The following is a 243,793-nucleotide window of genomic DNA, read 5'->3' as shown; positions in this document are numbered from 1 at the left end:
AGCCAGGCAGACCTCGGCTACCCGCCTGGGAAACCCCCTCCCTCGTGCCAGGGCGCTTCCCTGGAGGAAGACCCGAGGAAGCTTTCCTGGGTGGGTGGCGCTTTAGGAAAAGTGGCTCAAGGCACGAGAGCGGGCAGGAGGCCGAGAGAGGGGAGGCAGGTGAGGGTGAAGGGGGGGACCTCCATCCCAACCCAGCCTAGTCGCTGCCTTGAGGGGGGCATTTGGGGCTTCCCTGGCACGGGGAGAGGGAAGGCCGGGGGTCGCCCACGCCCAATGTGTACAGCCCGGGCCTTGCCCCGTTTCCCTCCGCGCGCCCCCGCCCCTGGTGGACCCCGTTCTCTCTAGCGCGCGCGCACCGGGGGAGGCAGAGGCGGCAGCCATGATGATTGTGTACAACCCGCCCGGGGGGGTGCCGGGAAAAGCACCGGGCGGTCCGGATTGGCCTCCGTCGGCCTCCGTAGCCCGCCCCTTCCGCCTCGAAACCTTCGCTCGCCAGTCCGGATGTTTTGGACTACAGCTCCCGCCACCTCCTTCACCCCATAGTCAGCCAGCCAACATGGCTGTTGTAGCGGCAGGGGCTGATGGGAGTTGTAGTCCAAAAGCCCAGTGGAAGGCACGAAGTTGGCGGAGGCTGCTCCGTCGTAGGTAAGAGCGTTGAAGTACCATGTGGTTTGGTTTTGTAAGTCGCCCAAGCTGGAGAGGCGGTGGAAAAGCCTTAAAGAAAGATAGAAAAGGGAATGACGCTTTTAAAAAAATAATAAATAAATAAATATTATTTAATTATTATTTATTAAATATTTGACACAGTTTTGACCACCGCCTTCTTGCTGCCGCCTCTGTCTGTTGTTATTTATATCCTGCTTTTACTCCACAAGGGGACTCAAGGTGGCTTCAACAAATAAAAGCAACACAATCATTTAAAAGTAATTAAACTCTGAAAGAATTAAAACAATGTAAAAAAGTGTATTACAATACAGCTAATAAAACAGCACTATCAAAAGCCAAGTTCTCAACACGCCTCAAAAGAGCCTCAGTAGAGCAGGAGAACACAGAACCAACCAGCCAATAAATGGAAGCTAATCAGAATAAAGTTACTAGTCTTTTTTTTTTTTTTTTTAAAGCTACAAGACACTGGCTGCTTTTACAGGAACATACAGTTACTGAGTCTTAGCACAGCCAGTCTCCAGGAACTCTGGCAGGGACTCTTTCCCACCCAGGACCTTTTGCATGGCAGGCAGCTGCTCTGCCCCTCAGGTTGATTTCCCTAGAGAAGGGTGGCCCTTAGAGCTCTGCTGCAAGCCTGTCTCCCATAGGGGCAGTGGCCAACTAGGTGCATCCTCCTCTGGGAAGCCCACCCCAAGCAGGATGCAAAGGAGACACCAATGGTCAGCCTTCTTGCTAATTTGTTGTGCTGCCTAGATTATTGTTGCTAACTTGTCTTATTGATAATTTTATTGTTTCATATACTTTGTTTCTTTTTTTTTGAAAACTGCTTGAAGAGGTTTTTGTTTTTATAATCAAGCAGTGTACACACTTTATGAAATAAATAATATAAATACACACACACGTATATATATACACGAGTAAATTGATTGGAACAGCTTAATCCAGGTTCTATTAGCCAAAACCCCCCCACAAAAATAATGTATATATAAAAATAAATCCGACAGGTCATAGTGGAGAGTTTGGACCAAACGTGATCCACCTGGAGAAGGAACTGGCAAGCCACTCCAGTATGGTGCTGGAGGAGACTCTTGAGAGTCCCATGGACTGCAAGAAGATCAAACCTATCCATTCTCAAAGAAATCAGCCCTGAGTGCTCACTAGAAGGACAGATCCTGAAGTTGAGGCTCCAGTACTTTGGCCACCTCATGAGAAGAGAAGACTCCCTGGAAAAGACCCTGATGTTGGGAAAGATGGAGGGCACAAGGAGAAGGGGACGACAGAGGATGAGATGGTTGGACAGTGTTCTCGAAGCTACTAACATGAGTTTGGCCAAACTGCGGGAGGCAGTGAAGGATAGGCGTGCCTGGCGTGCTCTGGTCCATGGGGTCACGAAGAGTCGGACACGACTGAACGACTGAACAACAACAAAAAATAAATCCACCCTCTCTTCCTCCCCTTAATATAGAATAGAAAAAGAAAGATACTATTAAAATTTTAAAATAATTTAAAAATAAAAAGTAAACCTGATAGGATTTGGTCCCACTTCAGAGTTGCCCCATTTCTGCGGCCGCTTCCGAGCGCAGTGTCAGCAAGGACGCGGTTTCTTTAAGTCTGGCTCCGCCCCTTGTTCCTGTCGGAAACTGAATGACCGACGGAATGTAGCCAATGGGGCGCGCAGGGCGGGGCATATTGTTAGACCACGTGCGCTTCTGCCGCTGCCTGTTGAGTCTACAGCTGCGAGGCCGCTGCCGCCGCTGCCATGGGACTGGGCGCTGCAGCGGTGGGGGATGCCTTGCGAGGCGCAGTCCGGGGGTCCGGCGTGCGGGTGAGGTTCGCGCCCAGCCCCACAGGTGAGCTGTCCCGGAGCCACGCGGAGCTCCTCGCCTAGCTGCCGTGGGGACTTCCTTGGGCCGCTGCCTGACAAGATTAGGGTTATTCGGGTGCTTTTGTGCTGCCTTCCCGGGCAGTTTGCAAAAGCGATTCGCCAAATCGGATATTATTATCATATTTTTTAAAAATAACGTGTTTGCTGGTTTGCTGAAACTACAGCTGTAAAAAGTCAATAGGATGTGCAGAGAAATAAAAAGAGAACAAACCCCGCAGCTGTAACTGTGCCATCATCATCATCAACAACAAAGGGGATAGTCTGAAACAGGTTTAAGAGAACCCATCAGGGGAAAGGCAAATAACCCCTTCCATAGCAATGCATGAGTCGTTGGAGGTTTGTGTAATACACTATTGTTGGTTATAAATGGGAACCACGCTATGTCAAAATGATTATGCATAGCCATATAACAAGTATTAATAGGTATCAATTAATTTTTTTACCTGCCCTTCACACTAAGGTCCCAGGATGGGTAACACAGCATTCAAACTACTGTATATTAAAAACAATTTAGTCATAAAAAGAATGTGGTCTCCCAAAATCCTAGGCCTCTGTTCACTACACAACACTTGCTCATTGAGTTATATATAAGTAACCACCAAAAATGTTTTACTGGTGGGATCTAATCCGCTTCATGAATCATGAGTTATGCAGGACTAATTGAATGCCTGTTGATTTCTATGACTGTCATTGGAGCTGAGGTGCTGCTGTTAGGCCCTTGTGTGTTGGGGAACAAAAACAAAGGGGTTTGTCAAAGGTGTCTCAGTAGAAATCAGAGTAGATCATGGAAGCCTGAAGTTTGCTTACCCTTGTGGTTGAAGATCCCTGAACCCAGGTGAAGTTGGATATGCGGGGATAGCACAAGAATTGCCCAGGTGGATGGATCAGACCAAAAAACTATCTTATTCAGCCTTCCCCAACCTGGTGATCTCCATATAGTTTGCCTCGCAACTGCCATCATAACAGTGCTGGTTGCAGAAGGTGGAAATTCTATTCCATCACAGCTGCATCCAAGAAAGACCAAGTGCATGTTTCTGGGAAGCTTCCTTTGTTAATCAGAGGTAGACTGCTCTTGAACACGGAGTTCCATTTCAGAAGTCATTGTTAACATCTCTCAGCACACCTTTTCTCCCTACTTTTGACTGTTCCTCTTTTAAAAGTTAACTAAGTAAACGGTCGCCTCTTGGGGCTGTGATATGCATTGCATGTTCTGAACCAGCCAGCCTGAATTCTAATATTATTTTGAGAAGAAATATAGTTTTCAACTGCTTGCACATTTCAAACCATTCACTTCTCTCCTGCTCATGTAATTGGAAGTGGAATGACTCTTGATGTGGAGGTTCTCTTTTCAGCTAGAACAGCAAACAGCCTCTGATTCTAGCACCAGAGTTGTGCCTCATGTACCCTGCTCTTCCTTTTCTATGTGCTGTGCAGGGTTCCTGCACTTAGGTGGCCTGCGGACTGCTTTGTACAACTACCTATTTGCCAAGAAACACCAAGGGAGCTTCATTCTCAGACTGGAGGACACAGACCAAAGCCGGGTGGTGCCCGGGGCTGCTGAAGGCATAGAAGATATGCTGGAATGGGCAGGTAATTCTCCTTCCCCACACATGCATGCAGTTCATGCTCTACCATAGGGGCCAAACAGTGTGTGGGGTTGCATCCTTTGCCAGGTTTCCCCGGGGAAGGAGTGCAAGATGATCAGATCCTTAATAACAACAACAATAATAACAACAATAATTTTATTATTTATACCCCGCCCATCTAACTGGGTTGCATTAAACATTAAAAAACTTCCCTATGCAGGGCTACCTTCAGATGTCTTCCCAAGGTTGTATAGTTATCTTCTTGACATCTGATGGGAGGGTGTTCCACAGGGTGGGTGCCACTACTGAGAATGCCCTCTGCCTGGTTCCTTGTAACTTCACTTCTCACAGTGAGGGCCCTCAGAGCTGGAGCTCAGTGTCCAGGCTGGATGATTGGGGTGGAGATGCTTCTTCGGGTCAAGGCTGTTTAGGGTTTTAAAGGTCAGCACCAGCATTTTGGATTGTGCTCAGAAACGTACTGGGAGCCAATGTAGGTCTCTTTGTTCTTGGTTTTTCTGTCTTATCCGGGGAGTGGGGAAATAGAAAGTATTCCAGCCCCTTCCTCTTGCCACCCCCGCTTTTCTTTCCCAGCATCATCATAAACCACCTTGGAGAACAGGACAGCTGCCCCATCACTCTCAGCAAGTTATCCACCCTCCCTGATGCTTAACCTCATAGAAAGGGGTTCAGACTCCCCTCTCCTTATTTCCTTGCTTACTTGCAAAAAAACCCCCCGAAGCAAAACACAGTCTCCAGGTCAGCTGCCTTGGCCTCAAGGAAACTAAATTTAATTGCTGATGGTGAGTTATCCACCACACTTTAGACACATATGGCTTCTGTCCAGCAAGCAAAGATTTGTACATCCGACACTCTGTGTTCAGTAATTGGATGGCTCCCTCCCACACTTGATTTGTTTTTTCACCTGCATAACACGCATTTTCTTTGTTATAGTTTTTCTATTTGGAAATTTGGGATTTGCAAGATCCAAAAAGGGTGAGGGTTGATTGTTCTGGTGTCCTCGCCCTGTGGCTGTACTCTCACAGGTGCCTAACTCACCTGCCTGCTTCTTGATGCTTTTGTCACTGGGGTGCCCACTCGTGCCTGCAGGGTTGGGCCTCTTTTGCAAGATTGCCTGCCCTTTTACACTCTGGGCTATCTTCCTCTAACTCTTGCTACAGGCATTTCCATCAGAAAAGCTTTGTTTAAAAGGGGGAAATGTGTGTATTGACCACTGGGCTGCAGCACAGTCCCGTGAGTTGGGATTTAAGTGACCTGGGAATGGGGATTTTTTTAAAACCAGGGGAGCAGATAATGAGTCGCCACTCCTTCACCTGATAAAATCATCATGTGATTATGGGATGTGGGGAGTTCGAGCCTCTCTGGGATTTAAATGATCTGAGTCACTGTAAGGCTATCTATGTCTGCACTTTTCAAAACTTGCACTCGAGTTCCCCCAGAGGTGTAGGGAGTGGGGTGTGGTGGGTGAGGTCTGCCCTGGGTGCCATGACTGAGGGGAGTGACAAAATGGCAGGCGAGTGGGCGGCACACCTCGCGCCCGGCGGCAGCAGCTCTTCTGACCCAGCGGCAGAGAGCAGCCCTCCTCAGTCGTGGGGAGGCGCACCTGGCCGCAGCAGCTCCATTGCCAGGTCATGTCTGACCTGGCTGCGGAGAGCAGGAGGAGAGTGAGCAGCAGCTTCCCTTCCACTCTCCTACCCTGAACTGTGGTGTGTGGGTGCCCTGCGCCCTTCGGGAGTGTGCCAACCCTGGGCAGTGCAGGCATATGCTTCGGCACTTAGTCCCCCCCCCAAAAAAACCCCCATAAACTTAATTTTCAAAGCTGATTTTTTAAATTGAATTGACTTCAGCTTATGAGTTGCACGTTAACTCTTGTCCACAAGCTCCATTCATGTGGTCCATGACAACATAAGATCTTGCTGGATCAGGCCATTGGCCCATCTTGTCCAGCATCCTGTTGCCAGATGTCTGTGGGAAACACGCTAGCAGGATTCGAGCACAAGAGCTCTCTCGTCTCCTGTGGTTTATAGCAACTGGTACTCGGAAGCACTGCTGCCTTCAGAAGTGGAAGCAGAGAACAGTCACTGGTGTCTAGTAGCAATCAATAGCTTTCTCCTCCATGAGTTTGTCTAATCCTCTTTTAAATCCATCCAAGTTGGTAGCCGCCACTTCCTCCTGTTCTACAAATTAACTATGCCCTGCATGAAGAAGTACTTCCTTTTATCTCTCCTGAATCTTCCAACATTCACCTTCATTGGCTGCCCCCACTAAGTTCTAGTGTTATGAAAGGGGGAGAATAACTCTTCTCCATCCACTGTCTCCATGCCATGAATCCTTTTCTAGGTCTCTATCATACAGCCTCTTAGTTGCCTTTTCTCTAAACTCAAAATTCCCCAACACTGCTACCTTTATTCATAGGGGTGTCTCTCTGTCCCACTGGATCATTTTTTCCTGCGGATTTGTATCCGAAGATGGGAGATGGCACATCCATGGCATTAAATACTCATATTGATTTTCGGTTGTGTTTCTATTGCTTCTTTTAATTTCCGATAAGGTATTTTATTGCTTTGCATTGTGAATTCAAATTGTAAAGCTATAAAATGCAATATGTAAAAAAAAAAAACAGAAGAAGCCGTTCGAAATCATGCAGCATCTAGCATGCCACATTGCGCTTGCTACGATGGCCAGGAAAATCATTACTGGTAAGTGCTTGGCCATCCTCAGCAACTTCCAAGTGGTCCACGGGAGGGCAGGTAAGACCACGTTTGGGATCCCTTTGCTCTTGGTTGCTTCTGAAGAGCTGTCCCCTACCTCCCCTTGCAGGCATCCCACCCGAGGAGAGCCCTCGCCGGGGCGGCCTGGCGGCCCCCTACCAACAATCCCAGCGACTCAGCCTATACAGGGAAGCCGCAGAGCTGCTTCTGGAGAAGGGGGCTGCCTACCGTTGCTTTTGCACCCCCCAGCGCCTGGAGCTGCTGAAGAAAGAGGCGCTGAGGAACCGGCAGACGCCGCGGTAAGGATCAGGTGGAGGTTAGAGCTGGGTGTGCTCTCTGCTTGGCTGCTGACGCAACCTGGGTCCTGCTCAGCCGCAGGATTGCTACACGTCTCTCTGCCTTTGACAATTCTGCGTTCTTCCAAGGAGAATCCCGAATGGGGGTGGGATGGGGGCTGACATTTGGCTGATGTGGAATCAGCAGGCAGGACTGGGTGAGCCCAAAGGATCGTCCCTGTGTGGGGCTGTGTGGACTTCTGGCCTTGACTCAGCATGCTTACACTCAAGGATGGCCTTGATGGTCGGGAAAGGCCAGTGTTTGCCTTATCAGGCTTATCGGCTTCGGAGGCATGTTTCTCAATCTCCAGCAGTATCTGGAACAATATAGCAAGGACCCTTGCCCAATGCATTGCAAGGAGTTGGACTAATTCTGTGAATCTAAGAGGGAAGGAGAGAGAAGCACTAGCTGTGGCTTGATGCCCGCTCCCCAAACTTCCTTGTTGTTGTTCAGTCGTTCAGTCGTGTCCGACTCTTCGTGACCCCATAGACCAGAGTATATATTTATTGCTCTGTTGCTACTGTGGAGAAGGGCTTGGGAGATCTTTTGTTATGGCTGCTTGTGGGCAACTATTTATCCTGCTCAGAGTGAGAACTTGGAGGGTTTGGGGGCGGGGGCAAAATGTGTTAAGTTGTTCAAAAGCCGCAGAGTATAGGTTCTCTTTGTGGGAGAGACGAGAGAGGGACAGAGTCGGCAGCCATAATTGAAATGGGGATGGGGAAATGTCGCTAACACCATCTGTTTTAAGGGTCTGGTGACTTCTGTTTCAGTGTATCTGAAGAAGTGTGCATTGCACACGAAAGCTCATACCAAGAACAAACTTAGTTGGTCTCTAAGGTGCTACTGGAAGGAATTTCTTATTTTTTATATTGTTTTGACTATGGCAGACCAACACGGCTACCTACCTGTAACTGGAACCATCTGTTTCAGTCTCCCCCCCCTTTTTATTATGTTTATATCCCACCTTTCAAAGAACTTAAAGTGGCATACATGATTTCCCATTTCTCCACTTTATCCTCGCAAACAGCCCTGTGAGGTAGGCCAGGCTGAGAGGCAGTGACTGCCCCAGCCCCCCCCCCCCATTGAGCTTCATGGCTGATTGGGGATTCAAACCCGAGTCTCCCAGGTCTTAGTCCAACACACTAACCACTACACCACACTGGCTATGTTTGAAACAGATCTGTTTTTACCTAGGTATTTGGTTAAATTGGAAATGTTTTTTTGTGGCTGTAATTTTCCTTGTTTACCTTAATCGTTTCTTGTAACTGATTTTGTGACTTTTGTACGTTGTTTTTCTCTGTTTTCATTGCTTTCTTCCCCACTCTGGGATTGAAAATACCGTGGGCTATAAATACTGCAAATGAACAATTAAAAAATCAACAGACAGGAAGTTCCAAAGTGACAGCATCAATCAGATTGCAATCAAAACGAAATTTTAAGAAAGGAATGGAAATGTGTTGAAGAATATATTGTACAAAATCATTCTATTAGAAATCTCTGGATAAGTATAGACTGAACCCATTAAGAAGTTATGTTTTCCTCTCTCTTTTTAAAAATAGATTAATGACTATTGTAATGAATAAAAATGAACACAATGTTAGAGGTTTTTATTAAGTAATAAGTTGGATATCACGCATGTGGGTGAAGGAAGTAACACGGGCATTTGGGTATAAGGGGAGGTGGTTGCCGGGTTAGATGTGGGGAATTTGCAGAAATAATTTATTCATGTTATGTACAATGATGAAGATGTATGGCAATTAATATGTAATGTGAATTAACTGAAAATAAGAAAAATTAATACATAAAAGCGGGGGAGAGAAGTTCCAAAGTGCCAATGTGTGACCCTTGTAAAAGTGCAAGTTCTGGAGATATGTTTCCTAACTCCATCAAAGGCAGGGTGGTCTGGTCAACTGGGTTTCTCAAAGCGTTGGAGTTTTGTGTGGGTTCAAATGAATGAGAACCAGCAGCTTAGGTTACAGATGAAGTCTTCTGCTCCTGCTCCTGCTCCAGACATGCTTCCTAACCCTGTCCCTCTCCTTACAGGTATGACAACAGGTGCCGCCACCTGAGCCCCAAGCAGGTGGCTGAGAAGGTGTCTCAGGGCGCTGACTCCGTCATGCGCTTCCGCCTGGAGGAGAACTCGGAGCCCTTCTGCGACCTGATCCACGGCTGGAGCAAGCACACTGTCGCCAGCGTCGAAGGGGATCCGGTGATCCTGAAGAGCGATGGCTTCCCCACCTACCACCTGGCCAACGTGGTGGATGACCACGTCATGGGGATCAGCCATGTCCTGCGGGGGGCAGAGTGGCTCATCTCCACCTCCAAGCACCTCCTCCTCTACGGGGCCTTTGGCTGGGACCCGCCTCAATTTGGCCACCTCCCGCTGCTCCTGAACAAAGACGGCAGCAAGCTTTCCAAGAGGCAGGGGGACATCTTTGTGGAGCAGCTTGCGCAGGATGGCTGGTTGCCCGAAGCCCTGCTGGACATCATGACAAATTGTGGCTCTGGATTTGCAGGTAATGAGGCCGGAGCCTTCGACACCCCAGCTGGCTGGCTCAGTTGGTGTCTATTCTCTGCTTATATTTGAATCCTACTTATAAAATTATGGGTGTCCCGCTTTTCCACCTTGACTTGGCAAATGACAGTGTTCAGTGCAGTCCCTCCTGTAGCTAGTCCCTCCTCATTAGGTAGTCCCTGGGCTTCCTGAGGCCTCCCGGGACATTTTCTGCTTAGCCCATTGCTGTTGCTTCTCCATGGAATGCTAGAGAGTTGTGTGCCATCGATTCCAGTGGGTCCCAAAGTGGAGGGCAGTTGGATTACCTGGGCAAGGGAGCTGCAGGCAGGTGCTAGAGGTGGAAATAGTTATCATCAATGTCGATGAATTAATTAAATTAAATAGTTGTACCTCAGAAGTCGAACTCCTTGCGACTCAAACGTTTTGGCTCCCGAACGCCGCAAATCCAGAAGTGAGTGTTCCAGTTTGCAAACATTCTTTGGAACCCGAACATCCGACACGGGTTCTGCAGGTTCTGATTGGCTGCAAGAGCTTCCTGCAGCCAAGCTGCCCCTTGGTTTCCAAATGTTTTGGAAGATGAACGGACTTCTGGAACGGATTCCGTTTGACTTCCAAGGTACAACTGTGCAGTGGTAGCTCTGGTTACGAACGGGATCTGTTCCGGAGCCCCGTTCGTAACCTGAAAGGTCTGCAACTTGAAGAGCCGCGTCTGCGCATGTGCGTGACGCTATTCGGCTCTTCTGCGCATGTGCTTGATGTCATTTTGTGTGTCTGCGCGAACCGCCGAACCTGGAAGTAACCCGTTCCGGTACTTCCGGGTTTGGCGCGTTCGTAACACGTGACGAATGCAACATGCAGCGTTCGTAACACGAGGTACGATTGTAATTGAATTTTGAATAAATGTGCAATTGTGGGTTGTGCAAACTGTTACTCTGAATAATGCTTTTTGTAGGGTAAAGTGGGGGCACTGGGGATGTGTTTATGCAACCAAGGCAGCAGGAGTCTAATCCCTTGCTGTAGGAAGCCCAGACTTGAGAAGGGGTTGCAGGTCAGAAATTCAATCCACAGTGGCACCTCCAGGTGTGGCTAGGAAAGAGTCCCTGCCTGAAACCCTAGAGAACAACTGCCTGTCAAGTGTTGGCAGTACTGAGCTACATGGACCAAAGGTCCGATGGGGTAAAACAGCTTCCTATGTTTCTAAAGCATCTCCTAACCTAGGAGTGGGAGATCTGCAGCTTGTGGGCCTGAATTAGCCTACAAAGCTATTTCCCTTTAACCACACACCCCTTTCTGTAGTGTTCATACCGGATAAATAAGGAATAAATAAATTGCCTAAGAACATTGTGAAGGTCGAGCGGGACATTCCGATACCCATATATGCGGTTGTGCTTGAGTGCAAAGCTCCTTGCTGGTTTGGTGGCAAAATATGATTTTCATATTTATCCTACATGACCTGAATCTGGCTGTATTAATTGGCTGTGTCTTAAAACTCCGTTGCTGGCTAGCAACAGAGTCACGTCTCTTTTTTCCAATTTGGTTGCTGTTTAGCTCACAAGCACATGGCAATGAGTGTATTTTTGATAACCTCAGAGCATCTGTCCCTTTTGTCTCTTTGAAGTATATCTGCTAACATCCTGGAGGCCTGGGAAGTGTCAATATGGCCAGGATGCTTGTTTCTTCACTTCCTCCTATCAATCTTGTGTCTTTCTTCTACCTGATCTTGGAATGCTAATTACCTGTAGCCTAGGAAGTAGGGTTAGATCAAACCGGTTTTCTGCTAAGTTCAAAGATTCTTTGTTCTCCACCTGGCCACATGGCCTGTGGGGGGAGTTTGCTCTGGACACTGTGATTGGATGATTTGAATCTTGGAAGGCGGGTTTTTGTGTTCAATAAAAGTTCCTGGATGAGAGCAAGGGGAAGCTCTTTTCTTTCCCCCATTCTCTCAGACAGGTTGTTGCTGGTCAACTTCCTTTGTCTGCCTTTCCTTTGAACTCACGCATTTGTGGTTTTAAATCATAAACACCACACCTTTCCCCTTTGCTCCCCACATCAGAGGTGACTTTAGGCAAAGGTGTGGCAGTGGACTTGTGCCTGCCATCCCTTTGAGGTCTGTTTGCAATCCAAAGGGCTTCAGAGGCAGTGCCGATCAGCTGATGGGTGCTGAGACACATGGCCTTGCAAGGGGTCTGCATTGGAGCTGCTTGCTGATGGGCTTCACCTGAGCTCCTGATGGCGGCCGGTGGGCAGCCATGAAAGACGAGTGCAGCAGAACTCTTGGTTTCTTTTGCAGATAACCGGATGGGCAGGACGTTGAAGGAGCTGATTGAGGAGTTCAACGTGAGCAAGATCGAAAGGCACTCGGCCCTGCTGGATCTTGAGAAGCTGTCTGAGTTCAACAGGTGGAGGAACCAGAGGGGGGTGGGGTAGTGGGAGCTTCCTTGCATTTCCTGGTTGGCTGTTGATCTGCGGGCTGTTTATCCCGGGGTGGGGTGGGTCCTGCATCTGCTGAGCATCACCTTTTGGTCCCCTTCCCTTCCTTGGAGCCCAGTCCCCCTCCAGCTCAGAGGTCTCTTCTGTCTCCTCCTTGAAGTCAGGCTGCATTCAGGGAAGAAAAAGCAAGATGTCACAGAGGGTGCAAACAGTCATCGCTGAGAAATTGAGGAAGTGTATCCCTAAAAGGTCATCCCACCCTTTATAGCTTAGCCAGTTAAAGCATGGTGCTGCCAATGTCAAGGTTGCAGGTTTGATCCCCATGTGCTTATTCTAGCACTGCAGGGGGTGGATTAGATGCTCCTCAGGGTCCTTTCCAACTCTTCAATTGTATGATTCTATGAAGCGGCTTTGTCTGTGTGCACAGGATCCACCTGACCCGTCGGATTGAAGATGACCTCCAACGGCAAGAGCTGGTGGCAGAGGTGCAGGCCTCTGTGGAGGAGACCTACGGGAGCCAGGTGGTAGACCGGGAGGTCCTTGAGAAGGGCTACGTGGAGCAGGTGCTGCTGCTTAGAAGGGTAAGTCAGGCATAGCTGGGGAAAGAGGGTGTGTGTGTCTGTGCATGCATGCGCCTGCCTCTTTGCTTTCTTGTTTTTTTTAAAATAAAAAATAAATTGCCAACATAATGAAAGGAAAGAAAACAAAGGCCCTAAATTTTAACACCGCAAAGCGTCGCATCCTGGAAGCACAAAAGATACAGCATGGCTCCAAAGGGATAATGAAGTGTTAACTCAAACATAGATTTCCTTTACAAATAATAAAGATATATAAAAATAACAGTGACCTCCACCTGTGAGTTTCATCATTATGATGAACATAGGTTCTATAAAGGCTTAAATGAGCGAGATGATTTCCATACACTGGTGGCACTGAGTTACTAGGTGCCTCAATATTTGCATAAGAATTGTTATTATTATTATTTATTAAGTTGAGTTTATATACCGCCTTATACCTGGAGATCTCAGGGCGGTTCACAGAAAAGATCACAACATATATAATCAGAATAAAAACAACAACCCAATAACACCCCAACCCCCGAAAAGAGCCACATTTTAGAAGGGTATAGGATGTCAAACAGATCAACCAAAGGCCTGGTTAAAAAGGAACATTTTTGCCTGGCGCCTAAAGGTGTATAATGAAGGTGCCAGGCGAACTTCATGCTATATATGTTTCCTAGCTGGAAACTCTTCAACTTGAAGGTAAGAAGGTGCCGTGGGGCAGGGAGAGACGTGGTGTTGGGGTGGGGCCTCCAGCCAGGGGAACTGATCTGCCTGTCTCTCTGATCCTCAGTGGTCCTTCCTTCCCAGGGTCACATAAGCCGCCTCAAGGACTTGGTGTCACCCAAGTATGCCTTCTTGTGGATCCGACCCTCCGTGCCTCACGAGGAGCTGCAAACCATTTCAGCAGAGGCAGACAAAATAGGAAGGCTGGTTCTCAGGTGAGTTGCCCTGGACCTTGCCTTTTTTTTGGTTTTTTTTTTTACCCATTGGGATGTTGCAGCCACCTAGAGGTCTGGCCTCCTCCACCAGCCTCCTCACCTGAGTGACAGCAGGTCATTTCTATGCTGGAGTAAGAGCTTCTTTTCAGCCGGTCTCCCTCATATGGTAAATAAACAATAGAACCTTACATTATCTCAGTTGGTAGAGTATGAAACTCTTAATCTCAGGGTTGTGGGTTTGAGCCCCAGGTTGGGCAAAAGATTCCCCACACATTTGAGCCCCATATTGGGCATTTCAGGGGGTTGGACTAGATGACCCTCGTGGTCCCTTCCAATTCTACAATTCTACAACTCTTGCCACATGAAGGGTCTTCTGCAAGTGAAACAATCTGCCCTGCAAAATGGATATGATGAAATCACTTGGCAGTAGCTTTTCCAAGTGAAAACTGAGCCACAGTTTAAAAAAAACGAGTTGAAAGTAATATCTCCCCCCCCCTCCCTTCTCTTCCCAAAGGTTGCTGGAACAGCCAGTGGCTGCTCTGACCCCAGAGGAGCTGGGCAAAGACTTGAGGCGGCTGCAGGAGCAGATAAGTGGGACCCAGTACAGTGGCATGATGAGACTTCTCCGCTTGGCCCTCAGTGGCCAGAAGGTAAATTTCCCCGGGACCCACTTCCCAAATCTCATCATCTGAATTGCTCTGCTCTTAAAGCCCAATAGCTGGCTTGGCTCTGCTAATCGACCTCAGTGGTAGTTGCTACATCTCTTTAAAATGATCAAAAGACCCATCCTGGTAGACTCGAGGTATTTTGGACTACAACTCCCATCAGCACTAGCCATATCACGTTGGGGCTGATGGGAGTTGTAGTCCAAAACATAGAGGGCACCAAATTGACAAAGGCTGACCTAAAATTATTTGTACCTCATTTTCAGCAAATCAGTGGCTTGTAACAATAAAAAATCAGTTAACACTGATGGACCATTCCTGACAATTAATAATGAAAAAGTATGAGCAAAAACCCACAGGTCAAGCTAGAGCTGGATAGCTCAGTTGGTTAGAGTGTGGTGCTTACAACGCCAAAGTTGCAGGTTCGATTCCTGTTAAGGGACTACTTATTCCTGCATTGCAGGGGTTTGGACTAGACGATCCTCAGGGTCCCTTCCAACTCTATGATAAGTAAGTCTTTACTTGGCTCCTGAATGGCAACATAAAGATGCTAGCTATACACCTAATACAGTGGTACCTTGGGTTACATACGCTTCAGGTTACATACTCCGCTAACCCAGAAATAACGCTTCAGGTTAAGAACTTTGCTTCAGGATAAGAACAGAAATCGTGCTCGGGCGACGCAGCCACAGCGGGAGGTCCCATTAGCTAAAGTGGTGCTTCAGGTTAAGAGCAGTTTCAGGTTAAAAACGGACCTCCGGAATGAATTAAGTACATTGAGCTACAATGCAGGGGTTATCAAAGGCCTGCTCACTGTGTAAAAGAGTCCCCTTCTCTTCAGGCAAAGTTTGGACTGTAGAACATCCCAGCCTCAGTCCCTCTGTGTGTAAAATGGGGGAAATAGCCTGCTACCTAACAACAACAACAACAACAACAACAACAACAACAACAACAACAACAACAACTATTTAATTATACCCCGCCCATCTGGCCGGGCCTCCCCAGCCACCCTGGGCAGATTTCAACAGGATATTAAAAACACAATAAAAGATCAAACATTAAAAACTTCCCTAAACAAGGCTGCCTTCAGGTGTCTTCTAAAAGTCAGATAGTTGTTTATTTCCTTGACATCTGGTGGGAGGGCGTTTCACAGGGCGGATCCCACCACCGAGAAGGCCCTCTGCCTGGTTCCCTGTAGCCTCACTTCTCGCAGTGAGGGAACTGCCAGAAGGTCCTCTGAGCTGGACCTCAGTGTCTGGGCAGAACGATGGAGGTGGAGACGCCCCTTCAGGTATACTTGGCAGAGGCCGTTTACTCAGGAGGGGTGGTGGTACTGCAGCTACAAAGGTTGTAGAGCACTCTGTCAATTGAATTGTGGTAGGAATATGGAAGAGGGAAGGCTGTAACGGAGGCCTCTCAGGCTCTAGCTTCCACAAAGCTTCAGGAGCTCCTGTTTTCAAGTAGGGAGCTGCTGCTTCCCAGTTGGCGAGGGCTCCCCCTCCCTTTCCGGAGTAACCTCCCTGTCCATTTCAGGAAGGACCCAGTGTTGCTGAGATGATGGTCTCCTTGGGGCCCAGAGAGGCCAGCGCACGGATCCAGAGAGCCCTTTGCAGCTGACCTGTTGAAGCAAAACAGGCGACCAAACTTTCAATAGAGCTTGCATGTCAAGCCTTCCACGAAGCTCAAACACCTTCCTGTGGACTGCAGAGCATCCCACAGCTACGGACTTGACCACTTCTCTCTCTCTCTCTCTCTCTCTCTCTCTCTCTCTCTCTCTCTCTCTAAAAGTGCTCTGGGGTTGGCAGCCTGGCATTGGCACTGAGACCCTAAGGAGATTTCCGGTTCTAGTTGAGTCTGATGCGGCATTAATAAAGAAAGCAAAAACACTGGCTGGAGGTCAAAGTGCCACTGTGACCGCTTTCCATGTGGCCTCGCAGCCATCGTCACACCACTGGGCATTCCTTTGGGACTTGGGGAGCAGCCTCAACCTTGGAAGCCACAGGAGAGTGAGCCAAACAGGGCTCCGAAGGTCCAGTTCCGTAGAATTCAAAAGGTATCTTTACTGCATTACAATCCCAGAGATAATTAATTGCTGTAGGTTGGACTAGATCACCCTTGGGTACTTTCCCAACTCTAAAATTCTCTGGTTCTCTGAAAAGGAGCAATAAAATACCATTGAAAATCAATATGAATCCTTGACGTGACATTTGCACCATCATCAGCCACAAATCCACAGAGATGCCGTGGTCCTGCTGGGTGTAATAGCATCTCTGGTGCTCAGCCTAGTCTCTTTGCCCAGGGCTGGATTAACCATTAAGTAAAATAAGCATGTGCTTAGGGCATCAAGGGAAAGGAGGACACCACAGGAATTTCCCCTTGCCGGATTTACCATGGACCACATGGTGCGGCTGAACACAAAACATCATTTCTACAACTATGCAAAAATAAACATTGCTTTCCATCTTACTGTAGTTTTCGTTTCATTTCAAAAAGTACAATTTTATTTTACAGTTGATTATTGTTAGAATTAGATATATGTTGGGGCACCAAAATCTCTTCATTGCATAGGGCCTCCAAAGGTCTTTGCTCCTCTGAGCACTGTTTTGGGATGTCTTTCCAGAACAAGGGTGGTGCCCTCCTCAGACATCCCTATATCGAGTACTGAGCAACCTTGAATGGCTCAGACTGCGACCCTTTGTGGTAAAGGAAGGTGACTCTTCCAAGTCAAGTGTGGCTACAGGCTGGCTTGGAAGGTAAGCAAGCAGTGGGGGGCCTGGGAAGCAGAGCTCAGTCTATCAGCTCTGCTGTGGCAGCTCCCATCAGGCCACCTCTCCCCCTCCACTGTCACCTGGGGGCAGCCATTCCAGCAGACTGCCTCAGTGCAAGAGAGGTGGGGAGCAAGGCCCATTGCATCAGCTTTGCTAAATGCCCAGCTCCATGAGGAACCTCCTGCTCCTGAACTGGGCCAGCTGGTCATTACGGGAACAACTGTCTAGAATTGGTGCCTGAGTTTTGATTTTCTTCCTCCCTCCCTGTCCCTTTCCCCTTGCGTGTCGTGTCATCTCAGATTGTAAACCTGAGGGTAGGGACTGTCACGTTTTGATTGTACAGTTTGGGCACTTTTTTGGCTGAAGAATAGGGCACAAAACAAACAATAGATAAGCTGACCCAGGCAGAGTCATGTTGGGTGGGGAGGGAGGGGAACAGTATGCTAAATCACTCCCCTTTTATCTTTAATAGATTTGGCCATTGTCTTTGACACTTCTCTATTTCAGCCCACTATTCTCTTCTGGCTGGGGTGTCCCAGTTCTCTCTAGATTAGGGTGGCCCAGCTAAGTGAGGCGCTGGGCTTTGGGAAGGCAGCGCAAGGCTTGGAGGGTGCATGCGCCCCTCAGGCCACCCATTGGACCACCCCGCTCTAGATTAAGGTGGCTATCCTGGTGCCCCTCCAGATGTTGTTGGACTCTGACCACTGGCCAGTGTTTGCTGTGAGGGTGATGGGAACTGGTCCCCAACCCCGGGCCATAGAGCAGTGGTTCCCAAAGTGGATGGTACAACCCACTGGGGGCAGTGGGGAAGCCTAGCGGAGCACCAAGTGGGGTGTGTGTGTGTGCTGGAGGTGTCAATGACTATCTGACTTTTAAAAGCAGGTATCACTCGATCGAGTTTGTCAATTTTTTTGAATTACTCAAACTACAGAGTTTAATTGGGTTTTGAATAAATGTGCAATCAGTTGTTAATAAAATGTGCAATCTATTGTTAATTTTGAATTGTATCTTCCTCAGGGAGTGGTGAAAACTAATATTCTGACTAATGCTTTTCATAGGGCAGAGGGTACTGAGGATGAGTTTATGGGACCAAGAGGTCCAAAATAGGTTGGGAACCACTGAGCTATTGGCGAACATTTTCAAAAAATAAAATAAAAAATTCAAATGCTTAGGAGAGTCTCGCCCCCATTAGGCCAACCCAAATGTTACAAAGCAGCGGGCAAACTTTTCCCCACTTCCAGCCTAACAAGGACATAGCTGTAATACAAATTATAGTTATTTTTCTTATGGGCCCTAGGATTTGGTTTTTAATTGTGCTTTACCAAGCTGATGTGAACACTAATCCATTTTGAGTCTATTTTAACTTTTTGAAAGTTTTACATTATTGCTGTTCGTTTTTCTTACTGATAATTTTGCTGGGGTTTTTTTTTTTTTGTAAACCACTTTGAGCTGGGTTTTTTTTTTTTTTAAGCGGTGTATAAATCAATCTATCTGCCCTCTGTCCCCTCCCCACCAATGTTTTGCCCCCTGCCGAGCTGGCCGATGGGCGGAGGCCCCGGGGAGAGGCTACTCTGGGCGGCTTCTCGGCACCTCGCGGCGGCTGCTGGTGCGCTTTTCCCCGGCGGGGCTTCAGTGCCAGGCCCGGGGCTGCTCCTGGCCTCCGCCTGTTGCTAACCAGCGCCAGGCGCGGAGGCGGCGCTCCGACTGCCTCTCCCCGCCCCGGGCGGGCGCCGAGGCGGGGTCTGCGCTCCGGAGGGTCGTCCCACCCCGGGCTGGGCGTGCCGGGCCAACTTTCTGCCCGGCCGAGGAAGAGGGAGGCAGGCCATGGCGCGGGCGGCTCCTCCGGGCACGCTGGAGCTGCTGCTGCGTGAGTGTGGGGAGGAGAGGGAGGGCGCTCTGCACGCGCTCAGAGGCTACGGCGCCTTGCTGGGCACTTCTCCGGGCTGAGTTCCGCGGAGCTTGGCTCCTTGGCTCCTGAGACCCGGGAAGAGGAAGGAAGGAAGGACACCCCACCCGGCTGGCCCTGCCCTTCGCTCCCAAATCTGGCATATGAGCCTGCAGGGGGGTGTCTTGGAAAGCTCTCTCCCCTTGGGAGCTTTTCTTGCAAACCACCTGAAGCGTCAAATGGTGCAACTCGAAAGCGGTTTTGCACCTGGCGGCTTAAACTGGCCCCAGTCGGCAAGACGGAGTCTTAAGTGGCTGCGTGTTTTTTCAATCCAGACTGGGGGACCCTGAAAGGCTACAGTTTTGCCTTCCGATTTCTCCCCCCGTCATAGCTGTTTTGATACTCCTTTGATTCAATGTTGCCGCCTCTGTCTTTTTTTTCTCTTTCATTTGAGGGCAGATAATTTGTGATTCTTCTAGTTTCGTCATGTTTGAGGTACTTCTTGCCTACTGGACTTAATAACATGATATTTTGCCTTTGTTTTAATTCGATCCCCACTCTTGACTCAGGTGGGCTTAGTCACATCATTCTCCCTTTTTAAAACTTTTGTTTGTTTGTTTGTTCTGACAGGACTTTACAACATGATGTATTGTTTTAATCGGTCAGTGTCTATTGATATCCACTGATAAATTTTAACCATGTTTTTGTGGCCATTTGTTGATTTTTATAACTTTATATGTTGTACTCCACCTTGCTGTGTCCCCCCCCCCCCAAAGCGTGGATTATAAATTCATAAAAAATAAATACATAAATAATGTAAGGTTTTTTTTATTGGCCCATTATCCTCACTGCTTTTATTCATGGGCAATTTCTTACTGCTCTTGCTTAAGGTTAACGACATATGAAGAGCCTTTTTGGAATCTGGCCCAAAGCCCATCTTGTCCGGCATCCTGTTCTCATAGTTACCAACAATATGCCCTTGGGAAGCTAGCAAAGCAATGCCTGTGGCTTCCAGCAACTGGCATTCATGAGCACGGCTGCCCCTCATTAGTTTCTGCAAATAATAGTAACTCCCAGGAGAAGTCTTTTGCGTAGGTTTTATTTGGATTAAAACAAGAGTACACATTCCCAGCTAATTCTGGCTTCAGGGCTGTCTGTTGTATAAGGGCTTCCCTAAATCAAATGCCTTCATTACAAGGGGGGGGGGGAGGAAGGATTATTTTCCCACTCTATAAAAAAGCTTTCTCTGACGCAAGGAAAAAAACTCGGTATTTTTTTCTGTTCTGATTTGAGCCAGCAGAAATCTGATGCAATCTGACATTTTCCTGCCGGGCATGAAAATGTGTCTGATCAATGCCTGTAAATTTATCAGTCAATTTGCCAATACAGTAGATAGCATTTCAAAATTCTGCTGGAGAGAACTGGTGGAAAGAACCTTCTCTATCCTCTTTACACTCGGATTTCCCTTCCTAATTAAAGAACCTGACCCATTTATTTGTTAACTGTGCAATCCTATATGTGTCTACTCAGAAGTAAGTCCTGTTGAGTTCAATAGGGTTAGTCCCAGATGCGTAGGTATAGGATTGCAACCTAGATGCTGTATGCTCTCTTATAAGTGCAATGGTTTCGTTTTTCTTTAACTGCTCAGTAGCTTGGTTTTTGTCAACTGAACAGAATACCATTCTCTCTTTTGAGGATATTTCAACAATTTCTAACTTAAAATCTGCAGTCTTCAAAACTCTCAGAAACAAAAGATTTCTAAGAAGATACACTCTGCCCCCAGTTTGTCTCTTTCTTTCATAGCAAACTAAGAGGTTGGATCTTCCCTGTTGTTTCTTGGCTGCCAACAAGGCTAAAAATGTAAAAAAACACACACCAAAAACTCAGTTTATTCTTTCTTTTATCAGTGGGCATATCTAAAGGTTTTTAAAATCTCCATCCAATATTAACCTCATCCTCTTCAAAGTATCTAATTTCTTTTAAACAAAGGCCTTCCTTTCTGTGTAACATTTACTTTACGGTTGTTATTTTCATCCTCCCACTTGGGACTTGTAATACAAATCTCCCATCAGTATCTATTTTTATTAATATTTACTGAATTCATGCCTTCCCTTTCCTTGCCAAGGAGCCCAGGCTAGCAAACAGATACACAATTTGAAAACGAAAGCAAAAATGGATTAAAACATTCTAAGAACAGTTGCAACTTAAAACATCCTAAAGCAGTTACAGTTAAAAATAGTCTAAAAGCAATTGCAATCAATAACATTCTTCCATTCACTGATCTTGGAGTTTCCAGAAACAGCCACCAACAGATGCGCAGGTAAACAATAATGTTTTCAGGTTCCTCTTGAAACTTGCTAACAGTGGAGACAGGCACACCTCACTAGGGAAGACATTGTACAACTGGGGAGCCACCACTGAAAAGGCCCCTGTCTGGTGACTATTTCTTCCTCTCCTTCCTAGCTTAAGGTTACCAGATTTTTTTCAATGAATCCGGGATTTCAACTTCAGTAGGAATGATAGGATTTTGTATGGGGACTGATTTGTAAATCCGGGGACTGTCCCTGGGAAAAGGGGACATCTGGTAACCTTATTCTATCTTATTGTCTAAATACACTGCAGCCCCTTTAGATATGGTTGCCATTTCACTTTCTGCTCCTTTTCTCTTTTCTGTGTCCTTTCACTGGCAACAGAGCAGGGCTGGGGCTGGATAGCAGGCAACACCTGGGGCCGATCAGACATTGGTGTTTTGCCCAGTTGTGCTGCACTGTTGTGACTCTTCCCAACCTTGTCTTCCATGGCAGACAAAGCCACAGACCCCAGTAACCCCGAGGAAAACTGGGAATGTATCCAGAGGTTTAGCGACCAGGTCAACGCAGATGCTGACAGGTAAGGCTGCACTGGGTGAAGAGAACCTTTTGCTGGGCCACTTCCATCTCAAGGTGGATGTGGAAGTTGGCAAAGGTTTTGTCTTGAGTGAGAAGATGTGGTCAGAGCTTGTGTTACCCCAAAGTTCTGTTTGCTACCCTTTGCCCATGTGCAGAGGCACTACAGCAGGGCAAATTGTGGGAGATTGCCAGGCAAAGCAGGAGAGGAGAGAGTGCCTCTGTCCTCTTCTTGCCACGTGTGGTCAGATTCTGGCCTGCAGTTGTTGCATTGTGTGTGGGTTGCTTCTGTTTCCTTGCCCAGGAATCCCTTAAGCCTTAGGCACTGTTTGCAGAAAGCAAACGAATTATTGAGAGCTTTTGCATCTATCTCCTATTTAAACTTGAATGTCTGGCAATGTTCCTTGACTGGGGATGGGCTTGGAACGAACCTCAGCTCTCTTTCTGCTCATTCCATCCTTTTCTTGCGTGGCATTTTATGTCATGCCAAGAGTGTGCTTGAGCTCCTTTGGCGGAGATGATTTATTGTTTCTTGTGGAACTGTTTCCCTTCATGTGGCTCAAGCACCTATCTACTTGCTTTTGCAGTTGTTTCTGGTCAAACAGGTTCAGCTGGCTTCTCTATCGCTTGAAAAAGCCTGCACAACCTGTTGGCGAGGTGCCAGAGTGGAGTGTGTCTGTCTAGCCATCATAAGCAGCAGTGATCACTCTTACAAACCATGTTCAACACTCTCAGAGAAGAAACAACAACCGAGTGGTTTACCTCCACTCCTCAGCTACTTTCCTGTAGAGACTGAGAAAAAACCCCCAAATAACAGGGTTCAGCAGATATTACCCTAAAATGTCATGCAGTTGGAAGTGGCAGGTGTCAGCTTCCTATGAGATATCCCTGGATCTTGTGTGGCAAAAGCAGAGAGCTGGTCTTGGGTGCAGAAGTACAGCTCTTCTCTTGCCCATCACTGAGCAAACTGCCCTCTTTCTCTTGAAAACATAGGAAACTGCCTTGTCCTAGCTCAGGATTGTGTGCATGCTGGCTGGCAGCTGTGGCTCTTCAAGTTTTTCAGGCAGGGAGTATTTCCCCTCAGCCCTTCCTGGACCTTCTGCATGCCAAGCAGATGCTCTTCCATTGAGCTTTGGCCTTCCCTGACGGCAATACCCACCTGCCTCCTCTGGTTGTTGTGAAGGTGAATTCAAGAATGATTTCAGGGACTATGGCATGACTGTTTTTCTTTTTTACCTCTCTCTCAGCACTGCTGCAGCTCTGAAGTTGCTGGAACATAAGATCCAGTCACCACAGGAGGCAGAGGCTCTGCATGCGCTAACCGTGAGTGTACCAGGGCATGAAAATCCTGGGTTCAAATCCCCACTTGGACATGAAGGGTGACCTCGGGCCAGTCGCTGCCTCTCAGTTCCATAACTGGTTTGTTTGGGGATTAAATAAGAAGAGGGAGAACTGTGTACTTGCTCTCCTTGGATAAAAAGGTGGGATAGAAATGCAATAAATAAGTGTGAGCATTGTGCAGCCCAGTGTGTCCTGCGGTATCCTGGACGCAGGGATATTGTGCATGCAAGGCCTTGCATTTCCTCTTTGGAGTCCAGGCTTCTTGTTCCCCCATTTGTTGTGTGGACAGAGCAGCTGCTGCTGAGCATCTGGGTTGAGAATTCTGCAGTTTGGTGGTTCTCCCCCCGCCTTTTTTTGTGAGGGGAGCTTCCTGCTCTTGTAGCTTGTCACATCTGTGTTATACAACCATCGTCCCCTGTCATCCCAAGCAGTCTCAACCTGATTGAGTCCACCTTCTCTTACCTCATTTGCTCACTGAGCTATGCCTGACAACTGGCACTGCTTGGAACACCTTCGCTGCTTATTCTGAACAGCCTGTTAGCTTAGGCTTGGAATCAGTTCTCAGTGCCAGGGGTCAGTTGTGGCCAGTGTGAAGTTATTAAAAATGCAACGTCTGTGAGCATGTGCAGAGTATTTTTCTCCTTGCTGAAATCCCCATATCGAGATGAGCAAGAACAGATATGGATTTTAACCAACCCAGAGTCTCTCTGTCAGCCTTCATCAACCTAGTGACTGACCTGTAGGTGTTTTGGGCTATAGCTCCCACCACAAATGCTGGCTGCAGCTGATAGGAATTGCAGCCCAAAACATCTTGAGAGCACCCAGCCGTTGATGGCTGCCCTTTGCACTTCTATTTGGAGTTATGAAGACTCAGAAAATAGCACCTTCCCCTCCCTGCACCCCTGGGTCCCCTTTTCCACTGGCTTTACCTAGAAGAAGTTACTTGACTCTGTTTTTTGCACCTTTTGCCATAACCTTAAATGGTTTGGTGACCCCACTGCCTAAGGACAAGGCTGGCGTGATGGGGTCTTGGGGGCTCCCTGTGGATTTGCCCGGTCTTGTAGGATCAAGGTCTGTGTTTGCCTCTTTTCCCCTACAAGGTCTTGGAGATGTGTGTGAACAACTGTGGAGAGAATTTCCATCACGAAATGGGGAAGTTCCGATTTCTGAATGGTCTCATCAAGGTCCTTTCTCCCAAGGTAAGTGCCCAGGCAGGTGAAGCTCAGAAATTCAAAGCGTTGGTACTGACTTTTAAAGCCCTAAATGGCCTTGGCCCAGTATACCTGAAGGAGCATCTCCACCCCCATCATTCAGCCCAGACACTGAAGTCCAGCTCCAAGGGCCTTCTGGTGGTTCCCTCACTGTGAAAAGTGAAGTTACAAGGAACCAGGCAGAGGGCCTTCTCGATAGTGGTGCCTACCCTGTGGAACGCCCTCCGATCAGATGTCAAGGAAATAAACATCTATTGGACTTTTAGAAGACATCTGAAGGCAGCCTTGTTTAGGGAAGTTTTTAATGTTTTATCTTGTATTGTGTTTTTAATATCCTGTTGGAATCTGCCTAGGGTGGTTGGGGAAACCCAGCCAGATGGGCAGGATATAAATAAATTATTATTATTATTATTATTATTATTATTATTATTATTATTATTTAGAAAAAGAAGCCTGGAAGGGAGGGGGCCCTTTTCAGAAAAGGGGTGGCTGGGAGGTCCCTTCAGAAGGGCCTCCTCAGAGTCCTAAAGGTCAAGATAAAGTTGGGGTTGTGTGTGGTTGTTTTTAAAAGAGGGGTGGATTCTGTACTTCCAGCAACATCTGCAGGGCCACTGGTTATCCCCCGTTCCCACTGTTAAGGGTACAGGTGCATCCTTTGAAGGCAGAAAACATCTGAAATGTACAAGGATTTATTTTGTGTGGGTGGGAGTACAAGATGCTGCTGGCACAGTCTTGCTTTGTGAGGAGCGGGGGACTCCCCAAGGTGTGGTGGTCTTTCTTCTTCTGGTTCCAACCATCTTTACTTTGGGCTTCCCAGTATCTCGGAGAGTGGTCGACGGACAGAGTCAAATCCCGCATTGTCGAGCTGCTGTTCAGTTGGATGGTGTGGTTTCCTCAGGAAGTGAAAATCCGCGATGCTTATCAAATGCTGAAGAAACAAGGTCTCCATTTAGCTGTTTCTTCTGTCTGTGTTCTCCCCCACCTCCTTCCCATATCAAAGTCACATGGCCTTAAACCACAAGCCTGCTGACCAAAATGCTTCTGGAACCCTTTTTCCTCACGAGGTTTTTCCGCGAGAAAGCGGAACAAAGTATTTTTCTTCCTGGGGACACAAAAAGGGGTTGCGCAGCTGGTGTTTACCTCTCTTATCTCTTTTAAACTACTTACTGTGGTGGGTCTATTTATTTATTTATTTATTGCCCTTGTATCTCCCCTTTTTCTTCCAAGAAGCTCAAGTTGGCCTTCATGGTTCTCCTCCTCATTTATCCCTCACAACAACCCTGTGAGGTAGCTCAGGATGAGAAGTGGTGACTGCCCAAGGTCACACCTATTGAGCTTCATGGCCAAGTGGGGAGGTTTGAACCCTGGTCTCCCAGGTCCTAGTCCAGCACTCTTTTTTGGCCAATTAATTTTTATTGACTTTCAAGTTTATAGAAATCATAACCAAATTTAATTTGATTTAAATACCCTTCCCCCCCCAAAACTGGTTTCCTAACTCTTAGATATGTTCCAATTCATCCCCTTTAACATACTGCTTGTTTTACAGATTCATCTCTAATGAACATCCATGTTTTAAAAAACAAAAACAAATCTTAGTTCGACACTCTTAACAGCTGCACCCAAAAGTTTTTTTGTGGTGGAATCTGAAGCCTTGCAGATGACAAATTGCAGGCGGTTAAGCTGTGTGTGGTTTAAGGCCAGCTTTTGCTCCTTTACTTTCAGTTTTTAGTTTCTTGCATTTTGAATCTCTGAATTCCAGGCCTGGGCAACTAGGTTTAAATGCCTTTTTCTGCTGGGATTTGTCACTTTAAATGCCCCCTAAGCATCCTTGAACTGTGAATGTGCCAACATTTCAAAGCTTTATTTTAGGGATCGTCAAACAAGACCCCAAACTACCGGAAGACAAAATTATGCCACCACCTTCTCCACGGCCGGCTAGCTCCATTTTTGATGCTGATGATGAGAAATCCAAGGTAACCTGATCCCCCTTGTGGTCAAGCTGGACATTGCACCACACTATTCCTCACTAGTTACCGGTAATAATGGACTTGGGGTAGTGGGTGCCGACAGGGTGACCCGCAGGGCCCCCCGACAAGCCTGTTGGGGATTGAATCAAGGACCTTCTGCATGCAAAGCAGACTTTTGTCCTCAAGCCTACTGCCCTTCCCCTGTTTTTTTTTAATATCCTGGTTATAAAACTTTATTCTGAGAAATGCTGCTTTTCCCATGCAAAGCCTTGTTGGTAAATATTCAAAGCAGACATTTTTTTTTAAAGTAGGAGTCTCCCCCCCCCTTTTTTTTTTTTTGCTCCTGAACAGCTTTGGTTGAGACAAAGTGTGCCACTGACTGTGCTGTGATGCTTCTGGCTTGGTCCTCACCTTCTACCCTCCTCTCCTCAGCTTTTAACAAGGCTTCTGAAAAGCAAAAATCCAGAGGACCTTCAGGCAGCAAACAGGCTGATCAAAGGGATGATCAAAGAGGTAGGCCTTCTCTCTGCCATTTCCCCACATTATTGTCTGGCAGCATCTGGTGCCAGAGGGCTCCATGCTCAGGGAGAAGCCAGTGTGGTGTAATGGTTAGAGAGTTGGGACTATGACCTGGGAGAGACCAGAGTTCAAATCCCCCCTCAGCCATGAAGCTCACTGGATGTGACTTAGGGCCAATTACTGCATTATTATTATTATTATTATTATTATTATTATTATTATTATTATTATTACCCCACTCATATGACTGGGTTGCCCCATCCACTCTGGGCGGTTTCCAACAAATATATGTCTTCTTAAAGTTGTATAGTTACTTAACCCCTTGACATCTGATGGGAAGGCATGCCATAAGGTGGGTGCCACTACCAAGAAGGCCCAATGCCTGGTTCCTTGTAACTTCACTGCTTGCGGCCTCACCTACCTCACAGGGTTGTTGTGGTGATTAAATGAAGTGCAGGAGAACCGTGTATGAATAGGGGGGAGAATCCTTGAGCTCCTTTGAGAGAAAAAGATATAAAGACAACAAATAAAGAAATGCAAGGACACAGATTCTTAGGTCGTCGTCTTCAAGCTTTCTCTGGTTTGCTTTTCTAGGGCTCAGTTTATTATCAGACCTGGGTATGAGAGGCACAAGCTGAGGCTGCTAATTGCTTAGGGAAAAATGCCCTGTGACCTAGAATCATAGTCACAGAACTGTAGAGTTTGAAAAAGGGTCCCAGGGGCCATCTATTCCCACCCCCTGCAACACAGAAATCACAGCTAAAGAATCTGAGTGGTTTGGCCCATTGCAGGAGCAAGAGAAATCGGCCAAGGTTTCCAGGCGACTGAACGCTCTGAAGGAAGCCCACAGCAGTGCAGAGGCCTTGGAGGAGATGCTGAGTAGCTGCCGAGAAAGCAAGGGAGCCGGGACCCCCCCACCAACCCTGGAGCTCCTGCAGGTAAGTCCTGCTCTCTGCCTCCCCCCCTCCCGACCCTTGGGGAGCACCTCTGAAGTCCAGGTGTGAAAGGCACAGCAGTTAGCATGCTCTGTAAGGCCTTTCTCCGGGGCAGCCCCATATGCTCCAGGACCTCCCTCTGCCTGGCCATGGGGAAGGGGGCTCTTGAGGACAATTGTGGGGCCTTTGCGTTATGCATTGGTTAACTCATTTGTCACCTTGGGGGAGAGAGAGCACCTCTGTTTTCAGATTCCTTCCCACAATTCTCAATGAATACCACTTGCTGAGAATCACACAAGGTGGAAAAGGACTGCCATTGCTGCACCCAGGTCCTGTTTGCGGGCTTCCCATTGTAGCATCTTGTTGGCCTCCTTGGTGTGGAGAGGATGCTGGGATCAATGGACCTCTGGCTGCAAGGGTTTTTCTGATGCTCTTCGGTTGCATGTGTACCCCTCTAGCTAGAAAACTGGACTGGCTTAACTCAATTCTGGGGCTCACCTCAAGGTTAATTCTGGGTGCCTGGAATCTGCCCTGAAACACGTAGCGGAATATTATAACAACATGATGAATAAAGGTCCTCTGAGCATGCGTGGTGCGCTTTCCCCCTCCCCTCGAGCCACAGCTGGGGGGCGGGGCTGGGTCTGGGTCAGCTGGGCTATGAGGCTGAGCCAGCGGCACTTCCACTCTGGCTGTGTCCTTCCACAGGCCACGTTTGCCAAGTGCGAGAGGCTGAAGCCACTGCTCTTCCGTGTGGCCAGTGAGACGGTGGAAGATGAGGAGGCTTTGGGTAAGAACGGGAAAGACAAACAAGGGAAGGGAAGTGGAGAGGCTGGGCGGGTGTGTGTGTGTGTGTCGAGCAGGGGTCAGCAAACTTTTTCAGCAGGGGGCTGGTCCACTGTCCCTCAGACCTTGTGGGGGGCCGGACTATATTTTGAAAAAAAAAATGAACGAATTCCTATGCCCCACAAATAACCCAGAGACGCATTTTAAATAAAAGCACACATTCTACTCATGTAAAAACATGCTGGTTCCCGGGCTATCCGCAGGCCAGATTTAGAAGGTGATTGGGCCGCATCTGGCCCCTGGGCCTTAGTTTGGGGACCCCTGGTGTAGAGAGAGGGATGTTAAAAGGTAAAGGGACCCTTGACCATTAGGTCCAGTTGTGTCCGACTCTGGGGTTGTGACGCTCATTTCATGTTACTGGCCGAGGGAGCCGGCGTACAGCTTCCAGGTCATGTCGCCAGCATGACTACGCCGCTTCTGGTGAACCAGAGCAGCGCATGGAAACGGCGTTTACCTTCCCGCCGGAGCAGTACCTATTTATCTACTTGCACTTTTACATGCTTTCGAACTGCATGTTACAGAGGCCCAATAAATGCAGTTTTGTCCTGGCTGAGAAGGGAACAGCTGTCCCCTGTTCTCTCTATCCTCAAATTAGGAAACTGCTGGATTTGAAATCACTTGTATTTATTTTTAATATAATTTTTATTAAGTTTTCTGTTTTACAATTTAAGATACTCATTTTACATCCTTAAAATATCAGTGACTTCCCTCCTTCTCTTTCCATGGTTCATTTTACATATCATAAATCCCCGCATATTTTACAAAAGCTATACCATTCAGTATTCCATTATTGCATCCATCAAAACTTATTTACACCGTTGAATTTATCTTAATGCTGCCAGCGTTTTCAGCTGTACACAATTATTTCCCATATATTCAATAAATGTTTCCCAATCTTCTTTAAACTTATGTTCTTCTTGTTCTCTTATTCTATATGTTAAGTCTGCGAGTTGTGCATATTCTGCCAACTTGTTGCCATTCTTCTTTAGTTGGGACTTCTCTCGTTTTCCATTTTTTGGGGGGGTGAAATCACTTTTATTAGATGGGGTTTGTGTGTGTTTTGTTAGCCCTGAGAATTAGAATTCCAGGGTTTAAATTTGTTAACAGGGTTAACTGTTCTTTTTAAAAAATTGCTAATAATACAGAACACATGAAACAAAGCAGCCCCCGCCCTACAAATAACAATTGTTTTCTTGTAATTGTTGAGTGAAGCCCATGGTGCAAATTCTCACTCTTGTTGCTTCTGTAGGGGAGGTTCTGCAGGCAAGTGACAGGCTCACGCGGGCGCTGTGCTTTTACAAGGACGTTGTGGGCACCGCTGGGGATTCTGGGACCAGCTCTGGTGCTGCTGCTGGTAGGTCAAGTTTGGCAAGGCTGTCCCTGTCTTATAAAGGGACTGGGGAGGCCCTGCTTGCAGTGAAGCCAAGGGGCAGATTGAGATGGGCTAGGGTGAATCATAGTAGAGTTGGTAGGGACCACATCTTGTCCAGCCATCTGCAATGCAGGAACCTTTTGCCTAATGTGGGGCTCGAACCCACTACCCTGAGATTAAGAGTCTCATGCCCTACCGACTGAGCTATCATGCAGGTGCCTTTTTGTTCTTCAGAGTTGTTGGGAAGGGATTTAAAGGGGGGGAGGGTTGAGGAGGTGGCTTCGAGAAGGAAGGGAAAAAAGGAGGGCCAGAAGGGCGAGCAGAAAACTGCATCAGGCGACTACTCCATTTTGTGAACCACAAACTGCAGGGTGGCCCCCTTTTTTTAAAAAAGCTGCCAGCTTTTTAAGTCTCTGCTGTTAAGCACCACAGTAAACGAAAACATCCTGTTCTGCTTCTGCTCTGCAGGTCAGGATAGTCAGGGAGCACTTTGGGAAGCTTTGCTAAACCAGAGCAGCTAGCTAGTCTACCGTTTCAAAAGCCTGGCGCAGTTTGCTCGTTTTCTTGCTTGCTTAGCAAGGCCGAAGTTATGCTAACTTGCTCCCAAGGGAACGGATTTGTGTAAGAAGTGTTTTGCTTTGAGTGGTGGATCTCGGTTAAGTTCTTGGCTGTCTGCCTTACCCAGTAATAGACAAGTGAAATGCAAGCGCGGTAGAGTTGGGGGGGGGGGCGGAAGAGGAAGGGAGTCCCACCATTGTGTCGGGAGAACCACGTGCAGCAATCTCAAATTGTGGCTGGAAGATCTTCCCTTTCCCCAGCATTCTCTACCAGCTGAGCCTCCTTGGGATGGCCATCTACTTTGTCTAAAAAACAAATCTTGCTTTCATTTCAGCTGGACCTCAGCCCCTTCCAGACGCTGCAAACAGCCTCACCCTCATCGACCTCTCTGAGCTGGGTGCTGGGTGCCAAGCTCCCTTGCAAGAGAACGCAAAGACAGAGCCTTTCCTGGAGAGGCTCCTCTCCTCCACTTCCACTCACTCACTGGACGAGGAGCTGATGTTAGGTTGGTGCCTTGGACTGGAGTTCTCAGGGGCTGCATCTTCCTCGATGTAGAAAGCCCTGCTTTCTGGCTTCCTGTGGCTGGGAAGGGCCAGTAGCAGGAGAGTGTTTGAGGAGGGCAAGAGTTGTATTCAGTGCTAGCCCTACTCAGAATAGACCCATTGAAATTAATGGACTTAGCTTTTATGCAGAGTAGACCCTGGCCATGACTAACTTAGGCTCAGAGTGGGTCTAATCTGGGTAAAATATTATTATTATTGATATGTTATGCATTATATTTATATCCCACCTTTCCTCCAACGAGCCCAAGGTGGTGTATATAGTGCTATTTTTCTAGAAAAAGAGGTGCCGGAACTCACCATGAATGCCTCCCTGATTCTCTTATAATGGCACCTGAGAGGTGCTGGAACTCAGTTCCGGAAGAAAAAAATCATCCCCGGCTCTCCCACGTTCTAGTGCAACACTAACCACTACACCACACTGGCTCTGAATATGTTTGAATGCAACTCTATGCGTTTTCCAAACCAGGACATAACAAGCTGTTGTTGGCTTCATGTTTTTAACGCCGCTTTATGATTTCCATTATGCTTTAGACTCTGTTTTTGTACACTGCGGTGGAACCGTTTCCAAACCCTAAAATAATTAAATCCGTTAGAACTGTCCTTGTTATAGTTGCCCTGTTTCCTTCCGGTGGGGTCTTCCGAGCCCCCCAGTGAGAGCCAGCTATGAGAAAACCATGCCAGGGGCCTCAAGAGCCATCCTCCTTCTCCTGGGCTAGTGGGTGGAAGAGGAGTGGGTCTGAGCTGCTTGCACCCTCGTTGGCTTCAGATCCCGCTGCACATCCTGGACCAGGGCTTTCATGGATGACCAAAGCCAGAGGGGGGAGTCTGCGGGGATGTTGCTGCAGCATTAGCATCTAAGCAAGAGGCAACCAGGGCGTGGGGAGGGGAGCTGCGGAAGGAAAGGGTTAGTTCCCTGCTGGGATGGGGACATTGCCTCCAGGTTCCTTTGGCTTTCTTTCCCCAGGTCTCCCCATCAGCCCGACGGCGGCTCCTCCAGTCTCCAGTCAAATACCTGAAATGGCACCAGCACCTTTGCCACTTTGCCCTGCGTCCTCCAGCGGTTCCTTGGCTAAGCTCTCAATTCCGCTGAGTTCCATTACTCTGAGTAAGTGCCAGGATTGGGGGGCTTTTCTTCACAGGGCAGGAGCTGAGCAGCTGTGATCACCACTGCTGCCCCCGATCTGGTGGTGGGATGTGGACTCTGGTGGGGCAACAGAGCCTCGTATAGGGTTCGGCTTTGTCCCTCTGTGAGGCTCTGTGGCTACCTGTTGCCAACTGCAGTTGGCATGACAGCTACAGCCATTCCTGGACTGGGAAGGCTTGGCTGCAAGTAGTTCATGCGCTGGCTGCTTCCAGAGTAGATCACTGCAATGCACTCTGTGCGGGGCTTCCCTTGTGCCCGATTCAGAAGCTGCAGTTAGTGCAGAATGCTGCAGCACGACTGCTGATGGGAGTGAGGCCGTGTTAGGATTTAACACCTGTGCTCAGATATCTGCAGTGGTGGCTGGCCAGGCTCAAGGTACTACAACACCATTAGTATACAAAACCCCCAGTAATCTGGGACCATATACGCCCTCTCGATTGCTTTGATCTGTAGGACTGGCCCCGTTATAGGCCACACAATGCCCGTTCCACATTTTTTTGGAAATCGGTCTCCTAGTGTGGCAGCACCTACACATGGGAACTCCCTGCCTCTCTACTCTTTTTGGCACCTGCTAAAAACATTTTTTAGACAAGCCTGATGTTTGGGATGCAGTTGTGTTTTTAGCTCTATGGATGGTTTTAATTTTTTGAATGCTGGAATAGTTTTTTACTAATTACCTTACTGTCTTATTCTTTATGCAAACTGGGATGAAGATTTCTGCAATCAAGCAGTATATAAATTGTATGAAATAAATAAATGCTCCCCCTCCCCTTTCCCTGCCCCTCCCTCTGGATCTCGGCATCCTCATCCCAGCCACCAGATTGCCTAAGGACAGTGGTAGAGCATAGCTGGAATAGCTCAGTCACTAGAGCAAGAGACTCTTAATCTCAGGGTTGTGGGTTCGAGCCCCACATTGGGCAAAAGGTCCCTGCATTACAGGGGGTTGGACTAGACAACCCTCATGGTCCTACCCAACTCTACAATTCTATGATTCTATCTGTTCTGGGTGTAGAAGGTCTCGAGTTCAGCTAGTTGACCCCAGTGGTCTCACTCTGTATAAGGCAGCCTCTCATATTTGTCTGTCTTCTTGCCACCAACAGGCACAATCCCCCCGGTCACGGTCTATGAGGAGAAGGGCCTGAAAGCCATGCTCCACTTCTCCAGGGACCCGGTTCCTGGCCAACCAGCCACCAGGGTACTGGTCCTCTCCCTGCTGAGCACTGCCCCTCACCCAGTCCAGGACATCGTCTTCCAGGCTGCTGTGCCCAAGGTGAGAGAAACTGGATCTTACTCTAGGCAAGAGAGATGTGCTCCTGATCAGCAGGATTCCTCCCTCCCTGTGGATTGTTTTATTTTATAAAGGAAGTTACAGAGTGCCCTTCCATTTATTTACTTATGGCACTGCGGCATACACATGTTTTTATAAGTAATTTAACAAAGCGGGTTATAGCAATAAAAACATAAAGCAATACAAGCCATAACAAAAGTTAAAAAGCAGACACCAGTTAACCATTGTGAAGGAGCTATTCTTAATTGCCTGCACAGGTACGGCAGAATAGAAAAAGTTTTCAGCAGGCGTTAGAAAGCCCCTGCTGAATCTCCAGTGGCAGAAGGTCCCGGAGGACTCGGCCGACAATGCAAAAGGTTTCATTTCTGGCTGCTGTCAGGGAAGGGTGAGGCTTTTCCCACCTGTCAGTCACCTGGTGTCACAAGGATCTTAGGTTCCCATACAGACCAGGCCAGCAGAAAACGTTTCTCTTCCAGCAGGTCTTTGGCCTGACCACTGTTTTTGTCACTTTTGACTTGCCTTCCTGCTTTGTGGTATGAGGGTGTATTTTCCTTGGGGGTTTCCAACTTGAAACAGAAAGAGGGGATAATTTATAAAATGTTGTGATTGATATGCTGCAGGGTCAGTGGGCCATGGAGTTGTCCCAACGATCCCACTTGAGCTGAGCTTGTGCCTGAGGAGAGCTCATCCTTCTTCCTCTCTCTCTCTCTCTCTCTCTCTCTCTCTCTCTCCCTCTCCTCTTCCTTGCTGCTGAATGATAGTCGATGGCCATCAAGCTGCAACCGGCCACAGGCTCCGAGCTGCCGGCCTTCAACCCACTCCTTCCCCCAACAGTGATTTCTCAAGTAGTGCTTCTGGCCAACCCTCACCAGGTATGCGGCTGGATCAGGTTGGGGTGTGTGGTCTGGGCAGCAGACTGCCCAACAGCAGCCGGGGGCCAATGGCCCCCTTCTTTGGCTGCCTGTTCAGAATGTGGGGCAGGGCTGGGGAGCATCTGTGCTCCTCCAGATGTTGTTGGACTCCTATCGCCACCATCGCCATCACCTCTGACCACTGGCCCTGCTGACTGAGACGTAGGGATGAGAATGTTAGAAGACAGGTGGGGGGGGGAGGCGAACTTCAGGAACGTTTTGAAACTGATGAGGGTTCAGCTTCTCCTCAGATTGTCAAATGGGAATTGTGTAAAGCCCATTTTAGGTCCATTGGCAGTATCCCCTTCTCCAGATTTGCCGTGCACTAGATAGGAGTGGAACGACGTCCACTACAGCTGAATTTGCCTTGGCAGGTTTGTGCCAGAGAGAGAATGGACAAGAGTTTGGCTTCCTGATTTAAAGAGGGGCCTGCCAGAAATTGCAGAGTGTCTGTGTATCTGTCTTTCCTCTTTATATCTTTTTTCCCCCTGTCCCCAGGCTCCACTCCGACTGAGATACAGATTGTCCTTCGTCCAAAATGGGGCACCTTGCATAGAAACTGGGGTGGTGTCTGATTTCCCCCATGCCGAGTTATGGGGTGGGATTTAGTGACTGCTTGCCCAGTGACTTCAGAAGATCCCCCAGAGCACCATCTTCATGGCCTCAGGGCACCGGGATGAGCCAGGGCCCAGACATTCAATGCCAATTACACTTTGGAGCAAGATACCTTCCTCTTCACATATACCAATCGGTACATTTTTAAAAAATTAAAAATGCAGCTATATTTATATTCATTTGGGCTATGTAAACAGCACTGGATACTTTTTCTCCAATAATCTTGGATCACTTCATTTCTGAGGATTGTCCACATGAAAGCTACCCTCCCACCTGTTGGCTGAGCTGCTGTGATGTCATGGAATGTGTGCAATCCAATAGTCCATAGAATATTGATATTAAAGTTTTTCTGTTTCTAAGACACGAGTCAAAGGTAAACATGGGGGGGGGAACGCAACAGAATATACTGGCTGATTTCTGGCAAGAGGGTTGTTGGAAATAATTTGGGGCTGTGGAGGAAGCTGAAAAGTCATGGGAACGACTAGAGGGAGCAAGATGTGACCAACAGAACACATAACGTGATGCACATGTGTGACAAATGCTTTGCTGTAGGCTGGATTTGTTTTACATGTACTTTCCAAAGAGTGGTATCTTCCAAAGAGTTTGGCTTCCTGCCTGAAATTGCAGTTTGCTATTGAGAGGATGGGAGGAGAGAAGGAACCTCTGTGTCTGCATGGAGGACTCTCTTTCATCGGAGGTTTTAAAGCAGAGCCTAGATAGCTACCTGTCAAGGGTTCTTTGGTTGTGACTCTTGCATTGCAGGGGTTTGGACTGAATGACCCTTCTAGATCTACAATTCTGATTCTATCTCTGTACCACCCATGCTCTACTGCTGCTGGCACAGAGCACCTTGCCCGGAAGAGCTGCTGGCTAAGATTAGTATAATTTATTACCCACTTTTCATCCTAAAGTCCCAGGAGAGCCAGCGTGGTGTAGTGGTTAAGAGTGGTAGACTTGTAATCTGGCGAACCGGGTTCGCGTCTCCGCTCCTCCACATGCAGCTGCTGAGTGACCTTGGGCTAGTCACACTTCTTTGAAGTCTCTCAGCCCCACTCACCTCACTGAGTGTTTGTTGTGGGGGAGGAAGGGAAAGGAGAATGTTGGCCACTTTGAGACTCCTTTGGGTAGTGATAAAGCGGGATATCAAATCCAAACTCTTCTTCCAAACTCTTCTTATAACAATTAAAAGACAATGCTGAAAACAGTTTAAGCATTCTGCCCTGTGGGCTCGATCTGTGGCCTCCCTTAACGACACCCAATCAAAACATGTTGCCCTGGGTAGCCGCCTCTTGCCAAGAGGTCTAGAGAAAACTGGTTTCCATGCCTCTTCCTTTGAGCTAGTAGTGAGGCAGCAGCAGCCTTGCTCCCCAGGAAGATGCTGCTGGTTGTGTGACTCCTTTTGCATTTAGGAGTAAGCATGTGGAGTGTGCATTGCCTGGTTTTCCAAAGGTGTCAGTCTTCTCTGTGTCTTCTCAACCCAAGAGCAGCTGTAGTGGGCAAGGACTCTTCCTAGGGTGACTTCAGGGGGTCTTGCGTGGCTGCCTCTGTTTGAGTTGCTTGACTTTATTTCTAACATGGTTTTCTAAATTTTTAAGTACACAACTGCAAAAAGTCAACAAACATACTGATCAATCAAAAAAACCGTAACTGTAACCGTAATTATGACTGAGTGAAGTGCAGAAGTGTAAACATTCAATTTCAGCATTCAGAAATAAATATGGAGAAATGGCTCAGAATTATTAATTAAATTTCTATACTGCCCTTCATCTGAGGATCACAGGGTGGTTCACAATATAAAAACCACAAAAACACACAATGTTGTAATATTGTTTAAAAGGCCATAGAATGCTAATGTGCCAAACGCCAGGGAGGAGAGGAATGCTTTTGCCTGCAGAATGAAATCAAATCAAAAGCCATCATAATCGACAAAGAATTTATAGACCACTATTTCATTAAAAATATCAAAGAGGTTCAGAAAAAAATAAATGAATGTAAAAAGAGGCATAAATCAATCATTATTCTGAGTGGGTTGTATCCAGCTACCTTTTGCTCAGGGCAAACTCATTGAAATAAATGAAGCTACCTTAGTCATGAACATTCATTTCAATGGCTCTACTCAGAGTAGGGCTAGCACTGTATACAGCCTGTTATTATTTTGCCAGCCAACGTGTGCCTGTGCTGCCTAGCCTTCTAGAAGGGCAGAAACTCAGCCAGGAAAAGACTGCATCTGTTGGCTCTCGGCCTGTCTGCCCCTTACAGAAGGCGCAGCAGAAGTCCCTCGAGGCATCTCCGCCCTTGCGCCAGACAAGCTGCGCGCGGCGTGTAGGCGGGGTCTCTCTCAGCGGAGGCACGACTGCCGCAGCGGAGCCAATCCGCGGGATGGAAGGGCGGGGCTCGGCGTGAAGCCGGCGGGGGCGGAGCTTCAGCCAACCCAGGCCCGTTGTCAAGATGGCGGCCCGCTGGGCTGAAGAGTGACGGAGATAGACGGGGCTGTGCGCGTGCGCGCAGGTGGGCTCCGGGAGGGCAGGTGAGACAGTGGATCCGCCATGGACAGGGGCAGTCTATCCATCAGGGCCAAGCCCTAGAGGCAGAGCACTGGGGCGGGCGTGGGGGGGGGGAAGGAAATTTGTGCTGAACGCCTCTTATTTCCTGATGAGGAAGTCGGGGTGAGGGGCACATAGGGGCGCGGGGTGGAGCAGCAGCAGCAGCACCCTCTTTTCTTTATCTCCTTCAGGAGTAGGTTACGTCTTTTCTCCCTTCGCTCTCACTGACACCCACCCCTTTCTCTCTGTATAGATAAGTGTGGATTAGGGAATATTCACTCTGTATAAATGTAATACTGTATTTAAGGACGGCAATGGCATGGTCTTGCTCTCTCTTCCTCATCTCACATCTTTATTTCATTGCATTTCTGTCCTACCTTTTCCTCCAAGGAGCTCAAGGTGGCCTACCTCATTCTGCCCCCACAACAACCCTGTGAGGTAGGCTAGGCTCAGAGGCAGTGATTGGCCCAAGATCACCCAGTGAGCTTCGTGGCCAAGTGGGGATGCAAACCCTGGTTTCCCAGGTCCTAGTCTAAGTCTCTAACCACTATGACATACTTCTGTATTTAATTTATATCCCGACTCTTCCTCCAAGAAGTTTGACAGCAGCATACATGTTTTTCTTCCTGTTCCCCCTTTTCTGCTCACAACAACCCTGTGGGGCAGGTTAGGCTGAGAGGTGACCATTAGCCTGAGGTCATCCAGTGAGCTTCACAGCCCAACTAGTCTAGTTATAGTTCAACACTCTAACCACTGCACCAAGCTTGTCTCCCTGTGTCCTCCCAATCCACTGTGACTGCTAGCTGACAGAGAGGCTACTCTTGCCAGAACTCTGAATTGATTATCTATTCACACCTGTGAAAGTCAGCCAACCTCCTAGTCTACCCTGACTGGCAGCAGCTGCTCTCCAGGGCTTCTGGCAGGGGACATTTCTCAGCCCTTCCTGGAGATTTCACCAGTGGGGATTGAAACTGGGACCTTCTGCATGTCAGGCAGGTGCTCTGCCACTGAGCAGCTGCAACCCTGTCCTTGTTCACATCTGTCCATCTTGTATCCTTCCAGGCACTGCTGATTCGCTCCCACACAAGGGGAGAACGTGGAAGACGGCATGGATTTCTCCAAGTTCCTGGCTGATGATTTTGAGGTGAAGGCCTGGGTGAACGGGGTCTTCCGAGCAGTCCAACAGGAGGCCCCGGGCAAGGTGGATGCCCACGCAAACACGGTGGTGATGAAATTGCAGCTCTTTATCCAAGAGGTCAACAATGCCGTGGAAGGTAATGGCAAGTTAAGGAGGCGCAACTTCGGGTTCTAAGGCAGGACCTTAGTAGCTAAACTTAGTAGCTAAACATTAGTTTCTACAAGCCAGCTGTGAAATCCAATCTCATCTTGACAGCACAGTAATATTGTATGAATTTGTCAGCATGGATGTCAACTGATTAAATTATGCAACAGATTTTACATAGGTTGACTTAAAAAGAAACCTTTAATCTGAAATTTGTTCTATAGCTGTTGAAAAGTTTTTCACCTTTTCAAAATGTAAAGACTGTCCCATCCCAGTGCAACTGTTTAAACAAGTCAGTTAAAATAATAAAACACTTTTACATTGCTGTTTCTAGTGCAGCCACAGAATGTGGAAGCTGGCTAGTGAGATGCTTATTTTAAGAAATTTTATTGCAAAAGAATGTAGGGGAAATGGCTAGTATCTTTAGGAATTCTGTAGCACCTTAATAAAGAGTAAAAATTTTGGTGACACAAGTTTTCATCGGCTGCAGTCTGCTTCTCAAATGTGTTCCCCCCCAACTAGGATCACTAGATGTCTCTGGGATTTGGAAATCTACAATAGGGTTTTCTTCCTGAAAGGACCAAATTTTTGGCATGTAAACTCCTCTTTGGTGATTTATTTCCTCTACAATACGTGATCTAATCAAACTGTTACAAACAGATACTACTTTGCTCTTGTGAGAAAACCCAAAATTCATGTTAGAGTTTTAACACTTCTGTGGGAATAAATTAATGGCTTAAATGTCCCTATTTAAAATGGGGGAAGGGGTAGATGGAAGAAAGATCTGCTATATTCCAACTATAGACCCCCACCTAGCTTACAATTGTTCCCAATCACACTCTGCTGCTTAGCCTGAAATCCTATGCATAGTGACTTACAAGTAAGCTCCACTGAACCCAGAGCTTGCTTTTGATTAAATGTGCATGAGTTCAACTTGCAAAACACATTGAACATTTGTTCCACAAAGGATGTGTTGAAATGCAGCCTTTAGTTTTAATTTGAAATACAAATTATCTTGCAAAAATGTTTTACCATTTAAATTGCTGGTCAGAAGTAGAAAGCTTATCAAAGGAATATTTTATGCTTTTATATGCTCTTTTATTTCTGTTTCCATAATTAACTTGGCAAGTGGATTTATTGGGGCCTGGTTTTGTGCCCGTTGACCCGTACTGCAATACTCAAAGGTAGCAATTTTTCAGTTTGCTGTGTGTTTTTAGATGAGGTGGGAAACTGATGAAAACAGGAGAGAAAAAAGCTGAGGGATTCTTTGAAGCTTCACACTGAGGCCACTCACACCGCAGAAGAGGAAAGCAGCTTGGTTGGCTTGGTTGGCTTTAAAGTTTAAAAATGCAAAGTCTTTTTGTTGGATAGTAGAATGAGCTGCCCCTTCATGGATCACTGCCTTGTCGTGGCGAAGGGGCTTGAATTACTCAGGGAAGCTATGAGCTATGCCGTGCAGGGCCACCCAAGATGGACAGGTCATAGTGGAGAGTTTGGACCAAACGTGATCCACCTGGAGGAGGAACTGGCAACCCACTCCAGTATCCCTGCCAAGAAAACTCCATGGACAAAGACAACAGGCATATAAAAGATATGACGCTGGAAGATGAGCCCCTCAGGTCGGAAGGCGTCCAACATGCTACTGGGGAAGAGCGGAGGACAAGTACAAGTAGATCCAAAGCTGATGAAGCGGCTGGGCCAAAGCCGAAAGGACACTCAGTTGCGGATATGCCTGGAAGCGAAAGGAAAGTCCAATGCTGTAAAGAAAAGTATTGCATAGGAACCTGGAATGTAAGAACCATGAACCTTGGTAAGCTGGATGTGGTCAAAAATGAGATGGCAAGAATAAACATTGACATCCTAGGCATCAGTGAACTAAAATGGACGGGAATGGGCGAATTCAGTTCAGATGACTATCATATCTACTACTGCGGGCAGGAATCCCGTAAAAGAAATGGAGTGGCCCTCATAGTCAACAAAAGAGTGGCGAAAGCTGTACTGGGATGCAATTTCAAAAATGATAGATTGATCTCGATACGAATCCAAGGCAGTCCTTTTAACATCACAGTAATCCAAGTTTATGCACCAACTTCCAGTGCTGAAGAAACTGAAATCGACCAATTCTATGAAGACTTACAACACCTTATAGAAATGACACCAAAGAAGGATGTTCTTCTCATTATAGGGGATTGGAATGCTAAAGTAGGGAGTCAAGAGATAAAAGGAACAACTGGCAAGTTTGGCCTTGGAGTTCAAAATGAAGCAGGGCAAAGGCTAATAGAGTTCTGTCAGGAGAACAAGCTGGTCATCACAAACACTCTTTTCCAACAACACAAGAGACGACTCTACACATGGACATCACCAGATGGGCGACAGCGAAATCAGATTGATTATATTCTCTGCAGCCAAAGATGGAGAAGCTCTATACACTCAGCAAAAACAAGACCTGGAGCTGACTGTGGCTCTGATCATCAGCTTCTTATAGCAAAATTCCAGCTTAAACTGAAGAAAGTAGGAAAAACCACTGGGCCAGTAAGATACAATCTAAATCAAATTCCTTATGAATACACAGTTGAAGTGAAAAACAGGTTTAAGGACTTAGATTTGGTGGATAGAGTGCCTGAAGAACTGTGGATGGAGGCTCGTAACATTATACAGGAGGCAGCAACGAAAACCATCCCAATGAAAAAGAAATGCAAGAAAGCAAAGTGGCTGTCCAATGAGGCCTTAAAAATAGCGGGGGAGAGAAGGCAAGCAAAATGCGAGGGAGATAGTGAAAGATACAGGAAATTGAATGCAGATTTCCAAAGAAGAGCAAGAGGGCCTTTCTAAACGAGCAATGCAAAGAAATAGAGGAAAATAACAGAATGGGAAAAACCAGAGATCTGTTCAAGAAAATTGGAGACATGAAAGGAACATTTCGTACAAAGATTACCACAATTAAGGACAAAAGTGGAAAGGACCTAACAGAAGCAGAAGACATCAAGAAGAGGTGGCAAGAATACACAGAGGAACTATACCAGAAAGATATAGAGGTCTCATCCACCCCAGGTAGTGTGGTTGCTGACCTTGAGCCAGACATCCTGGAGAGTGAAGTCAAATGGGCCTTAGAAAGCCTTGCTAACAACAAGGCCAGTGGAAGTGATGATATTCCAGCTGAACTATTTAAAATCCTAAAAGATGATGCTGTTAAGGTGCTACACTCAATATGCCAACAAGTTTGGAAAACTCAGCAGTGGCCAGAGGATTGGAGAAGATCAGTTTACATCCCAATCCCAAAGAAGGGCAGTGCCAAAGAATGCTCTAACTACCGCACAATTGCACTCATTTCACACGCTAGCAAGGTTATGCTTAAAATTCTACAAGGCAGGCTTAAGCAGTACGTGGACCGAGAACTCCCAGAAGTGCAAGCTGGATTTCGAAGGGGCAGAGGAACCAGAGACCAAATTGCAAACATGCGCTGGATTATGGAGAAAGCTAGAGAGTTCCAGAAAAACATCTACTTCTGCTTCATTGACTACGCAAAAGCATTTGACTGTGTCGACCACAGCAAACTATGGAAAGTTCTTAAAGAAATGGGAGTGCCGGATCACCTCATCTGTCTCCTGAGAAATCTCTATTTGGGACAAGAAGCTACAGTTAGAACTGGATATGGAATAACTGATTGGTTCAAAATTGGGAAAGGAGTACGACAAGGCTGTATATTGTCTCCCTGCTTATTTAACTTATATGCAGAATTCATCATGCGAAAGGCTGGGCTGGATGAATCCCAAACCGGAATTAAGATTGCCGGAAAAAATATCAACAACCTCAGATATGCTGATGATACAACCTTGATGGCAGAAAGTGAGGAGGAATTGAAGAACCTTTTAATGAGGGTGAAAGAGGAAAGCGCAAAATATGGTCTGAAGCTCAACATCAAAAAAACTAAGATCATGGCCACTGGTCCCATCACCTCCTGGCAAATAGAAGGGGAAGAAATGGAGGCAGTGAGAGATTTCACTTTCTTGGGTTCCATGATCACTGCAGATGGTGACAGCAGTCACGAAATCAGAAGACGCCTGCTTCTTGGGAGAAAAGCAATGACAAACCTAGACAGCATCTTAAAAAGCAAAGACATCACCTTGCCAACAAAGGTCCGTATTGTTAAAGCTATGGTTTTCCCAGTAGTAATGTACGGAAGTGAGAGCTGGACCATAAAGAAGGCTGATCGCCGAAGAATTGATGCTTTTGAATTATGGTGCTGGAGGAGACTCTTGAGAGTCCCATGGACTGCAAGAAGATCAAACCTATCCATTCTCAAGGAAATCGGCCCTGAGTGCTCACTAGAAGGACAGATCCTGAAGTTGAGGCTCCAGTACTTTGGCCACCTCATGAGAAGAGAAGACTCCCTGGAAAAGACCCTGATGTTGGGAAAGATGGAGGGCACAAGGAGAAGGGGACGACAAAGGATGAGATGGTTGGACAGTATTCTTGAAGCTACTAACATGAGTTTGGCCAAACTGCGGGAGGCAGTGAAGGATAGGCGTGCCTGGCGTGCTCTGGTCCATGGGGTCACGAAGAGTCAGACACGACTGAACGACTGAACAACAACAACAGAATGAGCTGAGTCTTTCTTTGAGAAGTTTTTCCAGTGACATCCTGCATAGCAGCCACAGTAGAAGCAGATGTTGTGATTCGCAAATCATGAGCCAGCCAACCCATCCTGGTGCCTTCCAGCTTTTGGGGGCTACAGTTCTCATTGGCCCAGTCCAGCACAGCTGTTCACCTATCAGCCCCCCAGCATCGCACAGCTGTGCTAACTAATAAGAGTTACAGTGCAAAACAGCTTGAGAACCGTAGGTTAGGGAAGGCTGGTCTGCAATGTGACATAGTGTGCTTTTTAAAGTGACTTGGTGAGAGTGCAGAAGCCTTCTCAGCCAATGGCTAAGCTTCTGTGGTGTCATGGAAAGACACAATGTGCTCTAACTGGTTGTGCTGAAGATGCTGACTATAACAGCAGTGGGTAATAAAAGTATGGAATGCCAGTTTAGCTGGAATAGACATGTTATTCCAGAAAGCCGATGAACAGGTCAGAAGTGAGCCTGCAAGGTCATTCTGGATGCTCAGAAACGAGGGATCCGAGAAGTCAGAATGCCTCTGAATTTAAAGTTGCTGTTCATATCCTTGTATTTCTAGCCTTCAGTGCTGTGTTGAATTGCAGTGTCCCTACCCCTGCTTTCCCCACTTAGTGATTCCTCTTCTCTTCCCCACACTTCGTCCTCTGGGGGCATAATTCATCTTTTTTTGCCCTGCTTTTGGACTCTCAATAAGGAATCCCTTCTCCTTTTTTACACCAAGCCACTGAACCTTTACCTTTTACTGAATCATTGACGGTTGCCTTTCCCTTTTTGCAGAGACAAGCCACCAGGCGCTCCAGAGCATGCCCAGAGTTCTCCGGGAGATGGAGGCCTTGAAGCAGGAGGCAACCTTCCTGAAGGAGCAAATGGTCCTGGTGAGGGAAGATATTAAGAAGCTGGAGCAGGATACAGCTCAGTCGATGCAGGTATTTGGTCCTCTGGCATGGCCAGGTGGGCTGTCCTTTCCTTGAGTGGCTGCAGGCTGGCTGCAAGAGGTGCAAGCGTGGAAGGGGTCAGCCCGGCGTGGGGAACCGGCAGCCCTCTGGCCAGTGGTGTAGCTAGCCTCTGCGCTGCTGGGGGCGGCGGCAGCGCAGAGGCACCCCCCTGGGGGAGGGGCACGACGCGTGCGTCGTGACGTCATCATGACGTCACGATGCACGTGTATGCAGAAAGAGGGAATTTCCCCCTTCCCGAGGCTTTTTTTCGGCGGGGGGTGGTGGCCAGCTAGGAGGGGGTGACAAGCGTGACACCCCCTCCTCGCTGGTCGGCCCCCCCCCACAGAAAAAAAGCGGCGGAAAGGGCAAAAAGAAGCAGAGCAAGTGCTTGAATGCGCCTGTTCTGCTTCCTTTCCCCGCCCCCCAGCCGTTTTTTTTGGCGGGGGGTGGTGGCCAGCAAGGAAGGGGTAACAAGTTTGACACACCCCCTCGCTGGTTGCCCCCCCCCCGCCGAAAAATAGCCGCTGGAAGGTGGAAAAGGCGACATGGCTCCCCCCTTCGGGTCCGCCCGGCGGGGCGGGGTGAGAGGGGCCGGCCAAAGTGTCACCCCCCCTCCCCTTGACCTAGGGGTGGCCCGCCCCCCCTGCGACGCCCCTGCCTCCGGCTATTGTTGCTCTTCGACTCCCATCATCAGCCCTGACCATTGGCTAAGCTGGCTGGGGCTGGTGGGAGCTGGAGTCCAAGAACATCAAGAGGGCCACAGATGTTTCCCCACCCTTGCCTGAAGCCACGGGGCAGGCCAGTTCAACTCCTGAACTTGCACCTCGACTCTGCTCATGGCAGTTGCTGGTTCTGGCTGCCACATTGGTATGTACAGTATTGCAAAGCACTGAAAAGATAAGAAGAGCAGAGGAGCCTCCCCAAAGGGGGCCCATCTAGTCCAGCATTCTGTCCTCGCAGTGGCCAACCAAATGCCCCAAAGGGAAGCAGCTCACAAGCACGGCATGAATGCAACAGCATTCTCCTTGCTTGCTGTTTGCAGCAGCTGACATTCATAAGCTTTTACTGTCTCCAACAGCGGAGGTAAAATCAAAGCCATTGTGGCTAGTAGCCATTGATAGCCTTTTGCTCCTTAGTGAATTTGTTAACCCCTTTTAAAAGCCCTCAAGGTGCCTCGGGTTCCGTGGCAGCCATGTCTCTGAGGAGCAGACATTGGGAGACAACAATAGGAGCCATTTGCCTCTAGTGTCCTGCTTGAGGGCTTCTTAAGGATGTCTGGTTGTCTCACTCTGGGGAACAGGATGCTGATCTACACAGCTTGCTTCCCACCCCCTGGTCTTTCCCAGTGGGGCTCTCCTTATATTCTTTAATGGTAGATGGAACCCCCTCCTCCCAAATCCCAGAGTTGTGCTTTGTTATGCAGCCAAATTTTTCGGTTTCTAGTTGGATATGTTTTCAACCATCATTAGTTATTTAGAAACAGCCCAAGAGAAATGTGTAATTCACTAGGAGTGTCTTTATCATTAAAGTGAAAAAACGAAAAACAAACCAACTGTCACTTGCAAAATTAAGATGCGACGCAAGGCAGGTTTCGCTGTCATCTTTTGCGGCTCTTTCTGCCTCTTTTCCAGGTTTTGGTCAAACTGGATCATGTGAAATCCAGGATGCAGCTGGCCGCCGACTCTCTCCAGGAGGCAGACAAGTGGAGCACCCTCAGTGCTGACATCGAGGAGACGTTTAAAACACAGGTATGTGTATATTCTCACATGGCTGCAAAGTGCATCTCACCTCTAGATGTCAGCCTTTGCCAACCTCTTGCAGTACAGATGTTTTGGACTACAGCGCCTATCAGCCCCAGGTGCAGCTGGATCATGCCAATGGCCCATCTAATCCACCATCCATTTCTCACAGTGGCAAGCCAGATGCCTGTGCGAAACCAGCAAGCAGGATTTGAGCACAAGAACCCTCTCCCCTCCTGTGGCTTCCAGCAGCTGGTATTGTGGCCTCAGACTAGAGGCAAAGAAGAGCCATTGGAGTTGATAGCCTTCAACCAGGCACTGGTCAGCTAGAGAGTGAGAGAGATCTTTGAGCTTTTGCCTGGGGAGCAGTTTTTTTTTTTTAAGCCATTGAAGGAGACTGCTGGGCATTTGTCTGGGTTGTCTCTGCAGCCTGTGCACTTTTTCTGCTTCTCTGCTACTGACTTGTGTAGGATGCTGACATGGCAGAAGAATCTCATGTGCTTTCAGGGTTTGTTGAGTTTGAAACTCTGCTCCAATTCTGTTTCTGCTGGCTGGTTATCCTCTTTGGCTTCTTCTCAAGCTGGAACTGTGCAAGGTTATTTCTTTTAAAACGGACACCATCTATTTTTCGGGTTCCACCTCCCCCCTGCCCTGAGCAAAATAAGCTGTTGAGGTTGTCCTGAACTTCATATGAAAGGGGAACAGAAATGTGCCTTGCGGGTGTGGTTGGGATGTGCAAAACATGTGCAATTCCGATGACCAAGTGGTGGTGTTCTTTTCTGGGTCCAGGATGTGTCTGTGATTTCAGCTAAGCTGACCAGCATGCAAAGCAGCCTGGCAGTCCTGGTGGACACGCCAGACTATTCGGAAAAGTGTGTGCATCTGGAAGCGCTCAAAAACCGTCTGGAGGCCCTGGCCAGCCCCCAGATCGTGGCTGCCTTCAACGCTCAGTCTGTCGGTGAGTCTGTGGCCTTTGGTCTTGTTATTCATTTATATACTCCCTTTCCTCCTCCAAGGAACTCAAGGTGATTTACATGGCTCTCCCCGTCCTCATTTAATCCCTACAACAACCCTGTGAAGTAGGATAGGCTGAGAGCCCAAGATCACCCAGTGAAATTCATGGCTGAGTGGGGATTCGAACCCTGGCCTCCCAAATCCTAGTCTGATACTACCACGGTGGTCCAACTAGGCCAGTGTTTTTCAACCTTTTTTGGGCAAAGGCACACTTGTTTCATGAAAAAAATCACGAGGCACACCACCATTAGAAAATGTTAAAAAAATTTAACTCTGTGCCTATATTGACTATATATAAAGTAATTTTTCAATTTTTCCCACGGCACACCAGGCAACATCTCGCGGCACACTAGTGTGCCGCGGAACAGTGGTTGAAAAACACTGAACTAGGCCTTCTTCCCAAAACCTAGTTAGTGCTTTCCCCAGCTTTGGGAAGGAGGTAGGAGGGCTCCAAGACTTTGCCAGAGCCTTGAGCCTCCTGAAAATCCGGCACCTTGCTTAGCTGGCTTTGGAAAGGCAATGCGAGGGATGGGTGGGAGGTGTCAGATTATGACCTCGCTCCCCCATCCCATGTGACAAGGCAGTGTGGGTTCCAGGGGTTCTGTGTCAAAGTACTCTTGCAGCCCACTTGATATGAAAATATGGACCACCCTTCACTGCTATGCCACATGTCATGCTGTCCTCTGGCCAAGGAGTATGGGTGGAGTAGAAATGCTCCTTGTTCCACAAAGCTGCCCCAGGAATTGTGTAGTAGTTGGCTTGTTAGTGGGTCGTGATGGTTGTTCAGGTTTGACCTTTTAAATTGTTTCTTTCCTGGGAGAAATCCTTTAGACTCAAGTTCTTGTTTTAAACGGCGGCGGCAGGCTATAAATTAAAGAACTGTAGTAATCCATTGCGGATCCTTGGCAAACTCTTCAATCACAACTGGATCACTTGGAGCTCTTTTAGGGAGCCACCAGGAGGGGGCACCCTTGTATTGAACATGAGGCTTTTGCCTGGCCCTGAGAGGTTGAGCTTCTTTCCCTCCTGATCTAGCACAGCATTTCTTGCTTTTATGTTTGGCCCAGAGATTACCTGTCCACTTGCCCACCCCCAATATACAAACACATGTGGGGGAGGAAGGGGTGTGGAGGGGAGTGGGGCTTGGTTGTCTACGTACAGCACTTGTGAAGGGAGGCTCTGCTCTGATTTGCACCTGCAAGTTTTGGGGGGACTGTAGGAAAGGAAAAGAGTTGCTGCTGCTGCTGCTGCTGCCAACTTGGACTTTAAAAGAGGATTAAGCAAAGGATTCTGTGCTTCCCACTTGATCTGAGCTCTGCCTGGGCAAGAGGCTGACTTCTCTCTCTCCCCATCTGCCACCCAAAACTGGCTGACCGGAGCTCTTTTGCATTTTATTAGATCAGGCCCGCCTTTTCGTCAAAGTCTTCACTGAAATCGACCGGATGCCGCAGCTGCTGGCTTACTACTACAAGTGCCACAAGGTACTCCCTTCCTCCCACTGAAACACACAAGTTGCTGTGGATCGAATCCCCACTGCCTTCCTCTGGGTTGAATGAGGAAGACTGGCCCCTCCTTTGCTCTTGCAGACCTGAGCACTGCCCGCCCTGTTGCTTGGCCAGCCTTGGGGAGATGGCAGGTCACACCATGGGGTGGTGACGGTGGTGGCAGGGGGTGCTTCTCCTGTATCCTCGGCGCCCAGGTCCACTTATGGCATTTTGGTTGTTGAGGGTTGTATCCAGCTAAGTTCTGCTCAGAGTAGACACCCTGAAGTTAATGCAGCCTAAATTCTGTTGGTCTACTCTGTCTAATGTTTGGTACAGCATCATGGCACCTCTTGCTAATTCACATGGCATCCACCACAAGCCCTGTTGGATTGGGCCCCCATAGGTCAGATGTGCTGGTTCCCTGCTACTGCCCATGACACACAAAATCCTGTTTCCTTGTGGCAAGGGAAAATCAGGATGGTGCCAGTCCCCTGTGGCAATCCTGGCTTGCCCAAATTCCCGTTGCCTCTTTGCACCTCTTTTTTTCCCAGGTGCTCTTTCCTGCCCTTCTGTTTTTAATGCTAAAACTGCACAAGCAACAGTTTGGAGAAACACCAGGGGGCAGGCAAGGGTGGCACTCATTTGCCCTCTTCTCCCCCACTCCCCCCGCTCTGTCCCCCCCCCCCCTGGTGTGTGTACCTTCCAAGAGCCTTTCCTGCCCCTTCCTTTGTGACTCCAGATTCCCATTGCCCACTGGGTGAGAGTTATGCAACGCTCTTGGCAGCGGGAAGGGGTGCATTCTGGGTGGCAGGGCTGACCTTAGCCAAATAATCCTCTTTCTGGGCTGCCCTTCCCTGGGACACAGCCAGTTCAACAGCTGGGCTGGGGCTGGACTGAGTGGTGTTGGTTTCATCCTTGGTTCCCGGTAACATACCAGTTTTAATTAAATGGACAAGGGAGCCAGGGCCTCTTCTGACATCCTTTTGTGCTTGGGTGTGTGTGATTTGCCCAGAGTGGCAGCTGGCTCCAGGAATGCTCCCTGGTCTCCAAGCTTTTAGGGGGCCATGTGTGCAATGCTAGCCTCAAGCTTTATTTGAACGGTGGTCCCTGCAGCAGTTGCTGTTTTATTGTATTTCCACTTAAGCATCCTCAGGCTGGTGTGTGGCCCTGTCTCATTCGGTCCACACAACAGCCCTGTTAAGCAGCTTAGACCCAATGCCATCCTGTAAATTGAGCCGAGGCTTGAACTCTGATCCGTGTCTGGCACCCTGCTGCCCACAGCTCATCTGATGGAAGGATGAGCTTTGTTTACTTTGTGTTTATTGCATTTCCATCCAGCCTTTCGTCCAAGGAGCTCAAGGGGGGCATACATACTTCTCCTTCTCCCCATTTAATCCCCACACCAACCCTGTGAGGTAGGTAAGGATGAGAAGCAGTGACCGGATCAAGATCGCTCAGTGAGCTTCACGGCCAGGTGGGGATTCAAACCTTGATCTCTCAGTCCCGACACTCTTAACCATAATGTCTGTTTTGCTCAAAGGCAATCTTGAAGTCAGTCTGCTGCTTTTGGGGTGCAGGTTATAGAATCATAAAAAGCTGCTGTTTTCTAGGGCCACTCTTGTTCTCCATGTCATTCTTGAAGAACAAAACTCAATTATTGACTCCACATGGTGCCACTTATTACACATCACCAAGCACAGGCGCTACAGAAGCAATCTCTTGTGCAAATGTGACCCTGACATGTGTCCTCACCCTCAGGTGCAGCTGGTGACCGTGTGGCAGGACCTGTGCCAGTCTCCCCTCCCCTTGGACCGGCAGCTGACGGAGCTCTACGACGGGCTACTGGGGACATGGCACTCTCAGCTGCAGTGGGCCACGCAGGTATGGCCATGGGACTAGCTGGCTGGCTGAGGAGGGGCTGGGCCAGGCAGGGGGGTGGAAGAGTTGGCCACAAAACAGGGTGGTAGGGATTGGGGGTAGGTCTGGTCTTGGAGTGCAGCTGCTTCTGAAACTGCTCTATCTCCTTCATCTCTTTGAAATGCAGCCGAGTCGCTCAGCTGAGCAGTTGCAAAATGCGCACTTCTTTATGGCCTGGCGTATCCCCTCCAGGGTTTTCCCAACCAGCTCGTGTAGCTTGGCTGGATTTTAGTTTGAAGGAGAGTTTCCTTGCATTTTTTTTTTTTTGCATTTTCATCTTGATAACGAAGGAGGCCTTGAATGCAAATGGGCTGTTGCAGCCATCAGTTTCGAGCCCGGTTCTACAAAAAGATTCCGCTGGTGTTTTTCCTGTGTATCTGTAATTGCATTGGGCACGTCTGGGATTTTGGTGTGTGACGTGGATGCCGGCATCCTGGTGGCATCCTCTGTGTGTACGTTTGCTCAGATACATATTTTTAAAAAGCAGGTTTTTGACGCTTGTGGCTGCGGAGCCTTGCAATGCTTAAAGGAGTCTCTGAGGAAGGTAGCTCAGTAGGGGATTCTGACTGGCGTTTCTCCACAGCTCCTCATCCTTCTCTATGACAAACAGGACCAGATGAATTACACAGTGTGGGCAGTTCTGCATATGTCTAAAATTGAGTGGGAGCAGGAGAGGTTTATTTATTTATGGTATTTGTATCCCTTCTTTTTCTCCCAAGGAGCTCAAAGTGGCGTACATAGTTCTTCCTCACCCTATTTTATCCCCACAACAACCCTGTGAGGTAGGTTAGGCTGAGAGGCAGTGACTGGCCCAAATTCGCCCAGTGAGCTTCATGGCCAAGTGGCGGGATTTGAACCCTGGTCTCCGACACTCTAACCACTGCACCACACTTGCTCTCATTTGTATTTAAGTGCTGCTAGTACTTAATTGTAGCTGTCAGCTTCCCTGGGAGCTAAAACTGGCTGAGAATTAGAGTATAAATTAGGGACAATAGGAGGCTGCAGTGACCTCTCGTCATGCTTCAGATTGTCCCTCTGGAGCCTCCATATTTCTCACAGGTTGCACACATTGGTTTGCATGTGATGCTTTGTTTAAACCATAGTTTGTTGAACAAACCATGAGCTCTGTCCCAATTTGATCGGTGGAACTGGCCCTGTTACAGACGCCACATCATACCTGTTCCTCATTTGTAAGAACTCAATCTTTTAGTATGGCTGCACCTACAACTTTGGAACACTTTGCCTATTGACATCAGGCAGGAGCTTTCACTGCAATATTTTTGGTGCCTGCTAAAAACATTCTTGTTTAGACAGGTCTACTTGGGTGTTTTACAAAGTTCATCTTTTAGTCTACTGTTATTTTCGCTTTTTATCTTAATTGACAATTTAATCGTTTTATCCTTTTCGTAAACCACTTTGAGATTATTCTTTTTTTAACAATCAACCGGCATATACATTTTATGAAATAAATACAGTGGTACCTCGGGTTACGTACTTAATTCGTTCCGGGTTACGGTATGTAACCCGAAAAGGACATAACCCGAACAATTCGTTCTGCGCATGCGCAGACCGAAAACCCCCGGAAAAACCTGGAAAAAACTGCGAAAAACGCTCTGCGCATGCGCAAATTGCGTGCGCATTGGGTTGTGCTTCCGGGTTAGCGGAGTTCGTAACCCGAAAAGTACACAACCTGAAGCGTATGTAACCCAAGGTACCACTGTAAATACTGTAAACGAATGGCTGAATGAATAAATGCAGGACTAGTAAATATGGGCCATTGGCCTGATCCAGCCACCGGGCTATTCTTATCTCTGGGGAGAATAAATGCCCGTACTGGGGGAAGCTTGTGCCTGTAGCAGCAAGGCAGGTGCAGTCCCTGAAGGGAACCGTTTGCAGCAGCAGCAGCACCACCACCTGTAGCATAATACCAAGGGTCCTTGCGATATTTTGGAGGCTCAGCTAGTTTATTGTGCCTGGAGTTTCAGGAGGCTGCTGCCAACTTCATCAGATTAGGCCGCTGGAGCTGGCCTTTCACCCATGAAGGAGAAAGCTGATGTATATCTCTTGTACGTTGGAGGCCTCTTTATAGCAAGGAGCCCAGAGGGAGTTCTCAACCCACCCCACCCCTCTCTGGGTTGTGATAATCATGGGTTCTGGCGGCACCATACATCTGAAGCACATTTGGACTACAGTGGTACCTTGGTTCTCAAACGCCTTGGTACTCAAACAACTTGGAACCCAAACACTGCAAACCCGGAAGTAAGTGTTCCGGTTTGCAAACTTTTTCTCAGAAGCTGAACTTGCTCCTTTTTGAGTGTTATGCTTCCGATTTGAGTGCCACACTTCCGTTTTGAGTGTTACGCTGAGTTCTGTCTGTTTTTGCTATTTATTTTGCATTTTTGTTTTTGCGGCTCTTTTTGTTTTGTTTTTGTGACTGCGTGGAACCCAGTTCAGCTACTGATTGATTGATTGTGTGACTGCAATACATTGCTTATTGCTTTCATTTTATGGATCAATGGTCTCAGTAGATTGTAAAATTTATGTTAAATTGCTGTTTTATGGGTTGTTTTTAAAAGTCTGGAATGGGTTAATCAATTTTGCATTACGTTCTCTGGGAAAGCACACCTTGGTTTTGGAACACTTTGGTTTTGGAACAGACTTCCGGAACGGATTAAGTTTGAGAACCAAGGTACCACTGTACTTGAAACAGCTGTGGCTTCCCCAAAGAACTCTGGGAGCTATAGTTTGGTAAGGTAGCTGAGAGTTGTTAGGAGGCCCCCTTTCCCCTCCCGGAGCTACAGTTCCCAGTGTGGTTAATGGTCGACCCCTCTTCCTATGGAACCCTGGGAATTGTAGCTCTGGGAGAGAGAAAGAGAAAAACTGGTGTGTGTGTTTGTGAGTGAGAGAGAGCGAGAAGATGCTGCTATGGATCCCAAGTTGCTTCTGAACTGGCCAATATGTGCAAATATGTAAGATAATATTTCATCCCTTTGGCTGTGGAAAGTGTTGTCAAGCCTGTTGTGCTTGTGTGCGCCACATGGAGTGCAGGAGTCTATAAAATGATTGTCCAGAGAGAGGCTGTTGGTTGTGGAACTGCATGTGTATCACAGCTGCCATCAGCACCCTCCCATCTTTTTAACAGCGCCTGCCGAGCCTGCCAGTCTTTGAGACCAGCTCTGGATCGGCATGTCCTCGTAGTTGACGGGGTGGGTTTCCTTTTCTAGCTTTTTGAAACAGACAAGTTTTCAGCCACATGGGTCAGCCTGCGGAATGCCTCCAGCCATAGGGGGTGTCGTTCAAGGCCCCTGCTTTGCAGGTTTAGGTGCCAGGTGCCAGGTTCAATCCCCAATGGCATCTCCTGGTAGAGCTGGGAAAGAGAACCCCTTGCTTGAAATCCTGGCGAACTGCTGCTGCCAGTCTGTGCAGACAACACTGAGCTCGATGGACCAGTGGCCTGACTGTCTTAAGGAAGCTTCCAGTGTTCATTCACAGACAGGTCCACCGATTGCAGCCTCTGGTCTCATCCCCCACCTCCCCTTCCTCCTGCAGGTTTTCAAGAACCCCCACCAAGTCGTGGTTGTCTTGCTGATCCAGGTGCTCAGCGCCTTGGTCCCTTCCATCCCCGTCTGCCTCAGCACTGCCATGGAGCGTGCTGGTCCTGAAAGCAGGCTGAGCTGCCTCCTGGGGCTGTACGATGCCACGGTCTACTTTGCTCGTGGCCTGGAGGTTGCCATGTTGCCCATCTTGAGTAAGTGCCCTCTTGAGCCATGCCTCATCGTGTGTTGTCCCAATCCATCCCTGTGCAAGTCCTCTAGGTACATTGCTTTCTTTTTCTCCTTTTTATTTTATTGTTTATTTTTTTTAGCATTAAAGAAAGAATTCGAATTATAAAGAAATAAAGTGATATAGAGGGGAAAGTTTTTCTTTCTTTCTTATAACATCTTTGTTCTCCTTCCCCCCCCCCTTCCTTTTTTTCCTTTCTGTGCATGGGATATATATATTTTTACCGGAATGCAATTTGTTAGCATTGCATTGATGCCATTTATCGGTTACATAACATTTGTACCAAACTTTGTTTAACTAACTTGAGCGGTGTTGACACAGTTCTTAAAGTGTTTGCTGAAGCCGAACAGTTCTGATACTACCTTGAGTAAATACATCTTCGCACTTGTTGCTTTCGACAAACTCTCGTAGCATCCCAGCACCCTCCTGGAACAGGCGGCTGCTTTGTTCCCACCCAGCCGCATGGTGTGTGTGGGGGGGAGGCAGCCTTTGAACCTCCTTAGAGCTGCCAGCCTGGGTTCACTTGCTCTTGGGTCAGGGGTGGGGAACCTCCTTCAGCCCAAGGGACTCGGTCTGTCCTGGGCAATCTTCTGGGAGCCACATGCCAGCGGTGGGCAGGCCAGGCCTTTCTCCCTCTCAGGCTTAATGCTGCATCTGCATCATCCCAGCTCTGGCTGGCAGCAGCAGCAGCAGCAGCAGCAGCAGCCCTGTCCTGGTGTCTGTGAGGAACTCACTGAAGACCTCTAGTCAAGGAAGGCTGAAAACACAGTGCCAAGAGCATGTGGATGCCTTTTATTTCCCTCACCCCGGGGCACCCTTCCCAAACTGGGTGTTCAGTTTGTTTGATTTGCAGCATTTTAAGGCCCCACAAGGCAGCTGACATCACACCGCCATCATAAAATAAAATGTGTGTCATGAAAAATGCAGTTTCCTTCTGTGCCAGGACAGTATCCTTCTGCCTAACCCACCCCTCCCCAGGACAAAGGAGTCGATGAAAACTGGAGGGAAGAGTGGGGAGCTTCAGCAAGGCATGCAGTGGGAGCCAGTGCAGGACCCAGAAAGAGCTGGGGGTGGAGGGAGGGGGCCTCTTCTGGGGTCTAATGGGGGGAGGGGGCAGGGAGAGCGTGAAAATGCCTGTAGTGGATTAAAGGGTGAGTTCTTTAGGACCTGTCCTGGGACTTTTGTGGTGGGAGGAAAAACGTTGGGGGCAAGTGCTGTGATGCTCTTTCCTTGAGCTTTTAGGGGAATGCAACTTGGTGAAGGTGACAGAGCTGGTGGAAGCTGTCTATGGTCCCTACAAGCTCTTCCAGTTGCAGTATGGAGCCCTGGAGGAAGAAAACCTCCTCATCCGGTTGAGCGCTGTCCCCTTGGTAAGGGAGCCCTGCCTGCTTGCCTGCCTGCCGACCCTGAGGGACCCTCCAGGAGCTTTGAGCTCCCAGCCCCAGCAACCAGCATGGTCAGGGAGCAGGGATGATGTCTGGGGGTCCAGCACCCTGTGGAGGGCACCACATTGGCTGACCCTCCTGTCTGTGAGGGATCTCTGTGTGTGTGTATATATATATCCCACAACAAAAAGTGCAGTGCCACGAGTCATTGAAACTGATGGGCTGGAGTTGCAGCCCACGATGCCAGGAGGGCACCAGGGTGGGGAAGGCTGGTCTGACCAGCCAAATGCACAAATGCCCCCCCTCATAAGGGAGGTGCCATCTAAAGCCCACCCTGTGATGTACAAAGTGAACGTTGGAAGTTTCGGGACGGAAAAAGTGTCCTTCACGCAGCGCATAGTTAAACTATGGGACTCTCTCCTACAAGAGCCACCAACTTGGATGGCTCTGAAAGAGGATTAGACATTCACGGAGGACGAGAAGACTATCGATGGCTTCTAGCCACGGTGTCTGTGCTCTGCCACCATAGTTGGAAGCAGCAATGCTTCTGATTACCAGTTGCTGGAAGCCACAGAAGGAGAGAGGGCTCTTGTACTCAAGTTCTGCTTTCTGGTTTCCACGGGCATCTGGTTGGCCACTCTGAGAACAGGATGCTGGACCAAATGAGCCATAGGTCTGGTCCTGCAGGTTCTTCTTAGGTTCTAAAGCCGGAGGGCCTCTGAGCCCCCTCATTACTCCAGTCCAGGAGGGCTTTTGAAGAAGCCCACCCACCATTCCTGTAGGCCAGGGCTTCTGAGTCACCCTTTGCACTGGCGGCTGAAGCAGTGTTTTTGCTCCCTGAACTTTCCTCAGGGGTATTTGCACCGCTGAGGTGCTCTGCTGCCTTTGGAGGGTGTTTATCTTGTGAAAACACCTGTCAGGCTACTTAGGTCCAGTCCTACGTATCCTGCCAGGTGAGTGATGGCAGAGATTAACCTTTCCCCCTCCAGCTCTTTTTAAATGCTGAGGGCGTTTTCATTTTTGCTGGATGCGTTGAGGAATGATGTAGGCTTCTGGGTCTGACTGGAAACATTTGCTTTGATTTCCTGCCTCTTCAGTACCAGGTGGGATGGTGTTCCTTCTTGAGGGGGGTGTACCCCCCCTTTCTCTTGGAATGACTTATGTCCTGTGGTTGTGCAGGAGCACGGGGAGGTCATCGACTGCGTGCAGGAGCTCAGCCACTCAGTGAACAAGCTCTTCAGGTTGGCCTTGGAGGCTGTGGACAATTGCCTCAAGCTGACGGACGGCTTGGGGGTAGGAGGCCTCCTCAAGGCCCTGCGAGCCCTTTTCAGCAAGTGAGTCCCAAGGAGCTGGCTAGCAAGTCAGCTGTTCCTTCCTTCCTTCCTTCCTTCCTTCCTTCCTTCCTTCCTTCCTTCCATGGATGTTTGAAGCTTTCCCTGCCATTGGCAAAGGCAGCTGGATTTTGTCATTCTGTGGAAGTGATTGCCAGTCCACCCATGCATCTCCAAATGTGGTTGTGAGCAAAGGTTTCAGATTCCCAAGAACCACAGGGTTGCTGGGGGTTTGATTGTTCAAATCCCTTCCCAACATAGCTCCTGGCTGCTTCCCGTGACAAGGAGAATAACAGATGCCTCCTAAACAGTGGGTTGTATTCCAGCACTGCTCATGCTTAAGACTAGACCCATTGAACTTGATAGATGTGACTAACTGAGCTCCACTGAGGGCAAAACTTAGCTGGATGCAATCCAATGTGTCTGTGTTACTCTGCTCACACTGGGCAATATATGAAAGCCACAGAGCTTTGCTTTTTGGAGAGGTGGGAGAGTTTTAGCACAGAGAAGATGCAAGCCTGGTTATTTGGGTTGGGGGATGTGGCTTCTTGCTGCCCTGACCACCCCACTTTCCCTCTCTTGTGATTGCTGCTCTGCCTGGACTGTTGGTGCTCAGCTCTCCCCTGTGTAGTGATGATGTAGATTTCTTAGTTGTCTTCTCAAAGGAATGTATATGCAAATATTAAAAACACATGAATAATTAGAAACATACCAATAATGTAACCCTGCCATCAAAGATCATAAACCGGCATGGTATTCAGTGCATCATGACCTCCTGGCTCTTTCTGCAGATATGCCTCTGACTTCAGCAATGCCCTCCAGTCAATCAGGAAGAAGTGCCAGTTGGAGGACATTCCTCCGGATTCACTCTTCCAAGAAGACTGGACCGCTTTCCAGAATGCAATCCGGTGAGAGTGGGGTAGCAGTTCATGAAGGGTGCTGGGAATTTTAGCTCTAGAATGGGTAAACTACAGTTCCCAGGGTTCTTGGAGGGGGGGGGGCAGAACATATTTTAAATGTATGGTGTATCTGTAGCCATGGTTTCACGCAAGCCGGGAGCAGATTTAAACATAACGCTGAGCCCCCCTCCTCTGCAGTACCTACCCACTAACCCCAGCTCCCCCCTAATAACCTGAATGGTTCAGACCACCCCAACACACGCCACATGGAGAGAGCCAGCTGCATTCCAGAAGGCATTTGTGGAGCTGATGGCTACAGATTGCTCAAGGAAGTGAGCCAAGGCAGATGTTGCTGAGGAAAGGGAAGAACCTTCAAAGTCGTTCCCAGCCCCATAACTGGGCAGAATTTAATTTAAAAAATCCACCCATTGATTCTTGGGTGTAACTCTACTCCCCGCCCCCTACTTATACCCCAACAAGCTGCTTCTAGTTGTGTACAGACAAATGACAGCCACCGAATTGAAATGGCTTTTAAACAGGGTTAGTGGGAGATACAGATATAAACAGCTGCTGCTGGCCACAATGGCTAGGTTTTCTCTCTGCTCTCGGATACAGCATGAGAAGGAAACAGTGTGTCCACTCTTTTGGCCACTTTGAGAACAGGATACAGATGGGCCATGCAGGGTCTTCTGATGTTTGCATGATGGGAATTGCCTGGCCCACCTGGTCCAGCATCCTGTTCTCACAGTGGGCAACCAGATGCTCTGATGATGTCTGCTCTCTCCTGCCATTGGGCCTGGTGGCGACTTATGAATGCTGTGATGTCACGGGCGCTTTTCTCTCCCCCAGGATCATCGCCACCTGTGGGGAGCTCTTGCGCCAGTGTGGAGACTTTGAGCAGCAGCTGGCAAACAGGTGATGTCTTCTATGCAAAGTTTGGGTGGACTTCAGGGAGAGCGGGGGTGCCAGTTGCCTTGTGACGGCTGTTGGTTGTCTGCCATGCTAAGAGTGCAACAGATTCCGTGCAGGATGTAAGATATGGAGGTCTGGGTGGGCCTTGACCTGTTGGGGGGCGGTGATGTTTGGTTTGGGGAGGGGGAATGATCTTTCCCCATGGAGGGGGCTTCAGCTCCATTTCCCTCCTGCTGTTTGCAGGATCCTCTCCGCCGCAGGGAAATACCTCTCGGACTCCTACAGCCCCTGCAGCCTGAGCGGCCTCCAAGACCCCGGGACAGAGAAGCAGAGCCCCCTCAAGAACCCCTGGCAGGAGCACAACTACCTGCAGCTGGAGAACCCTGCCGAGTACGCTGCCCTGCTGGAGACTCTCTACACGCTCAAGGTGGGGCTTCCGCTGGCAGAGCTCTGAACTTAGGGGGCAGACTGGACTCCTCCTGGCTCTGAGATGTCCCCCACACTTGGGTGGATGGGGAGATGCAGAGAGAGAGAGAGAGAACGTGCCATCTGTAACCAGGGGGTGCACACACACCATACATTGAAAGTGCATTTGAAGCACATTCCCCACCCCCCAAAAAAGAATTATGGGAACTCTAGCTTTTCAGGGCGCTTTTTTAGGGAACCGTACTTCTGTGAGTTAAACTGCAGAACTCGCTGCCACAGGAGGCAGTAATGGCAGTGACCCAGGCGGCTTTAAAAAAGGATTGGACACATTCATGGAGGAGAGGGCTATCGATGGCTACTAGCCAGGATGGCTGTTCTCTGCCTCCACAGCTGGAGGCAGTAATGCTTCTGAATACCAGTTGCTGAATGTCACAGGAGGCGGCCGGGGTGTGTGTGTGCTCTTGTGTTTGGGTGCTACTTGCAGGCTTCCCACAGGCATCTGGTTGGCCGCTTTGAGAACAGGAGGCTGGGTTAGCCGGGTCATTGACTTGACCTAGCAGGGCGCTTCTTATGTGAGGAGTAAGCGGGTTCTGTTTTTGGAAAGGGAGGATGTGCTTTAAATACGTGGTGCACCTGCAGCCCTGAACCGTTGAGGCTTCTTTTCCTGCCGGTGCTTTCCCAGGCTGCCCTGCTGCTTGGTCTCTGCCTATTCCCAACTCATTCCAGGGGAGGGGACGCAAGTAGCTCTGGTTACAGCTCCTTCCCTGCAGCAGCCTGTTTGCTGTTCCGGGGGCCTCTTTGCGGCACTCCTGCCCCCTTGCTTATTTTCTCACGGGGGTTTGGGATCTCTTGCCGCTCAGGGCACGCCCCTGCTGAGGTCACTCGCCCCGCCACGTGCCTGCTGGGTGTCGAGAGCCCCATGTGCCGACTCTGCTTTCCGGGACTGCCGTGCCCTGGCTCACCCCAGTTGACCTCTCTTTTGCTGTTCAGTTGTTTCTTTGGAAAGGGCAGGGCACTCTTTCTGTGGGGACGTGGAGAGAAGCCAGGATGGCTGCATGAACTGATGACGGACGGTGGGGAGGGAGGGAGCATCAGGTGGCCCCAGAAAGGGCCCTTCTCAGTGCAGCTGCAAAAGAGGCTGCCTTATGCCACACAGTGTGGGGCCTTTTGAGCAAGTCACACCTGGCCAAGCATCTCCTGCTTGGCTCCCAGCAGCTCTCCATAGTGTCAGGAAGGAGGGGAGGGGTTGAGGCCGGCTCTGTGATGGGACAGAGTGAGGCAGCCGCCTTAAGCGGCAGATGTGGAGGTGTGGTGAGCGTCCAGGCACCATGCCACCTTCTCAGTACCACCCATGCTAGCCAGCCACCCTCAGGTGCAGTGGAAGACACTGTCCTTTCTCTCATATTGGAGTGCAATTTAACTGTCAGTCCGATTGGCTTATGTATGTGCCTCGGGGGAGGGCGCCAACTGGTCTTTTGCCCACACAAGCCCCCTCCACCCCCTGCAAGAACCAAGAATCCTTCTGAAGAGGCTTCATTGTATGATGGGCTCCAGAGGTCAGGCTCCATAAGCAAAGCAGATGCTCAGTGTTGGCTCAAGGAAGGGCCACTGTAACTCAGTGGGTAAAGGATCTTCCTTCCTTGTAGAAGGACCCTGGTCACTGGCATCTCCAGGTAGGGTTTTTTTGGGGGGGGGGGTGACTTTCCTGAAACCTTGGAGAGCTGCTGTGTTGACAGTACTGAGCTAGATGGACCAGTGGTTCCTGGTCCTCAGGGTGCACGAGATTCACAAAAAAAATAATAATGGTGGCCTTGGTAGGGCTGAGACTGTCCTTTGTCCTCCGGCCTTGACTCCCTGACTCCCCACCCTAGGAGAAAGGGACCAGCCACAACCTGCTGTCAGCCTCGCGCTCAGCCCTCATGCGCCTCAACCAGCTGGCCCACCAGCTGGCCTTCGACTCCGTCTTCCTTCGCATCAAGCAGCAGCTCTTGTTGGTTGCCAAGATGGAGGTGAGCTGCACCTTGTGAGGGAAACTCCCATGGGTGCCTCCGGGTTTAGGGTGGGTGGGGATTCCTGTGATGAGGAGTGGCGGGCTGGAGTAGGGGATGGGGCAATCTTTCCAAGAATCTTGCTGCTTCTCAGGGAGAACCTCCCTGCTCAATGGGCTCCCCCTCCAGCCATCATGCCGGTGCCTCTCTTGGTGCCTGTGTGGCTTCAGCTGTCTTTTTCTCTGCTTTTCTGCCCGCCAGAGCTGGAGCACCAGTGGCACTGGAGAGATGCTGACGGATGAGCTGCCCAACTTCAGCCTCACGCCCCTGGAATACATCAGCAACGTAAGATCGTTTGTGTGTGTGCGTGGGTGTGCATGGGAGACAGACAGGCAGACAGGGAAACAGAAGACCTGCCCTAATGCTGGTTGTGTCACCTCAGAAAGAATATTGTAGAATTGGAGAAGGCTCGGGGAAAGCACAACCAAAATGATCAAGGGGGTGGGGCCATTCCCCCATGAAGAAAGATTGCAGCGTCTGGGGCGTTTAGTCTGGAGAAAAGGCGAGTAAGAGGCAACGTGCGAGAAGTTTATAAAATCATTTATGGCATAAGAGAAAAGCTTTTCTCTCTCCTAACACTAGAGACCCATGGATATCTAATGAATGTTGGAAGATTCAGGACAGACAAAAGAAAGTCCTTTCTCACACAGCACATAGTTGAACTATGGAAATCCCCTCTGCAGGAGGCAGTGATGGCCACCAACTTTAAAAGAGGATTAGACAAATTCATGCAGGAGGAGAAGGCTATTGATGGCTGCGAGACACAATGGCTGTGCTCTGTCTCCACAGTCAGAGGCAGCAGTGCTTCTGAAAACCATTTCCTGGAAACCACAGAAGCAGAGAGAGTGCTCTTGTGCTTGAATCCTGCATGTGGGTTTTCCACAAGCATCGGTTTGGCCCAGGAGACTAGACTAGATGGGCCATTGGCCTGATCCAGCAGCTCATCTTCTGTTCTTATTACATTTAGCATGAGAGGCAAGATGCCTCTGAGTAACCCATTGCTGGGAGTTGCGGGCGTGCAGAGTGCTGCTGTTGCACTTGAGTCCTGCTTGTCGGCTTCTTCCTGTTGGGGTGTCTGGTTGACCACTGTGGGAGCAGGAGGCTGGACTGGATGCCCCCCCCCCGGCCTGATTCAGAAATACTTTTTAAAAAATGAACTACAGCTGCTGTTAAATATGTATCATGCTTTATAGTTGTACCTGAAATGTGCAGATATTTACTTAGTCTTCAGTTCTTAGACTTGCCTTTTGCAGGTGTTTCTAATTTTTGTGTGTGCTTTACGGATTTTATGCTATGTACGTACCCTGTGTTGTTTGTTATGCTGTTATGTTGTAAACCAGCCTTTTTGACACAGAGCGGTATGTAAACTTCTTACATAAATGAATGTGTGACGATGGAGCGGCCTCTGTTTCTTCCTAGATTGGCCAGTACATCATGTCTCTGCCTCTCCACCTGGAACCGTTCGTGACCCAGGAAGATTCAGCTCTGGAGCTGGCATTGCATGCTGGGAAGCTGCCCTTTCCTCCAGAGCAAGGTGGGGAAAGGCGAAGTGTTGAAAGGGAGCAGCTCTTAGGATTTCCCACAGCTGCCTGTGCTGCTCTTTCCTTTGCTTGAATGGTCCAGGATTACCTCTCCACGAATCCTGTTGTCGACTGTGTTGCTCCCGAGGCAGGCCAGGCAGGGATAGATTCATAGAACTGCATTCTTGGAAGGGAACCCAAAGGCCATCCAGGCCAGCCCCCTGCAAGACAGGAATTGCAGCTCAAGTATCCCTGACAGGTGGCCACCCAACCTCTGTTAAAAAACAGACATCTGCCACCCCATTGATCGCCAGGGTTGATTCGGCTGATCTGGCTGGCTAGGCAGGTGTCCCCTTCCTCCCTCACCGTTCCATGTGTGTCCCTCCCGAAGCTGTGCGCTCGGTGGAAGAGGATGACCATCCCAGATAGAAGGAGTGTACCTCTGTTAAAAACCCTCCAACAAAGGAGATCCTGCCACTTTCTGAGGTCATCCGTTCCTTTGTTACAGCTCTTACTGCCTTAAAGTTCTTCCTAATGTTCAGTAGGAATATCCTTCTTTGCCATTCGAAGCCATCGCAGAAAACAAGCTGGCTCCATCTTCCCTGCAGATATTCCCTTCGGATATTTGAAGGTGGCTGTCACATCACCTCTCAGTTCTCCTCTTCTCCAGGCTTATTCCAGCATGGAGCTGGACAGCTGTGCCTGGAGCTGGGCAGCTGTGCCTGGAGCTGGGCAATCCTACATCACTCCCTCACCCTGGCCAGGATCAGGATTTGGCTTCCTTTGGAAGACATCCTTGCCTCGAGGGTCCCCTCTTCACCCCTCACTTCTTCCTGAGCATTGGGTGCTGGGATGATGAGAAGGGAGTAGGGCACCCACCGCACGGCTCAGCCCAGGAGTCTCTGCCAGGGAAACATTAGCAGAGCATGACTAATCTTGCCTTTGTTACCCATGGGCTGGGAAGGGGGGGGGCGTGTTGGCCGTGGCCCAGGCCACCATGTTCTAATTCCCTCTTGGCGCTCAGCCCCTTGTACAAAAGCAGTTGTCTGTGTGTCTCAGGGCATGCCGTCACCCTGGACCAGATCTGTCTGGGAGGACTGTGGCGCTGGCTTATGGTTTGAAGGGTTGGAAGCCATCTCTGAGTTGTTCCCTGGAGCCAAATGGGCTGCTGGTGCCCCAGGAGTTTCCTTTTTGGGGAAGGCTGTAGTAACTCAGTGGCAGAACATCAGATTTGCATGCAAAACCAACCAGGTCCCAGGGAATGTCCCCTGCCTGATACCCCGGCGAGCCATTGCTGCCAATCAGTGTCAACAATATTGAGCTAGATGGGCCAGTTTTCTGACTCAGTGTAAGGCAGTCTGCCCTGGCACTAGACTTCTGGGTATAATTTAGGCTGCTGTTTGGATTCCAAAATCCTGTCCAGGTCCTTCTGGATGCCAAGCATTGCCTTTATGGACTCTGTCTGTAACTTGTTCTTAGTGATTGCCCTCCCTCCCTCCCTCCCTCCCTCCCGCTGGAGGTCTTCTCCAGAGCTGTACTCTGCTAGCCCTGTTAGGCTGCTCAACTTCCCCTGCAGCAGCTTTTAGTGCCTTAAAGTTCTTCCTAAAGAGCGAGAGATGAAAGAAGGGTCAGGCAAAAGTTAAAAACCTGCAGGTTGCTTGTGGTTTGGGGGTTTTCCCTGCAAAAGAGCAGCGGTGTGTGGATCGAAAGCTGGCAGCCTGCTCGGCGGTGCCCCAGCGGGCCAAGAGTGGGTGTCTCCCCTCCTCTTCCTCTTCCTTACATTGCCTTCAGCTGAGCAAATGCTGGAACTGAGGAACCATCATGCTGTTGGTCTTTCAGGTCATCTGCACGGGCAGCAGTTATCTAGGGTTTCCTTCGGAGAGGGGACATTCTCAGCCCCACTTGGAGATGCCATTGGGGATGGGACCTGGGTCTTTCTGCGTGCAAAGTATGGGTGCTCTTCCCGTGAGCTATGACCCCTTCCCCTGACAGGCCTAGCTGGGGAGCCCTAGTCCGAGGGGCAGGATAGTGCAGGGGCGCTGGAACTGGTGCTGGGGACAGCTGGTGTCCTTAGTGACGAGGGCTGCCACTCTCCTTCAGGCCATAGAACACTTCATTCACCGTGAACACCTCCCTTGTTCTCTTAGAATGGCAATGGCGCCCACCTGAGAGGTGCCAGAACTAAATTCTGGTGACTTCCAACTGACATGCCCCCCCTCTCCGCCCCGTCGCCCCCAGGTGATGACCTCCCCGAGTTGGACAACATGGCCGACTACTGGCTGGGCTCCCTCGCCAGAGCCACGATGCAGACGTACTGCGAGGTCATTCTCCAGATCCCCGAGCTCACCCCGCACTCCACCAAGCAGCTGGCTACGGATATCGGTAAGGGTAGTCACCACTCTGCAGAAGGGACATGGTGGTTTCTCTCTGGCTACGATCCTCACAACCTCTATCTATCTATCTATCTATCTATCTATCTATCTATCTATCTATCTATTTATTTATTTACATCCTATCCCACTCTTCCAAGGTGGGATACATGGTTCTCTTAGGTCAGGTTGAGAGACACTGACTGGCCCAAAGTCACCCAGTCAGTTTCATAGCTGAGCAGGGATTTGAACCCTGGCCTTCCAGTTCCTAGCCCAACACTCTAACCACTATACAACACTGCCTGTCAGTGAAGATCCCCTGGGAATCTCCACCAGGACAAGGATTTTGGCTGCAACCTTGTTGGGGCTCACCCCTTCCTCTGGGTGGAGCTGTCAGCTGCTTTGGACAAATCAGGGCTTTGAATTGGGCCGAGGTCTGGTCCTGACCGATCTCACGCCTGGCTGTCAGGAGTGGGGAGGGGACTGCCTGGTCTCTTTCTTTTCCCTTTGACCGGCGTTTGGCCTTGCAGATTACCTGGCCAACGTGATGGATGCTTTGGGCCTCCAGCCTTCCAAGGCTCTGCAGAACATGGTGGCTCTCCTGAAGACAAAGCCTGAGGACTACAAGCAGACGGCCAAAAGCTTTCCCCGCCGCTTGGCCACCAGCATCGCAGCCATGAGGGGCCTGGACTACTAAACTCCTTGATTGCTCCTAGCACAAAGTTCAGAGTCCTAGACTGGCACTTGGATGCAGAAACATCCAAGGTACGTGGAGGCTTGGAACTCCTTGCAGCAGGACGGATGGACTCCTTCCCAGGTGGAGGAACGCTGTCGAAGCACAGAAGAGATGTGGGCACTTGCGAGGGAGAGGGTTTATTTGTAAGTCGCTCAATAAATTTCTTAAAAGAGGCAGATGTTCCCCAAGGAGGCTTATTTGGAGATTGGGGAGACCTTGGGCATATGCAAACAGTGCTGTCACCTTGGGGTGGAGGAACCCATCACCATGCTGGGAGAATGGTTGCTGGAATCAGACCAAGTGGGTGGGGGGGTGAAGGGGCAAGGCTCCTCGACCTGCACCCAGCTGCTGTTCTGATTGCAACTTCAGACCACTCCCAACTTACGCAGGGGTTATGTTCTGGCACCCTGGAAAATCACGTAAGTGGGGAACAGCCTCTAAACACCCTTTAAATGCCCTCTCTGCTGCTCTCTCTCCAATCCAGATTAAAAAAAATACAGTACCAAAAATATCCACGACTGGAATTGAAGCTCTGGGCAGTGGCGTACGGAGCTGCTTGGCCGCCTGGAGTAGCAAATGCGGGGGCACCCCCCCGGGGGCAGGGTGCCACTCCATAGTGCACATCTGGCGTGACGTCATGACGCACAACACATGCACGCTACGGAGTGCAGTCTTCCGGGCTGCCGGGCGTGAGCAGCTGCCACATGGATGGGCTGTGGCAGTCTGTCCATGCTGCTGCTCATGCCTGGCAGCCTTGTGAGTAGCCGCCGCACGGACGAGCTGCTGCTCGGGACTGCACATGCACAGTCCGTCCAGGCTGCCACACATGTGCAGTCTGGCCGGGCTGCCGGGCTCGGCTTGGGTGTTGCAGGGGGTGGCACTGAGTCTCACCCCTCCTCCAGGGTGGCACCCGGGGCGGACCACCCCCAATGCCCCCTTGCTCCGGCCCTGGCTCTGGGGCTGGCTGGAGGCTGCATGGAAAAGCTGCTGCTGCAGGGGAAGTTGAGCAGCCTAAACAGCCCTGTTGCGCACTTCATCTCCACCCTCGTGGAAGCCCTTTTTGGGCTCTGGGGAGGTGCTTCTCATGAGCCACGAGGACTCTCCAGCTCTCTCCCTCTATTTCTGGGTATGAATTCAATCATTTCCTGGTGCCATGTGTATACGTGGTCGTGCACAAGTGTGTGTATGTGGGGGGATGTCTGTACCTGGAAACTCCAGAACAGGCACAATTGAGTTGGAGGAATGGGGAGTTCCTGCTAATCTGATCCGGCTCTGGCATGATGGGGCATGATGCCTGCCAGGTATCAAGCACCTCTTGTTCAAGGGTGTCCTCACGCAGCAGTTAGAGGCTCCTCCTGAAGGGACCTGTCTGTGCTGTGCCTGCTAGACGAGGGAACCAGTTCTGTGGGTTGCTGTAATGAGATTAACGCTGCCTGCCTTGTGAGAGGCCCAGGCTCCTTTCTTGGAATCTGGATGCGATGCTCGTGTTCCTTCCTGGGAAAATCCAGTCACCGGTTCTAAAAAGCTCTTAATTTGTTCTTGCCTCAACTGAACATAGGGCAGCCAGGATGGCTGAGAACAGCAGGAGAGTCTGGCTTCAGCTAGATCAGGTAAAAGACTGTTGTAGTCCTGTTTCTGTCAGTGAAAGTAATATGTAGGCGTCACGACTAGTAGGTGTTCCGATAGCCCTCAACTCCGTGAATTTGTTTCATTCCTGTGTGAAATCCGCTCAACTCAGTGGCCATCCTTGTCTATGGCCGAAAGCTACCAGTTACAATGGCTTCCGCATGAGAGGCAGCAGATTGAGAGAGGGCTTTTGCCTTCATATCTTGCTTTGGGACTTCTGGCTGATCACTGCAAGAAGCAGGTGCTTCACCAATGGGAGCGTTTTGCCTGGTCTAATGGAAATCCTTAATGAGGGCTAAAACCTCTGAACTCACAAGGACAGGCAAGAAGAGAAAGCAGCACAGTTTCTTTTCTCGACTTTTCTAGGAGATGGACAGGCTTTTGCATTTCACACACAATTCTTTAGCTGCCAGAGCTCTGGTCAAATTCAAAACTTGCATCTGCTTGTAACTGGTGCAGCCTAGTGAAGCTTGCACCTAAAATGTTCCTTCTCCTCCAAGTCTGGGGTTAACAAACTCTGGCCTGGTCTGGTGGGTTATGCAAGGTGAGCTGACAGGGCTTGCCTGTTTCAAGGGCCCTCTTTCTGGCTCTGTAACAAAAAAATAAAAACCCGGCAGCATAGGGGTGAGGGGTGTTCTTCTCCGGGCTCAGGGCACAGCATGAGAGGAGCAGGCAGGAGAGCAACGTGAGGCTTGGACTGCACCCTCTCCTCCCCCCAGCCCACCTTGCGGCAGGTGTCAGTTTTGCGCACATGGCATTTGGGTGCTGTTTTCTGCAACTTGCCAAACAGGCTGGGAAGGCCGGGGGGGGGGGGAGCCTGGCTTAGGAGAGCCGACAATTGTGAGGCTTAGTCCTTGCTTGCCTGGCACAGCATCCTCCCTTGAGGACAGCCTTGCCATGTGCTCTGGCTACCAGGTGGGATGGGCTGGCTGTGGACGTTCCTCCTGGGCTGGTCCGTCAGGCTGGCCCCTTTCCGAGGGACAGCCTGAGCCAGGCGCTGGCCTGCACAGACCGGATCCAGCTGTCTGGAGCAGGTGGCCTCTCCTAGTTCCTGGGATCACTTTGCCCTCGCCACCATCCTGCCCATTTTTATGGGCTTGTTCGTGGCTCAGCTCTTGATTCACCCAGGGCGGTGGAGAGACTTGCAACAGCAGTGCTGGGGGGTTGGGAAGGGCCAGCCTCTGGAAGGCTGCAGCAAGGCTCCTCCTGCACGAGGCAACTCTAGGCCTGCTGCAAAGGGAAGGTCCGTCTCTGCAGCTCTGGGGCTCTTTGTGTCCTCCGGTATGGTCAGTGGGGGTGGGAGGAAGGAGCTGGAGCCTTGGCTGGCTGGTTGCTTGGCTGAAGGAAGGTCTCTTCCCCCCTCCCCCACCACCCTGAGGCTATCACCTTCCCATCATCTCTGCACAGCCCAGTCCCAGATATTTTGTTGCCCAAAAGCAGCTCTCTCTCTTCCCTTCCCAGTTTAGGTGACTTTTGGGGCCTGGAATCTGTCTAATGCAAGGTGTCAATAGCCATGACAGGAGAGGCAGGCGCTGTCCGTGGTAGACAGGGGGCTGTGGAGCATTTCAGGCACTTGGCCTCTCGCATAGCCTGATCCTTTGAACCCCTCCTACCACTTCCTCCTCCTCCATCTCCCAGGTTAGTTTAGGGGAGTGCAGTTCAGGAAAGCAGGAGTCAGGTGGCCAGAGAGCAGTATCTATATATCCCCACCAGGGAGGTATTTACTCCCCTTTTGCCCTCTTGTATCGTTGAGCTCCCTTTAGGAGGCGATTAGCCCAGGGAAGCATTGCCTGATGTGATGCTCATCTACCTTTTCTAGCTCTGTGGGGTTCTCCCCTTGTCCCAGCTCTTCTGCTAATTGGCACTAGGTCAGAAAGAGGCCAGTTGCACAGACCTTTATACATTTTATACTAAACATGTGCATGTGTGTCTGTGTGTATAGCTGGCACAAGGCGTAAGCCGCCTTCCTCGCTGGAGGCTGGTGCATCACAGAGGCTCCCACGTGCTGGAAGAGTGTCTGCCAAGAGGAAGACGCCACCTGGTTGCCAACCAAAACTGGGCTCGTTCTGCCAAAGAGATCGAAAAGGAAGCAGCATCTTTATTGGTGTGCCTCTTTTCCTAGAGCACGTTAGCCTATGCTCCAATTCATGTCAAGTAGAGGAGAGGGCAGGAAGAGGAGGTTTGAAGAAGCAGGCAAGGCAGTTGCTCTGTCTGTCTCGTTTATTGTTAGCCCACAGAAAGGCCCGAGCTGTAGGAAATGGCAGGTTGCTTGTATTGCTCTCTAACAAGCACAAGGTTGATGGTGGATTCCCCTACTGCATCTCTTCATCTAAAATAAACCCCACCCACAAGGAGTCCAGCTCATTAAAATGTTTTCCACCACAGGTGAATTGGTATTCTGCAAAGGACTCTTACCCTCTCCCTCCAAACAAAAACTCCCTCCCCTCCCTGCAGTGTCACCACCTTCGAAACCCCAAAGTTTGAGGGCAGCAGTTTGTACAGTAGAGTCAGGTGCATGGCCAGCCAGCTCAGGCAGACAGCAAAAGGGTTCCAGCATCATTGAAACGTCAGCCCTGGCTGGGTTAAATGAGGCGTCTGGACGGAGCTTTGCAATATAACCCCCATTTCCACAACTCAGGCTCTGCCCGTCCCTAAAGGGTTCCACAGAAGCTGTGGCCATGCACATTCCACCAGCCAGATATGATGCCCCAACTAGGCAGGTGAGCAAAATGGGAGACCTCCAACTGGTCAGTGTTTTGCAGGGGGGAGTCCAGCACAGACCGGAACATCTGTGTTTGTGTTCTTAAAAGTGCTCTGCCACCCTAACTCAACAAATCCACTGGGGGGGGGGGGAACCCACCACCACAGACAGACTTTGGGCAGTTAGGATAGTGACAGAGAAATGTACCAATGATGAACTATTGGATTATGCAAGTGAATCGGAATGAATGCACATTTGCCGTAAACAAAGCGGAACAGACACTCAAAGCAGACTGGGCATGCCCTGACCTCTGTGCAATCCAATCGGGACAAAAGCTGAACCACTCTTAAATTCCCAAATGTCCCACGCTGCAAGGAGCTGAGGGAGAAGGAGTAGGCTGCCTGGGCGGGCATTCCTGCATGGACTAGAAGACCCTTTAGGTCCCTTCCATTCTGCAATTCTACAAAGCTCCCTTGGAGGACAGAGTGGGGTTTCTTGGCTCCACATCGGCTGGGCATTAAGCTTTAGTTGGATCTGCTTCCCCATCGCTATCCATCTCCATGACATCCATGTCCGACACACGGAGGGAGTCGTACTTGGGAGGTGGCGTTCCTGGTTCAGACCCAGCCTCGCCATCTGCGGCAAATTCGTCGTCCCCAGGATTGTCATCGGCTCCCTCCTCCTCCTCCCCTTGGAAGCCCTGGTTGGTGTGAGCCTCCACCCTCTCGGACACGGTGGGAAGAGCGTCCCGCTTCGGGGGCTGGCTGGGCTTCCTCTTCAGCCCCTTGAACCAGCCTATCAGCTTCAGGATAGTGATCCAGACAAAGTCGATGAGGATCTCTCCAAACTCAATGATGCACAGCACAGAGCCTCCCATCCAGAAGCCAAACTGGCCACCCAGGCTTGAGAGAAGCCAGACAACCTGCAATGGGAAGAATCACAGGGTGAGAAGGCATTGGGAGTGGGGGGAGGTAAGGGGGGTCCTGACCCCAGTGGGGCAACTGTTTGCTTTGAGGATGGCCTTTCAGTGGAACAAGTCCTGGGGGATGGAATCGGCTTTTTATCCTCACTGGACTTTAATCACAAAAGTCCTTATTTATGTCCTTTTTCATTTTACAATCGTGCCTTGGATACCGAACGCCTTGTGAGTCAAATGTTTCGGCTCCCAAATGCCACAAACCCGGAAGTGAGTGTTCCAGTTTGTGAACGTTCTTTGGAAGCTGAACGCCCGACACAGCTTCTGTGACTTCTGATTGTGTGCAGAAAGCTCCTGCAGCCAATCGGAAGCTGCGCCTTGGTTGTTTAACATTTTCGGAAGTTGAACGGACTTCCAGAATGGATTCCGTTTGACAACCAAGGTATGACTGTATTGCAGTATTCCCAGCCAAGGACACAACCAAATTTCAGAGGGGAAGCTAACAAGACTTTAGCTTTTAAATAAAATTATCGGGGGGGGGGGGGGGTGCTGGAGATTCAAAAGCTGAAGAGTGAACAGTTTAAGCTTGTCTTTATTCCAAAGTTGGAATGAGCTTTGAGGTCTTTCCCATCTCATCATAGTCCTGGAGAGCTTTCCTGCTCACAGACGGCTCCCATCCTTTAACACCAAATCAGTATTTTCCCAGAGGCCACAACTCACCCTTTGCAACATGTGAAATAAGAGCATCCCTGAGACAGTTTCTGTGACAACTCAGAAACAAAAGCCAAATCAGGAGACACCTGAGAGAAGGGAAATGCATTTCCAGTGCAGAGGGTGGGGTTTAAAACACATCCCTCATTACTATTGGACAATCCTGCACCCTGTGCTTCATAGAATAGGCTGAGCAAGGGGATCTGGACCCAGCCCACTTACAGTTGTCCCTGCTGTCTCCACAATGGTTCGGTAGTTGTACTCTTGGAAATAGATGTTGAGCTTGATGATTCCACTCCTGCAGGAAGCGAGAGGAGAAACGATGAGCTCCTCTTCCTCAAACATTCATTCACCAGGCCTGATAAGCTGCTGCCTGAGATTCTGCCATTCCCTTCCGTATAGGTTCCTACCCTGAAGTTGGTGGCCATTACTCCCTGCTGTGGCAGGGAGTTCCACAGTTTCACTGTGCTGTGCGAAGAAATACTTTCCTCCATCTGTCCTGAATCTCCCAGCTTCACTGGACATTCACAACTTCTGAGCATTAGCAGAGAGGGGGGGAAAGTTTCCCCTATCCATTTTCTCCACGCCACATGTACCCCACTCTCACTTGGTGGCTCTGGTGTATGTGGCACACAGGAAAGCTTGGAAAACAAGGCTTTGGCAGCTGCTGCAGCTACAAAGCAGGCCTATAAACCTGGGGACAGTTGTCCAATTTCCAGCTGCTCCGCAGCAACCAAGATGAAACTGGTTGCAGTGGGTGGGAGAAGGCTGAGACACTTTGCAGAGCTGCAATTTCGCAATGGGTGGAGGCAAAAGGGTTGCAATGCGGCGGCAGCTGCTGCAAGGGACTCACCCAGCCTGGAACAGCTGGGGCTGGCTGAAGCGCATTCCTCCTGGGCCTGCCTTTGCCACGAGAGCTTTCCAAATTGGGTTCTGGGGCTGGGGGTTTGGCACCTCCTGGGGCCTCAGAAAGCAGGGAGAGCAGCTAGGCCGGGTGAGTCTCAGAAGCCAGAGGGGGCTTTGGTGGTCCTTGCCTGTGCTCTGTGGCCAGAGCAGACACAAAAAAGAAGAGCCATGCAAATGGAGCAGCAACTATCCCAAGAAGGCCTGACGGGAGCAGGGAGAGGTGGCAGGGATGAGGAGCAGCCAGGGAAGGGGGCAGGGGCTGGATGAGTTCTTGCCTCGGGCCCCTCCAAGCCCTGGAGCCAACCTTGCCTCTACCACACATTGACTTTTATTGCATTCATAGCCCACCCTTTGCTCCAAGGGGCTCAAGGTGGTGTACATGCTTCTCTCCCCCTCCTCACTGAATCCCCGCAACAACCCTGTGAGGTTGCCCCCAAGATTGCTCCCAGTGTACTTCATACGGGGCTGAGTGGGGATCCAAACCCGGGTCTCCCAGGTCCTCTTCTGACACTCTAACCACTGCACCACACTGTCTCTCAAGCCCCAGACTGCCTTCTTAAGCAGCTGCCTTCCCTTCTTCTGCATCTCCCTGTCTAACCCCCCCACCCACTCCTTGTCTCTCCCCACCCACTCCTTGTGGCTCAGGGAGCAGCTGGCTTTTACTCACTTGTCCACAGTGATCGTGCGCGACTTATTTCTTTCATAGGATAAAATATGGAATATCCAGTTCTAGAAAGAAGAAACAAAAGAACGTCATGAACGACACCTGGAGGGAGGGATGTTCTGACTGCCATCTGTGTGGAGGACACCCCCTCCCCGCCCTTTTGCTTACTTGTACATGCAACGTCAGGTGCCTTGCAAATTAATAAATGTAAATGAATTAATTGATTGCCTTTCTGACGTGGGTACATTTTTAGAACCATAAAGCACTTTTATCTGTTCAGGGCAAATAAAAGAAAGTACTTCTTCATGCAGTTAAACTATGGAACTCAATCCCACAGGAGGCAGTGATAATCACCAACCTAGATGACTTTAAAAGAAGATTAAACAAATTCATGGAGAAGAGGGCTATCAATGGCTATTTGCCATGATGTGGCTATGCTCTACCTGAATGTTACTGAATGCCACTTGCTGGAAACCTACGGGAGGGGAGAATGCTTGCAGGCTTCCCAATGGGGCATCTGGTTGGTCCCTGTGAAAGCAGGGAGCTGAACTAGATGGGCCCCCTTTGGCCTGATCCAGCAGGCTATTATGTTCTTAAAACAGGAGTTTAATTTTTAAAAATTTTAATATTCCCTATTGAATGAATTTCATCCCTTTTAAATCGAGCCACTTCTCTCTTTTAAAAAAAAAAAAATCTTACGCACCCGAGTCTGGGACTGAGCTGCTTTAAAAGCCCCAACCATCTAAGCATCTACCCAAATCAATGCGTGTAGATCTTCAGAACAGCCAGAAGCCAAATGATTTCCCCAAAAGCATCCCCAGGAAACTCACCTCAGAAGCTTCAGAAGGCCAGTCAGCCATGGAGATAGTCATCTTGTACTGGGTGTTGCTGTTGAAAAAGGAAGGAAAGAGAGTTGTCATTCCCTGTCTCCCCTTCCCCGTCTCTTTGCACAGCAAAGCCCAGCTGGGTTATTCCAGCTGCCCCACTGAAGAGGCCCAGGGGTCAGTGCAAGACAGACAGCAGGACTTCCGTGCCTCGGGAACTTCATGGGACGCCGCCTGTACTTACTTGCAGGTCTCCTTGCAAGACTCGATGCAGGTCTGACGGATCTCCAGTCGGTTGCGCAGCTCAGAGAAGCAATATGCTGCAGAGTTCAAAGAAAGCACAGTCTTTGCTTTCAGGAAATTCAATGGAGTTGTTTTCTCCCTGCTGAATTTGCGGGGCTTAAAAGCTCATGGAAGTGCCAAAGGGGCAGGGGCGTCTTAGCCATAGAGGCTAGTGGCGCGGGGCACCATGGCGCCAAGTTCTGGAGGGCGCCTGGGAAGAGGTGGAGGCTCAGAGGTGTAGGAAGCCTCGGGTGCCCAGGGCGGCGTTGCAGTGCCGAGGCACTCCCCTGGTGGCAGGGCGACCTGATGTATGCGTCGTGACATCACGATGCATGCGTTGGGACAGACTGTGCATGCCTGGAAATCCGGGCATGCGCAGTCCATCCCACCGGCACTGCTGCTCCAGTGGCAACCCGGTGACTGAGTGCCGGCTCCTGGGGCTTCCTCCTCTGAAGGCCCAGGAGCCGGCGCTCGGTCGCTGCTGCTCCAGTGGCAACCTGCTGAGCAAGCGCCGGCTCCTGGGGCTTCCCTGTCCCAATCGCGGGGGGCAGCCCCATAGCAGTGCCGGCAGACGGACCCCGGACAGGCCGCAGGGCGGAGTGGCTTCGCTCCACGGCTTGCTCGGGTCAGCTGGCGGGGCGGGGCTGGCCCATGTGTCATCCCCCCTCCCCTGGAACCCGGGGCGGCCCGCCCCCACTGCCCCCCTTGCAACGCCCCTGTGGAGGCTGGACGCAGTGCCTCCCGGCATCAGCTCACTGCCTTCGTCCACCTCCGCCATGCGCCACGGGAGCCTCCATCCCGCCGGAGGGAAACAGGGTGGGGGTGGGGGCCGCCGGAGGGATCCTTGCACCACGGTGACAGATAAGTTTAAGACGGCCCTGCAAAGGGAGGAGGATTGTTCCTGTGATGCCTGCTTCCCTCACCCAGGGCCGGATTTAGGTCTGGTGTGGCCCTAAGCTACTGAAGGTAATGGGGTCCTTGATATGTCCAGCTGTCCTTTGTCAACAACAAATTGCCGCTGTTTTTTGTGTTGAATATATGCTATATATGGTGATTTATGGAACTAATAGGTATCTAAAGCCATTTAGAAACACTGTTGTATGTAGGTTTTATTTTATTTTTTTATCTTATATTTTGGAAATGTACATCCAGGTTTTTTTCCTTTAAATTTTTTTGGGGCCCCCAAGAGAATGGGGCCCTAAGCTATAGCTTGTTTAGCTTATACGTAAATCCAGCACTGCCCTCACCCCAAGTCAAGCTGCTGTTGTCTGGAACAGAACTGAAGATCCACACTGCTCTGGCAACCCGTCCCACATTCATAAGAACTTGACCTTATTATGTGGCAGCACTTTGGAACTCCCTGCCTATTGGTATCAGGCAGGCACCTTCACTACACACCTGCTGAAAACATCATTGTTTAAATCTGTATTTAATATATTGTTATTTAAACTTTTCAAACATCTTAAATTATTGTTGATTTGTACTTTGAATGCTTTTTTGTGTAAACCACTTTGAGGTGGGTTGTTGTGTTTTTACAGTCAAGTGGTGTATATAAACTCTGAAATAAAACAAAACAGAAATCTTCACAAATTGAATCTAAAATTGCAAATTTTGACACTTCACTTAACCCCCCCCCCCCGCCAAATGTTGGAAAAGCATTCAAAACAAAAACAGATGCGTGAGTTTTAAATCTTGGCCCTTTCAAAGCAATTGCCCCGGCTCCCAGTGTCCCTTCATTGCTTGACTAATCCATCATGGTCAATGACCCATTTACACAGGTGGAACACACACAATATCCAACACCCACTAAATAAACCAAACAGCTGTAACTAAACAAGGAAGCTGGACTTCTTGGGCAGTGTTTGCAGGGCAAACACACTTTCCCCAAGAAGGGGAGCACCCCCCCCCCGCGTCCTTTCTGTGCCCATTCTCACCCCAGTCTGGAAACTCCCGATTGTTGCAGTAAGGCTTCCCTTGGGCCCTAGGGAAGGAGTAGTGGCAGCAGTTACAGGCCTTCACCACCTGATCTTGGAAGCAGGAACGTAGGCAAGCCTGGAGGAAGAGAGGACTCTGCTTAGAGCCAGCGAGTTCCCAAGAGGGCTTGGAATCATAGAATGGTAGAGTTAGAAGGGACCACGAAGGTCCAACCCCCCTGCAAAGCAGGAATCTTTTGCCCAACGTGGGGCTCGAACCCACAACTGTGAGATTAAGAGCTTTATGCTCTACCAATTGAGCTATCCATCCCTCCAAGAGGGGGGCCTTGGGTTAAGTCTCTCTCTCACAGCCTCCATCCCCCATGTGAGGAGGGAGACCAATTGAGAGAGGACATCACCTGTATTTCTAGCCAGGAGTGGCTTGGAGTGCAACAGGTAAATCAAACCTTGGGTCAGGTCCAACCGTGACCTCAGCAAGCCACCACTTTTGGACCCTCTTGAAACTGCATCAAAAGTTGCCAAGGAGACACAACTTGGGACAAACTTGCTTGACTGGATGGTTGAGGGGGAGCAGAACATGGTTTGTATTACTTACCTGGATGGAGTAGGTTGTCCTGTAGACCCCTCCTGTGGAGCTCTCCTTGCGGTCTTCCATGGTGCAGTTGGAGCAGGGCTCAGTCGGCACTGTTTCCTCCTGCAGGGAGGAGGAGGAGGGGAGAAGTAAAACCTTTCTGGATTTGTTGGGTCAGGAAATCCTCCTTGCCCCAGCTACCTGTCCCTGAGGAAGAGGGCAACCTAGGTGAGTTAGGTTTCCACCATTTCTCCTCCTGCTGAGACTAGATCCTAGGATTGTAGAATTATAGAGCTGAAAGGGACTCCAAGGGTCTTCTAGTCCAACCTCCTGCAATGCTGAAGAATCCCTGACCAATGGCCGGATAAGCTGATTCCACTCAATTCCTAGTGGAGGGATCAGGGGAAAAGCCCAACCAACCTGCCCCCAAGCACTGGGGAAGCTCCATTTATCTGAATCCAACCAACATCCCATCACAGCACTTAGAAGTGGTTGTGACCCAGCTCCCTACTCCCTCAATCTTGGCAAGAGAGGATCTTCTGCAGACTAGGAGGCTCCATTCAGTCTAAAAACTGACTCATCCTAAGCCTGGAATGGGCAAAAAAGTGCATATTGGATTTGGGACTGAAGTTCCCCCCAGATTTTATAATGTCCCTACATTCCCTAGTCCATCCTTTTGCAGACTGGTGTTGCCCAGATGTTTTGGACATCAGCCACAGTATGGAAACATAGCCACTGGTGGCTGGGGCGGATGAGAAGGGTTGTAATCCAAAACATCCAGAGGGCAGCTTAACTCAATGGCAGAACATCCAGTTCAATCCCAAATGGCATCTCCAGATAGGAATAGGAATGTCCCCCTGCCTGAAGCACTGGAGATCTGCTGCTCGTCAGTGTAGACAATACTGAGCTAGATGGACCAGGTGTCTTCCTATGTCCCGCTTTAAATCAACCCTCGATTCAGAAACGAAGAGGACTGGAACCTTGTGTTGTTTTTAAGGGAAGGACAGTTGCTCAGTAGTAGTAAAGCATTTGCTTCCTATGTTCCTAGTTAATAGTTGATCTGTGCTTCTGAAGTTCTCGCCTCTTGGCACACATCAGACAGGAATTATTTACCAGCTGTTCTCCCACTATAGACTTTACTGGGCTTTTAAACCTGTTGCCGTCGTTTACAACCTGAGTGGTGATTTCCCCTCCCAGGAACAAGAGCGAGGGCTGAGGCAGAGTAAGGCAAGTTGCCTTTGGCTATGGAAGAAACTAAACACCTTGCACCTTCCATGTTTGGAGGGCTTGTCTGCTATTGTTTACATGAAAACAGTTTACATGAGCAGGAGCCGAAAGAAGGAGGCGACCATCAGCCTTCTCAGAGACACATTTAGAGCAGCAGAGACATACTGAGGGACTTGGGAAAGGAGGAGGCAGCCGGCTGCTCCCTCCCCAGCCTCCTGCCCCTTGGCTGAAACAAACTTTGGCTTTTCAGTTTACAGTTGTTGGGATTTTGTGCAAGAGGGGAGGAATGCTGGGAAACTTGCCCTTCGACTTGCTTTGCAGAAAGCAGCAGCAGCAGCAGCAGCAGCAGCAGCAGAGCAATATGCATGGCAGGAGCAGAGGCCTCCAGCAAAGGAGAGTCCCAACCACTCAAGCCACCCTCTCCGCTCTGCAGAGGCAACCTCTGCTCATCAGGGGAATCACAGAATTGTGAAGTTGGAAGGGACTCCCAACAGGGCATTTATTCCAACCACTGCAATGCAGGAATCACAGCTATGGGTCACTTCCAAACAAACAAAACCACCCCGCATGCTTGGGAGCTACTCTGGCCAGGAGGCAAAACTGCCCCACAACCCCCAACACAAGGACAGAAGGAAAAGGGAAAGGCACTCTGCACATGCTCAAGGACACCCCCTTTGTTCATTTTTGCTTATATATATATAATTATAATCTGCAGGTTCCTAAGCTGCTTCCTGGCCTCCAAACCCACCTAAGAGTAAGTCTTGAATCTTGGGACCCAAAATCCTGCCCAAAGAAAGACATCCGATCTTAAGGTGACTTAAAATCAACAGAGTGGGCACTGAAAGATGTTTCCCTTCTCTGCGTTGTTTTAAACCAGTGGTTCCCAGATCATTTGGGGCTACTGCCCCCTTGGATCCATAAACTCATCCCCAGTGTCCTCTACCCTATAAAAAGCATTATCCAGAATATTGGCATTGCAGGACCCAGTAAGGAAGACAATAACCCAACACAATTCAAGACATTCACCATTAACTGCCCATTTATTCAAAATCTAGTTTAAAATATTTAGCTTAATTAACAAAACTGACAGACTTGATCCCGTGATACTAACTTTTCAGAGTCTGATAGTCGTTCACACCTCCAGCAACCCACCCTGCTGACCCTTGCCTCTGAGCAGCCCCTTAAGTAATCCTGCACACATTGGGAACCACTGTTTTAAACCGTGTTTTAATTGTAACCCACTCTGGGACCTTAGGGTGGAGGGCTTGATGATGACGATGATAAATTATTACTAAATTAATAATTGGGAGTGCAGTGGAGAAATCATCACCTGGAAAGTAGGATAGTCTTGATACAGATTCTTTATAGGGATGTCTGACCCGTTCACTGTGCAATCGCTGTAAGGAGCTCCCATCCGCACAAGTTCATCCTAGAAAGAAAGAAAGAAAAATCTTAAGGGCAGGCAGGATCCCTAAACGGTTGCTTCTTGCTCTCAGTTCTCCTGCCACCCCATAAAAGAAGCACCAGATCCCTGAAAGGCAGTGACACTGCCCTGAAATGAAGAGAGCAAGGGGGCTTTGCTCCCTGCATGCAAAAGTCTCTGTTTTGTTGCATCAATGTATTAAGAAGACACAAGAAACATCTGTATGTTTTCCTGAAGTCTTAGGCTGTGTACACTTCCCCGGGCTGAAAACACAGCGAGATCGTACTTTTCTCAATTAAGATCAAAGCTGGTTTTGTGGGGAAGTACACCATAATGCAGAATTTCATAGGAAGCGGCAGGATAGGTATGGATTGGCTAATGTCACGTGTACGCCTCTTCCCAAACCAGTTGTGGGAGCACCATTGATGCAGAATAAATAGGAGCATGTGTATGCAGCCTTGCAAGCAAAGTAGGAACATCAGAAAAACCTGGGTGCCGGACCAGGCCAAAGGGGACCATATAATCCACAGTGGCCAGCCAGATGCCGTTTTGGGGAAACCTGCAAGCAACAGCATTCAGCCCACCTGGTATTCTCAGAAACTGGTATTCAGAGGCATACTGCCTCCGACAGAGGACAGTGCCATAAGAGCATGAGGAGAGACCTGCTTTTGGATTAGGCCAAACGGGCCCACCTAGTCCAGCCTCCTGTTCTCACACTGGCCAACCAGATGCCTTAATGGGAAACCTGCAAGCAGGACCTGAACACAAGCACATTCTGCACCTGCCCGTGGTTCCCAGGAACTGGTATTGCAGGACAGCAAGAAGCAAGGACACTCCCTCTTGCCCCGACTCTTGGTGAAACTGGATTTCAGGTGTACTGAAACAGGCACCCTGATTTTCTGTCTTGCTGGATAAAGTTTGGCTTCAGGGTGGGGAGGAGTTTCGGCCAAGGAACGCTTGGCGTTTGAGTCTTCCTAAAGCAGAGCCCCACCTCCCTACCGGCTGGACCAAGCAAGTTGGCTGGACCCAACAGAGTCTCAGCCGCTCCCGTCCCCACCCTAAGTTCTGCGCACAGCCGGGGCATGCCAGGCACCTACCACTAAGACGCCAATGGAGGTCTCCGTCCCAGACATAGCATAGATGCCCTGATCCTTCAGGAAAGGGAAGGTCTTCTGCTCATGCAGCATCAGCCAGGCCCCGGCCGTCGAGGTGAGGTAGGGGATGTAGTCGTCTTGGCTGATGTCCAGGATCAGCTTCAGCCCTGTGCAAAGGGTGCAAAGACCAATTGTCAGCCTTTGGCCCTCAGCAAGCAGCATGGGGGCTGGAATCTGCGGTGGGGGGTGGGCACAAAGAGACACATGGAGTCCCCACCTGAGCTTAATTCTCGCTGCAACAGGCACCTTTGGAGAGGAGATGGCTCTATCTGCCTTGGCTTAGGGAGGACTCTGTGGTCTCTTCCAGTCTGGGGAGCAAAGCCAGCTCTGCCATTAGGCAGAGGGAGGTGGCTGACTCAGGCAGGAAAAAAGAGAGCCATCGGGGGCCTCAGGTGACAAAAGAACTTGGACATGCTTTCATGCTGGGAGGGAGGTTCCCTTGGCTCTTCTGCCTCCAGGGACAAAATGTCTTAATCCGGCCCTGCTGTTGGGGTGGCTGGTTGCTTGCCATGCACAGGCTGCATGGCGAGAGCCAGGAGACTGGGTACAGCTTGGCCTCTGGGGCCTAGAATGGATGAGGAATGCCCAGCCAAACAGCAGGTGCTTTCCACATCACTCCCTCCACCTGGAGGCCTGGAAATCAGGCCCCTTTTCACGATGGCACCCTAAGACTCCAGAGGCCCTCCCCCTCCTTCCTACCCAGAGGAACCTGCAAGGACATTCAGATTTGGAGGGGGAAAGCAAAGACAGATGTCGGGGCTGCTCCTCCGCCTCTTCTGCGCTACCTACCAAACTCTGCGCCAGGATTGGAAGAGATGAGTGGCTTCTTCTCCATGCCCCAGTTGAAGATGTAGCAGTTGCCGTGGTCCGGGTGGTAGAGGTGGGTGAAGTTCCTGCAGAAGGAAGCCCAGGTGAGAAAGGGGAGGGGAGAGGCGCACATTTGGGAAGGGAGCAATTCACCTGGCTGTACTTGCAAAAAAAAAAAAAAAAAATTCTGAGGAGGGACCCTCTACTACACCAGTGGTGTCCAAACATTTTTTTTTTGGGGGGGGGGGTCCTCATCCCCTTGGTTCCATAGACTCCTTTCTGGTGTCCTCCACCCCCCCCCAAAAAAAAACATTATTCAGAATAGTGGTTTGCATGATCCAGTAAGGAAGATAATAACCCAATGCAGTTTAAAACAGTCACAATTAATTGTGTGTATATTCAACATACAATTAAAACTAGTTTAATTCATTCAACAACATTGATGAACTTGATGCAGTGATACCAAGGTTTTCAGAGCATGATGGCCATTTAAACCTCCAGTGCCCCCCTGCTGCCCCTTTTAGCACTTAATGCCCCTCCCGGGCAGTTCCACCCATTTTGGGGACCACTCTGCCACAGCCAACAGAAACAAAAACTTGCTATTTTTCGCATCAAACCTTTCAGTGTCCAAAATGCCCTCTCCTGTCTATCCAGGCAAATAAGGGCTGAGAGATCAGGATGACCTCCTGTAAAGAAGCGGGATTTGAGCCTGGGTCTCCCACTCCTGCACTGGGGGTCCGTGTAGTGTAGTGGTTAGAATGTTTTTTTTTTTTTAAAAGATATTTTATGTTGGACCAGGACCTGGGAGACCAGGGTTCAAATCCCCGCTTGGCCATGAAGCTCACTAGGTGACCTTGGGCCAGTCACTGCCTCTCAGCCTGACCTACCTCACAGGGTTGTTGTGAGGATAAAATGTGGGGGAAGAGAACTATGCAGTGCTTTTTCCTTAAAAAAATGTCTAGGGGTGCTCTCATTTTGAATCAAGAAAATCACCATTTTATAGTTCAAATTGGGAAAAACAAATACAGTAAATGGACAAAAGTACAAAGATTCACGAAATGTTTAGGGATATGCATACCCCTGCGTCCCGCCAGAATAAAAGCACTGGAACTATGTATGCCACCTTGAGCTCTTTGGAGGAAAGAAGGCAGGGCATGAATGCAATCAATCAATCAGTCAGTCAATCAATCAATCAATCAATCAATCAGTGCTAATTCCTCTGTCCCCTGCAACATTTCAGGCCCAAATTTGTCAGTATTTATCAATGCCAAAAAAGCTAGCTGTAAATGATCAGAGCCAGCAGCCACCACCTCACTCTGCATCATATTATCAATGCAGTTTTGTGACTGCAGTACGTGCTAGAGCAGGGCTGTCCAACTTCCAAGAGACTGCGATCTACTCCCACTATAAAAAAAAAACTGGCAGTGATCTACCCATTGGATTGACCAGAGTTGTTGAACTTTTTTTTGGGGGGGGCCATCAGAATCCAGTGATTGACCAGGATCAACTAGGGACACCCCGTGATCGACCGGTAGATCACGATTGCCCTGATGGAATGGCCTGTGCTAGAGGAAGGCACCAATTGAGGAGGGTGGGGGGAGCTCTCAGAAACGCCCGAGCCAAAGGCCCAAACCACACACTGCAGCAGAAGGCTTCCCCACCCTCTCCCACTAAGCTCCCTGAGCTACAAGCAACACCTGCCCCCATCAAAACATCCTAAAGGGCTAAAAAGATATGTCAACTGCTATCTTGATGGCCTTTGGCCAAAGGGGTTTTCCTTCCTCTTTCTTGACAACAAAAGGAGCAGGGCCTGCATTGAAGGTCAGAGGCAAAACTTATTTGCTCACCTGATTTCTGGTCCTCACAAACAGAACCCGAGAGGTCTGGTGACAGACAGGCCTTGGGATAAAAAAGCAAATTGCAAACAAGAGAGCGAAGAGCCAAGTAGAGCGGAAGGAAAGTCAGGGATGTGCCAGTCGGGTGACATTTGGCTTTTGGCACTTGGAGGGGGTGTGTGTGGCTCTCAGCGAAATCCCAAATGTCACTCCAAAGAAAACGTCATTCTCAGCCAGAATGATGGGAAGCAACGGGGTGGGGTCAGCCCTGGAGGAAAGGTCAAGGCCCCTTTAGGCTGCCTCCATGGAAATACGGCAAGATCCATTCTTGTTCTGCAATAGAGCAGCCTCTTCTGGACTCCTGGGTCCAGCGCTGGACACCACACTTGAAGGATGCCAACAAACCAGAAGAGCTTTAGAGAAGCGCAATGAAGATGGAAAACCAGTCCTGTGAGGGGAAGGTTGCAGGAACTGGAGCATATTTAATAGAATCATAGGATGGTTGCAAGGGACCCCCAAGGGTCATCTAGTCCAAACCCCTGTGAAGTAGGAATCACAGCTAAAGAATCCTTGACAGGTGGCCATCCAAGCTCTGCTTAGAAACCTCCAAGGAAGGAGACTGTGGGAGGCTGGGGAGCAGGAGGCAGGGATACCTAAAAGTCCGTCCCATGGAAGAGGGGGGAAATGTGCCCTTTGGGCAAAATAAAGTGGGCTTGAGTTACAGGATAGACCTCAGAAGGGCAACAGAAGATGCGTCAGGGGAGCCTCTAGAGTGACTGTGTCGCTATTTTGCAGGAGGGATTCAAGAGCAGACAAGAGCTTTAGGTTTGTGCCATTAAGGCAGATCTGAGTGCTCTGCCCCCCTGGCACAACGTCCACTTTAAAAAAAAAGAGAAAAGAGGACTTTTTGCAGTTATTTAAATGGTGGGTAAATACGCTGAAAAGTGTGGGGTGAACAAATGATTGATGGGAGCCAGCAAACCAGGATTAAGGATTTGTTTTGTTGTGTAACCGCCCCGTAAACAAATTAGAAGGAACACTCAGTAAAGACAGGGCTGAGTCCAACCAAATAAAGTCAAGAGGTCGTCTGGAGGATGAAAAGAGCAGTTTGACCCTGACCTGAGAAAGAACTGAGATGGAGGAGGGTGGACTCTCCCTTGCTGGAACTCCACAAGCCGAGGCCAGAGAGCCATGGTTCGGGGAGCTTCTTGTTCTGCATTTGCAGCATCAACTGAGGGGGGGGGGCGCCCTACAAAGACCCCTCCAGTTCTAGAATTGTCCCTGTGGAAGTCTGACTCCAAAACAGGATCTGCCCAGAAAGTTTCCTTCCTCTCTCCTAACACTGGAATTCATGGAAGCGAAATGTTGGAAGATTCTGGACAGATACTGCAAGTCCGTCACACAGCACACAGTTGAGAACAGGAGGCTGGACTAGATGGGACATTGGCTAAATCCAGCAGGCTAATTTCTTACCTAAGCCCTGGAGAACGCGAAGCCCGAGGGAAGCAAGTGAGCTCTGCCTTTACACATCAGGAGAATGTCTACTCCATTGCCCCAAAGCATGTGGGGCAAAAGGGAAGGCAGAGAGGGCGGTTTTGAGGCTTCTTTGAACCGCCTTTGTAGGAGATACATGTGCAACAAGGTCAGGGGCTGAGGAGGCCGTGATCCTCCCTGTGTTGCTCTTATGTGAGAGGAGCTGCAGTCACAGCCAATGTGGGCAGAGCACAGTGCTGGCCGGCAGATGTGCAGGGAGCTAGTAGGAGGCCCTTCTTGTTTTGGCTAATGGAGAGAGGAAATGAGTCCTGCGCTTCTGTGAGTTCCAGAGCTCTGGCCAGTGGCCAGGTGAGCCTGACTGCAGCAAGCCCAGGTCAGCCTGCCTAGCCTGGGGCTCTGATAACCAATCTGTTAACCAATCTGTCCCTGGTTTAATTAAATAGCCCCAAGTGTTTGCTGATTGATAATTAGCTGCAATGTACCAGACACGGGTGACTCAGCAGCAGGGAAAGAAAACCCTCTGAAAAGCCGGGTTTCAATCTACAGAGCAAGCCAAGCCATTCCTCATCTTTCAGATGCAGGCAGCAAGCAAACTTTGCAGCTACACAGAAGTCTTCTTCAGTGTCCCAAGCAAGACCAGATCGCTGATTAATTCTTAGTGCTTATATACAAAAGCAGAAATCCTTCCCATTACCATGCAACATGACCAGGTTGACATCAGCCTGAACGTGGAACATTGCTCTTAAATTTTGTCATGATTCTGCAGGCTATGAGCATCTGTGTCTGAAAAAGGCTTCTGTGTAATCTGAAAGGTCACACGCCAAGCATTTTGACCATTAGCCAATCCGACAAAAAGAGAGTTTTGCTTCTCCTGCTGGATAGGACTAATGCAGCAGCTAAAATATTGGGCCAAAAGTTGTGTCCATTTCAAGGCAGGGGGTGGTAGTGGTGGCAGATCGTCCTTTGGAAGCCGACCAAGACTTGCATTCCTTTCAGCGTTTCTGTCTGCAAACTGGTCTTATTTGTTCTGGCCTCTAAGCTTCTGAGGGTCTAGAATTTTAGGTCTATTAAAATCTGATTCCAGTACACTGGATGTCATTTTTCAGACAGTAATCCACCCGAAACCTTGAGACTGGGCTAAAAATTTAATTTAATTAAATCAGGCTATTGGTGCCAGTAAGAAGCAGTAAGGCGGCAGTGGGAGTAGGGTGGGGTGGAGCAGGATGGGACAGCTCCTTAAATCCACCCTCCGTGTCTCCCCGCCCCCCAGCCATCTCCTCTGAACTAGGAAATGGCTCTAGCCTTTGCCAGCCAGGCACCCTCCAGCTGTTTTGCTCTACAGCTCCCAGGTGCACTGGGAGGGGCTGATGGGAGCTGATGGGAGCTATAGTCCACCCGAGGCTGGTGGAGTCTGCTGTAGATCAACTGTGCAGTACCATCCTTGGATTTCGGGTGCAATTTGAGCCAAGGAAGGAATGGAAATTACTGATAGTTCCCTGCAGATCTTACACACATTTCGTAGCTTGCACGCATCCTCTTGTATTGCAGCTATCAATGGCTACTAGCCATGGTGTGTATGTTCTGCCTCCACTGTTGGAGGCAATATGCCTCCGAGTACCACGTGCTGAGAATCACAGGTGGGGAGAGCTGTTGCTCCCAGGTGCTGCTTGCTAGGAGAATGCTGGACCAGGCAGGGCCTCATTGGTCTGATCCAGCAGCTGGGCTCTTCTGCTGGGCTCAGGGTAACTCCTTCCCTGCTGTGCATCAGATTTTCCATGCAGCTCTCCCCACCATACTACTGAAGCTCAGAATCAGGCAGCTCTCAATAAACGGGGATCCATTTGCCCTGCACAGAGGGACAGAATTTGCTGTGGCCCGTTGGAACCCCAGCAGTTGCTGTTCGGCATCATGCATGCCCTGACAATCAACCAACCATCATGGCAGGGTGCATAGGCAGTAGGTTCCCCCAACTTTTTGGGGGCTCCGTTGTGCGTATGTGATGTAACACTCACAATGCATATGTGTGACACTATGCAACGGGAGGTGTCTGTGAAGCCCGCCGCAGCTGCGGGAAGGCCCGACGGGGCCTGCTACAGCAAGCCCCAATGAGGCCTGGCCCCTCAAGATTGGGGTGGGTGGGGCTCACCCCGTCCCAAAATATTGGGGGGAGGGCTGATGTGTCCTCAATCCCATTGAGGTGTGTGTGTGTTGGGGAACCGGTCACCTGATGTCAAACTTGGCTCACAGTGGGTGCGGATGTGGCCCAGCGGCCCGACCCCGTCCCCCAGCCCTTCTATAGGAAGACTTGGGCTGCATGCACTAGAGACTTAAATTGATGGAATACATGCAGCTTGCAGATTTAACATATAGAATAAGAGAACAAGAAGAATGTACTTTCAAAGAAGACTGGAAAATGTTTACTGAATATATGGGTGGAAATTGTGTTAATTTAAAAACGCTGGTAGCATTAAGATAAATTCAACAGTGAAAATAAGTTTTGTTGGATTTAACAATGGATTACTGAATGGTTTAGTTCATGTAAAATATGCAGGGATGTATCGTATGCAAAATGAACCATGGAAAGAGAAGGAGGAAAGTAATTGATTTAAGGTTGTTTAAATGAATATTTTGAAATGTAAATCAGAAAATTTAATAATAACTGTGGTGTGTGTGTGTGTGTGAGAGAGAGAGAGAGAGAGAGAGAGTGTGTTTATGTTGCCAAATATGCTCTTTCAGTTAATCAAAAACTCGGCATGGTCCCTCCGGATACCTACTTGTAATTGCAAGGCTCTGCTCCAAACAGACAGGCCAGGATCATCTCCTCTGCCTTGTAGCCCATCTCAATCCTTTGCCTCTCTGTCTTCTGGGACAAGATGCTGGTGGACTGCAAGACGTACCACTCGGTCACTGCCTGGGCTGCGCTGGTGAAGTTCCGGTAGGTGCAACTGGTGCCGTTATCGGTGCACTTTGAGCGGAATTAGAGAGCGGTGAGGAAGAGAAGCAAAAGGTGGCACATTTGTGCAGAAGAGGTCTAGCCAGGGTCACTAAATGGAACCTCCATGTTCAGGGACAGCACCTGCTTGGCATGCAGAAGGCCCCAGGTTCAGACTCTGACATCATCTCCAGGTTGCCTGGAACTCTGGGGACCCATTGCTGCCAGTCAGTGCAGATGATGCTGAGCTAGATGGACCAGCGGTCCAGCTTCCTGGGTTCTAATGAGGTTTCAGATGAATGAATGGAGGAGTCAGCTAGCAATGGCTATGAGTCATGCTGCTGTGCCGCACCTCTGAATGCCAGTTTCTGGGAACTGCAGGTGAGGAGAGGGCTGCTGTTGCCCTCAGGGCCTGCTTGTGGTATTCTTCCTGTTGGGGGCCCCCTTTGGTCTGATCCAGCACTGCAGGGATTGCCTGATGCTTTTAGGTCCCCTCTGCTGCCTGCTTTGTGGCTTTATCAGAGGCACCTGACTGGGTAAGATCGCGGACCCACCCCTTTGAATGGAGGTGCAACAAAGAGGGCCAAAAACAGCTGTGGGGAAGGCTAGAGATAGCAGCTTCTTCTTCTCCTTTGCCTCCACTTTCAGACATCTAGGGTTCATAAGAAGATAAGAAGAGCTGGCTGGATCAGGCCAAAGTCCAGCATCCTGTTCTCACAGTGGCCAACCAGATGCTCTTGGGAAACCTGCAAGCAGGAACTGAGCACACAAGCAACACCCGTGGCTTCTAGCAACTGGTATTCAGAGGCTCTGCTGCCTCTGAATATGGAGGCAGAGCATAGCAATCATGGCTATTAGCTTCCTCCATGAATTTGTGTAGCCCTCTTTCAAAGCCTCTTTCAAGTTGGTAGCCATCATTGCCTCCTGCGGAAGGGAGTTCCATTATTCAACTATGCATTGAATGAAGAATTTCTCTGTCACATGGTGACATGTTCCCAGTGTTCCCCCTCTTTCACCTGGGGCAGAGCAGGATGACGGAGGTCCCCCCCCCACTGGTCCCCCTCCCACCTCCATCGGGCCCCGTGGAGCCCCCTCTCCTTACCAGCTTTAAGGCCAGCTTGCAGCTCTTGCCATCTAGGTTTGCAAAAGAGGAGTGGTTTCCGAGGATGTCATAGATGACTGGATGAGTCTCGTTGCTTTCATCAATGAGCATCAGGGGGATCTGGTTCCACAGCTGCATGTTCAGCTCCTGGCTAGAGTTTTCTGGGGTAGACACAGTCATGTTCTCGTTGGGAGGCTTCAGGATTCGGTCAAGGGCGGCCTCAATGAGGTTGTCCAACTCCTGCAAGTCAGGCTTTGCTTTGGAATATCTGGAAAGCAACCAACCTTAAGTTCACTTCTCCCCATTCGCCTGTGAATTTCATGAAAACGCAACAATATTGTGGTGCAAATTTCTTCTCATAGGCACATTTTTCCAACGCCGTTTCCCATAATGCATTCTGGTATTTCGTTTTCACTGTACGCATTGCATTTATTCACACACTTTATCCTTGCCTGTGCACTTCTATGCACATTATTTGGCTGCAGAACTAAATTTCAAATGGGGAGAAATGTGAATTCCAAAGGGTGGCTGTGTTTTAGCCCCGCACGCTGTTTTGGAAAGTGGAAATCTAGCCGGTTCACCTTTGAATGCCAATTTCCCCCACCCCTGCTCCCCACTGGTGGGAACTACTGCAGAAATCCCACCCTCAGGTCAGGGATAAAGTGGCAGGGAGGGAAGGCTAGGTTAGAGAGTGATATTTCCACCAGCAAGTTGTGTGGGAATGTTCAGGGATACAGGAGAGGATATATTGTTTAAGATATTCTATTCCAACTTGCGTTTACAAGTTCAACAATATCAGCAGAGTTTACATTCCCCTTTTAAACACACACAGCGGATGCTTGCTAAGGTTCGCTAAAACCTCTATAATAATACTGTCCTGGTATTTTCCCCTTAATCCCTCCTAAAATGTAAGACACAACACAGTGTTCTTATAAACATATAAAAAGAATTTACTTACAGACATCTGTTCACAAAAGGATCCCAGAAGGCAGACTTGTTGAAGACTATTCCATAGGGGAGATAGCTCCTTTTGTCCTCTCTTGGCTGGAGGCCAAGAGAGCATCTTTAGCTAAGCAGATGTTGCTTGCTTGAAGAGCGAAGTCAAAAGAGGGAGATGGCGTCTGACCCCAGTGCTTTTGTTTTACCTGCACAGGTGAGGCCACACCCACCTCCACTCATATGCAGAGGAAGTCTGTCCCAGCCCAGGAGAAACAGGAAGTTCCAACTGGCTGGACCAGACATCCCCTTCTATGTCCACTCTAGGAATGTTGTACTTGACTGCTCCCGTGTTTTACATCCCACAAGTTGATCCTGGGGATAATTTTTCCTGGAACTTAGGAAGTGGCTGGCTGAGAGTTAGGGTCCTCCTCTCCCTCCTCTCTGATGCCCAACTCCTTTAGGAGAAATCCTTTCAACTTCTGACTTTCTCTAAAAGCTGCCAATTCCAGCTAAATTACCAACATCCTCCATCCTATGACCCTTGAGACAGGCTTACCCAAACCTCCCATCAGCCCCAACCAGCACAGTCATAGCAAGCTGAGGCAGGTGGAAGCTGTAGCCCCAAACTCCTGGAGGGCACCAGGTTGGGGGGGGGAAAGGCTGCCCTAAAACGTAACACCTTCTCCTGGGTGTCCCTGCTCTTGCCACGCGGGTGCCAACTGCCTTCCAACTGGTGGTGTGTACACTGACCGTGAACTTTTGCCTTCGAAGGTCCAAGGCAGATAGTTTTTGTGCACAGGAATCCCCAGAATGAAAAGTCTGTTCTGCAGCATTCCAGAGGATACCCCTTGCAAGCAGAGAGAGCAGCAGATCCTACACCAATGCTGCCCAAGGGAGGATGGTTCCTCAGGTGCAGCCATATGGGTAGACTTCAGGAGCTGCCACCCTTTGGGGTTCAAGTTAATCCAAACTAATTTAGCACATAAAAACAATAGAGGGACCTGGCAGCTGCATAAGGCCAGAAGGGGATTGTCTAGTCCAGCATCCTGACCCAGTGGGAAACCACCCCAGGCAGGACCACTGATCTAAGAACATAAGAAGAGGCTGCTGGATCAGGCCAATGGCCCATCTAGTCCAGGGTCCTCTACTCTCAGTGGCCAGACAGATGACCTGATGGGAAGCCCACAAAGGGGAAATGAGCACAACAGCGCTCCTCTCCCTACCTGTGATTCCCAGAAACTGGTGTGATTCAGAGTCATAACAGCCTCCAACAGTGGAGGGAGAACCTAGTTGTTGTGGCTAGTAGCCATTAATCTGTGTAAGCCATCTAGGTTGGTTCCCATCACTGCCTCCTGTGGGAAGGAGTTCCATAGTTTAACTCTGCTCCGTATGAAGAAGTCCTTCCTCCATCTCCCACCATGCAGCTTCACTGGGTGACCCCGCTGGGTTCTAATATTACAAGGGAGGAAGTTCTCCCTCTCCACTTTGTCCCCCAGCACACAAAGCTTTATGGAATCCTAGAACTGTAGACTTGAGAGGGACCCTCAGGGTCATCTAGTCCAACCCCCTGCAATACAGGAGCCACAACTATGCACCTCTGTCACACACACCCTTACTTGCCTTTTTTCCAAACTAGAAAGTCAACATAACAAGACAACATAACAAGACAACATAACAGACAAGGCCACCCAGATTGTCTGGGGCAACCCAGTCAGATAGGCAGGGTACAAATAATAAAATCATTATCACCACTTGGCAGACCAGCTGCAAACCTCCAGATCAAGGGTGCAGAAGCTGTGGCCCTCCAAGGGTTGTTGGACTCCAACTCCCATCATCAAGCCCTGTCCCCTGGAGTTGATGGCAACTGGAGTCCAACAACATCTGGAGAAGCAATGATACTCCTGATCTAGACTGCCTAGAGAGCTCTGAGATCCTCCCCCTGTGCTGGACTGCAATATTGGATGCCCGCCTTGCGGTGAGTCCAAGGACATTTGTCCTGAAGCAGCTCACCTGTATGGGCTTGCATTGCAGATGGTGACGGCAGGGAAGGTCATGGTCTTGAAGCCAATGGCAAGGGAGGCTGAGACACCGTAGCTCAGGTATGTTAAGATGAGGGATCCCCAGTTCCAGAAGACCAGGGAGGCAAAGAGCAGGGTCAGTAAGAACCAGATGACTTTCTTCTTGGGTCCCTCGCGGATGATGCGCTTGGGCCCATGGGTGTTGGTGTTATCGCAGTACCAGACCAGCAGCTCTTTGTAGGTGTAGCCGGGACCCTTCTGGAGGCGATGGAGAGCCTTCACAAAGTACCTCTTCAGGGTCATTTTGGGCTCTGTCATTGGAGGAAACAGGAACCCGTTAACAAAAACCCTCTGAAAAAACAACACCCAGAGTTGCCTTGCAATGCAAAGTTGGCATCTTCCACCTGGCACTACAGAAAACGGTTCAGGGTTTGTGGTTTGAAGCAGCCATCATTCCAGTCCCCATCATGGGACAGAGGCCTCCTAGCTGCTATTGTGGCCCCTCCCCCAATGATGCTTGTTTCATTAGTATTATTGTACTATGTAATATCCTGCCCTTCCTCCTGGAGGAGCCCAGGGTGGGAACTAGTGTTAGAAACTGGGATACAAAAGCTAGGAGCCAAATGGCTCCTGGGACCTGGGTGCCAAAACAGAATAGCTAGTTGCCATTGAGGTGGGGTAGGCAACAGTTTTAAATTTATTGTTTTCATAAGCATGAATTAATATGCAATTCACATAAGTGACACATTGTTAATATCACATTTTAACATAAATTGTTAATACATGTTTAATTTGGGGTTCTTCACAGCACATAATTTCAATAATCCTTGAGTGTCAGCCAGGTGCAAAAAATGGCACCCAGACTTTTTGAGGTGCTCGCAAATGGATAATCTTTGGGTGCGAAATGCACCTGATAGATACCCTGCTAATTTCAAACCCTGGCAGGATCATACCCACAACAAAACATTAAAAAAGCATTGCAAGAGCAGTTTAAAATATTCAAAAAAAATCACATTCTAAAGCTGTTACACTTAAAACATTTTAAAATCAGTTTTAAATGTTCAGGGATCTCAGGGTTGCCAGGAACAGTGTCATTCCACCATCAGATGCCTAGGTAAACAAGAATACTTTCATATTCCTTCTGAAAGTCAATAATGAGGGAGGGCATTCTATTAAACAGGGAGCCACCGCTGAAAAGTCCCTGTCATGAGTTAACACCAACTGGGCAGCCCCCAGTGGAGGTACAACCAACAAGACCTCACCAGCTGATCATAGGGTCTGAGATAGTTGATATTCACAACTACATTGTAAGAGCATCATACCTAATTGTTCCGTACATTTAAAATGCGGAATTTTAATTAAATGTTTTGGTATTGGTTTTATGATAGAAACCACTTAGAGTCTCCTTTGAAGAAAACACAGTATATAAAAAATAACTAAATAAACAAATGGTCCTTGACAGGGATGGAGATGGGTCTGAACCGGAGCGGGGGGTGGGGGTGGGGGCATGAAAAATCTACCAGGAATTTGTTCTCCATGAACCTCATTAAAATGAACAGGAACCAAACAATGGTCCCGGGCCTGGTGGATCGGGCCCCCTGCTAAAGTCATCGAGGAGGAAGTCAAGTGCCATGTGGATCTTCCACTCAAGGCACCAAATGTTTTGGTCAACCCTGGATTTAGATTTTGCCAGAATGATTCATATTTTCTCTCTGGAAACCAGGAGATATTCCTGCCACTCCTTTCTCCATCTATGCCAACCCATGCAGATGGGCAAAGCTCTTTCCCCACCATCTGTATAGGGGAGCAGACTATGGCCTGCCAAGGCCTGGCTGCCATAGAAAACCAATTCACTGTGAAGTGGTGGCACTGCCTGCCGTTTTAGCCTTCACGATGATGAGCCAGGGAATTAGGGTGGCATAAGCCAGAGCAACACTTCCGTGGGACCCCTCAGGCTGCTTCCAGACTGTTCTCCAGGGGAGCCAATCGTAAACCAGCCAATTCAGGTTTCACAGTGGGTTGGGAGCTCTCGCACAATCCCCAAATCCCAAATCTTTTTGTGGCAGGGGAGGCGAGGGGAAAAGGGAATGGAAAGTGTAGATTAACAACTGCTTGACATCATGTAAAGAACAGAATAAGAGTTCTGCTGGATCAGGCCACCATCTAGCAGAGCATCCTGTTCTCACAGTGCCAACCAGATGCCCCAATGGGCAACTCAAAAGCAACCTCCCTACAAATGAGCCCTCGATAAACAGCCAACTTTGTGCCAATGAAACAAGATGAATGGTCAGTAAACAGGTCACCTGGAACTGGTCTCAGGCACAAAGCAGACATGGTGGAGTTATGGGGAGGAAGGAAGAACAGACCCTGCAAATGTCCCTATTTTCCAGGGATGTCCCTGGTTTAAAGAAGCCATCCCAGCTAGCTTCTGATTTGATCCTGGACCTGGAATGTCCCGCTTTTCCTTAGGGTGTCCCTATTTTCATTGGAGAAATGTTGGAGGGTACGGAAAAAGAGCTGGACTGGGTCCTCCACCCCCTCCACTTATCCCCCTTCCAACTACTTTCACCCGTGTTCGGTGACAGGATTCAGAAGCTGTAGGAGGACACAAGTGACTCTGAGCCCCCTTTGGGGCACCTTCCAATCCTCTGCGACTTGTTAGGGGTGCAGCTTTCATAGTCTCTAGAGACCCTCCCTCCTGCCCAGTGGAAGCAAGGAACATAGCTGCCCCCCGCCCCCCAGCAGGCCTCTGCTCTCCTGGAGGCTGAAGGAGGAAGATTCCTCCCAGGCAAGAGCTGCCTGGCAGGGGCAGGACCAGAGGTTATGTTTTTCAAATACTTTCGCCTTTAAGATACCATCGGTACATTTTGTTCCGCCGATGGAGGGCTGCAGCAGAGTTTGCATTGGCCTCGCAAGTCCTAAAAGGCACGCCTTGTACTCCTCTAGCACGCCAAGGATGCATATTTCTGAATCGGTCGATCCCAAGGTGGAATGTCGAAACGAGAGAGAAAAGAGAAACCCAGCAAGTGCTTAGACAACGGTTTGTAAGGTGTAAGGGCTCATCCACACTGACCTTTTGCCCTGTTCTTTCCAGGCACAGGCTTGCACTTTTAAGCACCCCTTTTCATTTTTGCTCCAGAGTTTTCCCTGCAGAAACCCGGTCTTTATAAAGCTGAATTGGACTGCCATTTCTTCTGATTTAAAGAGCAGGTTTCTGCAGCGGGGTGGGGTGGGGACACTCAGACATAGAGCTTTAAAGTGCAGACCGTGGTTGGAAAGTACAGAGGAAAGGGAAGTGTGGATAAGCCCTAAGAGATGAAGCCAGAGCTAATCTGAGCAAGACCAGCAGGGCTCAGTGGCAGGGCACCTGCTTTGCATGCAGAAGGTCCCAGGTTCTGTCCTCAGTGGCATCTCCAGGTAGGGATGGGAATGTCCCTTGTCAGAAACCCTGGAGCGCCACTTCCAGGGTGCGCAGATCTTCTTCTTCTTCTTCTTCTTCTTCTTCTTCTTCTTCTTCTTCTTCTTCTTCTTCGATCACTCGTAGCCAAGTGAGATTGACTTCCATGAATACGGTTTTAACAGTGAGTCCGTAAGTGACTGCAGAGGCCCATTCTGGATCCACATGTCCTTCCACAGGTTTTCGGGTGGGAGTTGATCATGGTGAAGGGTTGTCAAGCATGCCTTTCTCTTAGCATGTTTCTCCCTTTCGTCACGAGTTCGAGCGTCTTCAAAGCCCATGACACCTTTGGTAAAGGCTGTTCTGCAATTGGAGCACTCGCAGGCCAATGTTTCCCACTTGTCAATGTTTATACTACATTTTTTTAAGATTTGCCTTGAGAGAGTCTTTAAACCTAGTTTGTTGACCACCAACATTACGCTTTTCCATTTTTTTATTTGGAATAGAGTAGTTGCTTTGGAAGACGATAAGCAGGCATCTGCACAACATGACCAGACCAACAAAGCTGATGTTGAAGAATCATTGCTTTGACACTGGTGATCTTTGCTTCTTCCATTGCACTGGCATTAGTTCGCCTATCTTCCCAAGTGATAATATGGAGTTAGATGGACCAGTGGTCTCACTCAGTTTCCTGGTTTAAATCAGCCCTTTATTTAGAACAATGAGGACTGGAACCTTGTGTTGTTTTTAAAGGAAAGAACCATAGCTCAGTGGAAGTAGAGTATTGCTTTGCACATACACAAAAAATCCAAGGTTGAATCCCTGTTGTCTCCAGGAGGAGCTGGGAATGTCTTCTGTCAGACATGCTGGAGAGTCGCTGCCAGTCAGTGTTGGCAATACTGTGCTAGATGGACCATGGGCCTAACTGAAGGCAAGTCAGCTTCCTATGTTCCTTTTGATGGGGCACAGAAGACCTTGTGGAGAGAAGCAGCTGTGGGGACTTTCATTCTTACTGGGTCTCATTCTTGTCCGTTTCTGACATGTTAGCCAAGGAGGCAACAAGGTCTTGGATCTTAAAGTTCTTCCTAATGTTTAATCGGAATCTCTTTTCCTGTAATTTGAATCCATTGGCTTGATCCTACCCTCTGCAGCAGCAGAGAACAAGCTTATTTTTGAAGATGACTATCAAATCAACTCTCGGTCTCTTCTCCAGGCTAAACGCTTTCAACCATTCCTCAACGGCCTTGGTTTCCAGCAGTGTTAGAAACTCAGATATATAAGCTAGGCCACCCAATGGCTCTTTAAACCAGGGTTACATTTGCCAAAATGGAATGCCTAGTTGCCATTTTGGGGCCAGATGACTTGAAAGTCATATTTTTCAATAAGACTTTTTTGGCTCCTGAAATTCATTCTGATTATGCAGATAAAATATAATGGATAGAATTCTACAGGATGTGATGCTACTGTGTGAAAAGGGTCAAGATCCCAGGATCCCCAGGAGTGCACCTCCAGATGGTGGAGATGTCAGGTGCCATCCTGGCATCTTCACTTGGTTGCAAGTGGCCGGTAGCACAGGTACAAAATGTGCCTGGTACCTGGTGAATTTCAAACGCTGATTTCCAGGCCCTTGATTAACTTGGTCTCTCTCTGAACACCTTCCAGCTTGTCAATATCTTTCTACAACTATGGTGCCCAGAACTGGACACAAGATTCCAGGTGGGGACTGATCATCTTCTCAGATATCTATCATCTCTATCTATCTATCTATCTATCTATCTATCTATCTATATCTATCATCTATCTATCCCGGCCTTCATCCAAGGATCACAGGGTGGTTTACAATATAAAAACACAAAAATACATAGTAACAAACAAACAAACAAACATGAACCTCCTCTCTCAGTTTAAAAGGCCATATAGCATGTTTAATTAGTCAAAGGCCTGAGAGATGAGGAATGTTTTTGCCTGGCACCTAAAGATATGTAATGAAGGCACCAGGCAAACCTCCCTGGGGAAAGCACTCTCCAAATGGGGAATCACCACAGAAAAGGCCAGATAACTCCCAGATAAACACACCCAATTCTTCACCTGTTCCTCAGAGGTCTTGTTTCCCCCCCCCATATTGCTGACCATCTTTGTTGCTAAACAATCAGGAGTTGAATCCCGCCTTGGTCTCCTGCAGATCCTCATCTCTCGCTACCTTGCCCCAAATTGCTTTCATAGAGCCAGATGGAGATTCCTCCCCTCCCCCAGGGTCCTCCTCCTCCTCCTCCTCCTCCTCCTCCTTCTTCTTCTCCTCCTCCTCCTCCTCCTCCTCCTCCTTCTCCTTCTCCTTCTGTATGCAAACCCCATTAGAGAAGAATGAACTCAGGTTGAAGCAAACACACTCAGACTCTGCTAGGCAAACGCTGCCATGCCAGGCGCTTTGGGCGCGGGTGTTTGTTCCCGGCTGACTCACTCATCTCCCCAGCGGGCAAATGGGGATGCTATGCAGCTAACGAGAGGTGGCCGGGAGCCCGTGTTACCTTTGGCAAAGCACCAGTACACTTCCTGGGTGCCTTTGATTTTCCCAAACATGAACGCACACACTGCAAAACTTGATGGCGGCATGTGCAGAAAATGCAAGCTGGCTCATGAAGAAGCACGAGGCAAAGGGGGAAGGCCGTAGCTCAGTGGCAGAGCATCTGCCTTGCATGCAGAAGGGACCAGGTTCTATCCCCAGTGGCACCTCCAGCCAGGTGGGGCTGGGAGAGAGAGTCCCCCTGCCTGAAACCCTGGAGAGCTGCCATTGTCAGGGCTCATCCAGTAATTCCAATGGATTGTTGAATATTGATTTATTGGATATAAGCTGTTTATTTTAAAGTTACTGCGACTTTTTTTGTTTTGGATCCAATTGTTATTAGGCGTGTGATCTTTGCTGTCTATTTTGTTGTTTCTTTACCTTGTTTATAGTAAGTGGTACCTTGGTTCTCAAACTTAATCCGTTTCGGAAGTCCGTTCCAAAACCAAAGTGTTCCAAAACCAAGAAAGTGATGCAAAATGGATCAATCAATCCTTTCCAGACTTTTAAAAACAAACCCTAAAACAGCAATTTAACGTGAATTTTACTATCTAACGAGACAATTGATCCATAAAATGAAAGCAATAAACAATGCACTGCAGTCACACAATCAATCAGTAGCTGAACTGGGTTCCATACAATCACAAAAAGCCGCAAAAACAAAAACACAAAATAAATAGCAAAAACAGACAGACCTCAGCATAACACTCAAAACGGAGCACGTTCGGCTTCTGAATAAAGTTCGCAAAATGGAACACATACTTCTGGGTTTGCAGTGTTTGGGTTCCAAGTTGTTTGAGTACCAAGGCGTTTGAGAACCAAGGTACCACCGTATAGAAAGGTGGGATACAAATTAAAAGTGAAACGAAATCCACACTTACTTTCTTCCCCATGCTTTCTATTCATTTCCCTCCCATTTAATTTCTAGGAACAGGTCCACACTTTCCCAGTCTGAGCATTGGGGGGGGGGGGTTGCCCTGGCATTTCCCCCATGAAAACAGGCTCTAACACTGAAAGGCAATTTGGGATTCATGTGGATTTATTTTCAGCTGTAAAGAGCAGGTTTTCACACAGAAAGCAACAGGGCAAAAAGAAAAAAGTGCTTGGAGATGGAGCTTTAAAGAATGGGCCTGTACCTGCAAACGCAGTACCTAGAAATGCAGGATGAGCCCTCAGTGTAGAGACTACTGAGCTAGATGGACCAAAGGTCCAGCTCAGTAGAAGGCAGCAGCTTCAAATCATGCTGTCAACTCAGGGACTGCATCAAAGTCAAACCGGGCTAAGACCTGAGGCTGGGAACAAAGGCCTCTCCACCTTGGTCATGGGCACTGCAGGCCCAGGGAGCGGAACGGGTGTCTACAGACGGCGCACGGAGTCCGATCGGGAGGCATTTGCAATCTCCAGCCTGGCAGACTGGCTGAGTGCTTCTGAAGCCAGAAGCAATGTGCTGTGACCAGGCAAAGGAAACATTTGCCGGGCATGCAGAATCTGTGCTACAATTGGCTGCAGTTTTGCTTTTGTGGGGAGCACCTGCAAAGTCAGCTGTAGTTGCATGTGTTTGGCTAACTCTGACCCAGCAGGACAAATCTTTATGCGTCTTTGTTTGTGCAAACAACAGTGTGTGTGTGTGTGTGTGTGTGTGTGTGCGTGTAGCGACGGCTCTTGTCCAGTCTAGGAAGACTTGCATAGAGGCACTACACATTTTCAAAAGCCAGAAGTGGAAAAATTATGGAGGACAAGTTCCACCTCACCCATCTCCCTGATGTGGTGTTGTAAGAATTTTAAGGTATTTTATTTATATATAATAATTGTTATTAATGCACCAAAACAAATAAGGCCACATGTCTGGAAAACAGCACAGGAAGACAGGCCTCACTCCATTTTTGACTCCCAACTGACCAAGTATTTCTTTGTCTCAGGAAACAAAAGGGGGGTTGCCCTTCCAGCTACTCAGCAGCCCTCTGTCTGAGTGATAATCTCTGGCATCCTGATACCTGAGTGCCAGACAAAAGGGTGTGATTAACTTGGCTGGGAAATAGGGAAATGTAAATATCTTTTGTTTCACTTGATGGGTTTTTGGTGGAGGGCAAGAGGAGACATGGGGGCAGGGTCCAAGATGCTCAGATCACTACCAGACCCTCCCAATTTGTGATATAATTCTAATGTATGGAGGGGTGGTCTTGAGCTGGAGGGGGGCAATTTCAAAAGTCTATATAGGAGCTTGTGCGCCTTTTGTTGGAGGTCTTTTGCTTGCAAGACACCCTGCTGCAGCAGTTTCTAATAAAGGGCTATCGCCTTGCTTTGGGAGATTCTGTATTGTCTCTATTTATTCATAAGTGCTCCTGAGAGGAGGGGAGCCCTACTAAGGCTCTCCCCCGGGTTCGTGGACTCCCTTCTGGGGTTGAACCTAATTTTTATAACAGTGGAAAGAGAGATGACTGGAGGAGAAGGAAGCAAGGGTGTAGGAAGGGGGGCAGTGGGGGCAGACCGCCCCGGGTGCCCTCACTGAGGGGGGTGACATTTGGTGCGCCGCCCGCCTGCGACTCCCAAGCCTACTCTGAGCTGTTGGGTAAGTGGAGGAGCTGTGCTGCTTTGCCGGCGGCATTCCCCCCTTCCCCCTTTGTTTTGACAGCTTGGGGGAGGCTTGGGAGTTGCGGGCGGGCGGTGTGCCGAATGTCCACCACAGGCAGCTCACTCTGGCTGCAGGGTGCACGCACTGCTCCAGACACCCAAGCGGCTACCCTGCGCCTGGAAGGGCACCCTCCATGCCACACACCCCCTTGGGAGCGCACCCACCCTGGACAGTATGGGCATATGCTCTGCCACTGGAAGGAAGCCCATTTGGTTGGGTCTACAGCACTACTGTAAGAAGAAGAAGAGTTTGGATTCTCCTTTCCCTTCCTCCCTCCTTTCCCTTCCTCCCCCACAACAAACACTCTGAGGTGAGTGGGGCTGATAGACTTCAAAGAATTGTGACTAGCCCAAGGTCACCCAGCAGCTGCATGTAGAGGAGCGGAGACGCGAACCCGGTTCACCAGATTACGAGTCTACCACTCTTATCCACTACACCACACTGGGTCTCATACTGTAAGACCATACCAGCCCTGATTTGCTCCTTTGGCAGAGCTGGGACTGGCATTTTTTGAGTCCTTGGCAGATATCAGCAGCCAAGGAGCTTGGGGGGCTGGCAGACCAGGAAACTGCCCCATTCTTGCAGGCCCTCAGGTGACAAAGGGCCCACCTTCATTCCCCCCTAGGAGACCTCAGGGTGAACGGACAGGAAGGAAGGGGAGGATATCTGGCAAGATCCAGGGGTGGAGTGGAGCAGGGCCAAAGCCTCACCATTAATTCCATGGCAGGGACAACCACATCTTCTCCCAGATCACAGAGGATCCTCTGCATGCCAAATAAGTCAGAAGCTGTTCTCAGAAAGAGGTCCCCACCCACGGAAGCTAAGCAGGGGCAGGGGGAATCAATTCCATCAGCATGAACGGCCAAGGGTTCAAGTGCACCTTCTATTTTGAGAAAATCCCAAACAGCTTTCTTAGGACCAACAGAAATGCTGCAGAATAATTGAGCAAGCTTTTGAGTCCACCAGATCTCATCCACAGGCTGGAAGTTAAGTAAAGTAGAAGGGATGAAAGAACTGGGCATTCAAGCCACTGCGTCTGCCCAGGCCAAAAGCACATATTTGTTGGATAGGCTTAGAAGGGAACCTGTGCTGTAGCACACCCGCACCTCAGAATTTGGGGACGGGACATAGCTCAGTGGCAGAGTTATCTGCCTTGCAAGCAGAAGGTCCCAGGTTCAATTCCTGATGGCAACTCATGGCAGAGTTAGGAGAGACTCCTGCCTGAAATTCTGGAGTGCTGCTGCCAGTCAGTGTGGGCAATACTGAGCTAGAACAATGGTCTGACAGTATGGCAGCTTCCTATGTTCCTAATTTGCTTCTGCACACCACTGGTGGGAGTCTTGTATCCAGGATCACTCCATGCGAGGAGGGAGCCTGGAAGGCATAACTGCCAGAGGGGAAATGGATCAGAGAGAGTCATCTCAGGACCTGTCCTGTTTTCACCACCACCCATTTCGCCATGCAGGATACGACTGCATCGAGCCTGTCTGCAAACTGAGCTACATCCACCCAGCTGCTCTTTCTAGGCGCAGCCTCCCTGTGCCTTACCTGGCGAGCTTCTGTCTTCTCCAGTAATTGCTGGTGGATCCATAGTGATCTAGGATGGCGTTGGCTCAAAAGATGCCACAGGGGAAGTGAAATGGGCAGAGGGCGCTGTCCTCCATTCGCCAACAGGAGGCGAGTGCCTTCCAAGACCCAGCCAAGTCCCAGGCAGAGCTAAGGGAGCTTCAACCAACAGCCCCTTCCTGCGGCAGAATTTCTCAGGTGTTGGCAGCGATGGCTGTTTTCGGGAGCAGAACAAGCCTTGGGTTGCACGTGTGCAAAAGGGGGTGTCCCCCTTTGTCTCCTGCAAAAGGGAAAGAGGGAGATTATAAATGACCATTGTTAAAAATGCCATTATCACTGCCTGTCCCTTTCTGCATTCATTTCCTTCTGACTTCGCTGTTTCCAATGCCCCTTCCCTCCAAAAAACCCCCACCTATGTGGCTATATACCAGTACCTGCAACGCAATATATGATTTAATACACCTGATGCAGTGGCATGTACTCCACAAAAGCTCCTGCCATTGTTAATTTGTTAGCCTTTAAGGTGCCACAAGACTCTTCTCAGGCTATTAAGGCAGAGAGATGTCTTTAAAATAAGTTGTTTAGCAGTTTTCTTTTTCTTTTTCTTTCTTTTCTTTTCTTTCTTTCTTTCTTTCTTTCTTTCTTTCTTTCTTTCTTTTTTGTTTAGCAGTTTTTAGCTTACACTGTGCAGAGACAGGAGGCACAATTGCCTTGAAAGTGCAGCAGGTCAAAAACTAATCCCTCAGAATCTCCTCTCAACATTTGAAGATCTCAAAGTTTGAAAGGATGCACACGGATTTTAAAATTTGGGTTAAGCTTTGCAATTGTGTGTGTGTGTGTGTGGGGGGGGGTAAATGGTTCCTCCCTTCAATCTTTCTCAATACAGGTAAGAAGCATCTTATGGGTCAGGGGGATGAAAACAAATGCTTGAATCTACCTAGAATCACAGAATTGTAGAGTTGGAAGGGACCACAAGGTTCATCTAGTCCAGGCATGTCCAAAGTTTGTTTCAGGGGCCTAATCCGGCCCACTGGTCAGTTTAATCCGACCCCTGTGGCAATTTATTTCCTGGGGTAAAATCCTAAAAAACCTCAACAACTTCAATCCTAAAAAAAAGGTTTAAAACTTTGGTCAGCCCTTTGGTTGGCCGTCACGGCCCTTCACTTCATCAAATCTGGCCCTCTTTGAAAAAAGTTTGGACACTACTGATCTAGTCCAGGGGTAGGCAAACTAAGGCCCAGGGGCCAGATCCGGCCCAATCGGCTTCTAAATCTGGCCTGCGGATGGTCCGGGAATCAGCATGTTTTTACATGAGTAGCATGTGTCCTTTTATTTAAAATGCATCTCTGTGTTATTTGTGGGGCCTGCCTGGTGTTTTTACATGAATAAAATGTGTGCTTTTATTTAAAATGCATCTCTGGGTTATTTGTGGGGCCTGCCTGCTGTTTTTACATGAATAAAATGTGTGCTTTTATTTAAAATGCATCTCTGGATTATTTGTGGGGCCTGCCTGCTGTTTTTACATGAATAAAATGTGTGCTTTTATTTAAAATGCATCTCTGGGTTATTTGTGGGGCATAGGAATTCGTTCATTCCCCCACCAAAAAAAATATAGTCCAGCCCCCCCACAAGGTCTGAGGGACGGTGGACCGGCTCCCTGCTGAAAAGGTTTGCTGGCCCCTATAGTCCTACCCCCTGCAATGCAGGAATATTTTGCCCAACATGGGGCAAATTAAGCATGAGATTAAGAGTCTCATGCTCTACGGACTGAACTACTCTCACAGATGCCATCAGAACTGGTACTTGCTGCTCCGACTTCCTGACACTGAAGATCCCCCAGTAGAAATGCAAAATGGGAGTGCAGGGCAACAGAGGAGCAAGAGACTGCGGGAAAAGCTCTAGGTATTCAAGGAAGCTAGATGGGCCCAGCGGCAGCAGCAGCAGCAGCAGGCCTGACTGTGTGATTGAGAACTAAAGGGAAATGCAAGCAAAATGTCCCAGGTTCAGTCCCCAGGTCAGGTTGGGTGAAACACCTGCCTGAAACCCTAGAGAACCACTGGTGTGGACAGTACTGAGCTAGAAGGACCCAATGGTCTGATGCAGTACAAGGCTGTGGGAGACAGGTTAACATCTCCTAGGGTTTTTGAAGCCCTCCCTCCAGCAGCTGTTCCACCTGTGCTGCTCACTCAGCTGTTGAAACTAAGGTGTGGCTTGCGAGCGTCAGCTGGGAGCACTGGATTGGCATCCCTGACGCTGGGGAAAAACAGCAACCTGGCCTCTCATCAAGCTCAGCAGGGCACACTTCACCTTGCAGAGCAATGAGGATGTTTTCTGGCTAGCATGGCAAATCGGACACATTTGGGGAAACAGAGCTCTATGTTGCTCTTTGGATGCTGTTGCTATCACGCAGAAACTGGGGGTTGCAAGAGCTGGTCTTTGACAGGGAAGTTGAGCAACAAGGCAGAAGAGAAGGACTTTTATGAGCACAGCAAAGTTGCTCACTTAAAACAGGCAGAAACTGGACTCTGGGAGTCCAACACTCTTGGCACCCAGACAGCCCTAGGTCCTCCCTCCATCATTCAGGCTGCCCATGGCTCAGAGCCCAAAGCCTTCAGGTTGGGAAGAACAAATAGTTTGAACCACCTGAGATCACTCACTGAGCTTCTTGAACTTTGACTCCTTGTTTGGAAACTGGAATAACCACCATTTAAATAAGCAGAGATCTTTGATAGGCCGGTTAAGGATGCCTCCAGCTCTTGGCTTAGGGACTTATTCAAGCAAACGGTGGCGGAAGTTATTTGAGTATTTCTAGCAATAACTGTTTTTTTTTAAAAAAATATTATTATTGATTGATACCTGCTTCATAAGAACATTAGAAGAGTCTTCTGGATCAGGCCAATGGCTAATCTAGTTCAACATCTTGTTCTAAAAGTGGCCAACCAGATGCCTATTATAAGATACCCACAAGCAGGACTTAAGCACCAGAGCACTCTCTACCTTCCTGTGGTTTGCAGCAACTGGTTTTGAGAAGCACGGCTGCCCCCAACTTTGGGAGCAGAACATAGCCCTTGATTTAAATGTGCTTAATCCTCTTTTAAACCCATCTAAATTGGTGGTCATCCCTGCCTCCTGTGGGAGGGAGTTCCAAAGATTAACTATGCAATGCATAAAAAAGTGTTTCCTTTGTAGGCAATCAGCTTAGCTTAAACCACCCTTCCTTAAACTTGATGCCTTCCGGATATTTTGGGTGGTACCTCCCATCAGCCCCATGGAGCGTAGCTGCAGAAGCTGGTGAGAGTTGCAGCCCCAAACTTCTGGAGAGCACCAGGTTGGGGAAGAGTTAGGGTTAATCTTCAAAGGAGCCTTTCCAGAGATTTTTTTTTAAAAGGATTTGGTCTTTAGCTGGAACTTGGGAAGGGCAATGCACTTTGGTGACTCTGGCCTCCAATGCTGCTCCCATATAGAATCGTAGAGCTGGAAGGGACCACAAGGGTCATCTAGTCCAACCCCCTGCAATACAGGAAAGTTTTTGCCTAACATGGGTTTTGAACCCACAACCCTGAGATTAAGAGTCTCATGCTCTACCAACTGAGCTATCCCTTCCCGTGTGCTGCCGCGGTCCCCTCCTTCCCACAGCCAGAACGATCTGCTCCAAACCCTCACCGCCCCCTCCCAGGGTCACTTCACACATTACACACTTTCCCATATAACACCAAAACATTGTGCACATGCCAAACACACGTTTTCCACCATGTACATGAGCTGCACTTGTGGAAAAGCTGGCATTAAACCCCACCCAAGGAAATGATGATGATGGTGATGATGATGGGGTCAGCACTGTGGGTGCTTTCAGTCTTGCACAATTCTGATTCTTGGGGAGGGGCAGTGGGCAGCCAAATGTGGCCCTGGTACAGAGGAGTGGAGCAGGTTTGGGCAACACTGTGCATCCCTGCTCCCAACTGCGTGTGTCATTATTCTCCCAGCTTAGCTAACCCTGAGCCAGAAAACAGCCTCAGTGTGGCCATTATTAGATTACTACCTGCCCCGCCCCCACCTTTTCAACACGGAGGTCTCCAGAGGAGTTACAACAATCTAAAAATGCCATTACAGTATTTAAATCAGTTAAAATAAATTACGGTCAAGAGAGCATTGGAGGAGCCTGACGGTCACTGGATCAGGACAAAGGACACGGGGTAGGGTAACCTAGTCCAGCATTTTGTTCTCACCCTCTTCTGGGAGGCCCACAAACCTCAGAACCTCAGCGCAGGATAGACACCGCGCGGCTGGTAGCCGCGGATAGCGTCATTCACCGCCACGGATTTGTCTAAACCTGTAGTGCTCTGCCACTGGAACCCCCTGCCACTTGAAGGCTGGAGAGCTTCAGAAGATGAGGGGGGAAGCAGCAGCAGCGCCCAGGTGGGTGAAGGGTTCTGGCTGCGGGGGGCACTTGCTGGCCTCCTGGGAATGAAGTCAACCCCTTCTTAACCTAGGGAGGTTCTCTCAAGGCTTAAGGGGGGGGGGGGGGAGAAGAGATTTTCAGGCGCCATCCTATAATCATCGCAAGTAAAGGGGAGGGTGTTTTTTTGTTTTTGTTTTTGTATGTAGGGAGGCTCAGCTTTCAGACCTCTTGGAAGAGGGAACGTTCCGGACTCCAATAAGCAAGAGTCGTATGAACTTGAGCCATGGGGACCCCTTCTCTCTTCATCGAAGGCGACCCCTCCCCCTCTGCTAGGGATTCCTCCTGTTCTCGATCCCTTAGGTGGGATCAGGGGCGCCCCCCCCCCAGATGATTGCTTAGGGGAGCCGGCGGAAGAGGCAGCCCCCCGGTTCGACGGAGTCCCCGGACAGTTTGATTCCCTTCCCCCCCCCCCACTCGGCTCGGAGGGGTCCTTGGAAGGAGCGACCCGCCCATCCCTCACCTGCCTCTCCGCCTGCTTGGCGGCAGGTGATCCCGCTGGTCCCGCGGACGCCTTCCTTCGTCTTCCCCGACGGCTCCGTCTCTCCCTGGAGCTCCCGCCTCCTCCGTCGCCTCTGCCCCTTTCTGTTGCCCGGAGCGCCCTCCGTTCCTTCTCACCCCCCTCCCGTTCACTTGCCAAATCCTCGCCCGCCCCCCCCCCCACCCTCAGGTCGCCACCTCTTCCTCTAGCACAACGTCCCGGCAGGCGGAAATGCGGCCGGCGAAGCTTTTCCCAGGCGGGAGGATGCGGCGCCAGTTGGATTCCTCCCTGTCAGCGGGCTGGGAAGGGAAGGCGTGCCGGGCTTAGGGAAGAAAAAGCACTCTGAACATGCGCAGAAGCCGTCTCTACGCCAACCTTTCCGACAGGGGGCGCTGCGATTCTGACTACTGTACCAGGACTGATCCTCTCTGCGAGGCTGCTCCCGCTGCCCACCCCCTCCGGCGACCTTTCAGTGCGGGGCAAAGCAGAGAGGGAAGGGAATCGGGAGCTGCCTGACTCGGCTGAAGCAGCGCAACTACCCAGCCCAGGACAGGTTTCCTCTCTCTAGCTCATAGCCCCTTCCCGTCCTGAATTCTCAAAATGCCTCTGAATTAGTTGCTGGGAATCGTAGGTGGGGAGAGAGCATAAGAAGAGCCTGCTGGATCAGGCCAATGGTGGGCCATCTAGTCCAGCATCCTGTTCTCACAGTAGTAGTTGCCTGTGGGATTCAAGCATAAGAGCCCTCTCCCCTCCTGTGGTTTCTCCCCTCCGGTTGTGCTCAGTTCCTGCTTGGTGTCTTTTCCCATTGGGACATCCCTTTGGCCCCTGTGAGAACAAGATTCAGGGCTGAATGATGCAGCCTCTCTGGCCTGATCTGGCTGCAGAATTTTTCTTATGGAACCTCCAAATCCAAGAGAAGTTTATCTAGGTTCCGGGGGTGTGTGTGTCATGCTGAGAACTGGATGCTGGCTTGATTCAGCATTGCAGGTCTCTTCTGATGTCCTCACGGGACACTGTCCATTTAAACACAGGAAGTTGTTGATGGGGATGAGCTTGATCAGACCCATGTCCGGGGTCCTTGCCTCAACAATGCTCCTGCAGGGCTACCAAGCAGGGCACAAAGTTGACCAGAGAGCCCCCTCCCTCTCCACTGTTTGTTGCTTCTGACTTTGAACATTCCAAGATAAACTCCATGCGTCTCTGGGAAGAAACCAAACACATTGGCCATGAATCTCTTTGTTCCTTCATGAGGGCCGGTCTCTTTGCCTTCTCCTCTCCAGAGATAGCAAGTGCCTTTGCAGAGTTCACCACAGCCCTGCTGATGTCAGACACACAGATGGAATTGACTGTGCTGGCTTCCCTGGAGGAGGAGGAGGAGGAGGAGGAGGAGGAGGAGGAGGAGGAGGAGGAGGAGGATGCTTAGGAACATCTGAAGGTGCCATCTTAAAAAACTGAAGAGTTGGAAGGGACCCCCAAGGATCATCTACCAGCGGTGGCCAAATTTGGCCCTCCAGCTGTTTTTGGACTCCCATCATCCCTAGCTAACAGGACCAGTGGCCAGGGATGATGGGAATTGTAGTCCCAAAACAGCTGGAGGGCCAAGTATGGCCACCACTCATCTAGACCAACCCCATGCAACGTCTCCCTTGGTCTGTGTAGCCCAAGTGCTCCCCTTTTATGCCCTGATCTCAAGCAAGGTGGGAGAGAAGCCCTTAGGATTGACTAGAAAGAGAAACGCACTCTGCACATGCCTAGAGGCCCTCTTCTCCTTTACTTCAAATATTCCTAACATGAAATATGCAGACCCTTATCAGCATCATTATTCTAAAGACTTCTCTGCTGTCCTCCGCAAAAGCTTCCAGGACAGTTTGTTGACTCTGAGCCTGACATTTCCCCCACCAACGCTGCCTCTTTGTTTTGTTCCACCGCTTGTGCAATTGCCGAAACTCACATCACGGGGCCTCATGTGCAATGTATGACTTACAGTGCTGGGCTGTGGCCATTGCACTTTTCTCAGCGGGACTCTGGAAGAATGAATGCATCGTTCTAAAAGGCCAATTGACGAGCAAGCAAAGCTCACACAAGACAATGCCCAGGGTACCGTTTTTTGGCACGGGAAGGAAGCCCTATATTGTGTAAACACAGGGTTCATGATGAGTTTGGCAGCCGGGGAAGCCAGAGGGCTGGTTTTGCTTTCAATACATGAATTGCTGGCAAGCACCTTTGTGGCTGCTTACACCTTAAAACACACCTCTCCAGCCCACCCCCAAAAGAATAATGGGAACTGTAGTTTCCACCCACAGAGCTACAATTCCCAGTACTTAGCAAACTACAGTTCCCAGGATTCTTTGGGGGAAGTCAAGTGCTTTAAATGTCTGGAGTGTAGCTAGTTGATGTTAGACGAAAATAGTATACAAGAAGTAATGTTATGAATGGTTAAAAATATTTAGAAATGTCTACAGATATGTTGTTTAAGTAATGAATTATATATGATTAGTTAGTATCTTAGAGATTATTAAGAATAGTGGTGAATGTTAAGAAAATAGTTACAAAGTTACCAAAGTATATTAATATTGAACGCAGTTGAGGGAACGGGGGAAGTCCCCTAAAGAAGATAGAAACTAGAATTAAACAATGATTATGTTCCAGTCTAGGTATGTATAAGTTTTCTTTTGTTGTTTTTTACGTTGTTGTAATGTGTTTGATGTGTTTTTTTTCTTTATTATTTGTTAATTGTTTTTGTTTTATTTGCTTGTTATGTTTGTTGTTTAATGCAGAAAATAAAAATTTTATTAAAAATTTTTTTAAATGTCTGGAGTGAACACTGACAGATGTCTCTCTTCAGCATTTCATAGGATCATATAACTGTATACAGGCAACCCATGATTTGCACGGGGTTTGCATTCTGGGTCACTGTGTGCATTGGTAAGCTCATAAGCCCACCCTGTCCCCATTATGCCCTGTTATGCCCCTGCCCCCCTCCATTATGTCCTTTTCCAGGTCCAAAAACAGCCCATGTGTGCACGGCCACGTGTGGTTTGAATGCGCACAAAACAGCCGTTTCCTGTAGTTGGAAGGGAACCAGAGGGTCATCTCACTCAACCCCCTGCAATGCAGGAATCACAGCTAATTTCCAGAAGTGATCCACTTTGGATGTCACCTGGATGTCCAACTGTGCAAAAATTAGGCTTATATCTTTCCTAGTACCCATATTGGAAGGAGGAGGAGGAGGAGGAGGAGGAGGAGGAGGAGAAGAAGAACTCTCCCTTCTCTTGCCACAAAAATGGGTGCAAGCTGCTTTATGAAGCAAGATCAGAAGAGCCTGGCTGCTGGATCAGGCCAAAGGGGGCCCATCTAGCCCAGCACCCTGTTCTCTCCATGACCAGCCAGATGTCCTAATGGTAAGCCCACAACAGCAGGCCTCTCCCCCTTCTTGTGCTTCCCAACAATTGAGGCATCCTGGCTCCAACAGTGGAGGGAGAACCTACTTATTATGGCTAGGAGACACTGATAGCCTCCTCCTCCATGCATTTGTATAATCTTCTTTTAAGGCCATTCAAGTTGGTGACCCTCACTGCCTCCTGGGGAAGTGAGTTCCACAGTTTAACTATGCACTGTTTTGAGAAACAGGTGGGTAGCCGTGTTGGTCTGCCATAGTCGAAACAAAATAGAAAATTCTTTCCAGTAGCACCTTAGAGACCAACTGAGTTTGTTCTTGGTATGAGCTTTCGTGTGCATGCACACGAAAGCTCATACCAAGAACAAACTCAGTTGGTCTCTAAGGTGCTACTGGAAAGAATTTTCTATTTTGTTTTGAGAAAGTCCTTTAGTCTGTCCCAAACCCTCCAACATTCAACTGCATTGGATGTCCATGAGTTCTGGTATTAGGAAAGAGGGAGGAAAAAAATGTTATTTGCTTTCTCCACACCATAATCTTATACGCCTCTATCACATCATCTCTTACTTGCCTTTCTTTCTAAGCTAAAAAGTCCCAAATGTTGAAAACAACCTTTCTTCAGAGGGTATGTTGCTCCATCATCCCTTTGATGACCCAGGTTGACCCTTCTCTGGCCCTTTTCCGACCCTGACAATTGCCCCATGGAAAGGACAGTAAAGCAGAGAGAGAAGGACAGTTCCACTCTTAGGAAATGGTGAGGGAGGCTGACGTCGGGGAGAGTCATGTGCGTCCCTGACTGAGACATTCTAGGGAAATGACTAGAGGGAACATAATTGAGTCAGGCCATTGGTCTATCAATCAAGCTCAGTGTTGTCGGCACTGACTGGCAGCAATGGCTCTCTGGGGGTTTTCAGAGAGGAGACCTTCCCCTGGAGATGCTGTTGGGGATTGAACCGTGGGAGCTTCTACATGCAAAGCAGATGCTCTGTCGTGAAGGTGCATGGCCCTTTCTTTTGGGGTTTTGTTTCCTTCAGATGGGAGAGGCCCCCCCCCCCCCGTTTCTCATATTAACAAGCAGAGCCCAAGCAGTAGCAAAGAGGAAGACATAGAAAATCCTCCAGGGGACAATTTTTGGGCAGCCTCTGCAGCTCCCCCCCCCCCCCAGTTTCTCTCTGCCATTCCAACGTGAAACACTCCTTCTCTATCTAGTCTGTATTATCTTTGCAAATTTGAGAGCAGCTTTCAACTGAAGGGTATACAAAAGCTCTTCCTAAAGCATAAAATCTAAATATTCACCTGCAGGCTTTTGCCTCATGCCCATGAAAGTAAACTACCTGCCCAGAGCTATTTAAAAAAAATGTGAGTCTTTGGTGACCTCCAAACCATTTAACACACATTTAAAGCATATGGCTTTTACTAAAGAACCTTGGGAACTGCGGTTTGTCAAGGGTGCTGGGAATTGTAGCTTTTGGAGAGATACTGTTTCTAGGATTGGGGGACAGCATGGTTTTTAAAGTGGTATAAATGCACTTTAAATGTATGGTGTGGGTGTGACTTTCATTTATCAACTCTAATCACACTTCACATGAGGAAAGCATCAGAGAGAAGGCTCCTCACACTTGGATCCCCAGCCTTTGGGTGAGCCCAGATTCTTCCCAACTGAGGAGGCAATGTAGTGTAGTGGTTAGACTAGGACCAGGGATACCAGGTTCAAACTCAGCCATGAAGCTCACTGAGTGACTTCAGTCTCTCTGTCTCTCTCAGCCTTGTCAAACACACAGTGATTTTGTGAAGATAAATGGGGAGGCGGAGAGGACCACATACATCACCCCGAGCTCCTTGGACGAAGGGCAACGGTTTGCAATAACAAATGAACACATTGAAATAACAGGCATACAAAGCAGTGACGTGAAGTCTGATGCACCTGTCAATCCTGCCACCATGATTCAGGCACGTTGTCTGTCTTAAAGAAAAACCAGGTATATGAACATTCAAGTGTTTATCTTTTCACTCTTCGCTTCTGGGTGAAATCCGGTTCATCCTGGAGGAGGGAAAAGATGGAACATTTCCTAGTGCCACTGCTCTAAGCAGCCAGTGTCTGTCTTCCTGCACTGCAGGGGTTTGGAGTAGATGACCCTTGAGGTCCCTTCCAACTTGACAATTCTATGATTCCCCCTTGGTCTGTTATTCCAGGAGTGACCTGCTGGGTTTGTTTCAGCTGCAGAAAATCACAGAAATGGAGAAAAGTCAGAAGCTGAGGTTTGGCTACAAAACTGGCCCTCTGTTTCAGAGAAGAAACCAGCAAATACTGGTTGGTGAGCCTCACATCCTCAGAGTGTCTTACAGAGGGGTGGGGGCTCCCTGTGCCCCCCCATTCCAGTCACTGGTGGGGTGCAGCTCCACGTCCCTGCCTGTGAAGCAGGGTGCTTCCAAGACACAGGTATGAACGGATGAGCAACTTGAGGGAGCGACTCTCCTGAGTCACCTGTTTGTCCTCTTCCAGCCCACATTCCCAGTTCCTCCGAACTGCTCAGTTCCTGCAGCAGCCACCTCAGCAGCCCTGGATGCATCACAGCAAAACTGCTTCACTTCTGCAGGTGTCTTCACCTGCGCCTTCCCTGAAATGCAACTCCTCCCTTTCTGAGATGTCCTGGTGCCTCAGGATCAGCAAGTTTCGACCTGCAGAGGGAAAGGCTGCCTAAAATGGTGCTTTTGCTTTCCAAGCAGTTATTGCTTTTGCGGCGTCTCTTCCCAAACCGCATGGTTCTTCTTCCTTTGTTCCGGGTGTCAGCTCCAAACCCCCTTTCCTGGGCCATTCTTTCTGCCCCCGCCCCCACCCTCACCCCTGACCAGATGGGTGTTTTATTGTGGGTGAATTCTGCAACATGTTACCGACACAATATCAAGGCATTAGCAGTGGATTTGTCCTGCTTTATTATGGAATCCGAGAATTGGAAGGGACCCTCAAGGGTCATTGTTACGGAAATTACCGGGTCGAGAAGGCTCAGCTCCCGGTCCTACGGAGGAAGCCCGTGGTTCGCTGCGGAGGCAATGGAGACCAGCCGGAGATTGGAGCAAAAGCAAAGGAGTTTATTGCGCAACAAGGTTCAGGAGGATCCGAACCCCGAACAAAGGGTGTCACGGACTTTTAAAACTTCCCGCCATTGCCCAGAATACACAGCGAAATACATCACAGAAACGTCAGAGATGGGGAGGGGAGAGAGGAGGTTACAGTAAAATTTACATATAGGAAAAACAAGTTTTTACATATCAGGAAGGATGGCAGGAACCGGTGAATGGATCTAGGGTGGGTGTAATACACATTGAAGGTTTCCTCTGCGTCGGGACAATAGAACGCTCCTAGGAGGATGTCTGCTGCTATGGTAACTGATGGATGGGTGCTTGAATGGATTACCGGGAGGGGTGTATTTCCTCCTGAGGACGTGACTCGCTGCTTAGGGGATTATGAAAGCCACTGAGTGGAGAGTCCAAAAATTATGCAGTATCGAAATAATATACTTCTGATGATCGGAGGATGGCGGGGACCGAGGGGTTAGAAAGGTTATTTCATAAGGAGCAGATAGACACTAGAACCAAGCAGATCGGATAATGCATTGCTGAGATATTGATTTTTTATGTTATTTCACTATCTGAGCTGTCAGACAGGCCACCCACAGTCTAAGTAAGTCCACTTGCAACATTGTTGCAATTCATAATTAATAGTTTCCCAAACTAGATACATTTTGGTTTCGGTTCCATTGTTCTCGCAGCAGGGAGCCTGTCAATACCCACTTAGCGCTCAGTCAAGCGTGAAGGTGATGATTGAATCATAGTAGCTGAGCTGAACGTTCCATTTTGCAGGCTGAGCTGAATGCATGCTCCTGATTGGTGGGTTTGCCGTTCATTGAGAAAATGGAGCGTGTACGGAGAGCTGTTTGACAGGAGCGCTTTTCCGGAGGCTTTTCGGGGCGCAGATCGGGACATTTAGGGGAAACCCTTTATCGCGAGGGTTTTATGTGGTGCTTGTGCGACTTGTGTGGTGAAGGGGTACCCGCTCATCGTCGGGGGGGGGCAAAGTTGGCAGCGCGGGAGTCCCGCGAGGAGGCTGCGCGGTGGGGAAGGTGGTGGCTGGAATTTTCCCTAACAGTCCCGCATTTGGAGATAAGATTTGTATCTGGTTCGCAGAACCACAAATCCTTTTCTCCACACCTACACCTTCGAGACTTGGTACTCACCTTCCCCACGCGCCTCGGCTGGTCGTATTCAGGGAGAGCGGGCCGGTCATGGTTGGATGCCAACATCGGGTGCAGGCACGGTGGGCTGTCAAAAGCCAGCTGATCGGAGAGTATGATGAGCTGTCACACGGCTGTCAAAGTGGCAGGTAGTCACACTGGCGAGCTGTCAAAGGTGGCCAAAGAGGAGACAGGGTGTGCTGTCAAATAGCTGTCAAACAGCTGTCAAACGGCAAGCAGGTAGACCAAGGCAAGCTGTCAAAGTGGTGAGTCCGAAAATGTGGAGAACTGTCAAACAGCTGTCAAACGGCAAGCAGTCAGAATAAGGCAAGCTGTCAAAGCGGTGAGTCCGAAAATGTGGAGAACTGTCAAACAGCTGCCAAACGGCAAGCAGTCAGAATAAGGCAAGCTGTCAAAGCGGTGAGTCCGAAAATGTGGAGAACTGTCAAACAGCTGTCAAACGGCAAGCAGTCAGAATAAGGCAAGCTGTCAAAGCGGTAGGTCCGAAAATGTGGAGAACTGTCAAACAGCTGTCAAGAGCTGTCAATAGCGGCAAGTCCGAAAATGGTCGGTGGGAACGATGTACGGGGACTCGGGAATGGTGAAGCAGGAACTGGGGTGCGATGGACAGGAACTGGGGTGCGATGCTGGGGTGCGATGCTGGGGTGCGACGAACAGGAACTGGGGTGCGATGCTGGGGTGCGGTGATCAGGAACTGGGGTACGATGCTGGGGTGCGATGCTGGGGTACGAGGAACAGGAACTGGGGTGCGATGCTGGGGTGCGGTGCTGGGGTACGAGGAACAGGAACTGGAGTGCGATGCTGGGGTGCGGTGCTGGGGTACGAGGAACAGGAACTGGGGTACGATGCTGGGGTGCGGTGCTGGGGTACGAGGAACAGGAACTGGGGTACGATGCTGGGGTGCGGTGCTGGGGTACGAGGAACAGGAACTGGGGTACGATGGGCTGTACCCCCGGGTATACGAGGGGTGGGAATTGAGCGCAGTCCAAAGGGGAAGGGCTTCAAGGTCCTGTTGGGGCTCTCCTTATGTTCTCAAGTCGGAAGGAGGGGCTTGAACGAATTGCGGGTCAGTTTGAGCTGGCAGAGGGGCACGGAAAGGATTTGGAGGGTGTGACTCTGCGGTTGGTTGGGCCACCGAGACCTGGGTGCCTTGGGGTGGCCAATTCCCTTGGGGATGAGGTGGCACCATTTGCTGGTTCTCATAACCCTGGGCCCAAGGGGGGTGCGAAGGAAAGGTGGAGTATGATGAGTTTCCTCCGGGGAATGGGTAAGAGTTGGTCTCAACCCATGGGCTCCCCGGGTATAAATATGGGCAGTTTCGTCTTAGGTGCCCTGGTTGAAAACACAGATGACAAAGGCCAGTGGATGGGCCCCAGGGTCGTGGCATGGATGGGCTTGCATTCAATCCTCCCCCTCTTCCTCGCCCCCTGCCTCCTCCCCTGGCCGGGAACCCTGGAGCTGGGAAGCAAGGGGTTTCCATGCTGAGGGCAAGCACTCCCTCTTCCTCTGTCCTGGTGTCCGTCCTTTTCTTTTCGTCTCGATTGTTAAAGACGGATTTTGCAATTGATAATATTTCACTAAAGGTTTTCCCGTCGTAACCCACTAGGAGATTCAAAGTTTTCCTTATGTCTGGTGTTGCTTGGTCTTTGAAGAAACCCTTCACTATTATATCATGGTGCGGATTCTCGGGGTCTATTCCGCCCCAAGTTTTAATAGCCGCCACCAACCGGGAATAGTAGTCCGACGGATGTTCGTTGGGCCCTTGTATTACCGTTTGGACTTTTGTCCAATTTATAGAGCGCTGTCCTGACGCCTTGATGCCGTCCAGGATGGCCTTTTTAAATACGTTTAGACGCCAAATGCCCCCTGGGGTGTTGTAGTCCCATGCAGGGTTGGGCTCTATCCGCAAATCTCTAGGGGTCAAAGCCTCTACCCCTACAGGTCTACCCTCCTGGTAATTTTCTTGGTTTAAGGCTTCCTCAGCCTTACTCAAAATATCGGCCTTTTCAGCCTCATTGAATAAAGCGTTCAGGAGTACATGGACATCAGTCCAAGACGGGTGATGGGAAGAGAAAATGGTAGCAATTTGCCGATGGCACTTATCAGGGTCATCTCTCAAGGAGGGCATCACGTTAGCCCAGTTTACTAAATCCGCAGTCCGGAAGGGCTGGTGGGTGTAAATCATCCGTGGGGCCCCATCAGGAGTTGCAGGGGGGATGGGAAAGGCACGCAGGGGCATCTGGTAAGAGGCCATTTGGTGGTTGTTTCCCCCACTCCCTTTAGTTTTTACTTTTACTGGCTGCCGGGAAGCAGATGGCGAAAAGGCACCCTGGATGCGGATGGCCAAGTCCTTAGCGGTCTGAACCATAGAGCGGGTGGTCATGCCTTCCATGTTCTCAAAGAGATTGGAGTGGGGTGACAAAGCATAGGCATCGTGGTCACTGACTGGCGTTAAGACCGGGTCAGCTTCCATTTGGTTGTTGGATGCTGTTGCTATTTCTCCCTGGTCAATGGGTTGGACCAGTAGCTGCTCACCTTGAGCTCCTGCCTGATTATTCGGGTCTGTATCATTTTCAGGTCCTGGGAGATTATTTTGTCCAGGGCCATCATTCTGTGCAGGGGGAGCTGTAGGGGCTTGTCTGGGTCGATTATAGTATAGCGCCATGGCCTGATCCATAGAGTCATCGTCCGATGGATCCTCATAAGGGGGCGGTGCAGGACCTCCCTTGGGTTTCCTAGAGGCTTTCTTAGGGGGTTTTATCATAGGCATCTGGAGAACCGGGGAATCCTTCAGAGTAGTGAGGATTTGATATACGACCTCGAAAGCTTTTAGGTAGTCCAACTGGCGGGGTCTTTCTTCTAGTAAGTGCTTCCTTAGGGTATTTAAACGATCCTGGTTGAAGGATCCCTCCGGTGGCCAGCGGAGTTCAGATGGCATGTTATCAGTAAGAGATGGCCAGGAGTTTTCGCAGAGGTCTTGCAACTTCTGCCTGGATAATATTTCTGAGCCCGGAATTTCTTTCCAGTGATCTAGTACAAACTCGAGGGGGGAGTCGGGTTCCGGCTGGGCAAAAGAAGGCTTGCAAGAAGCCTTCTTCCCAGCGGAAGTACGACTGGGCTTCGAAGCCTTGGCACCCATTGTTCCTTGGGTTTTAAGAGGAACCTGGGTTTTGGAAAGGAGGAATGGGAAAGGTATCTTAGTAAGTCGGGTTTTCTTGCTAAGGGAGTGGGACAGGGGGGTTTCTTAACATAAGCAAAATACAGTACACGACGTTCCAATAATCTAGCCTGGTCCCTTGCGTTCACTAGTTCGGCTAGCGGGGCGGCTGACCAGGGGGATCTACTCTAAACTACCTCTTCCTTTCCTTTTTCTGGAGCTCCCTTTTCCTCTTCCTTTCTCTTCCGTTTCTTCTCATCTATTCCTATTTCTCAACCCCCATTTTCCACCCATTACAGGGTACCCCCACCTGGCAACCTCCTGCCTATCGTTAACAGCTAAGGAAGGGAGCCCTACTGGACGCCTGCCACAGCAGTGCCAGATCGGGCAGCCCTTTTGATAGGGTTAAACGGTCCGGAAAAACCTCCCTTGCGTTCGGAAGCGGGCTCACGCACGACCAGCGTGTTTTACATGGCCCGACCGGGGCGGCTGAGGTTTGGGATAGTGCAGAGAAGTCCTTTGCCCCTTGGCAGCTGGCAAAGTAGAAAAAGAGCCCAGTCCCTTGCGTTCGTTAGACCAGCTAACGGGGCGGCTGACTGGGTATTGGAGAAAAGGAGATAGAGCTCAGGACTCCCCTTTCGAGTTGAGCAGCAGTCCACGGGACAGACTGAGAGACAGGCAAGAAATGATAGGCAAGAGAGCAGTAGATTGCGGTTGCCAGGCTTACCTCCCCCCTCCCCCCAATCACCAGTGCACTGGATTTATACTTACGCGTCTTCCACCGCGATCCGCTGGATCGTTGGAGACGAAGCCGGCTGAACTTTGCCTTTGCTCCCCGGTTGGCTCCCCTTGAGACCTGCAATTACCGCCCGGAGGATGGCCAGGGATCCGTCGAGTCTCCACGGGAGAAAAGGGTCCCGTTGCCGGCTGAAGGCTCGGTGGGGGTCCCCAGCCACCACGGGAGAACGCAGGTCCCGGGTTTCGGCACCAAGACTGTTACGGAAATTACCGGGTCGAGAAGGCTCAGCTCCCGGTCCTACGGAGGAAGCCCGTGGTTCGCTGCGGAGGCAATGGAGACCAGCCGGAGATTGGAGCAAAAGCAAAGGAGTTTATTGCGCAACAAGGTTCAGGAGGATCCGAACCCCGAACAAAGGGTGTCACGGACTTTTAAAACTTCCCGCCATTGCCCAGAATACACAGCGAAATACATCACAGAAACGTCAGAGATGGGGAGGGGAGAGAGGAGGTTACAGTAAAATTTACATATAGGAAAAACAAGTTTTTACATATCAGGAAGGATGGCAGGAACCGGTGAATGGATCTAGGGTGGGTGTAATACACATTGAAGGTTTCCTCTGCGTCGGGACAATAGAACGCTCCTAGGAGGATGTCTGCTGCTATGGTAACTGATGGATGGGTGCTTGAATGGATTACCGGGAGGGGTGTATTTCCTCCTGAGGACGTGACTCGCTGCTTAGGGGATTATGAAAGCCACTGAGTGGAGAGTCCAAAAATTATGCAGTATCGAAATAATATACTTCTGATGATCGGAGGATGGCGGGGACCGAGGGGTTAGAAAGGTTATTTCATAAGGAGCAGATAGACACTAGAACCAAGCAGATCGGATAATGCATTGCTGAGATATTGATTTTTTATGTTATTTCACTATCTGAGCTGTCAGACAGGCCACCCACAGTCTAAGTAAGTCCACTTGCAACATTGTTGCAATTCATAATTAATAGTTTCCCAAACTAGATACATTTTGGTTTCGGTTCCATTGTTCTCGCAGCAGGGAGCCTGTCAATACCCACTTAGCGCTCAGTCAAGCGTGAAGGTGATGATTGAATCATAGTAGCTGAGCTGAACGTTCCATTTTGCAGGCTGAGCTGAATGCATGCTCCTGATTGGTGGGTTTGCCGTTCATTGAGAAAATGGAGCGTGTACGGAGAGCTGTTTGACAGGAGCGCTTTTCCGGAGGCTTTTCGGGGCGCAGATCGGGACATTTAGGGGAAACCCTTTATCGCGAGGGTTTTATGTGGTGCTTGTGCGACTTGTGTGGTGAAGGGGTACCCGCTCATCGTCGGGGGGGGGGGGCAAAGTTGGCAGCGCGGGAGTCCCGCGAGGAGGCTGCGCGGTGGGGAAGGTGGTGGCTGGAATTTTCCCTAACAGTCATCTAGTCCAACCCCCATACAGAACAGGAAGCACAGCTAAAGGATCCCTGGCAGGTGACCATCCAACCTCCAATGAAGGAGAGTCCACCACCTTTGTGGGGAGTCTCAGTGATGCTTTATGGCTGTCCAGAGGGGCCATAGTGCAACCAATTGGGGGTCCTGAACATTTGTGGTATGAACAGGTATGGGATTTCATCAAATAGTTTTGGGATATGGACAGGGAAGGGAAGATCTCCCACCCAGGCTGGGAGGCTGGGAGAAGAAAGGAAAGCTCCCAGGTGAGAGCTAGAAGGGTCCACCCCAGTGCTGGATTTATGTATAAGCTAAACAAGCTATAGCTTCGGGTCCCACTCTCTTGGGGTCCCAAAAAAATTTTTAAAGGAAAAAAACCACCTGGGTGTACATTTCTAAAATATAAGATAAAAAAACAGATAAAATAAAACCTATATACAGCAACAGTGTTTTGTGTTATGTGCAAATGGCTTTAGATACCTATTAGGTCCATAAATTACCATATAGTATATATTCAACACAAAAAACAGCAAAAATTTGTTGTTGACAAAGGACAGCTGGACATATTTTGTTGTTGTTCAGTCGTTCAGTCGTGTCCGACTCTTCGTGACCCCATGGACCAGAGTACGCCAGGCACGCCTATCCTTCACTGCCTCCCGCAGTTTGGCCAAACTCATGTTAGTAGCTTCGAGAACACTGTCCAACCATCTCATCCTCTGTCGTCCCCTTCTCCTTGTGCCCTCCATCTTTCCCAACATCAGGGTCTTTTCTAGGGAGTCTTCTCTTCTCATGAGGTGGCCAAAGTACTGGAGCCTCAACTTCAGGATCTGTCCTTCTAGTGAGCACTCAGGGCTGATTTCTTTGAGAATAGATAGATATAAAGGGCCCCATTACCTTCAGTAGCTTAGGGCCTCCTCAAACCTAAATCCAGCCCTGGTCCACCCCTTTCTGTGTGAGAGAAGGATTAAGATCTACCTTTGACAGAGGACTCTGCATTTTCTTTTCTCTTTCTTTCTCTGTTTTTGTTGTTATCTAGATGAGTTTCTTTTCTCTTATTGTAATACGAAAAAGCTTTAATAAACTCTTATGCGGGGTGGGGAGGAAGTTACGGGCTGTGTAGCAACTGCAAAGGAAGCAGTGTGACCACCTCAAAACTTTTTGCAGCTGCAAGTAGTATTGAAAGTATCTGACCACCCTGATGACATCATAAGTACAAATCACCGCAAATGTGCAATGAAAAGGATGCCTTTTCTTTCTCCCCAGACCCACAGATTATTTGCTTGCATCAACTTTGCACTGCTATTGGGGGTTCCAGTGTGAGACAATAGTATGAGACAATAGTGATACAATAGGTATCTGAAGAAGTGTGCATGCACACGAAAGCTCATACCAAGAACAAACTTTGTTGGTCTCTAAGGTGCTACTGGGAGGATTTTTTAATTTTTTATTTTGTTTTGACTATGGCAGACCAACACGGCTACCTACCTGTAAATAGTAGCCCCAGTTTGTCTGTTTGTTTGAATTTTTAAAAGACCTGTTGTGATAATGAGGCATCAGCTAATTTTTCTCAGTTTTGTTCTAAACCTGTAACTCCCAGGAAAAGGACCAAATTCAGTTATAGCCCTGTCATAGCTTCTTTTCCCCCAACAAATCCTGGGGGTGAGGTGGAAGTGCTGAGAGGCTTGCTGGTCCTGCCCCACAGATTGCAGCTCTTTGAAATGAACACCATGCATTTCAGCCATCCCCCTTTTGCCCCAGGATGGGAGAGTCATCTTGTTATCAGCAAAAGACAATTCACAGAATTCTTCAATGCCAGTGAAACCAAAGTAAAATGGGTATAAGTACGTGGTATAAAGGTACTTGCTGGTTCTCAGTAAGCATTTTCTGGCTCCAGGGTCTTTGTGTTTTTCCACTGCTGCATTGACCAAGAGCCCGCAGATAGAGCAGGACTTTCAAGGGATGCAATTGGGAAGTAGAAAGGGGGAAGAAATTCAATTTCATTTGCATTTAAAGGCAAACTTACGCAATGTGCATTTCCTAAAGCAATATGCGAATCAAAACACAGTTATCCCCTGAAGAAAAACTCAGCCGGTGAAAGGCCTTTTAAAATCCGCTATCAGTCAATTTGATAAACAAATGCTTTCTTGAAGACAAAAGACGATAAGGGGATGTTTCCATAACACAAGTTTAAGGGCTTCAATGAACACAATTGTTTGGGGACAAACAACCCACTCCACAGCTGTGTTTGCAGTCCAAGCAGGGCATCATAGAATCATGGAATTGCAGAGTTGGAAGGGATTCCCAAGGCTCATCTAGTCCAACCTATGGGCGGAGCCAGGATTTTTGTTGCGGGGAGGAGCAGGCTTTTCTTGGGTGGGGGGGGCAGAACCTCAGATTTGTATTGAATTTTAATTATTTATATTGATGGGGGGGCATCTGCCCCCCTGCCCTCCCTTGGCTATGCCCATGGCCCAACCACTTACAGAGCAAGAATCAGAGCCGAAGCATCCCTGGCAGATGGCCATCCTTTGTCGGAATCCACTTGTCTCAAGAGACAATGGAGTACGCCTCCAGGGGTGAAGTCACCTCCCTGGGGCGCAAGCAGTGACCTCCCTGGGGCGCAAGCCTGGGCAGCGTGTAGGGAAGGCTGCCCAGAGAACAAGACACACACCCCTGGCCTCCCTGATGTGGTCCAAAAGAAGCAGAGCAATACACTTGGCACCAGCTTGGCTGCAGGAGTTGCTAGAGGGAAGCATACAGTAGACCAGTAGTGGAGAGTCTTCTACGCTGAGCAAGAAGGAATTCCCTGCACAGGGTGGTGAAGAAGAAGAAGAAGAGGAGGAGGAGGAAGAAAGAGAGAAAGAGAGAGATTTTGTGTGTAGATGTGGCATCCCTCCAGCAAGGGACGGGGGCTCCTCAGCACGTGGGATGCCCTCTCCTGCCTCAGGTGAGAGGACGCCACCTGTGTCCCTGGAGGATTGATGGGGCTTCTTGCTTCTGACAGGAGAAGAACTGCTCGATCCTGGCTCCAGGCATGTTTTGTCTTTCCCTGCGTGGAGATCAGAAGCAGGTCAGGCTCAGGTATTTTGTACTATTCCGCCCTCTGCAATTACTAAAGGAACAGAACACCGAGCAAGCCCAGAACATCTGCTGGGGACGTGTCTCCCCCCCCCACCCTCCAGTTCACAACCTTCCAACAGGATCACTGTGACACCCACCCACCCACCCACCCAGCAAAGGAGATGGAGGTTCAAGATGGTCTCCTGCAGTGGAGGAAGGAGGCAACAACAGTCCTGGCTTCTGGGATCCCCTTCTGCTCTCCAGCCAGTGTGATGTAATGGCTAGTGTGTTGAGTTATAATGTGGGAGACCAGGGTTCGAATCCCCACCCAGTCATGAAGCTCGCGGGTTAACTTGAGCTGCTCCTTGGTGGGTTGGTGTGATAAAGGGGGAGGAGAACCATCTACACTGCCTTGAGCTCCTTGAAGGAAAAGGTGGGAGATGAATGCAATGAATGAAAGAAAATCTGGTTTTCTGAACCAGGATTTGCTAGCTTCGGTCTTGTGCGGTGCATAGTCTTAGAATGGTTACTGGACCCCATCTGATGGACCACTGATGAGTTTTATATTTACAAACCAAGAGCACCCAGATGAAAAGTGCCCCTTTGCTATGCCACATTTCCTACTGGTGGAGAAGTGGCACTGCCATCTGTGCCAATTTGGGGCAAGATTGTGCCTCTTTGGGGCAAGATCTCACCCAAAATAGACATGATCCTGCCCCAAATTGGCGCTGATGGTGGCAGCAGTTCTCTGCCAATGGCAGAAGTGCTGGGGAAGGTGTGGCACCTGCCAACGTGCCGTCTGAGGGACTTCTGACACCTGAGGCAGCGGCCTTACCTTGCCTAATGGCCAGGCCGGCTCTGCTGAGCCCCTTACATTTGATGGGACAAATGTCTTGTCACATCTCTCACCCAGGACGTTTACTAGCTGACTATTACTCCCTTGTGATCAGAGCTTCTTCTGTTAATAAACAATTATTTAATCAGATTGCACAACCTTCTTGAGGGTGTGGAAGAGTTTCTGTCCTCGCGTGACCCTTTGCAGTCTCACGCAGAAGCTGCACGCCCCCCTCCTTTCTATATCCCAGCAAAATTAGTGGTGTTTGTAGGGGTTGGTTGACTGCGGATCCTGAACTGTTATTACAGACCCCAGAAGGAGGTGGGTGCATTCAAGAGAACTAAGCCACCCTGTGAGGTTCTGCTCTGAGATCAACCCTGCCTTTCACAAGTGTCATAGGATCATAGAGCTGGAAGGAAACTCAAAGGTCATCAGTTGCACTCCCCTGCTGATGCAGGAAATCCATGGCTACAACATTCCTAGTAGGCGGGCCACCCAGCCTCTGTGTCGAACCTTCCAAGGAAGGGAGAGTTCACCACCTCCCGAAGAAGACTCAAGCAACTCATGCTGTCGGGAAGTCCTTCCTAATATTTATGCAATGCCTCTTCTTGTACATTGAACCCATTAGTTTGGCCCCTTCTGTCTGCTGCAATAGAGAATAAATTTGGCTTGTCATCTGTGTGACAAGATGTTTGACTGTGACTGCTATCTCACATCTTAATCACCTCTTCTCCAGACTAAACGTACCTAATGCCTCCAGCCTTACTTTGTAGGGCTTTGGATCATCTAGAAGACCTCGCTTATCTAGCGTTCCACCTGACCTTTATCCCAGTCCTTATTGGTGTATTGGATATGAAACCGTAGTGTGGGTTTTTGGCGAGTGCACTGGAAAGAGGGGGTTCATCCTTCACCCACCAGCTGAAATGTTCCCCCCCAATGCTGTCCCCCTCAGTGCAGCGATTAGTTGGGGGCACCCAAGCCCTACTGCAGGATGATAATGAAGAAAGGAAAGGAAGGAGATGATTCTGAGAGCCTGGAGTTCCAAGAATTTTTGAGATACAGACTTCTGTTACGAGGTGCTTGTACAGCTCAGAGAGGACTGTCATCTTTTTCATGGAGTCATTGCATGCATCTGTTATGAACACCTGTTTGCCCATAACCTTATCCCCAATGAATAAGCTCACATAAGAATATAAGAGCCTGCTGGATCAGGCCAGTGACCCATCTAGTCCAGCACCCTGTTCTCACAGTGGTCAACCAGACGGGAAACCCACAAGCAGGATCTGAGGACAAGACTCCCTTCCTGTGGTTTCTAGCAGCTGGTATTTAGAAACACTGCTTCTTCTGACTGTGGAGGCAGAACATAGCTATCCTGGCTACTAGCCACCATTAGCCCTCTCCTCCACGAATCTGTCCAATCCACTTTCAAAGCCATCTACGTTGGTGGCCATCACTGCCTCCTGCAGGAGGGAGTTCCATAGTTTAATGCCGTGCTGTGTGAAGGAGGACTTCCTTTCCTCTGTCTTGAACCTTCCAGCCTTCAGCTTCCTTGGTTGCCCCCAGTTCTAGTGTCAGGAGAGAGGGAGAAAAACTTTTCTCTAGCCACTTTCTCACACACCAAAGGAATGAAGAAAGGTTGGTTTAGTACATGAAATGAAAAGAGACAGGGTGTATAGATGCTTCTTCACGTAGCAAGGTTACACACACATGAAAGCAAGAAATCACACAGTACACCAGCTCTATAATTCTATGATTCTCTTATTTCTGGTCTTATTACAGCTCCTTCCTTGGCTTCACTGAAAGCATGTCCCCTTTTCTCTATCGGTTTTTTTTTTAACTCACTCAGTATCACTTCCCTTTTCCCAGTTGCTTTTGATGGCTCTTGGTCAAACAGGGCAGGTGTACTTGGAGCCCTACCTTGCATCAAACTGGGGGAAGTCCCACATCCCATTTCATTTACACACACACACACACACACACACACACACACACACACACACAGAGAGAGAGAGAGAGAGAGAGAGAGAGAGAGAGACTTGTGACTTGTGCCCCCAGTTGATCCTTCCAAGATGGCCCAACTTCAAAGATGAGCCAATTGACACCATCTCCCTGGCCCTCAGCATCATCAGGAAGGCGATGACGCAGTGAGGATGACGATCCCTGTCAGCCCTGGGAAGACACACCCATCACCATCAACAGGAGGCCAAGTGGCGGTGGTGGTTTGACCCAGTTAATGCAATTGCCAGGGCGGAGGAGAGCACCAAGTTATCAGGAAATCATCCTTGACAGCAGCAGCTGGTAGAACTTGCTCAGCACCTTCTCTACCCTCCCTCACCAGGAAGAAAACAGAGTGGCTTCCTCTGGGTCACAAGAGGGCTTTGACGGCCACCAGAAACCTCTGTAGGGCAGGGCTTTGGGTCAGAGGTCCAGGGGCCCTGCTCAGCAGTGCAGCAGCAGCAGGGATGGCTTGTTCCTGTGAAGAATTACAGGACTGTAGACTTGGATAGAGTCCAACCCTCTGCAAGGCAGGTATCACAGCTAAGCACCAGTCAGTGAAGAAAGGACATTCTAGGAAAGTTGGAGATTTCTCCCAATGTTGTCAGCCTGCATTGCAAGCGGAGTTACATCCCAACGCCTTCTGGCAGAGATGTCCCTACTGAAGCAAGTCAGAGTTCCAGGATGGACTTTGAACCGGTGTTGGGACCTGTGGGAGGAGCCTGGGACAGCCCCGCCTTTCAAGTCAGGAGAACAGGTACCAGTTCAGAAGACTGGTTTTTCTATGGCTTCCGACAGAGCGCCAGTTGTGCAGAACGCACAGGGAGGGACCAGGTTGGGGCTGAGACTTTTCCTTACACACATGACCCTGTGTGAACGCCCTGAAACAAACTCCCAGAAGCAGCAGTTTTCCAGGGTGCCATATCTCTGCCATGTCACCTTTCACTGTGGTGCATCAGTACAGCCCCTGGCAGTTAGATGGGGCAGATATTTTTTGGAGGGAGGGCAGAGAAAGTGCCTTGAGGAACAAAACAAGGTGACCCTGTTTGCCCCCTGCTTTCCAAGGGCCATTGGGGTGTGTGTGTGTGTGAAGAGATGGGACTCTTTCTTTACCCCATCCTTGAGTGACACTAATATTTGTCATACCCTCAGCTGCAACTGGGCATGCCCCCCTCCACCATGGCTGATGTGATGTGTACACAGGTAAGACCCCCTCCGACATTGCTACCTCTTCAGAAATGGTAACAGTCTCCCTGCCCTTGATTTATGATGCTGCTTGCCAAGGCAATAGCATCCAGAGGCGCCCCCCCCCCCAATGTTTGGGATGGTGCCAGGGGAAAAACAATAGCTCCTGCCTGAGCTGAGAATCCCACGCCTGCCAGCCCTGCTACCTCGTTTGCCATCAATCCACCTCACCATTTGTTTGAAAGCAGGAATGAGCCAAGGCTGAGCGTCAGAGAGTGGCTCATGACTGGGGCAAAGCAGAGAGTAGGGTGTCCAGGACCTTTGTGGAGGCAGATGCTTGCACCCCTTCATTGGTTCTGGCTGGTGGAAGGACCCTGGCAGGAGTCCCTTTCAGCTTCCAGGGAGGCCCCAAGATCCTTAGCTCCAGCCCTGCCTGATTTCCCGGGGAAAAGATCACACATGCACAGACACAGGCTGTTCCTTACAAATATTTTATTAAAGGCATTTCTCCCCTTCCACAGTTCCCAGGGGTTGGTCTCGGTTGTTAAATTATTAAGCTTAAAAACACCACCACCATATATTGCACATAAGCCAAGTCTTTTTTTCCACTCCTTCCTGCTTGCCACCTCTGCCACAGTCCCTGCATCCAAAGAGCCCTGCAGTGCTGGATCAGGTGAAAGGGGGCCTGTCGGGAGTCCAGCCCCCTTTTCTCACAGCGGCCAGGCAGATGCCTCTGTGGGGAGCCCGCAAGCAGGACCTGAGCACAACAATAGCAGCAGCCCTCTCCCCACATGTGATTCCCAGCCGCTTGCACTGAGAGGTGTCCTGCCACCCAGTATTACCGGCTCCTCCAGCGGATGCACCTTGCAAGGGAGGAGGTGGTGGAAAAATGTACCCCAATAAGTGCACCTGGCAGGGCTGGGGGTGCATGTGTGGGTGTAGCTGGGCCTGGGGCTGCAGGTCTTTTCAGAAGCAGGATTAAAAGGCACCCCTTGAGAGCCAAGGCTGCTCCTTCTGCAAGGTGTGCTCTCAGAACCAACCTTTACAGCTTTGGGGCAAAGGCAAAATCTTGAAGGCAGTACTTAGCTCCCTTCCAGGCCAGCTGAAACCAGGGAGCTGCTTTCAGCTACAGCAAAAGGAAACCTGGATCTTACTGAACCCACAACCATCTTCCGTGCCTGAGGGTCAAGGTGCAGCTGGACTTGTCCTTTCCCTAAGAAGTCACAGCTCTCTGCCACAGAGTCAGCAGCTGTTGCCTGGGGGTCCAAAGTCATGGACTAAGCTCCCACCTATAGACAGGAACTATCCTCAGACACCTGAGCATCGTGACAGCAGCTGCCCCAGCGAAAAGCCTGGCTCGCCCCCAGCAAGGGGCAGAGGGGGAATTAATACAGAAATGGCATCCTGTGTCTGGCTAGCAGAATGGCAGAGCACATAGCAGGTACAGTTCTGTTTGGGGCAAGCGGCTTCTGTCCCCCGTCCCTCCAGAGGGTAAGTCCAGCCGCTGAGTCCAAGGAGCGGCCTTTCCTGCTGGGGTCAAGGGCATCACTGGGTTGTCCGGACCTCCAGGGTGTCATCCAGCTGCTCTGGAAAGGTGCTGGCCAGTCGTAGGGTGCTGTAGTTGGGCGGGGGGGTCCTGGGGAGTGGGTGCTCCAGCGAGAGGGGCAGGCGCATGGCTGTGTTGAAGGTGGGCAGATCATCGTCCTCTGCAGTGCAGGCTGGGTTGTCGTGGCCCTGCAGGCCATTTTGGGGGGTTGATTCTGCCTCTGCCTCTGCCTCCTCCTCCTCCTCCTCCTCCTCTTGCTCCCTGTTCTGACCCCGCCACCACTTCTTGGCCTTCTGCCAGTGGCGGCGCAGGATGATGCAAATGGTGTCGAGGAAGAAGACCTCCACAATCTCGATGACACAGACCATGGAGCAGCTCATCCAGAGGCCCAGCTGGCCCCCAATGTTGGAGACAAGAATGACGGGCTGGAAAGAGACAGAGGGAGCACTTCATCACCGGTTTCCTGGCAGGGTTTAATTTCTACACGGAGAAGGGTTTCCCTGTATGGAAACCCCAGCCTCTGATAATCCCAGGATGCTCTATGGATCACTGAAGGCTCCCCACTCCCCTGGCCACTGAAAGGACACTCTCTCCATTCCACCGTCTCCTTGCCCCACCCAACCCTACCAGAAAACACTTGGGACTGAACATGGGACCTTCTTCGTGCAAAGCAAATGGCCCCTGAATGATGGCCATTGTTGGATGCTGCCTTCTACTAAGCCAGATAAGTGGCTTGTCTTGCTCAGCACTGACTGGCAGTGGCTCTCTAGGGCTTCACAGTGTGTCTTCCTACTTGGAAACATTGCCTACTTGGAACCTGCAGCCTTCTGCTTCCAAAGAGCTCCACGACCATGGAGCTGTGGCTCTTCTCTCCACCATAGTAGGGCAAAATCTGCAGGTATGGTGGAAATGGATCCCTCTCCCTGCCTCCCTCCACCCAACCAGAGGTGGGCCAGGCTGGGGCCCATGGGGAGATGATTCCCCTTAACGGTGCCAGGATTAGCTCCTTCCTGAGCCTGAGTGGAGGAGCCCTCTTGGCAAGTGTCCTCCCAGAAGGGGCTACTCAGAAGTTTTTCCAAAGGCAACACTCACATCATTTGCCGGATTCTCCTTGATTTCCCTCTCATTCAAGTCTTTGTAGAACACCATGAGGTTTGCTAGGTCTTCCCTGAGAAAATAAATTGTGGGGTGGGGGGAGAGAAGGAGAAGTTGAGCTGGATGAGGCAGGGCTGGTTGGGAAGCAACAGCATCCCACCTAAGAGGGGCAGCCCTGGCTTCTTACGGGGTGTGTGTGTGTATGGGGGGGGGTGGACTTACTTTTTAAAGGTCTGACCGCGGTTGTTCCATTTATCCCATGACAGAAGTTTGAGCATCCATTCCTTTAAAAGAAGAGAGCCAGAATTAATTGAACATGCTTGAACATCAGAAAAGCCGTGTCACTGTATAATAATAATAATAATTTGGAGACAAGACACCACCCCAAAATAATTTATAGTCTTAATTCCCTTCCAATACAAACTGGCCGAAAACCAGGACACCATCTTCCAAGGCCGCACTCCCACACAAATCACTTGACCTGCATTGTTCATGCCCCCCCCCAAAGTGGTTTTTTGTTTTTGTTTTTGAAACAGTGACCAAAAGTATTTGCTTTCGAGCACCATGCCTGAAAAAGTGCAGCCCGAAATTATGTGAGATCGCGGTGACCATTTTGGTCACTGTCTTTTTGCAGTCGACGGGTATGTTATAGCCAGGTTTTCAAGGGATAAAATGAACAGGAAGGAGGAAAGGGGGCAGCCCTCTTTTGTGCAGAAAGGGCACCACATCCTAGGCAAAGGGAGGTCAAGGCAAACAGGACTTGTGGGGGGGAGCCACTCACCTGGGAGGCTGAAGAAGGCCACTGGGCAAGACTGGTGGTGAGGGTCCACTCTTTCAAGCTGGGGAGGCAAGGCAGGCAGTGAGCAAGCATGGAGGGAAGGACTCAGCACCCTGATGGCTTCTCTAGGGACCCCAGTGGCAGAAGACCCAGCCCTGTCACCATTTGGAAACCCACCCAAATCAAGGATGCAGGAAGTTGCCATTGGTGAAATTGGAGCCTGGAGCATCCTAGTTGTGGGGTGGTGGAAGAGGGATGGGGGGGGGAAATGGGACCACTGGCGTATGAAGCCGCTTGGCCACCCGGAGCGGCAAACCCGGGGGCATCCGGGGTGGGGTGTCACTCCGTAGCACGCATGCGCAGTGTTGCTACGTACGATGCATGCGTTGCTACGTACCATGCATGCGTCCCTATGGAGTGACGCTGCACATGCGGTGCCGCCGGCAAACCCCACGCAAGCTACAGAGCAACGCTGCACATGTGCGCTATGGAGCCCTGCCCGTCCCTCTCCTCCGTCTGAGCCGGAAATAGCAAATAGCATGCCGAACAGGTTTGGGAGCCCCGCCGCCGAGCATGGCTTTTTACCGGGTGGCCACGGGGCTCAGCTTGGGCGTTGCGGAGGGGGGGGGGCACCCAGAGTGTCACCCCCCTCCAGGGTGGTACCCAGGGTGGATCGCCCCCAACGCTCCCCCCTTGCTCCGCCCCTGGACGGGATGACTTACCTGCAGGCCTCTTTGCAGTTCTTCTGGCAATCCAGCTGCTCCTTCACAAACTTTTCATGCAGTTTGTAGTAGCAATACACTGGAGAGAGAGAGAGAAGGGAGGCTGTTAGGAGCAGCCCAGCGGCCTCCACCAATTCTGCAAAAATCCCAGCATAGCTGGGGGAAAAGGTCTCAGGACAACTGTAGGACAGAGGCAAGTTCCCACTTTGTTGAGGAAGCATCTTGGGCAAGGAGAAGGCAACTAGCATGGCCTTCACTCCTGCCTTCTGCTGGAAATGAGCAAAGGGCTCTTGCCTTTGGAAGCCTCCTGAGAAGCTGCTCCAGGAAGGGGACTGTGAGCAACATCAAGGAGAGGGGGTGTTCCTGGGACCCAGGAGAAACGGGTCCAACCCCCTTGCTATTTTTGCTACTGCTAGAAGGGAGTCATCTTGTTAATGCAATCTGGTTTTATTTATAGCTCCAAAATGTGGGTGTGAGTGTTTTTCTTGTATGTTGCTATATTTGCTGTTACGTTGTTGTCCCAGGATGCTATTGTGAAATTCTTCCTGCGATGGTTGATTTCTGAGATGCAATTCCTGCTTGAAGAGCTGCTTTGGCCACGATTCTTTTCATGGAAGGGTGGCATAACAAAGGAGATTCCAGTTAAAGAAAGAGATCCCAACTAAACACCAGGAAGAACCTTTCTGGCGATAAGAGCTATTTGACAGTGGAACGGACTCCTTCGGACAGAGGCAGATTTAGGGGAGCGCGAATGGTTCACCTGCACTGGGCGCTGAGCTGAGAGGACACTGCAACAATGGCAGAGAGGCTGGGGTGGGTGGGCACTGAATTTTGGCATTGCCACTGATATTTGAAAGCCCAAAGTTCACCACTGCGTCGGAAGGTGGTGGAGTTTTTAAAGCAGAGGTTGGATGGGAATCTGCCAGAGATCCTTCAACTATGATTCCTGCACTGCACGACATTGGGGCCCCTTCCAACTCTTCCAGTTCTCTGTTTCTATACAAATAACGTGATGACGACGACGGAGGATGAAGGGTAGCTTGGCAGCAGGCCATGTAAGCAGATGTGTGCGGAAGGCGAGAGGGAAGCAGCAGCCTCTTCTTGCCTAAAGTCTGGTTTAGCCCCAGAGCTATGGCTTCCCCAGGAAGGGCGTTTTCTCCTGAGATCATGGATGGCAACAAAGAGCTCACATTGGACTGAAGGCAGAGTGGGGTGCATTCCTGGAAAGAGACGTCTCAGAGAAACTTAAGCCCCATCTGGAGGAGGGGGACCCTTTGACCCAGCTCCTGAGGAGAGCGAGCAGGTGGAGTGATGGGAAGACTTACTCCAGTCTGGATATTTCTTGTAGTTGCAGAACTCAGCATTTTCGGGCAGGGGCTGGGCGTACTGGGCACAGCTGCACGTTCTCACCATCTCATCCTGGAAGCAGGAATGGAGGCAGGTCTGCGAGGGGGGGGGGAAATCAAGCAGGGTGTCTGTCAGTGCCCTCCAGATGTTGTGGACTACAACTCCCATGAGCCCCCAGCCAGCATGGTCATTTTGGACTACAATTTCCATCAGGCCGAACCATTGCGGTTGCTGGTGCAGGCTGCGCAAAACCATGAGGCAGAGAGATCCTGGGGCTCCAGGCTGCCTGGGTGCAATTTACTCACCCACCCCCTGTATCCCTTGGGGGGGGGGATGCAAGGGCATGGGATCACCTCTCACACTCCCGCACCCCGGCCACCGCACATGCCTCACCTGCAAAGAGTAGCTTTTGTTCTTGTATAGCTTCTTCACATTGACGTCAGACCCGTCCTCTGTGCAGCTGCTGTATGGAAAGCTGAGTCGTTCGGACTTTGTCTGTGGGACAGAAAGGAAGAGTTCTGTTGGTGTGAGCCTGCCAAGGTGGGGTGTGTGATGGGAGAGGGGCCTGTGGGGCAGGGAAGAGGCATCCTGGGTTGCGCTTGTGCTTCTCCCTTTAATCCCAGAGGTGTGGATGCTGGAAAGGCACTTTGCAGATGCTCAGATGCACTCTATTGTGTGCTATCAGGATTTTCTATCCCAAGAGGCCGAAGCCAGGCCTGGCATCCCAAAGGAAGTTTGGCAGGATTTACAACCTGAAAGAACTGTAATAAATAAATAAAATACTTGGCAATGCCCAGGATTGAAGTGGATGTTGTACCTCTGAAGTATGGATTAGCTCCCTCATTTCCATATACCTGACATTGTCTTATGTATATCCAATCTTTCATTGGGTGGACACTTTCGGGGGTGGTCCTCCAGATATTGCTGGACTCCAGCCCCCATCATTGGCAGTAAAAGTTCAGATATTTTTCTTTTAATGCAGCCCTGACCCTGAGCCACAGCTACACAGGACAAAGAACATGGCAAAGAAAGTTTCCTCCAGAATAGCAGAGCTTTCCAAACTGTGTGACGTTAGTACGTCAGCTCAGTGTGCAGGTGTGCCACACTATTACAATTTATGTATGTGTCCGTATCACTTATAAGGGTTTAATTTAACCTCCCGGTTTGCTAGTAAAGCTGCATTACTGTGTTGCGAAATGATGCATGTCCAAAAAGCGTATCACCATCATGAAAAGTTTGGAAAGCTCTGAGCATTGGACAGCTGTATGCTGGTAGGGGGGTTTTATGTGCAGCCGAGAGCTGAATCTGCCCAGGGTGACTGCTGCCCGTCTGCTCCAGCTGCATCACTCACAAAGTGCATCCCGATGGAGGTGGCTGTGGCTGTCTCTATCTCGGTGCCGACGTCTTCGATGAAGGGATATTCATCCTGGCCGTGAATCACTATCTTGGCTCCTGTAGATGTCACCAAGAAAGGGTTGTACTCTTCTTCGTTTATATACAGGATCACCTGCAGCCCTGTGTAAAGGAAGGAGCGCAGGATTAGGCCAGTCTAGTGGAAGGCACAGGACCAAGAAAGGCTCCGGAGGAAGAGGAGGGGAAGGCCCTGTGGGGACGGGGGCCAAAAAAAGTCAGGTGTTGATGTCGGGGACTGGGCAGATTTGCCAGGGGGAAATTAGGTCCTTTACAAGCCAGAAGGTCTCAGCTAAAGTGACAGCAACTGGTACAGGAAATCCCCAAATGTGTGTTTGTTTGCAAAATTGTGAACTTAAGCCCCTTGAGAGTAAGTACTTTTGTCGCTTTTTTCACATGGTACTTTCTTGCTCTAGATTTCTTGGGCAGGGGGTTGGGCTAGGGGATCTCCAAGACCCCCTCCAGCTGCAGCATTCCATGGAGTGGCACTGAGTAGCTAGGTAAGCTTCACTCTGCCAGCCTCCTGTGCCACTCCACAGCTAGATTTGGCTGCCAGATTCACACCAGGCCACTATGGACCAGCTACCCAGAAAAGTAATATTTCAAATGTCAAATCTTAATGGTGGAAAAGAGGCAAGATTTAGGTCAGGTAAGACTATCCATGGAGGGGAGGCAGAGGGCAGGGCCAAACTAGGGAGGAGCAGCTAGATGCAGCTGGGCCTTTGTAGCCTTCTCTTAGTTAGCTGGTTAGGTTTCCCCCCCATAAAATTTATCCACTGCTTGGTTGTAACACACATACACACACACACACACACAGCCCTTTCAAAGCAGTTTGCAAAGAGGAAAATACAATAAAGTTATTACTAAAAGCAACTCTTGACAACATTTGAAAGAGAAAAACAACAATAAACTAAAACAGATTAAAACATACATCCACATTCTACATGTCTGGGTAGGCTTGCCTAAACAAAACTGGTTTTAGCAGGTGCCAACAAGAGTACAGTGAAGGCTGCCTGATATCAATAGGCAGGGAGTTTCCAGAGTGTAGGTGCTGCCACAAGAAAAGGCTGATTTCTTGCAAATGTGGAGTGGGTGTCAGGTGGCATCTGTAACAGGATCAGTTCTGCTAGTCAAAGCGATCGAGTGAACATATTCTCTTGGCACTCTGGATAGTGGCTATAGAGCTCAGGACAAGAATCTAGGCCCACCCACACCCACTCACAACTGAGATCAAGCAGGCAAACCATCTGGAGGGCTCCCTTACCGTATTCACTGCCTCCGGTGGTTGTATTCAGGATGCTTCTGTTCTGCCCACTGTTGAAGGTATAGCAGTTCCCGTGCATCGGATGGTGGAATGTCGTGAAGTTCCTAGTGGCGCCGACCAAAGACATACTTATTTTTCAAAAGCACTTCACCCCACCTACTGTAGATAAACTCAACGAAAGAGCTTAAATTGCCCAATTAACATGAACTGCATTAGAAACAAACTGTTTCTGCAGGGACATTTGTTCAGCTTCCCAACAGACAAGGACAAAGAGTTAGTTTTGAAATAATTTGGGTGATGCCCAACTCTTTAAAAAAATGTCATGGGGAGTGGGAGGCAGCAAAGAGGGATCTTTCTGGGGGATGTGTGGAGGGTGTTGACACAAGAACAGACCCCCTCAGTGATGGCTTCACAGGGAAGCATGCCTGGCACCATCAAGACTTAACCCTGGGGCCAGGCAAAAACATTTATTTTCTGCTAGATCTTTGGGTTTTCATTATCTTTGGCCTCCTTCGGTGGGTGGGATGTTTCAGTCCTGCCTTTTAAAAATATGAATGAGTTTTAGGTTTTTCATTTTATGCTGATTTTAGAATCATAATCGTAGAGCTGGAAGGATCTCCCAAGGGACACCTAGTCCAACCCTCCGCAATGGAAGAATCACAACAAAAGAATCCCTGATGTAATACACGTGCTGTTTATTTCTGTTGCTGTTCTACAGTAAGTCACTTTGAGTTATTCCGTTAAAAAAAGAGAGAAACTAATAAAGTTTAATGAGTAATAACAAAAACATCTTAAGGGTATATATGATCCCCATTGAGAACATCTGGAGGGCACCAGATTGGGGAAAGATGGGTTAATGCAACAAGTGGCTAAGCAGGAATGGTGGGTTGAGCTGAGTGAGTAGGCTTCCGCTTGCAATGGCAAGATCTTTGGCATGACTCACCACTACCCAGTTGGGAACCTGAACAGGCCTGTTCTCCCCGTGGACTGACAGGGAAACAGATGCTTTGGGGAAACAGATCCCAGAGGGTGGGCTGTAAAGCTGCCACCTGAAAACCACAAGGTAGACCAGGCAGGTTGCCATGCAGAAACATCAATATCTGCTGTCCTAAGCTAATGGGTGAGGCCACATTTTGGACACTGCCGTAGAAAGAGCACTGCCCTCGTGGTTTCTGTACTGTACTGCCTCAGAGGTTCACCAGCGGAACAACTCAGCTAAAACCTGCTCCAGCCACCGACCTTCACAAACCGTGAAGGCTTGAGAGGTGGCCCTTAAAAAGACACACATGGGGCAAGAGAGCTCTGCATTCAACACCTGTGCAACTGCACAAGGCCAATTTGGTGCATATCTCACTTCTGTCTGGCCTCCCCAAGGATGCTAGAGAAAAGACCATATTAAACTTCCCACATCTAAAGCACTTTTAATTTGCATTAGATATGTTCCACCTCCGCTGCTGGAGCCCCCCGCTCTGTTCCCAGTGACTGACCTGGCATCGCAGGAACGGCCGTCAAAGAAGCAGCTCAGGATGAGCTCCTCTGCCGAGTAGCTCATGTTCACTTTCTCTTCAGCACTGATTTGGGCCATGATGTTCATGTAATGCAGCTTGTACCACTCCTGGATGGCGTTGACACCCGAGCTGAAGGTGTAAAGGGCACAGTCACTCTTGTTGTGGGAGTCACACTGGAAGGAAGAGAAAGCAGGGGCTCAGGCAAGCAGGCAGGCAAAGGGGCTGCCCCACAGATGCATACGCTGCATTCCAGTGTGGAAATAGGTAGGTGGCTCAGCACAGAATAGCGTGGTGCAGTGGTTAAAGTGTTGGCCTAGGACCCGGGAGACCAGGGTTCAAATCCCGACACTCAGCCATGAAGCTCACTAGGTGTGACCTCGGGCCAGTCACTGCCTCTCAGCCTAACCTGCCTCGTAGGTCTGTTCTGGGCATTAAATGAGGAAGGGGAGAACCACGTACACTCTGGACAAAAAGGGTGGGATATCAATGCAACAAATAAAATGACAATAATTTTTCAGAAAGAGAGAGAAGGCATGAGCACAGTCCTCAGATGCCTGAACCCAGAAAGAAAATCTCTCTGATCCAGCCTTGGAACTGCACCTTCAACGGTGAGATGGGAGGGACTCCTTGTCGCATTTGTTTGTTTGTTGAGCTAATTAATGTGTATATTTATATTTGTTTTCAGTAGGATTTACAACCCGCTTTCTGCCTCAAATGGAGATGCCCAAAGTGGAGAGCAACCAAGGTTGCCTGGCAGGGGCTTCCGCTGAGCAGGGGCTACACAACAGGAAAGCCCCCAACTCACTCCAGGCTGCCGGCTGCCACCAGCCGCATTTCAGGAGGCAAGTGGCACCTTTTCCTATGGTGAAGTTCTGGGCACAATCCAAGGTGCAGGTCTGAGCCTACGAAGGGCACCTGTTGAACTCACAAGCCTGTCCACTGCCCTCCAGACGGACTACATCTCCCAGTAGCCCCAGCACCACATGGCCGCTTCATGCTGGGACTGATGGGAGCTGTAGTCCAAAACCTCTGGAGGGCACTGGGTTGAGGAAGGCTGTGGTCACGGGGATGGAAAATGATTCGGAAGAAGCCCCAAAGGCACTGCATGGGGCTCCCCATCTCCTAGAGTTCCTTCCTGCCTGTACCAAGCCCACCAGCCCCAAATGTAAGGCTGGCACCCGACTCAACAGAGATGCATCTGGTTTTCCCACAGGCCACAGAGGAAGGCGACTCACCAGCTGGAATCCCACAATATCCTGGGGGTTCTTGACGCTGACGATGCTGGAGCCCCCCGAAATGATGTTGGCCTCCATGCGCCGTTTGGAACCAGAGGAGGGATTTGGAAAAGGCTGCTGGTGAGTGAGGTTCTCTAAATTCGTCAAGGGAAAGTATCTGTGGAATTTTCTGTCCTCACTTGGCTCAGGATCACCAGCATCACGGCGCTCCCTGATATTACCTCCAGAAAAGTCATACAAGGACCTCAGCGCGTTCTCTGTCTCTTTGTCCAGCTCGGCCAGGTGTTTCTTGATGGCACTGTACCTACCAGGGGACAGACAGGGGATCTTGTTGGTACAGGGGGCAAGATCTTTTGCTACAAGGAGAGCAGGGGTGGCGGGGGCTGTTAAAATCAGATAGCCGGGATCTGGGTGCATCCACTCAGCCCAGCACTGGGTTCAAGGACCAAGACTGACACAGAATTATTTTAAAGCAGCCTTGTGCTTCAAAGTGGGACGGATAAACAGCTGCCACTCATCACTCAACAGTCCAAAGATCTTCCTGCACTTTTGACACTTGGATATCTGTCTGGGCATAAGATCTGCTTATATCAATAGGTATGTTTAAATTGGATTGATGGATTGTACTTACTGTGACAACCCAACAAACAAGAACACAAAACGCCACTTTTCGATGAATGTTAAATCACCCCACCCACTCCCATAGTCCAGCAGCAAGATAACACAAGCCCCATAGTGATCAGGTTCACAAGCCGGACATTTAACAGTAGCCTGCTTTGCGGGGTTATTGTCAATATTTCTGGAGCGATTAAGATTTGTTGCTATTTTATTGTACAAGTCCCTCTGGGCATGATCCTATGTAATGCAAATTGCAATGGAAATGTTATTATTCAAAACTCTTAGAGAGTGTCTTACACGCCACAACACACAAAATACATGACATTCCACCATGGCAATTTTCAAACAAGTCCAAAGAGAATATTAACAAAAATACAGCTGTAACCGCCACACTCATGTGTTTGCAGCACAACATTTCCTACTCTGGGCTTTTTCAAGAGAAGGAAGACTCCCTCCTAAAAGATGACTTTACTCATTTTTCCCAAAGGGGCCGGAGAGGCCTCCCTAAGCAGGGAGTTCCACTGGTGAGGGCTGCACACTCAGCAGAGCTACTTTAGGGGATCTTAAAGACCAGGGCGGGGGAACTGTGAACTGGAACTCTCTGAGCACACCAAATAATAATTAAATGCTGCTGTTATAAGTTGCCATTATTTATTCCACCCAAGGCGTCACCTCCCTGACTCCACATTCCAAGTCCTTGAGCAGGACTGTACTGAAAGCAGCCTGGCCTGATCCTGACCCTTCGCTGTCCCCGTCCACTGGCAGGCTTGGGGGAGCTTTCCTGGATGCTGAGCCTCACTTACTTGTAGGGGTTGATGTTACAGATGGTGACGGCTGGGAAGGGGAGTGCGTGGAACTGGACCGTGACGGAGACAGAGGCTTTGTAGTAGTTGAGGACCAGCTGAGCGCAGTACCACAGGATCAGTCCCACAGCAGTCAGCGTGAGCAGGATCCACAGGAAGCGGCGCAGGCGCCCCCGCGAGACCACGATGCGCCGGCAGCCGTGGGTGTTGGTGTTCATGCAGTACCAGTGCATCAGCTCCCGTAAGGTAGGTGCCTGGGGGCCGGTCACGGGCAACGTCTTCTTGAGCTTGGCCTTGATCTTCTTGGCAGGCGCCATGCTAATGGCCGACACTTTGGAGGGGGAAACACAAAGCAAAAAGCAAGGATATTGCAGGCACTGGATATTGTAGAGCAGCGTTAGAAACTCAGATATATAAGCTAGCCACCCAGTGGCTCCTTAAACCAAGGTTGGAGTTGCCAAAATGGAACGTCTAGTTGCCATTTGTGGGCAAGACGGCTCTAAATGGCCTCGGTCCAGTTTAGACCCCATCATTCTGCCCGGACACTGAGGTCCAGTGCTAAAGGGCCTTCTGGCAGTTCCCTCGCTATGAGAAGCCAAGTTACAGGGAACCAGGCAAAGGGGCCTTCTCAGTAGTGGCACCCGCCCTGTGGAACGACCTCCCACCAGATGTCAAAGAGAAAAACAACTACCAGACTTTTAGAAGACATCTGAAGGCAGTCCTGTTTAGGGAAGCTTTTAATGTTTAATAGATGATTGCATTTTAATATTCTGTTGGAGCTGCCCAAAGTGGCTGGGGAAACCCAGCCAGATGGGCAGGGTATAAATAATATATTATTATTGTTGTTGTTGTTGTTGTTATTATTATTATTATTATTATTATTATTATTATTATTATTATATACTAAAGTCTTTTTTTCAGATGATGGACTGACTGTGATTCTCAGTTAAACATATTTCAAGTTCAGATGGCAACCTTGAGCTAGGTTAAGAGCTTTGAGAACTTAAAAGAAGAAAAGTGACTCGAACCCGGGAAAGTCCACATATATACTGGCCTATTTCAACCTCTTTCTTTAATGGTGTCTGCTCCGACTCAGGCTGCATTTTGGTTCCAGAAACACATTCCAATCATGCAGATAAAATATAACTGAAAGAATTCTACAGGATGGGGTATTGGGGTGTGAAAACAACCCAGAGCCAATGATCTCCATATGGTAGAGATGTCAGGTGCCCAGGTATCTTCACTTGGTTGCAAGTGGTTGAAAGCCAGGTGCAAAATGCACCTGGCTAACTTCAAACACTGTTGTAGAGGATATTGTACAGTTGGAAAAGGTTCAGAAGAGAGCATGCAGAATGATCAAGGGGATGGTGCAACTCTTTCTATGATGGAAGGTTGCAGCGTTAGGGACTTTTTCATTCAGAGAAAAGGTGAGTCATAGGTGAATTATAGAATTGCAGAGTTGGAAGGATCATCTAGCCCAGGAATATGTAGTTGCCCCATACAGGGATTGAACCCGCAACCTTGGTGTTATCAGCCCCATGCTCTAACCCAGTGTTTTTCAACCACTGTTCCGTGGCACACTAGTGTGCCGCGAGATGTTGCCTGGTGTGCCGTGGGAAAAATTGAAAAATTACTTTATATATAGTCAATATAGGCACAGAGTTAAATTTTTTAACATTTTCTAATGGTGGTGTGCCTCGTGATTTTTTTCATGAAACAAGTGTGCCTTTGCCCAAAAAAGGTTGAAAAACACTGCTCTAACCAACTGAGCTACCCAGACCAGAGGTTTATAAAATTGCACATAGCATTGAGACAGTCATCGCACTAGAACTTGTGCACACCCACTTCCAAGATTAAGGTTGGAAGACTCCAGGACAGACAAAAGAAAGTCCTTCTTCCTGCAGCACATAGCTAAGCTATGAAACTCACTGCCACAGGAGGCAGTGATGGCCACCAACCTAGGCAGCTTTAAAAGAGGATTGGGCAAATTCGTGGAGGAGAGGGCTGTCAGTGCTACTGGCCATGGTGCCAATATCCTGCCCCCATGTTAGAAGGCTGTAATACTTCTGAATATCAGTTGCTGGAAACCACAGGAGGGGAGAAGGCTCTTGTGCTCAGGTCCTGGTGGAGCCTTTCCTGTAATGAGCTTCTGGCTGGCCACAGGAAGAAGAGGATGCTACACCAGAAGGCCCCCTTTGGCCTGACCCAGCAGGCTCTTCTGACGTTCTCATGGAAGGCTTAATCACAAAACCTCTGCTGCACATCTAAAATCAGCCACAAACCTGTTTAAACTGTCAGAGGCCCCAGCTGAGCCACAGGTACCCATTGAGCCTTTGATAATATAAACACAGTGTCAGCAGGGACCTCAGAGCACATCTAGGCCAACCCTTGGGCAATGCTAGCACTCCACTGCTGCAGCCTCCCTGAAAGGGGTCCCCCCTTCTGACATTTGCTGTCCCCTCTTTCCTACTCCTAGAGCTGTATTGTTCTTAAAACCACAGCCTTGCATTTGTGTTGTGTGTTCAATACACCAAGACCAACCTCTGAGATTGGGAGGGGACCAAATAAAGACAAATATTCCTCCTCCCATGGTAAGACTCAGGCCTGGCCCGACTTTCATTATTATTATTATTTAGTTATCAGAGTGTTTTTCACAGTACCATAGAATTATACAGTTGGAAAGGACCCTGAGGGTCCTACCCCCTGCCAAGCAGGAATCTTCTGCCCAGCGTGGGTCTCGAACCCATGGACCTGAGATTAAGTGTCTCACGCTCTACTGACAAGAGCTATCCCAGGCATGTTTTTATATCGCTGTATACCGCCCTGATAATTTTAGCAGAAGGAGGTCTTGGTAAATAAATAAAGTAAGAGTCAGGCCACGCCCCCTGTTAAAAGCCGTAGGGAAAATCATCACAATGACTGGCTACTTGAGAACATTTCTTAGAACTGCGTAGGCCACTTGGCATTAAATAATAAAAAAATTCCAAGAGTTGACTGAAAGTGAAAGGGGAGGAGGACCTCTGCTGAATTTCCCGGAGAGCATTTGTTTGCACAGGATGGGGCTGGTGGCACATTGAATGCCCAATGTCTGGCTGACACCAACCAGCCCCCCCCCTCATGTGTGGGTGGGTGCTTTATCCTCACAACAAACTTGTGAGGTGGGCTAGATGGAGAGGCAGTGACTGGCCCAAGCTCACCCAGTGAGATTCATGACGGAGTGAGGATTTGAACCCTGGTCTCCCAGGTCCCCAGTCTGACACACTAACCATTGCACCACACTGCACCTGTTTACTCTGCATCCCACATACACCTACTGCTGGTTTGGAAAGTGGTTTACACACAACACTAGCCATATGCCATACCAATCCTGCCGTTTCTTATAAAATACTGCAACCTGACGCATTTCCCCTGAAACCAACTTCCATCTCAACAGAGGGAAACCCCCGCATAACTGTGTTTTTAAGCTAGTAATTTATTCTAAGACTCCCTGTTTTCAGTGAGTTGAGGATCGTGTATGCCACAAGACAAGGAGATCCTCACGTTGCTGTTTTGGTCCCAAGGGTATTTATATATTTATTTCACAAAATTTATATGCCGCTCGGAAATCCTCAAAGCAGCTTACAAAGAGCATATAAAAGGGTATGTGGCAGGCCAAATAGAGGAGTTGCTGCAGTTTGAAGAATTCTGTGAAACTCTGAGGCTTGCATCTCCCTATAGCCATGTGAGGATATCTGTTTTGTTTTGATTCCTGAAATGGGTTCTCTCAGTAGCAAACACCTGCTTCCCATCAACACCTTTTCTAGACTGGGATGAAAAGCCATCTTTAAGATGCCCGCATCTCTGGCAACTCCAGTGGTTCCAGGGGACCTTTTCCCACACAGGGATTACCTTAGAGGCCAGAGAAGAAGAAGAAGAAGAAGAGTTTGGATTTGATATCCCACTTTTCACTACCCGAAGGAGTCTCAAAGCGGCTAACATTCTCCTTTCCCTTCCTCCCCCACAACAAACACTCTGTGAGGTGAGTGGGGCTGAGAGACTTCAAAGAAGTGTGACTAGCCCAAGGTCACCCAGCAGCTGCATGTGGAGGAGTGGAGACGCGAACCCGGTTCCCCAGATAACGAGTCTACCGCTCTTAACCACTACACCACACTGGCTTCTCTGCTGATGGTACACAGTTCAGGGCAGCCCCTGACAGCCACTCCCCATACGCAAAGGGACCTGCCCCCCCCCCACTGGGAATCTCACGTTAGCTCTAGAGAGAGCCAGCATGGCACGGTGGTTAGTGCTGGGCTAGGGACCTGTGAGAGATCTTCACCGGAGGCCAGTCACTGCCTCTCAGCCTAACCTACCTCACAGGGTTGTTGCAGGGATTAAATGAGGAGGGGAAGAACCATGGATGCCGCATTGAGCTCCTGGGAGAAAAAGGTGGCATATAAATGAAATAAATACAGAAGAATAAAAGGTGGAACAACCTTCCTCTCTCCTCCCTGCTCTCCAATCCCCAGAAAAAAGGGAAGAAGGAAATTTCACAGGAAACCAAGGAGCATTGCTGTTATACCCTTATACAACCCCCATCTTCCTGTGACACCATCAGGAAGAAATGGTGCCATCCGGGATGTAAGGAAGTCTTCTGAGCAATGGAGGAGGAAGATAGAAAGCCCCCCCCCCTTCAACTGAGTCATTTGAGCTCAGCACTGTCAACACTGACTGGCAGGAGCTCTCCAGGATTTCAGGCAGGAGTCTAGTCTGTGCCTGGGGATGTCAGGGGGCCTGGAGGCAAGGCAGTAGCTCCAACTGTGAAAAATGAAACACTGGGGGAGACCCCCCCTTCTCCCTGGGGAGGGCTAGTTAAAACGGTCGGCTCTGGATTCCTGCCCCCCCCCCCGCCTCTCCATCCACCCCTTGGAGAGACCAGATGCCTGCCACTGGAGAGCCTCACTGCAGAGGAGTAGGGACGCCAGAAGAGCCCTGCAGTGTTGGATCAGGCCAAAGGGGGCCCATCTGGTCCAGCATCCTGGTCTCACTGTGGCCAGCCAGGTGCCTCTTCTGAGAAACTGTCAAGGAGGACCTGAGCGTTAAGAGCAGCACTGCCCGCTCCTGTGGTGTTAAGCAACCGGTATTCGGAATAAATACATAAACAAATTATAGAATCATAGAGTTGACAGCGACTCAAGGGTCATCTAGTCCAACCCCCTGCAATGCAGGAAACTCAGCTATGGCATCTATAACAGATTGACCATCCAACCTCTGCTTCAAAACCTCCAAGGAAGGAGAGCCCACAGCGTCTCGAGGGAGACTGTTTCACTGTCGAACAGCTCTTACTGTCAAAAGTTTTTCCGTATATTTAGTCGGAATCTCCTTTATTGTAACTTGAAGCCATTGGTTCGAGACCTACCCTCTAGAGCAGCAGGAATCAAGCTTTCGCTTGCAAAAGAGGACTAGAAGCCATCGGTAGCCTTCCCCTCCATATACCAGCCCAATCTTCTTTTAATGCCACGCCACCCAAATCAGGGGCGATCGCTGCCTCCTCCTGCGGCAGCGAGTTCCATAGTTTAAGTCCTTACTTTTGCCTGTCCTGAATCTCCCCACAACCCTCCGGTCGAGGCTGGCTCCCCGCCCCCGGTTTGGACCCTCGGAGGTGGGCGCGCCTCCAATCTCCCTCCCTCCCACCCAGGCAGCTGCACTTCCCAGCTTTCAGAAGCGCCCCAGAGAGCAGACCCGAGCAGCTCAGCTCTGCCGCGTCTCACCTGCGGGGCCGCTGTTGACGCTGAGAGCCGGCTGGGGCTGCATGGAGAGGCTGACAAGGGCGCAGCTCCTAACTGCGGGATGTCGCGGCTGGCTCTGCTCTGCCCCGGCCGCCCCAGCCCGCCCCCGGCCGGCCGCCACGCCTTCGCCAGGCTCAGGTTGCAATACGCGCCCGCCGCCCCACGAGCTCGAGGCGCCCCCTGCAGGTTATTCGCTGCCCTGCCGCGCCACTAGCCCGCCGCTCCCGGCCCTGCAGCGACCCCTGCCGGCAGCAAGCATAGGAGCAGGCGGGCGCAGCCCTGGTCCAGCAGTGGAACAGAAAGAAAGGATTATGGTGTTTGTTTGTTTGTTGTTAGAAAGAAAGAAAGAAAGAAAGAAAGAAAGAAAGAAAGAAAGAAAGAAAGAAAGAAAGAAAGAAAGAAAGAAAGAAAGAAAGAAAGAAAGAGGGTGTTACATAGTTTGAAACTATATAATACAACTGCAGATATATAATCAGTAAGAAAAGCCAAAAGAATGCAAGGAAACATCCATCCTCCCTGAAAAAGACAATCCAATACATAACTACAGCCAAAGCCAATCAACAATGGAAAAGATCAAACTCAGGAAAAAGCCAGTGAAAAGAAGGGAGTCTGGTGCCCTCTAGCTGTTTTGGACTACAACTCCTATCAGCCCCTTGAAGCAACATGGTCCCCTGTCTCCCTCCTGCCTAACCTATATGCTCTCAGAGATGGGCAAGTGAGGCAAGGGAGCAGTGAGATGGACCTTTGAATAACTTGGTCCAAACCATTTAAGGTTTTAAAGGTCAAAACCATCACTTCAGAGTAGACCAAGAGAACTGTCAGAAGAAGAAACAAACATTTTTCATCCCATAAATATTCTGGGTTTGGGGTTTATTCCTGTCCCTTGCTTTTGTTGCACGATAGTGCAGAAGTTGGCAATAATGACAATAATATGGTAACATTGGGGAAAGCAAAATATTATTATTATTTAATAAAAATTTATTGGATTTTCCAAATTAAACCAATTACAAATACCCAAATTATAAAGCAGAATGGAGGGTCGAGTATAAACCACCATTAATGTGCTATGATTGTATCAATGATGTGTCGCAAAATACTCCCCTGCCCCCACAAAAGAGTCTGGAGCAGGGGTAGGCAACCTAAGGCTTGGGGGCCGTATGTGGCCCAATCGCCTTCTCAATCCGGCCCCCGGATGGTCCAGGAATCAGCGTGTTTTTACATGAGTAGAATGTGTCCTTTAATTTAAAATGCATCTCTGGGTTATTTGTGGGGCATAGGAATTTGTTCACCCCCCCAAAAAAAAGTCTGGCCCACCACATGGTCTGAGGGATGGTGGACCGGCCCATGGCTGAAAAAGGTTGCTGACCCCTGGTCTGGATAGACCCATAGAAAAATAACTTGGGGTTTGTAAGCAAACTGTATTTGGGTGGGCTGGCTGTTTCTCTGCATCAATCCATTGTGGCAGCAGAGCACCTTAGGCACTTCAAAAGACAATCAAACTCCAGCTGTGCTCAACTTCTAGACAAATTCAAATATTACAAAACATCACAAATCTCTTGTGACCTCCTTCCAAAGGCAACCAAGCACAGGAAACCACTGATTCCATGGAACATGCCACCAAACAAGCAGGAGTGAGCATAGCAATTGGACATTTAGAACGGAAAGATAGATGAGGAGATTGTGGGAATTTCCCATCCAAATGAGTCCGTAAGTAGTTCATAAACAAGGGGAATATGGGATTTCATCACCTATGTGAATACTCAGCAAGGATTGTTGTCCTCAACCATACAGTTTTGGAACTATATAATTAGATATGTATTTGATGGTGAGGTGTTTCTACAATAAGGCATAGAAGAAAAACAAGCCCCCCCCCCCTCTTTTGGCTGAAGAAGGTGGTAAAAATGCCCCAAATAAATGATTCAGTGCAGTGTGTCATTAATATTTTCTCTCAGCCTACAATAACTGTGGTTGTAGGAGGTATGGTAAATGCTGACATTCACATGAAGGTTAACAGCCCTCAGGCAAATGCTGGGAATGTCTGCAAACTCCGAAATGCTGGTGATTGTTTGAAAAACATAGGATTGAATACTGAATTTTGTGTGTGTGCGCGCGCGTGTGTGCCATTCACAAGACCTATCTTGGACTGTTAGTTTTTAAGGTGCTACAATACTCTTTATTGTTTTTGTTGCAACAGACTAGCATAGCTTCTCTTCTGAAATGTGAATTTAACATTTGCTACGTTTGAGACTTTCAGTTTAACATATGCAGATACCACTGGAGGGTGGTTCATTAGGGTGAGCCTTGGTCTGCCCTGTCCAGCCCTACCTTCCTGCCTTCTTACAACCAATCCAGAGGGTAGCAATGCCTATCAACTTACTTCCTCCTCTATAGCCCCAGTTCTGCCCTTGTAGAACTCAGCAGTTCTACACTGAACTCATGCATTGGCTCTGGCTCCCCCTACTGTTGACCTCCTTCCTTAAACTCTACCACACTCTGTGAACAACAGCCACCCACTGACTGATACAACTTCAGCAGTGCCACCCAACCACATAACACACTGTGAAGCAGTGGGAGTCTGATCACTCCCAAATCATCTGCTTCTTGTTTTTAATAGATCCCATGTGGTTCATCAATGCCTTTACAGTTACAAAGCAGGAGGAGGGCACATTCAAGATCTGTAAAGACTGAAGGCATAAGTGAGGTCAGGTGAAGCTGCAGCTTTTCTTCATACCCTTGCAGCAGCCTCTGCTGAAGATGCCAAAGGTTATCTCCACAACAGCAGCACATCACAGGAACACATCAGACAACCTTCAAGCAGTAAAGCAGAGCTTTCCAAACTTTTCATGTTGGTGACACACTTTTTAGACGTGTATCATTTTGTGACACAGTCATTCAGTTTTACTAGCAAACTGAAGGTTAAATGAACCCCTTTCCAGCCCCGGGAGGAGCGGGGGGAGCATTCGCACAACACACCTACACGCTGTAGCCGACACACTAACGTGTCGTGACACACAGTTTGGAAAGCTCTGCAGTAAAGGAAGTGTTGCTCCATAGGGAAGAACTAGGAGCACTGATGTTGCTGAAGTCAGCGATGCTGCAAATGTGTGTGCGTGTGCAGGGGGATTGCTGTGTTCGCTGGTAGAGGCTAGTCCAAGACATTTTGTTGCCTGAGGCAAAGGGCAAGATGGCACTTCCCTCCCTCCCAAGTTCAGAAGGTAAATAGATTGAGAATGGACTTGAACTCAACACTGGCAACAGGATAGCAGCACACCTGAAGGCTGCTGGCAAGTTTAGAGGGGTGCAGGACAGGCCCTGTGGCACACTTGCTTTTGCCCTCCAACAAAAGCAGTGGTCCCACCAGCCTTGTTCAGGGGAAGCTTCCTGGGCAAAGGCAGGTGTAGCAATCTAGTGTGGCACATGGTGGCAACTGGGAGTGGGTGCATGGGTCTCAGAGGGGCTGCTAAGCAGATTGCTGGGTCGTGCCATTTTGCTTGGTGTGGACAGACAGACCAGGAGGGTGGCAGGGCATGACCTGATGGCCCTTTCGGTTTTGTGCCTTATTTTAATTTTTTTTCGTGTATGTGTGTGTGAGTGAGAGAGAGAGAGAGAGAATGTTTGCATGTTAGCTACTTTATTTATTTACGGCCACGATAATTCCTTCTCTGTGTAGAAAAGCCAACTCCTGGCTTCCCCGTGAGCTCCCTGAGGCGACGGAGGATTTGGCGGGAAGTCCCGAGGAGCCGAGCAAGAGGAAGCAGGCTCGGGCCTGGGCCTTCGAAAGCGAGCACCGAGGGGAACTGGGCCGCACTAAAAGCTGCCCGGCTGGCAAGAGTGGCCGAAGAAGCTGCCGCCGCCGCCGCCCCTTTACGCTATTTGCCTCTCCTCTCTCCTTCACTGAGGGAGACGGAGGAGGGGAAAAGAGGCCTTTGCCAGGACTAAAGATGGCGGCGGCCGCGAGAAGGGTAGGCCGGTTGGTCCCGCGGCTGCCCGCAACCAGCATGGCGGCGCCGGCTTCCAGCGTGCCCGTCTCGCCGCGCGGGCTCCGCCCCGCCGGCCGCCGCCTCAGCCTGAGCAGCAGCAGCAAGAGGAGGAGGAGCAGCAGCAGCTCCGGCTCCTGCACGGCTGTGCCGCCGGTGAAGCTCCCAGACGCGGAGGCTGGGCTGCGGCGGCGGGGATGAGGCGGTGGTAGGCCCGAGGGGAGCGGGCGCCATGTCGGGCCGGGCGAGTGGTGCTGCGGCGGTGGCGGCCCCGGTGCTGCCCGCCGCCGCTTCGCCGGTGGTGGTGGCGGCGGCCAAGGAGAAGCGCTCCTTCAGCAAGCGGCTGCTCTTCCGGGGCCGGGTGGGCGGCGGCGGCGGGTCCAGCACTGGGGGCTCGGGCTCCTCCTCCTCGAGGTCGCTGGGCGGATTCATGAGCCGCGTGCTGAAGACGCTCTCGACGCTCTCCCACCTGGGCACCGAGCACGGGCCTGCCGCCACCTCCGCCCGCCACGGACACCCCCCTGGCAGCAGCAGCCTGGGCCGCTGCTTCCAGCCCAGCCCGGAGCCCGAGCCGCCGCCTCCCCCGTCGCCGCCGCCTCCTCCGCAGCCGCCCGCGACCCAGGAGCTGATCTCGCCACCACCGCCGCCACCACCGCCGCCGCCGGGCTCCTCGGCGGGGTCGCTGCTGCTGCCGGCCGTGCCCGGCGTGGCGGGGCTGCGCAACCACGGCAACACGTGCTTCATGAACGCCATCCTGCAGTGCCTCAGCAACACCGAGCTCTTCGCCGAGTACCTCGCCCTCGAGCAGTACCGCGCCGCCAACGCCGCAGAAGCCGGGGACGGAGGCAGAGGCGCCGGCGGAGAGGAGGAGGAGGAAGAAGAGGGCGGCGGCGACGAGAGGAACGTGTCTGCATTGGCCCCCGTCCGCCCGGCGGAGCCCGCCCCGGACAACTGCAAGGGCGAGGTGACGGAGCAGCTGTCGCATCTAGTGCGGGCCCTCTGGACGCTGGAGTATACGCCGCAGCACAGCCGGGAGTTCAAGGTGAGGGGCTCTCCCGCTCCTCTGCCGTCTCTTAGCAGCCACTCCGCAGGGGAAGCATCTAATCTGGCCAGGGTCCCCTGTTCAGAGGCACCAAGAGCAGCAGCAGCGCCAGCGCATCGAGACCTGCAGCACCTAAAAATAATCAGCAGATGCTCTGCTTGCTTGGAAGGCATGCCCCGCTGTGACCTGGGTACTCTTGGCAAAGGTGTCATTCCCTTGGGTTAGACCTGACATTTAGACTGTAAGGTCTTTGGAGCAGGGAGGTGCATTGGTTGTTCTTAGGAAGCTCCCCCACTGGCATTGATGGCAATGTGTTAATGATTTGTGGTGGCTTCCAGAGGTGGTGTGTTCCAACTTCACAGGTACAGGTGCTGAGATCTGGCGGTGAAAAAGTGATACCTTTGTTTAATTCCTAGTTCAAGTCATCCCCTTGTGCAACTTAAGATGCCTCTATCAATCAGTACTTTGCATAGAAGATTTTTTTCTTTCTACCTATAGGCTGGCTGAAAGGAAGCCTCTGAGCAGATGCAGAGTGCCATTTGTGATAACAAGTTTCCCTTGTGTTCCAGGGGTGAGCTCTGAGGAGTATTGACTCATATTAAGGCTGGCAGTGAATGAAGAATGGCAGAAAATACCTGCTTAGAATCTCCTTCAGGTGTTACCTGCAATTCTTATTGAGTGAGATGAGAGAAACAGTTCCGTTTACATCATTTAAATATCTTACGCGTTGGATCAACTTCCACAGGAGGGTATAAAGTTTGTAGTTGCACAGAGAATTATGTTAGACCGAATAGAGGAGGGGCTACTTCCTAGGATCATAAGAGTTGGACTCCCACTCAGCTTAGTTCAGGAATATTCACCATTCCTGGCATATGGGTGGCCATCCAGACTGCTTAAATGCATCAAGTGCGGGAGAACCCAACACCACCTGTGCTGCTCCCCAACAGCTTTTTGTGTTGCAATATTTCTTTTAAAGCTCAGTCAAAATTTGCTTCCTTGCAGTTTGTACCCATCAGTTCTAGTCCTGCTCTATGGAGCAACAAAGAATGAGTTTGCTCCATCTTTTTCGTGGCAGAATGTTCAGGTATTTAGCACTGGTATGATTCTTAGTTAAACACATGTGTTTCTGGTAGTTCATGTTCAATCCCCAGCATCTCCAGGTAGGGCTGAGAACTTCTCCTGCCTTAGACCCAGAAGAGCCACTGCCAATCAGCGTAGACAATACTGAGTGAGATGAACCAATAACCAGATGCTCTACCACCTAGCTACAACCGTTCCCCAATGGCACAGCACCCTCTGCAGGCTTTGGTCTTGCTGTGTAGTGAGATGTGACTAGTGAGTTAGTTTATGCCCAATATCCCCAAAAACTTGGGTGGAAAGATAAGTATGGTGTGTGTATTGGAGAGAAAGAGACATACATGCTAGTCAGTACTCCTGGCTTATGAATAACACCTGAGCAATGATGCTTTACAGTTGGCTCTGATCATACCAAGACCCTGCCTATGACTGTGATGCCTACTCTGCCATCTTTTAATATTGGGTGATGGAAAAACTGCGACTTCACACAATTGTGTTATCAATTGGGTTTTGTTTTTTTGAGGCAAAGCTGGTGGCTGCCTTAACTCAAATTGGAGACAAGTAATTGTATATGAACAATTGATCTAGTCTTGTTTCCTACCTAACCCTTTTGGTAGATGACAAGCAGTGCAGTCCTAAGCATGCCTACTCAGAAGTAAACCCTATTTAATTCAATGTGGCTTACTCTTAAGTTAAGTGGGGTTAGGAGTTCAGCCTTAGTTAGTAAAGTTCTGGGTTGGAAAATGGCTGGGCTTGGTCAACAGATCAGTCATGTATTTTCTCTTAATTTTTTTTCAGGGTGGGGGGCTGCTCTTCCACTTTGTACCCTCTGGTCATGGATGAGGCTTCCTGGCTGCTCAACAAGGGGTGCTTAGAATGGACCTTGCTTCCAGGGTACTGTTTGTTTATGATTCAGTGCTTGGGACAATGAGGAAATTGTTCATTGCTTGTTTTTAATGATTGGATCAGGAGAATATGGAACACTTTTCAGCAGAGCTGCTTCTCTTTTAATCTCATGATGTTGGAAAACAAGTGGGGTGCCAGGTTTCAGGAAGCCACCCGCTGTTTACAAGAGCCAAGAGTCTACTGTTGTGTGCAAGAAAAGAGGGAGGCTGGGTTTATCCCTAGCAAACTCTTGAGGTCAAATTGTCATAAACAGTGGATCTAGTGCAGCTATGCTGGTTCAAGCTCAGCAAGGCCAGTTAATGATTTCAGTGGATTGCTGAGAGCTTGAAAAGGGTGTAACTGTTTGTGTGGATATTTGCCATTTCTTGGAGTGAATTGATTCAGTCTTGTTTCAGCAATTTTGATCACCAGTGGAATAGACTTACTTAAATTATTATTCTAACATTTGTTCTAATTGTTTCAAAAACAACTTGTGATCATGTTGTATTTCAGATTTTTCCTTAGTTTAGGGCCCCCTGCCCTGGGCCTTAGTTTGGGGACCCCTGCTCTGGGACATACAGTCATAACTCTGGTTACGTTCGCTGCGGGTTGCGTTCGTCACGGGATACGAATGCGCCGAACCTGGAAGTACTGGAATGGGTTACTTCCGGGTTCAGTGATTCGCGCATGCGCAGAAGCGCCGAATTCATCAAATCTGCTTGTAAAGAAAGAACTGGGAGGTGATAGATACCCTTGTTGGTCATTGTGCATGCACTTATTGTTCATGCACTTATTAAGGTTTGATTAAGGCCCAGCAGGAAAGCCACCCTCAGCCTATGGACTAGTGCTAGCTGTCTTGGCACTGAAGTGAATCTTTTGTGATTTTCTGTAATTCTGGGTTTCCAGTTTTTGGAGGGGGACAGCAAAGGGAGTATTTCATTTGGAGCAGTTTTGTTACCATAGATTCTGTGGTGTCTGCTTTATGTTTATTGTAGCAACTTTGAATATTTAGTGGAGCTTTTAAACTATTAAATGCAGTTCACAAGGTCAGAAACTCAACTGGGCATTTGCTGTATCAATGGTGATAGGTCTTATGCAGGGTCCCCACTGGTTTGCTGAAGCTGCATCACAGAAACAGTTACTTCGCTTGAACCAAATGCATGAGGAGAAGATGGATGAGAAGAGGTTCATGGCACTGGGAACTTTAAAACTCTTTAAGGTCTTTGTGGCTATAGAATATTGGCACATTGAGACCTGTTATGCGCTCGTCAGTGGCTGGATGCTTGACCACTGCTTTCTTCTCTTTTTGAGGAAGCTGGGTGCCTGTGGTGGTGGAATTTTGCCACTTCCATCTTGAGCAGTTGGTTGTAGGGTGCTTTCCTTCCCAGGAGACAGCGGCTGTAGCTGTGGTTGGGAGGCACATTCTTTCCACACTTCCTTGCCTGCTGGCTTCCCCACTCATGCTGCTGCCCCCCTCCTGCTACTGTTCCCCACCAGGAGGAGGAGGAGATGGTGCCAGTGATTACATGGTGAGCCTGGGGGGCTTTAGCACATACCAACATTATATTTCTTCACATGTTACACAATTGCAAGTACATCAGGAAACAGAGCTAGAAGCATGGTTTTAGTACTGGGCCTTGTTACCATATACCTGTATGCCTCCTACATGTCCTTTTCATTTTGTGCTGTTCCCCTTGAGAGAAGGAGGGAGGAGAGGATGTGCAGTCCTCCTTGCAAAGGAGTGGAAGCCCCTTTTAAACTATTCAGGAGAATGCTGCCAAAGAATGGCTTCGCTTTCCATTTCCAGGGTGCCTCTACCCACTATGGAAAGCTGGATAGTTTATTCTGTTAGGAGGGTAGCTTCTGTATGTCGTATGCTGGAGCAAAATGAGAGTCTTGTAGTAATGTAAAGTCTATCTAATTTATTATGTCACGGACTAGAAAGCCTCTGCCATATTAAATTTGTTGGTCTTTCAGGTGCTATTAAGGCTCTGTTGTTGAGCTGGTTTCCTTCTCAGTGTGGCAGGAGCAGGGAAGGAGCGAAGTGCCTGCGGTTGAATAACCATGCACCAGCAACTGCTTGTTCACACTAATCCATAGTAGTTGGTTTTTTTAAAATATGGTTTAATGTGATGTGCTAACTAGAACACTATGTAGAAAGCAGACTTGGGAATACGGTTCATTATTTAATGGAATGTTATCATTTTGTAATGAATGGAGTCCTTGAATGAACAATGCAAAACTAAAGTACATGGTCCTGGAAAATGCTTACAGTAATTGTTATTACTGTTACTTTCTTTCCCCATCTAAATGGGGATCAGGTGTGTGGAATGTCTGGCCCTCCAGATGTTGCTGAACTACACCTCCCATCATCCCATGCCATTGTCCATGCTTGTTGGAGCTGATGGCAGTTGCCGTTCAGCAACACCTGGAGGGCCAAAGGTTCCCCACCCTAGATGTAGAATTGTTACTCTGGTTCTGCTCCTCTGGCCTTGTTGAAGTTGGCCAAGCCAAGAGGGTGCACTTGGTTTTTCTGTAGCCAGGTAGCTTTGCAAGGTTGTCAGGGCTTCCCTCTCATAAGTGAGTAGGGCTGTTGAATGAATAAGAATTTTGTTTCCTATATTGTCATTGTCATAGTCTGTTTCAAAAGGCTCCTTTTTGCAAGACAAGATTGCTTTAACCTCCCTGTCTTTGTCAGCTATTTCAGTCAGTTGTATTTTGCCTACCTAAACATTTTCTTGGTCTTTTCAGTTGGATACAGAGAAGACTCCAATTCCCGCCCTGAATTTGTCAGTAGCAGCTAAATATGTGCCTCTTTGTACGCCAGAATGAGGGAGATTCCTGTAGCTCTGTGTAATAAGCACACTGGTTTCCTCTTGAATTGTCTTCCTCCATAGGCTGCAGGTGGCTTATGTTTTTAAAGTTCTGCATACAGATTTCCCTCCCCACACCCTCAGTGCAAATTCTTTCTATCTGTGAAATGGAATCAAATAAAGAAATAAACCACCTCACCTGTTTTTAGACCCTTTGAAGTTGAACCCCCTTCTAAAAATGCCCTTCATGATCTTGTTTAATAGAGAGTTCAGAAATGTTTGATCCCTGCATCAAGCCACATGGGGATCTGTGGATTGGAGCAAATGGATACCAAAGACCCCAACAGCCACTGCAAGTGTCAGCTTAAGTGCTTGACAAGAAGTGGCCCTCCTGGATGTGGGTCACAGAAAGCAGGATGAGGTCCTTATGGATTTTAAACCACACGTCCAATGGAGAGGCAAACATGAAGCTTAAAGGGCTCATTATCATAAATAAACCCCCAATCATCAATTTTAGTCTCATGTGCTGAGAGAGGAGGCGAGTCTGATTTTTATTTGGGTCATACTTTGTTTTATGTACACTTTTGATTGCTTTCATAGGATTAACTGTATACATTGTTTGTCCAGGCATGTTACTGTGTTTAACAGTTGGCAAATTCTGTGACTGATGGGATTGTATTTGCTTACCAACAGGTTAGCAAACTATTGTTTAGATGTTTCAGTAAACATACTGGTTAATGCAGAGATTGGGAACTGCAGGCGAAGCAAGTAATTTATCATTTTAAAGTACCTTTTTTAAAAAAATAGAAAGCAACTTTCTCTAATAGTTTCCTGTCTTGAATGGTCTGTAAACAACGCACAGGGTAAGAGTTCCTGGATTAATAGTAGAAAACTGCAGTTCCACCCCGGGGCTCAGGGGTTCTCGGTAAACTCCTGCAAATATTCTATGGTAGGATGTAAAGTTTATCTTTGTGTGTGTGTAAAGTTTATCTTGCAATCTTTAGGCAGGTAGCAGTGTGTAGCTTGTCAGGGTTGACCCCAAAAATTCTGCTTCCCGAGGGGAACTGGCCATGCCTGCACCCCACCTGAGAGCAGCAGGCCTGCACCTACCAGCCTACTCTGCCTAATGGTAGGGCTGGTCTTGGGGCTTGTAGCAGAATGATACAAGACTGACAGTGCCATCCTGTGCTTCATGTGGGATCCTGCAGAGGTTTAACAGTTTGAGGCTCTCCTTGTTGTTGCCTGCCGATCTTCCCTTTGTTTGGGCACCTTTGTTGTGCTGCCCGCCAGTGTACCTCATCCTGCTTTCCCAGGCTAGAACAGGGAGGCAGAGGGGTTTCCTGTTTTCCCATCACATGATCAAGGAGCTTGGGTATCTTGGCCAAGCATCAGCCGAGGATGCCCCCTCTGGGGCAGTGGTGTGCTGTTGGTTTTACATGGCATGCTCTCTGCGTATTCTGAGAACGCAGCAGCCTCCCCGCATTCTGCCTCAGAGTTGGAGAGGGAAAGGGACTGCCACAGAATTGCCAGGGCTGTTGCTTCCCACCTCTGCCACTCTTGTGTTCTTATGTATTTTAATTACTGTTTTTAACTTGATTGTTTTTATTGCTTCTGTAACATTGTTTTTAAACGTTGCAAGCAGCCTTGAATCCCAAAGTGGGAGAAAAGGCAGGATATAAATAATAATGCAGTAACATCAAAGCTGAGAAGAAGGCTCAGCTTGTGACAGCAGCTCCCTTGCCTGAGTGAATGTGGTAGACAGAGGTGTAGGTGCTTGAGATCCTGACAGTCTCCTTGAGGAGGCACAAGCATTTGGGACTTTTTGCCACATTAGCTTGGAAATGGGCAGGATTTGAGGGTTGTCGTGGAGAGGGTCAGGACTTAGTCAGGATCCTAAGCTGCCTCAGACCCTGTCTTCCTTGACTCCTGGCCACCCACAACTCATTGCTGCTCTGTGAGCAGTTTGCAGGGGGGCAACTGCTGCTTGACTTAAACAGGGTTGGTTTGGTTAAGATGTGCCTGTAGATCTTTCCCTCTCCACTTCCTTCCTTCGTGGGTTGGATATGTTGAGAGTTAAAATGCTTTTTATGCTTTCACACAGTACACAGTATTTATGGTTTTTAAGGCAGTGCAAAAACAAAGAGGAATTGGTGTAATTTTAATAGATATGGCAAATGTACAACTTCAGGGATGTGCAATAAACATGAAACTACTTGTGGTAGTGGTGGATTCCAGATTCATGTTTGCTTAGACTCCCTAAAAACTTGATATTGATGTCTAGGGTCTTTAACTATTTCCTGCTTGCCATGCAATTTATATAAAGTCTCTTGTATTGCTTTAGTTAACACTAGTGGTTATTCTTTCTGCTTAAAGCTAAATAAAAAACACAAACCCATAGCTACCTGAGATACATTGTGTGGAGCAGGAGTTATGTGCAGAATGCAAGCTAACTTCATCTGGCGACCTTGCTGACAAAGCAGAAAGGGGGGTGTACAAGGGTCTGAAGGGGGCTTGATCATGTTACATGTTTAGGAATGGGGCCTAGTCCTGCTCTCCTTTGCTCATTCCCGCTTTTTGCCAGACACTGCTTGGCGAGGCCTGTGCTTATTCCTGAGTTCCAATTAATTGCCAAGGAGCCAGTGTGGTTTCCATCAACATTTGCATCTCTTGACTAGACAGCCTTTCCTGCTTGTTGGGGTAGGCAGAGGCAGTTTTTCTGTTGGGTTCTTAAGGTTAAACTGCCTGTGTGAATGCACCCCATTGTGATTTCCTTGTTCTCCTTTGAGTGTTACCAGATCTGTTCCTTGCAGCCGGCCTCTTCTGACTGCTCAGCATTTTTCTGCATGAGCAGTGCTACCTTCCCCCTCTTGTTTGAGGCTGTGTGGCAGCACAAGGCTTTTTTTTGCCCATCAGTCCTCTGTCTTCCTCACTGAGAAATATGGGATGGTAACAAGCACTTACTGTGTATCAGGAGGGGAAGCTCTGTGGTGCCTTTTGCCCTCTCCTTCCAGCTGGAGCTGCTGCATGTCCCTGTGGCTAAGCAGCGGGTGCCACAATTTGGCCGGGTGGGATTTTTCAGAGCTGCCTGAGGATTTTCCAGCAAAATAACAAGAAGGGGGATATCTAGGTTGCCTGGTGGTTCTGAAAATCCCTCTGCACCCGCCGCCTTAAATCTCCTCGGCTGACCTACATTATGGCTTGCTATTCTACCTGCTTGAGTGAGCCCATGGCTATACTATTATGCCTGATTTCATGCTTACAGAAGCCATCTGTCTGTCCTTCAGCAGAGGTCCCTAGGGTGGGAGCCTTTTTCACCCAGGGTGGGGTGCTGCTTTTCATGGGAGATGGCTTCTTTCAATAATCTTTTATATTTATATCATAGTGGTTCCTCTTGTTTTGCAGTTGTAAGCCTCCTGGGGTGTTGAGCCAGACTAAAATTCAGGATGGATTCTTGCCAGGGAAGCCATAAACTCAATCAATACAGTGACAAAATCTTCAAATTCCGTTTTGTCTGTGTACTTAAGTAATGCCGGTCACTGTGTCCGTGCTCCAGGGTGGGGGTGGTGCAGGGAGGAGTCTCCCTGTATCAATTCCTTGTGAGTGTGGCATTGGGGCATTGAAGCAGGGTTTAAAGCTGATTGCCCTGAGTTAGTTACGCCCATGGAAAGATAGCTCAGCTGGTTGGGGTGTGGTGCTGATAACACCAAGGTTGCAGGTTCGATCTCTCCTCATTGTCATCTAAGCACAAGAGTATCTGGATTATCATTTTGCTGAATGCATACTGTGCTGAATGTTGAGTGGTTGGCAAAACAGCATCCACTACAGCCTTCTTTTGCAGCCTAACTCGTAGCTGAAACAAGATTTGGTGTGGGCCTTCCAACCAAGACTGTTTTACTTTGATGTTGAACCAGCAGGAGGTAGAACACGCAAACAATGTATTCCACTATCAGTCTTAAGTTGTTGGGGGGCGGGTTGCCTTCAATGGCTTACTGGACCAGTTTTAAGAAGGACCAGATCCATGGGAAGTTTTCCTGTCCTTATGGCCTGTGTGATCCAGTACTTGAACGCTTGATCAGTAGACAGATCTATTATTACATTGTCAGTCAGTGAAGAGGCTCTCCAGTTGTGAGTTTGGTTAATGAAGATTCAATGTCAAGTTCTGTAGCAGTGTCTTAACATCTTGTCAATGTTACCTGTCCACTTGCTGTTAGACAAGGTCTTTGCATTGAGTGCTAGATCAACTGTCACAGGGCAACTCGTTGGTGTGGAGGGCACAAACCAACCTGATCAGCTTATAACCAAGCTTGATCTCTACCCAATGCATGGTACTACCCTTTGAGCCAGTGTTAAGATTTGTAGAATCACCTTCTGTGGCCTTCAGGCTCTTATCAATGCTGCTGCTCTTAATGAAATCTACAAAATTATTAGCAAAAACTCCAGCCTTTTTCCAGTGTGAAGTGGTAGAGATATCTCCCACCTTGCTCACTGCACACGGATTAATTCTGTTCTGAGATGATGTTTGGGATCTGCTGATCTGAATTGTCTGCTTTGAGCGTAACTTTAGTTGTATCTTCCTAGCCATCAAAGAAGATGCTGTCAATTTCAACCTTCTGACATAGGTAATCAGATTCCTGATCCAGGGATTTCATAACTTTTTCTTGGCCCTCTTGACTTTATTGTGATCAAGTCTCTTGTCTTCAGTGATCAAGCCAGCATCCATAAAGGTGGAAGTGGTGAGGGCTGTCTAAAAAAAGTTCAGCAACTTTTGGGGTGTCCTGGTTTTTACTTTTTGAAATATAACAACCCTACCATAAACTAATTTTACTTGTAAACATATTATTATTATTATTATTATTATTATTATTATTATTATTATTATTAATTCAGTTTATATACCACCCTTTATCCAAAGATCCCGGGATGGTGTACAACATTATAAACCTGATTTACGCTGTATAATAATAAAAACATAATGCACAGCATTTAACAGGCCATGGGGTTGTAACCTGGAATTCTGAGTATGAGAGAGATTCACCCAATTGACACTCACTCATCTTTGGGACTTGGAAGCTTAGGGGTTCACCCTGGGTACGAAGTCGTACTTGCTTTTCTTAATGTCAGTTCATAACTTCCATCATTTCCATCTTGGGCACCTTCATTTTCACTAGCAGAGAAAATTAATTCATTTCATGGTATTCAAACATACTACTTACTTCACTGCTTATATTCAGCAAGTCTTCTCTCATCTTCTTGCCGCTTCTGCTTTGTGACTTGTCTGTTATGCTCAGGCAGATCTGGCAAGACAGTCTGATGTGGCCCAATCAAACCAGTCTTCTCTCTCTGACCTTTAATGAAAACAAGTTCCTTCCCAGGGATCTCCATCTCCATAGGGCATGTACAGTTAACGTGAGCTTCTTTTTTGCAACCAGCATCTGTAGGGCAGTCAGATTCAGAGCAAAGAAAAATCTTACACTTGCAATTGAGGATATCAAAAAGCTTGTCAAGTTTTGACGTTTCGATTTTTATGCCATTTCACATACATTTTTTCACACTTCTAAGACAAGTCTAAAATTACTGGAAATTCATTAAAAAGTCAATATTTTATGTACTGTAGTTGTTTACTATGCAAAACTAAATTATATTAATTTAACCAAAATAGCTTTTGAATTCCCAGGTGATGTTATAACTTTTTAGCACCCCTCATTTTTGGAATGTGAAAGTTGAAAAAATAAACATGCTCTACTAGTCTGGTATCCTCTTCTCACCGTGGCAGACCAGATGCCTCAAAGGCAAACCATCAAACAGGATCTGAGCACAAGTGACCTCTCCCCTCTTGTTTCCAGAAACTGGTACCTTGGTTGTCAAACTTAATCCGTTCCAGGTGTCCATTTGACTCCTGAAACCATTCAAAAACCAAGGTGTGGCTTCCCATTTGCTGCAGGAGCTTCCTGCACTCAGTCGTCAGCTGCGGAAGCTGCGTTGGATGTTCGGCTTCCGAAAAATGTTTGTAAACCGGAACACTCACTTTCGGGTTTGTGGCGTTCGGGAGCCAAAATGAACGAGTATAAAGGCATTCGAGAATCAAGGTACAACTGTATTTGGAAACATAGCTACCTCCAGTTGTGGGGGGGGGGGAGCATAGTCAATGTGGCTAGTAGCCCTTGGTAGCTTTATCCTCCATGAATTTGTCTCACCCTCTTTTAAAGTAATCCAATTTGGTCACTATCACTGCCTCTTGTGGTATGACTTCCATAGTTTAACTGTGTGTTGCATGAAGAAATTGTTTATTTTGTAGCCAAGGTTCCTCACACCTGCTTTAGGGGAAGTGTTTCCCCATCTAGAACTGCCTAAACACAGTCTCCTGAGCAGACAAAGCACCCACCAATAGTGCCTCCATCTTGTCCAGATTGAATTTCAGTTTATTGGCCTTTGCCCAGCTTCTCACTGATGTCAGACACCAGTTCAGCATTTCCACTGCTTTACCTGACTTAGATGAAAATGAGAAGTAGAGTTTGGTGTCATCTGTGTATTGATGAAACCCTTCTTTGCAATCCCTGGATGACCCCACAGTTTCACGTAAACATGGAAGAAGATTGGGATGGGGTGTGTGTGTGGAAGCAAGACAGAACCCTTCAGGACCTCTTAGTGCAAATGTCATGGGGCTCAAGAACAGTCACCAGGCATCTGATTCTGATGTGAAGACCCACCCAGAAGAGTACAATGGCCAAAATCTTATGAGAGATCCAGAAGGACTAACAGGGTTACTCACCCTCTGTCCTCTTCCATCAGTGTGACAGGCAGTTTGAGAACCAAAAGCAGCCCTGAAACTGGATTGAAATGAGTCGGGCCCTTAATCTCTGCAGGGATAGAGGAACAACTGGTGTGGTGTGGAACAATTGGTGTGGTTGCCAAAAGAGGCTGATCAAACTGATTGTTTTCCATATGGTTTCTGGGCTTTCCTTGGCAGGTGATCCTCTTGAAGTCCTAGTTGACCTCTGGAATTGGGGGGGGGGGGAATTACCCAGACAGTTGACACAGTTGTCCCTGAGCATCCTCCCCTGCTTTTTTACAGCCAAATAAGCTTAATTGTCCCAATAAAAGAAGGAAACAGTGGGGACAACTGCTGGAGCAATGTTGGAGGAAGACGTCCATCTACATGAGTCCAGGAGCAGCTCTCCCCTCCTGTGATTGCCAGCAACTGGTATTCAGAGGTACATTACCTCTGACAGTGGAGGTAGAATGTAGCCATTGTGGCTAGTAGCCAGTGAACTACAGCCTGGGTACTCTTTGTGCTTTGCCTTTCCTCTGCAAAGAGGTCACTGCCGGGATCAAGTCATGGCTGCTTCTTGAGGCCAGGCAGCTGTTTTTAGATCTGGTCATCTTTGGGGATAAACTTACATTTTCAGCACAGTGGGTTAGGCAGCACAGCTCCAGGAACTCTGTATAAGTGTTGGGAAGCAAGCGTCGTGTTGGTATTAGCACGCTTTGCTGTGAGAGTGTCGTTGCATACTGGTATCTCCAAAAGCAAATGGAACAACTCAGGGATTGCCAAAGAATAGGAGGCCAACAGAAATCAATGCATTTCAGCAACTGTGGCTGGATGTTGCTGTGCCAAACTGGCCTAAAAGCTTTTGCTAATGAGAGCTGTGATCTCTGAGGGGATCTCTGAGCTATAGCTGATGTCACCTATCCTGGCCACATGGTAGTTTGGCAGCCAAAGCATAGCAGTTAGTCTTCCAGTTGTGCACAGTTGATATTTGACTAAAATCTGGTCACTGGCTTGTTTCTGGGATTGGAATAGATAACAGCACAAAACAAGTGGAACAGCCCTTTTAAAAAACACACAAATTGAATTGGCTGTTCTCGGCAGAGTTGCAAGCAAAGTCTAAATTTAGCCTTGAACAGCCATCCTCTGCTTTTTCGTAATTCACACCTGCAGATGACTTTTCATTACATTGGTGCTTAGTGCTAGAGAGGCAATGGCAAATTCTTTCCCCCTTTGGAGCTGACTGTCACACTTGGGAGGTGCCTGGTTTGTGGTTGAGTGGCAGGAGGCATTGGGAGATCAGTGATCCCAGTGGCCAAGCCCCTCTTGTTTCCCTGGCCTCCAATTACATTCTCTTCCCCCCTGTCACCTGGTAACTTTCTTTCTTTCTCTCTTTAGATAGGCAGGCTTGAGCAGCCACCTCGCTGTGGGTACCTGGGATGTCAGCAGTATCTTCCCATTAGATGCTGTGTGCTACAGCAAGAGCAAAGCAAAGAAATTGCATGCCTGGATGTTTAATAGTCCCTGCTGAATATCGGCTTCCTTTTTTTAATAGGAAGCTTGTAGGGCTCATGGTGACAGAAGACAGTTTAGAAAGTCCAACTTAGTTGTATCTGACTTACTGCTTACAGGCCAGATAAAGCTGACCCCCGAAAAAACGGTTATGTTTTGAGGTTGATGCTCCTTACTGCTGTGGAAAGGGTCAATCTTTGGGTGACTCCAGACGGTTAGTAATTTTTTTTGGGGGGGGGGCAATATTAGGAAATTTAGGTTTCTGCAACTGAAGTGGTTTTAAGCGCAGCAAATTAACTTTTCTTTTTTTAAAAAATGACAACTGTGGACTTTTTGCAGGAAAATGCATTGTAACGCACAGGAGGAATGAAGAAAGAAAGACGTATATGCATCCCACAAGGAAAAGGAGGATAAATTCAGGATGAGTGCTCCTTGTGGACTAACTGCCCTGAAAACAAGGAGGAATGAATGCCCAGATTAGATATACCGTAATCTGTTTTCCATGCAAATCTTCTGCAAGCAAATCAGGATGAATGTCCAATAAATAGGTTATCTGGAGGTGTTCCTTTTGCTCTTCCTCTGTGCTCTACTTTGGAAGGCTTCAAAGCCTTTCCCCCAACTCCATTCCTTCCACCCTTTGCCACCCTCCAGATCCTTCCTGCAATGTCATCTAGGAGGGGGCATTCCTATGACTTTGCTGGGCCATGTGCAAGGCATGCAGCCTGCAATAAACTGAGACATGCACACCTCCCCTTCTCTTTAGCTGTTTTGGGAAGCCTTGGAGTGATGTTGCGAGTAATGGCTACCAAGGGGCTCAGATCTGGTGAAAAATGTCCATTAAAGAGGATATTATCTGTCTTGGGGCTAAGCCCTCAACTAATTGGGGGGAGGGGGCAGCAGGCAGCTTCTATTACAGATGTTCTGCTTGCACGACCAGATTGTAGTGTCTGATTTGCAGTGGCTGTGATGTAGGAAGATTAATTTTAATAATGTGATACAAAAGGATCTTCAACCTATGTGGGGGTTGTAGTTGTGAGTTGTGGGCAGGGAGGCTTTTTTTTTTTTAAGGATTACAGGTCCCACCACCCATTGAGTTTAGTCCACTGGAAGGAATTATCTTGAGCTGGATGATCCAGGACTGTAATACTTTTCCTTTGTCTCCTGTCTTGTTTTCCAGCAGCTGATTGGGTGTGCCTCGGTGTTTGTATTGCATTCAGTCTTGTGAACAGGATCATATCGCTGCTTAAGTGTGAATTCCAGAGCAACCAATGAAATGCCTTTGTGCTACTGTGTTGTGTTGGACTCTGCTCTCTGTGTGGTGGGTTAGAGGTTGGGTAACTCCCCATCTTATCCCTATCTGGTAGCTGAGGGAGACTGAATTAGCATGAATATCCATTTACCTGAAGTGGCCTTCATTGGGTTGCTTTTGTGTTAAAAGAGCCTGAAAGGGCCACATTTCAGGAAACCTACTTGAGTCCAGAAGCACTTCTAGGTTTGGAAATTGATTGCGTGGGTTGAAGTTGAAACAGGAACCCTGTTAGTCACCTGCATGTAGTGCTGCTCTTATCTAAAATGCACCCTGAGCAGCAGTGTTAGGACTGACAATCTTTGTCCGTGGCCCGTGGTTTGTGTTCACCGCCTAGCAAAGAATCTCCTTTTCCTTTTGTCTGCACATTCACTCTTTCAGTTGGAATACATGGGTACAACTGCAGTGGAGTGCAGAAGGAGCTGAGTTTTAATTCTGAAGCTTTCTGTTTATCTTTCCATTTGGTGGCTGCAATATGCAAACGTGTGATGGTGCACAGAGAACCAGCAGTTCATAAGACAAAAAAAGAACTTCACAACACAAGGAAATATGAGGGTGTCTGGCGCAGACATGCTTCACACTTTTTGCCCTAGCTTTTCCTGCTACTTGAATATGGAATATGGAATCCCCACATGAGAAATTCACTGCTGGCCAAGTGTGAAAGGGGAGCATGTGCCTACCTACATGCATGTAGGCCAGGACTGAATGAGAAGCTGCTGAGAAATGCAGAGTGAGAATCAGCTTTGGGAGGAGAGGGAAGTGGCCGCTTTTCCAGGCTTGGTGGGAATCAGGTCTGCCTAACAAAGAGTTGCTAATCTCTAGGGATCTGTGTTAACCAATTTAAGCCCATGTATTTTAGAAAGTACAGGAGGAGGATGGAGAACAATGAATTACCTCAAACTTATGTGAGGTATTACATCTCCTGATAGCATGGCTGGAAAGTAGATTTGCACATTGAGTTATGGTGTAGCTTTTAATCTTGGCAGCTGCCGATGTTTATCTCCAGGGGTCTCTAAACATAGGTGCCAGAGGTGACCAAGGAATTTGATTCTGGCAACTGGTAGCAAAAGCCTCCAGTAGTAAGTCGCATGAATAACAAATCTCTCTTTAAAAAAAATAAAATAAATAAGAAGCCACTGTTAATGCAGGAAAGCAGAGTTTGTTTTTTCTTACGTGGCACCAGGCTAAGATGTAGCATCTCTGCCAGGGGTTGGAGGGAAGGGTTGCCCCCCACTTGCTGCCCCTGTTGTGCTCCTCCCCCATGCAAACCTCTGGTCTCCCATCCAAGTACTAACCAAGCCTGACCCTGCTTAGCTTCCAAGATCGGACGAGATAAGGCATGTTCAGGGTAGTATGGCTGTAGACATGCAAACCTCTGATAAGAATGGGTAATGACAAGATGCACACCTGTGTAGCCTTGCCTGTTGACTGTTTCCTCTCTTCTTGTTCCACAGAGGCTATGCAGCTGACTACTAATCCAGCTAGGATTTATGGGTCCAGTTTCACTTGGGGCAAGCAAAGAGAACAATGCATACAATTATGGGGGGGGGGGATACTTAAATTGCTTTAGGTCTATTTTGAACAAAGGGAGCTTTTTTCCTCCAGAAGAGCTGTCATAGTTATTTGTGTACACTGTACAGGTATTGTACTGCCTTGCAAAAAGGGAAAGAGCCTTTCCTCAGGTAATCCATTAATGAGAGCAAGACCAGTAGGTGTCAGGTCAACTGTCTGTTGCCTCTTCAGAAGCTCTTTCAAAGTGCTGCCTTTGCCAGACCCCTGTGGGCCAAAAAGGCCACTTGACGCCAGCCGATTGACAAGTGCAAAGCCCCCACCTGTCTCATTTGATCCCCTTGCTAGATCCAGTCCCCCCACCCCACCCTGGGCTTCTCTTATCTGCTTTGATCAAAAGGATGCATGTATTTATCCTTCCCTGTGAGCAGCATCTGTGTTCCCTTGGAGAGGGTGGAACTCTGGCCCTTCCAGAGGACACAAACACTATTTGGGTTCCCAGTTTCTTTTGTCTTGGATGGAAGACAACTGAGGATTTAATAGGGATGCCTCTCCTCCTTCTGGAAGAACTTACTGTCCCCAGAGAGCAACACCTTTCCCTGCTAGCTGGTCTTGGAGAAGGACAAAAATTCACCCAACTGCAGTTTTCCTTGAGTTGAAACACAACAGTGTCATCTGGTGGTGACATATATATTCATTTTTGCTCCGTTGCGGAGCTGTGAGGGTGGGTGTTTCCTAGGAGTTTGGTGCAGCTGCTGAGCTGCTCTGCTGCTTCTCCACAGAGCATCGTTTCCAAGAATGCCATGCAGTATCGAGGGAGCTCACAGCACGATGCTCAGGAGTTCCTCCTCTGGCTCCTGGACCGAGTTCACGAGGACCTCAACAACATAGTGAAGAACAATGGCAGACCTCTGAAGGTGAGGCGCGTCTTCAGGGCATGCTGGCGGTGGCCCAGGGAGTCCTCAGCTGACACTTTGCATGCCTGTGCATCTACTGCTCCAGAGGAGTCAGATGTCGAAGGAGTTACGGGACCAGAAATATTTGGATGAGTCCCATCTTGCCACTGAAGTCCCAGGGCTGTGGTGCATTCTGAGTGGAAAGTATTATTCAGCTCTTTCCAGATGTGCATAGGTTCCTTACTTGGCAGAATTTCTGCATGTGTGCATGCTCACAGAATTCTGGCTGTGGAGGTGTGCGAACACAAACCAGATAGTTGCCACCCTGAGCATTTTGCAGAAGCAGATAGTTTGTTTCCCCCTGTGCTTAGCTCTGTCCTCTGCCCACCATAGTGTGTGAATCCCGCAGCACATGCCTGAACACCTCCCTTACAAAATGCATTTTTTCTTCCAGCCGCCTTTGGAAGATGAAGTGCTGATTGAAGGACCCGCATTTCCAATCAATAGCACTTTTGTCCAGGAACTCTTTCAGGCCCAATACAGGTATGGCACCCCTTGCCTGGCTTTCAGCATCACTTTGCTCTGTGTCTGGTTTGCTGGGGGCAGAGACACTCGCAGGGTTCCTGGGATAAGGAGGAAGCCTCTTTTTTTCTCCACGGAGCATAACCACTTCCTGGGATGAACATCTGTTTCATTCCCTGATTCAGCCTGCCTGCCCTGGGGTTTGTGAGTTGGGTGCTTTCCCTTGGGGCTGAGAAACAAGGTCTTTGGGCAGCAGGTGTGGGGCTCAGCTTTCCAGTGTGGCCTCTTGAGCCCAGTTCTCAACAGCTGAGGAGGTGAATCTGTTTCTCAGCTGCCATGTGATTTAATGCTGCTTCAATGAAAAGTGAATAAATCTCTGCACCCAGAAGAATAGCTTGTCGGAGAGAAGGCAACAAGCCTACCTGACATCTTTTTTTTTTTTTTTTTAAAGAAATATTGTGTGGAAGAGCATATTCACCTTATGGGAGCCAGATCTTAATCTTGCTCATTGCAAGAGGTGGAGCTGGGGGAATGGAAGGACCAGTGATACCATCACATTTTGCTTGAATGTTGTGTTTTTTCCAGGCTCTAATTGCAAGGGAATTTGGGAGTTGGGTGGCCTCTGATTATCACTTCTGCGGAGAGGGGGACTGCTGTACTGTGTCCTAAATTAGGCTTCTGTTCCCTTTTATATCTGGCAGGTCATCCTTGACGTGTCCTCATTGCCAGAAGCAGAGTAATACCTTCGACCCGTTCCTGTGCATCTCTCTGCCAATCCCCCTGCCTCACACACGGTATGTGTCTCTTGCCATGGGAAAAGGAGAGGGGAGGAAGAGTGTACCATGCTTACTCATTGGCGCTTTCCTGCACACCAGGGATGTGGAATCTCTGGTGGCCAAATTATTTCCTGTATAGCTCACACATTCTTTAAGAGTCTTGAGGACCCACAGTTAAATTTGGGGGGTGAGGGTGCGGAAGGAATCCTCACTGTTTAAATGTGGAGAGAGCTCAAGCTATAGCAATATGCTGCAAATCTGCTTGGTGCTGAGCAAGCGAGGGAGGGGTGTTTCCAGTTCTCCTACCCCCCTGACCTCGAACCCTTATAAGAATCTGCTGCAGGAGAGGGACTGTGAGCAACATCAGGGCAGAAGGTATTTCTAGGACCAGGGTGAAACTAAATCTCCCTTGTTATTTTTGCCATTGTATGCTGGATGTTGTTTACATAACCTTGTTATATTTATAATAGTGAAAAAGTCTTTTTCTTTTTTGTATGTAGTTAAATTTGCTATTGTGGTGTTTTGCTATGTTATGAAATTGTTTTGCACTCTTTGCTTTTGAAGTGCTTTCCTGTTTTCTTTGTTGGAAGCCACTTTGTGTATCATTTTGGGTGTGTATGGAAAAGAGGCATATGAATGAATGAATGAGCTAAAGTTCTTGCAGCCTGTGGAGAGTGAGCTGCAGCTGGGCCTAGAATGTCCATGTGTGCATTAGTCCAGTTCCACCCCAGCCACCTTGGTGAACCTCAGTAGATTTGCCTCCTCGTCCAACTCACAAATGTCTGCCCACCCAAAGGATGTGCCCTTGTTGTCCTCTCTGCAGGCCATTGTACATCACAGTGGTGTACCGAGGGAAGTGCTCCCACTGCATGCGCATCGGGGTGGCTGTGCCTCTGTCTGGAACAGTGGCGCGACTGAGAGAAGCTGTGTCCAGGGAAACCAAAATCCCCACCAAACAGGTGAATGTTTGCGGTTGAGGGCATTGGGGCTGATTCTTGCAACTGTACCACACTCACTGTTCAGCATCCAATAACCTAAAAATGTACCAAATACCTCTTCCTGTGCAGTGTTTATGATGTGTGGCCGAGGGTGGTGGTGTCTCAGTGATCCCTTTTATTTCTGCATGATTGTAGAAACCGTCAAAGTGATTGGATCCAGTTTCCCACCCCTGAGTGGAAGGATTTTGGGAAGCTGGGAAAAGCTTCTGCCTGAGCCCTAGCTAGGCGGGTCTCTGGGCACCTTGTACTATTTTGATCTATCCAGGGGGTGTCGCATTTGGTAGTCTTGCTACTTGGCCTTGGCAATGCTGCAACACAGGCACTTATTACACTGGCCTCCTGCAGATCGTGCTCACTGAGATGTACTATGATGGTTTCCACCGCTCCTTCTCTGACTTGGATGACCTCGACACAGTGCAGGAGAGTGACTGCATCTTTGCCTTTGAGACCCCAGAGATCTACCGGCCTGAGGGGATCCTAAGCCAGAGAGGTACGTTAGGCTGCTAGGCCATCTGTCTGGCATGTGCCTGATTCCTGCAAGAGTTTTCCTTTTGCCTCCCAACCTTTCCAGAGATGTTTAACATGACTGCTCTTGGAAGGAAAGAAGAAACCTTGTTAAGTTGTGCTTTCTCAATTCCCCCGTGTTGCTTCTGTTCCTTTTCTGTTCCACATAGGCTGAGAAAAGGCCACCTAAGAGTGCAAAACATTTACCGGTGACCTCCATGTTATCTGGACTTGGCCATCAGATGGCTTCACCAGATGTGCCCCTGTATCCCTCTCTACGGCATGTTGACCATGAAGTCTCTTCACTCTCTTTCAGGAATCCACGTGAACAGCAATCTGAATCACTTGAAATATAGCCTTGACCATCCTCGGGCAGCTCCGTATACCCAAGGGAGGCTGGAGAACTCCAATACCAGGGTGGCAGCAGCGGCGGCGGCAGCAAGCGATAAGCTGGTGGTGTTGGTTTGCAACCGGGCTTGTACTGGACAGCAGGGGAAGAGGTAACCGTTGCCTTGCAGGCAAGAGGCCCCCTCTAGTTCTGGTTTTGAGAGGTGTGCAGTGAACTCTGCAATTGTTTTATTTTGGCTTTTGCTTATTTAACCTGGCTTTTTAAATACTCTTTCTACAGTATCAATTTCTAAACAGTACCATAATAATTAAAAAGTTGAATCTCTTTTGTTTTTGATGTTCACTTTGGGCTATCAGATTAAAGTGATCTCTGTCAGATCAACAGCTGAATTATGAGCCTGTCTAGAAACATTTCCTTTGTTCCCATGGCGAGCCAAGAAGGGTAAAGGGTGTCACTTGCACCCTGCTGGTCGTCTGATTGTGCTCCAACATAGACTTTTTAGACCACATTGCAGTGATCTCGCATCAATTGTATTGAAGTCGTTTTTCTTTCTGGGCTCAGTTCGAGGTGCCTCCTTGCAAAGCCCTAAATTGTGTGTGTGTGTGTGTGTGTGTGTAAAGTTTACTTCTCTATTTCATTTTATAATGTATATAAAACAAAGAGAACAATTAAACAGATGAGAATTAAAAGATGAAAAACAAAACTGCACATGGGTTAAAATAACAAAAACCAAATAAAGACTACCAGTATTATCAGATTATCAAGTACAGTTCTAGATTTGTCAGGCTGGTGATGAGAGCTGTCTTGAAAATGATGGTTCTGCTGCATATGTTATAAAGGAATACCAAAACATTTAAAAAGTCCTTGTTGAAATCTCAAATTATGTGTAATTTTTTCCAGAGTGGATGGTACCAAGTGTCCAGTGTAAGATTTTGGACTGTTTTCCATTGAATTGCAATTATTTGTGCTGCCAATATAAGACTAATTCTTTTGACCATTTATCTATATTGAAATCATCAGAAATACTCCGTGAAATTAATCTGAGGCAATAGACAAGAGTTTCTTCAGTAATATTTATAATTTCCATCCAAATTAAATTCCAAAAATCTTATGCAAGCTGACATTCCCACCATAAATGATAATACGTAGCCAAGTTTATTGCAACCTCTTCAACAATTAGGTGATACAGAAGAAAATGTTTTGACATTTACAGAGGAGTGCAATACTATCTGTGTAATAATTTTAAGGAGTTTTCCCAAAGAAAACTAGAAACAGATTTTTAAGGGTTGAGATTCCAAATTTTATTCCAGTTCTTGGGAAGAATGTGTGTGCCAATATCTAGTTCCCATATTTCTTAAAGAGATTCCATAGATACATAAGTTATATTTAGCAATATAGAGTACAATTTAGAAACTAATCCATTTCCCCCTCTACCCATTGTGTAGAATTTCCAAATTCTGTTAAGGGTTTTGGAGCTTATGTTTTTACATGTACTTCTATAGTAAAGCTATAAATTATATTAAAATAAAGCCAGTTTGTGTTAAGGTTGGACAAAGTTTATTTTATTTGGTTAATATCTATTGTTGTTTACAAGAATTGTATACCAATAATGTGTGTAAACTCAAGCCCTAAACTGTTTTAAGACTGAGATAGTGGAAAGATTTACCTCCTCCAGTATGAAGCTGCCTGCAGGTGGAATTAGTCTTCTGAGGCCCTGTTTTGTATCCCACCATCAAAGGAGGCTTAATTGGTGGGAACAAAAGATGGAGCCTTTTCTGTGTCTACTCTGATTGGCCTAATGTTGGCTGTAACCCCAATATTTTGGCCTTCTCCCCTCAGTGTGATGACAGCCCTTCAGGGATTTGAAGAGAGCTTCAGAAACCTGGATGATCCTTTTCTTTGGGCTAAATGTACCTAGTTCCTTTGGCCATATGTTTACAAATAAATATACTGTAAAGGCAATAGCCCCCCCCCCCCACTGAAATTAGACAGGCCACCTCTTTGCTGAACAGACTTTCTTATTTCAGCAGGCATATTAAGGTAGTGTTCAGGTTTCTGTTTGGCTTCATACAATTATTTGATGAACTTCTTTTGCTTTATTCTCTGCTGTTTATTTTTTATGTGCTCTGCTTAGAAATGCTAACGATTAAGCGGCATAGAAATGCCTTAAGTAAATAAAATTTAAAATGGTGGGAGTGAGAAAGAGCTGCTGTTCCCTTCATGGCCTTGCTGTTATGTGCAGATTTGGCCAGCCCTTTGTGCTCCATCTGGAGAAGACTATTCCATGGGACCTACTGCAGAAGGAGATCCTGGAGAAGATGCAGTATTACCTGCGGCCTTCAGCCTGTGTCCAGGTAAGGCTGCCTGGAACTGGGCCCTCTTTACGCCTTGCTTTGCCTTTCAGCATGTGTATGTGCATTTGAGAGTTGCTGCTGTAAAAAGCCAGTCTAATTGTGGTGCTAAGTAAATAGCAATATTGCTGCTTACATTGCTGGTTGCTCAATAAACTCATTGTCAAGAGTGCAGTTGGTAGTGCCTTGTGAAGTTCCTGCTCCTCTTGCTTTCCATCTGCTGGAGAGCGAAGAGAAAACTCCCGCTCAGGGTGGATGAGCCAGGCTGATGATATGTGTCTTCTGGCCCATGTTGCACTGGAGGAGCAGGTGGGCACACCAACAAGTGCATGCCAGCTAGGAGTCTCTTTTCCCACCTGTCCTCTCCTCACCATCTCCCCCTTGCAACTGCTCTTCTCATTTCCCCTGCCATTTAGGTTTGTCCGTTCAGCTTGCGAGTGGTCAGCGCTGTGGGCATAACTTACCTGTTACCTCAGGAAGAGCAGCCTCTGTGCCACCTAATGGTGGAGCGGTGAGTGTGGTTTCCTTGTTTGTGGAGGATGCGGGGCCTCAGGCCCTGGGGATTTACTTATTTTACTGGGGTGGGGAAGGGGACGGCATCTCACTTGCTGAGAGCCGCTTCAGTCTGGCAGGCACCAGTGGAGCTTCTGGGCTCTCCTGCAGGCCTCGCTTCTCCTAGGAGCTGGCTGCTCTTAAACTGATTCTGCCTGGATTGCTGCTTGCCCTGGAGAGAGAATCATAGAACTGTAGAGTTGGAAGGGACCATGAGGGTCATCTAGTCCAAGGGATATTTTGCCCAACGTGGGGCTCGAACCTGCAACCCTGCGATTCATAGTGTCATGCTCTACCAAGAAGGAGCAGAATAATCTAGAGGGAAGCTTTCCTGTAATGTCATCTCTTGAATTGTTCCTATGGAGTGGCTATTGCCTCTTTAGTAGGCTGGTAAAGGTGGCAAAAGTAACAATAAAACCACTGCACATCGGCTGAAATAATAATGACAAAAATGCCTACATCATTTGTATGTTTGATTAATCATATATACTTGAAGAACTGATGAAGCTTCCTTTGCGAAACCTGTTGTAATCCGGAAGGCAGGTCTTCTTCCTTCTTCTCAGATGCCCCTCTGTGAAAAGATTCAAGATGACTACATCCCACTACCGACAGCTTTGTTTTTCTGTCCTAGTGAACTTTTGAAAACTTATGTTGGCACTGAGCTGTTCGAATACATCCCAAGCTGAATGGTTCTTTTGTATTGATTTTGGTCATATACGTTACATATATATATAAGTGGATTTTTCATTACAGTATCTGTGGTATTATTATTATTATTTTTGTCATTATTATTTCAGCCGATGTGCAGTGGTTTTATTGTTACTTTTGCTGTTTAGCACCACTGTGGTACTTCTCATTGTTTGTGGTAAAGGTGGCACCCTTTGGTCTGAAGGACAAGCCCCTAAACTCAGCTGGTTCCTGTTGTGGGGGATCTTGATGGGTTTTGCAGGTTCTTTATGGGGGTGAGAGTGAGAGAGAAAGAAAGTTGCTGGTAACTAGCATACGTATTGCTGCTTTTTGAAAGACTCTTGAGTGATTGCGGTGTGTTTTCTGCAGGGCCCTGAAGTCATGTGGCCAAGGCGGAACTCCTCATGTGAAGCTGGTTGTGGAGTGGGACAAGGAGACAAAAGACTAGTAAGCATCATGTTCCATTTGGGACTTTGGGATGGGCTCCTGACAGGCTGTCGCTTGAAACTCCCATTCCTACATGACTGGTGCTTTTGGGACTTTCTGCTGCTCTAGGCTTGCCTAAACGGGTTCTCGTGTGTGTGTGTGTTTAGTTGCATCCCAGAGCAGGGCTGGGCATACCTCAAAGCTTGTGGGATCCACTTTTACCATAACCCTGAGATTCTCCAACATGAGCTGAGCGCAGAAGGCATCCCCTGCAAAAGATAGAACTCTGAGGCGAGGAATTTTTTTATTGCTTGTATGTTTTTACAACATAGTGGAACTGAACAGAACCCACAGTCTCTCTGCATGCAAATCCACTCATGGTTCTTCCAAGCTCTCGTCATGTATGTAGTATTAATTGGGGTAGGGAGTCATTTTGCTGCTGCTTTTGTTAAACAGTGGAGTCAGAAACCTTTTCTGATCTAATTGCCTGGGGATTTCACAGTAGATTCCGATCTATCTTCTGCACGCTCAGTAGATTAATTTACAACCTGCCAGTCACCTGCCCAAGAGTGCTTCCCAGGAAGGTTGGCAGGCAGCCTCACCCCACTTGTGTGCTTTGCTAGTCGGCCTGCAAGCACAGGAATTGTTAAATGCTGCATTTCCTTGTTGCAGTTTGTTCGTCAACACAGAGGATGAATATATCCCGGATGCTGAGAGTGTCCGCCAGCAGAGGGAGCTCCACCACCAGCCTCAGTCCTGCACCTTATCACAGTGTTTCCAGCTCTACACCAAAGAGGAACAGGTGAGAGATTCAGTGATCTGTCAGTAGCAGCACAGGAAGCAGTCTTATACCAAGTTGGACCCATTCAGCTCAGCATTGTCTATGGTGGTTACAGCAGCTGTCCAGGGTTTCAGGCAGGGGTCTCTCCCATACTTCTTTGGAGATTGAACCTGGGATATCTGTGTACAAAGCAGGTGCTCTACTGTTACGGCTCTTCCCCAAATATCCCTTCCTGGATATGGCCAGGAGGTCCCTTGTTGTGTCATGAGTGGTCAAAGAGACCTCGTAGTTCTGTGTGCCTTCAAAGGCTGCCTCTTCCATGTGTGATTGGTCTGCTTTGGCTTTCTGTCTCCTAAGAGTGTGGCAGGCACATGTTGGGCTGGGAGCTGGTCATGGCACAGCTGCTTTGCCTGCTGTTGTTCGTTGTATAAAACATGCAGTTGTCTCATAGGAATACTTGTGATAACAACAAGAATGGAGTATATTGAAGCGATAACTAAACATGTTGCGGTGGGGTCTTATGATGCAGGGCAAGAAGCATTTCTTGTGTTTATCTTCTTCCTTCCTTTATAAAGAGTGGGTGTTCATGGCATATGCCAGGGGTGTGTGTGTGTGCCTATCTGTCTAATAGCACCCTCCTCTCTTTGCTGCTAGCTGGCCCCGGACGATGCATGGCGTTGCCCCCACTGTAAACAGCTGCAGCAAGGAAGCATCACGCTGAGCCTTTGGACTTTGCCTGACATCCTCATCATTCACCTGAAGCGCTTTCGACAGGTGAAAGGAGGCTTGCTTGCTGGGCTGGAGGGAACTCGGGAGCCAGGGCTCTGCTTGGATTGCTGCAGTGGCCCAGTGATTCCTTAGTCACGTGGGCTGTTTTCATGCAGGGGCATTATGGCTTCCTCTGCTGTGAGGAGAGCCCTGTCTGATCAACCAAGAGTGCCAGCCTTGCAGGTGCTGAACTCCTCCTCTTTGGCATGGTTTCATTCTTGCCTTTGCCCAAGCAGCCTCGGGGGCTGGGGGGGGGAGTTGTGTGTGCTCTTCTCTGAGGTGCTGATGTGGCGCCTCCAGCACCACACTTCTCTGTGCTGGTTGCAACCTGCATTTCCCCTTTAAACAGGAAGGAGACAGAAGGATGAAGCTTCAGAACATGGTCAGGTTCCCTCTGATTGGCCTGGACATGACGCCGCATGTGGTCAAGCGAAGCCAGAGCAGCTGGAGCCTGCCGTCTCACTGGTCCCCCTGGAGGCGCCCCTATGGCCTGGGGAGAGACCCAGAAGACTTCGTCTACGACTTGTATGCTGTGTGCAATCACCATGGCACCATGCAGGGCGGGCACTACACAGGTGACTGGGCTGCGCAGCCAGTTTGGGCTCTGCTCACTGTCATGTTGCTCCTGCCTTGCACCCTCCATGACTTGCTCTCCTGACAAGGATGTTAACAAGTGGGCAGATGGCCAATGGCTCAAAATGCCTTTGCCTGCTCAGCCTCTCCAGCAGCCCCCCTCTCGTAGTGGTGGTGCACTTCCTTAAGGATCTTTTTAGGGGGCAAAACATGCTGCCCCCCCCAGCCCTCAGCACAGTCTGGCAGTTTAATTCTTCCCTATCTTTTGGGGTGGTGGGGTCTTAGGAGAGCCATGACTGGGTGACAGAGACCCCAGAATGCTCTGGCTGCTGGCCCAGCAGGGCTCCCTTGTGCTCACCTTCCCCTTAACTAACTCTGGCACCTTCTCTCGCAGCCTATTGCAAGAACTCCATCGATGGCCTGTGGTACTGCTTCGATGACAGTGAGGTTCAGCAGCTGGCTGAAAACGAGGTGTGCAAGCAAACGGCTTACATCCTCTTCTACCAGAGGCGGACAGCCATTCCCTCCTGGTCGGCCAACAGCTCTGTGGCAGGTAATGGCCTGGAGCAGCTGCTGGTTTTGTGGCTTCCACAGAAACACCAGAAGAGCCTGGCTGCCAGAGATGGTCCACCTGTGTTCCACTGTGGCCAACCAGGTGCCTTCCCTGAGAAGGGTCCACAGGCAAGAGGACACCAGGGAAAGATGTCCTCTCCTGCTGCTAGAAACTGGGGTTCTGGTTCTGAAGGTAGCTATGGAGACTAGTAGCCATATTGGTAGCCTCATTCTCCTCCACGAATTTGTCCAATCCCCACTGTAAAGGCATCCAAGTTAGTGGCCATCTTTTTCGCCTGTGGTAGAAAATTCCATAATTTAGTTATGTGCTGTGTGAAGAAAAAGTTATTTCTCTTGTTTGTACTGAATCTTCCAATGTTCATCTTGACTAAAGGACCCCCTTGGGTTCTAGTGTTATGATGAGAGCAAAGCTTCTTACTACCCACTTCTTCCTCCTGCTTCCACAGGCTCCACCAGCTCCTCTTTGTGTGAGCACTGGGTGAGTCGACTCCCAGGCAGCAAGCAGCCCAGCATTGCCTCTGCGGCCTCCTCCCGGCGCACTTCCCTAGCTTCCCTTTCGGAGTCAGTGGAGCTGATGGGAGAAAGGAGCGAAGATGACGGTGAGTGTGAGGGCTGGGTGCAGTTGGTGAGTGGCTCTGCCACACCTCACTTTGAATGTTGATGGCAGGGGAGCTCTTGCAGAGCACTGGGTTCCTCCTCTGCAGTTCAGCCACCCTGAGGGTCACCAGCTTTGCCCAAGGGACTGTGAAGAGGGGTGCTGAGGCAGAAAAACCAGCAGCAACGGGATTCCTTCCTCCAGAAAATGAGCAGAAACCAGGGAGAAAGGGATGTTGCTGGTATTTTCAGGCCATCATCTTCACTGCCTTCGTTTCTCTCCACATCTCAGTGCTGGCATGCGCTAGGTATGTCTGTCCTCTGATGTCTGATGGGAGCACGTATCCTCTTCTGAGAAGTTTCCCCTTCTCTAGCTTCTGCCCCTGGGTTATCCTTGGCCTTGCAGTGTTCTGCTCAAAGCTGGGAGAGCAGTGAGAATGTCTCCTGCAGAATCAACATTCCTGCAGAATGAACAGCTTCCCAGTACCGTTCCTCAGAGGCTAGTGGGGAAGTTCCCTGTGACCTTTGTGCTAGCACATCTGTCTCCTGCCAGCAAATGAAAGAGGTGTGGACAGCATTCTTGCTTTTCTTAATTATGGATGCTGCGTTGGGCCCTCGCTGTTCAGCACACAGGCGGGAGGAACTTACTCAAGATTGATGTTTTGCCTTCTGAGAATTGCTTTGGTTGCTGCTGCCACCCTCAGTTGTCCCCTGGCAGCAGGGTGTCATTCAGGGGAGGGTCTCCTGATTTCTCAGCCCATGAAAGAGCTTTGATAGGTGGACAAGAAAGTTACCATGTTGGCACAGTTTCCAGAGTGGGAGGAGTTTGTGTGTGTGTGTGTGTGTGTGTGTGTTTCATTTGTTTTAAAATGTGCACTCTGCTATTCACTGCATCTGGGTTGCAAATTAAAACATTGGAGAATGAAACGTGAGGACAGCGTCATAGTGCCCCCGAAACAAACTCATTGTAGCTTCTTGTATGAAATAGACAGAGGCACACAAACTCAACGTATGAAAGCAATTATAAAGGGGGGGGGGTCAGTGAAATGCATTTTAGGATGGCTTCCTTGCTTGTACATGTGTCCCTGCTCTGTTTGTGTATTTGGGTATCATGTTCCTCTGTGCTCCACAGGTGGCTTTTCCACTCGCCCCTTTGTGAGGAGTGTCCAGCGCCAGAGCTTGTCTTCCAGGTCCTCTGTGACCAGCCCCTTGGCCGTGAGCGAGAATGGGATCCGCCCCTCTTGGTCACTGTCGGCGAAGCTGCAGATGCGCTCCAGCTCGCCTTCCCGCTTCTCTGGGGACTCTCCGGTTCATAGCTCGGCTTCCACCCTTGAGAGGATTGGGGAGTCTGCGGATGACAAAGTCTCCACCTCATGCTTTAGCAGCCTGAGGAGTCTCTCTGGAAGCCACATTGAGTCCAGCGAGAGCAGCGGCCGGCAGGAGCACCCCACAGCAGGCAGAGCTCCCCTGGCAGTCATGGAGGGTGTCTTCAGAGACGAAGCGCCTGGGCGGAAGCCAGGCTCGAGCGCAGACTCCTACAGCAAGACTCTGTCGCAGGCAGACAGGAACTGCCCCGCCCTGGATCCTTTTGATAACAACAACCAGATCGCTTTTGTTGACCAGAGTGATTCTGTTGAGAGCTCTCCAGTCAAGGAGGGGAGAAGCTTCAGCGGAATGTCCAAGGTGGACAGCAGCTCCCAAAAGGCAGCCCACCCCAAAGACACATTGGAGTCAGACAGAAGCTCCAGGAAAGGCAGGACAGATTCCCCAGTGTCTTGCCAACCGGCAGCCCCAGTCCTTCCCTCCAAGAGTTTGCCGAAGGGGTCCCGGACCAGGAGCAAGCTGAACTCTGGCCGGGCTAGTGGGCGGCATGGCTCTCCTGCCCCCTCTGGGCAGGGCAGGAAGGAGGCTGGCTCAAAGGGCCAAGAGGCTGCCAGTAACACCTCTGCTGAGCATCAGAAGCAAAAACCTGCTTCCTCCTCTTCCTCCACCACGACGAGAAGAAACTCCTCGGGGTCGTCCGTGCGGGGGCACAACACCCCCACGAGCAAAAACAGGACTTCGGAGCACAGCCTCAGCAGGGAGGGCTCCAAGCTCAGCCTCAGCTCAGACAAGGCTGGCGTTACCACTGGTTCACGGACGGGCTCCCCGCGGATCAGCCAGTCGCGGAGCGATGGCAGGAGACCAGACGGCAAGCACGTGCGCAGCTCCTCCATGGCCAGCCTACGCTCGCCCACCACAGGCACTCCCCGTGCCAGCCTGAGGAGGGACAGCAAGTCGGAAGAAAAGGGGCTTTCTTTCTTCAAGTCCGCCCTGCGCCAGAAGGAAAGCCGAAGGTCGGCCGACCTAGGCAAGACCACCATGCTGTCAAAAAAGATGGCAAGCAGCTCCTCCAAAGCTGCCAGCAAGAACGTGCTTGAGGAGAAGCTGGAGAAGAGTGGTGGTGGTGGCAGCAGCGGCAGCCCCTCCCAGCCTCCAAATACCCTCCCCTCGAACGCTACCCCGGCTTCTGCAAAAGAAAACCCCTCTCCTGCCAAACACTCGCTCACGAACCGCAAATCCAAGTCTTCCCAGATGGAGGCCAACCCCCTGCAGTCACCCGGCAGTGGCAAGCAGGCAGCCGACAAGGCCTTGCGCAAACTTCCTCCCAGCATGCCCTCGTCTGCACGGCCACCGCCGGCCTCTTCGAAATCTCAGTGATTGGCTGCTGCTGCTGCTGCTCCTCCTCCTCCTCCTCCTCCTCCTGCAATCCAATTGGGTTGGTTTCCTCCTTTGCTTCTTTTTGTTCATGTGCCTAACGTGTTTGAAGAAAACTTGACTACTGTTCAAGCGCCTTTCGACTCCGCCATCATACCAAATAACTACAAGCTGCCGCTGCCGCTGGTATTTTGTAGCGGGCTTGTGGGGAGGGGGGGGGTGCGCGCCAAAGGACATTGTCATCATCTTCTCTCTTCCCTCTGCCTCAACCCCACAGCAGAACTGCAGTCTGCACAGAAGCCTTCTTAGGGAGCCTTACCACTTTTCTCTCTGGAGAGGGACTCTGGATTATGTCAATGGCCAGCTGTGTCCATGTCGCAAAGCTACCGCTTCGTCCCTTGCAGTGTGTGTTTGTGTGTGTGTCACTGAGCAGGCTGTAGCCTTGCTCTGTGAGCTGCAAAGGGAAACCGTGAAAAGCAAGACGATCATCCTGTTCTGCTGTGTGTCCCTCCTCCCCAGGCCATGTCTCCTCCCCCGCCTTCCACCCCCCCCAGCACCCCATTTCCCAAGCTTCTTAAAGGGCAATATTTCAACGCTAATGTTGTTTCTCAGGTAAGCGCTCAGCCAGTACTGGAGGGAACAGAAGATTCTGGGGGGAAAGGTGCATTCTCTCTCATAGAGGGGTGTATGTGTGTACGTCAGAGAAGTCTGCTTTTAAGTGTGTCTGTCTGTTTCTGGTTTTTTTCCCATTCCAGATTTCTGTATGTTTGGAATTTTCATTTTTTTTAAAAAAAAAGTCTGTCCTGTTTGACTCTTTTATCTGTTCAGAGGTGTCTTCTCAAAAGAGGGAGGGTCCAGTTGGCAGCCTGGAAATCAGCAGGTTGGGCCTGGAACTTATGCAGGTTGGAAGGGGGTAGTTCATGGAATTGTAGAATTGGAAGGGACCCAAAGGGTCTTCTAGTCTGACCTCCTGCCCTGCAGCAATTGCCGCATCGCAGGTTGGGTGGAAGGAGGTTGGGTGTGTGTGTGTGTGTTGAGCATATTCTGTAATCCGCATGGAAGAATGCTTGACTGCACATACACACATTCGTTTTACGGAGCTGTGGATCAGTTGTTGCTGCAGTCCATGCTGGAGGAAGGAGCCATTTAAGCTTTTGTGGGTCCTAGCTGGAACTAGGCTCCTGCTGCCCTTCCTCAAATCCTTTGGTCCTCACTCTTCTTGTTCCTCATCTGCCATGAGGCTTTGGCAATGAATGGCCACTCTGAAGCCTTGGGGGGGGGGGCACCTTTGTGCCTCACTGTTAGGCGAGCTGTGCAATGACTCCCTCCATGCACTCTTCCCTCCCTCGGCTCATTGCTCTTATTCCCATGATCTTTCAGTGGATTTTGATCTTAACAGTGCCCACCTGCTTGTTGCCATTTCTTTTGGCACAGGTGTGGGGAACCTTTGGCTTTCCAGATTATGCTGAGCTGCAACTCCCTTCAACCCCTGGCAAGTATTACTTAACAGCTGGGGTGATGGAAGCTGTAGTTCAGCAGTTCCTGAAGGCCCAGAGGTTCCCCACATCTGCTTCAGCCCCTGAGTTGACAGCCTGCTTGCCTCCTGCAGCCTTCGGCTTGAGCAGGGAACTTTGCAGAGGTGTCGCTGACAAGCTGTGCCTTTTGTCTTTTTTAATGCTGGGTGGCAGATGGGTTCCTTCCCTTGGCCATGTCATCTTACTGAGGCATGAAGCCTCTGCCTGTTTGGAGGTTTAGTTAACAAGACCTCAGCCCCTGAATGCAGCAGCTCCTTCCATGGTTTATTATTCCCTTTGCACTGCCTTGGGCCTGTCTTTGTTCAGCTGGAGCTGACACTGCCACGACCCTAAGTGGTAGATCCCACTGCACAGCCAGATTATAATCTCCTCCTCCTCACCTAGGAATGAGGGATCTTGGGTCTTTGGGTCTGCTTCTGAGCACCACAGGCAGCCTTGAAAGGTGGCAGGTGAGGCATTTGTCGTATACCTGGGTTGTGTTTCCATTTGCCGAGTTGTGAACAGGTAGGCTGCAGCCCCATGGGAAGTGACACCTGGCAAAACCCCTCCTCACACTGCCTGCAGTTTGGCTCCTATGGGGCAACAACACATCTTCTCCCCCCCACCAGTTGTGCCCACCTGTAGGTTAAAACAGGAGCTTTTGTGTGCTCAGCCCTTAGGTTGCCAAGCTCACCCCCTTTGCTTTTAGATGTTCCTCTTTCTCAAGTGGTGAGGCACTATAGTTAGAAGAAAAATGTCTGGTTCCTGGTGAAAGGACTGTCTTGGGGGTGACCTCAGCATGTCCCATGAAACATGAGAGATTCATAGGCACAGGATGCCTTAGGCCAGCCTTGGCCAATCTGGGATATGAACCGTGACCCCTTCTCCTGCCCCACTGGCAGTGTGTGTGTTGAGTGGTACATGTGGGGGTGAGCGATTGCTTTCATTGCCCTCCTTTTGTCAAAGGGACCTTGCTAAGCTTTGTGGGGGGTGGGGTTTCCTTTTTGTTCCTTTGGCCTGGGCCACTTCCTTGTGTTGGGCTGGCCGCCAGTTTTTCATTGGCCAGCAGATCTCCCCTCATTTAGGAAGAGATGCGACCCTCTGGTCTTCAGCACACTTCTAGGCCCTTAGTGCTGTCTCTTCTTCTTTTTTTAAAAAAGGACACAATTTCATCTTGACAAGTTGGCTTTAGATCCAGGAGGACTGGGATTAAATTTAGGCCTCTCCTGACATGCAGCTCTGCAGTTCTCTTTGGTAGTAGGGGTTGGTGGCTCTGCTGAATAGGGAGGAAATTGAGCCCCCCTCCCAGGCTCCCCTGCACACCCAGCTCCATTCAAATGGTCTGAAAGCCTGTTTCTTCCTAATTCCATGAATGACACCTAGTCACCCTTCCAGTTGTGGGAAGGTTGAGTTCTGCATCTCAGAAGGCTTCCTATCCTTTGGGGCTAGATTTTTGGAGAGTGTTTATAATTAGTATGCACATTCTAAGCACATATCCAAGGGATTGTATTATAGAGGCACCTTGGACTTCATGTTGCTTGTACTCGGTGGGCGAGATGGTGCCAACAGCCACTCTTTGTAGCCATGGCAAAGCACCTTACTTTTCGCTTCTGTCTTTTCAGATGTATCTATGGATCAATGCGACTGAGTCAGACTAATCATTTTAGGTAGAGAGTGAACCTCCATGTTCCAGACACATTTAACCTAGTTTTGTAGGCTCTTCTCTGCTTGGCAGTGCTGAATTTCTTTAGCATGGTTGACCACTTATCTCTCTTGCCCCCACTCCCCAAAAAGCCCACAATGAAGGTAACATGCATGGCCCTTCCCTTTGCCCCCCCCCCCCCGCTCATGCATGACCATGTTAACTATGCAAGCAGCTAAAGCTAAGCTAAACCAGGCTGCCCCTGTCACTGCTGCTGCCCATCTGATGCCCACCTAAGCTTGGACTGGAGCTCTCAGCCCACCCCTGGAGCAGCCCGAGGGCTGATGGGTCGCAGTTTCTGGCACCCACAATCCTCTCCTTCGTACAGCTCTTTTGTTTACTGGCATTTATGGGGAGGGGGTACAGAAGTTACTGTGGAGTATTTAAAAGGTTGCAGGTGATTTCTCCCTGTTCTTTCTGAGGGTGCATTTTTGTTTCCAGACTTGAACAACCTGCTGTTTTCAAAGTGGCTCCCAGCCATTTGAGGGATGCTGCTAGCAGCTGGCAGCCTCTTTAAGGAGCAGATTTCTGTGATGGCAGAAGGGCTCCTTCCCCACCATAACACAGCTTCTCTGGAGCCACCTTTTTGGAGGGGTGAGTGGTGGCAAAGCAGGACTCTCCAGTCTCCTTAGTTTCATTTTGGTGCAAGGAATAGCTGGCTGCAGAGCTGGGAAGGTCTGAGAGGAACCTCCTCTGGTTTCTGGGAATGAGGCCCCAGGGAGCATTGTTGCAAAGAGAGACGTTGCTGCTTAAATCGGCACCACCCACAGCTCCCAGGCAGCTCCTGCACAGGAGGAGGAAGGGGAGCAAGGGAAAGAGGAGGAGGTTTTTCCACCATTCTGGAAGCTCTCATCAGCAGTCAAGGAAGCGTTTTTGTTTTGAAATGCCAGTTCAAATCATGTTAAGGGCAATCCTCTTTTTGGCTTTGCTGTCATTTGCCTGTTAATCCGCAGCAACTTGTCGGGGGTCCAACATTATCTGCAGAAGCAACTGAAATTTAGTTCTAATCTGTGGTGAGATGGAAGTACTACATGGCTTTCCTTAATTATAAAAAAACAAGTAAAAAAACAACCAACCAAACCAAAAATCCATTAGCATGCAGGGGGTTGGATTTGACAGAATGAAGGATGAAATGTAAATTCCAACACCCACTTTTTTTCCTTCTTTTTACAAGCATTAAGCCAACTTGATTTGAATGCTGGGTGCTGAAATGGTTTGATTGGGCCCAAAATGAATTCTCTGCAACACAGCACGTGGGGGCTGGTTGCAAGAGGCAATTTGGAAAGTCTTCCCTCTTGCCTTTTCTAACTTTTTTTTTTTTTTAAACTAAATGTGGCACTTGCTGCATTTGCATCCTGGGCCCCCAGAACTGGAAGTGGTGTCCAGAGAATTCATTTCCTCGGCTGCTGCTCACCAGTCATGCCTCGTCTCTCCTTTGGCTAAAACTGAGTCTTCAGTGCCATTCCAAAAACTGTGAGCCTCAAACACTGGACTCGCTTTCCTGTCTGACAGCTGGAGTTGCATGTTACATCACAGGATGCTTCCTTCCTCCTCTTTCTCTTTCTCTTTCTCTCTCTCACTCTCACCCCCTTATTCCTATCAAGAATTTCTAAGTTTTTTTTTAAAACTGTACAGTACTCTGGGAGGGAGGCTGTGTCTCTTCTTGGGGTGGAACCATTACTATGTACCATAAGAGGGTTTTAACTTATTTGACGGCAAGTGCATGAGACTGTGTCAATGCCTTTTATTTATTTGTATGCACTTTTAATATGCAGAATTTATATTTTTATGTTTTAAAAATCATTTCCTGTCAGGAAGAAGAGTTTGGATACAAGGTATTGGATGATTTAAAAGTGGGAAAATGTAATAAAGTACAATAAATTTATTACAGGGCATTGCCTGAATGTGTTTTTTTTCTCCACCAGATTTTGTAGCACCTTCTCTCTGAGCAGAGGAGGCTGCCATATCAGACCAATGGCCATCTGGTCTGCACTGATGGGCAACAGTGGCTCTCCAGGGTTTCAGGCTGGGTATCACTGGAGACACAAGGGACTGAGACTACTGGGATGTCATGAATGGAGAGGAGTGGTGGGAGGCACCACTAGGGAACCCCCATTGCGTATGGTATATTGGGGTGTGTGTGGCCAAGGTGGGTGGGGGGACATGTTGGTAAACACTTTTAACAATCACGCCATTTCTCTTAAGTCTGAGCCTCTTCCTTGCCACCAGATGGTGCTCATGCCTTTGTGCTACCACTAGAGATGGAGAGAGGATTCTCCTAAGTGTTGGCTGGCTAGCTGGCTGTCTACTAGGCCAGGAATTGTACATTGAGCTAGAGCTGGCTGTAGCTGATAGGAATCAAAGTCCAACAACAAATGGAGAGCCACAGTTTAGTATGAGTTGAGGGAATAATGCAAGAAGAAAAGAGGTCTGAGTGGGGGCCCACTTGCCTGCCAATAGAAGGAGCTGCCAACTGGTGCATCCGCTCATAGAATTGTAGATCTGAAAGGGTCACCTAATCAAACCCCCTGCAATGCAGGAACCACAGCTAACAAATCCCTGACTCATAGCTTTCCAAGCATATTCCTAGAAGGGACATTTCCTGATGCTTATGCAGTGTGAGATGGGGCTGGATATTATTTATTTCTTTGTTTTTTTACATTTATATTACACCTTTTCCTTCAAGGAGCTCAAGGTGGTATACATACCAGTAGTTCTCCCCTCTCCATTTCATTCTTGCGGCAACCCTGCGAGGTAGACTGTGAAGTGACTGGCCTTCAAGGTCACCCAGAGAGCTTCATGGCCAAGTGGAGATTCAAACCCTGGTATCTCAGGTCCAACACCCTTGACTGCTACACCACACAGGCATGCAGTGGAGTCCATGCAAAACATAGTGCCCACCTATAGCGGGCAAGAACACAGCTATGGCCAAACTTGCTATGGGACATGTCCAGAACATCTGGAGGGCACTAGATTGCTGAAGGCCATCTTGCAGGTTTCATAGGGCCCACCATTGTCCGAATCTTTTAAGTATCCAGCCATGTGGTGGTAATGAATGAACAATTTCTGTGCTGGCTTCTGAGTCAAGCCAGGAGTGAAGGCAAGGCAAGTGAAGGGGTGGCTTTAGGGTAGTGAAGTGGGAGAATGATCTAAGCTTTAAGATGCTGTCTGCTTGGAATGAACAGAAGATGTGGAAGAGGGTGGATGTATTGCTCTGGCCCATCTTTTGATTTCAACCAGAAGGAGCATTTGGGGTGACTGTGCTGCATATTAATTAGTGGAGAAAAAGAGGGTGCCATGTTAACTGCTGTTACATAGACCAGAGTACAAATGTTATGTTAAGGATAATGCTGATGTGTTCTGGTGCCCAGGGCAGGAAATTAACATGACATCCTCTTCTCCAGGTATATGATTAATATAGAGCACAGACTCTGAGCCCCCCCTCCACTGACCCATTGGCCATTGCAGTGGGTGAGGGTGGTCAGCTTCCTCTCTCCTGAAAAGTACATAGAGCTAAAGAGGGAAGTTGGAAGAGTGACCCTCCTTCCCGTTTCCTCTTTAAACCCTATGGCTTTTCAAGGCTCAAATTGCTTTTACTGGATCTGAACTCTTGGAAAAGCAAAGTGTGCAGACTTTCTGTCTTAGAAACAGAACTGTAGAGCTAGAAAGGATTCCCAAGGGTCATCTTGCCCAACCCCCAGCAGTGCAGGAATCACAGCTAAGAATCCCTGGCAGATGGCCATCCAACCTCTGTTTAAAAACCTCTTCCTGATGCTTAGTTGGGATCTCCTTTCCTGTCATTTGAATCCATTGGTTTGGGTCCTACCATCTGGAGCAGCAGAAAAGAAGCTTTGTCACCATCCTCCACGTGACAGCCCTTCAGATATTTGGAGATGGCTCTCATATCACCTCTCAGTCTTCTCCAGTCTAAACACCCCAACTCCTTCAACTGTTGCCCATCACTCTTGGTTTCCAGACCCTTGATCATCTTGGGTCACCCTCCTCTGCACACCTTTCAGCTTGTCAATATCCTCCTTAAACTGTGATGCCCAGAGCTGGACACAAGTCTCTTGGAGTTGGGTGGGGAGACAAGAAGTGACCAGAGGGGGTGACTCCCACGGGACTTAATCAAAAATCCCAAAGAGCCCCCAGAGATTGGCACCTCCTGCCATGCAGATATACATTTCCAGAGTTGGCATTTGGACTAAGCTGGCTGCTGTGTGCTGCCGCTTGCCCCTTCCCTTCACCTTGGCTGCAGCCACAGAGCGGGGCAAACCTCTTCCTGTTTTGATTTCATTTCCAAGCTCATAATTATTTTATGCCACATATGGAAATTGCCGGGACAGATGTCATATTAAAGTGCAAGGCCATCATTTATTTATAAGTGATTGGGTTATAGCTATATTAATACTGCCTGGGGCAATGCCAAATTAGAGCTAATATAGTTTTATTGTTTATTATATTGGCCAATATTTTTCCAATTCTGGTAGGGTCTTTTTTATAGCTCCTTATTGGATCAGGAGCCGCTGGAAGGAAAGGCGGTGGGGCGGCAGAGGGTGTGGGGAGAGAGTCCCATGTGAGCAATGGAGACCCTGGATCTCTCTTCCTGATTGCATTGTCTCCCGGACTGGCATTGGTTCTCAGAGGAAGTGGGGAGTGTGTGTTTGCGTGGCAGATGTGGGGTGGGGAGGATGAAATCTAGGTCATTGGAGGAGGTTAAGAGCCTGGAGGCAGCTGGGTGGGCAAGCTACTGCAGGCTGCAGCAGTACGGGGAGCATTGCTGTCAAATAACGTGAAGTCTTGGGGGTGTGGGGGATGATGTCTCCTCAGAGCAGAGGGTTGCTGGCTCCAGAATAGCTTTGGTTCTCTGTATCCTGTATGAGTGCTGTATAACCCTCCTCTTCCTTTGACTCTGGGGTGGCTTCCAGGACTTTAGATTAGAACCGTCTTCACCCTCTGGGTGCCCTCCAAATTCCTTTATCTGTTTGTTTATTGCATTTACACCCCACCTTTCCCTCCAAGGAGCTCAAGGTGGTAAACATGGCCCTCCTCTTTAATTCCCACAACAACCCTGTGAGGTAGGTTTGACTGAGAGGCAGTGACTGGCCCAAGGCCACTCAGTAAGCTTTGTGGCTGAGTGGGAGATTTGAACCCTGGTCTCCCAGGTTCTTGTCGAGCACTCCCATCAGCCGCCAGCCCCAGGGGTCCAGGAGGAGTCTGGAGGGCAGCCTGTTGACAGAGACTGTCTTTAGGAGCAAAATTCTTGAGAATCTTTTCTTTTTCCCCTGGGGGTGAACTCCTTGCCTCTGGCCCTGCAGCAGCCTTTTATAGTGCCTCGTCTCATCCCATAACTGCTGTTTCCTGAGAGATTGATGGAGGCCCCCAACCATTGCTCAAACTGGCCTTTGGGGGTTCCCTGCACAACAAACCTCTCCAGAAAGCATGTGCACACTTGGGTGCTGCGTGAGTTGCTCGGTGATGGCCATGCATGTGTGGATAAGCCACCTGAGGACTTTCCAGGGGCTGCTGCAACCTCTCCCCACTTCCATTCCTGCAAACAGCCGCACCTGTTTACCTGAGCTCACCTTTTCCTTCTCTCCCAGAGTGCTTTGTGCTCTAGTGTAGGGAGATGCTAGCCCTGTCGCTGGCTTCGGTGGTGCTCTGTGTGCTCTCCTACAACCCTCCCGTGGTGCCTCTTGTGTTGTTTGTGTTTGTGTTTGTGATTGAGTACACCCAGCCTGAAGGGCAGAGGCTTCCCATAATTTATCCCCTGTTTAAGTGCTGTCACTTGCACCCCTGGACTCTTAAATCCTGGCCTAATTAGCATCTCTCTCTTCCCCTTTCTCAGCACTTTCTCCCTCTGCTGGGTATCGATCCTTCCTCCACAGGCACAGGACCAACTGTTGACAATTTATGGTAACATAAAACCCTCTCTCTCTCTCTCTCTCTCTCTCTCAGCAAAAGTGGCACCTCTTAATAGAATGCACTGCCAGCCTCAGCCACTGCGCTGGCAGCTGAACGTGATTACAGAATAGATTGGGCTGCTAGCCCTGCGCTGCGTGGCAGCAAGGAGCGGGCAGCCCATTAAGCCAGCCGGTGAGGAATCTTTCCTTGGCCTCCGAGAGTTTCATAAATATCCAGGCACCTAATTGAAAGCCACAGAGGTCAGCTGTGAACTGGGCAAGAGCCACGGAGCCCTCCTGGCTGCTTGAAGGACCGACTCTGCTTTCAAGCACAGACAGGCCTCCTTGGGAAGTGAGAGGTACCCTGATAAAGGGACTGGCTGCTGCTTTCATTGTGCAGACAAGACCAAGACAAGATCTTGGGTTGTTGACATCTGGAGACACCAAAGGACAACATCCTTCCTCCCCCCCCCCCCGCCCGGCCCCAGTGCATTTACAGAATGATGGCTGCTCTGACAGTCTATCTTTTAATTATTATCTATTCATTGAATTTATTTACTACCTTTCTGCCAAGATACCCAAGATTTTAAAGAACTGATGCGATTGATAAAAATTTGTAAAAATGAGGCAGGGGGACAATCCAGGTGGAGCAGGCCTTGACTCCCTTGCATTTTTTCCACCTCACCCATCAACATTTCTCTGATGAAAATAGGGACATCCTATTCTATTACTACTACTACTACTGCTACTACTGCTACTACTACTATGACTATTTTACTATTTACACCCTGCCCATCTGACTGGGTTGCCCCAATGCCCCAGCTCCCTGGGTGGATTCCAACATATATAAAAACATAATAAAACATTAAACATTAAAAAAAAACTATACAGGGCTGCCTTCAAATGACCCATACCCACCAACAGTTCTCTGATGAAAATAGGGCATCCTGCCATACCCTCCAACATTTCTCCAATGAAAATAGGGATGTAAGGAAAAGCAGGACATTCCAGGATCAAATCAGAAACTGGGGTGGCTTCTGTAAATCCAAGACTGTCCCTGGAAAACAGGGATGCTTGGTGGATCTGCAGGGCTGTTGGTTGAACAAAGCTTTTGTGCAGCTGGTCCCCTGGAGCTTGAAACGGAGCCAGCCCATTTCTGATAAAGGTCTACTAGCTCGTTTTTTTGTTTTCGTTTTAGGCTGGTCACCGATTGCATTGCCTGTCTCTCTTGATGCTCTGCACCTCTGAGCTGATCCACGTTGCCATCAGATTTTGAATGAGATTGTCCCAGCATCGTACTGGCAGGATGTAGCTCAGTAGGAGAGCACCTGCTTTGCACGCAGAAGGTCTCGGGTTCAATCTCTGGGTAGGACTGGGAGAGGCCCCTGCTGGAGAGCTGCTGCCAGTCAGTGCAGACAATGGTGAGCTAGATGGACCAAGTATAAAGCAGCTTCCTGAAATCCAAAGTCTTACAGTGGTTTCACTGTGGGGGCTTTAGGGGACCCAAAACCCACAGCTCAGTGACACAGCAGATGTTTTGCCAATCAAGATCCCTTCTCCTTGGGACTTTGGCTTCAACCTGTTCCTTCCTGCCTGCTGGGCATGGCCTTTGGGTGTGGTGGTGGGGGGTGTCAGCTCACTCTTCTGGGGCCTAACCCAGTTGGTTTAAGAACCTTTTAAATCCCTGTGGGATTATTCCTTTAGAAACTCCCTGTATTTGCTGGATGTTTGTAGCAAAGGGGGAATCCCAGTCTCCGGTGGCCTCCCCCTTCCTGGCTCTTTGAAATGCCCTTCCCACAACATTCGTGGCTGCCTGCTGATGCTCTTGTTGGTGATGGAAAGATCCTGAACATATTGAATATTCCTCAAAACTATTTATCACCTTCACGACAAATGCAGCTGTCAAGTGCTGCTGACGCTCAGTTTTAAATACCTCTTTCCCCTGTGCAAAGAGAGAGCGGGTGGGGTGGGGGGCTGGCTGGCTCCAAAGGCTGGGCCTCATCATTTTTTAATGCACTGCAGTCCTTTGGCTTATAGAATATTGATGGTGCTGTCTCTTATTTATCAAACAAGCTGAGCGCCGCTGTTCAAGGGGGCAGGGCCACGCAGAAGCCCCCATTCATCTGTGGGGGGTGGGGTGGAAAGAGGCTTCCTACATCGTATCCTTGGCAAGAGAGCAGCACACAAGACTCACCTGCGACCGGGTTGATGGTCAAAGGGAAGGAATCCCTCTCCGTCTCTCACCTGGCAGTGGTTTACAGGATGCCCAGTTAAGTGGCAGCAACAGACCCTCCAAGTGTCCCTTTTCCCTAGGGATGTCCCTGATTTAGAGAAGCCATCCCAGTTTCTAATTTGATTCTGGAATGTCCCACTTTTCCATAGGATGTCCCTATTTTCATTGAGGAAATGTTGGAGGGTATGGATTTATCCAACTCCCAAGCCGTCTGAAGGCAATCCTGTACAGTGGTACCTTGGTTTGCAACCATTTTGGATTACAACCATGTCAAACCTAGAAGTGCATGTGTCTTTTTTTTGGATTACAACCCATTTTTTGGGGGGGTTACAACCAATTTTTTGGGGGGAGGCCCCATTAGCGAAAGCGCGCTTTGGGTTACAACCTGTTGCTTTCTGTTCTGTGACTTTCTGAACTCTTTGGACTTTGGAGAGATCAGAGGAATGGTGCCCAACGACTGTGAATCTGTTAACCCTCTCTCTCCCAGTGTTTCTTCTCCTAGCTGTTCCCCATCCAGTATTTCCCAGCTGTTCCAAATCTATACTGTCGTCCTGCTCCTGGCAAGATTCAGGAGCAGGAGCAGGGGGAGGGGTGGCTCCCACCATTCCTCCTCGGTGCTGCCCTCCTCAGCATGGTCCCTGACACCTGGGCCGTGTCTAAGGTCTCATTGTTAATGCATAAAGCCCTGAACAGCTCGGGACTAGTCCACCTGCCCCTGTGCAGACCTGGAAGATCGTTTAAGTCAACTGGGGAAATTCTACTGCTTTAATAATCACAACAAGAGAACAAAGAACACATCTCCTAGAAAAAAGGGTGCTCCCAATTAAGGATCACACCCCTTTCCGTCCTTATTAATCTACATCACTCCTACTCTTGTAATCTGAGCTTGTACCCTCTGTGCTTGTACCCCCAACCCCTAGGTGCTGGCTCCTAGGGCTGACCCTAGGGAAACCTGCAAGCAGGATTTGAGCCCCTCCTTTGATTTCCAGCAACTGATATTCAGAAGCATTGCTGCCTCCAACCATGGAGGCAGAGCATAGCCACCCTGGCTAACAGCCATTGACAGCCCTCTCCTTCAAGGACAGGTCTAATCCTCTTTCGAAGCCATCTGAGTTGGTGGCCATCCCTGCCTCCTGCGGAAGTGAGTTCCATAGATTAAGTCATGTGCTGCATGAAGAAGGACTTCCTCTCCTCTGTCCTGATATTACAAGACAATTTTCCAGGGATCGGAGTCATTTTTTAAGCAACTCTAGCGTTTCCAGGCGGGGGCAGGGGACTGTCAGCTTTTCCTGGCAATGTTCCTAGTGACAAGACTCTGTTGCTTCAGTGGGTTGGAGCCCCAGCTCCTCAATGGCGCTGCTCTTGAAGGCTCTGCTCTGGGGAGGGGGAGGCAAATAACCTCCCTCTCTGCAAGAGTTGCCTGCTCTGGGCAGCCGCTCTCAGGGCCTGGATGACAGTTTTGAAGCATTTTAATATTTCCTCCATGATTTATCCTTGGTAATGAGCTGGTGATAGACTCTCCTTCAAGCGTATGGATTATCTATTACTGCCGGCACTGCGTGGAGCAGCTTGTAAGTGACTTATTGCCAGAACTGAGTTTAATGGGGGAAGTTCAGTGGCCTCCAAAAGCAGTTCAAGAGCCAGCTGGCTGGGAAGAATAGCCTGCTATTGACAGAGTCAAGCCCAGGTGGCACATTTAGCTCAGGATTGGCTACTAGCTTGGGAACGAATCCAGCAGGGTGTGGTGTTCTCCAGCCAATAGTCACAACTCAGTTTCCCCAAGAGGATGCTGTCGGATGTATAAGAAAGGTTCTCGGTCTGTTTTCTCTGGTCAGGACTTGTGTATGCATTGCTCAGTCACCAGAACAATGGTGGCCATAGGGAAACTGGACCCCTGTGGTCCATCTAGCTCAGTATTGTCTGCACTGGCTGGCAGCCATTGCATGGTTTCAGACAGAAGACTTTCCCCAGTGCTACATGGAGATGCCAGAGATTGAAATGGGGACCTTTGGCATGCAAAGCAGATGCACCAACTCTCAGCTGTGGACCTTTCTCCAAAGGGAAAGAAAGATTCTACTCCCGAGGATTCTGAATAAAGGGCAAATTTAAATTGGAGCACAGGAAACTACCCCATACGGACTCAGACCTTTGGTCTATCTAGCTCAGTACTGTCTACACTGACTGGCAGCAGAGGCTCCCCAGAATCACAGGCAGTGGTCTCCCTGATTCATACTTGGTGATACTACTGGACCTTTCACATACATGCGGCACCTCTGTTAACTCCATGCCAAGGGAATCTGCAGCACAGGCCCCACTCTGGCACTGGGGGAAGTCTGGCAATCTCCCTTGATGGCTTGGAAGTTTTCTCAGTTGACCCAAGCATGTTAAGAACCTAAGACCATAAGAAGAGCCTGCTGGATCAGGCCAATAGTTCATCTAGCCCAGCATCCTGTTCTATCAGAGGCAAACCAGGTGTCTCTTCTGGGAAGCCCCAAAGCAGGATTCAAGCCCAAGGGCCCTCTTCCCTCCTGCGGTTTCCAGCAACTGGCATTCAGAAGCATTGCTGCCTCCAGCTGTGGAGGCTGAGCATAGCCATCCTGGCTAGTAACCATGAATAGCTCTCTCTTCCATGAATTTGCCGAATCCTCTTTTAAAGCCATCTAGAAGGGTATCCATTGCTGCCTCCTGTGGGAGGGAGTTCCATGGTTTAACTCAGCGCTGCATGATGGAAGTGTGGGATGTAAACACAGAGCAGTCAAAGCATACCGTTGCTAGAGTGGACATGAAGTGTATCTCAGTCCTCCAGCCAATTCCTCCTGTTTACCTGGACTGAGACCCGCCAAGAGAGGCCAGGTGAAGCCTGCTCCCTTATGGAGATAGCTTCCCCACATGTAAACACATTTATCTAAGCTAGCCTGCCTTCTGAGACTGTACTGTAACTCAGGATGAAAAGCTGTGAGTAAACTCTTTTTATACTTATAAAGAGCACTGTATTGTGTCTTTACTTTTAAGAGGGAAGAAGGGGAATAGACCAGGAATATATATATTATTCTGAGGCTTTAGCAAGCCTGTGCAATCATTCCTGCTGTGCTTTAGAAAGGGAATGCAACTCTGCTAAGTTTGAAGCTTGTTAACACACGCTGGGATAGGATATATTAGCCAATATATGCTCATCCACATTGCCAAGCATTCCCACAGGAAGTCCTTTTATCAGTCCTGAATCTTCCTGCACAGCTTCATTGGGTGTCCATGGGTTCTAGTGTTAGGCAGAAGAAATGAACCCTACAGGTTGGTGGCTTGTTCTGGTGATCCAAAGCTTACTTCACATTTTGGGTCACCCTGGAAGGTTGATGTACTGCCAAAAGATCACTGCCCTAGTTGCAATCTGGGGCTTCAGCTTTTTCTGCTGCGGAGATGCTGGGCGTAAGTAAGCTCAACCTGTTGGACTTATGATGCAACTGTTAAAGATGCTCTCCTCTGCCAGTAAAAAGGAGAGACACACCTAACATCCCGCCTCCCCATATTTCTCTGTGCTGGGGGCAGTTGTACCGGGTGACCCACGGAGAGTTCTCTTAACCCCCCCCCCCATCTCCGATCCTGCCCACAGCTACCAACTGTTGCTTTTCACCCCAGTCAGCGTTGCAGAGAAAGGGGAGAAACAATTTTGGGGGCCGTGCAGGTGAAACCACATTGATCTAACAAGCTTCCAAATGAAAACCAGCATTTGGACTTATTGCTTTCCGGCTGGAAATTTGATTACATTTTTCTGGGGCTGTAAATCTGCCTCTCTCTTTCTGCAATGTTATTATTAAAGGCACTGTTGAATTTGTGTGGTGGCGGCAGCGGAGGAGGAGTTGTGGGGTTGGTGGCGGTGGCGGCGGCAGCGGGGCGGGGGGGGGGTTGGAGGGGGGAGGAGGAGTGATACGTAAAATTTCAATCCTGGCTCTGACATTCCAGGAACTTAAAAAGCAATTACAGTGTGTGCTTTGCCTCGGGACAGAATGAATCATTGAACGCAGCCGCTCTACCAGAACAAAATCGAAAATTCTTTCTAGTAGCACCTTAGAGACCAACTGAGTTTGTTCCTGGTATGAGCTTTCGTGTGCATGCACACTTCTCATACCAGGAACAAACTCAGTTGGTCTCTAAGGTGCTACTAGAAAGAATTTTCGATTTTGTTTTGACTATGGCAGACCAACACGGCTACCCACCTGTAACTGGCTCTACCAGAAGAAATTAAAGGCTGAAGCAACAGCATGCCGGTGGAGGAATTGGGGGGGGGAGGGGAGGAGGCGGCGGCATTGCACTGAGAATCAAAGGTCAATTAAAGTAGAATTGAATCCATTTTATTTTATTTTTTGAATATTTTTGCTCACGTTCTCTTCCCAAGTGTGCAAAATAAACCTGCAGCTGGTATTTATTTGCTGAGTAATAAAGCTACCCTCCACTTTGTTTTGGAAACATGGCCGTGATAAAAAAAAACCTCCCCCACCCCTACGCCTTGATAACTTGCATTAATCTCTCCATCATGAAGCCTGAAAGAGGTTGTTGCAGCCTAGGAGGGGCATTCCTTCTTTCTCCGCAGCCCCAGGTAAGAGGCTTCAGGTGTTCCCTCCTGCCTGCCAGACTCCATGGGGGGGATGGTGCGTCTGATTCTCACCCTCTCTTTGGCTAGGAATCTGGTGGTGGTGGGCACTGGGACTCAGGAGGAGGCGGTGGGTGTCCTCCATCCTCCACCAGATGGCAGCAGTAGCCCCCATGGGCTTTACTTTTAGTATACATTTTATTTTTAAAAAGGGTGTTTCTAGTCTCTGGTGAGGGAGGCTCCAGGTTCAAGGAATTGTGGGGTGTGCTGGAGCAGTTGCGGGTGGAGGAGCCTTCAAGAGCTGTGTGCAGCAGAGCATGTGTGTGTTTGTGTGTGTGTCTGTCAGTCAGTCAGTCAGTCAATACTTTGCTCCTTGGTTTTCCCTGGCAGAAGCAGCTATGCCTGAGCTGCATCCTCCTGGGATGTGCCTTTGCCCGTATGGAACGTCCTCAGTCTCAGCGGTTTTCAAGATGTGGTCACACCGAAGAATGTTTTTCAAGAGAGAGCTGCAACTGGAGTGGCAGGCAGGGGTGCCAACTTGAATAAAATATTGTGGGGGCCTAGGTAAGCTCCACCCCGCATAATCAATCACACAATGCATTGCGCGTGCACCTTTGAATGGGAATGCCCATCAACTTTGTGGGGGCTCAGCCCCCTCAAATATTTTATTGTGGGGGCCAAAGTCCCCACAGCCCTAGGAGTTGGCTCCTATAGTGGCAGGCAATGTTCCAGATGTTGCAGTGGGGTTCAGTATGGGCTACAGGGTATTTGGGGTGTGTGTGTTGGGCGGGGGCTTAAACAAGGTGTCCTGAGGGCCACCCTTCTCTTAGTGGGCCTGTCTGCTAATAATAATAATAATAATAATAATATTTATTATTTGTACCCCGCCCATCTGGCTGGATTTCCCCAGCCACTCTGGGCGGCTTCCAACAAAAATCAGATACATGCTGTGCTGCAATCCCTTCACTGGACCAATTTGTGGAACAGGCCAAGGCATAAGGCAAGGGGAAGATAAAGAACAGGGCAGAGACAACAAGGGAGGGGTGAATTAGATTGCAGGTGGGTCAGGGGAAGGCAGCTGTAGCATGCAAAAGGAGAGCAGGGCCTTCTCAGCCATGGCTCCCTGACTGTGACATGATCTGCCTGGCAACTCCACTGAAATCATTTTGGTGCTCCCCCCCCCCAGGTCTTTGATGGTTTGAGCTGATTCTGTTTCATTGTTAGTGTACTGCCAAAGCGTTCTAAGGCTTTCATGGTGTGTGTGTGTGTGTGTGTGTGTGTGTGTTGAATGTTGTCTTTGTGGGAATGTTTAGGGATGCAGGAGAGGATATATTGTTTAAGATATCCTATTCCAACTTGTGTTTACAAGTCCCAGAAATTAGCAGAGTTCTCATTCCCCCTTTTAAATACACACGCAGCAGATAGCTTGCTCAGGTTTGTTAAAACCTCTGTAATGAATGTCCTAGTATTTTCCCCATTAATCCCTCTCAAAATAAGACACTACACAGTCTTCTATAAAAGCATAAAACGTTTACTCACGAGAAATCATCTGTTCACAATTGGATCCCAGACGGCAGACTTAAACTTAGTAAAAGTAACATTTACTTAGGAGATTGTTCCATAAGGGAAAACAGCTCCTTTGTGATCTCTTGGCTGGAAGCTAAGAGAGCATCTTAGTGGTGCTCCTTCCTTGAGAGCCCGGTCCAAAAGAGAGAGATGGAGTCTCGTCCCTGTGGTTTTGTGTTAACCTGCCCAGGTGAGACCACACCTATCTCCAGTTACACAGAGGAAGTCTATCCCAGCCTAGGGGAAACAGCGAGTTCCGACTGGCTGGCCTAGAGTTCCCTTTCTATGTCCACTCTAGCAATGTTGTGTTTGACTGCTCCTGCGTTTTACATCCCACAGTCTTATCATATCATAGCATGGTAGAGTTGGAAGGGACCACAAGAGTCATCTAGTCCAGCCCCCTGCAATGCAGGAATCTTTTGCCCAATGCGGGGCTCGAACCCATGACTCTGTGATTAAGAGACTCATGCTCTACTGACTGAGCTATGGCTAAATACAGGCAACTCCCTGCTAACACATACACTTAACATGTGCCTGACCATGCCGAACCCAGAAGTGACCCAAAAACGTCACAAAAAGGGGAGGAATGGGGGTGGGGGGTGGGAACAGAACAGGGTCTTTGGAGGCTTTTTCAATGGTGTTTCATATATATGTGATTTCACTTAAACATGTGGTAACCCCTGCGTAAATTGGGAGTTACCTGTATGAAAACACATTAATGTTTTCGTTTGAAATTTTCTTTCCCTGCCCTGCATGGTACAATATATTTAGGTTTTTGCTTTTAAGTGTAAGTTGTGTTGAGACTTTTTTTTTAGGCAAGAAGCTACTAATAAGTTTTAATAATAAAAAAATTGCTAGAGGGGGTCACCACAGGTGAGCGAGCCTTGGCAACTCCCCAACTTCGCCTATTTGTTACTCTGGCCCTACAGGGGCTTCCCTAGCACTACCTTAAAGCACCAGCCAACAGGGCCTGCTCTCTGCTGTTGGGATGCATGGGGGCAGGACCAATCCTGGCTTTGATGGGGGCAGCCCCCAGCCACCCTCCTTGCAACAGCTCTGCTTATCCTGCTCTCCTGGCCGCCTCCTGCTGTGCCCAGCCTGGCTGGAGCAGAGGCCGTTCTGGATGAGTGAGGTGGCGCTGGGTTCAGACCAGCATCATTAACCATGCCACACACATGCCCATCGTCTGTTAGACTAATGGCTGGCTTGAGGTCATTCAGTAATAAGGAAGGGAGAGGAGGGTTATTAGTTGTTAACAGACATTAATTCACTATTATTGATTCTTTCCTCAACATGCAGAGGGGTTAGGGGAGGGGGAGGGGATGTGCCCTACTAATTAGTTCCCTCCCCCCACCAGCTGGGCTAAGGCTGGGGAAGGACTTGGGGGAAGAAGAGGAGGAGGATTGGGGTGGGGTGGGGGAGTGAGCATAGCAGCTGCACTTGTCTGAAGAAGATGCCCTCCAGCCATGGTCTTCTCCTGAGTCTTCCTCAACCTGGAGCCTTCCTGAGGTTGTTGGGGTACCTTTCCCATCAGCTCCATCCATCGGTGGTTTGTGGAAGCTGGGGATGAAGGGACTTGTAGTCCAAGATATCTGGAGGGCACCAGCTGGTGGTGGGGAGGCTGCCTGAAGCCCAGAAGCAAGTGTGGGGTGTCTGTGTAGGTGCAGAGGGGTTATCCACTACCTCTCAGTTTTAGACATTAGAGCAGAAGAAAATGCTGAACTGCTTGCCACCTTCAAAGAAACAAGGGCAACATGGGCATGATGTGGCAGCCCTTGGCTCAACTTTTGGCACCTGGGTGGGGTGGGCCGTTTCAGGAGCTAAGTGAAGGTAGACTGAGCAATAAGGAGCCTGCAATCCCTGCCCTGAGTGGCTCACCTTGTGGGGGAGGAAGGGAAAGGAGAATGTTAGCCGCTTTGAGACTCCTTCGGGTAGTGAAAAGCGGGATATCAAATCCAAACTCCTCCTCCTCCTCCTCCTCCTCCTCCTCCTCCTCCTCCTCTTCTTCTTCTCACCTGAGCAAGGCACCAGGGGGAGGACAGGAGCTGTGCCTGTGTATGATTTCTTGTCTAAGGGTCTGGAAACCAAGTTTTATGAGGAAAGGTTGAGAGGGTTGGGGCTTTTATCCTGGAGAAGAGAAGACTGAGAGGTGATATGAGAACCGTCTTTAGATATCTGAAGGTCTGCCACATGGAAGGTGGAGCAAGCTTGTTTTCTACTGTTCCAGAGGGTAGGATCAAACTGATGGATTCAAATGATGGGAAAGAAGATTCTGACTAAACCTTAGGAAGAACTTTCGGATGGTAGGAGCTGTTTGGCAGTGGAACAGACTCACTCTGAAGCTGGTGGACTCTCTATCACTGGAAGATTTTAAACAGAGGTTGGATGGCCATCTGCCATGGATTATTTAGCTGTGATCTCTGCATTGCAGGGAGTTGGACTTGATGAGCCTTGGGACTCCCTTCCAGCTGCAATTTTTATGATTCTACAAAGATTTTCTGAATGCAAGGGAGGATATCAGGAGTGCAGCTTGTTTGATATACCTGTGCCCAGCAGGAAGGGCAGCCCCTCTTTCCCTCTGACTACTGACCAAGAGGAGACATGTATCCATCCTCTCTGAGCACCTTCCAGCATTCAGAACAGGTTAACCACCTTGAGTGATTCTGACATACAGGGTGAAGTCAGGCCTGCAGCTGGTGGAAGGAGATTCCCTGCCCTGGAGCTGCAGCCAAGAAGGACCTGCTCTTAGAACGAGGCCTTGCACCACGAGTTCTTTGCCTGCTTACTTACAGGGAAGGAGGAGAGCTTTCACAGCTGATGGCTTCCCAGATGGTCTGTATGCTTCCACCCCCCCCCCCAACTTAGAAGAACAATCCTTGAGGCCTCCCACTTCTCTACTAACAGCTCACAAAAGGAATGCTAATGCACTGAGGGCAGCATCACTGAACAAGAGCAACTCAGACCTTTGTGCTTGGACTGTCTCCATCTGAACCAGGGCTTTGTGCTTTTCCTAGCAAAGTGTTGGAAACACCCTCCCTGTCTGTCCCCTTTCCTGCCTCATCAGGGCACCTGGGCTGGGGGCTCTTCATGCTGCCCTCCCAAATGCGGGCACCAGGAAGCGGCTCAGGTGGAGAGGCAAACAGGCAGCACTTTGAATTAACAGGAATGCACAAGGAGGTGCTTTTCCTGGCTGGTTACAAACTCATTTGCAACTAGACTTTCACCGGAAATTAAGCTCCCCCAGTAGAGCAGGAGGAAGTGTTAAATTTGCTGCTGCAGCTGCATCCTGTGAAACTCTCCCCCCCTCCCTCATTTTGTCCAAGGTCTCCGCACAAGAGGTATGGCAGCAGCGCTGAATGCTGGGCCTCCACATCATGAGCTGTTTTCATCCCAGTAGGTTGGTCAGGCTGGGCCAAGGCTGTTTGCTGTCAGGACAAACAACGGATGCTCCCCACCTTTGATAAACTAAAATCTGCCTTCAAACTTAACATCTGCCCTAGCACTTCAATGGGAAACATGATGAGCTTATTGCCGCCAATGGCCCATCCAGTCCAGCATTCTCTTTTCACAGTGGGAAACCAGATGTCCCAGTGGGAAACCCACAAGCAGGACCTGAGCACAAGAGCACTCTCTCTCCTCCTGTTGTTTCCAACAACTTGTATTTGTGGGAATGTTTAGGGAAGCAGGAGAGGATATATTGTTTATTATATCCTATTCCAACTTGTGTTAACAAGTCCCAGAACTTAGCAGAGTTTTCATTCCCCCTTTTAAACACACACAGAGGATAGCTTGCTCAGGTTCGCTAGAACCTCTATAATAATACTGTCCTGGTATTTTCCTCTTCTAATTCCCTCCTAAAATAAGACACGACACAGACTTCTATAAAAGTATAAAGAGTTTACTTACAAGTATCATTTGTTCACAATCGGATCCCAGAAGGCAGACTTTTAGCTTAGAAAATATAATATACATTAGGAGACTATTCCTTAAGGGCGATAGCTCCTTCTCCTCTCTTGGCTGGAGGCCAAGAGAGCATCTTGCCGAAGAAGAAGAAGAAGAAGAAGAGTTTGGATTTGATATCCCGCTTTATCACTACCCGAAGGAGTCTCAAAGCGGCTAACATTCTCCTTTCCCTTTCCTCCCCCATAACAAACACTCTGTGAGGTGAGTGGGGCTGAGAGACTTCAAAGAAGTGTGACTAGCCCAAGGTCACCCAGCAGCTGCATGTGGAGGAGCGGAGACGCGAACCCAGTTCACCAGATTATGAATCTAACGCTCTTAACCTCTACACCACACTGGCGTGGTGCTCTGTTGAAAGCGAGTCGAAAAGAGAGAGAGAGATGGCGGCTAGTCTGTGCATTTGTTTTTTACCTGCACAGGTGATGCCACACCCACCTCCTGTCACATGCAGAGGAAGTCTGTTTCAGCCCAGGAGAAACAGGAAGTTCTGACTGGCTGACTCAGAGATCCCCTTTCATGTCCACTCTAGTGATATTGTACTTGACTGCTCCCGTGTTTCACATCCCGCAGTATTTGGAATAATTACTTCCTCCAACTTTGGGACAGGGCATAGCCATTGTGACTGATAGCCCTTGATAGCCCTTTCCTCCATGATTTTGTCTTATCCTCTTTTAAAGCTGTCTAGGCTGGTGGTCAACACTGCCTCCTGTGGGAGTGAGTTCCATAGCTTAACTACAGGAGGCCACCTTCACAATGCCAATTCCTTCTCCCGGGGTGGGCCCAGGGCTCTTAACACAGAATCACTGAAGCTACCAGCCACCAGCCAGCCAGCTAGCCCCCACCTCCTTGCAGATGGCCGGCTGCCCTTCCAGACAAGCCAATGGCCTGCCCAGCGCTGCTCCGTTTGACAGCTTAAGTCTGATGCTGCTTTTTATTTTTTTATTTTTTGGCCATGCAGCTGCCGGGCATGATTGTGTTGAGTGTTCCAGGAAGCAGCAGGGCTGCAGCCTCCGCCTGAGCTGCTGCAATGAGCCTGAGCACAAATGCTCAATGAAATCTGCTCTCTTTTTGAATGGAGGCACTTGGGCATACCCTCCACCACCACTTGCAGTGGCAATTACCGCTCACTGCCCGGGGGAGGGAGGGTCAAGATGTGCTGCTCCAGCCCCACCGGGTGGCTGTGTGGGAAGCCTGTTCACACACCCCGCTGCTTGGCACTATTCTGCCCCGACAGGCAATTCTGTGTCACTCCCCAGCGGTGTCTGCTGGGGCCTTTTGAAGCTGACAAAAGTCTCTTTGAGCAAATGGCACCAGCAGGGCTCTGAACGCTGTGAGCAGCTTGTCTGCTGAGCATGGCAGGGAAGGCGCCACCCATTGCCACAAAAGGGGAAAAGGTCATGGCTGCCTTGTCAGGCAGCGGGGAGGCAGCGGCGGCAACCCGCCCTTTCCAGTTCCCATGCAAAGTTCCGGCTTGCAGCTCCTCCTCACAGGCAGCTGCCTTATGCTAAGCCAGACCGTTGTTGGGCTCTTGCAGCTCAGTGTCGTTCACATTGACTGGCAGCAGCATTCCGGGGTTTCAGGAAGGAGTCTTTCCAAGCCCCAACTTGGAGGTGCCATTCGCGACTTCTCCCTGTAATGCAGATGCTTTGCCCCACCCTTGGGGGCTTCTGGGGGGTGATGCCGGCAAAGCAGCTCAGCCACGATGAGGTTTATGGCTCCAGGACAGGGCAAGGAGGAGGCTGCAATGGAGGCGAGACACAGTCCTGTGATGGGCAAAGGGTGCCCCCCCCAAATCTCTTCCCTCCCTTTCCAAGGAGCTAATAGCAGTTGGTGGGGGGAGCTCTCCCACTGCTGTAAGCTCTCCCACTGCTGCAATGGCTGCTACCACTTTGATCAAGGCAGCAGTGTTTGGAGGGGAAAGGGTTAAACAGCCCCTCACCAGCCCGGATTATTCAGCCACCTTAGTAGCCCCTGTCCCATCCCATGGATGGCTTGCCCTTTGGGGAAACAAACCCAAGCATGGGAATCTGAGCATCAGGTCCAGCCCTTGGGATGGTTTGCTTTCCTGTACTACCAGCAGAACTTTTTTGGGAGGAGGGGAGCAATTGCTGTGAATCTTGCCATGGGGGTGCACATCTCAATTTATGTATTTATTTAGAGCATTTGTACCTCACTCTTCAGTCTCCCAGAGTGACTTACATACCATCAAAACAAGGCAGTGCTTACCTTGCAGGCTTACAATCTAAAAGAACATGACACATAAGGGGAAAGGGACAGGGAGGGAAGAGGAAAATCTAAACTCAGGTGCCAGTTTCCAAGCAGTTGTTCCTGTTCAGGGGCAGGAGGTGGAAGATGGAGCTGGACATTCTGCAAAGCTGATACAATGGACCCTGCTCCTTCCTGTCTGTCCCACTGAGGCAGCCTGATGGAATGGCTGCCCCCAGGTGGTAGTTCAGGGAGAGGAGGCCTAATGGGGCTGGCCTGTAACAACAGAGCCATTGGAGGGAACCCTGCTTCCCAGCTCTCCCACTGCTGCAATGGCTGCTACTACCACATACTAGAAACAACTTCTTTTTAAATGAAAGCTGGGAATCTAGGGTTTATGGTCCACCAACACTGACTGGCAGTGCACTTGAACTGAAGGAAGGTGGCCTTGGCACAGGGTCCAAGGCAAAGAATACAGATGGGCAGGAAAAAAACCCTCCGGGGCAGTGTGAGCTGTCATCCAACAACATTCAGAAGGCCACAAATCCTTGCCCCCAATCTTAAGGAGTTGCTCCCCCCACTCCTTTCTCTTCCCTGCACTTATCTCCCGGCTTTAAAATATCCTTTTTGAGATGCAGAGACCTGAGCTGCCTTCTGAGAGGGGCTGCACCACAGGCTGGCACACTTTGACCAATTCTGGTTGATGCATGTCAAAAAGGACCTTTCTTCTCTTTTCTTTTCCTGCTCTGTCAAGTGACAAGTACTGTACACTGATCGCCCCTGTATAAATTAACAGCAGCAATGGGAATTTGGAGAGCTGTCCGGGAGCCGATTAACTTTGTAGTTCAGTTTGGAATGCGGGGCTGGGGCTTGCAACATTCCTGAGGGATGTTGGGGACAGGGCAGAACCCTATAGACCCCTCAGTGGGATATCAACAGGAAACTATTCTTGGCAACCCCTGAAATGAACTGGAACTGTAACTGTTTTAGAATGCATTTTTTAAATAAAAAAATAAGAATAAGAATAACTAAATTGTGGGTGTGCTTGCTGGCCTGGGAGAAAGGGTGGAATCTTAATTTGATAGGCAGATAGATGGATAGATGCGTTTCAGCATCAGAATATAGGAAGCTGTCTTTTACCAAGTACGTAGTCCACCTAGCCCAGCATTGTGTATTGACGCTGGCTTGCAGCAGCCCTGCAGGATTTTAAGCCTGGAGTCTCTTCCAGCCCTACCTTCAGAGATTGAATCCCGGGTTGTTCTGCATGCAAAGCAGATGTTCTGCCACTGAGCTAGGGACCTTTCCCATAGTAGGGACCAGGGTGTCCCGAACTTGGGTCTCCAGCTGTTTTGGGACTACAGTCCCCATCATCCCTGACCAATGGTCCTGCTAGCTAAGGGTGATGGGAGTTGTAATCCAGCAACAGCTGAAGACCCAAGTTTGGGACATTGGAAGATGCTTTATACTGAGCCAGGCATTTGGTCCATCTAGCTTAGTATTGTCCACACTGACTGGCAGCAAAATAGCTCTCCGGGGTTTCAGGTGCGAGTATTTCCCAGCCCTTCCTTGAGATATCTGTTGTGGGTTGAACCTGGGACCTTTCTCATGCAGAGCCAGTGCTATGCCACAGAGCTATGATGGCCCCTTTCAGATCCTGCCAGCCTTGAAGCTCAGTCCGTCATTTACGCAGCCCTGTTTGTCTCCAGGGGCACTTCTGGGTGCTTCCATGCTTAGGCATATGCATTGCAGGGGGTTGGACTAGACGACCCTTGGGGCCACTTCTATAATTCTATGACCTAAAATCATTTTCTGTAGGGTGGATCTGCCACCAGCCTTGCTGCACTCCATGCGCTCATGCTATTTTCATTACAACCATGTTTCTCCATGAAAGCAAAGAGCACCTTTCTGGCTGTGATTCCTGCCACTGGGTGATGCTCAGGGAGCCACGTGGGTAGAGGAGCCATCCATTCAGGGCCATCAGGGTCTTCCAAGGCTGAAGTCCTAATTTTCAGAGGGAAGGGGAGAGGTGAGGGCATGGCAGGGAAGAGAAGAAGAGAGAAGTGGAGTAGGAACTGGGAGGCTCCCCTTGATCAAGAAGTGGCCTGGATTCCTGGCCTTGCAACAGGTTTCGGAGGCCTCTCCCACACTCTCCAACATTTCTCCGATGAAAATAGGGATGTCCCATTCCATAATGATAATTTTACTATTTATACCCCACACATCTTACTGGGTTGCCGCAGCCACTCCGGGCAGCTTCCAACATATATAAAAACGAACATTAAAAAACTTCCCTATACAGGATTGATTTCAGATGGCTTGGGAGGGTCGGATAACTCCATACCCTCCAACATTTCTCCTATGAAAATAGGGACATCCTAAGGAGAAGTGGGACATTCCAGGATCAAATCAGAAAACAGGATGGCTTCTCTGAATCAGGAAAATAGAGACACTTGGAGGGTTTGCTCTTCTGCCTGCCCCACAAGCTGAGGGTTTTGGTCACAGTACATGTAAGGCACAAAAAGACCCATCACGATGACATAATCCCCTTTGGGCAGCTGCTGAGCCCCTGGCCATGCTCTTGTTGCTCACTGTGAATTCCAAGGCGTCCCTTTCTTGCCCTCATTAAAGCTCCCTTTGCAAACCTCCGGAAGCCCTTTGGCCTTGCTTGCTAATTGGTCAGGTGCCTTCAGTCAGGGTGACAGTCACTTGCCGTGTCTGTGGCTCAAGCTCATGTTCCTGTGCCAGGCAGCCTGGAAGGTTGTTCCTTGCTTAACTAAGCTGGGGGAAACTGTTTGTGTGTGTGTGTGTGCGTGCACACAAAGAATCATAGAATTTTAGAGTTGGAAGGCACTTGAGCCAAGAGCAACTTACATCCTGAAGCATTGCTGCTTCCCAACACTGGAGGCAGCCCAGAGGGGGTATCATGTCAGGGATAAGGCCAGGCTGCAACATTTCTTCCTGGCACAGGATAGGAAGCAAGAGAGAGTTTCCTTGGCCAAACCAGGATTTGAGCAGATTCCATCGCCCACAAATCCATGGAGAGTCAAATTGGCTTCCTGGACAAGAAATTCCATTTTGAATGCAGCTTCCTTTCCTCTTCCTTTTTTGCTCTTAATCCTAATTGCAGTCAGATTTTGTCAGCTCAAGGTGACATGGTATTCTAATCGCCTCTGTAGGGATGAAGCAGAAGCTGTTTGTGTGAGTTGCTGCCTTCGGAGCCCAGAGTCAAGAGGGAGGGTGAGAGCTGTGGCAGAAAGGCGGGCAGGTGGGGAAGGGGCTTGTTGCTAAGAGCAACACTCTTTTTTTGAGTAGTGATTGGCTTCACCCCCCCCCCCTTTAATGTGGCGTATGCATGAGGAATTATAACACCCTTGTTTATGGCCAGGAGGCTCTTTCCCACAGGAGTTGATGGAAGAGGGCTGACGCTTAATAGGTGCTATCGCGGGCTCCGTGGATCATTTTCTTGTTTTACAGCCGTGGGGCTCTGCTTCCTATTGATTTCAAAACCCACTAATGGGCGTTTTTTTTGGTGTGCTAAAAGAAGCTTTTTGTGGTCACGGCTAAATCCAGTCCAATGGCAGAGAAAATTTGTGCAGCTTCCTGGGCAGGCCTCCCGGACATATGTGGCTTTGCAGGAGGAATTTTATCCAATCTTCTTATTGCTCTGATATTTTTATGGCACCGACAAATCACATTAAATGAGCCTCTGTACTAAAAAAGAAAAGAAAAGAAAAGGTGTGTGTGTTGGGGGGTGGTGGAGTTGGTTGATTCATCACACCAAACTTCTCAAAGGAGAGAGGGGTGGGGGTTCAGCTTGTCTTGAAGGGCACACCTGGAATCTTTTCACCTGGAGATGTGAGGAATGGTTGCTGCAACCTCTTTGAGAAAAAAGGGCTCAGCGGTTAGAGCAGGCACCCCCCAAACTTGGCCCTCCAGATGTTTTGGGACTACAGCTTCCATCATCCCTGCCCTCTGGTCCTGTTAGCTAGGGATGATGGGAGTCGTAGTCCCAAAACATCTGGAGGGCCGAGTTTGGGGGTGCCTGGCTTAGGCAATGGGATAAGGCAGCTTCCTATGCACCTAATGGTACTCTGCACATGCACAAAAGCACCCCATGCTTCATGGGCTGAACTCTACTGCTGAAAATGGGTTCCAGGACTGATATTTTCAATGCAAAATTTCATTCTTCTCAGAGGCCAGCATGCATAGAGATCCCACCTGCATTCTATGTTGGGCCACCTGGGAGGAAATAAGGGTGAACCCCCCCCCCCATTGATTTTCAGGGATCCTTGCAAGCTGCCAACTTTTCCCTGCCTCAGTTTTGATCCAATCACAGAAGAGGGTTCCTTGTTTTGCATAGCTCCACCCCCAAAGCAAGTAATTGGTCCCAGCTGTGTATATAAATACTTTCAGGAGAGGCTGCAGGTCCTTTGGCTGAGCAGGCCACTTGATTTCTTTGTTCTGGTGAAACAGTAGCATACATGAGACAAAGCATGCTAAAAAAAATAAATAAATTCCAAATGAAATTGAGTTTGGAAGTTTCATGGTAAATTCTCCTCCTTCACAAACTCATTTAAGCTCTTCTTAAAATCTGGCATGGTTGAATGTGAAGCAGCTCAAGCTGAGGAACTTCCTAAAGAAAACTCAATGAAATTAGGCCAAATTACATTTCAAACAGGCAAAAGATTCCTTAGTTTACAGGGGGTTGGGCTAGATGACCCTCATGGTCCCTTCTGATTCTGCAATTCTATTATTGTTCATGCAAGATGGATGGGGGAGGGCACTCTCTGGAAGAGCCAGGCAAGTGTTGAGGTTGCGGGAGAGAGATGGTGTCTCTTTGACGTTGGACAGGGTTCATTTGTCTGTTTTGCAGTTTGAAATAGTCACCCCCACGGGGGGGGGGAATCCAAAGTGGGGCCTTTGCTTCTGTGGAAAACAAGCTGCTTACTCATTCAGGTGCCTCCAGCATGGTGGAAGATTTAACAGTTGCATTAGGTGTGAATTTTGTGCGTAAAAGGGAGGTCTAAACAGGGACTCAAAATATTGGAAAGGATTTTGGTGCATCTCGCATAAATGAGCATTCTGTGATTTGCTTTAATTAGCATTCCTGCCTGTGGTGGTGAAACTGTCCTGTGTGGACAGATGATGGCACAGACTTCCCAATCAAGTTCATTACAATGCCTGTGTGTGTGTGTTGAACGCTGTGCGTGCTTCGTAAATGCTTAATAACAATGGGAGGGGGAGGGGAGACAGCGAGCATCTCTTGTCAGTCTTGCCCTCCTCCTGCTCTGGTCAAAGAGGGCTTTGCTACACTCTACCGGGTGCCCATCACACTGCTTGACAACCGTCATCTGCTTACAGTCAACGGTAGTTCTTGTCCTTGCGTGATTTATAGCCTGATTATTAAGGCTACAAATTCTTACTTGCAAAACACACCCAGCTGGAAACTATGGGGTTTACTTCTGAGTACTGTAAGCAGGTAGCCTAGGTTTGTGCTAGAAGCCACAGTGGATGGAGGGATTCAGCATTGAGGAGGGCAGAGCCATAGCTATTGGGAGGGAGGTGGTTATTCCGGGTTTTTTTTTTTTTTTGCTCCAGGTGAAGCCTCCAAAGGGGCACCATTGAGGCTCCCAGCCTGTGTGTGTGTACACAAATGTGCATGGGGGGGGCCTGGCAAACTGGATCTTTGACCCGGCTGAAATAAAGTCTAGTTTTGCCCCCGAGGAGGGCTAGCCCCCTGATGCCTGCTGTCCTCCGACCCCCACTTCGCTTTGGGATGACAGTAAAGGAGCTTTGGAAACTGCCCTAACCTTTTCTCCAGGGCTTTGAGGGCATTTTATTTTTGGCAAGCCACCTGCTCCTGGCAGCTAACCACATATTTTTGGACAGGAAAGGAAACTGGCCAGGCTCTTGGCACATAAAGTGGCAGCCACAGCTTCCCTGCCCCTATTTGCTTTCCTACTGAGCTCCAAATGGAGATCGGGATTACTCAGCAGAAAGGAAAAGCAGCAGCACCCTGGTAAATACTAAATTTGCCGTGGAACCCAATATTCTCTTCCTTCTTCACCCACCCAAAAGAGAACACTTGGAGTGGCGGCATTGGAGAGAACATTTCAAAGGTACCCCATTCTTGCTGCCTTTTTAAAGTGCAGGGCATTTAATGGGATGTTTGCAACCCAGATGAAACCACAATCCTATATCCACTCACCTGGGAGTAAGTTGCAGTGAGCTCAAGGGAGCTTGGTTCAGAGTAGACATCTGGAGGATCGCACTGTAAATCTTTCATACAGTACTACGCAGGACAATTTGCTGCCTGGATCAGGGAGTGGAAACAGCAAATCATGCCTCTTTGCCCTGCTCAGGGTGCAAGGTCAGCCAAGTTATTTGGACACCTGAAGCAACAGAAAATGCCACAGTTACATCTCTTTGGTGGTCTCAGTTAAGCAAGCAAGCAAGCAAGCAAGCAAGCAAACCCTTGCTGCACACCAAATCCTCTGTCGAGGACAGTTGCCCCTTCTGCCCAATGGCAGAGCCAGCTCAGCCCCATCTGCCTCTATGAAACTCACTGTGAAGCAGTGAAACTTGTGTTTGCTCTATCTTGAAAGAATTCCATTAAAGCGACATTAATAAAATATGGTGGCTGCCTTTCCTTCCCCCAAATGAACTGAGCTGTTTCCTCCCTCTCCAAATGTACAAGCAATGAAACTTTTATGGCTGTCAATTTTCTCTCCAATGGGGACCTTTTTATAAAATCTGCTCATTGCCCATTTTCAAGGCACTCAAAGCTGAACATGCAGGCAGAGGCAGAATGCAAGGAAGGTGAAGACAGGAGGGTTCTGAGTGCAAGCTGCCGGTTGTGGGTAATTGTGTGTGGGTTTGCTTTTGCTTTCTCACATGCATGTTGAAGCATTCACACTCCCTTCCTCCCCACCGCCTGCTTCTCTCTCTCTCTCTCTCTCTCTCTCTCTCTCTCTCTCTCTCTCTCTCTCTCTCTCTCTCTCTCTCTCCTTTACTCTTTTTTAGAAGAGGGCAGGTTCCGTTACGGCCTCTTGGGAATAAAGTGGGCGGCTTAAGTGACCAGAAACATCTCCCCCCCCTCATGATCTTTTTAGCTCTGAAATCAATCCAGAACATCTTGAAAACCCTGACTTCCTTTGACAAAAGGACTGCAAGGTGGAGGGAGGCTAAATCATAGCCCTTTCCTGCTCCCAAAGCAGCATTTGTGGAGGCAATGCAATAGAAAGTATGTGATCTTTTATTTGTAAACCTAGGGAAGTTCTTTCCTGCATTGCAGGAGGTGCAACATGATGAAAAAGTGCATTTGCAGAACCTTTCCCCGGGGGAAGTAAGCTGTGTGAAAAAGTTGCAGCTGTTAGGGAGGATGTGATGTGCTGAGCTGGGAGACAGGAATTGCTCCATCCCCTTTTTCAAGTGGAACAGAGATTGTCTGATCCTCTTGTGGTTGATGGTAAAGAGAAGCTTCGCTCCCTGTGATTGCTTCCATTTTTATCTGGGAAGCCAACCCAGCCTCACTCTAAACATGGTGCCAGCTTCTCTGCCAGTCTGTCTCCACATGCGGCTGTAGGTGTATGTCAAAGCTGAATGTTGGAAGATTCAAGACACACCAAAGGAAGTCCTTCATGTAGCAAATAGTTAGTCTAGGGAACTCACTCCCACAGGAGGCAAAACAAAATAAAAAATTCTTTCCAGTAGCACCTTAGAGACCAACTAAGTTTGTTCTTGGTATGAGCTTTCGTGTGCATGCACACTTCTTCAGATACACTGAAACAGAAGTCACCAGATCCTTAAATATAGTGAGGGAGTGGGGAGGGTGGTGGGAATGGGTGATCAGCTGATAGGTGTGGAAAACCTGTTGACGACTCTTAACAGCTGCAATTACCGGTAGCCTTGCAGGGAAAGGAAAGGGGTGAGATGGCTAGCCTTGCAGGGAAAGGAAAGGGGTGAGATTTTCCACACCTATCAGCTGATCACCCATTCCCACCACCCTTCTGAGTACCGGTAATACCCCTCCCCACTCCCTCACTATATTTAAGGATCTGGTGACTTCTGTTTCAGTGTATCTGAAGAAGTGTGCATGCACACGAAAGCTCATACCAAGAACAAACTTAGTTGGTCTCTAAGGTGCTACTGGAAAGAATTTTTTAAATTTTGTTTTGACTATGGCAGACCAACACGGCTACCCACCTGCCACAGGAGGCAGTGATGGCCACCAACCCAGATGGCTTTAAAAGACAGACAAATTCATGGAAGGCTATCAATGGCTGCTAGCCATGATGGCTGTGCTCTGCCTCCACAGTTCGAGGCAGCAATGCTTCTGAGTTGCTGGAAAATGCAGGAGGGGAGAGCATTCTTGTGCTAGAAACCTGTTTGTGGATTTCCCGCAAACATCCAGTTGGACACTGTGAGAACAGGATGCTGGACTAGATGGGTCATTGGCCTGATCTATTAGGCTTGCATAACATCCCTAGGTTTTTAATTACTTTTGCCTTTGGCAAACTGTCCCTTGAAGTTGGTTATTGTGTCTAGGTGTGTGCAGTAATGCTGCTACTGAATGCTCTCCAAGCTCAGAAATAAATTTCAGTGGGATCACCATGCTTTTCTCCTTGAAAGGCATTCATCGCCACTCCACAAAGTTCTGCTCCAGCTTGTTCATTCTTCCTGAACTAAATTACAAGCCTGATTTGGGGTGAGGGGGGTAGAAGAATTTTTGTATAGATCACCTTAATTTTAATGGCATATTGGAGGGGGAATCCGCCCCCTGCCCCCAGCATTATGCATTGTCAGCATAGCCAGAAGTAAACAGAAGGCAAAAATATCTACTTAGTGATTAAGACCTGGAGCCTTGCCTAATGCAAGCAGCTGAAAGAAACAGACATTCCCGTTTTGCTATCCTCCTGCTGGGAAAAATGTATTTATTTCTCTGGATCTGCTCACCCTGGATTCTCTTGCTCTTTCTGGCACTGAAATTTCATATCACCACTGCCTAGGCCAGAGCAGCTTTCCTGATGCACTGCTGCCTCTCTAGGGATGTTTTACAATTGTTTGGAGATTCCTGCAGACCAAAGAAAGCAGGAGGGGGGCGTTCTCATCCCCCTCCCTCCCTCAAAAGCCATTTATAAAATAGACGCAAAATCTAGCAAAACCTGCAGGAGCCCTTCAAAGCTCTCTAGCTAGCTACCGTATGAATTATAGATCACGGCACTGTGTTAACCATTAGCTGCTTTCAAATTTTCTCACTAACAAGGACTTGGGCATCAATTATTTTTCAAGCCTGTGCAAAAATCTGTTCCTTGCGTCCCCTTCGCAGAAACCACAGAAAGATCCCCTCCCCCAATGGTACGGCTGGCCTTTGGGAATGTCTCAGAGCAAGGTGGGAAATTGCTCCTTCCCTGTTAGGAATATGCAGGCTCTTTCTAAATCCCCTGTACAGTGGCACCTTGGGTTAAGAACTTACTGGTAATTCGTTCTGGAGGTTCGTTCTTAACCTGAAACTGTTCTTAACCTGAGGTACCACTTTAGCTAATGGGGCCTCCTGCCACTGCGCGATTTCTGTTCTCATCCTGAAGCAAAGTTCTTAACCCGAGGTACTATTTCTAGGTTAGTGGAGTCTGTAACCTAAAGCGTCTGTAACTTGAGGTACCACTGTAGATGGTCTGGCTATACTTCTTTGCCTGTCTCAGTTGCACATGATTTCCCCTTTGCCTCCCAAATTGGTCAATGGCAGCAGATGTTTCTCTTGGAAAAGCCACACTGAGCTAAGGCTGCCATGGAATTTATTTCTTCAACACGCTTTTCTTCCAAGCACACCTGATGGGAGATGCCCTCCCTTGTCCCGGAAAACAACCAGGCCCCCTTTTCACTGTCTTTGGAACCACAGTTCTCTCCAGATTTCTTCTAAGCAGATTTCCTCTGTCTGGGTTAGGTGTCTGCTCTGGGCTAGAAGCCTGCTCTCATAACAGTAGAACCCATGGACATGCAATGAAGCTCAGTGTTGGAAGATTCAGGAGAGATAAAATAAAGTCCTTCTTCATGCAGCACATAGCTAAACTTGTTCCTTCAGGATGCAGTGATGATCACCAACTTGGATGGCTTGAAAAGAGGACTGGACCAATTCATAGAGGGAAAGGCCATCAACATCTAGTAGCCATCATGGTTCTGTTCTGTCTCCATGGTCAGAGGCAGTAATAGTTTTGGATGCCAGTTGCTGGAAACCACAGAGAGGGAGAATGCTCTTCTTGAGCTTGGGTTCTACTTGCAAGGGCTTTCAATTGGGGCGCCTGGTTGACCACTGTGAAAAGAAGAGGTAGACTAGATGGGCCATTGGCCTGATCTGGCAAGCTCTTCCGATGTTCTTATGAGGGTGCCCTACTCAGCTATGGGTAGTTTTTTGAGTCTGCCTATGAATCTGTGTAGGCCACAGAGCTAGATAGAGAGAGCGCTGTCCCTGGTGCTGAAGTAGACAGGCAAATGCTTCCAAGGCTGTTGTCCTTCAACACATGGTCCAGGCACCCAGGACTCTGGACTCTGCTTGTAGTAGCACTACTCAGGGGGCTGTAACCTGTTTGCCAGAGTCAAGATCTGCATTTCTGCTCAGTCCACATTAGGGATGCTGAGGACCTACTTTGGTTTGGGAGGGGTCTCCTTGGCATTTCAATTCTTTCTGCCACACAGTTCTAATTCAGTTAGCATTTCCCATTTTTATAGGCTCAAATTACCCTCGTGGGTTGGTTTACACAGATGGATCAGCTGACTGTAAGAGCTTACCAAGAATCAGGCCAGTTTGATTTCCAGATTGTGTGGGCAAGGGAAAGTAGCTCACCTGACACCTTTGTGATGTCAGGTGATTATTGAGTGGGTGGCACCCCCCTGCTAAAGCTGACCCACAGCAGTTAGGGGAGGCAAGAATCTGGCCCACCAGCAAGTTCAAACTCTTCATCCTTGTGTCCTAGGGTCAAAGGGGATCACATAGCCCGTGAAGCTGTGCCAAAATGTTCGCCCAAAACAGTAATTGTTGGATCCTTGTAACAGAGCCAAACTCCCACCCTCAGTTTCTGCATTTTCCTGTGCGGGCTGACTTATTTATATGTCTTGGCTCAAGTCTTTGCTGTTTCTTGTTGAAACATTTTGCTGGAAGTTCTGTCATTTGATTCCACCAGCAAAGCTGGATTTATTTTTGGCAGTTCTAGGCAGGCCTGTAACCAAGTTCCCGGGGCAGCTTATGACAAGAATGAAAGCAGATTAAAAATACATACAGGAAATAAATTTGTGTTGTCCTACCAAGACAACTCCTGCTTGTCCTTTCCAGCCCTCCCTCCATTTCAATATATTCTAAGAAGGTATTTTCTTTGTGCAATACATTTCCCTCAAAACTGAAGAAGAGCTCTGTGTAACTCAAAAGCTTATACACCCAACATTTTGCCCCTTGTCATTTCAATCCTTTGTTGTTATTTTACTGCTGTTATTAAATAGCTATTTTCCTTACTTCCCGCACTGGCTGCTGTTAATTTGATGTGTCTGGAAACATCAGAAAGAAAGAGGCATTTTCTTTCTACAACGTGGATCAGATGCCTGCTCTGCATCCCTTTTTCCTCAGGGCAGGCTGTGGTCCAGAATGTGTTGGCCGACTCCTGGAAGGGGTGGTCAGGGAGCTGAGCTAAAGGATCTGTCACCTTTCTAGCTCTGCGATGCAACATTTGTCTGCATAGCATTTATTTATGGAGGGTTTTCTGTTTTACTTTTCCCCTCCGAGGGAGGCGCCCAACTAAGCTAACAAACAAAATATAAAAATCAACAGTAAACAGCAGGAAAGCACTAAAAATATCAGAAGTAAAGCAGCAGTAAAATCCCTGAAAGTGGAATGCCCAACAAGGAAGCAGAATTAAGCAAATCAGGTCTGTACAGCAGATAACAAAACAAAAAAACTTGCTGGGAAATGAAAGTCCAGAGGGCAAAAGAGGAAGGACTGTAGAGCAGTGATGGACAGCTGTTTTGCATGCAGAAGGTCCCCGGTTCAATCTAGTTGTGCACTGTGAGAATGGACACCTGTTTTGCATGCAGAAGGTCCCCGGTTCAGTCTCATATCCCATCTGCATCTGGTTGTGTGCTGTGGGAATTGGCAATTGCATTTGATGGGCCTCTGTTCTCTTCTTCTTAGGTCCTCAAGGGCTTTTCCTTGGCATGATCCTTGCCCATGAAGAGTTCTAGCATCCCCCAGCCAGCAGGAAAAGCAAATCCCAGAACAAGGTGGGTTGAGCCATGTGGGAAATGAGCAGAAAGCTTTCCCTGCAATGACACTGCCAGAGTGATTCATTGCTGAAGGGACCCTCAGTAGTTAGGGCTTAATTAGATCTTTATCTTGCAATGTTATCTTTGTTTCAGGGATTAGTGCTTAATGTCTGTATTGCACTCAGAGAGAGCCATTTATTAAATGCAGAAATATGACTGTAGGGTGGGCATGGGGGAGTGAGGCTGGGAGCTGCTCCTGAGAAGGTCTGGCCCGGTGGAACAGGAAGTTCTTTCCACAGGATCTCGAACTGAGCCACACATGACACAGCAGCAATCCTGGGTTTACTCCTGGGTGTCCCCCTGACAGGGAGCTGCAGCCAATAAAGAGTCCTTGACCATTGTACTTGCACCTGTTGGTCACATCCAGATGTTTCATATTTGCACCAACTTTCCCCAACCTGGTGCCCTCCAGATGTGTTGGCCTACGATTCCCATCAGATCCAGCCAGTACAGCTCATTATGTCATCAAAGCATCCCTCTCTGTGAAAGAAAGCAATGCAGCCAGTCTGGGACTGAGAGCCAAAGACATGCAGATGTTAAATGTCACCACCCCAACCTCCAAGTGGTGAGAGATTTCAGGGGTTCCAGGCACTTTCCCAGGTTTGGTTTCCTTGGAATGAAGGTCAGCGGAGACTGTGGTGTCTTTAGAATATAGGGTTTTATTTACACATATATGCAACATGAGCAAAGGATGGAGGGGCTCACAGCATTAACACCCCAACAAATCTTGCTTCTCCATTAGTCACAGTTCTGGATTCAGCATAGGGGAAGGAGGTTTCTGTGTCTCCAGCTTCTAGTCTGCTTCTAGCTCAGCTCACAAACACCTCTCTGGCTATTGTTCACCTATCTAGCAGCTAGATGAGGGGGACGGAAGAAAGGTCTTCCCATTATCCTGAGGGGAACCATCTGTTATTTGGAGCTCTTGCAACCTAGCTCATTATTTTGGGATGCTGATGAAGACACTTGTCTGACCAATAGAATCCTCTGTTAGAGTCTAACCCTCACTGGGTACAGAACCCCCAAAACTGGAAGGGACTCAGGGCACCATCCAGACTGACTCCCCAAACTCATAAAATTGGGACTACTTGTGGCATTGGGGATTCTCCATGTGGGGACATGATCTGTTGGAGGGTTAAGGCTGTGAGCCCATCCATTGCATGCTCACTCAGTCTAGCTTTCAACCTATCTACCCATCTATAGGGTCTGACTGTAAATTGTTTTAACTTTAATATTGCATTTTTATATTGTTGTAACCTAGCTTGGGCCTTTTGGAGAAGGGCAAGCAATAAATCCAATAATATAAAATAACAATAACAACAGAAAGTAAATAAAATCTCCAGTGGCTTCACTCAAAGGAAATCAGCCCAGGATATGCGAAGGACCCACTGAACCCAATATTCAGAGATTGGGACGTAACAGCCTGCTACAGGGCAAGAAGTGTTCTTTGTGGACAAGATCTCCCCAACACACCTTGGCTTTCTGTTCACTGTTGTGTTTGCCACCTGTGGAGACGGTGCCTCCTTTATGCAGGGTCCTATTCTTGTTTATGGTGCCGTCTGCACTATGCAGAGGCTCATTACCTGGAGGTGATCAGTTCTCAGGCAGCAGCAAAATGTATTATTCTGGTAATTGCAAACAGGATCCCTAATAGCTGTGAGCATAACTGAAGCTATCTAACCCATTGGTGTTACGTTGAGCTGAAATGCCTCTTGTCTCCCTTGCAGGGCTTGAAGCAGATTGGGGAAGTAGCTGTAGAGCAATGCTCAGCACTCTATCAAGAGTAGCAGGAACTTCATGGGAACGGAGGAAGCTGCCATCTACTGAGTTCGGGTCCTTGGGGTGGATTCTCCTCCTGGAAGGGAAGGTGCCACCCTTGCACCATTTTTCACATTACCCAACACACACACACACAGAACATCAACTTCTTGCCTGATGTCAGGGGTGGAGGAAGGGGGTGTGGTAGGGGTGGATCGCCCCGGGTGTCTCCACTGAGGGGGGTGACATAATGCCAGGTGGCACTCACCACGGGGCCTGCAGTGCGCCCAAGCCACGCATCTCTCCTGGGAGTGACATGGTGGCTTGGGCGCCTGCAGGCTCTGCACTGCCCCAAACGGTTCGCCCGCAGCCTCCCCCTCAGCTGTAGTGCGGCTGAGTGGGAGGAGGCAGGAAGACTCCTTGGAGGTCCCGAGGAGCGGCTCACCCCACCCCACAGATGGCAGGCCCCGCCCTTGGGCGCAGGGCACACACGCTGCCCCAGGCGCCCGATCGGCTTGCTCCGCCGCTGCCTGATGTAACTGTGGCATCATGGAATGTATGGGTATGTCCCTTGCCTGAAGCTCTCTGGAGAAAGCTGCTGCCAGTCTGGGTAGACAATACTGGGCTAAATGGACCCAATGGTCAAACTTTTTAATCAAACAGCTTCCTGTGTTCCTGCCTGCTTCAGCTCCCAAACCTGGAAGACTCTCTTCTTTATTTTATTTTATTTTCCAAATACCAAGGTTTTGGTGTACCGTGATTCCTAGTGGTAGAGAGCTCTGGCTATGAACATATTTCATTTAAGAACATAAGAGCCTAGCTGTGTCAAGAGCAAGATTCAGAGTATCTAGGTGCAGTAACAGGGGCTGCCCTCTCTCCACCTTTCCAGGCTCCACAAAGATCCTGTCTCATCCTGCCTCCAGGATTATTTAGCTGTGGTTCCTGCATTGTAGGGCATGGGACTTTGGATCTGTCCAAACTCTACAATTTTATGTGTGTGTGAGAGAGAGATTTGTTGTGTGTGATGTTCTACTGCGGTGGGTGCTGTAACTCTGTTGCTTTTCATCACAGGCTCACTGTCTCTTCCTCCCTCCCTCGGCTCTTGGCGAAAGGGTGGAGGAGGGTGCCCTAATTGGATCAGCTTGCTAATTAACTGCCAGAGAGGATTGATGCGGCTTATAGTCACATAAACATGAAAAATAAACAGAATTGATTCCTGCTGAGGGAAGGTTTGCAAGAAACACCTGTTCCATTGCCCAGGGGTTAACTTCTAAAATGAAAGAGGTTGTGGGGGTCCAAACTCACTTGGCCGTGGGGGAAGTGACAGGTCACAGAGCTCTAGATGGTGGTATGTGGGACCACAATGTCCATTCTGTGTTTAGCTGAGGGTGGGAAAGCAATGCCTCAACGGTGCCGAAAGGGTCTCATGGGGAGGGGGAGGAATCTGCCTGCCTTAGGGCACACACTCAGTTCTGCGGCTGCCTTAGCAGAGATGTTACGCAGGAGTTATGTGCATCTATCTTTAAAAAAAAGATGTGGAACCTAGAATTTGAATCTCACTCCATTTCCTAAAACAAGAACTTAACAAGAACATGAGAATCTAAGAAGAGACTGCAGGATCAGGCCTTTTTAGTCCAGCATCCTGTTCTGGCTGTGGCCAGCCAGATGCCCCAATGGGAAACCCACAAGCAGGATCTGACCACAAGAGCCCTCTTCCCTCCTGTAGTTTCCAGCAAGTGGTATTCAGAAGCACCGTTGCCTCTGACTGGGGAGGCAGAGCAGAGCCATCATCATAGTCAGTAGCCATCGACAGCCTTCTCCTCCCCTGTGAATTTGTCTAATCCTCTTTTAAAGCCATCCAAATTGGAGGCCATCACAGTCTCCTGCGGGAGTGAGTTCCATAGTTTAACTACACACTGCATGAAAAAGTACCAGGTCAGGCCATTGCCCCATTTAGTTTTGTACTGTCAGCACTGACTGTTAGCTGCTCTCCAGGGTTTTAGGCAGAAGACTCCCCTACCTGGGGACGGAACAGGTGCTCTGCCACTGAGCTATGGCGCATCCCCTGAGAGCAGGATGAGGTCACATATGCAGTCCAGCACACTGTCTGGCAGATTTGCTTGTGTGTATCAAGTCAGGATTTGGGCATGGCTATAGCAGAGCTTCCCTTTCCAGTATTTCCCTGAGGAGGAAAGAATGGAAAAGGAGACCCCTGCTGGCATGCCCCCTCCTGCAGCCAGCCCTCAGAAGAAATCCACACAGCTGCCAAGAATTTCAGGAAGCTGTCCTTGCTGTGCAGGCCTTTCCACTCCACCCTCCTTGTGTGCCCTTGATCTTCTTTGGTGGGAATTTCCTTCTCCAAGTAAGCACTAAGGGAACCAACCCAGAGGTACCAGGATGGCCTCTTTGACCATCAACAACAGAGGATCTGCTATGGCCCACTTCCCCCAAGCTCCAGATGTTTTGGACAACAACTCTTGTCAACCTTAGCCATTGGCTGCATGATGGGTGCTGTGTTCCCAAACATCTGGAAGGTACCCCAGGTTGGACAAGGCTGTGCAGGAGAGGCTTTCCATTCCCAGCTCTTCAGAAGAGCTCCCTGGGCTGCTTCTCACTGTGAGTTGCTAATTATTTTTGAGATTATCATAGGATCATAGAATTGCAGAGTTGGAAGGGACCCCAAGGTCATCTAGTCCCACCCCCTGCAATGCAGGGTTCACAGCTAAATAATCCTTGGCAGATGGCCATTCAACCTCCACTTAGAAACCTCCATGGGAGGTAGTCTATTATTATTCCATTTATGATTAGGATATTATGTTATCATTTGTTATAATGAAGCTGTTAATTGATCCCTCCTCCATATATAATTATTGGTGCACTTATATTTTGGGTGGCTAGTTATGAACCAGCCTGAGCACCGTATGTTCAGGGGAACATGTGACACCCCAATAAAGCAGCAGTCCTGATGATCACCACACGGCTCCCTTGAGTGAAGGGCTCAGCCCCACCTGCTCTTCCTTCGCGTCACTTACTTTCTCTCCAGGGGAACAAAGAAGTGGGCATGTGCCCCACCCACTTGAGAGCAAATCCTGCCTGAGCCTGTGCTGTGTACTGCCCTTCAGCCTGGGCGTGGGCTCCCTGGTGCCAGGCAGGCTGCAATAGAGTCCATGGAGAGGGCATCTTTAATTTCCCGAGCTGTCACAGCAGCAGGAAGCCTGGCCTGGCAAAGAGAGAAAGAGAGAGACACACACACATGCTGATGGTTCTGCCTTCACAACCCTAAACCCCAGGGCTGCTGTTGCTCTGCCTCTTGAATGTCAGCCCCCGCTCCCCCTGAATTCCTATTAAGGCAGCTTAATCTCTCCTCACTGGGCAATCTGGATTCAGCACTTTGAACTTGGTGTACCCATTCATCATGGCCCTGAAAGGCCTACCTTGTCATCCTGTCGGGGGGCATTTCCATCACATCTCTAGAGCAGATTGCAGCCAAGCCTCCTCCTCCCCTGTCCAAGAACAGCCAGCAGCCTGCCTTGGCTGAATACCAAAGTGACAGAGTAGCAGCCAGCCCTATTGCCCAGGAATGCACAAACACTCAGGAGGAGGAGGAGGGATGGTTCTCCCAGCAGCCAGAAGGCAGAGGGACAACTCAGTACACACCACTTGGGTAAGAACCGGAGGAGACCCTTGACCACCACCGAGTTCCAGGAGTTTGGTAAGGGCAGCTCCACCAACAGAGACATGGAGGCAGCAAACCAGGAGCCCCTGGCTTTAAGGGTGGAAAGACCCTGGTCAGCTTCTCAGGGTCCCCTCTGGGCTTTGGAGTAGAATTTCTGCCACTTCCTGTGCCACTTTGCCAACTAAGGCAAACATTTAAAGCCCATTCACCCCCTCACCCAACCTACCCAATGTTTGAGGAGTTATTAATCTTCATGGGGGTGCCAACTTGAATGAAACATTGGGAGCTCCAGGTAAGTCCCTCCCTGCATAATTGGCCACAAGACACTGCATATGCACACCATTTGAATGGCAATGTCCATCAACTTTTGGGCCCCCTCAAATGTTTTATTGGGGAGGGGCAAAGGAACTTTGGCCCCTGGGAGTTGGCTCCTATGAACATTTGCAATAGTAGAAGCTACCTTGGATTGATTCAGACCATCAGGGTCCATAGAGCTCAATATTGTCTACACTGACCGGCAGCAATGGCTCTCTAGGGTTTGAGGCAGGGGACATTCACGGCCCTGCCATTGGGGACTGAGCCTGAGACCTTCCAACTTCAAAGCAGATGCTCTATACCATTCACCTCGTGGGAAAGCCTTGGGGATAGGCTAGACTCCCCTTGACCAAAATGTTCCCAACTTCCTAATGTAACACCAGACCCAATTTTCTTTTGGGGTGGAAGACAGCAAGGAGGAGGAGGAGGAGGGAAAGGAGGATGAGAAGATGCCACTTAGCTAAATTCCTAAGTGCCGTAGAGAATAATTGCGGTTCCGTGTATAAATCAATAGCTAATTTGAGAAAACAATGGGCAATGTAGGGTAATGTAGTGCCTCAGCAAAATCCTATAGGAATCACCCACTGGTGGACTCTGGCTTGGCGGGTGTGAAATAAAGATGGCATCATTAATTGGGATTCATGATAGGGTGTTTCTGTGCTGAGCAGCCTGATCCTATATGCATGGACCTCAAGGGTGATGCTCCCGCGGTGTTGGGAGGGGGACACAGGATGATGGCAACTTGCTCCTTGCATTTCTGTTGCCTTGGGAACCTCCATATTGCAGCTGACCCCAGAGTTGTGCTATTGTCTCGCCTATCCAGGTAAGGCTGGGAATGTTCCCTGCTTGAAACCCTGTAGAGCTGTTGCTGCCACTCAGTGTAGGAGGTAATCCAGAGGTCGGTGACCCAATGGTCTGCTTCCCAGAATGAGGCAGCTTCTGATGTTCCACTGTCCCCCCTCACCCCGGTCCCCCAGGACCTGCTGTCTCATTCTGCTCAATGTTTAAAAGTCTTACTTCTTCACACGGCACATAGTTCAACTGTGGAACTCGCTTCTGCAGGAGGCAGTGATGCCTTCCAACTTGGATGGCTTTAAAAAAAGCATTGGAAAAACTCATGGCTATCAGTGGCTGCCAACCACAAAGGGGTATGCTCTGCCTCCACATCCCAAATACTGCAACCTTTCTTCATAAGGGAGCTGCCCTGTCCCCTTGATCATTTTGGTTGCCCTTTTCTTGAACCTTTTCCAATTCTACTCTATTGTGTTTGAGGTGAGGTGACCGCAGAATAGATTTGGCATTATGATCCAGGCATTTTTATTTTCGCTTCCTTTCCTAATGAACCCTAGCCTGGAATTTGCCTTTTTCAAAGCCGCTGCACCTTTAGTTCAACTTCTTTCTTGAACTATCCACTAGACACCGAGGTCTTGTTCCTGGTCAGTCACCACCAGTTCAGACCCCTGTAGCATACAGTATACGTGAAATTAAACTTTGTTTGCCCTGACGTGCATTGCTTTACACTTGATTACACTCAATTGCATTTACCATCCGTTCACTCAGTTTGCAGTGGTCCTTTTGGAGCTCATCTCTTTCTGTTTTTAGGACGCCGAGGCTGCATAGCTCTGTCGGTAGATCATGAGACTCTTAATCCAGGGTCATGGGTTCAAATCCCACATTGGGTGAAAGACTCCTGCATTGCCGGGGGTTGGACTAGATGACTCTCGTGAGCCCTTCCAACTCTGCAGTTCTGCAATTCTACAATCAGCACCTCGCTGCTCATATTAGGAGTGTAGAGACAGTTTGTAATCCGAAGCATAGCATGGAATCGTGGTGAAGGGGCTGTGGCTGGTAGGGTCAGCTGAAGAGGTACTAATTGTGCAATTGTCCACATAACTATCTAAAACAGGTGGGTCTCTGTCCATAAGACTGTTAAGTTCGTACCCTGGGATTCATTTCCCTGCTCAAGGATTGATTTTAATGAAGAGCAGGTTATAAATCACCTGAGTAAAGCAAGCAAATGAAGTCCAGGGTCTTAAACTGCCTGCTTGGAGCTGCACCAGTAAGTGTGCAGAGGGAGGGGGCAGCCTGAGCCCGGCTCCGGATTTCTGTGCTCTCTGCCTCCCCCTCTCCCACAGCAACGGCACTTTCGACTCAAGAATCTTTCCTGAGCTGCCTCCTCCACGTAAAAAACAAAACAAAAAACCCATCCCCGTGTCTTTGCAAGATGGCTCTAATTTAACCATTTCCGCAACGGAAAGTGGCAACGGCTCCTTGGTGATTTAGATGCTGGTGGCAAATTGCCACCTTTGACAGGAGCTGCCTAGATTTCCTGCAGAAATCGATGGGTGATTCAAGGAGTCTTCTGTTCAGCAAGGCAAATCAGCTGCCAACAGGTGGCTTTATTGGCTCCCAGTGAAAGGTGGGACTCATTACACTGTCTGCAGGCCAGGGTGGGGGTAGGAGAGTGGGGAGGCAGGCTGCCATAGGAGGTCTCTGCGCTGGGGTGTGTGTGGGTGTGCAACAAAGCTGCCCTCTGCTCCATTGACAAGGCAGCAGTTTCTGCAAAAGGAGCCTTTAATCCTGGCAAGTCTGCCAATGCCAAGGCATCTTGGGGGTGGCTGAGGGGCAGTGGTGGGGCACCCAGCCAACCCGCCTCCCCCCCACAGGTTGCCTCCCTAGAGCAATCCTTCATGTGCCTGAGCCCTGCCTCCTGAGCATATTATCTGTGCCCTCCCGCCATGGACATCTGCCAGGGCTTCCCTCAAGAAGGATGAGGGAAGATTTAGGAACAGGCAGATGGAAGCATGATCAGACTGCTTTAAAATGTCAGAAGATGATTAAAAAGCCAAGGCAATATGGAAGTGAGAGGCAGCATCGGGGCTAAGAGGGTGGATAAGGCTGTGAAAGTGTCATTTTGGCAAGGGGGGGGCACCCAGACTGTGTGGCCCTGATTCTCAAGCCAAAACAACCCTGAAGGTGGCATGGTACCCAGGGTGCAGATCCCAGGTACCAAACAGCTGGAGCTGCTAGTGATGTGACTCAGAACATGTTCTGGCTCTAATAAAATCATCTTTAAAGAGAGAGAGAAAGAGAGAGAGAGAGAGAGAGAGAGAGAGAGAGAGAGAGAGAGAGAGAGAATGTTCCACAAGCATTGGCCAGTTTACAAGAGGACTTCATTGCTAGTGTGGCTAATAGCCCACTATGGCTTGTAGTTAATGCGAGTCCTCCTGAGAGTAGACCCATTGGAATGGATGCCTGGGTTTTAGTGGGACAGCTTCCAGGGGCCATGCCAAGCCTAGCCCTCCAGAGATTGGAGGGTGATCAGAGAGCAGAACATCTTGGGTGGGCAACAGACCACCCAAGTGGTAGCTGTGGTTCTTGATAATATCCCTGTTTAGGGAAGTTTTTAATATTTAATGCTGTATTGTTTTTAACACTTGATTGGGAGCCACCCAGAGTGGCTGGGGAAACTCAGCCAGATGGGTGGCGTATAAATAATAAATTATTATTATTATAAATTATTATTTACAGCCCCCGCTTTCCTCCAAGGAGCTCAAGGTGGCACCCCTTGTTCTCCTGCTCTATATTTTATCTTCACAACAACCCTGTGAGGTAGGTTAGGCTGAGAGACTGGCCCAAGGTCACCCAGTAAGTTTCATATTGGAGTGGGAATTTGGACCTTGGTCTCCCAGGTCCCAGCCCAGGACTCTCCCACTGGTTCCTGCCCATTTCGCCTCACAAGGCCCAGGGGAGATGTGACTTTGGGGTATAGCCTTTTCTGTGTGCCATAGTGAAGAACCTTCCTTCTTTGCATTTCCTAGTTGGACCTCTCGAGGGGTGGGGTGACTCTGGCACCCAAAGCTGCCCTGTGCCCTGCTGCCACCCACCCCACACAGGGCAGACTTGTAGGACATTAAACTATGCTGGCACTTCTGCCCACTTCCTGCTTGGCACCTTACAGGGCAACGGAGGCACCACAACTCCTGGGGGAGCCCCTCTCCCCCAAGCTAACTTGGGCAAGTCTCTTTCATTGCAAATCTAGTTGCTCTTGCATTTCACCGGGGCACTCTGAGACTGAAATCCAAGATCAGTTGACATGCGTGTGTTTGACCTTCAAGTCCAAACGGCACACAACATTTTATTTCACCAAATGCAGAAAAAGCACACCAGGCTGTGGAGGCTGGAGTTACCACCTTGAGCCTCAGCTCAGCTACGGCCAAGAGTTGGGTTCTCACTCTCTTTAGGAGAGCCAATTCCAGCCAGGACATTTCAGGAACCAGACTTCCACCAGCTCCCCGACTCCAGTGTGTCTCCCCCATATTTGGGACGATTTCAAAACCCTGAGCAGAACCCAGGCCTCTTCCTTCTCTTCTCTCCTCTCCACCCCAAATTACATTTGAACCATTGGTTTGTCCCCCACATGGTTGCAAACGGAGAAGCCCCTATTAAAGCTGAGAACTAATTTGGGAGCAGAGGAGGTGAGTCTCCCCCTTCCAAGGCAATTCAGAGCAGCACTTGACATTCAATTAGGACTGCGGGTTCCCATAAAACAGCCTATTAAGCATGCCCATAAATCCCCACTGGCTGTGCACCAAGCCGCGCGGCCTGCCTTGTCCCTGGCACAAGGAGGAGGAGGAGGAGGAGGAGGAGGTGGGAGCAGCAGCGCCAGCAGCAACACTTTGGCACAAATGCAGCCATCACCTCTCCTTGTCACCTGTTTTTTGCTCCGGGAAGGGGAACTGCTGCCGCCGCCGCTGCTGCCGCCACCACTGCCATTCTGCTTTCTGCTTGCATGTGAGAAAACCATGGGATCCTTAGTGGCTTTCCCAGGTTGGGCTTGGAGAGACCCTGCTGCCTGGAACCCTTGAGAGCCGCTGCCAGTCAGTGTAGACAGTACTGAGCTGAATGGACCAGTAGGTGCGATTCAGTATAAGACAGCTGCCTATGTTCCTACATACTTCCTCACCTCCTCCTCCGCCATGATCAAGTTATTCTGCTTCCCTGCGGGGCTGTTAGGAGGGTGAGAGCAAAGTTCAAGGGGAAAGTGCTCATTCTTTCTTAAAAACCACACACAGAGAAAGACCAAAGAGGGGAACCAAAGGGACACATTATAAAGGAGCCTGATTTGACAGTTGCTTCAGGTGAACCAAGAGTCAGCCTGGTCTTGCGTCCCTCCAGCAGGAGGTCGTAGAGAGGCCAAGCCAGTGGGTTAAAATGGGGTGGGTAGGTGGAGAGACCCCGGATCAACCCCCTAACCAGCCACAAAGGTCACTGGGTGACCCGAGGCCAGTTGCTCTCTCTGGCTGTGTCTACACCATACATTTCATGCAGCTTAAGGGCGCTGAGATTTGTAGCTCTGTGGTGGCAAACTGCATTTCCCAGGATTCTGGAGGGTTGGGTGCTTTAAATGGGCTCCAAATGCCAGGTGTGGGCGCAGCTGATGTCTTGAAGCCAGTGCATCTACACTGGTCAAAGGGCATCTTCATTGACTAGCCCTCACAGGGGCATGGTGAAAGGGTGGTCATGAGGGACACTGGCACTCAGGATGTCCTGCTCACAAGTATCACCAGGGCCTGCACTCCCTGTGGCTTCTGAATGCAGAGCTTTGGTAGAAGGTGAAACAGCCTTTCCCAACTGGGATTGGTGAAGCAGCCCCTCCACACCCTTTGCCCTGGAGGGGAGAGGGGCTCTAAGGAGGCTCACCTAAGGAAAGGACCCGGTCAGCTGCCTCCCTTCCCCCACCCCCAGCGTCACTGAGAAAAATCTCTCTCTGATGGATGTTTGCATTATTTTATTTCACAGGAGGGGGAGAGGAGAAGGGGACAAGGAGGGTGGGGCAGGTCACATCCTGAACAGGGAGAAGGAAGGGGCTGTGTCTGAAGTACCCGTAACAGCAGAAATCTGTGCTTTATTCACAGGACAGAAATGTCGTAACAGGATGGTGCGCGGGGCGCGGGGGAGAGACACAGGGCTCACGCAAAAGCCCCCAAAGAGAAGGAGCAGAGGGCCCCCCCAGTCCTTTGGCATGAGGCTGACACCCCCTGAACAGGTGTGGGACTCCTTTCACTTTTTCAGCAGGTGGAAGGGTAGGCAAGGACTGAGACCCCCACAATAGCTCCCCCAGATCTCACATTCTGGCTCCTTTGCCTGAGAGCTGCTTTGAAGGGTCTTAAACAAGAAACCCTGGATATCTCAGGTGCCAAGTAGTGCCTAGGCAGTGATATTGATTTATAGACTATATTTATGTATATATATAATATATATATGCATGTATTATCATTATTAAAAATAAAATCCATCCTTGGGCATCACACGCCCTCATTGCACCAAACAAAGGGGCCTTCTTGAGCTCCCCCACCCCAGCTGCCCATGTGCAAAAATGCAACCAGGGGAGGAGGCACTGGCAGTGTGTGGCCACAAACCAGTGAAGTTAGGGTGGTGGTGACAGGCACCCCTTGGCACTTCAGGATGTTTGCTCCTGCCAACCATTTGCCATGGGCCAAGAGGAAGGCCAAGGCAGCCCAGTGGAGGGGGTGGAGGGAGAAGAGCCGTAGCTCAGGGGTTGGAGCACCTGTCTTGCAAGCAGAAGGTTCTTGGTTCAATGCCCGATGGTGCCTCTCCAGGAAGGGTTAGGAGGGACTTCTGCCTGCAAACCCTGGACAGCCATTGCTGCCAGTCAGTGTAGACAATGCTGAGCTAGATGGACACTGACTCAGCAGAAGGCAGCTTCCTACGTTCATTCAGAATAATGAGGGCTGGGGTCTTTATTTCTAAGGGGAAGGACCGTAGTTCAGTGACAGAGCAACCTGCGTTGCATGCAGAAGATCCCAGGTTCAATCCCCTCCTGTGGCATCTCCAGGAAGGGTTAGGAATGTCTCCTTCCTGAATCCCTGTTGAGCCACTACTGCCAGTCAGTGCAGACAATACTGAGCTAGATGGAGCAATGGTCTGACTCAGTCTAAGGCAGCTTCCTATGTTTGTATGAAACTCCCCCCCCAAAAACCCCCCCACAGCTGCTCCCTGTCCAAGTGCTTATTCCCATCGGAAGTCTTGGCCAACCGTCTCATAGAATTTGACATTGTAGGGATGGTAGAAGTCCTGCAGCTGCTCGATGACCTCAGGGTCGATCTGGACATGAGTCCTGCCCTTGGACTTGCCCAAGCAGCGTGGCAATGTGCCTCCAGGGGTGGCCTTCTTTAAGCAGGGGAAGCCCTTGGTCTTGTTGAAGTAGAAGTGCTTCTCGCTGATGAGCCTCTGGATGCCCAGGAAGTCCTGGATCTTGCCCATCTCCCCTGCCGGGTCGGTGATGAGCCGCTCGCCGCTGACAAAGTGTATCTGGGAGAGCGGGAAGTACTGGAGCCAGCTCTCCAGGTGCAGGGCATAGAGGCCAATGCGGATGGCACTCCAGGAAGTGTCCACCAGGCCCAGGCTGCGGTTACGGAAGGAGAGGCCCTCAAAGGTGGGGATGTCGGGCTTCTTGGAGAGTGTCTGGGTGTAGTCAGAGATGGCCCGTGTCACTGGGTTGCGCACCACCACAATCAGCTTGGTCTCCCGAGACATGTTGAAGATCCGCCGGGGGGCTTCCCGCGTGACAAAGTAGCTGGGCGTCTTCTCCATGGTGATCTGGGTCTCCAGGGTGCGGGGCATCAGGCGCCTGCAAGAGGAAGGCAGCGCAGGCAGAGGTCAGTTGCAAAGCAAATAAAAGAGAGGGTTTCTTCGCAAATGGCTCCCTCCCAAAGGAGGCAGAGGGCTATCACTGCAGGGGGGTGAAGTAGAGGACCCTTGGGGACTGTCAGGGGCTGGGGTGAGGAGGAATGGTGGGGGCCACCCTCCCCCTTCTCCTGAACCTTCCCGAGAACAGGAGGACAGTATAGATTTAGAACAGTGGTTTGCAGAAGGACATAGTTCAGAGGCTGCAGAGAGGAGAAGCTGGGAAATATTGGAAGAGGAACAACACGAAGAAGCACCAGGGGAGAGACAGCTGACAGTGTCTTTGGAGAGCATTCCTGGGCCCCACTCTCCCAGAACTAGGCGGGCATTGACAGTGGCGTAACTAGCCACTCGGGTGCCTGGTGCGGCTCGCGCAGCCTGCAGCCAGGGGTGGGGCAAGCTGCCCATGGGGGCGGGGCGCGCTGCATGGAGCCTCTCTGACACCTCCCCCTCAGCTGTAGGGTGACTTAGGGAGAAGTGGAGGGCAGGCGCAAACCCCACGCTGCCATTTTAGGCAGCGAGGAGCCTGCAGGCACCTGCCCAAGCCACCACGTCACCCTCCCCCAGTGATGACACTCGGGGCAGTCTGCACCCCCGGATCCCCCCCTTCCTCTGCCAGTGGGCATTGAGAGTAGTAGAACAGAAAGCTCAGAAGCAGAAAGCTCTGATAAGCTGGCGCAGGGGTGATGTAGAATAGGAGAGACAGAGGGGGTTGGGCTTTACTCGGAGCAACACCATTATTTAATAGAGACTTCATTCCTTTGTTTCTCTCTGTGAATACTGAATAAATTATGTGGTAAGAACTCCTCTCGTTTATCAGCTTTTTGGCTGCCACCAGGGGAGGGATTGGATTCCCTGAAACCCAACAGGGACCCTTCCAACTCTACAATTCTATTTTTCTGTAATATGATGGCTGCTAGCCAATATGTCTATGGCTTCCCTCTAGTGTTGGAGGCCACAATGCTTCTGAATGCCAGTTGCTGCAAACCACAGTAGGGGAGACTTTTCTTGTGCTCTGGTCCTGCTTGCCGGTTTTCCATTGGGGTATCTGGTTGGCCATGTGAGAAGAGGATGATGGATTAGATGGGCCATTGGACTCTGCCACCAACCCTTGAACCAGCAATCATCTGTGCATGGCCAGGAGGTGACTGGAAGCCCTTCTTTGCCGCGAAATGTCCAGATATCCCCATTTGGGTTCGGCTGTGGACATCTCCCCGCCCCCATTGTTTAACTTTTAACTTTTTTAATTTTTTTAAAAAATAGTTTTTATTTGATTTTACAAGTATATAATTATAGCAAAACTACTATTTACACCCACATTTACAGATTCCTCCAAATCTCTAGACTTCCCACCTGCCCTCCATGGGTCCTTATATGAAACCTTTTCTATAACATCATTGTCTCCATAGTACTTGCTGCGGACATCTTTTTTAAAAGCCACAAGAAGTGTGACTTCCTGGGGATGGAAGGGATTCCCTTGCCCCATATTCAAGTTATCCAAGGCAGTGATTATTTCATCACCATATCCAGAAAATATCTATAATATCTATCACTTAAAGAAATTTTTTTAAAAAATATTCTTTGTATTTCTCTTTTTAAATTCCAATAAAATTTATTCAAGAAAAGAAAAGAAACATTCTTTTATTTGCATATGGGGAATGGTTTTTTTTAAATTAAGGACTAGATGAAGTGTATTCTAATAGTGGAAGTCCTGGATTAGTGGGAAAGGGTCAGCAACCATAGGCTGGTGGAGTGGAGCCTGTATTTTTGCAGTGCAGAGTCAGGCCTTCATTTGGGGGCCTATCCAGACATGCAATTATGTTTTTATTGATGGCTACAATGATTTTCATGTGTCAAACAGCAGCACCATTAAATAAGCAGAGCAGACTGCACTAAGATAGCATTCTTTCTCGATAAGTATCTAATACAGAACAGGACAGTCAGCACTGTCATGTTTGTCAAGTCGAGAGGACTTAAGGAATAATAAACAATAACTGATGATAATTCCCCAGATACTTGGATACTAATGGTCTCCCTATTTTTCTCTTGAACTGTCAGTCTTATATAAATGGAAAAATGAAACAATGCCCTTCTGCAAAGGTGCCATCCCCTTATTAGTCCTCACATGCTTTGCCTGCGGTAAATTTTCATGACAACTTCTGAAAAATAAATTTGTAAACTCCTGCAGAAATGTGGAGAACTTGAATTAAGATTGGACAAATGAGAAACAAAGGAGCCAAAATCAAGTGCATTTCAGGCTGCGGGGCTTCTCTCCACTCCAGGGAGACTTTCACAGCCTGCAAGATGCATGGTTGCTGGGAAGACACACCTTTCCCTTTCTCCAGCTGAAACCATTGCTTATTATCTCCTCTTCCGCTTGCAACTCCCCTCCCTTCTTGCCACCTTGGCACTCCTCTGTTGCTCAGGGGCTGCAAATGCCACCATTCCATTCTGCAGATTTTGAGAGCTCTTGGCTCTGCTCCTCTAATTTATTAATGCAGTTTATTCTGCACTTTTTGTAATTGATTAGGACCTGTAATTTTTGTTTTTTAAATACATGGACCAAATTCCTCACGGAATAGAGCTTTATTAAGCCCAGAGGTGGCCCGTTAATGAAACAGCCGTTTTATGAATCTCCCACCAACGCTGAGCTGCTTATAAAGCTGTCTGGCGCTGATGGATGACCCAAACCTGTTTTTGTGATCTAAACCCAGCAGTGGGAGCAGGGGCTGCCTGACACTGAATTAGCATCTTGCTGACAGCCTTTAAACAATAGGACTCATAATCTGGATTTATGAGGCTCAGAGCAAAGCAAAAGGCCAATTAAACCTACATGCCACTCAGGTACTTGACTAGGGTGGTGGCAGCAGTAAGATGTGCTTCCTGATCTCCAGCATGCCCTGTTGGCACAGCTGGCAGGGAATGCCACGTCCTCTCTAGAAACCTCCTGGCGCAGGGAAGGCTAACACCAGCTCTGCGCTCTATGCCACTTCATTTCCAGGCTCAACTCAAGATACTCATGTTAAGTCAAGATACTCATGTTAAGATACTGGTACTCATGCAGTGGAATTTGCTACCAAGGAGTGTGCTGGAGTCTCCTTCTTTGGAGGTCTTTAAACAGAGGCTTGACAGCCATCTGTCAGGAATGCTTTGATGGTGTATCCTGCTTGGCAGGGGGTTGGACTGGATGACCCTTGTGGTCTCTTCCAAATCTATGATTCTAGGTCTTTAAAGCCCCAAATACCCGAGAGCAGGGGTGCCAACTTGAATAAAATATTGGGGGAGCCATGTAAGTGCCGCCCCACATAATCGATCACAATATGTGGCACACACACCATTTAAATGGCAATGCCATTAATTTTGTGGGGGGCAACCCCTCAAATATTTTAAGGGGGGAACATCAGCCCCTGGGAGTTGACTCCTATGCCTGTGAAGTCACTTTCCTCCCTACAGACCCGGGTGTTAAGATCAGCAGAGGGGGCCCTCCTGGTATTTCCACCAGCCTTGGAAGCTTGGTGTCAGGGTTGAGCCAGATGAGGAGGAGTGGTGGCAAGCCCCCCCTGGCGAGGCTGCACCCACGGAAGAACCTGGGGAAATGGAGGAGTTCATACCTGGAGAAGACTGGTGGCGGCACTCCTCAGAAGAGGAAGAGTCAGATGGAGAGGGGGAAAGACCAGAACAGGAGGAGGAAGAAGTTGAGCCAGAATCAGGCCCTTGTGAGGACAGAAACTGGCAGGGCCCCTCTCCTCCTCCCTTCTCAGCTGTAGAGCTGAGAGACGCAGGGAACAATTAGAGGCAGCTGCAACTCGTAAGAAACGTGGTTACAGGCCAGCTACTTAAGAAAGGCTGGCTGCTCCCTTTGCTAGCACCTGCAACTTCTGTGCTGAGGGCGTGGTTGCTCTTGCTTGTTCTGTTCCTGTGTTCCTGACTCCTGGCTTGTTCCTGACTCCTGGCTTGTTCCTGACTGACTTGGCTGGTTCCTGACTTGGACTGTTCCTGACTTCGGCTTCTCCTGAACCGGTGCTGATACCTGACTTCAGCTGGCTTCTGACCCGGGTTGCTCGACCTCGGCTTATCTGACTCTGACTGCTGCACTTCAGCATGCCAACTTGTTGGCGCCCTAACACTTGGTGGCAGCTGCCTGGGAGAGGGCATTGCCTGCGGCAGATCATAAGTTGTGGAATTCCCTCTCTGCAGAGCTGCCCCATGTACCAGAGAGGCTGCCTTCTCCCCTACAGACTCCCCCCGCCTGCCTTGGTTCATGCTCCTTGTGTGAGCAAGCAGGACTTGACAGAGAAAAAGCTGGCTCCGCAAGGGCAGATGACTGGATGCCCTTTCTGCTCCCCTTTGTAAATTGAGTGCGATTTGCTCAGTCACCTTAGGCAGGGCTGCAGCAGGGCAAAGCTTATTTCAGGAGGAGAGTTAATTCTCCCTATGGGCTGTGACAGGATGGATCAGGCACTGGAGACCCCTTTGCCTGTGCAAGACTCTCCCCCCCCCCCCGCATGGTGGTGGGCCTTTGACTCAAGTTCAGAAATGCTCTCCCAGAGGCAGGCTGATTTGAAAAGTGCATCTGAGTGGCTTCTGCGTACATTGCTCTTTGCCCCACCCAAGGCACTGCCGGAATTCCTGCCCACCCCTGTCCCCCTATTCATTCACCCAAGCTGGTGCTTGTTCCATTTGCAACACAGAAGAGTAAATATATTTGTTTGTGTCATTGTCGTCCCCATTGTGTGCAGAAGACTGAGCAGGCAGGGACCCAAGTCTCTCCTTGCAGAGCGTGCCAGCTGACTTCGGGATAATCCTGGGTCTTAGTCACTTGTCAGCAGGAAAATGAAGTGTTTAGCTTGGCAAGGTTCCCAAACGGCACACAGCAAAACTCCACTCTCTCCCATCCTTCAGCGCCAGAGTCGCCATGAGCCAAGCTCAGAAAGCAGGAATTCTCACAGGAGAGATAAACAGATCCCTCGATGGCCGCAGGGCCAATTCCCAGTGATTTAGCTGGCAAGGATGTGCCTGGCTAGTTAAGGCAGGTGGCACAACTTGCCATGCCCATGAGCTCCCCAGGAAGATGACAACGGCTTTGGCCCTGGCTGACCAGCAAAGAGGGACCCCAGCCACCTGCATTTAAAGGCCAGCCCACATAATCCACGCTTTCTGAAGCAATATGCAAGCCAAAACACCAAACCATCCTTTGACAGTTGAACCCCTCCAAATTTTGCATGCAGTTGCCCAGTGGAATAACATGTACAAAAATGCACGTATTTAGTGAAAATGGCATACAACGATGCCTCGTAAGGGGAAAGTACTTTGCAAAAATGTACACATCAGGAGAATTTTGCACTAAAATGGCTGGTGAATTTTCATGAGAATCCATGGAATCATAGAATGGTAGACTTGGAGGGGACCCAAGCAACCATCTAGTCCAACCCCCTGCAATGCAAGACTCATAGCTAAAGAATCCCTAAAAACTCACAAACTGATGTGGAAATATGCAGAACTGAATTTAAGATTTAGAAGAAATAAGGAAGAGAGAACTGAAACTGACAGCCCTAGTTTCATCACATTTGTTAAGAATGCCCATAAATGTTTCTTTTTAATTTTTGTTTTTCTTCACAGAATTACAGCACAGCCAACCAGCACGGCTATGCCAAGGAAGCTTGGTCCCAGAATGGCAGAATGCTGCCTGCCTCTCACTGGAGACGGCGAGCAGGGCTAGTCAGCCAAGCAAATGTGGAGAAATAAAAAGCCAATGCTGGGATGGAAGAGAAGGAACATTATACCTTAACCCCAACCTGTGAGTAGACATAAGTCATTGATTCCTCCCTTCTTTTCCAATAGTCCCATAAGCTCATAACTGTATTTTTTCCTGCAAGAAATACGCGTGCAGGTTCGTCACAACAAATGGTGCTCTGGTTAGTGCAAAACCACAAAAGTGTCTCTGAGAAACAAAAATTATAAGTTGTTTTCCCCCCTTCTTTTTTGAAAAATGAAAGTGTTACAGGAGTTACAGACCACGACAATGCATGACACTCCTAACAGCACACATTGGCTTGCAAAAGGGCTTTTCTTCTGAGCAGAAAAGGGAAGGGGGCATCTCAAGCCACAGAAAAAGCCAAATGCCAAGCAAAAGCTTTGCACACTCCTACCAGTGGGGCAGAAGGTGGGACATGCCCTGGCAATTCAGCAGACATTAAAAGCACCCAGAAAACCTTCCCTCTTTGTGGGCAGTGGAGATGCTGCACTTCCTCTGCCCTTCAGGCAAACTCAGATCCTCCAATAATTATTCTTTAATTAAAAGCTCATTTAGAAGAAATGTTACGTGCCCAGGGAGAGAGAACTGGCTGGCATGATCACTCAGGAGCAAGTCAGGTGGTGGTGCATAAGATTGCAAGAGTTGAAGTTCTGCAGATGTTGTTAATATCAGCTGCTGTTTAGAGTACTGTCTGTTAGGCAACCAGGTAGGGGGATAGCCAGATCCCAAAGAGAGAGTGATGGAAGAGGAGGGCAGGCTAGTCACCAGAGGGCTGGCAAGGAGCAGCATCTGTTTGCTGCACAGCATCAGCTTCAGAGAAGAGATATCAGGCTGCAGCAAGGCTTGGGGGAGAGAACCCTTGCATGCTCTCAGTCTGAGACCACAACCAATTCAAGGAGCGAACACGCAGAGAGATGAACCAGCCAGCAGGAGACAGCTTTGAATGTCTGTCCATAAAGAGCAGCACACAGAACAGGGGTGACTGGCTTGCCAGAAGGCCAGAAGGTCAGGAGGCTACCCAGGGGTGGGGAGATGGTTCACCTCCTTGCTGCTCAGCATCCCAGACCAGGCCATTGGCATTCCCTCTGCCCTTCTCTCAAGGTGTTAGCATCCATGCCAAGGCTGCATTCCAGGCCGTCTTGGCAAAGGAACTCGAGCCCATCCTATTATACACAGGAGGACAAGACCTGCCATGCCCAGAGCAGGTTGGGTGCTCCATTTTGCAAGAGCCAAATCAGTCCAGCACACTTTGCTTTATTTTTCAGTTCTGGCATGTGTTGGAAATTGAAGGAATATCATGAACCTTGAAAAGTCTCATTTAGCGGTTCTGCCGGGGCACCTTATGTTGTTTTGTGGGTTGGTAGAGATGGATTGGAGCACAAAGCAGGCCCCCCAGAGGACAAATAAGCAGAGCCTCCCCCCAATTGTGGGCCATGCACATGTTGAAGTCTTCTTCTTATTTTTTACTCAAATATATATTTATTGATTTGTATATTTATTCATGGCTTGCTACAATTCATGTGTAGATTATCAGCAAATAAACCTGCCCACACAATGCATTCATTCAGTGTACGGGAAGGTAGAAATCGTGACAACCTAACTTGAAATAATTTGTGGTGAATGTTTAACGCAAGGCTGTCCATGTAAAATCATACAGCTGGAAGGGAACCCAAAGGTCATCGAGACTGACCCCTTGCCAGTGCAGGAAGCCCACTGTAACAGAATCCCTTTCAAGCAAAGGGCTGTAACTTAGTGAGTCCCGGGTTCAATCCCTGATGGCATCTCCAAATTGGGCAGGGAAAGACACCCTGCTTGAAACCTGCAGTGTTGCTGCCAGTCAGTGCAGACACTGCTGGGGTACATAGCCCAGTGGTTTGACTCAGTATAATGTAGCTTCCAAATAGAGGTTTTTAAGCAGAGGTTGGTGACAACCTAATGTAGGACAGCCCACACCCTTCTGAGGCAGCTGCAGTTTAGTTCCCCTGCCAGACTCTTTATACTGCCTTCACACTCTAAATATGATCTAAATATTTTTTTTTCTTATCATTTGCACCCCTTGGTTCAGGTCCTACAGACATTTGAAGATGGCTAGTGCCTTGATGCCTTGTGAGAAGGCAGTATGCAAGTACTTTTATAAATACAATTAAAACATCAACAACAATATTGCCTGTTAATTGTCTGTTCTCCAGGCTAAACATATGCAACTCCTTCAATCTTTCGTCAAAGGACTTGGTCTTCAGGCCTCTCATCATCATGGTCACCCTCCTCTGAACACGTTTATCTGTATCCTTCTTAAACTGCAATACCCAGACCTGTAAATAATGTTCCACATGAGATCTGACCCCAAACAGAAGACATGGGCATTATGCTTCTGTTGATACAGCCTAGAATGGCATGAGCCTTGTTTGCTGCACTGTCACGCTGTTGACTTATACTCAGCTTGTATTCCATTAAACCCTCTAGAGCCTTTTCACATTGACTGCCGGTAAACCATCCTGAATCTTACTGCTTTACACTTATCGCTGTTGAAATTGGTTCTGATTGTTTTGACCTTAGTTCTCCATCCTATCCAGAGCATATCGGGTCCTGTTTCTGTCTTATGCGCTGTTTGCTACTCCACCCAGTTTGGAATCCTCTGCAAATCTGATAAGCATCCCCTCCCCTCTTTTGCCCATTTAATCTCTAAAGATCTCAAACACGGGGCCTAGGACAGAATCCTGTGACACCCTGCTTCTCCCCAGGTTGATGAGATGCCACTGATAGCCATTCTTTGGTCCTTCAACAAGCTACAGTAGTATCACCCAACCCAAATTACCAGCTTGCTAACAAGAATAACAGAGGGAACATATCAAAAGGCTTTGCTGAACTAAAGATAGTCTATATCTGAAGCATTCCCCTGATCCACCAGGCATTGGTGCAACTTAGCAAAGGATCTTCACGCACTCACCCAATCCAGTCAAGCAATGACCTGACGGTAGTACATCATTCCTCTCAAGGCAGGGAGGCTTCCCAGCACAGCTCCTGCTCCCCAATCCTGTCCTTAGTCCTGCACATTGATACACTTATGTGAACAGCTGCCACCTCCAAGGGACAGCTGGACTGAATCTGAGGTAGGACACTTGGCCAGCCCAGGGACTGCATAAACCATCTGTCCCCATCACCCGTGACTTCAGGCAATGCTGGCTGTATAGATGATGGGGATGAAGTCAAAAACATCTGGAGGGTGCCATGTTGGCGAAGGCTAGTTTTAAAAATGGTGTAACTCAGTGTGTTGCTGGCAGCTAGTCAGGCATGATGGGGTTGTGCCAGCAGGCAGGACACCTCTGCTGAGCAGTAGTGCCCTGAAGGCAAGAATGGAGACCTCACTAGGGATGTGCAGGGAAAGAGCACACCTTGAGATCACACAGGTGTAAAGGGTTCTAAGTCCCACTGCAAAGGCCAGCACATTTTGGCTTGGCAGTACTTCCTGCCCCACACATTCAGGCAAGTGAAATTACAAATGGATCCCCCCCTGCACCCACCCACCCACCCCCAGCTTTCTCCGAGGCGTCGTTCCTCCGAGGATAACAAGATCTATGTGTTCCTGGAAGGGCTTCACACCCAGCTGAAGGCAGAGACTCGGGGAGAAGGTCCACAAACAGCTCTTCTTGGCTTCAGGCTCCCCAGCTAAAAAGGCTCACATTATGCACACGTTCTAGCACAATTTGTAAAGCTTATTTGGAATGCAAGTTTTATGATACACATTTCCCACATGGGCTGGGAATTAGGTTTCCCAGGCAACTCTGGGGCCAGGGAGGAGGAGAGGCTTCTCCTTTTGGCGGGTGTGTGTGGAATGCAGGATGGCACCCTCAGCCCGCTTGCTTGGTAGCAAAGGAGCTGAGAAAGCATTTGTTCATTGCTGAAGCTCTGGGGGTGGAGGTGGGGCATGCACAAGAACACCTGGGAGATTTAAATGCCACCCTGATCTGTGGCACAGGAGGAGCTTTTCCCGCATAAAAACAGGAGATGGAAGTGGCTATGATCCCAAGTCAAAGTGGCAGCACTGTGCAGGGTGTGCTGCTGGGTTCAAACCTGGCAGGAGGCCCGGTGCCAGATGCCTGATATGGTCCTGAAGTTGTTATGTGGACCTGTGCAAGCAGTTCACAACCTAATCTACTCTGCAGGGCTGTTGTGAGCATTTTTATTTCTTAAGCCCAAAACCCAACACAAAGAGAACAGAAAGAACTTTTGGGCAATGCAATGCAAGACTAACTAAAATGGAAGTCAGGCTCCCTCTGCTGGTACATCACCAGCCAGCTGGGCGTTGACAGGTGGGTACTTTAAAGGGCATAAGACCACAATGCCACAAGCAGAAATGGATGCAGGCAGATTTGTGCCTTGGAGCAAATTAAGATGGTGGGTTGAGCGGGGTCTGGGCAATATGCCCTGGGTGCAAAGTTTAACAAGCAGTTATGTTTTTAAAAGGGGAAGGAGGTCTAGGGATGGTGTGTAATGACCCCGGGGCTGCTGACCCTTACAAAGCCCCCTGCCAGTCTCTATTTGCGAAGCGTCCAGCTCAACTCTCCGTCAGGGTATTTGGCTGCTGACAGCAGGCTTGGGTATATTTCACGTGGGAAGGCCCTCTTTGGATGAGGGCTGTTGTCAAATGGCCAAAATGAGGCAGGACTTGCTGCAGTGAGGAGGTGGACTGGCGAGGGGAGGGGAGGGGGCCAGGGGAGCTCACCCCACCTGCCACATGCCTATGCTCCCCCACTTCCCTCGGTAGCTTCTATTTTGGAGAACACAGAATGCCAGCCAGGCCCGCCCCTAGAGAGGCGAACAGCTCCGCAGCTAACCACTGCACAATTCAGAAGCTTAAGCCTTCTATCCCCTGGACTTTGGTGGCTGGGGGGAGGGAGAGGTGGGTTTTCCTCCGACGAGTCCGCTTTGCTGGCAGACACGGATGCGAGTTTAGGAGTCCTTCTTGATGTGCAAAGGCGTGCTCGGCCTGCGTAACCCTGGAAGATGGCAGGGTTCGGGGGCTCAGTCTCCCGGAACCTCTCCGCGCACCCAGAGAGGTGCCTCCAGAGGAGGATAGACTGGGGTGGGGGGTGGGGGTGGGGGTGGTGGTAGCTGCCTGCAAGGAACTGGAGAAGACTTGACGCCCAGCACCCATGAGCCCAAAAGACACATGGAAGAGGAAAGTGTGGAAATATTTTGGGATGCAGGAGAAGATATATTGTTTAAGATATCCTATTCCAACTTGTGTTTACAAGTCCCAGAAATTAGCAGAAAGTCCCCCAGTGCCTTGGGACAGGCACTTTGCACATGCTCTAAGAACTCGTTGCTGCGCATATGTCATGGCTTGGGCAAGGAGATTCGAGCTATGTAGACCTAGCCTTGAGAGGGGTTGCCAGCCAGGCTCAGCCAGTGCCCGGGACTCCCGCCCGTGTATAGAGTGCCGCTCCTCTCTGCCACCCCCCCCCTTGTGCCGCCACTCACCTGTACCACTCCAGGCCACGCTCGTAGTGCCTGTCGAAGAAGTGGGGCTCGGTGCCGAGGGCGCGCACGGCCGGATGGCCACGGATGAACTCCAGCACAGCGCGAGTGCCACCTTTCTTGACGCCCACGATGAGTGCGTGCGGGAGCCGCTTGGTGCCCACGTTTCGGGAGACAGGCGGCGGCGGTGGCGAAGGCGGCGAGGAGGAGCCGTTGCCGGCCGTGGCGGTGGCGCTGGCTGCAGCCGGGCAGGCGCGCCACTTCTGCAGAAGTTTCTTGCGGGCGGCGGCAGCGGCAGGCAGGCAGCGGGCGGCCGTCCGGGGAGAGGCTGCTCTCGCTGCCGCCGCTGCCGCCGCCTCCCCGCTGGCCAGCGACTCCGGCTCTGGCGCGCAGCAGAAGAGGAGGAGGCTGTAGCAGAGGTAGGTGCCGGCCAGCGAGAGGAGCGCGCCCAGCACCAGCGCCCGGCAGCGCCGCCGCCGCCGCCGGCTAAGCGCCATGGCTCCATCGCCAGCAGCCGGGCGCGGCGGGCCACGGCTCCCTTCGCCGGCGCCGTCGTCGGAAGCGCATCGGGGCGGGCGGAGAGGCAGGCAGGCGAGCTCGGCGGCCCGCCACTGGCGGCCCCGCTCCTGCTGCGGCCCCGCTTTAAGGGGCGCCTGACGTCAGCCGAGCCGGAGCCGCCCCCGCGGCAGCCCTGACGCTCCCGCCGCCTCGCCGGGCTGAGCCCCCGACGCGCCCGTAGCCGGTGTGGAGATCGCAGCCCCGGCTGGACTCCTAGTTTCCCCCAGCCTTGCACTGGGACATGTCACAGGAGTCGAATAAGGGAGGAATGGGGGATACCCCTTTCTAAGTGGGTGTCGGAGGACGCTCTTCTTCGTTTTCGTTATGATTGATGATCTTTCCTGAAATTTTAAACACCCCAAAACAATCCCCATACAGCCCGGGAAAGTTTTCCCTTTAAAAATGAACCAGGTGCCTCTGGCCACGCGCAGAGTGCCTTCTCTGTGCCCTGGGGCAGTCCCAGTGGGCTTGGGCACGCTTTTTTTTTTTTTTTTTATAAGATTTTATTATTTTCTATTAAAACAAAGGGAAAACATAACATAAACAACAACATTCACAATATAAAAATACAAAATACAATACATAAACACAATACAAAAACATAATCAAACAATCACAATAAAAAGAAACATATACAAACCTTTAAACTAACATTTATCCTCTTACTTTTCTTGTTACTATCTTCTCTATTTTGAGGGACTTCCCCCATTCCCTCCACTGTCTTCAAAATCATATATATCTTCAAGGTAGCTTTGTATCTTGTTCTAATCACATTAACTCAATTTTTAATACACTTTACTTTGCTTAATCATATCTTAACTTTAACGCCAAATCTTAACACAATTCCTAACAATTAAATTTTTCACACAAAAAATATCTTACCAACAATTTTATCTAACATATATCTACTAAAGCCGCTATTCTATTTAATTCTGCTCAGATATTCAATTTTACTGTTTTGACTAAATAATCCTTAAATTTCTTCCAATCCCTTGACACCTTCTCCTCCCTCTGGTCTCGGATTCTGGCGGTCAGCTCTGCGGGTTCCATATATTCCATCATCTTCATCTGCCATTCTTCCACCGTTGGTATCTCTTCGCCTTTCCATGTTCTTGCCAATAAGATTCTAGCTGCTGTTGTGGCATACATAAAAAACACTCTATCCTGACTGGGTATCTCTTCATTGGTTATGCTCAGGAGAAATGCCTCTGGTTTCTTACAAAAGGTAACCTTCATTACCTTCTTGAGTTCGTTATAAATCTTATCCCAGAAAGCATTTACCGCTGGGCACAACCACCACATATGAAAAAAGGTACCTTTCGCATGTTTACATTTCCAACATACATCTGACATTTTGGTATTCATCCTGGCTATCTTAACTGGTGTCAAATACCATCTATAAACCATTTTCATTATGTTTTCTCTTAAACTATGACAAGCAGTAAATTTAATACCTTTTTGCCACAATCCCTCCCAGTCATCCATCATAATATTGTGTCCTATATCTTTCGCCCAATTTATCATTGACGATTTAACCAATTCATCTTTCGTATGCCACTCTAGCAAAAGATTATACATTTTGGAAAGGTTTTTAAAGTTCGATTCTATCAGTTCTGTTTCCAGTTTTGATTTTTCTACTTGAAAACCAACTTTTTTGTCCATTTTGAATGTTTCATATACCTGATGATAATGCAGCCAGTCGGGGACCTGACTTTTCACTTGATCGTAGCTTTTTAGCTTAAAAGAGTCCCCTTCCTGCTGCAATATGTCCATATATCTTAACCAATTTGCAGACATGTTCGGTCTCTTGTAGGGGGCTTGGGCACGCTTACCCGGACAAGCAGTTGGCTCCTTTGCGCAAGGAGGCTCCGGGGCTGCCGATGCAGCCTTCTGCTCCGCGCTCTGCCTTCCTCCTCCTCCCCAGGGCCACCAACATTACGCACTCCTTCGCAGCTTGCCTGAGCTGGCCTGGTCCTTCTCGCGCACCGCCTCGCCAGCGCAGTGCGCGCAGCCTCCAATCGGAGGAGGACGCATCCTGCGCTTTGTGAAGCACCCTTAGGATGACACCCATCTTTGCGCTCCGCCTCAGTGACACGCTAATGCCCCCAATAGAGCCGGGTTGTTTTTTTAGCACAACGCGCGAAGCTGACCAGCCTAGCCTGTCACCGAGGCCTCGGGCCTTTCACAGCCCGGGAACCTCCGAGAGTCTTTTGTGTGCAGGCGGCTGCAAGGATCGAACCTGGGACTTTGCGCTTGTAAAGCAG

General features: G+C 49.1%; 8 protein-coding genes across 10 annotated transcripts; 5 read left to right on the top strand and 3 right to left on the bottom strand.

The window, feature by feature from the left end:
• The first annotated feature begins 2,391 nt into the window (after positions 1–2,391).
• On the top strand, positions 2,392–16,199 carry EARS2 (glutamyl-tRNA synthetase 2, mitochondrial). Its single transcript, XM_033167419.1, has 9 exons — positions 2,392–2,516; positions 3,986–4,141; positions 6,976–7,165; positions 9,246–9,718; positions 12,008–12,116; positions 12,575–12,728; positions 13,518–13,648; positions 14,163–14,298; positions 15,847–16,199. The coding sequence occupies exons 1-9, from the start codon at positions 2,426–2,428 to the stop codon at positions 15,928–15,930; spliced, it is 1,524 nt and encodes a 507-aa protein (XP_033023310.1). The 5' UTR covers positions 2,392–2,425; the 3' UTR covers positions 15,931–16,199.
• A 2,638-nt stretch (positions 16,200–18,837) lies between these two features.
• GGA2 (golgi associated, gamma adaptin ear containing, ARF binding protein 2) lies at positions 18,838–35,479 on the top strand. 2 transcript variants are annotated; one of them, XM_033167486.1, is made up of 15 exons: positions 18,838–18,948; positions 21,771–21,855; positions 23,099–23,174; positions 24,293–24,391; positions 25,221–25,344; positions 26,273–26,376; positions 26,803–26,883; positions 27,681–27,827; positions 28,530–28,611; positions 29,917–30,021; positions 30,932–31,102; positions 32,125–32,265; positions 33,405–33,574; positions 34,354–34,464; positions 35,002–35,479. In XM_033167486.1, the coding sequence occupies exons 1-15, from the start codon at positions 18,906–18,908 to the stop codon at positions 35,110–35,112; spliced, it is 1,650 nt and encodes a 549-aa protein (XP_033023377.1). In that variant the 5' UTR covers positions 18,838–18,905; the 3' UTR covers positions 35,113–35,479. The 2 variants fall into 2 exon arrangements, with proteins under 2 accessions (XP_033023377.1, XP_033023378.1); XM_033167487.1 differs by lacking the exon at positions 33,405–33,574.
• Positions 35,480–37,523: 2,044 nt separating this feature from the next.
• Positions 37,524–66,234, top strand: COG7 (component of oligomeric golgi complex 7). 2 transcript variants are annotated; one of them, XM_033167074.1, is made up of 18 exons: positions 37,524–37,645; positions 38,724–38,935; positions 44,340–44,488; positions 46,129–46,245; positions 47,026–47,194; positions 48,649–48,731; positions 50,493–50,615; positions 54,201–54,399; positions 55,677–55,804; positions 56,999–57,153; positions 57,942–58,058; positions 58,899–58,964; positions 59,205–59,388; positions 61,259–61,396; positions 61,637–61,720; positions 62,855–62,969; positions 65,194–65,337; positions 65,855–66,021. In XM_033167074.1, the coding sequence occupies exons 2-18, from the start codon at positions 38,770–38,772 to the stop codon at positions 66,019–66,021; spliced, it is 2,304 nt and encodes a 767-aa protein (XP_033022965.1). In that variant the 5' UTR covers positions 37,524–37,645; positions 38,724–38,769. The 2 variants fall into 2 exon arrangements, with proteins under 2 accessions (XP_033022965.1, XP_033022966.1); XM_033167075.1 differs by lacking the exon at positions 37,524–37,645 and having other exon boundaries at positions 38,770–38,935; positions 65,855–66,234.
• A 4,499-nt stretch (positions 66,235–70,733) lies between these two features.
• Positions 70,734–107,340, bottom strand: SCNN1B (sodium channel epithelial 1 subunit beta). The gene is made up of 15 exons (XM_033167548.1): positions 107,201–107,340; positions 102,264–102,561; positions 92,119–92,437; positions 89,170–89,437; positions 87,910–88,100; positions 81,789–81,892; positions 80,943–81,106; positions 79,753–79,851; positions 77,220–77,318; positions 76,625–76,742; positions 74,653–74,728; positions 74,415–74,472; positions 73,588–73,649; positions 72,237–72,312; positions 70,734–71,309 (listed from the first exon to the last, which is right to left on the bottom strand). Exons 2-15 carry the CDS (start codon positions 102,304–102,306, stop codon positions 70,905–70,907), a joined length of 2,082 nt encoding a protein of 693 aa, XP_033023439.1. The 5' UTR covers positions 102,307–102,561; positions 107,201–107,340; the 3' UTR covers positions 70,734–70,904.
• A 21,267-nt stretch (positions 107,341–128,607) lies between these two features.
• Positions 128,608–145,435, bottom strand: SCNN1G (sodium channel epithelial 1 subunit gamma). Its single transcript, XM_033167595.1, has 13 exons — positions 145,357–145,435; positions 139,610–139,940; positions 138,189–138,492; positions 136,933–137,126; positions 135,446–135,549; positions 134,123–134,286; positions 133,165–133,266; positions 132,750–132,867; positions 131,425–131,503; positions 130,706–130,763; positions 130,147–130,208; positions 129,922–129,997; positions 128,608–129,254 (listed from the first exon to the last, which is right to left on the bottom strand). Exons 1-13 carry the CDS (start codon positions 145,397–145,399, stop codon positions 128,829–128,831), a joined length of 2,061 nt encoding a protein of 686 aa, XP_033023486.1. The 5' UTR covers positions 145,400–145,435; the 3' UTR covers positions 128,608–128,828.
• A 4,015-nt stretch (positions 145,436–149,450) lies between these two features.
• Positions 149,451–150,027, top strand: LOC117056973 (ubiquitin carboxyl-terminal hydrolase 31-like; the record flags this gene model as incomplete). The annotated part of the gene is made up of 1 exon (XM_033167685.1): positions 149,451–150,027. A coding segment is annotated over exon 1 (444 nt), but the record flags the coding sequence as incomplete, so codon positions are not given.
• USP31 (ubiquitin specific peptidase 31) lies at positions 150,002–185,417 on the top strand. Its single transcript, XM_033166415.1, has 16 exons — positions 150,002–150,393; positions 167,044–167,178; positions 167,612–167,700; positions 168,381–168,473; positions 169,279–169,414; positions 169,799–169,943; positions 170,274–170,457; positions 172,549–172,660; positions 173,074–173,168; positions 174,266–174,343; positions 174,995–175,124; positions 175,758–175,877; positions 176,221–176,446; positions 176,839–176,997; positions 177,464–177,616; positions 178,744–185,417. Exons 1-16 carry the CDS (start codon positions 150,094–150,096, stop codon positions 180,309–180,311), a joined length of 3,723 nt encoding a protein of 1,240 aa, XP_033022306.1. The 5' UTR covers positions 150,002–150,093; the 3' UTR covers positions 180,312–185,417.
• A 43,628-nt stretch (positions 185,418–229,045) lies between these two features.
• On the bottom strand, positions 229,046–243,434 carry LOC117057119 (heparan sulfate glucosamine 3-O-sulfotransferase 2). Its single transcript, XM_033167912.1, has 2 exons — positions 243,362–243,434; positions 229,046–229,682 (listed from the first exon to the last, which is right to left on the bottom strand). The coding sequence occupies exon 2, from the start codon at positions 229,673–229,675 to the stop codon at positions 229,061–229,063; it is 615 nt and encodes a 204-aa protein (XP_033023803.1). The 5' UTR covers positions 229,676–229,682; positions 243,362–243,434; the 3' UTR covers positions 229,046–229,060.
• Between the last annotated feature and the right edge of the window lie 359 nt (positions 243,435–243,793).

The sequence above is a fragment of the Lacerta agilis genome, chromosome 13 (genome assembly GCF_009819535.1).
Source record: "Lacerta agilis isolate rLacAgi1 chromosome 13, rLacAgi1.pri, whole genome shotgun sequence".
In the NCBI taxonomy this organism is placed as follows: Eukaryota; Metazoa; Chordata; class Lepidosauria; order Squamata; family Lacertidae; genus Lacerta; species Lacerta agilis.
Note: the sequence above shows the minus strand (reverse complement) of the source record. Positions and strands in the feature narration are given on the sequence as shown.

Excerpts from the sequence above, each read along its gene's own strand:
- EARS2 (XM_033167419.1), top strand. The coding sequence starts at position 2,426 with ATGGGACTGGGCGCTGCAGCGGTGGGGGATGCCTTGCGAGGCGCAGTC. Across the intron at positions 9,719-12,007 it reads TTGTGGCTCTGGATTTGCAG|ATAACCGGATGGGCAGGACG; the intron begins GTAATGAGGCCG and ends TTTCTTTTGCAG. Across the intron at positions 13,649-14,162 it reads ATAGGAAGGCTGGTTCTCAG|GTTGCTGGAACAGCCAGTGG; the intron begins GTGAGTTGCCCT and ends CTCTTCCCAAAG.
- GGA2 (XM_033167486.1), top strand. The coding sequence starts at position 18,906 with ATGGCGCGGGCGGCTCCTCCGGGCACGCTGGAGCTGCTGCTGC. Across the intron at positions 26,377-26,802 it reads CTGATGATGAGAAATCCAAG|CTTTTAACAAGGCTTCTGAA; the intron begins GTAACCTGATCC and ends TCCTCTCCTCAG. Across the intron at positions 28,612-29,916 it reads GGAAGATGAGGAGGCTTTGG|GGGAGGTTCTGCAGGCAAGT; the intron begins GTAAGAACGGGA and ends TTGCTTCTGTAG.
- COG7 (XM_033167075.1), top strand. The coding sequence starts at position 38,770 with ATGGATTTCTCCAAGTTCCTGGCTGATGATTTTGAGGTGAAGGCCTGG. Across the intron at positions 50,616-54,200 it reads AGCTGCAGTGGGCCACGCAG|GTTTTCAAGAACCCCCACCA; the intron begins GTATGGCCATGG and ends TTCCTCCTGCAG. Across the intron at positions 55,805-56,998 it reads GGTTGAGCGCTGTCCCCTTG|GAGCACGGGGAGGTCATCGA; the intron begins GTAAGGGAGCCC and ends GTGGTTGTGCAG.
- SCNN1B (XM_033167548.1), bottom strand. The coding sequence starts at position 102,306 with ATGGATCCACCAGCAATTACTGGAGAAGACAGAAGCTCGCCAG. Across the intron at positions 88,101-89,169 it reads GCAAGCTGGCCTTAAAGCTG|TGCACCGATAACGGCACCAG; the intron begins GTAAGGAGAGGG and ends TTCCGCTCAAAG. Across the intron at positions 71,310-72,236 it reads TGGAGACAGCAGGGACAACT|GTTGTCTGGCTTCTCTCAAG; the intron begins GTAAGTGGGCTG and ends TTCCCATTGCAG.
- SCNN1G (XM_033167595.1), bottom strand. The coding sequence starts at position 145,399 with ATGCAGCCCCAGCCGGCTCTCAGCGTCAACAGCGGCCCCGCAG. Across the intron at positions 135,550-136,932 it reads GGCCGTTCCTGCGATGCCAG|GAACTTCACGACATTCCACC; the intron begins GTCAGTCACTGG and ends CGGCGCCACTAG. Across the intron at positions 130,209-130,705 it reads GGCCTTCTTCAGCCTCCCAG|GAATGGATGCTCAAACTTCT; the intron begins GTGAGTGGCTCC and ends CTTCTTTTAAAG.
- USP31 (XM_033166415.1), top strand. The coding sequence starts at position 150,094 with ATGAACGCCATCCTGCAGTGCCTCAGCAACACCGAGCTCTTCGCCGAG. Across the intron at positions 169,944-170,273 it reads GGGGATCCTAAGCCAGAGAG|GAATCCACGTGAACAGCAAT; the intron begins GTACGTTAGGCT and ends ACTCTCTTTCAG. Across the intron at positions 174,344-174,994 it reads GACAAGGAGACAAAAGACTA|TTTGTTCGTCAACACAGAGG; the intron begins GTAAGCATCATG and ends TCCTTGTTGCAG.
- LOC117057119 (XM_033167912.1), bottom strand. The coding sequence starts at position 229,675 with ATGCCCCGCACCCTGGAGACCCAGATCACCATGGAGAAGACGCCCAGC.